The sequence below is a fragment of the Chrysemys picta genome, chromosome 1, assembly GCF_011386835.1.
Source record: "Chrysemys picta bellii isolate R12L10 chromosome 1, ASM1138683v2, whole genome shotgun sequence".
Taxonomy (NCBI): domain Eukaryota; kingdom Metazoa; phylum Chordata; order Testudines; family Emydidae; genus Chrysemys; species Chrysemys picta.
Genome location: NC_088791.1, coordinates 161,249,680 through 161,538,037, shown reverse-complemented (window position 1 = coordinate 161,538,037; position 288,358 = coordinate 161,249,680). Strand labels below are relative to the sequence as shown.

The window sequence follows — 288,358 nt, the reverse complement described above, 5'->3', positions numbered from 1 at the left end:
TCTTTGAGTGTCTAAAGATCTTTGCATATTTGGCCCAGAGACACTCAGTGACTTGCCCAAGGGCACACAGGAAATCTGTGATAGAACAGGGACTTGAACCCAAGGGTCTCCCAAGAGCACTAACCACTTGGACCATCTATTTATGCAGAAATTTAGCCTTTATTTCAATTATAATTTTCATTAAAGTTTGGAAGAGGTAGTTTCACTTTAAATTAAATGTTATTTTAGTTTCTGAAATGAAATGAATTTCCCTGATAGTTTAGGATTGCACATTGAGATTTCCAAAGGTGCCTCAGAGCGTGCAGAGCTCAGTGACGGCTGAATCTCATTGAGAGTCAGTTACCTAACTCCCTTAGTGTGCTGTGAAAAGTTCCAGCCACAAGCTCTTCTTTTGTTTTCATTTTTTTCTTGCCTTTTTTTACATTAGAAATTCAGATGCTGGCAACCCTGTTTTTCATGGAGACTCTCTGGATGACTGGAGAACTGGTAGGGTTATGACATTACAGACGCCAAGCAAGTGAAACCAAATTAAATGAGAAAGAAAGTTATATTTTGTCAATTATTAAAACTCTTTGGGCCTGATTCACCACTGAGTGGGGGTACCAGCAAAACTGTCTCTTAAGGGTCTGGGGTGGCTTTTTTACCAGTATAATTATACTGCACAACTCCTAGTGTGAATGCAGTTATACTGGTATAAAGGTGCTTTATATACAGGTATCATTTATTCCACTTTGTGCACAGAAATATACTGTACTGGTATAAGTACGTTTATAGGTGGCACACTATAACACTGACAAAAGATTGTACCACTTTATATGGGTATGGTAGTTAAAGTGATACAAATTGTATGTGTAGACAAAGCGTCAGGGGCGTTAGCCCAGTGTGAAACTGCAGTAATGCAGTGAAGAATCAGGCCATTTATTTTGTGCTACCAGCTACTTAACATGAATGTCTAACAATTAACATAAAAGTTCTTATTAATAATTCAACACTATAGTACCTTCAATTAAAGGCTGAGGCCATATCTACACAATGGATACTACAACGGCACAGATACTGGGCCAGAGCTATCCCCCTGTAGCACCTACAGCAAAAGGAGGATTTTTTCTATCATGTATGTAATGTACCGCCCTGCTTGGCGCTAGTTCTGGTGACTGAAGTATTCTTCCATCAACCTAGCCACACCTACATAGGGAGTTACGTCGGCACTGCTGCAGTGCGCAGGAGGTGTGAACTTCTCACCCTGGAGTGTTATAGCTAGGTCGACCTACATTTTTAGTGTAGACCGGGTCTCAGAAAAATCCTAATCCATTTCTCTGAGACCTTTAAGGGAAACCTCCAGCAAAACAGGAAAAGAAAAGACTTGATATTCCTGCTATTTCTCCAAGGTTAAAAAATCCCAAACAAGTAGAAACTCCCCTTCAAGAAAAACAAAATCAAACCCCAAATACAACCCCCAAAACACCTTGTCAGGCCTTCTTCCTACTTCATAAAGAAACAAAGTGGTCAGAAATCTATTTTTTCCCCATTGCAGATCAATTTTAATAGAAATTCATGACTGAGTTTTACACCTATACAAATTTATGACATTTAAAGTTCTCATCTCCATTCCCCCTGCACATACATTGCACTTCTATGGCCTGGGTCTCATTCTGCAATCAGGCCTGCATGGGGGGAGCCCCACTGACTTATGTATTGTTTCACATGCTTGAACAAGAAAGTGAAGCTTCAGTGGGGCTCTCGTAAACCCAGACATCTCCCAGGGTAGAGCTGGCTACAGAGTGCTTGAGGTAATAACTCTTCTTTCTCAATGTATATGTGCAATGTGGCTGTGTTACAATTCCTGTAGGAGTGATAGCTTTGACTGTCCTGTCAATTCAAATCTCAGCTTTAACATTGCGTTAACGTCAGGCCAAATTCAATGGTACTTAGGCCTTGTCTACCCTACAAAGGATTTGCTGGTATAGTTGAGACACCAGCAAAAGTCACTGCTTTTACCAATAGAGCTTTTAACTGTAGACCAGGCTTATCAGAGCAAAGCTACTGCTGATGTGACATGGGTGTTGGTTCAGTGCTGACTAAGGCTGAATCTATACTTTAAAAAATTTCAAAGCACAGTTTTGTTGGTTAGGAATAGGAAAAAAATATCACATAACTCTGACCAGGCTATGCTGGCAGAAGCCCTAATTATAGATGCTGTTTGTTACCCGAAATTGGGACAGCTAGTAAGCTTAGGGAGGACTAATCACCCACCAGAGTTTGGCAGAAAGCAGAACGTTTATTATATTGATAGCTAAGCTCAAACGAAGTGTGTGGGGGGGCGGGAGGTCACACTCACATACTCAGGCTCCCAGGACAGGCACAGCACTGGAGATGTCAAGATTCTTCAAGGTAAGTGTCCCACAGCGCAGTGATGGACGGTGCGATGAAGGTAAGTCTTCCCGAGGCACGATGGAATGCAACACAGCGAACCACTGGCCAGGCGGTCTGGGCACATGGCCCCTTCCCCTTCTAAGGACCTGCTCCTCATGGCCTGCGACTAGAGATGACTTGACCGGGTCTGGTTGGTCACACTCCACCTCAGGCAGTGTCCATGCATTGGGTGTGTGTGCGCTGCCTAATTAGAGTCCCAGACACCTTGTCTACCTTGCAGGGCCAGCTCCAGGGTTTTTGCCACCCCAAGCAGAAAAAAAAAAAGCCGCGATTGCTAACGCGATCAGCTCTACCGCCGCCGTTTCAGTCTTCGGCGGCAATTTGGCGGCTGGTCCTTCGCTCCGAGAGGGAGTGAGGGACCCGCCGCCGAATTGCCGCTGAAGAGCCGGACGTGCCGCCCCTCTCCGTTGGCCGCCCCAAGCACCTGCTTGCTGGGCTGGTGCCTGGAGCCGGCCTTGCTTCCTGGGAGCTCTTCTGATCTTCCAACTGTTCAACCAGCCCATTCATCCCACAAGTATTCCAGGAGGGAGGGGGAGGGGGAAGCCACTTCACAGCTATTCAGAGAGGGAGAGGAGACAAAAGGAGGGGGAAGTATAACAGACCTTTTGAGCATACAGGTTATACATAGCATAGTCATACAGAGCATACAGATCACTGCTGTTCCTACAACACTGTTATACGGGCAAAAAATCCTTTTGATGGTGTAGCTTATGTTGTTTGGGAAAGTAGTTTTAACTACTTGGGCAAAAGCGCTCTCGCTAGTATAAGCTGTGCTTTCATGAGGAGGTAGAGCTATACTGGCAAACCCTTTCTAATATAGGCTAGAACTCAGCAGTAAACGTGCCAGCTGCTGTATCACCAACAGCTTGTGTAAAAACCACAATCAGTGAGGTGAATGTGAAAGGAAGTTAAAGCGCCCTTGCAGTGGCGTAGCCAGCTTCTAAAAGGAGGGGAAGCAAACCTAAAAAAGGCACCCCCCTTGGCTCCTCCTCTGGCCACGCCCACTGGCTCCTCCTCCGGCCGCTCCACGCGCCCCCCCTTGGCTGGCTCCTCCGGCTGCACCGCCCCTCTCCCCCCATGGCTCCTCCAGCCCTGCCGTGTGCCCCCCTCGCTCCTCTGGCCGCGGCTGCCCGGCCGCCATGCTGTGCCCCCCCTTCCTCCTCCAGCCGCAGCCAGCCTGTACCCCACCCCCGCTCCTCCGGACGTGCCCCCCCTCGCTCCTCTGGCCGCTTTTGGAAAGGCGCCGCTTTTGCAGTGTGCGCTAAGGGGAAGCGGCTGCTTCCTCTGCACCCCACTAGCTATACTACTGCGCCCTTGTTCAACATGATGGAAATGAGCTACCAGCTTCGTCTGAGAAGCTCTTGCTCTTTTTTTTTTTAATTTTTATTTTTAAGTTTCAATCAAGGCCATTGGAACTTTGTGAAATATTGGCAACAAAATGGAAACCACACAGAACTTGAGGGTTCCCCCCTCCCATTTCATTACAACAATGAAAATTGTGCTATTTTGATGAAAAAAATTCAACAAGTGTGAATTTTACCTTTTGAGTGAAATTTGAGTTTTGGTTAAGTGCAGGCAGCTTTGCTTCAAAAAGCTGAAAGCTATTGTTTTCAATTTGAAAATAGTTGTTTCCCTGAATTTCACGAAAAGAATGACATTTTAGGGGGCACAGCATTATTGAAACCAAAAACCTGTGATCACTAATATTTTCACATGCTCTCAGTGTGACAAAAGCTATTTAAAACTGAATATCGTGGAAAAGCCATAATACAGGAGCACAAAAATCACCGAAACCAAAATCCTGAACATTTTCATAAAAAGCATTCAGCACTTTTGCACAGCTGTAGGAACTGTGCTCTAGACCAGTGTTTCCCAAACTTGGGATGCCACTTGTGCAGGGAAAGCCCCTGGCAGGCCGGGCCGGGTTGTTTACCTGCCCCATCCGCAGTTCCAGCCGATCGCGGCTCCCACTGGCTGCGGTTCGCTGCTCCAGGCCAATGGGAACTGCTGGAAGCGGCGGACAGTACGTCCCTCACCCCACGCCGCTTCCAGCAGCTCCCATTAGCCTGGAGCAGTGAACCCTGGCCAGTGGGATCTGCAATCGGCTGGACCTGTGGATGGGGCAGGTAAACAACCCGGCCCGGCCCGCCAGGGGTTTTCCCTGCACAAGCGGTGTCCCAAGTTTGGGAAACACTGCTCTAGAGCAGGGGTCGGCAACCTTTTAGAAGTGGTGTGCCGAGTCTTCATTTATTCACTCTAATTTAAGGTTTTGTGTACCAGTAATACATTTTAATGTTTTTAGAAGGTCTCTTTCTATAAGTCTATAATATAACTAAACTATTGTTGTATGTAAAGTAAATAAAGTTTTTAAAACGCTTAAGAAGCTTCATTTAAAATTAAATTAAAATGCAGAGCCCCCCCAGAGCGGTGGCCAGGACCCGGGCAGTGTGAGTGCCACTGAAAATCAGCTCGCGTGCCGCCTTCGGCACGTGTGCCATAGATTGCCTATCCCTGCTCTAGAGACTTACAACTACATAAATTCATCTAGGAAAAAAAACACCCATGCACGGTCTTGCAGTGTAGAAAGCAAGTCGCTGTGGAACACTCCGAACTGCAGCCAGTGCCATTTTTTATTAGAGTCTCCAAATGAACTCTTCCTGCAGGAGTTCATCAAGTTATTCACATCAACAGGGCGTGTCACTTTTCAAGTGGTAGCACATAGCTGCATTTAAACTAGAAGGTGATTATACCAGAAGAGAGAAAGCGTGTGTTGTGTATGCGTAACAGGGAGTGGGGATTTCAAACAGAGAATGTTTAATGAAAACCGGCTTCACCATAACAGGGTTAATAGAACCCTGATCCTTCATCAGGATCACTAGGGCAAACCCATGTGCTCATGCAGAGTCCCAGTGAAATCATGGATGGAAAAAGGTCCACACATTACGAATTGCGATTTGGGATCAAGGCTATGTTTTGAGGCCTTTTTAAACCTCTCGGTGCCTGAACATCTCAAAGAAAATTAACTTCAAAAACTTTGATGGTTCAGGATGAAAGCAAACATTTACGATACAAGCTTCATCAAACTCTCTAGTTTGTGTGGTTTTCCACTATCATGACCAGCACGTATTACAAATTTAGCATAGAGAAAGCACCATAATTTAATTTCCTTACCCAATAGGTCCTCCAAATAATTGGTGTCTTGGCTTCTACGGCCTCCAGACTCTCTGGTGACAGCTGTTTTTTGTGTTTCAAGCTTTAATTCTATTAATTAGATTTCATTTCATGGATGATTTTCTATTGCATTTCGCCCTTCCATCATCAGTCCAAAAATTCAGCAAACAAACAAACAGACAAAATGGGGTTTCTTTCCCTTTAAACTGTAAAAACAAAATTTAACAAGAAAAAAGTTCCCAAAGTGGAACAAAGAGTGAGCACCTTAAAGATATTTGCATATTAGAGAGTCTACAGGAAGAAGCAGCAAGTTTGTGACTTAGTTTGTGGTTTATAGCATGAGCCCGTGGTTAATGACCAGTATACTAACACACGAATATGAACAACGCAAACTACAGGGAGCAGAACAAGGAGGGATTTTGCATTTGAATATGACTGTATAACTAAAAAAGGCAACTATCACAAGATTATCTTCTCCCTCCTACATCCTCATTCTCTTAATGACAGTTTTATTGAAGCTGCCCATTCTATCTGAGACTCCACAGGGAAGGATCTCAGTGTAGCAAAAGGGTTATTAAATTAAAGCATTTCTCCTCATATTGAGGTAGATTATCTCACCTGCTTAGAATAGCCCCTTAAAAGCTTGGATGCAAATGGTTTCCCTCAGCAAATTTTTCTTTTCCTTCTGCCTGAATAGAGGTTTGTTTTTGTAGGGTTTCTCTTGAAAGCTGGGTTGTCTCGTCTCTGATTAATACGAATTTTTTTCTTAACAGGAAATCAGATGGAAACGTTTTTTAATAAACAAAAGAGTGATAACACTCCTCATCCTCTCCCCCATAAAATTCAAAGCATAAACCTCTTTCACTGATTCCCCTGAGCAGGGATTGTCATGTATTCCCCTCTATAGAACATCTCTTTATTGGAAGTATTATTTGACTCCTGCAATTTGTCCTTGGAAAGAAACTTCTTTGTTATTATTTCAATGATTTTAATAAAGATACATTTAAAATCACACAACAACAAAACAGGAATAAGGCCTGGTCTACACTACGGGTTTAGGTTGACTTTAGCAGCGTTAAATCGAATTAAGCCTGGACACATTCACACGACGAAGCCCTTTCTTTCGACTTAAAGGGCCCTTTAAACCGATTTCTTTACACCGCCTTCGACGAGGGGATTAGCGATAAAATCGGCCTGTGCGGGTTGGAATTGGGGTAGTGTGGACGGAATTCGATGTTATTGGGCTCCGGGAGCTATCCCACAGTGCTTCATTGTGACCGCTCTGGACAGCACTCTCAACTCAGATGCACTGACCAGGTAGACAGGAAAAGACCCGCGAACATTTGAATTTCATTTCCTGTTTGCCCAGCGTGGAGAGCACAGGTAACCACGCAGAGCTCATCAGCACAGGTAACCGTGATGGAGTCCCAGGATCGCAAAAGAGCTCCAGCATGGACCGAACGGGAGGTACGGGATCTGCTCGCCATATGGGGAGATGAATCAGTGCTAGCTGAACTCCGTAGCAGTAAAAGAAATGGCAAAGTATTAGAAAAGGTCTCCAAGGCCATGAAGGACCGAGGCCATAACAGGGACACACAGCAGTGCCGCATGAAAATTAAGGAGCTACGGAAAGCCTACCACAAAGCCAGAGAAGCAAAAGGAAGGTCCGGGGCAGAGCCGCAAACTTGCCGCTTCTACGCGGAGCTGCATGCCATTCTAGGGGGTGCAGCCACCACTACCCCAACCGTGTGCTATGACTCCGTCAATGGAGAAACACACAGGGAAGAGGGTTCGGGGAACGAGGAAGATGAGGATGGAGGTACTGTAGGTAGCTCACAGCAGCAAGGAAGCGGAGAAACCGGTTTCCCCAACAGCCAGGATATGTTTGTCACCCTGGACCTGGAACCAGTAACCCCCGAACTCACCCAAGACCCTCAGGGCACACAGGAGACCTCTGGTGAGTGTACCTTTGTAAATATTACACATGGTTTAAAAGCAAGCGTGTTTAATGATTAATGATTAATTTGCCCTGGCAATCGCGGCCAGTACAGCTACTGGAAAAGTCTGTTAATGTGTATGGGGATGGAGAGGAAATCCTCCAGGGACATCTCCAGAAAGCTCTCCTTCATGTACTCCCAAAGCCTTTGCAAAAGATTTCTGGGGAGGGCTGCCTTATCCCGTCCGCCATGGGAGGACACTTTACCATGCCAGGCCAGTAGCACGTAGTCTGGAATCATTGCATAACAAAGCATGACAGCGTATGGTCCCGGTGTTTGCTGGCATGCAGACAACATCCATTCCTTATCTCTCTTTGTTATCCTTAGGAGAGTGATATTAGTCACGGTCACCTGGTTGAAATGGGGTGATTTTATTAAGGGGACATTCAGAGGTGCCCGTTCCTGCTCTTCTGAACAGAAATGTTCCCCGCTGTTAACCACGCGGTGGGGGGAGGGGTGAAGTGATCATCCCAGAGAATCGTGTGTGTGTGTGTGTGTGTGTGTGTGTGTGTGTGTGTGTGTGTGTGGTTTACTTGGGTTTGTGCTGCATGTTAACCCGGAAACCGCAGCCCCTCCTTTTACATTGAAAACCCATTTTAAATGGCCAACCCAATTCATCCTTGATATGGGAAATGCGCTGCTGTTTGAAACCATTCCCACATGTTAAGAAGGTTAAAAAAGCCAAAAGACTGTGGCTTACCATGGCTGCCTGCAAGCTGAAATATGTTGCCTGGCACTGCGTGAGTGATCTCTCATACCAAACCGGCAGGCAGAGGAAAAATGCGACCTTGTAACGAAAGAGTGTACCCATTGTTCTCTAAAATGTGTCTTTTTTAACCACCTCTCCCTTCTCCTCCACTAGCTGCAAATGTTTCTCCTTCGCAGAGGCTAGTGAACATTAGAAAGAGAAAACGGAGGACGCAGGACGATATGTTCACGGAGCTCCAGATGTCCTCCCACGCTGATAGAGCACAGCAGAATGCGTGGAGGCAGTCAATGTCGGACATGAGAAAAGCACAATATGAATGAGAGGAGAGGGTGCGGGCTGAATGGCGGGATGAAAAGAGCAAGTGGCGGGCTGAAGATGATAGGTGGCGTCAGCTTACAGACAGACGGCAAGAGTCAATGCTCCGTCTGCTGGAGCATCAAACTGATATGCTCCAGCATATGGTTGAGCTGCAGGAAAGGCAGCAGGAGCAGAGACCGCCGCTACAGCCCCTGTGTAACCAACAGCCCTCCTCCCCAAGTTCCATAGCCTCCTCACCCAGACGCCCAACAACACGGTGGGGGGGGCCTCCGCCACCCAGTCACTCCACCCCAGATGATTGCCCAAGCATCAGAAGGCTGGCCTTCAATAAGAGTTAAAGTTTTAAAATGCAGTGTGTCCTTTTCCATCCCTCCTCCCCCACCCATCCCAGGCTACCTTGGCAATTATCCCCCTACTTGTGTGAGGAATTAATAAAGAATGCATGAATGTGAAATAACAATGACTTTATTGCCTCTGCAAGCGGTGCTCGAAGTGGGGAGGGGAGGGTGGGGTGGTTGGTTTACAGGGAAGTAGAGTGAACTGGGTGGGGGGGGGGGTTGGAGGGTTCATCAAGGAGAAACAAACAGAAGTTTCACACCGTAGCCTGGCCAGTCACAAAACTCGTTTTCAAAGCTTCTCTGATGTGCACCGCGCCCTCCTGTGCTCCTCTAACCGCCCTGGTGTCTGGCTGCGCGTAATCAGCGGCCAGGCGAGTTGCCTCAACCTCCCACCCCGCCATAAATGTCTCACCCTTACTCTCACAGATATTGTGGAGCGCACAGCAAGCAGCAATAACAATGGGGATATTCTTTTCGCTGAGGTCTGAGCGAGTCAGTAAGCTGTGCCAGCGCGCTTTTAAACGTCCAAATGCACATTCCACCACCATTCGGCACTTGCTCAGCCTATAGTTGAACAGGTCCTGACTCCTGTCCAGGCTGCCTGTGTACGGCTTCATGAGCCATGGCATTAAGGGGTAGGCTGGGTCCCCAAGGATCACGATAGGCATTTCAGCATCCCCAACGGTTACTTTCTGGTCCGGGAAGAAAGTCCCTTCCTCCAGCTTTCGAAACAGACCAGAGTTCCTGAAGACGTGAGCATCATGTACCTTTCCCGGCCATCCCACGTTGATGTTGGTGAAACGTCCCTTGTGATCCACCAGGGCTTACAGCAGCATTGAAAAGTACCCCTTGCGGTTTATGTACTCGGTGGCTTGGTGCTCCAGTGCCAAGATAGGGATATGGGTTCTGTCTATGGCCCCACCACAGTTTGGGAATCCCATTTCAGCAAAACCATCCACTATTGCCTGCACGTTGCCCAGAGTCACTACCCTTGATATCACCAGGTCTTTCATTGCCCTGGCAACTTGGATCACAGCAGCCCCCACCGTAGATTTGCCCACTCCAAATTGATTCCCAACTGACCGGTAGCTGTCTGGCGTTGCAAGCTTCCACAGGGCTATCGCCACTCGCTTCTCAACTGTGAGGGCTGCTCTCATCTTGGTATTCTGGCATTTCAGGGCAGGGGAAAGCAAGTCACAAAGTTCCATGAAAGTGCCCTTATGCATGCGAAAGTTTCGCAGCCACTGGGAATCGTCCCACACCTGCAGCACGATGCGGTCCCACCAGTCTGTGCTTGTTTCCCGGGCCCAGAATCGGCGTTCCACGCCATGAACCTGCCCCAGTAACACCATGATTTCCACATTGCTGGGGCCTGTGCCTTGTGAGAGGTCTATGTCCATGTCAATTTCCTCATCACTCTCTTCGCCGCGCTGCAATCGCCTCCTCGGCTGGTCCGGGTTTCGCCTTGGCATGTCCTGGCTCTGCATATACTCCAGGACAATGCGCGTGGTGTTCATAGTGCTCATAATTGCCACGGTGATCTGAGCGGGCTCCATGATCCCAGTGCTAGCTATGGCGCCTGGTCTGAAAAAAAGGTGCGAAACTAGTATCTGACGGACCAGGGGAAGGAGGGAGGGAGGGCGGGCCGAGTGATGACATGACGTACAGGTACAGGGAATTAAAATCAAGAAAGGTGGCTGTGCATCAGGGAGAAACACAAACAACTGTCACACAGAATGGTCCCCCCAAAGATTAAACTGAAAACCCTGGGTTTAGCAGGCCGTTGATTTGACGGAGGGAGGAGGAAAGCAAATGAATACAGAACAAATCTATTTTTTACATCTTAAGACGACGGTGCAGCATGACTGATAGCCCTCGGCATCTTCTGGGCCTGACGACATGTACCCAGAACTCCCGCGACACTGTTTTGCATCATCCGGGCATTGGGATCTCAACCCAGAATTCCAATGGGCGGCGGAGACTGCGGGAACTGTGGGATAGCTACCCATAGTGCAATGCTCCGGAAGTCGACGCTAGCCTCGGTACTGTGGACGCGGTCCGCCGACTAGAGCACTTAGAGCATTTTATGTGGGGACACACACAATCGGCTGTATACAACCGATTTCTATAAAACTGGCTTCTATTAATTCGACCTAATTTCGTAGTTTAGACATACCCTAACAAAGCTGGTCAAATTTGGGGCCTTTCTAACCCCCAAGCTGAAATATGGAATGATCAATGTTTAGTAGAAACGATCCTGAGTCATTAAATTGACACCTGGATCAGAATTATGCTGAAGTTCCAGTACTGAGCGCCTTGGTTTTGGTTGAGGTCAGTAATATTTAAATGTGCATTATCTTAACAGCTAGGCAGGGCCGTCTCTAGTGGGATGTGGGCCACACAACGTAGGCGCCAAGTTTCTAATCTGCTGGGCGGTGCTCCCCCCGGCTCCGCCCAGGCCCTTCCCCCACTCCACCCCTTCCCCCAAGGCCCCACCCTGTTTCTTCCCACCCCTGCTCTTCCCCTTCCCACCTCACCTCTTCCTAGCCCAGTTCTGCCTCCTCTCCCCTCCCCACCAGTGCCTCCTGATGCCGCGAAACATCTGATCTGCAGTAGGCTCTGAGAGGGAGGGGGAGGTGCTGATTGACAGGGCCCACCGGCAGGCAGGAGGCGCTTGGGGGAGGGGAGGTTCTGGTAGCGGGGCTCCACCTGCCCCCCCCCACCTTCCGCTCGCCTCCTCAGCCGCCTACCTCACCTTCCCGTCTGCCTCCTCACAATTTTATCGAAGCGCAGGGCCTCCCAAAGCATGGGGCCCGGGGCAGTCGCCCCGATTCGCCAAACCCAAGGGATGGCTCTGTATCTAGGAGCCCCAGTCATGGACCAAACATTGTACAAACACAGGACAAAAAGAGACCCAAAGAGCTTACAACCTAAATAAGGGGTAGATGTTTCAATAGTCACATTAGACATCACACAGTTAGGGCTAAACCGGCCATCTCTCTTCCCAGTGCAGGACTCCCATGTATGTGTCTAGGTAATAGTTTTTAGCAAGGACAGAAAGTTGGCTGCCACAAAACAACCATTTTAAAGCAGCATTTAGAATTTTAGAGGGAAAAGCACGGTGCTGCTAACTTCAGCAAAACCTTTTGTCATGAAATCAGTAACTAAGTGCTACTAGCACAAATGCTGTCAGCCAGTTTAGCTTTCTTGTTATGCATAGAAAGCCATCACTGGATCCTGGTTTCCTGCTGATAGATAATTGTTGGCATCTCCCCTCCTGCTGTACAGTAAGCTTCCTGAAATACAAACCAAAAACCTAATTCACATAATCTGAGCAAATGAGCCATATAGCACCAATTTTGGTTTAAAGTGCTTTGTGTATTTGAGATGGGTGAATCACATGTAGGTGCCACAATACAGCCCCTGTTGTGAAACTCCAGAATTGGTCTCAGTCTGCTGCAACTCAGTTGAAGTCAATGGCATTTTATGAGGTTCGAAGATAGGAATTGGCCCATTAGCTCTTTCTATGGCCTGGTCTACAAAGTTGCACCAGTTTAATAGAGGTATGACGTTAAACTGGTTTAGTTAAACTGTTGCAACTTGGTATGTAGACGCTACTAAACTTGGCTTACATGGGTTTAGCTTGCACATGTAATCTATGGCCTTGTCTATGTCAGACAGTGTGACTGGTTTAACCTATAATCAATTTTTCAACTACTTTTAATTAAACCAGCATAAATCTCAGTGTAGACACTGATTTCAGTTTAAGAATGACTTATTATGATTTAATTTAAAGGGATTCCTAATCGATTTAAGCTATTATTAAACCAAAATAAGAATGTCCACACAGGGGTTTGCACCTGTTTAACTAAGTCCGTTTAAAAATCACTCCTTTAGTTAAACCAGTACAACTTGGTCATGCAGATAAGGTCATAAGTACAAGCTAAACTGATAAGCTACATTTAAAGCAAAGTAGGAGTATTCACACACAAAGTCACATGAGTTTAACATGCCACATTTAGTTAAGCCAGTGCAATTTCTTTGTAGACAAGCCCTAAGAAACACATCACCTCATGGCAGATTCATATTGGCTTGGGTAGGAGTATGGAATCTCCAGCTGGTATTCAATGTGCTGTAGAAAGGAGGAAGTTGAAATGCTTACCAATAACATTGTCGCCCAAGTGCAGTGTCTGTGAACTAGACATCTGTCAATGACTACCTCCAAAAATATAAAGAATGAAGTTTTGACACAATGTGATGGATATGGAGCTGTGCTGTAATATCTATGGATAGTGTATGTTGACCTGGCTACTGGGATGTTTGCGGGATGAAAATATTGGTTTAGTGTAATAGGGGGCTATCAGGAAAAACAACCAGCAAAGGAAAAAATGACTCAGAATAAGCCTCCCCTCAAACACTTGAGGGCTGTTGAGAAACAATGCCAAGATGAGAAAAGGCCTGAGAACAAAGGAGATCAAAAGAACCCTGGCAGGTTTAAAAAGGAACACACTCTCAAGGGAGTGGAGGGGGAGTTGTTTGCGGGAACCAAAATGAGACAGTGAAGCCTGCTGGCGGTGTCTGAAGAAGGTAGATCTGCCTACGTAGCCATCAAGGGATGGTAAACCTTTAGGTAAGAGAGAAATGTCTAGACTGACTGTTGTTTTTTAAATCTTTTTTCTCCAAAAGCTTTGTTCCCATTGTTAAAATTAAACAATACTTGGGGTTGAGAAGGCTGTTTGGTTACTACATTCAGCACTGGTCACAGACTCCCAAAGGGAAGAACCTCAGGTGGCAGAACTCAGTTGGCCCTGCTGGGTAAGCACAGTGATACACAAAGTGCTGTAGCTCAGGGCCTCGTCTAAGGAGCAGGAGAATTGTGAGACTCCAGCCCAGGCAAGGTAAAGGCCTGAGGCTTCAAGGGGTAGGCTTAGAGAGCCTAGAGATGGGACAGAAGTGCAGAGAACCCTGTGACCGAGACACTCACCAAAGAGATAGATCTGACAGACAGAGAGAGAAAATAGCAAATGCTCTGCAAAATACCAACACACCACCACCACCACCTGTGGTTAACATCAGCTCTGTAACATCTGAGTAGCCCTTGTGCATAAGCCGAGATCTTCCCACGCACAATATTCTGTTGTGAAATTACTGTAATTTTTAGGCTCAAGAACTGCACTTATTCTACAGATTGTAGCCTAATGCATCTTGCTCTTGACAGTGATAATAAAATAAACCTCCTTGATGTACAGTGTGAGGCTACAATACAATTTCCTCAATACAACTCTCCTGGGTGGCCCATCATGCCTGTGAGGCACCCAATTAATCTCAACGGGACTTTGTGCAGGGGTGCGAGACAGATACTATTGCAAGCAGGGCCAGCTCCAGGCACCAGCCCACCAAGCATGTGCTTGGGGCGGCGCCTGGAGGGGGGCGGCGTGGCGGGGTGCTCCGGCCCGAGAGTGGGGTTGTGACTGGGCTCGCCACCCTCCCTGCGGCGCTCCGGCTGCCGGGGAGAGCGGAGAGCCACGGCAGGCTCGCCGCCCTCCCCCCGGCACTCTGGCCACCGGGGAAAGCGGAGCGCCCCAGCCGGGCTTTCCGCCCTCCCCCCGGCGCTCTGGCCGCCGGGGAGAGTGGAGAGCCGCGGCCGGGCTCTCCAGCCTGCTCCCGGCGCTTCAGCCCGGTGGGGGATTGCGGGCCCATGGGCGGGCTCAGCGTGGTGGTGGTGGTGGGGGGGCACGGCGGGTGGCTTTTTTGCTTAGGGCAGCAAAAAAGCCAGAGCCGGCCCTGATTGCAAGCTCAGAGCCCAACACTGGTTATGGTCTTGCCAATAAAAGTATGCTTCAGAATTAAATAGCAGAGCTGCAGAGCTAAGGAATGATATGTTAAATAGCAGCGGGAAAGAGCAATTAAAACGTATTGACAGGCATGAAAAGATAGGTTTGCAGACGCAGTCTGAAAAAAGATGGAGGGCTTGATTCCCCATTGCCCTGCACACCCCATGAAAAAACAAACAAACCCGAAAACCCCCAGAATATTTTGAGTTTTTGCCTGAAAAGTTTTGGGTTTTCACAAAAATTTTCATTTTGCCAAAACCCCAATGTTTTGTCAAAAATATTTTTGGCAGAAACTTTTTGGCCAGCCCTCATAGAAGCCCAGGGCCAGGTACATCATGCAGATTACAAGTGAAGGGGCATCGTCAACACTTTTTAACCTTATGTTTTATAAGTGTCACTGGACAGAACATTGTTGCAGGCTAACAGCTTCCTACATGTAAGGGTCATGTAAGGTTTTGCTGATATAGTGCTGCCATTTGAGACACACAAAAATGTGTTATTCGGGGAGTAGGTAGATCAACATATTTAAGAAATAACAGGTCATTCTTATTACTGGTATGGAATCTTCCACTCAACCTTTCAGGGAATAAATATTCAGTCTGGCCTTATCAGACCTCCAGCAATGACTCCTCCCCTCACCTGTTTGCTGCAGCTTTGCAATGAATTTTACCACTGTGCTGAGGTCCAATCCAAAAGTACTTCCCCCTCCTCAAGTACTTAAGGGGTGCACGGTCCTCTGCGTGGGGTGAGCTCTGATCTCAAATGTGAAACAAGAAATTGAGGTACACATCACTAGATCTTGCGGTCCCTGCAAGACTCTGTCTTGTTTTGTCTTTAAGTCACCTTTGTTAGGGAAAGAGATGACTGTCCTTGTACAGAATTGTCGAAGGCTGAACTCTGAGCCCCTTGATTTTTTTTTAACTCTTCATATATTTAGGAAGTATTGGCAGGTTTACAAATCCTTGCCATGTAAATATCAGAAACAAAATGATAGTCATTACAACAGAGAGTTTTTGTTTAGAGAGACATTATGCAGGAATATTGTAATCAGATCTCTCTGTTTAACAGGGTATTACTACGTTACAGAGTGAGCACCATTACAATGTCAATGACGTGTCATTTCTAGTGATTTTATTAAATTGAGTGAAATCTCTGATTACCCATATTTAACAGTCCAGGTATGTCTATCACATGTTAATATTTAAAAAAAAATTGAACAGATGTGCTGATTTTTTGTTTTAAACATGAATGTATTTTGTCTGAATATTAAATAAATGGTAACCAAATATCTAAGTATCTATTTGTCATCTGTGTATTTTGCTGAGTACATATTTGGTGCATTAACTTTTCCATAACAACCACCTCCAATATATTTTAGAACCATTCCTCTATGGCTGGACTATTTTTTCTTTTTCCTATGAAAAGCTGTGATTAGCTGAGCAACTACTAACATCTGAGAGATTAATTCTTCGCTTCCTTTTGTGTGACATTTCTGCCAAGAAGCCCCAGGAAGATTATCAAAGGGTCATTTGGTAATAAATATCCAGCAAGTTATATTGGTTATGAACTGCATCCCAGTATTCTCTACTGACTTGACCGTCCACCGCACATGCATAAAATCTCCTATTTCTCCACTATTTCCCCCTATTCAATATATTTTTTTAACCTGACTGATGTGAGCTACCATTGAAACAGAATCTTAAAGAAATTTTCTTTTTTTATGCTATAGACTGAGATTACTGGTTCTGTTTTCCAGATCAAACCCTATTCCTCTGGGGGTATTTGTCTACCCTGGTCCTTTTCCCAGTGCCTCATATGGACATCCTTTTGTTAGGGAAGTTGTCTGCAAAGACTGATACAGATTAGGGTTTTTGTTTGTTTGTTTCCTAATTGACCAATCCCTATTACTTCCTTTGAAGTTAGCTTTCTGTTTCTAGAAAGTTGAGAAACATAATGCAGAACCTGAAAGCACTGGTACCGTAGGATAGTGGGCCAGTTAGAATTAGTTTTGATCTCTAAGTAAGTTAGAAATGTTTCTTTACTGAATATCTGGCCACCTGAATGTATTCTGTGCCTCTTGATTGTAAAGAAAGAGAAACTTGTGTTATTTCTCTGGAACCTGATTCTGATTCTGATCTTAGTTGTCCTGGTGGTAAATCAACTGGCACCAATGCTTGATGGCAAGTATTTGCAGGGCTGAGCGCTATGCTTTCATTTGAAAACAATATTAAAGCTGAGATTTTTGAAGCTGCCTAAAGGACATGGATACCTAAATCCCATTAAAAGTAACGGGAGTGGATGTCAAGTCAGCTGTTAAAATCCCATCCATTATGGTTTAAAAGAAAGCTTTCAAAATGTGACCCAGCGATATTGTTAATTCAGAACCTTATGAGCAGCTAGCAAATTGCCTACAAAACCCCCTCACTTCTGATTAGCTCTTTTCACCCTCTTTCCATTTTTTTCCCTTTCTCATATCTGAATTAATACTTCGGATGTAGTGGTCATTGGAAAACCGAATAAAAACAAAATTGAAATAATTGGGTCTGACACAAATGGATATCTAGACTCTCTATCCATCCTTCTAGCTACCTTTCATTGTTAAATATCTTTAATGATTTGTAAACAATTATACAATCAACACATGAGAACAAATTATGGACAAGTGAGCACACACTTAAGAGAAAGCCGTGACCCACAACACCATTTTCTTCCCAATAACACCTCCATTTTGATCTCAAGTCTAGAAATTTCAGACATTGTCATTTCAATGCATTAATATACCAGTGTCCTGGGTATGAACACACGGAATTGAGGATTAGTAAGAATATAGTAAAAAAATATAGCCATTCTTATTGCTGCATGGTGATATTTTTTTCTATGAAAGTCAACAACTTAGATCATCAGTGTCTTTCATAAAGTGTGGCTGAGGAAGCAAAGAGTAATACACTCAAATATGGTGAGAGTAAGGATTTGTGTAACGTTTGTGAAGACAATAAGTGTAGGGTTATTTCACTCAGTGATAAAACTTTGCATTTATTTAGCTCTTCTTTCATCCAAAAAGCTTCCCAAGCACATCACAAAGTGGTTTGCAAACTATACACTGTACTGCATGCAGGATCACTTTGCTAGCTATTGAAATGCAGCCACCTCTGTGATGGAATATGGCAGATGTGTGACAGCACACATCATGCTGTATCTGAATTAAACTAGATGGGGAATTTTCGACAGGCTGCGGTTACACAGGAATATAGCCAGAACACTCATGATCTTACATATGATGTATTTGGCATTTAATGATCATAAGTGATTGGTACCTAAGTTTAACATGACATCTGAAAAGCAGAACCTTGAACAAAAACATCCCCCTACTGTTCTGATGGAATATTGGTTCAATACTGACTCAAAAGGAAGAGTATTAAGTCCTGCTGGATGCATACAATCACCTAACCTCATGGCATTCCCATAATGCTCCACCTCCAGATAAGTGCATCGTCTCCCCAGGGCACACAGTAACCTGGCCCTCAGATTGGGCACCTTTTAACAAATCCCCTGGGTGTTTCAATTCCCTTTATGTGTCAGATTACACGCCTGTCTTCTTGTTTCATAATACTGTCTTATTGCTGAGAACTCCAACGAGCGTCCAGCAAACTGCTCTGCCCCTGCTTTTAGTCCACTTGTTTAACAGCTCTAGGTTTCCGTACTGTATTACCAGGAGCAAGTCATTATTTGTTTCTCTAGACACTCCTGTCTGTAATCATCTGATAGGCACATCCAGCACTGAAGACTGCAATAGAATGCAACATTTTCTTCTTCTATATTTCAGGGCCCACGTACTACACTTGACAGCAGCTCATAAAGTAGATTCTGGATAATGAGTAAGCAATGAATAGATTGTATCACTCTGGCTTTCTTGTGGAGGATGTGTCTCAGCTGTCTCTGGCAATCCCCTTTCTGCAGAGCTCTGTGATGTGGACTTGAATCCTAAAACAGGGAGATAATACTGGGCTTAGCTCCAAAAGAGACAGTGCATTTTATACACATAAAACACAGTTTGGGAATGTTGAACTGATTATTGATCTGTCACTGGTATTTTAACAAATTATATTCTAATTTATACAGAACAGTGATACATTTGTGTTAATGTTGGGTTATATTCGCCCACAAGAGGGAGTATATTTCATAAAACACAATGCATATAGTATCTTTTTGCACAGAGGGGTAATACACATCCTCTTATTGGGGTAGGAACACAGTTTTGTTTTTATGAGGTTGTTTAATTTCATCACTCACTAATGTTAATGCAAAGCAAAACCTTAACTCTACGATTAATCAGGTGGAACTAAAGCTCGTATTTCACCCCCAGGTGGAACTAAAGCTTGTATTTCACCCCCAGCAGAAGATGTCTTTTTGTGTCACGCACTTTTGTGGGGAGTGTTTTATTCAACATTGATTGGTATTCCACCCACTGTGCATGTGTATGTCTTTATAATGCGTAAGTGACACACAGCTGGGAAAGCTATTGCACATGATGTGTGCTGCGATTGTATAGCATTGTGGGTACATTGTCAATTTTTTCTTTTAAAATCAGCACCCAAATTTAGCGATGATGAAATGTGCAAGGCTGGCAGCCCTGGGCATGAATTCCCTTGTTCAGCCAGACAACAGGGGCAGCATGGACAGCAACAGTGCAGACTTCCCTACACTGCCCTGTCAATGGACCTCCATGCCGACCTTGCAAGGAAAGGTTAATTGAGTCTCTATGCTTACTCAGACCTTGGCATCTCTGCTCACACTGCCAACAAAGGTATCAATTAGACCAACTGTAGGGAAGATTTTCATTATCTGAACATTTACCCACTGGGAAATGAACTGAGACCAACAACTCATTTCACACAGGTCACCTTTCAGTTGGAAAAAACTCTGGGTCACTTTGGGCCAAGGATGAATTAAGACTGGTGACCTAGAGGTGAAAGGTTCTCTATATCCCATTATCCACCTCATTCCCTGTATATTATATATGTTTCTTTAAATGTTGGTATTACCATCATTAGTTTCATAATAATCAAGCTTTTCCCAGCTTAAAGCTCTACAGCTCTAAAGCCTGTTAGCTTTGGAAGCCTTTAGGGGACGTTTGCGGAAATGGTATTTCCGGTATTTAGCAGGCAGCTGGCTGCTGAAGTGAAAAAGTGATAATTCAGTCCATCAGAGCAGGAGAGCACCAAGGGGTTGCATGAGTACCAATAACGTCCACTCTAACAAAAAATGATATTATCTTTATTTATTTTTTACCTTCTTTCTATTTCAACTCTTCAGTTCAAAATACACAGACATCTATCACTTGAGTTAAGCAAGACTTTGCATCAGTATTAAGGCTTACATCAACTTGGTAGGCCTCAAGTCATTAGAAGGCAACATAACCACAAACACTAAAGTTGTTTTGATTCCCTCAAACAGAGGGCAACGGTGCCACCTATATGGTGTTATAATTAATCAGATTAATTGTAAATAAAAAAGACTAAAGAAACAGCTGAATACTCACTTAATTTCATAGACTTTGCCACAATTATTGCTGCCAATATTGCTAAGACACCAAGCGGTATGACAGGGATCCAGTGCAGGTTGGAAACTGAAACTGCTTTAGAAAACAAAACTCAGGTAAATTACACGATAGGAAGCTCAGCAGCTATTCAAGAGTGCACATCCGTGTTTCTCCTCAGGGAACAAACCCTACTTTTTTGAAGAAAATTACAAGGGAAATTTAGGAAGGCAGGATGTATTTGCTACAATTGATAGGGAAAAGAAATTTCTATCCTGTGAGAAATTCTGATAGTTTGATGTTTGTTTTCATCCTGAATTGGGATGAAAATCAAAATAACAGAAATTCTAGGGGAACAAAAGTTCAGAAAAAAATTGATTCCATGATGCTGAAACAAAATTTTTTGAAATTTTGGATCAAAACAAAAATATTTTGTTTTGAAACATTGAAAATGTTGACATTGCAAAATGTCAATTTAAAACATTTGATTTAGAATTTTCCCCTTCAAAAAACTGGAACATTTTACTGAAATTGACATTTTCCTGCAAACATATTTTCATTAGGACAAAATCTCTGATTTGATCAAGAAAATATTTTAGCTAAAATTTTTCAATCAGATTTAGTAATTACCCAGTTAAGTGTAATCATTCCTACTCTTTACAAAAAGAGTGGGATCACTAATGATAAACACCGAGGACCTTAATTTCACAAGGGCCTACTGGAGAAAGCATTGGAGTGGGATTCAGGAGACCCGTCTTCTATTCATTTACTAATAATAGCAACTTAAACAACTAACAGATGTTGCCATTTAGAGGCAGAGTATTGTCCTAAAACTTGAATTGTGTTTTGCTGTGACTCCCACAGACTGTCAATGGAATCTTGGCTCTTAAGTGCCTATATCCCTTTTGAAATTGAGAGTTAGGCTCCTAAATCAGTTATTTGTTGCAAGGCAGAGCACCATAATGTGGAAGTATCTTTAAATATGTGGGTCTTGGTCTTATTACTCCATCTCTGTGAGCTCTCCCAACAAGTGTCAACTTCAGCAAACTCAGAGTAAACAATGAAAATAAAGGGCTTATTTCACTGTGTACAAATGAATGTGTCAGGAAACATGTATTAGCAAACACAGATGAACATCTTGAATAGCCACTGCTACTAAACAACTTGAAAATGCACAGTACCCATTTACCTTTACCAGACTGGGTCAGGGTGAGGTTTTTCACAACAGGCATTTTCAGTGTAGAGTGATTCACTTGGCAGAAAAACTGGGCAAATTCATTCCAGTCATGTTTGGAAACAACAAGGTTACTTATATAGGAATAAGACCCGTTGCTGTTGTGGAACAGAGAGTCATTCCTTGTTGAGTTAGTGAGCAACTGGCTGTCCTTACTCCAGGAGAGCTGGATGTCTCCAGGATAGAAGTCCCAAGCACGGCAAGTTAACGTGGTCTCCTTGTCAGTGGGTGAAGAAGAGGCCAAAAAAACCTCAACCACTGGAAGAGCTGAAAGCGAGGGAAGAAAGCTAGTCACTGCTCGCTGTAACTCTTTACCCGTACAATGCCCCATAGCTGCTACTGGTCACTGTGAAATTGGGACATTGCTGGATAGCCCAGGGCTGGGTCACATAAATCAGGAGGTCCCCTGTGAAGCCATTCAGCTGGGGTTCCAGTGGCCTGGCTCAAGGGTCAGAGCGCTGCCACCTCTTCCTCCTCAACAGCCCTGAACTGCTCTGCCATATCAGAGAGAGTGGCTCAGTCCCAGGGGTGGGGGAAATAGGTCATGTGCACAGAACTGGTGTCTGTGTTTATGGGGAGCACCAGGGAACGAGGTGTTACCTGTTAAACAGGAGCTGAGGGAGCCTTTGATGCACCCCCACAAGGACTATGATGAACGGGAAGCCATCCCAGTAACCATACTGGCTCAGATTGTCATTACAAAGCTTAGTCATCACAAAGCAGCCCACACTCCACAGCAGTGAACGTCACACAAGCATTTCAACCTGTCCTTTCACCCACATATCAGAGCACTGCAGCGTTTAGGATATATGGAACACAGGGAACTCCCGGCTCACCTGACACTGTGAGGGAAATGTGAGACTGGCTTAGCATTCTCACAGGAGGGGGAAGTGTCTTGTCCAAGGTGCAGCTGTAAACACCAGACTGTTTGACAGAGACTCTCTCCATAACAGCATAAACCTCTTTTGTTGGTTTATTGTATTTTAGATTCATAAGGTCTGTGCAATTTATGCTCCAAAATGTGTAATTTCCAAACTGTATGTAACACAGCTCAGCAGAGCTGCCGTTTCTTCTCAGAGTTATAGCGAGCCCTTCTGTTTCATTGATGTTCTGCGCACAGACTGCTTTCACCGTTTCACCCTGTAATGCTGAGACCATCTTTGAATTCAGTGCAATGGATGTGGTTTGGATCATTGGCCCTAAATGGAAAAGGAAAACAGAACAGGTAAGTTACACGTATATTAAAGAATAAGACAGCTCCTTCACATTCTGTAAATAGAGATGAGTGGGGAGCAGGGCTGGCTCCAGGCACCAGCTTGTCAAGCAGGTGCTTGGGGCGGCCACTGCGGAGAGGGGCGGCACGTCCAGCTATTCAGCGGCAATTCAGCGGATGGTCCCTCACTCTGGCTCAGAGCGAAGGATCTTCCGCCGCAGATCACGATCGCGGCTTTTTTTTTTTTTTTTTTTTTGGCTGCTTTGGGCGGCCAATACCCTGGAGCTGGCCCTGGTGGGGAGGGAGGTTAGGCCACAAGCGGGCTCCATTACAGGACTGGAGGTCTTCATTTGGGATTCTGCCTGAGGCTCTGGGGAAAATGTTAACCCTTTGTTATATTACTAGTGTTAATAAATAGTTTTGCATCTTAAATTGGATTTATTAGAATCATTTTTGGCAAGTCCACCTCTCCTTTATGAGGCAAATGATTGTTCTTTTATAAGTGTATAGAAGCCCCTTACATGCCTGGGCTCAAATCTGCTCTTGAATACTGTAAGCAGCTGTGGATTATTTCTATACCCCTATATATTGCAAGATCAGGTAGCAGACATCCGAGGTTAGGGACATATCTTTCAGCTGTCCCTTAGTTTTCCTTTAGGCACACAAAAACCAAATTCTGATCTCACTTCTTTTGGAATTAATCCAGAGTAACGCCACTGGCTTTAGAGGAGTTACTCTGTATTTACAGTCAAGTAATTACCAGCAGAACACAGCCCAAATTTCATACTCTACATCTTGATTTTATTGCTGTAAATTATGAAAAGCGAGAGTACCTGAAACAGAAGCTATATTAAAGAAGTTATTCTTCCTTCACTTGGAACTTCCTGCATTTATAATTTTTCAAGTCTCTTATTTTGAGTTTTGATCCCTTATTTGGGCTTTGGGTAGATGGAGTGGGAAAGGGTGAAGGAAAATCAGAACAGTTTGGTTTCAGCATTAATCAGGGAAGAAACTGAGTAACAGCAGCTTTCAATGATTCACCTCTTCCGAGAAGCAGAGTCAACAGTAAGCGCACTGACATTTCGGAAGGGTTCACATCATGATCAATTCCACACAGGAAACAAATGGAACCCTTTAAAATAAGCTAGTTGGAAAGAGGCAGGAGTGTTTTCAAAATATTGAGGTGACAACAGAGTTCTGTCTAGATGGCCAATTTCATTCTCAATCAAACTCCACTGAAGTCAATGGGGATAAATCCAGGGATCTATTTGGCTCTTCATTTTTATAATAAATATAGGAGAAGATATGCCCCTATCTCACCCCAACCACCATCCAGGGGAGAGAACACACAGCTCTCGGAACAAGGATATTGAACAGAACTACAAGTCGGTGTGCCTACCTGAGTGACAAAGAAGAAAGATGAACATTAAAAGCACCAGTAATTTAGTCTCTCTTCTGGGCAGCTGAAGTTCCCTGGGCAGCATCTGCAAAACACTGTTGAGTTAACCAGCGCCTGCCTGCAAGGTGCTGGTCCTTATTATCATTAACAGCATCTATTTGGATCATAGACATGTTAGGATTTCAGAGGCCACAGTGCACTTAGTGCACTTAGTACTGCAAGTTCCAAGGAAATTTCAAAGTTAAGTCAGTGCTCCTGTAATATAAAGAATAACAAGTGTAGAGGATATTGGTGGAGCTGAGCAATTTGCATGCTGATCTTTTGCACAGCCCAGCCTAGCCAGCGGTAGGCCATCATTATTAGGAACCTAGAAAGGAATGATTAACATAGAAATGAATATTAGGGCAACTGGTCCAACACCAATCTCCACCTGCTAATTTTCAGATATTGACGTGGCAAGAGGTGCTGTCATTATGCATCACTGAGGCACACAAGGACCTAGGATGATACTCCCCACAGAAAGAGTTAAAAATGCCACGTGGCAACTGAATCGAGACAGATGTTAAGGGGACTGTGTGTAGCTCTCATTGACAAGTACACCTCTTCTGGGGTCCCTTTGGGTTGCAGAGCAGCTACACAAAAGCCAGGCCACTCGGCAAGGCCATGTGATCCTTGGTGAGGAGCGCTGGATTAGGGAGCTTTCTAGATAGAAGACCCGGCTCTTAAGGGAGGGACAGAGAACAATGTGTTTAAATACTGAGATTCTGGGGAGTCACAGAGACAGGAGCCCATGACAGCTGCTTTGTACTACCCAAGGCAGTCAACTTCAGATGGGTTCAATGAAACGGACTTTATACAAAAACAAATTACACTAAGAAAATACCTGACTCTGCATCGATTTCTGCTCTGACATACAAAGCCCTGAAATTTGCTGCCACTTAGCAAAGGAGCAGGAATATGATAGGCAGCCTCTGAGCAACCATATAGCCTAGTGTATAGGAATTGAGTAATAGCCCTTTATGTAATTCGTGAGCACTCTAGTGGCCCTCTCGGCCCTCTATGCTTCAGAAGCCACCAGAGCCCTGCCAGAGCAGCAGGGTGTGTATGTAGTTAGGCCAGGTCTGTTGTATATGTTTAATAAACATGGTTAATTGGACCCCACCAGGCCCATGTAGTTCCTTCATATTACAAAGCAAAAGACAAATTAATACAGTCTCTTTTTCATTTGGTTCATACGACGTTGGGCTTACAGGGCATATTTTACCCTCCTCTATTCCATGTTTTTTTCCCTCTTCTACCTTGGGGTGCCTCCCCATAACATGGTAGCCCTAGATTACACCTGTTTATTTGGGACAGGCGTGGGTGAGCTTTGTGGGTCTCTCCTTATTTTGCTCTTCATTTATATCTTTACCCTTATCTGGAAATCTTATATTGAGGGATTTGGTATTTGTCTTTGGGAGATGCTTTCACAGAGTTTTGAGCACGTTTTTTTACTTCCTCCTGCCTGGTACTTTAGGCCAAGACTTTCAAAAAGCCTACATAGACACTGCTGGTGTCAAAGCAGTCAGTGCACACCCAGCAATTTTGGAAATCCAGCCACTTCATTAGGTGCCTAGGTATGGTCATAGGAGCCTAGCCATAGGCATCCATTTTGAAAAGGTTGGTTCAGTAATAATTCTTCCTAGGTGAGTGTCAGGTTGCATGGAAGAAATTAGGGAGATATTTAAGTATTCTTCACACAGCTGCACATAGCTCAAAAGAAAGTGCCTCGGTTATCCACCCCAAACATCTCAGTTTTACTTCCTCTCCCTTCACAAGGAGGAAAATAATGTAATCGTGCCTGTCAATCACTAGCTACAGTCAAAATTACATTTAAAAAAAGTCTTGGCTACTTTAAAACACCGATCATAGCTGGTTTGATTTTTCTCACCTACATAATGTTGGACACAGGGCCGGCTCTGTCTTTTTTGCTGCCCCAAGCAAAAAAAAAAAAAAAAAAAAACTTGCAGAGTGGCCGGAGCCAGGGTGCAGGGGAACTCTAGCGGGGAAGAGAGCGGGGGGGAGAGAGAGAAGGGGGCAGCCAGGGCTTCAGTGGGGCGCTGTCAGCGGCCCCAATCGCCGAGCCGCCAACCGGGAGGGCTCCGAGCCGCGGTCGGCTGGGAGGGAAGGACGTGGGATGCCCTGCCGGGCTTGCTGCAGGGCGCTCCCTTCCTCTGCACCGCCGCCCCCTACAGGGCCGCTGGAGCGGAACAAAACAAAACAAAAGCAGCCGTGCTGCCCTAGGATTGGGCTGAATGCCACCTCATACAATCTGCCGCCCCAAGCACAAGCTTGCTCAGCTGGTGCCTGGAGCCGGCCCTGGTTGGACACCCTCAAAAATCCACCATAAGATATCCAAAGCCCAAGCATGCTCACCAAACCACATATGCATAGAGTTTGTATCTTGTGGAGAGTCTATAAAACAAAAGCAGAAGCATGATATCCTTTTTCTAAGCCACAAAGAGACTGAAAAGAGAAGTTTGATTCTGTTCTCTCACCAGTGTAAGGCACAAATAACTTCACTGACATCAAGAAAACAGAGTTTTTAGTAAAAATTAAAACAGGATTTATGCCAGAATTCAGCCTTCTTGTTGACAAGAAAGGGGACAAGAAAGTTACAGTTGCTTGCTGCTACTAGTGAGACTATACCTTACTAGGCATAAAAATACCTTGCTTCCGAGTACTTTAAATATATCTTTGGTGTTGCTGTTAAACTGTTTGGCAAAAAGGCCATGTGTGGTTGAAATATTTGTGTATGTCTATACTGCGAAGTTGCCGCCAAAACTTTTGTCTTTCATGGGTACACCTCAATCTCGATATAACGCTGTCCTCAGGAGCCAAAAAATCTTACCGCGTTATAGGTGAAACCGCATTATATCAAACTTGCTTTGATCCACTGGAGTGCGCAGCCCCGCGCCCCCAGAGCACTGCTTTACCGCGTTATATCCGAATTCGTGTTATATCGGGTTGCGTTATAGCGGGGTAGAGGTGTACTTTAAAAAGCCCACACTGCGAAAGATAAAAGTTTTGCTGATGCAAGTGGCAGCGTGAACGCGGATGCTGACAAAGCTAACGCCACTCGCAGGGCTGGAAGTATTTTGTCGGCAAAAGTGCCGACAAAGTACCGACAAAGAGCGTTTACACACGCTGACTTTTAGTGACAAGGCTGCATCAACACAGCCTTGTCACTAAAAGCTGCGTGGTGTAGACAAGCCCAAAAGGCTTTGTTCTTTGACCGATGCTCCCACAATATAACGGAAGTTGTGTTATTCATATCCAGTATCTTTCTGTTACTTCAGCTGAAGGGTTTGTTTAAGCACACTGCACTCAGGGCTGACTTTTACTTTGCGTTTTTTTTTTTTTTTTTGCATTGCAGTGAAGCTTGTCCAAGAGGACATACTTATTAGACAACTGCCTGTCTTAAGAAACTGGCCTGAAGTAGCCTTAAAACAGAGTGGGTCAAATTCACTCCTAAGGATGAATCCCTTTTCCAACACTAGGAATGTACCTGGAACACAGAGTAGGATTCTGAATGGAGGCCCTTAATGTTAAGCCACAGATTGTCCATGTTCATCGAAAACACATTTTACTGTGACTTGGTCTAAGCCAGGGGTGGACAAACTATGGCCCACGGGCGCTCCAGCTGGGGCACCGGGTGGGGGGCCAAACCATGTGGCGGAAGCAGTTGCATGGCCCCACTCTGGCACTAGCAGGGTCAGGGGCCACTCCACGCATAGAAGGGATATGCCATTGCTTCCAGGAGCCGCTCAAGGTAAGCGCCGCTCAGAGCATGCACCCCTGAGCCTCTCCCCATGCCCCAATCCTCTTTCCCAGCCCTGATCCCCCTCCCACCCTCTGAATCCCCCGGAGCACTCTCCTGCACCCCAAACCTCTCATCCCAGCTCCAACCCAGAGCTCACACCCCCAGCCAGAGCCTGCTCCCCTTCCCACACCCCAGCCCCTTGCCCCAGCCCTGATTCCCCTCCCGCCCTCCAAACCCCTTGGTCCCAGCCCAAAGCACCCTCCTACACCCCAAACACCTCATCCCCAGCCCCTAAGCAGAGCCCTCACCCCCTCCCTCACCCAACCTCAATTTTGTGAGCATTCATGGCCCACCATACAATTTCTATTCCCCGATGTGGCTCTCAGGCCAAAAAGTTTGCCGACCCCTGGTCTAAGTAGTATTTCTCAATGACCGGTCTGTTGACTGGCACCGCTCCCTGAGATCTCCCTGACACAGTTTAGGAAGGCAACAAGCCAGTCCCTGGTATCTAAAAGGTTGAGAAACACTGGTCTAGGGTAGCCTTAAACTTATTTATCTTCATGCAAATGAAAATGGAAAGATTGGTCTGGTTAGTCATATACAATCAATCACAATTAGCAACGAAGAACCGAATAATTGGGGAGGGGTATGTGTGAAAACACATAAAACATGTACAACACAGCCAACAGGCAATTCTTATTTTTCAGCTTTGTTTTTAAGTAGAAAGTTTTGAACAAAACGCAAAATATTTGTGAAAAATTCAATAATTGAAAGATTTTTTCAATAAAAAAATTCTCATTCAGCCATTTATGTCTAAGGGCTGGTCTACACTGGAGAGGGGGAAATCGATCTAAGATACGCAACTTCAGCTACGTGAATAGCGCAGCTGAAGTCGAAGTATCTTAGATCGATTTACCTGGGGTCCACATGGCGCGGGATCGACGGTCGCGGCTCCCCCGTCAACTTCGCTACCGCCGCTCGCTCCGGTGGAGTTCCGGAATCGACAGGGAGCGCGTTCGGGGATCGATATATCACGTCTTAACGAGACGCGATATATCGATCCCAGATAAATCGATCGCTACCTGCTGATACGGCGGGTACTCTGGCGTACCCTAAGATTACATATAGAGGGCTCTTTATGATGATACTTTGGGTGGAATTCACAAAGGTATTTAGGCATCAGCCACCTAAATGCCTTTAAAAAGAACAGGAGTACTTGTGGCACCTTAGAGACAAGTACTCCTGTTCTTTTTGCGGATACAGACTAACACGGCTGCTACTCTGAAACCTAAATACCTTTGTGAACCCCACTCATTTTCTCTATTTAAATCCACATCTAGAGAGCTGAGAAAGTTTGTGTTGAAAAATGACAAATGGTTAAGTTTTACTGAAAGTCCCAGCTCCCGAGGACAAGGGGCTCTCTGTTTTCATTTAAATTTTGTTTTAAAAGAAGTCAATTTCTTGCCCTTGTGATTGTGAAGAAAGCCTTGGAAATGTGGCCCAAATACGACTTCAAAAACAAGAAGGCAAATAACATACGGTGAGTGAGAAATTCTTCTGAAAAGTGGCTTGTACAATCTAAGGGCCAGCCAAGAGGGGGGCCTGTTGCGATAGGCACTGCACAAACAGAGCAGTAGATGGTCTCTGCCCTGAACAGCTTACACTCTAAATGGACAGGAAAAGCACAGGTGCGGGAAGGGGTTATAACGACACAAGCAGAGTGAACAATATGATGGCATACATTATACTTATGGCCCTACATTAGGATTTTCAGTTGTGCTTGACAATAGATGTCAGACAAAGCTTCCCTCGGGTCCTCTACTGCTGGGGGGCAGCTGTCCTAATGGTTTGGACAAGCTCAACTGAACTAACCGCTTGTTTTAATTAAGGCCCTGGTGTTGCAGTGAGCTTGCTGAGGTGAACTCCTGCACACATGTGGAGCCCAGATGAAATGTGTCAGCTCTGTGCAGAGGCAGGGGCCTTCCTGTGTGAAACCGATTGCAGGATCTGGCCTGTGTGTGACCCATTCTGCATTTTTTTTTTTTTAATGATCTTTATGACGGTAAGCAGAAGTTCGTGTTTGGATAGCGAATATTTCCAAAAGGTCCTCGACAAATGGATATAATACATTAAAATGACACGAGATAATGATAGATTTTGTTAATAGCACTAATAAGGAGCAGAGTGTGCATGCTTCTGCATATTGCAGATATTGTTCATCTCTCTGATTGAAAGGAGTCATGTATGTAAATGATAGGTGTAAGTTTTATTAGAATACTTGTAAGTTTTTCTGTGGACAACATAATTAATGATCTATGAGACCATGGGGTAACGAACTGTCATGCATTGCATCCCCTTCCTGTCAGTTCTTTCTCTGCTTCCACACTGGAATGCTGTTAGAAAGCTTCCATTGAGAAGCTGTGTACATGCACCGGTTTAGTTAGACAGGTACATACTCCTGTTTGGTTTGGTTTCAGAATGGCTTATTATAATGGAGCAGCAACTCTGCTACAGTTAAGGTTGAGACTCACTGTCTGACATACAACCTTTTTATTTCAGTTTAGTTTAAGCCTGTTTCTAACTGACATAATCGAAACAAAGTAAAGATTGGTTTAACCAAAATAAGTGTGTCTGCACAGCCTATGGTACCAGTTTAACTAAACCAGTTTGAAATCACTTCTTAAGTTAAACTGATGCAACTCTTTGTGTAGACAATCCCTCAAACCACTGTGGTTGGCTGGTGCAATAGAGAATAAAAAGGTACTAACGTTCAATAAAGGGGGTAACTACATTCATAAGTGATGCTATGTATTCATCACTTATCAGTGTAGTTACTCCCTATATATATATATAAAAAATAATTGACCAAACCAAAAGCTTTTCAGGTCTCGTATTATAAAATATACCCAGAAGGCTTTCATTTGCATATCTTATTTAATTATATAGTATCAGATTATGTTACCCTGAGTTTCCTCTAAGAGGAAACAGATACATGAGTAATTTGACCCACATAAATAGTCCCTTTGACTTTAACAGGACTCTTCATCAGAGTAATGTCACTCACCTTCATTAAGTGCTTGCAGGGTTGGTCCCTAAATCTGATGCATCCATTTTACGCTTGCCAAATTTGGTATGCCCAACTGACACTACGGCAGCAAGGCCATGAAGCCTGATTGGAGCCTCTAGATGCTAGCACAATACAAATAAATAACAATTATAACAACAACAAACAGAAGTGACTCCTGCTTGTGCATGTGTGTTCCAGGTCGCCATCTGCACCATTCCACAGAGGAGATGAGTTGTTACAGCCCCAGTGACAGAACCTTGGCTCTTTAGCTCAAGTTCTAGCAACTCATGCTTTTAGCTCTGGAAGTCTCCAGCATGTGGCCAAGATGGCAGCTGTCATGGAGACATACCGGGGGGGGGCATTTGAATCTGAGCATGGTGATTAAGGGGATGGGGAGGGAGAAACAAGAAATCTATCAAATGTGACAAAGTTCCTCCTCTCTCTTGGTGGGTCCTGCGCTTATTGGCGGATTTTCTTGCCGCAGAGATTCACCATGTGGGTTGGGGAACAGCCCAGAGACCTTCCCCTCTGGAAGAACCCACAGTCCAGGTCAATTGGGAGGTTTGGGGGGAACCCGGGCCTGCCCTCTACTCCGGGTTCCAGCCCAGGGCCTTGTGGACTGCAGCTGTCTATAGTGCCTCCTGTAACAGCTGCATGACAGCTACACCTCCCTGGGCTACTTCCCCATGGCCTCCTCCAAACACCTTCCTTATTCTCACCACAGGACCTTCCTCCTGGTGTCTGATAACACTTGTGCTCATCAGTCCTCCAGCAGCACACCCTCTCACTCTCAGCTCCTTGCGCCTCTTACTCCCAGCTCCTCACACTCGCACCACAAACTAAAGTGATCTCCTTTTTAAAACCCAGGTGTCCTGATTAGCTTGCCTTAATTGATTCTAGAAGCTTCTTTTTAATTGGCTCCAGGTGTCCTAATTAGCCTGCCTGCCTTAACTGGTTCTAGCAGGTTCCTGATTACTCTAGTACAGCCCTTGCTCTGGTCACTCAGGGAACAGAAAACTAGTCATCCAGTGACCAGTATATTTGCCCTCTACCAGACTCCTGTACCCCACTAGTCTGGGTCTGTCACATATCCCTCCCCCCTGCTCAATGCCAAGGGGTTGGGCAGCTTGGGACACCAGACAGTGCACACATGACAAGCCATCGGCGTTGCCATGATGGCTCCCTGCTCTGTGTTGCACACAGAACTGGAAAGGTTGGAGGGATAAGAACCATCTGGTCACCCTTGTGTTCTTCTCCTTGTTCCGCTGCATCCAGTGAAGAGGGGCATGGTCGGTTACGAGGACAAATCTGCGCCGAGCAGGTAGTAGAGCAATGTTTCCATGGCCCATTTTACAGCGAGGCATTCTCTCTCCACCACTGCATATTTTTGTTCCCTTGGAAGGAGTTTCTGACTGAGGTATAGAATTGGGTGTTCCTCCTCCCCGACCATCTGTGATAGAATGGCCCCCAACCCTACTTCCGACGCATCCGTCTGCAGGATAAACTCCTTGGTTAAATCAGGGGCTATCAGTACGGAGTTACTGCAGAGGGCAGTCCGTAGGTCTGTGAATGCTTCGTCTGCTGCGTCAGACCATCTCACCAGATCAGGTCCATGGGCTTTCACTAGGTCTGTCAGGGGCTTGCCCTTGTGGCAAAGTGGGGGATAAATCGTCGGTAATACCCCACCACACCTAGGAACGCCCAGACTTGTTTCTTGCGACTTGGTCAGGGCCAATTTTGGATGGCCTCTAACTTGTTCACTTGAGGTTTTACCAAACCTTTTCCCACAACGTATCCAAGATATTTGGCCTCTGTAAACCCTACAGCACACTTGGCAGGGTTTGCTGTAAGGCCAGCTCTCCTGAAGGTATCGAGGACTGCCTCCACCTTCTCCAGGTGGGTTTCCCAGTCTGGGGTATGAATGACCACATCATCCAAGTAGGCAGCAGCATAACTGTTATGCGGGCGTAATAGCTTGTCCATGAGGCGCTGGAAGGTAGCTGGGGCCCCATGTAGTCCAAAAGGGAGGACAGTATATTGAAAAAGACCCTCTGGTGTAGAGAACGCAGTCTTTTCCTTTGCGTCTTCCGCAAGGGGAATCTGCCAGTACCCCTTTGTCAAGTCTAGGGTAGTCAAGTACCGGGCATTACCAGACGGTCCACTAGCTCATCTATGCGAGGTATGGGGTATGCGTCGAACTGGGATACTTCGTTTAGTCGCCGGAAGTCGTTGCAAAATCTTGTGGTGCCATCAGGTTTGGGCACCAGCACGATTGGGCTGGACCACTGACTGTGGGATTCTTCGATGATCCCCAACTCCAGCATTATTTTTACTTCTGCTTTTATTTCCTCCCTTTTTGCCGCTGGCACCCGATAGGGCCTCATTGTTACTCTGGCCCCAGGGTTCGTGACTATGTGGTGATATGTCTCGGTTGTTCGACCCGGTTTTGTCAAGAACACATCTTGGTTCTGGAAGATCATCTCAGACACCTCATTCTTCTGGTCTGGTGTTAAATCGGGAGACACTCTCACCTGTTTGGAAGGCTTGTTTTCCTGGGTTAGGTCTTTTTGGACCGTTGTGCATGCCTCTTGTGCATGCCAGGGTTTCAGAAGGTTAACGTGATCAATCTGTTCTTGTTTTCTGCGTCCTGGCTGCCGCACCTTGTAGGTTACTTCCCCCACGGGTTCAACCACCTCATAGGGCCTCTGCCATTAGGCTAGAAGCTTGCTTTCTGCCGGGGGTACCAACACCATAACCCGATCCCCTGGTTGGAACTGTCGCACTTTTGCCTGGCGATTGTAATGGGTTCGCTGGGCCTCCTGTGCCTTCTCCAAATGTTCCCGTACAATAGGGGTAACCCGGGCTATCCGGTCTCGCATCTGCATTACATGCTTTATTATATTTCTCCCCTCATTGGGTTCCTCTTCCCAGATCTCTTTGGCGATATCTAGTATGCCACGGGAGTGACGCCCATATAATAACTCGAAGTGGGAAAACCCAGTTGAGGCCTGTGGTACCTCCTGGATAGCGAACATAAGGTAGGGTAGTAGGGTGTCCCAATCCTTCCCGTCCCAACTTACCACCTTCCTTATCATAGCCTTGAGGGTTCGGTTAAACCTTTCTACCAACCCATCAGTCTGTGGATGGTAGACCGAAGTTCTCAGGGTATGTATATGGAGCAGCGTACAGAGGTCCTTCATTAGCTTCGACATAAATGGGGTTCCTTGGTCAGTTAATATCTCCTTCGGGGTAGCCCCATTCAGGCAAAGATCCCCACCAGCTCTTTGGCTATAGTTTTAGAGGCCGTGTTCCGCAGGGGAATGGCTTCTGGGTAGCGAGTAGCATAGTCCAAAACAACAAGTATGTATTGGTGGCTCCGAGCCGTCTTCTCCAGTGGTCCCACTAGGTCCATGGCTATTCGCTCGAAGGGGACCTCTATGATGGGAAGAGATACTAAAGGTGCCCTCAAGTGGGGACGGGGACTGTGCAGCTGATACTCCGGGCAGTAGGCACAGTACCTCCGCACTTCTTCATGTACTCCGGGCCAGAAGAACCGTCATAGGACTCGTGCCAGGGTCTTCTCTACTCCCAAATGCCCCCCCAAAAGATGACTATGAGCCAGACCTAATACAGCGTTCTGGTGGTTTTTTTTAGGTACTAGGATCTGCTGTACCTTCTGCCCCTGTACTGGTGCAACCTGGTATAAGAGATCCTTCTTCATTATGAAGTAGGGTCCTGGTCCCTGGGCTTTTCCTTCCACGGGGACCCCATCTATTTCAGTCACCTCCTTCCTAATGTTGTCATATCTTGGGTCTTCTGCCTGGTCTCGTCCAAAATTTCCTCTCCCGGGGCTAATCTGCCCAAGATCTAGGGGCCCAGTCTCTGTTGCCTTTACTGGTTCAGAAGCATTAGGGTGGGGGTCAGACTCAGGTGCTTCTCCCTCCCGAGTGGCCTCCTTTTCAGCTGTGCAGGTCTGCCTACCTACAAGAGTGACCCTCTGGCTTTGGGTCAGTATTCGGGTTCCCAAGGCCTTAGCTGCCCTTCTTTCCCTTTTTGTCTTTCTACCCTGTCTGGGAGTGGAGAACAAATCTGGGGATATTTCAGAGAAGATTGGGGGTTGACAGTCTGCTGTGGATGCCTCATCAATTTTAGGGTCCTCATCTTTCTCCAATCCCCCTACTGGGAGTAAGTTTCCAAACCCTGAGAAGTCCCTCCCTATGAGCACTGGGTATGAGAGTTTAGGGACTACACCTGCTGCTACCTCAGTAGTGTTCCCTTGGATCTCGATTTTTACTGGGATGGTGGGGTAGTAACTAACTGTCCCATGGACACATGTTATCCCCATATGTTTAGCCTGCAGCAGCTGACTACGCTTCATGAGCTTCCCTGAGATAAGCGTGATAGCACTCCCCGAATCAACCAGTGCCATGGTCCCTACCCCATTTAGTTTCACTGGTCCGGTATACATATGTGGGGTTAGTGAGACCCCCACAAGGTGGATTAGGAAGCATGGATCTGCCCAGTTCCCCAGGGTACACTGCATAGGCTCCTCAGCATTGAGACACTGTGTAGCTATGTGTCCCCACTCCCCGCAGGCATAACATCTGTATGTAGCCCTAGTAGGGTGACCAGACGTCCCGATTTTGTCGGGACTGTCCCGATATTTGCTCGTTTGTCCCGCGTCCCGACCAATGTTTGGTCGGGACACTGGACAAACAAGCAATTTTTGCCCTCCGCTCTGGCTCGCACCCCCTCCCTCGCCCCAACTCCGCCCCCTCCTTCCCCCATTGGATAGCTCCCCAAATCCTCGGCCTGGCCCCACCCCCTCAACTGCCCCATTGGATCCCTCCCCAAATCCCCGCCTCTTTCCGAAGCACGCCGCATTCCTCCTCCCTCCCAGGCAAGCGCTGGAGGGAGGAGGCCCGGGGACAGCGGGATGAGTCCGGCCTTGCCCTGGCCCAATCGCAGGCAGGAGGGCGGGGGGTACCTGCAGGGGGGCAGCCCCGGGTCCAGCCTGGGGAACCGGCTCCCTACGCGCCCATGGGTGGGGGGGCAGCAGCTGTCCGCGTGGGGACTCTGGTTCCTCGGGGCTTCACCTCCGCCACGTGCGCTCCGGCCCCGGAGGGGTGTAGTTGGCGCTGGGTGCCAGGCAGATGCCTCTGCCTGACACGCGGCAAGGGAGAGGCGGAGTAGCAGCTGGAAGGGCCGGTCGGGCTGCACTCCCGGGCCCGCGGGGAGCTGAAGCCTGCCAGGGAAGGGGCTGGCACACGCTGGCGCGCCCGCGGCCAGCCCAGGACGGTCTCCGCGCAGGGACTTGGTGGGGGTGCTCCCCCTGTCCGTGCCCATCTCCGCGGCATCGGGCTCCGGGCGGGGGCCGTTGCATCCCGGGACCCGGGGGCCGCTGTTTACCGGCACCAGCCTAGGCGCTTCCCGCTTGTTCGTGCTTTTTTTTTTTCTCTCCCTACCGGCTTTTTTATTTTTTGGCTCCGCCCCCTTCCCCCCCCACCCCCCGTCTCCCGATATTTCGCCTCTCTGATCTGGTCACCCTAAGCGTTCCCCGGTCTCTTGGTTTGAGCAGTCTAACATCACAATCCTCTTCTCCCTCAGTGCTCTGACTCTTTGTGGCCTCTGATGGGCCTTCAGCCTCTCTCTTTTTCCACCTGGGCCCTCTTGGTGGCCCAGTCACCCGAACTTTAGGGCTTGGTGCTGCTAGTTTAACCCGGGGTGCCTCGTCCTTATCTGGTCGGGTCAGCTCCCTCGCTGTCCTTCGCCTCTCTATCAGGGCGACAACCTCGTCATAGGTGGAGGGTTCATTCTGGCTTACCGAGGCACGAAGGTCTGGTGTTAGTCCCCTCATGTATCGGTCGATGACCAGAACCGCTAGTATCTCTTCCGGACTCTGGGACTCTGTTTGCAACCACTTTCGTGTGAGATGGATGAGGTCATACAATTGGGACCGCGGGGTTTTGTCTCCATGATACCTCCAACCGTGATACTGCTGGCCCGCACTGCTGTCGTTACTCCAGATCTGGCCAGGATCTCTGCTTTCAGCTGGGGGTAGTCTACTGCAGCCTCTTCAGGCAGATCATGGTAGGCCTTCTGGGCCTCCCCACACAGGAATGGGGCAAGGATGCCAGACCACTGATCTCGAGGCCAAGCCTCCCATAGGGCTGTCCTCTCAAAGGCCAGAAGGTATGCCTCTACATCATCCTCCCGTGTCATTTGCTGCAGCCAATGGCTGGCCCGTATGAGCCGCATCCCATCATGGCCGCGATTCAGCTCTATAAGGGACTTTACCTGGTTTACCAGTTCCCGCAACATAGCTCGGTCTTGAGCAGCCTGGTCCATCAGCAGGCAATTAGTCTCTTGCTCCAGCCGCACTGCCTCCTGTTGGGTGGCTGCCTGGACACGGGTAGCCTCCTGCTGGACTGCCGTAGCTTGTATCAGTGCCCGCACTACGTCATCCATTGTGGTGGGAAAAATAAATAAATAAATAAACGCTCTCCCTTTTTTTTGGTTTGTTTTTTGTTGTTGTTTGTTTGTTTTTTGTTTTTTTAAATCACCCTCCTTCTTCCGCCGTGCTGTGCACCCCAAGATCCCATTCCTGACACCAGTGTGACAAAGTTCCTCCTCTATCTTGGTGGGTCGTGCGCTTATTTGCGGATTTTCTTGCCGCAGAGATTCACCATGTGGGTTGGGGAACAGCCCAGAGACCTTCCCCTCTGGAAGAACCCACAGTCCAGGTCAATTGGGAGGTTTGGGGGGAACCCGGGCCCGCCCTCTACACCGGGTTCCAGCCCAGGGCCTTGTGGACTGCAGCTGTCTATAGTGCCTCCTGTAACAGCTGCATGACAGCTACACCTCCCTGGGCTACTTCCCCATGGCCTCCTCCAAATGCCTTCCTTATTCTCACCACAGGACCTTCCTCCTGGTGTCTGATAACGCTTGTGCTCATCAGTCCTCCAGCAGCACACCCTCTCACTCTCAGTTCCTTGCGCCTCTTGCTCCCAGCTCCTCACACTCACACCACAAACTGAAGTGAGCTCCTTTTTAAAACCCAGGGGCCCTGATTAGCCTGCCTTAATTGATTCAAGCCGCTTCTTCTTAATTGGCTCCAGGTGTCCTAATTAGCCTGCCTGCCTTAACTGGTTCTAGCAGGTTCCTGATTACTCTAGTACAGCCCCTGCTCTGGTCACTCAGGGAACAGAAAACTACTCATCCAGTGACCATATTTGCCCTCTACCAGACTTCTGTATCCCACTGGTCTGGGTCTGTCACACAAAGTAAACTATAGTTTAGTCACAGGAAGAAAATATCTCCTATGCTTCTTCCCACATAAACGGAAATGGCTTAATTTTCTGTTGGGGAAAAGAGACACTGCAAAAGAAAAATGTTTCCCGAAGTTAATGGGTGAAATCCTGGTGTTATTAAAGTTAATAGCAAAATTCCCTGTTGACTCTAATGGGGGTCAGGATTTCACGCAACAAACCTATCCCTAGTCCTTTGATTACGGCTTCTTCACCAGGGATTCAAGTCTAGCTGATAACCTTGGAAAAGATTTAGTGCAGACTGGGCCTTAACTCCACTGGATCACAGTAACAACACTGTGTAACATTGATAAAGCTAAGTTCTGTTAAAGTATTGTTCAGCACTAGTTGATCAATAAAATACACTGGGACAGATTCTCTCCACTGGGCTATGTCCTCTGACGGTGCAAAAGGGATGGAAACTTGATAGATCTTCCCCAGTGATGATTCCTCCATTGTGAAGAGTCCACAGCTGGTGTAGAGATAGCCTAATCAGCTCCTCTATCAATTCCCATTGCCAGCTCTAGGATAGGGTTACCATACGTCCGGATTTCCCCGGACATGTCCTCCTTTTGTGTGCTAAAAATAGCGTCCGGGGAGAATTTGTAAAGCACTCACAATGTCCGGGATTAGCAGAGAGTGGCTGGGAGGGCTGCAGGGAAGTCCCGGGCTGGACTCAGGAGCAGCTGTAGAGGAGCCGGATCCGCCCTGCATTCTGAGCCAGCAGCTGCCTTGCAGCCCAGTCCGGCAACACTGTGCAGGGCCAGACCGGGTTTTGTTGTGCAGGGCCAGACCGGGTTTTGTTGTGCTGGGGAGCTCAGCCACGTGTCCGGCTCGGCTGCACAGAGCCCAACACTCTGTTCTGAGCAGCAGGGTAAGGAGGTCAGGGGGCAGGAAGGTTCTGGAGGTGGAGGTCAAGAAACGGGGGGGGCTTTTTGTGGGGAGTGGAGAAAGTTTTGGGCAGTCAGGGTACAGGTAGGGGGTAGGGTCCTGGGGGGCAGTTGGGGGGGGTCTTAGGAGGGGGCAGTTAGGGGACAAGGAGCGGGGGGGGGGGTAGGGGGCTGGGAGTTCTGGGGGGGAGCTGTCAGGGGGCAGGAGTGGAGAGAGGGATCGGAGCAGTCAGGGGACAGGGAGCAGAGGGGTTTAGATGGGTTGGGAGTTCTGGGGGGGGGGCTGTCAGGGGGCAGGAGTGCGGAGAGGGATCGGAGCAGTCAGGGAACAGGGAGCAGAGGGGTTTAGATGGGTTGGGAGTTCTGGGGGGGGGCTGTCAGTGGGTGGGGAGTGGTTGGATGGGGCGTGGGAGTCCCAGGGGTCTGTCTGGGGGTGGGGGTGTGGATAAAGGTTGGGGCAGTCAGGGGACAAGAGGCAGGGAGGCTTAGATAGTCCTGGGGGGCAGTTAGGGGCAGGGGTCCCAGGAGGGGGTAGTCAGGGGACAAGGAACGGGGGGAGGGTTGGGAGGTCAGGGGGGGGCGGGAAGTGGGAGGGGCAGGGGCGGGGCTAGGGCGGGGCTCCTCCCGTCCTCTTTTTTGCTCGCTGAAATATGGTAACCCTACTCTAGGAGAGCCTGTCTGAAGCACACACGACACCAACAATTCCCAGGTGGCAGATAGTCTCTGGAGAACTATTATCAGGTGGCATAGTTTAGAGCAATTTGAAGCTTTTCTAAGCTTTGCTGGGACTGGCACAGAAACCGCAAAAGAATCAGGGAGCTGTAACCAGCTCTCTGACAGTTCTCTACTTTCTGCTGCATGGAGCAGTGCTTGGTGCAGCATCAAATTTAGGGTGTATATATATATATATATATATGTGTGTGTGTGTGTGTGTAATCTCACACTAGTAGGCGGTCCTGTTATTTTTATATTATGCATAGATATAGCTTAAGCCTTAAATTTAAACAATGACATGTTTGGACAAGCTGTCAAAACTCATATTTCTGCGTGTCAGTGGATATAAAGTAACATACCCAGTGTTATGTAAGCACAGATAGTTTACTTACTTGGTATGAGGAAAAAGCCTTTATTAAACATCTGCATAAACACATTTACCTCTGTAAAACAAACCTTAGAACTATGAAGACAACATGCTTTTTCCTTCTTTAATATTAGCAGATACTAGACTTATATAGAACACACACAGAAAAAATACTTCCGACTAGACTTTTTTCCCCCCGGTACACTGCTGCGGCTCAGAGTGCTTTACAAAAAAATTCAATACTTCACACAATACTTTAAAGACTTCTCATGCACATAACTGTCATATAGGCAACAATAAAGCTAGTCCCCTCAGGAACAAAAATGGCAACCACCATAATTCATCAATGCTGTAACTCTTCTGTGGTCATGTAAGGAAAGGGGGGAGCCAAAAAGCACTGGTTTTGCAATGTGGTTAAAAGGTTAACAAATGTTATTGCTTCAGTTTTTGATGTTGATTTATTTTCTCAGTCAAAATGGAAGTGTTCACATCCATAATTCAGCTGCAGAAGCATATAGTTCTTGATTTAGCAGGAGGAAGTTAAGCAATTATAAAAGTAAAATCTTAAAAATAGGACGGCATCCTAAATTTGATGTTCCTCTTTTCATTCCTAGCTGAAGCTTTCCTGATTCCAAAACACACACACCGTTTCTCCAATAGGGTGGAAAATGCATTTTTTTAAAAGACGGACAGATTGGCTTTTGCCTTGAAATATGACGAGCAGATTTGAGTTCTCTGACCACCTTATATGTTCCAACTCCAGTACAGTTTAATTTAGCACCCTATTTTTCAATTTCCTAATACGTACACTATAAGTTATCCTGGTAACAACTTTTGGGACCTTCTCAGCCACTTATATCAACATAGCCCTTAAAATGAATCTTTACACAACTTGAGTTCATTTTGGATTGTTACTTTGCAGTATTACGTGCTAAACTACTGCCTTTAATCAAGTGATTGTAAATCAAACACACAAACCTTTCAACAAGATCCCAGTTTTGATAATTAGTGACATATATACTTTGGAATGCAGTTGATTGTATAACTAATTTAGCAAATACTTAGTTAACGGCAAGGAGGATATTTTGTACCTATGCTGTAAAACACTAGACTTGATTACATTGCTTGATCACTTCTGGGCCCAAGATGAGTGCCCAAGTTGCCTGTGTGCCAAGTTTTTGAGAAAGTAAAATGGGGGAAAAGACTATTTTATGTGCAACAGCGTATTGTAACTTAATGAATGTCTTATTGTCCAAGAGACTTTAGGTAGTAACTTAAGGGTGACCTGCCAGAGAGAACAAAAAGGAGGTTGTGTCTTTTTCAAAACAAAACAAAACAACAAGAAAAATATCAGGTGTCTCATCTGGTCTTCCTAAAATTTGCTAGAGGACTTCTTGTTGGTTTCAGATGAAGACTGAGTTCTCTCTGCCCTTAATTGAAAGCACATAGGGTGCTGAATTTTTAATGATTGAAACATACGTAAATAAGATGCAATTACTCAGAAATACAGATTGCTAAAGTTCACAGTTTAGGTGGGTGTCAAGTTGTTACTGTTTGGCTTATTAATTGTGCACACAACTCTCATCTATGCTAAAACATCCTATGACTGTTACTCCATCCTCTAGTCTGCACCCACCCCCAACCAACCCACTCATTTGTTTCACTCCCCACATTTACATCTTGTCTTTGGTTTGTAAGCTGAGGGACTGGCATTTACTCAGCTGTCCTTAGAATGCTCCAGGAAATCAGAGTGGGAAAGATCTGAATTTCTAATGTAAGAAAAACTTGCGGGGGAAAAGGGGGAAACTTCCCCACAATTTATTTTTCTTTGCAAATCAATTTTAATACAGATTATCTCCTATTCCTTGAGAACTAGAATGGTCTGATTGATGCGTGTCTTGTGCTCCTATTGTGACGGTGGCAAACACAGGTAAACCAACCAGATAAAAGTTAAGTAAAGAAAGATTCTAAGAAGAAGACCCCACCTGATTGTTGTGAAGGTACAAAGCTGAGAGACAAGGTGGGCAAGGTGATTGCTAGCTTGTCTTGCTCAACAACAGAAGGTTGTTGGGTCTATTATAGGAGTGGATGGGTGAGGTTCTGTGGCCTGAAATGCGCAGGAAGTCAGAATAGATTATCACAATGATCCCGTCTGACCTTAAAGTCTATGTGTCCGATAAAAGATATTACTTCGCCCACCTTGTCTCTCTAATACCCTGGGACCAACATGGCTACAACCGCTCTGCATACACAGTACAAAGCTAACATTTTAAAATCTAATATTGTTAAAGTTGTCTTTGTGTGGCCCTGAATTGCACCATTTATCATCTCACAATACCACAGCAAGTGGTAATGTGCATTAAGGTCCTGATTCTTCGAAGACTTCAGCACCTGCTTAACTTTGTGCACTGTGAGTAATCCAATTGAAGTTCATGAGACCACTCAGAGAGTTAGTCACAATGTGCAGGATCGAGTCTTACCTTGTAAAACTCTATGCACATTTTTACAGTCCTTTGGGAGCCTTTAACAGGTTTTTTACAAAATGTATTTTTATCACACTTATGTGTGGGTAGTCCCCATTGTAAGAGATTCTATTACTTCCGAGAATGGGAATGCCTGTTCATACCAATACCACCTTACCTCCTGGTAAAGCAAAACTTCAAGGATGCCCAAACTGCGTATGGATTTAAAGCTTCAGAATTATCTGCCATCTCTTTTTCTTCTCTTGTTTTGTTCACTGAGTTTGACACAGACAACAGGAAATTTCTTTAAAAAAAATTCTCTCTCAAAAACCACACACACCCGAAACTTGTGGGAATAAAAGTTTCAGCTTCTCAGCAGCTGTGTAGCAGTGCGGTCCCATGGAGGTCAATGGAGCAGGGCTGATTTACACAACCTGAGGATCTGGCCCAAAGACATTATACAATTTTCTTCACCCTGCTAACTATTTGTATGTTTACACAGAAGTTGGAGGTGTGTAGACATTCCTGAGCCAGCTCACTTAAAATAGCAGTACCGCCACATGTGAAGGGCTAGCCACCCAAGTATACACCCCAGGTCTCATCTGCTGTATAGACATATCTTGGGTGTTTGTATTAAACTTTAACAGAAAGACTATTCTTCAGTCCTTTTAGCAACCAAATAACTTTTTCAGTTGGATATAATGGCCTGGCATAGATATGAAGAAAAATAAAGTCAATGAATTTGAAAAGTGAACAGGTCACTGCCAGCCTGTCTCCAAACCTGTGACACCTAGATGAATATGCTGGCTAGATGAATATTCCTAAGGAGAATGAAGAACTAACTCATTCAGTTATGAACCACAGATGGAGTTCATCTAATCGCTCCTGCAGCCTGGCTTTCTCTTTGTTTCCCTTTTCTCTTTAACCTTCACTCGTCTTTGTTCCAAAATGAATTGTAACCAGAGCGGACCTGGCAATTAACAAATGTGGCTCAAAATGCTGCTAAAGTTAGACTTTAGGATTCGGATTTATAACTTACCCTCTTAATAGTTCACATCCAAATTCAGATTCAGCATTAACGTTATTGTCCAAGCACAAAGTCACGGCAAGAAAACGCCTCTATACCACATTTCCACCATATTCATTCCCTGTTGTTCTCTATCATGAATTTTCAGTCACTAGAGCTTTCTTGTCTAAATTGCACTGGCTTACTAATGAACTTGACACACCAGCCAAGTAAAGTACAGCCTGTTCAAGCCGGGAGTCAATTACCCCATTAGACGTATTAGTGACTGCAAACTTACCTTGTCTTGCAGCTGGGTGTTATTTTCAGCTCATCCGTGGTTTAATGACCTTTTTATCATGCATTTTGTGGTCGCCTGCCTTTAGAACCTTCTGAGATCTACAATATAGCAGAACCTGCAATAGAGGAGCTGGAATTCCTGACATTGTCCTAAGAATAAGCGGTAGGGAGCAGAGCTCCTGCCGACGAGCCGTATGCTGCTAGCGCATGACTGTATTCAGTAAGAATGAGCCCTTGCCTTGGTGCAAAGTTGAATCCTGAATATGTAACTTCCTGATTTAGACCTCCTGTTGCTTTCATCTTTACAGTACCAGCGTTTTCAAAGGCAGCTAAATCATAATAGAAACTCAATATTTTAGATATGATTGTACAAATGGTTTCATCCCAAAGATTTAATTTCAAGCTGCATTGCTCATCTGTTCCATGCAACCCAGATCACAATATTACTCATTTACCCTGAAGAATTTTAAATGAGGACTTCAACCATCCGGGAGACTTTTGCATGTCACTTCTGAATTTGGGTGAATATTTATTCACTTTGCAAATCCTCCCTGTCCCTGAATGTGGATTTCACAGGGTAGATTTGGCCAAGAAGGAATTACAGTTCTGCACTTCAGAAATATGTGCTGAATGTTCAACCCATAGTTAACCCATATCTGAATCTCATGTTTGGCATCTATGTGTTTGTTTTGTAAGAGACCAAATTAAGTTTCATAAGTATTCTCCTGACAACTGAATGCTGACTGTGTAAAGTACACACTGAGTTCACAGAATATACTCTTTCTTTATTGAAGGAGGCAGGAATATATTCTTGCTGAACAACAGTGGGGTAGCAGGAAAGTTTAAATGACAACATTTGAGTCTCACCATTCCTAGAGCTATGCATAGTAAGCGAAAGGACTGTAAGTTTAACACACAGGGGTGACTAAAAATGAATTATGTGATGTCCGCCCACAGAATACTGCTATATAACATACACCACTGAGAAGGCTGGCTTGAGGAAAATGGCACTGTGTCCCTTTAAATGGGAAACTTCCCTCAAAAGAAGTTTTGCCTTTGGTTTCAATGGGAGCAGATTCAGGCCCTGTCATCTGAAATAAATGAGAGCAGGATTTCATCTGTCACATCTAGCAACAACCTTTGTTGTAGTATAAGGGGGAAAACTCTCCAATGGTGTCCCAAATCCCGATAGCCCCCAACTGCTAATGTTTGCACTTGCACATGTAGCCAGCCATCTGTTTAGCAGTTCCACATCCTAAGGAAGTCACTGAGTACCAAATGGCCTTTGCTGCAGCCAGCATCAATATGGGTCAGGGGAACATGGTACAATGGTGCACCCATTTCTGATGAAACTGTACCCTCTTGGACCAGTGGTTTTCAAACTTTTTTCTGGCGATCCAGTTAAAGAAAATTGTTGATGCCCGCGACCCAACGGAGCTGGGGATAAGGGTTTGGGGCATGGGCAGAGGGTTGGGGTGCGGGAGGGGGTCAGGGCTCTGGGCTGGGACTGGAGATGAGGGGTTTGGGGTGCAGGAAAGGGTTCCGGGTTTGGGGGGGTGCTCATGGCTGGGGCAGGGGATTGGGGCGCTGGGTTGGGACACAGGCTTACCTCAGACAGCTCTTGGTCAGTGGCTCAGCCAGGGTGCAGAGGCAGGCTTCCTGCCTGTCCTTGCACTGCGGGCCGCACTGCGCCCTGATAGCGGCTAGCAGCAGGTCTGGCTCCTAGGCGGAGGTGAGCAAGTGGCTCCGCGTGGCTCTCATCCCCTGGCACGGCCCCCTCTAGCTCCCATTGACCAGTGCTTGGGGCAGGGGCAGTGCACAGAGCTCAATATCCCCCCACCTAGGAGCCAGACCTGCTGGCCACTTCCAGGGCGCAGCGCAGTGTCAGAACAGGTAGGGACTAGCCTGCCTTAGCCAGGTAGCACCGCCGACAGGACTTTTAATGACTCGGTTGGTGGTGCTGACCAGAGCCACCGTGACCCAGTGCCTTACATTCCACAACCCAGTACTGGGTCATGACCTGCAATTTGAAAACCACCGTGTTAGACCCAATGTAGGAGAGGAGTGAATCCAATGTAAAACAAGGTTTGAAATTTGGTAGAAACTCACTGATTTCCATTCATCTAGAATCAGAGTTTCAAGCCAGAAGGGACCACCATATCTTCTAGACTGACCTCCTGTGCATCACAGGCCTCTAAATTCTACCCTGTTACCAGTTTTGAGCCCAATAACCTGGATTAAACAAAAGTATTACAGACCCCAAGACAGTAAACTATTGTGTGCCCCAGGCAGAGAAAAGGAGTGACTGAGGTGCGCCAGTGCCCGAGGCACCTGCAATGGCAGGGAATTGATTCGGTGAGATATACTCAGATGATCCTAGCAAACCATATGCACTCCATAAGGTTAAAAAGAAACAAGCACTCCAAATTTCCTGCCAATCTGACCTGGGTAAAAATTCCTTCCTGATCCTGGAAACACTGATCAATTCAACCCTGAGCATGTGAGCAAAACCCACCAGCCAAGCACCTGAGAAAGAGAATTCTTTGTACTGCATCAGAGTACTGGCCCACCAGTGCAGTGTCCCATCTCCAGCTGTTTCCATCTCTAATGCTTCAAAGGAAGGGCAAAAAAAATTAATCCTGAATACAACAAGAGGAAAAAGAATTCCTTCCTGACCCCTACAGGTGACTGGTGGAAGCCCTGAAGCATGAGATTTAGGAACAGAAGACATAGGACCAAAAGAGAATCCCTGGGCCACTGAACCCAACCTCACCCCCATCACAGTTTCTATTTCATAAATTTATCAAGCTCTATCTTGAAACTAATTAGGCTGTTTGCTGCAACAAATCCTACCGGGAGGCTCTTCAAGAATTTTTCAAACCAAATAATACTTCAGGGACACCACTTACCTCAGCTCTTCTCTGTGGAGGAGATGGCATAGTTGAGTCCAAAAAGTTTTAAGCTACAATTATAAATATCACTCAGGGACCGCTTTCATTACATACCAAGCAAATAACTTATTAGATCCCCACTTTCTTTTTAATCTCATGCAAACTCTGCAGTAAGTGAACTGACCTCTACGCCTTTTGTGGCAGCAAGACCAATACACAAGGAATCATCTCGCCACCCAACTTTTCCAAAATTCCAGCATGAAGGCCAAACAGGAGATAGTCGGGATCAAGTCAAAACTCTTCCATCATATTGGGGTGCTGCTTTTGACTTGGAGCCCTGCAAGTTATAAGGCTGTTTTCAGGGGAAAGATGTTGTGGAAAAACAAAAACTTCAGAGGGGCTGAATGTTCACAAGTCTAAGCTTGTTCTTGTCACTGTCCTTCCAGCAGGTAAAAATAAGAATGAGACAAACTACGTCTGTGTCATCTTTCTAAGTGAAAGGTTCTTGTTCAGTTTTTGGCACAATAAAAAAGTGACGTTGATTTCCAAGCAAAGCAAATGACCTTTATATGGGGAGTGACACTGTCTTAGCAGAATGCACACATCCCAGCCACAGAATAACCAATTTCCAGAGAGCTCACTGTCTGAAATAGTTCACTACAGGTAAAGCTTAGAAAATTAGCTACAAGTCTTTTGACACTTCTAGCCACAAAAAGTACTGAAAACCACACCTAAAATAGAGTTGCATAATACTGTCTTTTCTAGTTTTCTCCAAATATTGAACCCCTTCAGGAGTTTAGGCCAGAGGCTTCCCCAGGAACTTCTTGTAGAAGGATTGAAAGGAACCATTTTTCTCTTCCTTTCCCCTCTCCACAGGGGAAAGGCTTTGTAAGAACCGAGCGCTACTGGCTTCGGTCAGCTCTTCCCCTCCCGGGCTCCAGGGGTGCAGGGTCCAGAGGCATGGGGGCTGCCCGAAGCCGGTAGCGCTCGGGCAGCTCGGCGCTTACAGAGCCCAGGAGTTCAGGGAGCACTGCAGCCGCCGGAGCCCGGGAGGGGAAGTGCCCGGCCGGGGTCGCAGGGTCTGGAGGCATGGGGGCTGCCCGAAGCCCGAGCGCTACCAGCTTCACGGTTTGCCGGGCAGCCTCCAGACCCTGTGCCCCCGGCTGAGTGCTTCCCCTCCCGGGATCCAGCTGCGCTAGGGAAGCGCCGGCTGGGGGCGCAGGGTCTGGGGGCTGCCCGGCAAACCATGAAGCCAGTAGCACTTGGGCAGCCCTTTTCGTGTGGCTGGGAGGGAGGAGGAGGAATGCGGGGCGCTCAGGGGAGGGGGCGGAGTTAGGGGGGGACTTTGGGGAAGGGGTGGGAAAGGGGCGGAGTTGGGGTGGGGCCAGGGGTGGGAAAGGGGCGGGGCCAGGGCCCCATGGAGTGTCCTCTTTTTTTATTTTTTAAATATGGTAACCGTATTCAGGGCCCTCATATCAAAAACATCTATTCCTCATGATACGTGGCACCTGTGCTTCTCCAGGGATTCCATGACTTCCTCATTAGTCTCTAGGGTGGTCACATTATTTGTTAAAGTTCTTTGGCTAATTTCCAATCCACATGCTAGTGCTCAGATATAAATCAATTTCAATTAATTATTGCTTCCCTTCCAATCTGGATTTCTTGAGACACTCAATCTGGTAGGGGGAGATTTTCAAAGGCACAAATGACAGTTAGGTGACTAACTCCAAGTGAAAATCAGCCCTTTGAAAATCTCCTCTTTAGACTGTAAGATCCAGGGGGGCAGGAGCTGTTATTCACTGTCTATTTGTACAGTGCTTAGCATAATGGTGACCTGATCTAGGTGGCCTCCAAAGGATCCAGCAACAAAAATGTTAAAGTAATAACTGCAGGGAATACCTTGCTAAAGCCAAATGAATCACAACCCTTCCATTTGCAGAACGAGAAAGACTGAAATTTTTTAACAGATAGACTTGACATTTAAGTACTCAAATGTGGTTTGTTCATGGAGCTGCTAGGAAGCAACCTCCCACTTACCAATCCACCCCCTCCCCATGTGCTATCAATCCTTAACTACAAAAGGGGAAGATTATATGAGATAAAAGGGTCACACCGGAGTATTGACCTCAGTTAGTTTTCACACACAATACAAAGTCCTTGATTTTCTGTGTTTGCGTGTGTTCTAACTAGGGACAGAAGGAGGGTGAATTTGTGGATTCTGACCATGTCAAAAGCCTTCATTACACCCCACAGGAGCACCATCCCCGTCCCCAATAGCAAGAAAACTTAAATCAGAAACTATTTGTTTGCAATAAATAGAGCTCTTACCAGGTGTCTTCTCTTCTACAGCATGCAGTTCTGTTCACACCAAGCCCACTGCATGTTTCTCAGCAGAGCACTTCAGCAAGAGCGAGGAATGGTGCCATCCCACATAGCACACTGTGTGCAAACCACAGTTCAGTTGTGAAGTCCTGTATCTCTAGTTTCAGAGTAGCAGCCGTGTTAGTCTGTATCCGCAAATTCCTGTATCTCTAGTACATGATAATATAGAGGGTCAGAAAACTTCAAAGGGGAGACACTGCTCACCAGTAAAGCGCCTCTGATGTTTTCAAGTGGAACATTATTCTGGCAGAAAAAATAGTGTCTCAAAAATCTACACAATACCATGGGACCCTTTTGATTCTGATGAAACTTCATTGAAAAAAAATTGAAATGAAACATTTTGGTAAGTTCAAAACATGCCATTTTGACCTTTTGGGGGATGGAATGTTTCAATTTTTCATCAGTTACAATACCAAACCAAGAACAATATCAATTACAAATGCCCAGTTAAAATACCAGTTACCAGCAATGAGCAAACCAAGTATCGCTTACAGAATCTATTACCCATTCACATTTAGAATACAAATTACAATACCAAGCACTATTTTATATTATAGTATTGAATAACTGAAAAATGATTACACCCTAATTTTAAGCATAAAATAAAGCTGAAATTCAAACAATTTCAATTTTATTGAAATGAAATATTTCAATCAACCTGCAACAATTCTCCCTCCCTTCCCTCCCTGCCCCCCAGCAATTTTGTTTCCTGGGAATTTCAAAATTTTGACATTTGGTTCCAATTCAGAACAATTTTCTTGCTAATGTTGTAATTTCCCATGGACTGGATAGTCCAAGTTTCAACCAGTTGTACTCACCACAGAGAGCTGGGCTGTGTGTTTGTCATGACACAACAGCATGGTGTCTTTTGTACTTTCACACAGTTTTTATCCACGGATCTCAAAGTGCTTCACAAACTTGAATCCTCCCAGCAGCCCTGTGAGTTGGGTAAATATGACTACCCAGGGGCTGGCTTTATGTCTGATTTACACAGACTGCCAGCATAAACCAAGGTGCCATGGCAGCCAGTAGGTGGATGCCATTGCCTTGTGCTATGACAACTTCACCTGGGCCAGGGGGAGCAGTGTCATCCAAAAAGCAGGTCGGCTATCTAGGGTTTTGGGGGCATATGGTGAAGGCAGTCAGAGGAGGCCCTGATCTTTTTTGGGTAGCCTCTGCCAGCAGCATTGCTGCAGAGCTTCTGCTTTAATCTAAAGCTGCTAGCAGAACCCGCCGAGTAGAGACATTCCTATCCTCATCTGGAGGCAAATCCCCCACATGGTACAACCCAAGGCACACAATGAAGAACAAATGAGTTGCCCAAATTTATAAAGGGACAGAGGCAGGAACAGACCCCAGATCTCTTCTTCCCAGGCTGCTGCTCTGACCACTGGTTCCACCTCCCTCCTCTGGTAGAACTCTCCTAAAACCACATTGCTAGTTTGGTGTTTCTTGTGCTGCTGGCAGACCAGGTCAGACCAGGGCAACAGGCCAATTCACTTGTGTATTAGGATAGAGCAAAATGAGTGTAAATGTAAGAGAGTATTCAGGTGTTTAAACTTCACAAAAACTGGTGGAATGTTTCTTGTATTGTTTTCACTGATCTGTTTCTGTTACAATGCAATAGCAAACATTTACATTGTGTATATACCCCTTAACTATAACCCATCAAAGAAATCTTGTGAAATGCTAATGAAGGACGTTAACAGAAAATGCTAATTTCAAAGCAAGTGGTCATTATGTGGGATAATGGAAGTCAAAGCCTCTAAGTGCATTCCTCACTTACCATCATCGAAGGAAAAGCCCACATGGGAAGACACTATCAGCTTGTGTTCTATCAGAAGATGATATAAGAATGGATTCCAAGAAAGATGCTTCATCTCTGGACTGTTACAGGGATGTGCACCAGATGCAAAGCGGAGATGCCCAGAGACAATCTGGGTACCCTGAAAAAGATTTTTGGGAGCCTGGCAGTTTATTACATCACTGCCACCATTTTGAATTACAAACTGTCACTCACCTGTTCTTATACTTGACCTGCTTTATCCTCTCAATAACTTTCTTTTCCTTTTCTTAGTTCTATAATAAATTCTATAGTTAGTTTACTATAGAATTGGCTGCCAGCGTTGTCTTTGGTGTAAGATCTATGGTACCAACTGATTTAAGATAAGTGGCTGGTCTCCTGGGACTGGGAACAATCTGATGTGATTTTTGGTTTAAATAACCATTATCACAAAGTTCAGTTTGCCTGGTTGGCAAGGTAGGCTAGAGAGTCTAAAGGGACTGTCTGTGACTCTATGGTAAGACTGATATAGTGATCCAGACATTCACATTGCTTATTGACTTGATGAAATCTAATTACAGAACACATCACCAGCTTGGGGTATCTGCCCTGTTTCTTACAGTCTGCCCCAAGGTAGCCACTCTCAGTGGTGTCACTCCAGACAACAGGTTTCAGAGGGTTAGCCGTGTTAGTCTGTATCAGCAAAAAGAACAAGGAATCCTTGTGGCACCTTAGAGACTAATAAATTTATTTGAGCATAAGCTTTCGTGGGCTAAAGTCCACTTCATCAGATGCATGCAGTGGAAAATACAGTCGGAAGAGATATTATATACACACACACACACACACACACACACACAGAGAGAGAGAGAGAGAGAACATGAAAAAATTGGTGTTGCTATACCAACTCTAATGAGACTAATTGATTAAGGTGGACATTTCTATTGAGGGGGAGACGTTCAATTCATTCATCCAGCTCAGATTAGTGACAGGATGGTCTTGTGGTTAAGGCACTGGCTTAGGGTTTGGGAACTCTGAATTCAGCTCCTCACTCTTTCACAGACTCTCTGTGTGATCCTGGGAAAATCACTTACTCTCTCTGGGCCTCAAAGTAAGTGGGGACGGGAGAGAGGAGGGCATCACCCACTCCTTAGTAACAGCCTCTGGTTTCTCTAATGTACTGCTGGCAACGTCTCGTTTCCTCAGCAGTCTCTGTGTGTTTTGCCGGCAAACGATCACACTGCTACAGCAGCCCAGCCAGGGTGAGATGTAGGACCAGATCCTCTGCTGGCATAACTTCGTGTAGCGCCATGGAAGTCAATGTCAATTTACATCACTGGCCTGTAATCTGCAGCTTGACTATGATCAAGCGTAGCTCCCACCCTTGCAGCTCAAAAGGCCCTGCCTCACTGAAGTCCTCACCACCCTGGCATGACCTTTGGGAGAGGAAAGCCATATCAATGAATTAATTAATTAACCTCTTAGAGTTGATATGGCTACTTCCACCTTTTCATGTTCTCTATATGTACATATATCTCCTTACTATATGTTCCATTCTATGCATCTGATGAAATGGGCTGTAGCCCACGAAAGCTTATGCTCAAATAAATTTGTTAGTCTCTAAGGTGCCACAAGTACTCCTGTTCTTTTTGCGGATACAGACTAACAGGGCTGCTACTCTGAAATCAGGTGACAGAAGCCCTGGCCCTCCCCTTTTCTCACGTGAAGTGGCTCCTCTTAGCTGACAGATTACTCAGGTTTTATCATTGTAGCCCAGGTCAAAACAGTGCATACCCATCACTTGTACTTCAGCTATTTAGTGGGCTCTGCAGGTTGCTGCAGAGGTGAAAAGTTAAAGAAAATACCCAGGACCAGGGGAAGGTTGTGCACCCTCCTCCTTTGCTGCTTGGGTGGCAGCTTCCCTGTCTCCCACTGGCAACAGGCGTACTCTCTGGAGCAACACTGCTGAGCCACCACAGGAATGCTCCATAGTGAGCCAGTCCTTCATGGCCCCCATCCCCTCACCGACAGACAGGGGCTCTGCTAGCTTGATCACACTTCTTCTCTCTCACTTTGGGAGCCGTGAGAGCCGCCACTCTGTTAAATATATCTAGACGCTTCTGCATCTCTTTATTCAGCACTTGTGACCTTCACCACTTCCTCTCACTCAATAGGCTCCCTTCCCCCTCTCTGCCACATGTGTAGCAAAGACAGCTGTTTTTTTTGGTAGCAGATTACCAGATTGAACCAGGAGGCAGAGCTCTCATCACTCCAGCCACGGAGGAGAGGGAGTGCAGGTAGGGTGACCAGATGTCCCGATTTTATAGGGACAGTCCCAATTTTTGGGTCTTTTTCTGATATAGGCTCCTATTATCCCCCGCCCCCGTCCTGATTTTTCACATTTGCTGTCTGGTCACCATAAGTGCAGGGCTCCTTTCTGGTTTCAGCAGAGAAACTGCAGTTCCCTTACTGTAGCCCTTGGCCTGCCACTTGCAGATGCCCCTGAGGACAATGCTGTTTCTGTGCAGGTGCCCGTTTTTGGCAGGTTGCCTGGCTTCTGGCCAAAGCAAGACTGTATCGGAGATCTAAACAATAGCGTTAAACTGACCACTGCGCCTCCATCAATGGCCCAGACAAGGAAGGGTAATATTCTAGACCACTACAGAATCTGGCCGAGGTGCTCTACCTCCCTCCCCCCGCGAACTGCAGGCCAAATGGACTGATCACAACCTCTGCTTGCAAACCCCCCGCCCCCTCGCATTATGATTACACTCATCCATTCAGGGAACAGCAAGATACCATGGGATATTAGGTCACTAAGGCTGGTCCCCACTAACCCCCCACTTCGGACTAAGGTACGCAAATTCAGCTATGTGAATAACGTAGCTGAATTCGAAGTACCTTAGTCCGAACTTACCGCGGGTCCAGACGCGGCAGGGAGGCTCCCCCGTTGATGCCGCGTACTCCTCTCGCCAAGCTGGAGTACCGGCATCGACGGCGAGCGCTTCCGGGATCGATTTATCGCGTCTAAACCAGACGCGATAAATCGATCCCAGAACATCGATTGCCTGCCGCCGGACCCTCCGGTAAGTGTAGACGTACCCTAAGCTGACTAATCAGTAGTTACACAATGGCAATGAAAGCAGGGGGGGGGAAACAAAAACAAAAAAAAATGTTGCATGGAATAGCCAATGGGTTCAACTTTTCCATTAAAAGTTTCCAGGGGAAAATTTTGAAAAGTAGAAAATGATAAAAAATATTTTTCTGTCCAAAAACTCCACTTCTAAATAAAATTAGACTAAATTTGATGGGCTAAGTTCTCACAAACACACACACAGATGGGACTTAGGTAGAAACGTCTCCCATTAGACATGTCCTTGTGTAACAGATCAGATCACATTATGCCTTTGTAGTGAATAACACGTATGTATCCCTTTAGTTTGGCAGGCCTCTAGTGGGCATTTGTGTCTTCTATTGCATAAAACCCCAGAACCTTGCCCGAGCAGCGATGTCTATACGTAAGTAGGCCTATATATTTATATAGAGTTAGTAGATACGATTAGTTGGAACCCAGGTGTGTCCGTGTGGTTTCTTTATATTCTTAATGTTGACCAGAAAGCAAAAATAACAGCCTCTAGCAGTGGCTGTCCGCTCTCAACACTCCTTCCCTGCTCTGTTCCTTTTCAGTACGAAGAGATTTTTGTCTTGACCATTTCAATCCTGTCTTGTCAAGAATCTGTCTTCTGAGCACCAGTAGCATGTGTTTGGAAAGAACTTACTGTGCTGAGGGAAAGCTGGAACTCCATTTGCAGGCCTTCCATCCATGTTTAATCCCTGGTAATGGATAATTAAGAAGCACACTACTTGGCTTCAAAACATAGAATATACTTTATTGCCTGCTAGTTAATTAAAGTGAGGAGTAAACACCATAGCTGAAATAAGCATAAAGGGTCCAGGAGAAGGAAAGAATATTCAGTCACCAAACAAGGCATCAGGCAATAAACTGTACACAATATAAATTATCTGTTTCTCAAACAACTCAATCTTTATTTTGCTAGTGGCATTATAGGATTAGTTATCAGTAGTAAAATCTCTGGATTTCATTTTCTACACAGCATTAATAGTAAGAAATATATAAGGGACTCTGCAGAAAGCAATACAAAGGAGCTATATACACAGGCACCTTCTGTGGAGCAAGAACATAATCTCATCTAATAAGGGACGACTACCTACAAACAAAAGAACATGGTAGTACAATATTAGCTCAGAACTTTGTTCTGCAGCTGCCTTTCCATAAGGCAGGCAGGCCAACTTATGTATACATATATATTTTAATATAGATATATATTTATTATTTTAAAAATAATGTGAACTACCTGTAGTTCCTAGACTAATTTTAAAGAGGCAGTGTACCTTTCTGAAGCTTTATTTCAGGAAGTATATTAAAAATGGTATAGAAAAAGGCTAGCCGACCCTAGCTGGCATATAGACTTGAGTTATGTTCCCTTGAAAATTTTCTATGGCTATAGTTGCCATCAACATCGAGAACGATGCGTCTAGGCATTCGGATTGCTATTTATGTTGCCCTAATTGCTAACACCAAGTGTATGTGATTCTAGTGTTAGTAATTCTGTTGATTATAAATAGCAATAATGCGGCAATACATTGTCAAAGTCTGACAGCATGATAAAGAGCTAGCCTATATTTGCATGCAGAGTTTTGTTGTCTAATCTTAACATAAGTTGTTCAGTCAGAGTGCTGTACTCATGAAAAATATGTACTCCAACCCACTCCCAGAAAGGCTATTCTTTCTAGGGAAAATGTATTACTTGTCTTACCACGCAACTCAGCGGTCCTTCATGCAGGATAGCTCATATTTTTCAGATGATATCCTTTCTGTCCTCTACAGTTATAGTCTACTTTTCTTAGAGTAACTAAATATCAGAGAATGTGAGTAATTGAAATCCATCATTATATTTAAGGAATCACTGCTACATATCTTGGACCAGATCCTCAGCAGGTATATTGGCATCACTCCATTAAAAGTCAAGAAGTCAGTGGAGGGGTGCCAGTTTACATCACCTGAGGATCTGTCCTTTCTGCTGAAAATGTTCTTTAGTAATCCTCTTGGAGCCTGATCCTGTGAGCTGCTGTGTACTAATTTCAAAGGAGAGGAAGGCTGTCAGCAATTGGTAAGAGGTATAGTCAGCACCTTGCAGGACTGAGCCCTTATTTTGTGCCATTTGTCTCTAGTCCACTCTCAGTTGGGTTTCGGATGAGAAGTCTATGCAGATGCACACAGGGCCGGCTCCAGGCACCAGCTTGCCAAGCAGGTGCCTGGGGCGGCCACTCCGGAGAGGGGTGGCACATCCAGCTATTCGGCGGACGGTCCCTCACTCCCGTTCGGAGCAAAGGACCTCCTGCCGAATTGCCGCCGCAGATCGCGATCGCGGCTTTTTTTCCTCTTTTTTTTTTTTTTTTTTTTGTCTGCCTGGGGCGGCAAAAACCCTGGAGCCGGCCCTGGATACACAACATCAATCTGTGTGCATGTACAAGATGCAACTTTTCATATTGGGTTGTCTGTTAAAAACAGAGGGACAATGCCTCTTTCAAACGTAATGTTATCCAACTGCCAAAACGACCCCCAGCTTTTTGCTCGTGAAATACTAGTTCTTCCCCCCCCCCATAAATGTATGCCCCTTAATACGCTTTCTGTAGTTCACAGATTCATCCTCCAGAATCAACATTGTCATTTTGATACTTGATTGTTCTACTTTCTGTAAATCCAGTTCTTTACTGGGCTGGATATGGAAAGAGTTACAACAAAACAGATATTTTTTTCCAGTCCCTACAAGGCATGGGCCTTGATCTGGAATCTTAATCGAGGCAAGACTCCCACTGAAGATAAATGAGCTGTGGGAGGCCAAGGAATGTTGAGATTCATTTTTTACTTGTAACATTTGAGTCAGAAACTAGTTGGTGCAATAAATACTTTGTTTTGCTTCGTTTTGACACTTGGCCAGGTATTCACCATGGCTTACAAATGCTTAATTGTAATATACCTTCCAAGCTACAAACCTGAAAACTCATGTAGCTTAGCTCATATTTCAAGGCCACGAGAGGCCATTATGATCACCTTTTTTACCTCTTTCATGCCACAGGCCTTTGCATATAAATCATATACCCATGTGATATCTGAACAAAAACATACAGTTAGCCAAACATATGCCATATTTTGAGTATAATTCAAAGCATTGATCAATAACTGTGTGGTGACAGATACAATTTTCCACAACAATGTACTGATTTAACAAGTACTTTATAAGCTTTTTAGTTTTTATAATATGTTGATGGGTTAACTTTTTAATAAAAAAGTTTATTTGTTAATCTTAGAGTAACAAGACCTATTTGCAATACCACTGATAGAAAGTAATTAACTGAATAGACAGCTGATGCTGGGAATTTATAAACATACCTACAATAAAATTAAACTTATGGAAGGCAAACATTTATTTACTGAATTCAACATTAGTGTTTGACTCTATTTACAAGACAGTAAAGCCAGATAATTCCCCACTGCTTCCTGAGTTACTAGAAATAAGTTTCTCTTAGGGTACATCTACACTACAGGGGGGAGTCGATTTAAGATACGCAAATTCAGCCACGTGAATAGCGTAGCTGAATTCGACGTATCGCAGCCGACTTACCCCACTGTGAGGACGGCGGCAAAATCGACTTCTGCGGCTTTCTGTCGACGGCGCTTACTCCCACCTCCGCTGGTGGAGTAAGAGCGTCGATTCGGGGATCGATTGTCGCGTCCCGATGGGACGCGATAAATCGATCCCCGAGAGGTCGATTTCTACCCGCCGATTCAGGCGGGTAGTGTAGACCTAGCCTTAGTTTCATTCATATAGTTACACTGGGCAAAACGGATCAAGACCTGCACCAAAAAGGGCTGAGTTGTAAAAGCAATTCTTGGATGCTACAGCATGTTAAATTTAAACAGCTCTGGAAGAGCAGACAAAACACTGAAGCTGGAATGTCATCTGTACTGTGCATGATTGGGCTTGGGCTTTTTCTGTTTGTCTAGGGATATTCATTCTGATACGAGTTTAAGTTGTGCATATCTCAATTACTGGGTGAGCATGAGGGGAAAATTTAAAGATTTACTTCACATTCAGGTCTTACTTTACACCTCGCCCAGCTCAGATGGGTGTGTAATTTAAATAAAAGCAAACAGACTCCCGTTTTCGAATGAATGACTTCAATGAGAATGCTGTATCTGGAGAGTTGACAGGACTGGGCCCTACATGTTTCGCTGACTAGATTGGTAATTCCTGTTAAATTTGTAATTCACGCTAAAAGCATTTGTTGACACTTAGATGCGGATTTTAAATATCAGGAAGGTAGGAGAGGTATACCCAACAAGCTGTATGGGAAATACAGGCAAAATCTGGGATGAGAACACCTAAAATGCATACAAAATACAACAAATTAAAATCAGAGACAAACCTTTGATGTCTTTGGATATTGTCAGCAAAATGTGGGATTCTGAAAGCACATTCAAGACTGAACATGTAGTGAGCAAATCTGCAAAATGCAGGGCCAACAGAGACCCAAGTTGTCTTTTCTGACTCTGCTACATGATTCTTCAATCCTTTTTTGTTTATCCTTGGCATGGCTGCTGGCACAAGTGTATGAAACCAATGGGGGTAAGAGGGGCTGGGGACTTTTGTACTAGGGGGCAGTGTGTGAAACACCAGAGCGGAAAAAAAAATAGCATTCTTAAGACATAACTAAGGATTTCTGCTGGCATTAAAATAATGGGCTGCTGTATTTATTGCTTAATTTGCAACTAAAATAAAGTTTGATAAGCTTTCACCCCAGTCTTGTGGACTGAAAGTGAATCTGGGAGCCAGGAATTCCTAGCTCCCATCCTTTCCAGGTTCACTGAGCAGGTTTGAGCAAATCACTTCACCCCCTGCCTCAGTTTCCCCATCTGTAAAATGGGGATAACACCTATCTAACTCACAAGAGTATTGAAAGCATGAACTTGTGTAAAGTGTTAAAGTATCACCATTAACTTTTATTTAGCAAATCCATCTTTTAAAAAAAAAAGTTAAGTACTGAACCTAATCAACTAATCAACTTTAGAAATATTGGCCCTAATGTGATAATCATAGGTAGAGATCTTGATTATGAAGGGAATATTCAAAGGAGTTAAGGCTTTAAAAATTTCAGTAGCATCCGGGCCTATGACTCATATGTTCTTTTGAAACACCAAGCCTGTAACTTTTGGTCTAACAAATTGCGGCTGTAGGAGTCAGCCACTGTCCTGACCATACAGTTCTCATTGATGTCCATAAAAATTGCATTCAGGGAGCTTCCATATGGCAAAGCCAGGTTGCAAGGTGAAAGTAACCAGTTTCAGTAACATTTAGAGACATACTTTGCACTTGGTCTCTACTTGAACTCCCATTCATGACAAGGGGAGGTCTGCCTGGAGAATGAGGGTTGAATATGCCCCCTTTACACAGAAAATATATAACAGTATGCTAGATTAGCAAGATCTGTCTATGTTAATTACTACACCTACAGGAAAAGAGCACCTGAATCTTGATTAAGAATTGGTTCTATCTCAGATTAGAAATAACAAGGATTTTAAAATTCTACTGCGCTTATTTAGGGGGGTTTTTTTGTTTTGTTTTTTTTTGCATGAGAGAGAATATAGGTTAGTCTAGTTGTGTATCTCAAACTAACCACAAAAACAATGGTGTCACCTTAACTCTAGAGATAGATATGTGTGCTAGTTCCTGTACTATGGGACTCATGGTATTTTTCTAAATGACTTAAATGGAAGCAGGATCAGGTCCCATATGGGGACCTCTCTCTATAATTTATTGCAGATTGCATACAACATCTTGGTGCATCAATCAATGAAAAAAACAGTCATAAAACAGACTCGCGTACACAGGAAAACTGTTCCAGTAAAAGCACGAACAAATAGCCAGAATAAAAGCCTTAGAATAGTATGCAGTGTATATACAAAGAGTGCACCACCCAAGTGACTGAAATCTAGATCTACAAGGGATCACTGAACATTTTTGGTCTTTATCAGTGGTCACAAGCACTGTCAGGGTAGATGTATTTTTTCTTTATTTGGTTTGTGCCTCACAACCTGGCTTTAAAAATGAACTTCTCATAGCAAATCTGTAAAAAGGTTCTGAGTAAAAAACAAGCAGGTTTAGGATTACCACCAAAACTCGGTAAAAAAATAAAGAACTTTTAGATAAAAGCTACACCTTTAGAGGAAAGGTTGCTTGGAATCTCTCTGCTGATATGGCTAAGAATTGTCATAGACAGTCGGGCCCACCAAAGGGACATCTGAACAATGAGCGACAGGGTTATAAAAGGCACAAAAGGACAGTTACAAGCGCCCAACTGCCAGTGGAGCTGGGTGCAGAACTACCCCTTTGTGCCTTTGAAAATGTCACCCCAGATTTTTAATTCAACATTTAAAGAAGGAAACAAACGGAACATTTAAAGTTGCATTTATAAAAATGGTTACGATATTTATCTGGGGTTTGATCTTGCTGCTAGGTCCTGAAGTTAGCAGCTTGCTAATTTAGTAAAGTAGGGCATGCAAGACACTAGCTATTTCCTATACTGTTACAATATGGGATGCCTATTTAAAGATCTTGACCAGCTTCCTAATTCTCCATCTACCTTTGTATTCCATTAATCCAACAGCATATGTACACGGTTCCAGGATTCTGAGAAGAGTCTATTTAGATTTTCTTCACATATGAACACTTGCCAGCTACAAACCTGTTCAACATTTTTTTGGAGTAGAGCTTGCTGAAAAATGTAAAAAGAGTATTAAAAAAAAAAAGTTGTGATGACAATTTTTTAAATCCATCATTTTGCATTTCTGAAACATTTTGACCAATCTATTAGATGGCTGATAAACAGGAACAAAAAAAGTTTTCCAAAAAGTTATTGAAAATTCAAAAATTTTCAACCAGCTCTAGTTTGTAGTTGGCATAGTTTGATGTTTCAAGGAGGGCTGATTTTGTTATTTTTAAACTAACCATATAAAATCCCCCCACTATTCCCTAGCAGGCTTTTTAAACAACCCATAATCCTTTTTGAAAAAGATTTAAAACCACTCCACACAAGGGCCCCTAAGGTAGTATAATTAAGGTAAAAGAAAAATGTATTTTTGCTAGAAGCAGAATAAGATCTTCCCCCACTTTGTAATCAATTGCCCTGTTGAATGAATGAGGTGTGAATGAGGAAGGCGTGGAAGGCAGGCACCTCCAGACAGCTGCAACCCTTGGAGAGGGCAGGGCCGGCTCTAGGATTTTTGCTGCCCCAAGCAAAAAAATTTTTGGCCGCCCCCCCCCCCCCATTTTTTTTCGTGCCCCTCTGCCCCCGGCCCCGCCCCAACTCCACCCCTTCTGAACCCCTTCCTCAAATCCCCAGCCCCACCTCCTCCCCTGGCGTGCCGCATTCCCCCCCCCCCCCCCATTGCTTCCTGCAGGCCCCCCATGACCTTCTGCCGTAGCTCACCTCCGCTCCGCCTGCTCCCCCGGGTGCGCTGCCGCTCCGCTTCTCCCCCCTTCCTCTCAGGCAAGGGAGGGGGAAGAAGCGGAGCAGCGGTGTGTTCAGGAGAGCAGACAGAGCAGAAGTGAGCTAGGGTGGGGGGCGCAGGAAGTAACGGGGGGGTAGAGGAACCGCTCCCCACTCCAGCTCATCTCCGCTCCATCACCGCTGCCTCCCCCGAGCGCCCGCCACTCAGCTTCTCCTCCCTCCCTCCCTTGCTGCGTGAAATAGTGGTTTTGCGCGTGGCAAGCCTGGGAGGAAGGGGGAAGAAGCAGAGCGGTGGCGGCGTGCTCAGGGGAGCAGGCAGAGCGGAGGCGAGCTGGGGCGGCAGGGGCACTTTTTCCCCATGCCCTGGAGTCGGTGCCTATGATGGCTGGCGCCAGAATGCCGCCCCTAGAAATGTGCCGCCCCAAGCACCTGCTTGTTTTGCTGGTGCCTGGAGCTGGCCCTGGGAGAGGGGATGGGAGCTAGACCAGATCAGTAGAACAGGTCAGCCACTGATTCGCCGCTTGCCTCCTTAGCCCCCCTCCCCCGGCTCGCCTACTCACTCCCCGCCACTGCCCACCCACTCGCCTACTCAGCCCCCCTCCTTCACCTGCCGCTTGCCTACTCATCCCCCCACGGGCCGCACAGTGAGCCCCCTACTCAACCCCCGCGGGCCACACAGTGAGCCCAATCGGGCCGCATGCGGCCTGCAGGCCACATAATGTGCAGGCTTGATATAGAGGATTGCCTGTTGATCCACACGTAATAGGCAGTAAGGGAATCAACTTTTAAACCATGTCAATGTAATTCAATCTAAATACAAATTGGTCATTTTACTATAAAACCCCGGCAAGAAGTGCACCTGCTGTGCTTTTAACTAATTCTAATTATAAAAATCATCTTGCTACTTGAGCCCAATGTCCTTGCCCCTGGAATAAGATTTTTAAGGCTATTTAGACACGACAGTTTTCTATGCAAAGCTATTTGCACCCTATTCTGAGGCATAGTACTAAATTCTGTTACTCAGGTGTCAAACCAGAGTAACTCTTCAGGTCAACAGAGGAGAGAATTTGACTTGATCTGCCCTTGATAGGTATGTATACCATTAATGTTAAAGGGATATATTCATGTACAGAATATTTTCTCTGGTTTCTTTTTGCTATGCACAATAGAGACTACAGCATAACGTGAAACCTGTATAAGAGACCACGCTTTTTAGGTCAGCTCAAAATATTCCCAAGTGTATGGCATACAAATCTGCTCCACCTTTATTAGGTCAGCTTTGTTAACCCAATCAATTTCTGTTGGTCCCTTGAATAGATTTGCTTAAAACTGGTTAATTAGCAATTTAAGGATGACCTCTCTTTTCTCTTCTGTTTCTACAGCACCCAGCACACCACAAATAATAAATAAAGATAACCACTTAAAAAAATAAATCAACATATGGTAACAGTAACAGCCTAGTGGCATCTGAGATCTTCCAGTTATTACCTACATTTCTATTCCCTTAGAATAGAAAACAATGGGATTGGAGACCTCACCATCTGGTAACTTCTGGCATGTGTGGACTCTTTAACGATTACCACTTTTCTGCCCCCCAGTTTGCAGTGGCGCTGTCATACGTGTCAATGGGAGCTGTGCTCACAGTTCTAGGGCGACGTATAGCCCACTACTCTACCTCCCACTGTATATCCTGTGGGAACTTCACAATGTTCAGTTGTGGAAAACAGGGCAACACACAAGAAATTCCTGGCAATGTTACGCTATATTTGAAACACAAAGTATCATTAAAACACCAAGGAAATCTGTCTTAACAATCCTTGAACTGCCTAGGCAAGACCACTATGCGGAGTGTATCGATAACTTTGTACATTTGGTTTTAAATAAGGCTCTCTCTAACCCAGTCTCATTCCTAACATTAAGAAACGTAGGCCCAGGTGGTTGGCTGGAGTAAAGTGGCATAGCTTCACTGATTTGAATGCAGCTATACTCATTTACACCAGCTGAGGATCTGCCTCCTTGATCGATGTCATAAACATTTACCAAACAAAGGCAGTCTTAAAGCTATCAGGCGTTTGTGGGTTTCACATTTAACTAAGCATCCTCCATATTTAACACGGTATCTTATTTTGATTTATGCATGAAAAATCAAGTAGTCGACCCCACTTTAAAAAAAATATAAAAATTCTCATCATGGCAGAAACCGTACTCTACAGCATTAGAGTGAGTGAGGTTTAGGAGAACAATCATAGGCCAAAACTAAATGGTCAAACTGTCTACTTCTATCTATTCCTTTCCAAGGAAGATTATGCTGTCTACCAGCCCAGCGCAATATATTTTACAGAAGCCTGCTGTGCAGAGTTTGCATAAGCTGTAATTAAGTGCTTCACATAGTTAATGAAATATGTGAATGAATACATTTGTTAACTGCACTCTGGCCAGATGCTGAGTGCATATTTCATGGGGAAGCCTCACTGTAACTTGGAAACTGCACCACACCTCTTTCTGACATATAAATTATTGCCACGGGCACTAAAACAAACCACTGCAGCTGTTTTCCGACCACATACTAGCTTTAATTTCTCTCTTCTTTTAGAATCTGCTATGTCTAGCTCTTGAAATCAGAACCCCCAGGGGGAAAAATTGGCTACGATGGGGAATTTTCCCACTCTCTCACTTCTAATAAGAAACACTGTTATTCCAGGAAGCAACCTATTTTCTTGATCTAATATGTAATTTCTGATCCAATGTTAGTGTGAACATCTTTGCACTTATATGCTCCGGCAGCAGTTCTCAAAGTGTGGTCTATGGAGACCTGAAAGGTCTTGTAGTACTGACTTTTCTCATTTCCAGCTGTCATTACTGGCTCTCTTTTGTAAAGAGCCTGGTCATCTGTAGGAGCAGCTGCAAAAAAGAAGACAGCCTGGCTGCACTAAGAAAAAAAATGTTGCAGCGGTCACAGGAATGTTGCACTATCCTGAATGGGATTGTGACTAGGAGACTGGCAGAAGGGGTATTCAAGAGACACATCTCTTTATTAAGTAGTAATGAGCCTCACTGTGACAAAGCTTAATAACCCCTCTGCTGTGACAAATTTCATAAATTAGCATCCCTTCCTATTTCATGTTTACCCAAGGGAACATTTGGTGTTTGGTTGAGTCAACTCGAATTAGACTAGACAAAGCACTTCGAATGCAACTCAGGGGACAGTCTTTTATTGACAGAAGGCTGGACACCTAACACATTTTTCCGCCCTTTCTCCTTTCTGTGATGACAGAAATAATCTTTTGCAAACTCTGATTTTAAATCAGGGCAGATTACACCACAGGCACGTGCGGACAGGTCATTTTAAAATGCCACTTAAAAACCCGGGTAAACAGTTTTGAGGAACTGAAAATTGCACTGGCCTCAGGTCCAAAGTTTACCATACAGTGTTTAGTCCTGGGCTAGTGCCAAAGAACTTGCTGGGTTAGTGACAGTTCCAAGATACAATATGTTGTGAAACAGGGCTAAAAATAAATACTTTAAACCATTGGGAAGCTGGGAGTGCCAGCATTTCAGATAATTTAAACATTTGTTTCAAGTCCCTGAAGATCACATGCTTTATTGTTAAACATTTATAGTACAGTTGTAATACCTAAAGGCCTCAATTGGAATAGAAGTCCCACAGTAAACTTCTTGAGATTGTACAATCTGAGATACTAGACCTAAAACTTCAGATTAATTACCATCTTGTTTATTTTTAAACCAGTCAGTGGCAACATAATTTTAGCAGCCACTATCTTGATAACTCCTCAAGTCTAATGTTTTTCACCATATTAAGGCTTGGAATCCAAGTGTCAACTCATAACTCCAGCAGTCGGCTAGGCATTAGCAACTAAGCTCAAGTAGAAATTGAATGAAAAGGAAGAAACCTTTTGGTGGACCAGTACAAATGCTTTCAGTACTGTTGTTTCTTAACACAAGTGCTGGACTAGAGATCAGAAAAAGAAGTTTCTATCCCTGAGTGTCAGAAAAAAGAAACTGTTCATGATTATCAGCACTGGGATTCTCTTGAGGTTTGTTTTATCATATATTATTAACCAAGATAAATTCAAACAAACACTGTAATATTACCACAGAAATAATTGAATGGATGACAGAGAGGACAGTGTCAATTATTATTGGATATTACTGGGAGTTTAACAGAAAAATTTGCCATGTCAGGGTCACTAGGAAGTTATTTTGTGCTTAAACAATGGAGGAATGTCCTTCTTGCCTCACTTCAATACTTGAATACTTTCATGTGCACTCGAACCCTCTGTTCTTGCACACAAATAAGGACTGCAGACTGAGGTACCAATTTTGTTACATTCATTATATTTCAGACCAAATTCTATTCTCAAGTTCTCAAATGAAACCCACAAAAGGACCAGGAAACTTGAGCTGCTGTGGGGCCATCCCAGTTTGTGGAAAACAGGTTTTCTCCCTCAACCGGGCAGAGTATGGAGCCCTCCAAACCCATAGACATCCCAAGATCTACAGGGAAATCCAGCGAAGCACCTCCCCGTCACTTTAACCAGACCCTGCCAGAAACTGCCCTAAATTCCCACCCTTAAACCATGGAAGATGGTTTGGCACATGGAAGATGAATCAGGAAAGGTAATACTGACTACGTCAGCCTTGAATCTGCTGATTTTGAAAGGGAGGGATAATGCTGCTCAAATCCACCGAGCCTCAAAGAGGTTTCCATGGAATCTGAAGGAGGAGGATGCTACTGGAGCTAAAAAAACCCTCCACCGCACCAGAAATTCCCCCACATTTATGGGCTTGCTACGCTTTTCCAGCCTCATGAGATTTTTTGTTAGCGTGATCTGGCCAAGGATGCTTAGATGGTTGGCTGCTCTTTAGGGTGCAGCGAGGAATGGGATTTCAAAGCAGGAAGCCCTGTAGAACTGTCAGTTTAATTTTACCGCTTGCTAGTTCCTGCCAAGCTCGCTACAGCTCTACCACTAGACTATATCACTGTTATTAGTCATCAGCTAACTTACTAGTCATTCAGTTGTGTCATTTCACACACAGAAACCTCACCGATTTCCGTCTCAGATTTTGGGCTGAGGAGAGGCTGAGTCACACACGGTGCCTCCTTCCACACCAAGCAATATTTAGAGAGAAAGTCAGGGCTGCAAACCTACAGTCGAAAACAATTTCTTTGAAAATCCGAGGCCGATGGAAATTGGGAGATGTAGGTAGAATGTAATGTACTGGAGCAGAACACAAATGGAAGGACATAAGAAATAAATGAGCAAAAACCATCTGGTCAATTATGTATACCTATAGGGTAATTCTATAGGGAATATTTTAGAATCAGCACACTAGTTTCCTAATGAAGAGCAGACAAATTATTAAGCTATTTTAAGACATACAGTTAAAACTTTGTTTTTATAATGACTACTGACTAATGCAGGATGGGCAACATATTGACACAGAACATGGTCCTCTGTTAAACTTCACATTCAGCTTTTCAGACCAGATCCTCAGTTCTGACCTTGAGATGCCAGGCATAGCTCAGGAGACCATTCTGGCAACCGGTGATTGCCAGAGGATAGAGAAAACCTGACCACATCCTGTTTTATCTCCACCCAGGCACCTTGTACCAAAGGCTGGGAGTGGATTGCATAGGAGCCACTATGCTGACTCTATGCCTCTGAAGGATTCTCCAGCACAGGAGGAATCATGAAAAGCAGCCATGAAAGCAACACAACACAGCTTTAGCAGGACCAAGGATCTGGCCCTTTAAATTTTGGAATGCTTGAAGCTGAACATAAATATTTGAATGAACGTTGCTGTCTCTTACACTGCGGAAGATGCAGCACAGTTTTACTATCGTGCATGTCGTTATTCAGGTTTTCTTTGGTCTGAGAACGGAATTTGGTGTGAAATATAATGAAAGTAAATAAATTGTGCCTCAGTCTGCAGTCCTTGTTTGTATGCAAGGACAGAGTTCAAGTGCACATGAAATCTTTTTTACACTTTTATTGATCAAAGATCAACTGCATTCATATAATGTGCTGTGACTCAGGGAAATGTATCAAACGGATGTCAAAAAGAAACAACAACAAAAAATCCACCTGGTACACTAGATATTGTGACTAAGAAGCATAACCAATTATGCTAAGCTAGCAAAGGAACCCAATGGATTTAAAATGAATAACAGCTACAGTGGTGACTTAAAAGCATCAAAGGTTTGCATTCAAGCAACAAGTGTCAAGCTTAGTGTTAAGCTTAATATTCTAACTGAACTTGTTGAGTAGATTTTGGTTTTTGGGTCTCTTTTGACCAGTTTTTTCCCAAAGACTGAAAAAGGGACTGATTTGGTGAACTCCTATAAGTGAAAGAAATTACTGTCTAACTTTAAATAAGCTAGATTACTCAGCTAATTTAAAACTGGGATAGCTCCGCTGAAGTTAATGGGATTTACAACAGCTGAAGATCTGACATACCTGTCTAGTCCTAATGGAAAGCCGTTAACAAAGGACAATTAGCTTAAATACATCAGAGTAAGTCTCAAAATTCTATTGTAACTGTTTAAAAACTCAAATTCTGATAGATTCTGTGCCGGAAATGGTCCACACAAGAAGTTCACACTGAATGGATTGTAGACTTGATATCTTACAGGTTTTATTTTTGAGAAAAAACACAAAACAAAACTTTGCGGCAAATATATAATGTATCTCATTTTGTTACGAAGTGCTAGTATCCTAGAGGAATTGGTTATTCCATGATTTTTAGGCTGCTTATGGAATGCGCGCGTATATTTTTTGTATTCAAACTATGCTTTTTCCACTTGAAAAAAAATTTCTGTTTTGAAAGGATTAGTTGCATATTAAAGAAATGGACAAATGGTGGGAAAATGGGTCAACGGTGTAGAGTGACAAAGGGACGTGTCTCTCTCAACACTGACAACATAAATGTAATGCCATGTAGCTGGCAGACACAAGGCAAGTGAGAGCTGGATTTCAGAAGAGGTCTTATGCACTTGGAGCCAGTTTAAAATATCTTGCTAAGAAGTTGTTTTGTGGGTAAGAACAAAATGAAAGCAGACAAAAAAAAGACAGAATCTGAGTAATGAAGCAAAGAATCATGTTTTAGAGTTACTGTGTAATCGAAAAAGGATGGTGATTTAAAATTCCCTAGTGTGACAGACTTAGAATATTAGGTGGAAGATTTAGAGCTCTCCTGATAAGATCTACCCTTGGCATTTCTCTTTCATTATAACAAGCCCTTCCTTTTTTCCATGCTATCTCTTCATCCCTGTAACATTGCCTGCATCTGTTCAAATCCTGGCATGTCTTTGTAGGGAGCCTAGAGCTTTCAGACATAGGAGACGAAGGACAGTTCACATGTTCCGCTCCCTTGTGTAAATGAGGACAGAATAAGTATTAAAAAAAAGAGTGAGGGACTCTCTCCCACTGTTTTTGACTCTCTTATATGCAGTCAGTTCTGCTGTCATAGGTATAAAGGGCTTCCACTGGTTTCAATAGGCATGCATCTGCTGTGGCCAGGAGAGCACATGTGCATTCACAAAACCCCACCTTCAGCCACAGTTCCCTGAGTATTATCTTCTATATACTATCCAGAGAGGGCACAATCTTGCATTCCTTGCACACCAAAAACATCCCACTAAAGTCAATGGAAGTTTCAGGTCCATGAAGAGTGGAGGATTGGATCCTAACAATCTACATTTTCAAGCATATCGGGGGAGGGGAACTGTATGGCCTGAATACAATCCAAGTTCAAATGGGGCCCAGCCTGGTTGTGGAGGTGCTACCACAATATAAACCCTAAGCAATAATCCATCAGTATTACATTTTTAAATAAGGATCTATTTTTTAAAAATAAATCCCTGGCTGTCCTAGGACTACAGATAAAGTAAGGGCTTTGTTACGTAAAGATGATTTCAGTTAATTGTCTGTGGGCTGTAGATGAAATGTGCAACCAGGTGTGTAAGATGAAATCCAAGGAAGCAGAGATAGACGAAGGGCCTGTTTCTTCACTCTGCTACTCCAGTTTTACACTAGTGTATTTCTACTGAAATCAATGGTGCTTTGCCAGCATTAGCACACAGTAAGAGCCAGATCCAAAGACTGTTGAGATCTGTAGGGGTCATTCCACTCATTTCAATGGTGCTGGATTAGGGCAGGTTTTCTGTGTAACAACCATCAATATTTAAAACAACACCACTCCCAGCCAACATATTTTCGATTGACTACTGGAGTAGTTACATTGTTTGTTTTAAAGAAAACAGAAATTATAGTATGCAGTTTGGACAATCTAGTTCAGTTTGTTTCTGAATAACCTGTTTTTTTCAGGGGGCTAACAAGATTTTTCAGTTAAAAAAAAAACAATCTGAATTTTAGTAGAATTCATTCACTGCCAGACTAATAAATTACTCTATTAGTCACATTAAGGTAAACAAGCACAGGTGAAATATCAAAAAAGCTCAACTTTCTTAAAGTATTTATTTGCATCCATTAATTTAAAATGGGAAATTATTTACAAGTACATATTGGATAGCTAAAATAGAGTGAATATAAAGTAATCTATTTGAAAGGTTGTTTTCAAATATTTTATTCAGTTTCATGATCACAGTTAATGTACTTTAGCATGTTAGACACATGAATTAACATGTGCATTTTAAAAAATATCAAATTAGGTATAAGTTTTTGAAGAAAGGCATTTTATAAATGTGATTATTAACTTTAACGACACACATCTAAGAAGGCAAGAGCTCTATTAGACCACTGAATGGAAATAATTACTACAAAGCATGTTTACACCAAACTTTAGAGCAAATAAAGACAAATTATGGACCAGAAGTCAATGGAATTATGTGTAAGAATAAAGGTTGAAGGATCAGGCCCTATGAAAACAGACAATAGAAATTCAGTCATGTTTCAGTTCTTGATAGAATGAAAGACATGATGGCCAAAGCAAACTCTGTTTAGGGGTAGGATTTTTTAATGTGGCTAAGTGAGTAGCTCAATGGGGTTTGTATTCCTTACTCACTTTAGACACTTTGCAAAATCTCATCCTACCATTTGATATGCAAGGGAAAGATTGAAACCTATGAAAATAAAGTTCATAAGACAGTGTGAGAAACCTCAGGCTGTCTTACAGTTGAACTCCCGAGTGTAAAATACCTAGTTCATACAGAAAAAGTTGCAGGTCACTGCTCTGCATTACATACATTTCTTTGGTCACTTTCAAAGTTCCAGCCACTGGTGTGAAGATGATTTGGGAGGGGATGGGGAAGGGGGATTGTTTTACTTCTGTGAGTAAAAAGGATAGGCTTATTTTAGGAGGCATGTTTAGGCAAGTAATTTCTATTACAGATTGTGAGGTAACACATCTTTTTCCACTGAAGCATACGGAGAGTTTCTACCTGGTACTTGATAACACAATCAGAATCCAGTAATTGGCAAATAATTCTCTGGAAAATCTTAATGAATGTTAAAATGTTAGTATTTGTTTAAAGTCCAATGTGAATTAAGGCCCCAATTCACGGAAACAACCACAGTCACGACAGCACACAAACACATGCTTAACATTTAAGCATGCGCTGAAGAGTTTAGTAAGTTTGAGTTTACATACTTTGCAGAATTAGGGGATAAAATTGGCTCTCTCCCTTAATGAGCTGCAGACAAGTTTAAGTACAGTGTGTCCTCTCTACACTCTTCTTCAAAGATGTAAATTTAATTATTAGAAAATTTGCAAGACTAACTTGGTATTTAATTGAGAAGTGTAAACCTCACTGTGACTTTTTATTGGGGAATTGAGGGGAAGAGGCAAACTTCTCTGCCACCGCCTCAATGCATTAATTTACAGCTCTGTATGACCTGAAATGACTTCATGTTCTGACAGTTGTAGCTGACTCTTTCATACATGTACAAGGCAAAGAGAATCAATGCTGGAAATATTACAAAATGTGACAAAGGTATCTAGAAACTCTACAATCTAACAAGCACAGGAAAGATTGTCTAATGGATAAAACATGGTTTATGACATATGAGTTGCACAATTATGTTTTCAGATGAAATCATGATATAGTGAATGTAACCCACTAAGTATTAAAAGCAGCTTTTGGATTACTGCATTTCCTTTGGGAATATCTGAAGTTAATCACCTGATGAGCTCTACATTTTCTGTTGTCACAAAAACCATCTTATTGAACCAATAAGAGCTAAATGACAATGTCTGACAATCTATATGAATATGACACAAGTCAAAAGCATAATAGCTTTCACTGTATATCTTGTGTTACACTGTTCCCTCTGTATAAATATTGTTCTTGGAAATAAAACATACCATGATATAAAAATGGCATTGATGGCTGAACAGATTACATTCCATTTAAAATGAAAATGGAAAGCAAATGGAAGTCAACTAAAGTAGCCTTTTAGTAGAGGAAGCCCTATTAAAATTAGCATTCATCGGGGAGGTGCAGCCAACAATCACAATAGCATCATGCAAACCCAATGAATTATTTATCATCCTATTTTTTCTTTTACAGAATGTAAAGCCTTTTACCTCTCCTTTGTTGCCATAACTTCACTATGCTGAGAAGAGGCCTTCTTTTCTTTGACACCCTCTTAACTGTCTCACGTTTATGGCTTTAGAGCTTATTCCAGTATTTGTCCAGTAGCTAAATAGGCAGTTTAGAACTGGTTCACATTAATGCCTCATACTAAAAGATGTCCCCTTTATCATTAAAGATGTCATCCAGATTAATGTATGTCCTTATTCTGGGGCAAGTTACAACTCTCTTGGGTTTTGACATGGATGCAAAGTGGCAATACATAGAGTCAAAGACTGCACAGTGCCTACCAGTTTCATGCTACATAGACAGAGTGTCACTCAATTAAATAAGGGGGTAAAATGACAAAAAAAGAGTTGAAATTTAAATACTAGCTCATATGGTTCTGTCAATCCCTTGTCCCTGCACCCAGTGTTTATTTTCTATTTGAAAACTCATGCACTGACACTATAAACTGGGAATTGAAACTAACAAAAAATCCTTTGCTCATGACTTTGGGACACTGTATTAATATAAAAGAGCATTCAAGCATCTTAAATAAATATATTCGATGTCTGGAATTACAGCACATTCAAGGGATAAATACTGCCATAATTACAACAGCATGATTTAATCTCCATACCGTTTTTGATCAATTTTGGTCTAATCTGGACTATAAAACAACGTGGGGATCAGAACCTGCATCTCAAATGCTCTGCAGAACATTCTTCCCGTATTCATTTACAGTACTGAAACAATTAAAAAAACATTACAGTATTTTTCTCCCAGCTGCTTATGTCTGTAGCTTTAGCTACTATAATACACTTTGTATACCTCAAAACTACACATAAAATATCAAAGATCACCAAATAAATAAAAGCAAAAGAAAACTGGAACAGTACTGCATTTTACACTTGAGACAAGATTCCTCACTCCCAACAAGAATTCAGAGAGGACTGGGATAATTGCTTTTTGTTTTTTAAAAGAAAGATTTATACATAGGTTCAGATCCAGAAATTAAGTTTAAATGCAAAAATATCTACAGGTTTAGCTAAGTGAGAATGAGTTCAGTAATGAATGATACAACATAATTAGAATAAACAAAGCAGAAAAGCATCATATTTTGGTTTGCTTGAGATATACATAAGGTGCAACAATTTCTTCTCTAGAAGCATTTGTGGACATATGTCAATGGGTGAAAGTATTTGCTGAAGTACATACCACAGCAATCCGATTTTCCAGAATGAAAGCAACTGAAAATAATAAAAATTAAAAAACAAAAACAAACCCAATACAGTAAAATGTTGGTCTGAAATTTTCTTGTGCTAACAAATTTTGTTACCTGAAAATACTGCAACCCTTTCCAGTAGATTCAGGGAAAATTCTTGCTATTGAAATCAAGACATCACTCCGAGAACCAACAAAGGCAAATGCCTAATGAACTATAAAGCTTTGCAGGATTTCTGCTACTCTCAGTGCCTAACTGCTTAAAAATTAAGCATATCTACAAAAAGGTTTTTAAGTATCTGAAAACAGTCATATCCAGTAAATTGACCCAGCCCTAACCCCTCTCTAAGGAAAAGCAGATCAAGTAAGATATTGATTCACATAGAAAAAAGTAATTTTTTTTTCTTTTAAAAAAGGTACCATTAATATACAGAAATATCTTAAGGAACAATACTGAAATTTAAATTGAAGAATGATGGGGTGCTCTGGCAAAAATATATCTATTCTACTGGGTTCTAGAGAAATAAGTTAGTACCATTGTCAAGGTGAATGGCCTGCACCATACAATATTTGGATTTCAGCTAATTATAATTTATAAAGTGGTCCAAAACGTCAACAGCCACCTCACTGTGACCCAACAGTTTTAAATGTTGACAGTTTTTTTGTTTTGTTAAAATAATTTAGAAAAGGTTAATAAAAATTTTAATAAAAATATTGCCACATGCTACAATGGCATAATAAGGGGTTCTTTACCAGTCTCATTTCTACCTGAAGTTTAAAAAGCCTTTTAACTCTCTTATTACTATTAAAGTTTATTTCTTTTTTCTTCCCTTCCTCCAACATATCCTCCTCCAGCATCTTTGAGGGTGATATTTTACATGCATTTTAATCATATTTTCCAAGCTATCTGCTTTTTATCAATATGTCATCATTTGTTACAACGAGTGTATTATGTTTTATAGCATTTCCCAACATTTAAACTGAAGATCTGCACTTATCTACAGCAACAAAAGGCTAAAATCTAGCAACTATTAATAGAGTTACTTTCCATATGGCTATTACATCAAATTAGAATTACAAATCCCTCCCCACCCCAAAAAAACACATCAATTCAGTCAAGTATAAATAAGAATGCCTGATAGAACCATGTAAACTCTCATTATTTAAAGACTTAATTCAAGAGCTTCAAACTCAACCTAATACTATCAAAACTTCAGCCAGTATGAAGAAGACTAATAGAAAGTTATTGCTGGGGTCCAATCTGGTCAATCTTTGTGCTATGACGCAAAACGTAGGGAAACATCTTGTGCTATGAAAGAAGTACCCTGTTGAATTTGTAGCTTCAGATTAATTTCTAGTAATCATTTTGCATCTCTTGGTAGGAAACAACCACCTGGCTTATGCAATATTTTAAGTCAATATAGTGAAGATATAGTCCAAGTGATACACTTGGTGCTGGCTTTTGGGATGTATTTATGAGAGCAGAATACATAAAGAAAACAAAAGGACAGGAACTGGCAGGTGGATCTCTGCTTAATAGCCTAACTTTAGTCAAACATTATTCTTCAATCCTGGTTTTCTTGCATACAACTTACCACTTTACTAACACAAACTATAACTGGCTCTTTTTATACAATCTACAAAGCCAATTTAGATTGCGCATAGTAATTACAACAATTCCAGTGTCTGTCAAATGTAAAAGGTATGTATATCAGTGTGCATGTATACTGAAGTCATGTCTTCAAGGTTTTTAGAATAGTGAAGTAATACTAAGGTCACTTCTGAACAATGTATTTGTAGTACTTTTTTTTGTTTACATGAGCATTTCACCCAGTCATTTAGACCTCTATGCAGAATAAAGGAACCCTCCAATGCATGAAAGACCAGTCCATAATCTGCAGTATTGTTCTTTCCCATATGCCACTCTTTTTTCTAATGCAAATCATTCTGGTTATTCAATGCTAAATTAAAAAAAACAAACAAACAACAAAAATCAAACACAGCCTGTCAGAATTTTTGCCAGTAAACTCTACCACTGTGGTAGCAAATATAAAAGTGCAGAACATCTGGACCACATGGTTGAGCAAACACCGCTAACAATGGTACATCTGTCCATGCTGCCTTATGTTCTCCAGAACAGGTTTTTAAATTCATTCTACAATATAAATGTAGGCATAACCTATTATATAAACCATCTTAGAACTTAAATCTTCATGTACAAAAATGACTAAGAATATCTAATAACTAGTGCAGTGCGTCAGTGTTTTTTTTTTTTTTTGTATTTTTGTTTAGAATAACTAGGTATTATATGAAACTAGTTTCCATACCCTCTGGTTGATAGAAGAGATGCTGTGTGAGCTACTGTAAAGGCAGCCTTTTTCACACAAACCACCTATTTACTGTTTAAAAGCCTTCAATAGAAAGCAAGCTCCAGGATCATTCCATTTCTTTTCATTATTAGACAAATAACACCACCTTCCTAGATTCTGGGTTCCAATTGGAGGACTTGGCCCAAGTTGCTAACTTCTGGCTTCAAGTGAAATCTGGGCCACTCACAGCAAGAAGCACTTGTTTGCAGGTCTATATTTTCCATCATATGGACTGACTAGCTTCCCTTGGTAAAGACAAGGCTAGGATATTAGGTAAAGCACAATGTTTTACAATAAGGTGGAGCTTCACTGGTCGGCGCAGGAAATAAGCACCGGAGCCTGAGACATTTCTTTTGGCTGTCCGTCACGTGGGAGAGGCGCTGCCCTCTGACTTCTACAAAACAAAACAAAAACAGAAAAACATCCATAATTATATGCAAAATGGTAGATTTTTGAGACTAGAAAGGATGAAACGCGTGGATGAAGTCATTTAATTGTCTTATTCTACAGAACCATAAACATTTTCTATTTTGTGGCATGCTACAAGGAAATAGTCACGGAAAATGTCCTATGAAGCCAATGTGAAACAAATTTGAAGTCTTGATGGCATCCGAGTAGGCCACAGAAGCACAACAGAAAATACAGAGCTAAACAATAAATTACAAGCACACAGGGGCAGCCGTTTATATTGTGACACAGCTGGAGACCTGAGAAATAAAAGAATATTGCTTACGTGTGGAAGAGAACGTAAACACACAAGGAGGCACATGCTGAAAATAAACATCAGCTCTGGATTTGAGTTACAGCAATATGGTGAAATACTCCCCTCATCCCATTTACACTTACTGCATTTCAGGAAGCAGTAAACAGCGCATCCAATGACTTGCGAGTGGCAAAGTATTTTGGTTCCTCTAGAATCTGCTGCCAACTTTTCATGACCAACTCCACGTTGTTACTATATTTACGTTAGTTTGTACAGGATACCCCTGTACAGGACTTCGTAAAGACGAACTCCAAAAGAAGTCCATGTTCACCAGTATTATGTGCTGGCATTCAACATAAATCGTGGAAGCAGATGGACTTTGGAGATTTCATTTGCAGTTCATCTTTTAAATTTGCACAGACAGCCCATCTCTGCATTTTAACTACAAAAATAGTGATGACTTCTGAGGATAATGTAACACATCAAATATATATTAACAAAAGCTTTGGGCCCATGTGACCAAGTGCAACCCTGTATTCACACCCCACATACTTGTGTAATAATCTTTGCACAAAATATGCCCTGTGAGGTATAATTTGAAAACTAGTCATTCACTGGTCAGTACTATCATGGTGAAATGTATGTAGCAACATTATAGGTAGAGTTATGAGTTCCCCCATATGAGGTTGGTAGCACATGTTCAAACCCACATAGCCCTGATTAGGCAGCAGGTCTATCTTACACAAAGGAGCATGTGTTTACCTAAAGTGACTATAAGTAGTAAACAGGGTCCTTGAGACAGCAAGAGGGAGATGAGGCAAATCTACATGTCAGCATACACAGGAGAGAAGAAAAAAGCATGGGTGCACCTTCACCCCCAGACTCCTGTCGCCTTCTTTACTGTTTGGATAAGCTTTGCTTTGAGAGGAAACCCTCAGAAGAATCCACTTCAAAGGGGGACTGGACTATAAAAATGAGGTGCAAAAACACACCAGGGAATCTCACTCTCTCTCTCATTCACCTAAGATGACAAAGGATACTCCTGGGGGAATTCTGTGCCACTGCGTGCGCTAGGGTAACCAGATGTCCCGATTTTATAGGGACAGTCCCGATTTTTGGGTCTTTTCCTTATATAGGCTCCTATTAACACCCTCCCCCCACCCCCATCCCGATTTTTTAGTCTTGCTGCCTGGTCACCCTAGCGTACACACATAATTCAAGTGCTGTGCATAATTTCCCAGCCCCCACAGAAAATAACTTCTACCCAGAAAGTTGTTGCAGTTCTGCCTTTTTCCCCACAAGAGGGCGCTGTGGCGCTAGAACAGAGCAGCCGCTCCCAGATAGCCCCAGCTACCACAGGAAAGAGAAAGGCTGCAGTGCCTTCTTCACAGCACCTCTCAGTCCAGGTCAGGAGACACGGGATATGGGGAGACGGACAGCATGAGCACATGGGGGGGGCACAAACAGGGGTTCATCAGGGCTAGTGGAGGAGGACAGACAAGGGCAGGGGCTGAATGGGAGTGGAGGCACAGGGCCACGGGGGGAATGGAGTGCAGGGCCTCATGGGGGAAGTGAGGTGACTGAGTGGGTGCACAGAGACATGGGGACAGGGGCGGGGTGCAGGGACACATGGGGGAAGGGGGCCGCTATGCGGTGGCATAGAGACACAAGAACAGGGGGAGGAGGTGCAGGGACACATGGGGGTGCAGGACACATAGGGATGGGCAGATGTGCCTGACTGAATTAGAGGGGCTAGAGGTCAGCCAGGGTCTGCATGGGGGAAGCTCCCTAAGAATCCCTCCTCCTGTCCCCTCCCCCAAAACCCTGTTCCATACTTTTCCACCCATATCCAACAACCCTCACACCCAAGCTCCTTCCCAGCAATTACTTCCCTCTCCCTCAGCTCCTCTCTTACCTGACTCCCCCAACCCTTTGCACGGCTTCTGAGGGGTGCGGAAAATACGTTTCAGTAGTGTAGTTTAAATTAATTATTACTCAGAGTTCTGTATTAATATGTCTAGTAAGGAACCTGTCCAAAAATAAAAAATCCCAAATCTTTTTTTGTTGTCTGTATTGTTACAGACATACTTCCTGACAGGTATTTTTAAATAAATTGCCAAAATAATTGAAACTGGTGTGATTATATTGTGTTATTTTGACAAATAAAATACACAGAATTTTTCAAATTTTAAAATATTGTGTGCAGAATTTTTAATATTTTGGTGCACAATTCCCTCCGGAGTAAAAGGAACCATCCTGATGGACTTTGGGAGGGGTTCTGACCAGAGAATTTCGTCAGCTCTGTTGCAGGGAACATGTGGTAAGGATTTTACCTTGAACCAAGTCTAACCTGTTAAGTTTTAGTTACTAGAAAGCATTTTATCTTTATTTCTCGTCATCATTTCTGACTTTAACACCTTATACCTGTACTCACTTCTGATATCTCTCTTTATCATTAAATAAATTTGTTTCATTCTTTAATCAAAACTAATCCAGTGTTGTGTTTAAACTGAATTATCTGGTAACGCCAGTAAAAGTAGCAAACTGTTATACATTGACCCCCTCGCAGGGGCCATGGACCTGTACTATCTGAACTGTCCAGGAGAGGACTGGATAGTGCACAACACACATTTTTGGGGAAAAAAACTGGAACTGGGAGTGTGTTAAGGCCATCCTGCAAGCGATAACCAAGGCTGGTGGAAGCCAAAGTGTTGACTGGAGGGTGGCTGGCAGGCTGTAGCTATACACAGACACTCAGGGAGTGACCTGCATGCTGTTTGAGAGGCCCAGGTTGGGAGCTATACCAGCAAAGCATTGGGAGGAACCCCAGGTTGCAGGGCAGGTGGTGACACAGACCATCACTGGTCTGGATTGCACCCCAGACTGTGACAGCCTCATTCTCCTTTTAAGTTACTTTACACCACTCTGGGAGTGTTAAGGTGCCTTAAAGTGGGTGTAGGTGCAGATGTGTTTTGCGCCCATTCTAAGGCACCTTAACACTGCCAGCATAAAGGAGAATTGGGTCCTTTGTATTTAGTAATGATATATGCTAGGTAAAGGAAGGTTACTGATCTTATAACAACTGGAGTTCTTCAATATGTGAGGTCCCTCTGAGAATTCTCTGTGGGTGCGCAGTGTGACTCCTATTTGCACTTCCTGATATGACTGTCCCTTGAGGAGCCAGATGTCTAAATAGGAGAATACATGATAGCATTAATGGCATAGATGTGCTGCCACTACAGACTTGACCTTTGTAAAAACCCGCGGGGCTGCTGAAAGGACAAAGTGGAGCACCTTCTATTGGAAACGGTCTCATCCCACCATAGAACGCAGGTATCTCCGGTGCACTGGGTGGATAGCGTGTCTTAAATCAAAAACTGCAAACTAGTCACCTTCATTCAGAGAGGGAATTATGATAGCCAGGGTAATCAGCCTGCATCCTGAGTGGTGGATGAAGACATTCAACTGCCTGAGGTCCAGGATGGGTCCACCCCTCCTCCTTTCTGGGCATTGGGAAGTATTTGGAATAAAAGCCCTTCCCCTTGCATTGAGAAGCTACTGGCTCTATAGCTGGTAGGTGGATTAGGGAGTCTACCTCCTGCCTGAGAAGCCTCTCATGAGAAGAATCCTTGCAGAGGAACGGTGAGGGAAGTTTTGGAAAAGGGGTAGACAGGAACTCAATTGTGTTGAGGTGTTGTCTAAGACCCATTTGTCCGTAGTTAAGTGCTGCCACATTGGAAGAAAACAGGCCAGGCGGCCACCAAAGGGGGTGGGGAAGACAGGTTGTGCGAGGACTGGTTGATGGCTCTTGATCGTCCCTCCAAATGATGGCTTGGTAGACAGCTGTGTCTGGAGAAGGAACAGTGGTGCAGTGTGTCTTGCACACTATACCATCTGGCACTTTCTCAGTGGCTCATAGGACTCCTGGGGATAGAGCAGCTGTGGGCTTGGCTGGTATCTATACTGTGGCAGCTTAGAATATTTTCTGTGATGTGCTGGGGTGTATATTCCAAAGGAATGCAGGGTGGCACCCGAGTCTTTAAGTGAGTGAAGTGATTCATCAGTTCTTTCAGTGAAAAGGTTGTTGCCTTTGAAGGGAATATCTACCACCACCCGTACATCCTTTGGGAAACCCAATGCCTGCAAGCAAGAAGCCCCTCTAGCAACCACTAAGATCGCCATGGAGTGAGAAGCTACGTCTGCTGCAATCAGTGAAGCCTGAATGGATTACCTGGCCTCTAGTCTTCCTTCATCTAGAATAGCTGGAATTGGGGCCTACATTCCTGGGGTAATTTACTGATGAACTCCGAGAGATTGTTACAGTTAATAACGTCATATTTCGATGTGGGTTCCTGGCAGTTTGCAACATGGAAGAGTAGAGTGGCTGGAGAAAAGCTCTTTCTGCCAAAGAGATCTAGTCTCTTGTCATCCTTGCCCGTACCATAGTGAAATGTATTTCACTCCATGACCACTTGGACAAGCACGGAGTTTTGGGTTTGGTTGCGAGAACAAATATTCTGTGCCCACACAGGGAACAAAATACTTCTTTTCAACCTTCTTCGGGGTAGGAGCACAAGTGGCTGGTGTAACGTCTTGATGATATTTTTCAAGATTTACAGGTTGGTTCAGAAACGAGAGCTAAAGCTGGAAGCTTCTTCGCCTTCATTTATCCTTTTGATTGAGTTTTTCTCTCGAGACCTTTGCTCGAAAAATCAAATGCTTTAATTATATCTTTGCAAGTCAAGGACTTGGACATTGTTACAGCTTCTTGACTGATGTACGCCATCTTAAATGTCTGAACCAGATTACAGAGGCTGATATTGATTCCCAAGTTAAGGCACCAGTATTATTGGGAAATAAGATGTTTGATTATTTGCAAGTCACCTACTCTGAGGAATATGACCCTGAGCAAGAGTACAAAATGAGTCACTGTCCAAGCCAGACCCCTGCTTGGTTTCGAGATCCTACTAATGCATTCCCGAAACAGAAATATTTGAAGAGATCTACGGATTTGAAGTGGAGAAAGTGCTCGCAGTTATGGCGCAGGAGATAGATCTAGCTTATAAGGAGATGAAACAAAAGATCCTTCCAGTTATCACGTGCCTGAAAGACCTCAACACAACAAAATGAGAAAACTTCACTTAAGCATTTCCTTTTTGCAAAGTGCAATCTTAACAGCTGGTGATGGAACGGACTCAGTCCAAGCACACGTTGAGAAGAATTTCTGAACAAATTTAGTTTGCATGAACTAATCAGACATTCATCTGGGCTCAAAAAAGGACTTTAAAATTTGTGGGCTGCCTTAATTAGCAAAGACAATCACTGTAACTTCTACAATAGGAGAACAAATCTTTAGCTGGATGAAACTGGTTAAAAAGGTGCCGAGATCTACCTCGAGTGGACTATTTGTTCTTTCTTGCTTGTGAAACGGACATAGTTGACTCCCTGCACATGGAGAAAAATAACAGAAAAGTGGAGTGCAATTAAATCACGGAAAATTTCCCTTGATTTAAAAACATTTAAAGTAATTATTACTTGCCTGTTTTGTTGCTTCATCATAGGCTGCAGGATTTCTGGTTTAGTTAGCCTGCAACCCTGACACTATTCAGTTACATTGTGGGAACAGTTTGGTAAATTTTTTAGACTTCACCCTCCCTCCCCCACCCCCAATTTGAGATCCTAATTGGTACCCCTTGTGTGCCAAATGTCATTCCAAAATTACCTCATTAATAGGGAGTGCCACTTTGGAGGGAGCCATTGACTACAGAACATTTAGGAGCTTGTGTGTGGGATCCTGAATCTCTTTCAATGGGATCTAAAGGGTTTTAGCAATCCTCTGGAGAAGTTCTTGTTACTGCCTGTAAGCATCTGGAGGGGTTAGGAACGGGTCATCCCTTCATCCAGAGATGATGATGCTGCCATCAGCAGATCCAGTGGAGCTGGCTGCTCCAATTCCTCTGGAGAGTGTTCTGCTGGTCGTGATTTCTGTTGAGAGCAGAGCCCCGTCTGGTCAAAGTCTGGGAGTCAATAGTAAGTGTCCCAAGCACTCCAGTATGGCCAATGGGCAGGATCACAGGGGTAGGGGCAGACCCCTTGGGGGGTATCATTGATTGCTGTCATCAGGTATGGGTCCATCAGATGCAAGGGTCTCCAGAATGCTTTAGAAACCCTATCTGGGCTGATGCTCAGCATGGGGACTTGTCGGAACTGGAGGTATTGGCTCCTGCTCTTCCTCAGAGTACGAGGTGTCTGACTCAAATGGCAGAGGCATCAATACCATGTGTCTTATGGCAGCTCTCCAAGGCATATTCTGGTGAGTACGGAGCATCCCCAGCTCTGCTCATGGTCAGGACTGGTGAGTAATGGGTGGGGAGTGTAGTGACGTGTCTCACTCGCACCAGGTCCAACAGGATCAATGACTCCTGGTCCGTGTAAATTGTTACATCCTTGAGAAGGGTGTACACCAAGGTATGGCCGGAGGAAAACTGGCCAGAATCGTTGGTATGGGATCTGTCAATGCAGCCTGAGGTATGGTGTCATGAGGTACTGCTGGAGGCAGATGGCGAGTGCTCTTGACTGACTGTCTATATACACTTTCGTGGCTGGTTTTGGGCCACTGGAAGCTCATGGTACTGTCAGTGCTGTCCCGTGTTCCCCATGAGCTCCAGGCACACCCACTCCAGGGCATGGAGTCTCACTTAGTCACGAGCAAAGGGGAGATGCCACCCTCTTCCTCAAGGACTTATGGGAAAATTCTGACTTCTTATGTGGGTGTTTCTCTCTACCCTCATTATGGAGTACTCTTAGAGGAGTTGTTGGGCCTACTTGAAGATGCTGGAGGGGCACTGGTGGGAGGTTCTGGTCGATGCGGCGGAGAGCAAGAGAATCCCAGATCAGACAAAAGCCTAATGGAGAGCTCCATCAGATGCCTGAACTCCTGGGACTGCCTGCTAGGAGGGGAAAAGGATTGGCAGATGTCACATTCTGATGGCAGTAAAGGTAGCTCTCATGCAGGTCACTTACTGTAAGACCCAGTAGGCAAGGCAAGGCTTGAAGCATCAGACCTGGGGCTTAAGCACTCCAAACATTGGGGGAATAGGGGAACCCCCTGATCCCTGTTAAGTAACTACAACTTATAAATTGACTAACTATCAGAGAAAAATGATAATAAAAACTGTTTACAATATGTACAGGTTAAAGCCCAAGCAAGTTCGAAGGCTATGGACATAGGAAAGTCTCGTCTCAGACTGTGAGCGGTAGAAAGGAACTGACGAGTCAGTCGGTCTGTGCCAGCTCTTATGCCTACAGTTTGCAGCATGAGGAGGCACAGATATGGAATTTGGATACTGCTATGAAGAATTTCTGGTCCTGAGTGTTCAGAGTACATGCACACCCACAGTGAATACCCATAAGAACCAGCACTCAAAAAAGATCTCAAGCTAGAGCCGATCAGAAGTGTTCAGATGAAAACACTCTGGCATTTTCCAACCAGCTAAAATTAGAGAAGAGGACTTGTTTTCCATAGCCTCTGGGGCTCTGTAAAATGAGTTAGTAACTAAATATAGGCAACCAAACAAAACATGTTAAACATGGTAACCTTCCTGTGATGTTCTTCCTACAACTCCCAGGTATCCACAAAGTACTTTACATACAAAGAAAAGGGCGGCGGCAGATACTCGCAGGACAGCATGGGGTATAAATCAGGGCAGAATCTGGCACAGCAAATCCAAGTCTGTATTTTGTCTTCAATTCTCCAGATTTGTAAGAGGTATTTGCTTAGTTTCTGTTAGAAACGAGATCCCAGGCATTGGTTCCACATATGATTGGAAACTGAACAGCGATTTGTCCAACTACTACTACATCTACATGTCTGTTATTCAGACATAGGCGGGGTGAAAGTGAGCCGGTACAGGCCGATATGGCGTACCGGTAAGAAGCCGTTACCACCCCGTATGCAGCCCACAAGCACCATGGCAGTGCTTTATCGTCCCTGTCCCTTTTGTCTCCCCTGTTGGCAGCCCTTTTAAATTTTTGCCCCGGGCCCTTTTAAATCACCGCCGGAGCCCCGAGCGGCAGGGGCCAGGCAGCACAGATGGGCTGGCTGGGGGATGCTGACCCCCCAGCGCCCCCCTTCCACCCAAGGCTTGGCTCCCGTACTGGTAAGTTTATTATTACTTTCACCCCTGACCATAGGTAATGTGTTACTTGGCATTGCTATTAGGGGAGAATAAATTGTGAACAAAATAAGAAAAAAAATGCCAACAAGTTGAAGTAGCCCAACATCATTTCAGAATAGGCACTGAAACAGTGAAAAAGGTGGGCAAGGAACTCTTGGACAAATTAAGGGAATGAATAAGACTGAACCAACTTGACCTCCTTTTCTCCAGTGTAAATCGAGGCATTACCCTGGAATCAGAGAAGTTTAATTTACACCACTGTAACTGAGAATAGAATTTGATTCAGCATCTCTCCTGGTCTCTCTTTGGTCTTTCATATTGCTATACATGCAAGGAAGCAGAAGTTGTTTCACACCTTTGCTTTTGTTATTAATAGGGTTGTTTTCTGCAGGACTGCGTGGAGAGACCAAGGATATCACTGTGTGAAAACTTTTCTTATGAGAAATGTCTTTTTAAAAGAAAATGACTTCTGCAGAAGATAGTTGATTGCAAAAAGACTTATCTGATTTTTGTTCTGTGCATGTGTGATTTTCCAAATCTCCTTGCAATAGTCAAATACACATAGCTGAATATTAAAACCAATTTTATTAACAAGGGGACTATTGGCCTGGCCCATGAGGTTGTCCATACTGTTTATAAAGGTCAGCAGCTGGCAAGACTGTCAACGTCCTGACATGATTTCTTTGAGCAGATTTCTCATAGGAGTTCCTTGAGCACAGCTGGGAGCGTGTCCCTCAGCCCCATTATGGATAGGGCCCTACCAAATTCACAGCCATGAAAAATGGGTCATGGTCCATGAAATCTGGTGTCCCCTCATGTGCTTTTACCCTATACTATACAGATTTCACGGGGGAGACCAGCATTTCTCAAATTGGGTGTCCTGCCCAAAAGGGAGTTGCAGGGGCGTCACAAGATTATTTTAGGGGTGTCACAGTATTGCCACCCTTACTTCTGGGCTGCCTTCAGAGCTGGGTGGTTGAAGAGCAGCAGCTGTTGGCCACGTGCCCAGCTCTGAAGGCAGCAGCCTGCCAGCAGCAGCACAAAAGTAAGCATGGCAATGCCATACCATGCCCCCTTTACTTCTGTGCTGCTGCCTTCAGAGCTAGGTGGCCGGAGCGTGGCGGCTGTTGACAAACGGCCCAGCTCTGCAGTCACTGCTCTCCAGCTGCCCAGCTCTGAAGGCAGCGCTGCCGCCAGCAGCAGTGCAGAAGTAGGGGTAGCAGTACCGCAACCTCCTCCTTCCCCACAATAACCTTGCAAACCCCCCCCCCCCCCCCAACAACTCCTTTTTGGGTCAGGACCCCTACAATTACAACACGGTGAAATTTCAGATTTAAATAGCTGAAATCATGAAATTTATAATTTTTAAAATCCTATGACAGGGAAATTGACCAAAATGGTCAGTGAATTTAGTAGGGCCCTAATTATGGAGAAAGCACTAATTAGGGCCCAGAATTCCCCACTTGCCTTCAACAGCTGGGAAGGATAGGAGGTCCACCTCCTAGACAGTAACCAGTGGCACTAAGAGAACCACAATGTGCCTGTGGCCTTTGACTGAGAGGAGACACTTCTGGCAGAAATCTAAGGCTAAACCTGACCAGCTACAGCTAATTTGTTCTTTTGACTCCCGTGCTGCCGCTGTGTGGGAAGTGAAGGAAGGTCTGTTTGCCTTCACCACATCTTCAACCAAATCTCACAGGGCAGAACTGTTGTACGTGATGCAAAGCCTGGTTAATCTGAGCTGCTCTTCTCCGTGACAGCACAGAATGTTTGTATGTCTTGCAGACAAAAGCACTTGGATGTCCTCAGCACTGTCTGCTTCTGCCTTGCATTGCACAGTTGTGAGGGCACAAATGCCAAGCCTTCCCTGCTCCCATCTCAGCAAGCCAGCGTTGCTCGCTGTGGTTCTCTTGGTGTATTATTAAAAGGCAATATCACTGGTAACTAAGCCAGTGAGCATTTCACCCTTCTAAAACAGGACAGTGCTATAAACTAAGCAGTCAAAAGAGAAGCAGTGGTGGAAAAAAAATGACAAAACCAATTGTCTCAGGTGTTAAATCTTTCACATGCATTCTGGGTAAGAGGGCCGTAATGCAGAACCCTATCAGACAACGCAGGAATGCAGCATACACTGACCTGTGTACATTTTCCATTGCTGCTACTTCTGCTAGAGCAGCTAGGCTAAAGAATGCAGACACAGCTGGCATGCCTGGCGTAATACTATGAGCGTCCTCTGCTTCTGTGCTTCTTGAGCATTCGTCGTTGCAATCGGTCTCCGCACTTGATGTTTTTTGGAGACTACTCTGTGGTAGCTCCTTTGGTTTTTCCTCTATAACAAAAGAAAGAAAGTAAAACTTGCAGGCAGCGGGGCAACAAAGTCAGCTACAGCTGTGTACTGAACAGTGCTTAGTATAAAGATGTTAACATGCATTTTTCCATCATTAATTGAGACTATCATCTGTAATCCAAATTTACTACTGGGGCTCTCTGCCTCCCTCTAATGGCTGGATGACATAGAAGTTTATGCTATGCACTGTGATCTAACACATTTGGATTTTTTTGCTCAGCCAGTGGAAGCTAATGCTTTTAAAAAATCCAAAGATCCCGAGTTCAATCCCCACTGCTGATGACCTACCTATGGACATCACATTACCCGTCTTTATATACACTACAGGGCCCAATTTCACATCCATTAAAACTGCACCCGCTATGCAGGCACAGTACCTTCGCTTTGCTGGATCGATAGCATGTTATCTTAAGAGAGGTAAACTATGTTCCAGCACTCTCTCTGTGTGCCTCTCCCACTCCTCATACAGAAGTTTAGAGACAGATTTTTTTTGACATCTAAAATTTTTATCCAACAGTAAATTGCCTATTTGGAGCTTATTGAGTCCCTAGATGGTATGACCCAATTGGTACCTGTTTTTATAGAATTATTTTTCCAGTACAGGCTTATGACCTCTTCCCTACTAGGGATATGTTTCCCTACTAGTTTACTTATACCTCAGGACCACTCTCAATAATCTAGATTTATCATAAATTTAGACTCTCGTCTCCTTACCCTGAGCCCCTCCTGCTGGTGACACTCGGCCATCTGCTGTCCGAACAAGATGTGTGATCTTAGTTTTCCTCGCTTTCCTCTTTTGGCTACCAACCAAGGGTTCATGCAGCAGTGCTGGCTCTGGAGTATTTGGGACAGATACAGAAGTTTTATTCTTCCGTGCAGGCTCACTGGGGTTTTTGTCTTCTGCAAGTATGGCTGAAATGGGACAAGTCAGTTACAATTACAAGTCAAACGTAAAACACTAGAATTGCTAACTATACGCACATTCATATCTGTCTGCACATGACACTTACAATACTCACTAATGGGACTGCATGAAATTTGCAGGGCTCGAGTCATGGAAGTGTTTGTGAGCTGCACCTTGTGTTTTGGATTTGCAAGGAATAGCATTGGACCAATTCTTGCAGGTTTCTCTGAGGTTCAAGTTTCTATTGTTTTAAAAAGATCTAGCGAGTACAAACTGTGACAGACTGACAATATCCTGCAACATCCTGGACACACCTTGTGGAATTAAGAGAAACTTTATTGAATTAAGGCTAATACCTTTGGGGTCTATTATATTAAAACATAATAGTGCATGTTATTGGGGAACTGTATGCAACTCCTCTAGGAGGGGGACCCTAATGTAATTCCTCTGATTTTCGGTCCTTTGAAGCCATCCCTTGAAGAGGTTCGCATATACTAGTTTAAAATGATGCATCCGAAGAAGTGAGGTTTTAACTCACAAAAGCTTATGCCCAAATAAATCTGTTAGTCTTTAAGGTGCCACCAGACTCCTTGTTGTTTTTGTAGATACAGACTAACACGGCTACCCCCTGATAGTTTAAAATGGATTCTCCAGAGGCCAAGAGACAGAAAAAGGATTTTTGGATAAATAGCCTGGTTTTAAACAGGCTCAGGGCCTTCTTCCTGATCCAGAAAATGGCCAGGCCATTAGAGTAGGGTTGGAAAGACTGGGCTTACGGAGGACCCATTAAACTGTGAGCTGAAATTGTAATGAACTTGACACCAGAAGGAAATTCTTTGGGTGGGGTTCTGAAGGACTGCTCCTGCCAGAGCCTATGTTAGTGTTGGGGGTTAACTCTGGTAAGCTTATTGGCATGCATGTAGGTCCCTTTTATTGTTCTCTGTAGCGCTTTTAGCTTAAGAATTAAACAGGCTTGCATAAGAAGTGCTGTCTGGCACTTTATAAGAGAAAGTTACTTATCTTAAAATAACTGTTCTTCAAGACATGTGGTTCCCTACCTGTATTCCACTGCAGGTATGTAAGTGTGCCATGCTTGGAGCTGGAGATTTTGAAAGCAGCATCCATTGGCCCGCATCTGCACCCTGGCTCACCTTGTGTCTCAAATGCAGGGGATAAAGGGTGAGGTGGACTGACCACCCCTCCAGTTCCTTCTCTATGGTGAATCAGAGAAGATCTAAAGCATAGGGGAAGGAGAGGAGGGGTAGTGGAATACAGAGAGGGATCACGCATCTCGTAGAACCTCCAGTTACTATAAGGCAAGTAACCTTCTCTTCTTTGAGTGCTGGTCCCTATGCGAATTCCACTTTGGGCGATCGACAAGCAGTACTCAGAGAGGAGGAGCATGTGAGGTTGTAGACAGCAGAGTCGAACGAAGGACTGCCATTCCAAAAAATGCTGAGGAGTCCTGTACCAATGCATGGTGTCTTGCAAATGTGTGGATGGTGCTCCTCATAGATTCCTTGCAGATATCACGTAAAGGCACCTCTTGAAGAGATTCCATAGATGTTGCTTGCTCTTACCGCAAGAGAAGGAGGAAAGATTAGACAGCTGATAGCCGAGCAAAATAAAGCCAAAGATTCCTTTTGCAATTCTTTGAGAGGATATAGCCTGACGCCTGACCCCTGACCCTAAACTATGGCGACAAATAGTTTAGGAGACCTTCTGATTGTTTTTGTTCTCTGCAGGTAAAAGGCCTCTGAACATTGAGGGGGTGGAACCTCCTTTCTACTGGGGATGTGCATAGTTTTGGGAAGTAAGTGAATTGAGAGTGTAAACATAATGAAACTTTGTCCTTATGGAATATAGTATACGGAGGATTTGGTATTAGTGTTCCAAGCTCACCAACCCCCTTGGCTGAGGTGATAGCTACCAGGAATGAGACTTTCCTGGATGGGAGAGACATGGAGCAAGAAGCTAATGGTTCAAAAGGAGACTTTGTGAGTACTGAGAGAACAAAGTTAGAGTCCCATTGAGCATAGGCTTTTTTATAGGCAGAATGGTTCTGATTAGGCCTTTCTAGAATCTGCTACTCAGTGAGGTGCGTAAAGATCAAGTAGCCCTATGAAGGTGGATGGTATGCACGGATTGCTGCCAAGTGGACCCATACGGTGCTGATAGACAAACCTATCATCATTAAGGAAAGAATATAGTCCAGAAGGAAAAGAATATCTGCAGCCTCTGGGGGTATAAGTCTTCGATGCACCCAGACAAAAAAATGCTTCCACTAGGCTAGGTAACATTTTCTAGTGGAATCCTTGGAAAAGATATTCTGTACAGCTTGAGAACATGATCACTCTGAAGATGACATCCAGCCAAAAGCCAGGCTCTGAGATGAAGTGGACGTGGGTTGGTATGCTTGATCTTGTCATTCTCCAGGTTAGGAGATTGGGAAGAATGACTGGTGCCTGAAACAACATACATAGGAAGTTCAGGAACCAAAACTGTCTAGGCCAGTTTGGGGCAATGAGAATGACTTGTGCCCTGTCCAGCCAAATCTTGTGTAAAACCTGAGGCAGGGTGGTAGTGAAGGGAAGGCATAGTTCAGATGATCTGACCATGAAAAGAGTAGAGTAGGATGAGAAAACAGAAATTCTACCCCTCTGGCTGAGAGACAGTACGATTTCTCGGACCCCTTCGGGGGTAGGGGCCAGGCTGCTCTATCTGGCTCCAGGATGGCTCTGTTAATAAGGAGCGCTATTTGACTGGAGCGGGAAGACTGAAGGATGCCCAGGAGCTTGTGCCCCTCAAGAGGAATCTGCAGCTCTCCTGCAATTCTGCAAAGGACTTCCTGGAATTGATTATAGTTATCGGGGGGTGGAAGGGATGGAGACATTGGAGTTACTGCCTCATCTGGAGACTAAAATGGCAATCTCATCAGTTCTGGTGCAACTGCTGGATCCAGCACATTTTCCTCATCCGAAGTGGGATCTGGGGGCAGCGCCGGCTGTTCTTTCATGGGGAGGGAAGAAGCGACTCCCTAGCAGATTGGGCTGACTCTGTGGGATGGTACTGGTTCCATAGCCCCCAGTATGGCCAATAGGATGGATTGAATGAGGGTTGTAGAGGTCCCCATGGCATGAGGTACCGACGGCTCTGAGGCAGGTGATGAGGTGGATGTTGGGCACAAGCTGGTCCAGCTCTTCTGACCAGGAAGGTGCGTCTTGGAGGAGGGAATAACGGTTCATCAGGCACTTCAGAATCTCCCGATGAGGAGAAAGCCATTCTGGTTCCAATGGCGGAACTGATGGTGCCACTGGAGGGAAATCATAGCCTAAAGATGGAATGGGAGACAGACTCCTCCCATTCCCATTCTCTAGCTGGAGTAATAATCTCTCTCAAGGGGAAGGGACTTGATAGATGGGGAGACTCTGGGTCTGGGAGAGCGAAGAAGTCCTCAGGAGGAGCATAGGTCTTGGCTTTTCCTGGAGTGAGAGGGGTCCTGTCCACCCAAACCACCAGAGCCACTGTAGAAACAGTCAGTGCCACAGCTGTTGAAGACAAAGATGGTATCATGGGTAACCAATGCTCTTGGTGAATGGTCTTCGCCAGTGTCAGGGGATCCTGGCGTTTGTGTTTGCGGGTACCGGAGGCACTGGTACCACTGAATCAGATCTGGTGCCAATGGAGTCCTAGACTTGTGGGCTTTCTTGTCATGCCTCTGAAACCTAGGCTATACTAAGTTCTCTTGGGCTGAATTTATAGACTTGCTCGGTTTAGGCGGGGCTGGATCCTACATCTTCAAAGTGGATTTGGAGGAAGACAGTCTCTTGCTTATGAGAATGCTCCCTGCTCTCCAGATAAGACCCCACAGAGGGAACTGTGAGGGCAGACTCTCTCGCTCCTGAGTCGGACCTCCTGGCAGGAGGCGCATTCCTTGCTGAGTTAGGCTGATGTATGGGGGTAGGGGGGGAAGAGGGTGTACCCAGGCCTGGGTCTGATTGCGGCCTCATGGGCTTTTCCAGTAGGTGCTTTCTAAAGCTAAGTTCTTGTCCTTCCTGGGTACGGCTGGGGAATGAGTGGGAGATTCTGCATCTCTCCACGATGTAGGCTTCTTTGATGCAGGACAAGCTGACTAAGAAGGCGTGCAGGTAGGAAGCACTAATTTTGAAGCCTGGAGTCCTGGGCAAAATTCCAGTATCCAGGGATCCAGTGGGATGGGGGCGGGGTGGGGGGGGGAAGACAGAAGGGGGCTTCTCCAGGTCTGGGAGACTTACTACTCATAAAAAACTAAAACTAGCAGATTAAAAATACCTATTTACAGATCTCTAAATATATTCACAGATAACGGAGAAAGCTGAAGCTTTGGAAACTGGAGGTTCTGACCCGGACCACACGGCGGTGAGAAGGAACCGGAGAAGTGGTTGGGTCATTTGTCTCCTCGGTCAGAGGCACGAGGTGAGCCAGGGAATGTGTGTGGACCAACAGACACTGCTTTCAAAATTCTCTGGTTCCAGGCACATGGCGCGCGCATGTGTACCCACCCTGGAATACACAGTGACCAGCACTCGCAGAACAATTACTCTGGTATTAGTCTCTGCCTAAGCAGACCTGCTTACTCTCTCTTCAGAGTCTCTTACTGTATATTCAGGGCTGGGACTGTGCCGCCTGAAATGCCCTGGTCAGAAGGGAGTGAGAGATGCATTTCCACTCAAGAGAGGCGACGGCCAGGGCAACTTGAAGCCTAGGGGGCCTTTGCTAGACTATAGAGGGGGAGTACAGATGCTGTTGCCCTGAACTGTGACACAAACAGTGGGTGAAATCCTGGCACCACGGATATCAATGAAAATAGGATTTAACCCAGTATGTAAAAGACCCTAGACTAGGAGTGGCTAAGTGGTCACCAATGTACTCACCCCCACTCCCCCAAACTCCTTTGTTTGGCAAAGTATGGAAACTGCTTGCTGTATGAGGACTACTTTGTGAGTTGTAGTCTGCTATAGAAGTAATACAACATTTGCAAATTTGACACCATCAGATCAGGATTAAACAAAGACTGTGAATGGCTATCCAACTACAGAAGCAGTTTCTCCTCCCTTGGTGTTCACACCTCAACTGCTAGCAGAGCACCTCACCCTCCCTGATTGAACTAACCTTGTTATCTCCATACTGATTTATACCTGCCTCTGGAGATTTCCATTACTTGCATCTGAAGAAGTGAGGTTTTTATCCACGAAAGCTTATGCTCCCAATACTTCTGTTATTCTTAAAGGTGCCACAGGACCCTCTGTTGCTTTTTACAGACTCAGACTAACACGGCTACCCCTCTGATACTAACATAATACTTAGCACTCAGAGTGCTTTTTATCTTCAGAGTGAGTTACAAGCATTAACAAATCACCTCTGTGACTGGCTAAGGATAATCCCCACTTTACAGATAGGGAAACTGGAGGCAAAGATAAGTTAAATGACTTGCATAAAGTGAGAGTAAGGGAGTCAAAGCCACAATTAAAACGCTGGAGTTCCCGACTCACATTCTCAATCCACTCTCCCCACTTACCCTTTGCTGTCTACCCCAATAGATAATATTGTTGCCTTTTAAAAATAGTAAATACACAAGTAAGGCAATGGTTAAAAGGAAGAAAAAAAACAAGACAGATTAAAAGGTGAACACTTAAAAGAGAAATCAGACAAGGAATAAAATGCCGTGATAGAAATAGTGTATACCTGAATACAGACTATGTTACGACGGCTACAGCAGCACAGTTATAGTACTGCAGCTGTGCCTCCGTAAGAGTTGTAATATAGACACTTTCTACATAGACAGAAGGGGATTTTCCATCTATGTACTTAAGCCACCTCTCTGAGAGGTGGTAGCTAGATTGACGTCAGAATTCTTCCGTTGACCTAGCTACGTCTACAGTGGGGGTTAACTATATCACATAGGACACAATATTTTTCACTACCCTGAGCAATGTAACTAGGTCAATCTAGCTACAACCAGTTTTTGTCTTTAAGTGGGAGATATCTTTATTTTTCTTTTATTAGTTAAGGGTGTGTAAACTGTATGCATGTGTGCATTAGCACTTCTCAAGTCCTCGGGGGAAATGCCAAGAAATAATCTCCAGATTTAGTTCACCGTAAAATATGGTCTCCTAAAAATAATTCGGTCTGCATGCATGCTTCTAGATTGGTAAAAGCATATAGAGGCTCTCAGCTAACACTTCTGCTTATTAGATGCTGTTAGCCTCCATGCATCAGAAGTGTGGTGTTAAACTCTGGGCAGGAGATGGGGGAGGAGCAGGAAGCAGACCAACCACTACATGCAACAGTGAAATCTAGTGAATCTAGTAAATTTAGATTTAGTGAAATCTAAAGAGGAAGTTCCACCTGAGTCTGAAGACTCTACTTAAAAGAGTAACAATAATTTGGCTTTAATACTCAGATCAGGGGTTCTCGAACTTCATTGCACCGCCACCTCCTTCTGACAATAAAAATTACTACACGACCCCAGGAGGGGGGAATCGAAGCCTGAGCCCACCCGAGCCCCACTGCCCCAGGCGGGAGGAGGAGAGGGCCAAAGCTGAAGCCCAACGGCTTCAGTCCCAGGCAGGGGGCCTGTAACCTGAGTCCCAACACACAGGGCTTAAACCCTCAGGCTTTGACTTTGGGTGGTGGGGCTCAGGCTTTGGCCCCAGGCCTCAGCCAGTTTAAGCCAGCCTTGGTGACCCCATTAAAATGTTTGAGAACTGCTGACTTAGATATTCAACCAGATAAACAGATTACACTGCCATGGGCAAAATCATAACCAGGGTTTATAACTGACTCCAAAGGCTTGAGAGCCCAAGCTGAAAGATCCACACAGCTATTTTTAATGCGCTAGCTCACGCTCCACTAACACAAGTTTGTCCACTTGGGCTGGGAGGCTGGCTCCCAGGTGCAGTGTAGACATACCCTGAATGGACAGCCTCCTCTTGAGATGTCCTATTTTGTGCTTTATAAGGACTGATTATGTGTTAATCTGACGATTTAGTTGGAATTCAAAAGTGTAGCTAACACTTGGATTTGGTGACTTGATCTTAATTTGACCTTATTTTGACAATTGTATTGTTTAATCCTTAGTTTAGAGGAGTTTGTCGTGGTTTAATCTGAACATTATGTTTTCTTGATTTTATTTTTGATTGTTAGCTTGAATAAAAGTATAAAAATATACCGAGTCATATTGCTTTCAAACAATTTGGATCAGAACCACTAAGGATCCATGTAGGATGGGCTCCTCTTGAAAGTAACCCTTCAGTTCTCACAATACAAAATAATAAAAAATCCAAGAACTAAAAAAGTAAAAACCCAGAAAGGAGAAATAGGCAATGGTTATAACAGAGGAAGAACTAGAAAGAGGTTAAAAACCATAAGAAAATAGGCAAAGGTGAAGGTTAAACAAAAGAGAGTAAAACATACTTAGGTCTGGGCTTAAGAAACTGTGCAAAGTTTAGGCACAGGGCTAAGTACACGATTCTCTCCCCATACAGTTCAATCCAAATCTGAACAGGTAAACATCAAGTGATCCATCCCGTCGCCCATTCCCAGCTTCTGGCAAACAGAGGCTAGGGATACCATCCCTGCCCAGCCTGGCTAATAGTCATTGATGGACTATCCTCCATGAACTTATCTAGCTCTTTTTTGAACCCTGTGATAGTCTTGGCCTTCACAACATCCTCTTGCAAAGAGTTCCACAGCTTGACTGTGTGTTATGTGAAGAAATACTTACTTTTGTTTGTTTTAAACCTGCTGCCTATTAATTTCATTGGTTAACCCCTACTACTTGTGTTATGAGAAGAAGTAAATAACACTTCCTTATTTACTTTCTCCACACCAGTCATGATTTTATAGACCTCTATCATATCCCCCCTTAGTCGTCTCTTTTCTAAGCTGAAAAGTCTTATTAAATCTCCTCATATGGAAGCTGTTCCATAACACTAATCATTTTTGTTGCCATTTTCTGTACCTTTCCCAATTCCAATATATCTTTTTTGAGATGGGGCGACCACATCTGCACGCTGTATTCAAGATGTAGTTGTACCATGGATTTATATAGTAGAATTATGATATTTTCTCTTATTATCGATCCCTTTTCAAATGATTCCCAACATTCTGTTCGCTTTTTTGACTGCTGCTGCACATTGAGTGGATGTTTTCAGAGAACTATCCACAATGACTCCAAGATCTCTTTCTTGAGAGGTAACAGCTCTCATTTTTAATTTAGACCCCATCATTTTATATGTATAGTTGGGATTATGTTTTCCAATGTGCATTACTTTGCATTTATCAACATTGATTTTCATCTGCCATTTTGTTGCCCAGCTCTACCCCCTTTACAGTGCAGTGGTTGGGAGTAATCCCTACCTTCCCCACAAGTACTCTCCTTACAGCTCACCTCTGCCACTGTGCCTACAAAGCACAGCTGGCTGATAGTGGCTGGGAAGGTGATGAGGTATTATCCTCCCCTTCTCACTTCCAATTACTTAGTACCACTGTTTTATTGGAATTAAAAAAGAAATCTTTCACACCCAAAGAAGAAATAGCTTGTATTAGCAATACTGTGTACAACATGACTATGATGAGACAAAATCCAAATAAGTGCCCAGTGCAAAGAGAGTCCATACATCCCACAATCCCACAGCTGCAGAATTCGCCATGGAATTTATCCTTGCTGAAGAATTGTGCTCCAGGATTCACACTTGCATCCCCCTCCCCAAGCAGAATCTCCCCCTGGCCATGTGGGTTATAGAGCAGGGAGTGGGAGGGGGAGAGGAGGAGCAAGAGGTTCTCTGGGAGTGGGGCACAAAGAAACTGGGGTCCTGCAGGACCTACTGCCATAATATCAGGAACAGGATAAAAATAGAATGGGTATTTTGTATATTTATATATGATATATAATAATAATAAAAAAAAAAAGAAAGGCCTTCCGTGTTGCAAAAAACACGAACGCCCCGGCCAGCAGCCACCACTCTCTGGCCACCCAGCTCTGAAGGCAGTGCCGCTGCCAGCACTGCCACAGTTACTTCTGCGCTGCTGCTGGCGGTGGTGCTGCCTTCAGAGTTGAGCGGCCGGGGAGATCATGTTGTCTGCAGCACAGGAGGACTATTTTTTAAACCCCATTCCCGTCTCACTATACCCACTTCAATTGCTTGTGCATTGTTTGTTGAATTTTTATCCTGCTCCCACTATTACGGCAATGGGATCGCAGTTCTGCTACGGGGTAGAGCCCTTCCAAAAAACAAACCGTTTCAGATTACAGGTAATGAAAGGGGAGGCATGACAAATTCCATGAATGACCGGGGGGGGGGGGGGGGGGGAAGTAATGACCGGGGGGGGGGGGGGGGGGGAGGAAAGGGCGACTGGAAATGCAGGAACCTTCCAACTTCTGAACACTACAGTGAAAACTAGTATGTTCTCTGACTTTCACTGTCCTGTGTGGATTGGTTGTTTGTGCCAACCCTTCTGCACCCTCTCTGGAGTCTCTTCTCATCAGCTTCATTCTGTTCCTCTTATTCCTTTTCCTTCCGTTTGCTTTCCAGTTAGCTGATCCCCTTCTAAGTAACCAACCCTTCACCCCAAAATAAAATAAAAGGAATCAACAGTACATTTGCTGCCCTTCCATTGTTCACTCTGCTTGTGTTCTACTTCCCCCCCACCTTGTATCCATCCTATTTACACAATGCTGTCTCACTGTTTCCTTGTACTCCCCTGTCTCTATCTATATGCTTTTTTCTTGTCTTTTATTTAGACAGTCTTTTTATTCTGTGTTTGTACAGCACCTAGCACAACGGGGTTCCGGTCTATGACTGGTGCTCCCAGGAGCTACTGCACGACAACAAAACAACATCTATTACACAAACATCCACACTTTTCTAGCTCTCATGGTTGCCAAGAAAACATTGAAAACATGAACGATGAGTGAAATGAAGCAGCATTTTCCACTGAGAGGTGTAAACTGCTCCATTCATCTCCACGGGATGTTAAATCTAAAACCTAAAGGCAAACGTTTACATTTCAATATGGCTAACTCTTTCACGACTTATTATTTTTAGCAGAAACATCCAGCTGAAGGTGATATCTCACAATCATCCCACAATCATAAACTACCTCCCATGCCTCCCCAATGGCCAAAAGCCCCACCTGTCCCTGATCCACTTATCAAAACATCCAGTTTCCCCCATTTCCATTTTTTTATGCAGTTGCATTTGTCAATACAAAAAATCTGTGACACAGAAAACGAGGCCAGCACAAATTAACAACATTTCATACCAAATTAAACACAAGGGGAAATTACTCATTATAATATTTCATTATTTACATTAAAAAAATAAGAGGTTTTTAATTAAAGCTGCTACAGATTTTCCAGTTTGCTACACCAGAACGATGCAGAATCCAGGGCCTTGCTGAAAAAAATTAGGCCCTGCTTGCCTAGGAATGCATGGAGCCTTTACTATTAAGGTCTGGATAGAATGGGTGAGATGGCATCATTTTATCCCAGGGCTGTAACTACACTGAATTTTTGCTTAACATTTCTCACTACTGCAATAGTACCAGTGCACTTCCACTGGACAAGGCGCCAGATTTTTAAGAATTGTCTATTCCTGTACAGAGCATGTCTAGGAGACACTGGTAAAAATGCCAATGGTTGCCAAAGGCCTGTCTACACTAGAACGCCCACCAGTAGAACTGGTGATACTACAATGGCAGGACATTTTAAAAAGCAGCTCAGGGTAGACTGGGCTAAGAGTGTGCCCATAATCACACAAAATTAAGACATCAATTATTTGCTCCCTGCCTGTACTGCTCTTGTGTGTTTCTTTGCTCAAACTATTTCCATTTCTGCTGGGATTCCAATATTTCCGGATAGAAACATAAGAGAAGACTAAGGGTAGGTCTACACTTACCCGGTAGTTCGGCGGCATGCAAATCCAACTTCTGGGTTCGACTTATCGCGTCTTGTCTGGACGAGATAAGTCGAACCCGGAAGTGCTCGCCGTCGACTGCGGTACTCCAGCTCGGCGAGAGGAGTACGCGAAGTCAACGGGAGAGCCTGCCTGCTGCGTCTGGACCGTAGTTAGGTAAGTTCGAACTAAGGTACTTTGAACTTCAGCTACGTTATTCACGTAGCTGAAGTTGCGTACCTTAGTTTGAATTGGGGGGTTAGTGTAGACCTGCCCTAAGTCTGCTGAGCTGTTCATCCAAAGATCTCCAAAAGACTTTACAAAAGGTGGGTAAAGTTCTTTCTTATTTTGCACATGAGGAAGTTGAGGCACAGAGTCAGAATGACTTGGCTAAAGTCACACGGTGAGCCAATGGCTGAGTTGGAAATAGAAGATAAAATTTTCAAAAGTGTCTAAGTGGTTTAGTCTCCTAAATTCCATTTGCAAAAGTGACTTAGGCACTTGGGACCAGATTTACAAAGGTATTTAGATGATTGAAGCTACAAATAGGTGCCTAGTGGGATTTTCAAAATCCCCTAAAAGCAGGTGACTTCAATGGGCGTTACGCACTTAGTGCTTCCGTAAATCCCACTAGGCACCTATCTCCATCTTGGGTACCTAAATACCTTTGTAAATCTGGCCCTTAAGGGTCTGAGTTTCATTGAAAGTCAATGGGACTTAGAATCCGAAAATGCCCAACTCACTTCTGAAAATTTGACACAGAATCTAGATCCTCTTAATCCCAGTCCTGAATTCTAATCAGTACTTTATATCAGCAGCTTTCTATAACAGAATCACACAGTTCTTTCCCGGATGACCTTTATATGACAAATAAACAATGTTGTGAAGTTCCAAGTTTTCCTTACTTTAAGATGCAACCCTGCATGGAGCTAACCAATCTGGCCTCAGTCCAGCAAAACACATAAGCACATTCTTAATGTTTAAGCAGTGGGACTACTCACATGCTTAACTGTTAAGCACATGCTTATGTGTTTTCCTGGACTGGGGCCAGAGTGCTTAACAGCTGGCAGGATCGAGTCCTTTATTACAATGTGTATTTCACCTTGTATCAGAAATTTTTTAAAAATCAAAGTGCTTTTGAGCTTTGGAGGATTTTTTGTTTTTCGGTTGTAGATACGAAGATATATATTTTTTTTAAACTCATATATTTATTCAATGGTTCCCCTATTTTTTCTAATGAGGATTCAGCAAAACAGAAACATATTTCCTAGCAGATGACCTATACAACTCATTCATAATTTAGGCATGGTAATTTGAAAGGTACTCAGTAAGAACTCTACCTACATATTATACCAATACTCAGTCTCACATCCAGCCATTAAGAAAGGTACTTACTTCTTGTAAACAACCACCACAACATATACTTGTGCAAGTAAGTATATTGTTATATACCACTGACCACACAAAATTTCTTTATCACTGAATGCTTCACAGCTGGGTACAGTCTATGCATTCCAATATAGTACAAATAGGCCACACAGGTCACAATGCAGCACACAGGCACAATAACATCGGTGGATGTGACAGGGCAGGGAATGAAGAGGGGCACCATGGCCAAGCTCCAGGGAGAAGGATTAAGCACAGGGAAATGGGGAGAGTTGGGGAGTAGGATTTAAATTGCATTATCTGAGAAAGAGGGTTAGGAGTCAGACCAGAGGAGAGGGGGAGTCTTGCAATGGGATCATCTGAAGAGATTCAAGGAGTCAGTTAAATAAAAAGAGGGAGAGAGGCTGCTCCATGCAGCAGGGTCGATATGGGAGAAGAATCTCCGGTCCACTGGTGAAAGACCAAATGGGTATGGGAAGACAAGAGGAAAAAATTTAATCTAGTGAAAAACTTCGTCAACAGCTTGGACTTTGATTCTGCACAACTTGTTCACTTGCAAATTCCCATGGGAGTTTTGAGAGTGCTGGAAATGCAGGATCAGACCCAGAGAACAGAGACAGAAATGATTTTGGAGAGCTGGAGGGGCTGGGTGAAGGGAGGGGCAAATCCACAGTGGAACTTGAAGACTAGGAAGGTGATTTTCAACTGGATTCTGTAAAGAATAGGAAGCCAGTAAAGATTTCTGAAGATGGAGGGTTGGCGAGGGGGATATATTCCTGGGTACTGGTGTGGAAAAAAAGTCACATTTTGTAGAACTGAGACACAGGGAAATCATTAATGCAGGTGTTACTCCAGTCAAGAGGTGATAAGATGAGACAATATAGAAGAGTTTTGACAGAGGAGTATTCAAGACTGTGTCTGCTATAGGGGGGATGGAGACAGAAGCAGCCAACATTAGAAAGCTGAGGTAGGTGAAAGGAATTCAGGATCAATTTCAACAACTCAGCTCCTGGTTGTAGAGGGGAAGGTGAGATTTAAGCAGAGGAGGTGGAATGATCATTAGGGGAGGTCTTCAATTAATCAGCTTTTAAAAATATTGAAACGAAGGAAGATATTGCCAGAGCCAGAAGCTGGTGAAGTTGAAGCAGACAGAAAGTGAGGTAAGGGGCCAAAAGAGTGAAAGGGATACAGAATTGAGTATCCTCTGCATGGAAGCATTACCCAAGACTGAGTTCAGAGAGAAGGTGGCCAGAAGCCTTGACTGAGTAATGCACCAGTACCTTTTTCCGGAACCTTAAACTTCTCCTTTTTGTGCTTATATTTGTTGACAATTTTGTGGAATAAGTTCTTTTTCTGAGACTGGAATGAACCTACAGACAATATTAATAATAATATATTTTTAATTAGAAGTTTTTATACAACAAAACAATTATAGCATGTCGAATATAACTCCCCCTTTAATGACTACAATGTAGTGCCTGATCCAACACCCACAGGAGTTAATTGAAGCTTTCCATTGACCTCAGCGGGCATTGGATCATTCTCCTCGAACGTGAAAGAGAGATACCAGTTTAGTTTAAGAGAGTGAGGATGACAAGAAAAGTTGACTATGTAAAAATAGCCCCTTTTCCCTCCAAACATCTGCTCTCTGTGTATATCCAGAGTCAGAGCTCTTTGGTTTCGGTGACAAAGGTAAGTTTTTACTAATTGCAGAGCTAACGCAGCTCTGGGAACTGGAGTCTCTCCTGGCTCACGCATCATCCTCAGTTTTGACTGCAGAAACTTTATTACTTAGGATGGTGCCTGAACTGCTTGACCTACAAATATCTCAGGGAAGTTTGAGCACTGGCAGTTAGAAAAACATCTTTCTGCCTGGTAAATAACATGAAAGTGGCCAAGACACAACAAACAGGTAACTCCTCCACTGCAATGCCATTTTTATGGAGTCACTTTTCAGAGCAAAAGTGCACTGTAAAGCATTACCTCCAAAAAAGTAGCAGGGAACCTAGTCTTCATGCTAGATTCAGACTAGATATAGATTCTCATACCTACATGTAAAGATAAAAGCAGTATAATCAAGCAACAAACTTGGAAACTGTAAGGTGCTGATGTACTTTGGTTTGGGAAGTTCCTGTCATCAGTCAATTTTTTCAGTTTGATATGGTAGTTAGAAGTCACAATTGAAAAGTTATAGCACTATGCAAAAAAAGGACAGTCCTCAGCTGGTACCCATCATGGGTAATTTTAGCTCAAGTCTGAACTAATTTAATTATAACTGGTTGATAAAAGTTAAATAACTTCAACAGAGTAGGCCAAATTAGTTACACAAGTTCAATCCTTCTTCAGTCCGTATGGCTGCATTCATATTACTGAGCACAGAATTTGGCCCACTTTGCATTTTTTACCACAGCAAGCCAGATGCCAGAGTTACATGGGAGTTATTCTAAGGTGAGCAAAAATGTTAACGCTATTCTTATCTACAAGTTTATTTATATCCAACAACAAAAAAAGAGCAGACAAATCTGCTGTCTGTACTTGGGCTTGTTATTAATCTATTGTAATGGTTAAAAGGGGCAGAAGTAACACCATAAATAGATTTAGTCAGCACCACGGAATTGTTTCAACCTTTGATTTTCCTGAAGGCCTGATTTTCTTTTACAGAATTTTATATTTGTCCTTTTAAGAGAGTTGCCTTCATGTATAACACCACCACGTGCCATCCTACGCCTTATCCCCTGAGCGGGAAAGACCAGGAGCATTAGGAGTGCATAGGTAAGCACGATCCACGCATGTTTGTACAGAAAAGTGTAAACTCATGGCAGTTAACATACACCGAAGAGTGCAGAGCGGCGACAAGGAGAGTAGAAGAAAGCCTCAGAATGATGACACGACCCAAAGCAACAAAGAGCTGAGTGGAGCTGATGAGCAGCCGAGAAAAGTTGAGACGGGTTAAGCAAAGCCAGGCTTGGAAAAGCACAGGCAGGCGGAGGGAAAGGTGAGGGCTGAAATCCTGGCTCCCTGAAGTCAATGGCAAAAATCCCATTGACATCAGTCGGGTTAGGATTTCACCCTAAGGCTCCAAGCAGGTCTGAATATTGGTGCAGGGCTCCATGCTAGCAGATCCCAATGAAGGGCCAAGCCCTAAAAGATGGGGAAAAAATGCATTTGGAATGACCAAAGGGGTGATTTCAGTTAGGAGGTTATCAGGATATATGGCACATTCATAGAATCATGGAATATCAGGGTTGGAAGGGACCTCAGGAGGTCATCTAGTCCAACCCCCTGCTCAAAGCAGGACCAATCCCCTGACAGATTGTTGCCCCAGATCCCTAAATGGCCCCCTCAAGGATTGAACTCACAACACTGAGTTTAGCAGGCCAATGCTCAAACCACTGAGCTATCCCTCTCATTATAAAATAGTACAGAGGTTTATACTACTATACTCTAAATCTGCATCTTATACCAACACTGCATAGAAAAGTACAGCTCAGCAGTGTCAGAGAGATTGCTGAGCACTGGAGCAGATATTCTGCACAGAAGCAGTGACTAAGGAAGCCACAGAAATAGGTTATAGGCTTTACAAATATTACACAGAATGAAGAATGTGTTTTGTTTATGATCCTCTTTCTACCATCCCTTCTAAAGAGCTCAGCACAACCAAACATTGAAACAACCCCCTCAATGGGTAGAGGTTTCATGAAAATTTCTGTTCTCAAATGGAAACTCAAGGACATGGACTTCAGTGACAGGGAAAGGAAACTCTTCTCTGTCCCCTCATTCTGGGTTTTATTTTTCCCAAATAGTCACTAGAACATCCTTCAGTGGGTATCAAATGACTGAAGTGGAGCAAAAGCGAAAGCAGGTAATTTTTGTGACATACAGTCCCAAACTTTGGCCCAACAGTCAGAAAGTTTTGATTCTATGAAAAATTCCTTCTTCATGTTAATCTATTTAGTTGGTTGATGGGCTAATTACAGATGCAGTTTGTATTGCAGGTGAGTATATTAGCATGGGATTGACAATTACCTAGGGAGGTTGTGGAATCTCCATCATTGGAGGTTTTTAAGAATAGGTTAGACAAACACTTGTCAGGGATGGTCTTGATCATACTTAGTCCTGCCTTAGTGCAGGGGAATGGACTAGATGACTTATTGAGGTCCCTTCCAGTCCTACATTTCTAAGATTCAATGAGTCTAAGAACCAAAGCTCTTGGATTGAAACACACAAACATGCAAGGAAGAAATACTAAGATGATGATACCAGGTCCAGACCTCAGGGTGCAAGTGTCACCCCTGTTATCAGTATCAGTAGAGGCCAAGGAACGAGCCAGTCATGGAGATCAAAGAATCTTTCACTCTTACAAGCTGTCCTTCTCGGTCAAAGTGCAGACTCCCTGGCCAGGGAAGGTTACACAGCTGCTGCTTGCTCCATGGAGAGAGATGTTAAGTCTCTAGGGAGGTCAACCCAACTCCATCCACCAGCACTAAATTCACAAAAAATGTAAGGTTGAAAAAGCAAACCTTAAAAGCTTGCTTGTCTTGAAATGATTTTATACAAGAAAAACTTTTGAGAACTACTGGGCTACAATGGTTTACTTGTCATTTTTGTAATGCCTTCTTGGTTTTAAAGTAAATCCTTTCCCTGCAGATATTTCTCAGCAGTTAACATAATACTCCATTTTTCTTGGGTTTTTAATGTTGCAGCAGTTGCTACCATATGGGAACTGCTTGTAGTTTACTTCTCGGTCTGTCCAGTACGCTCCCTGATATCAGAAGGAATATGCGCCACTCAGGGATTAGTGAGAATTAGCTAGAAGCAGCTGGAGTAAAGTAGCAAGCAACAAAATGAACAGACTGTGCGTGACTAACTCTAGCAACACTTGTTCAAAATTTCATGGGTGGATTTAAAAAAAATCCTCCTCCAAAAAAAATATAAAAATATAAATATATATATATATATATCAGAAGAATGGATCAAATGGCTAGCACAGTGTATTCCAACAAACGAGGCATATGTACTCGTCCTATTAAGTCTCCGGTCTCGTTTTACTAGTGCTAATAGAGTCTCTAAGGTTTCCCGCAGCAAAGCTCCCATCTCAGACATTTGTAAGGCAGATTCCAGGAGCTCAGTTCAGATACCCATTTTCACTGAGCTGCATTACTGTCCAGTTTAATTGCAACTTGCTTCAGCCCTGCTTTGGGGAGGGCTACTTACTGTGAGCTAAACGCCAAGAGTGCCAGAGCTGTGCAGAATAATTGGAGTTCTCCAAATATTTGTCTCTACACTTACCAATCTATTCTCTCTCCATTCCCAGCTATCTTTGGAGATTCAGAACTCAAGTGCTGTTTTTAAAGGCGTTGTCTGTGAACCATTTGGCGCATGGATAGCAGCACATGATCGCAAGGTAGACTTAGTGCCGAGCAGCTAAAAAGCAAGCGAAAGACTGTGGCTCCATGAAAGCAATGCTCCAAAGGAGCAATAACTTTATGGTGCTATTTCTTGATTGTACTCTGGAAATGCCGAGAGGCCTCAGCTGAGATCAGAGCCCCCTGGAGCTAGGCGCTGTGCAAACAGAATAAAAGACAATCCCTGTCTCAAATGAAAATATATTGAATTGCCACTCTTCAATGCCCCTCAACAAGTAAGTTGGGTTATTTGGCACATAAAAATCATTTTTCATAGTTCAAAAGAGAAATGATAACTACAGATTTTGCCCTACATTTCTGTAGATATGTAAATTGGCAACCCATTGTAGGTCAATGGCTTCTGCTTGATACGATGCCCCAGTGTACGTTCTGCTAAAGACGTCAATCACGAGTGATGAATTCTGGAGCAGGATGCTGTCTGTATGGGTTAAGCCTGTCTCTTTCCTCCAGTTCTCAGCAGTTTTATTATACCGTTGATATGTATGAAACAAAAATATTTAGGGTGAGATTTTCAAAACTAACTCCGTTCCCTTTGAAGTAAAATCTCCCACTGACATCAACTAGAACAGAAGTAGACCAACGTGGAATACTTTTGAAAATCTGTCCCTAAACATATTTTAGGAAACTGCTTTTTAAGGGAGAAAGTTCAGAGGTACCTTACCCATACATATAGCTTTCCTGCTCCGGTGTCTTTCAGTGGGTGGGTGTAGTTAAATTGCAGAGCTGGAGGGGTGTCACACCAGGCAGAAAAGGCACCAGCTCATTAGGGATTGGCACTTTGGGGCAAATGAAAGAAAGTGATTGGGGGAAAAAGCTAATTTGACTGATGTGCTGAATGCCCTGCTTATCCTGCTTGTTTTGATTATTCAACGGATCAGGCCTGAACTGCCTCTTGTTTAGATTGTTATAAATCAAACTCCATTTGAAGTTAACGGCTTTACAACAATACAAACTGATGTAACACCATTGTCTTCAACTGAAACAAGCAATGTATGTGATTTCTTAAGTATTTAAGACATGATTAAGAAACAGTTACTTTTAAAAAAAAATTTACTTAAGAAAAAATGACATACAACCTCTCAATCTGTCATGTCCTGGCACCCTGGAAAATATTCTGTCACATTGAAGCCTACTTACTAAATTTTTAATGGCAGTTTATGGAGCACTGATCTGATACGGTGAAAGCTTCTCGAACTACTGGGCACTAAGAATACATGGGAAGTCTATTGTATGTGCTACAAATCTGTAGACATTTGTCCAGGAGAAAGATAGTATGTTCTTAAACAAGTTTTCTCTGGCCTACATGCCGTCCTTAGGCATACGCAGCATACACGGTTGTGTAGGGCACCCAAAAATTTGGTGCACCACTGGGTCTTAGTGGCCACCAGGTATATACTGTCAGTTTCTGAATTTACTGACCAAAATCAGTTGTGCATTACTATTAATATTTACTCAGAACATGTTAATCTACAGGACCTTAGTTTAAAATTTGCTTTAAAAATATTTCACTAGTGTGTTGCTGAAGATTATAAAAATCACATCTCTAAAAAATCCTTGCATAGATTTTTAGATGCACAATTTGAGTATTCATCTTTAGCCTTAAATGCTTGGATCTTCAGACATATAGTTTTTTAAATAAATCCTTCAAAAGACCACCCTTATCTAAAATACACATGCGAGCCCGGGCTGCCGTCGGGCATAGGGGCACCGGTTTAATAATACTGCATAGGGCACCCATAATTCCTAAGGACAGCCCTGTCGCCATGCAATCATTATTACTTCTCATGTGTATCACAGTCAGACCTAGAGTCCTCAACTAAGACTGGAGCCCCATTGTGCTGGGTACTGTACTAACACACAGTAAGCAACAGTCCCGGATCTGATGAAGGGTCTATAATGACAAGACAGACAGAGGGTGGAAGGAGAACCAGAGGTACAGAGAAGTGAAGACAGCTGCACATAGTCGGTCAGTGGCAGAGGCAAGAATAGACTCTAGGTCTCCTAAGTCCCAATCCAGTGCCATATCCACTTGCCCAGTGGCTCTCAACCCTTCCAGACGACTGTACCCCTTTCAGGAGTCTGATTTCTCTTGCGTACCCCCAAGTTACACCTCACTTAAAAACGATGTGCTTACAAAATCAGACAAACATACAAAAGTGTTACTGACAAATGGCTTACTTTCTTATTTTTACCATATACTTATAAAATAAATCAATTGGAATATAAATATTGTATTTACATTTCAGTGTATAGTATATAGAGCAGTATAAACAAGTCATTGTCTGTATGAAATTTTAGTCGGTACTGACTTTGCTAGAGCTTTTTCTGTAGCCTGTTATAAAACTGGGCAAATATCTAGATGAGTTGATGTACCACCTGGAAGACCTCTCTGTACCCCCAGGGTATGCGTACCCTTGGAGGAAAACCACTGGACTCTACCCATACTGCCTCTCCGATTCATTTGAAAAATGCTTGAGTTCCAACACAGGCAAAAAGTACCCCTCAGAACTCTCTCTATAATTTTCGTAAGACTTTTCACTATACGTGCTGCACTTAATGTGCTTCTTTATTAGCAGCATGCACATGGGCCCGCTTCACAGACATGCACATCTGACAGTTTTTCAGGTCAATATTCGATAGCAATCTTTGTAGACGTAACAGTCTATATAGCAGGTCATCTATCTGGTCAGCTGTTAATGTAAAGGCAAGCTTGGAAAGCCCACAGTGGGTCTAGGCTCCAGAGTCTGCCACTACTCCTGGCAATATCCTCACTACATCTCAGGATAAGTTTGGGATCCAGCTTAACGAAGTTAGCCATGGTGGGGCAGATATCTTTTACACTGTTAAAATTCTCTTGCACATGGTTGGGTCCGGGTTGCTTCTTATCCCTGCCTCACATGATCTGCAGTATCCCAGAGTCCACTTCCAGCCAGTGTGGTCAACACTTGAACTACTCATCTCTGTTGATCTGATACATTCGTTGGCAGCACAATCACTGCTTAGAAGAGGTGACTGAAATTAGAAATTTCCATTCCTTGGGAACTTGCAACATTTCACGTTTTTGTTGTTGTTGTTCTGAATTGGAATGAAATGTGAAAAGTTTGAAATTTCCCACGAAATGAAATTTCTGAATTTTTTTTTGTTTCAGATCAAACGTTTTAATTTTGAGACTTTTTTATCTATCTATCTATATATCTTTTAATTGTATATAAATTTTAAATATACAAATCTGAAAACAAACTAACTATCTAAGTGTTCCATTCCCCTGCCGAAATGCTTCCCTTCAACTATTTCCCCCTCAGACAAAATTATGTCAAAATCAACATGTTCCTGGGTTTTGATTTTGTTGAATTGACGTTTTTCAATGGAATTATTGCTTTGACAGAAATTTTTTTACCAGCTCTACCTCTTGGTATCTCAGTGCCAGCCCACAATGGAGCTGTGCTGACTTATCCCAGCTGAGAATCTCACTCAATAGCTGCAAGTGAATTTAGTATTCATGGAAATGAGGAACTGTTAGTTGTGGCTTGGCCAGACACAAAGTATGTCTACACTTTGAGCTCGGGGTGTGATATCCAGCTCAAAGAGACACATCCAATAAAAATAAAGCTAGCTATAGTACATACCCATTTGAGAACCTAGGCACGTACTTGGAGCAACTAGTTCGCCTCCCGTGCTCTATTTTTAGCACACTAGCTCGACTGGTGCTTGCATGAGTTTGTCTCCTCAAGCTATGAATCACACCACTAGCTGGAAGTGTAAATGTACCCATGGGATAGGCAAGTGCTGCATAATCTTACCCAGAGGACTCTGCCAGCACTACTCATACCTGACCTGTTACATATCTGCAATTGTATTGCTGGCCTTCTCTTAAGACAAGAAACTGGAAAAATTCAAATTCAAATGTGCTTTGCAAAAATAGAGATGAGAATGAGACCAACTTACTAACAAAGCCAACGGCAGAATTCAACTTTTCACTATCTGACTATGGAACATATCCCACGATATCCAGACAAATGAGTATGTCAATAAAGCACTAAACAGTGTGTGCTGTTGCTAGAAATCAGGGAAGTTACTGCTGATTACCATCAATTAGCAGTTGGCTCCCAAAACGTGCTGCCTAATAAACCACCAGATTACTGAGCTGTAGAATTGGTTCATTTGTTCTGGGCTGGCTTGTAGATTTCTCAGATACAAACTATAGAGTTGCAATTAGCAACGATCAGGCCTCAGTAAATATTATGGACAATGGCTAATTTTGCCAGAACCTGCTCAGCCCCTCCCTACTTGCATAAATACAAAATCAATAGTATATTGGGCACACTGTATAAACAACATCACAAACAGTTCTGTTCCATGTATTGTAATTTGGTTGCTCGCGATTCAGACAAACAGCACAAAACTACGTATGTCTGAATAAGGTATTTAGATCTGCAAAAGTAGTCAGTTAGTGCCATCAACACAGTGATCAGGCAGTAAGAGTTATTCTCATTTTATCGGTGTATTCAGCATCTTGTTGCCTCAGCTCTTCAGAACAACAGAATTACAGGTAATCATTCCTCCTTTCCTGATGCATTTATATTCACATATAGTACCACAGGCTCAAAGAATTAGGCCTAATGGATACTCACCCACACTACACAAACCATGCACACATGACACAATTGGAAGTTTCTGCTCATGAGAGACTGAGTACTGGACTTACAAGGGTTTAGAACGGAGGCATTACTGCAGAAATGTTTTATTTCCAGAGTGAGAATATGTTAAATCAATGAATAAAAGGGAAAAAGGAAAAACAAAATTTGTGAAAGTCCTGGTGATAACCAACTTTGTCACAATGAAGAAAGCAACACTGACTCCACATTCCTCACATGTAGGCAAGCATGCTGAGGTAAGAAAATAACTCCTGAACCCAGCACAGCAGCTATTATGCATTACGAATGTACCTCAGAAAGCACCTTACCTTTGTTGGATTTTGGTTGTTCTGCTGGACAGCTTCCAACCTTCTTCTTTTTCCTTGGAACAGATACGCTTTTCCGGTCAAACGTAATGGGACTGTACTGAGGGAGGCTGTTGAATTTTTTTTCAAATTCTTCTTCCAATTTTGCTAAACTAAAGAAAGGAAGGGAAAAAACCAAAGTCAATCACATGGTTCACACAGATAAAGTTTAAAACAGGTTCTGGGTCGGTAAGGTTCAGTGGTACTTTTATACCTGAACTCATCACAGTTAGGTCATTTTATATATACACTTTTTAAAAAATTGAATGATTGTGTTTGGCATTCAATCCTGATCTGTCACGTGAGGGAGATTAATCAATCAGAAAAGGAGGACAAAGAAACACTGAAAAAGAGTGGCACCAATATCAATGAGTAAATAATACTAGATTATGAACAAAGAGGTTTTCTGAAAAAGCCAACTTATTTTTTTTTAAAGATTTGCTCCTTTTTATTTATAAAGGGCGCCTTTATGTTAAAGCTCTAATTGGTTTCACACACACACACACACACACACACACACACACACACACACACACACACAAAACCCCTTCCCCCCCGCCCAGGGCCGGCTCTGGCTTTTTTGCCGCCCCAGGCAAAAAAGCCTCCCGCCGCCCTCCCCCCCCAGCGCGGCAGGGGAGGGCACCGAGCCCAGCCGCAGGCCGCTCTCCCCGACCGGCCAGAGCCCCGGGGAGAGGGCGGCGAGCCTGCCGCGGCTCCGCTGGCGGCCGGAGCCCCGGGAGGAGGGCGGAGAGCCCGGCCGGGGCTCCACTCTCCCTGGCGGCCAGAGCGCCGGGAAGAGGGCGGAGAGCCCGCCACGGCTCCGCTCTCCCCGGTGGCCAGAGCGCCGGGAGGAGGGCGGAGTGGCGGCCAGAGCACCGGGTGGAGGGCGGAAAGCCTGCCGAGGCTCCACTCTCCCCAGCGGCCAGAGCGCCGGGGGGAGGGCGGCAAGCCCGCCGCGGCTCCGCTCTCCCCGGCAGCCAGAGCGCCAGGGGGAGGGCGGAGTGGCGGCCAGAGCGCCGGGAGGAGGGCGGAGAGCCTGCCGCGGCTCCGCTCTCCCCTATGGCCAGAGCGCTGGGGGGAGGGCGGAGAGCCCGCTGCAGGTCCGCTCTCCCCTATGGCCAGAGTGCCGGGGGGAGGGCAGAGTGCCGGCCGGGGCTCCGCTCTCCCCGGCGGCCAGAGGGCCGGGGGGAGGCCGGAGAGCCCAGCCGGGGCTCCGCTCTCCCCGGCGGCCGGAGCACCGCGCCGCCCCCCTCCAGGTGCCGCCCCAAGCACAAGCTTTGTGGGCTGGTGCCTGGAGCCGGCCCTGCCCCCGCCAAAACTATAAGAAAAACAATTTACAAAAGCCAAGCAAGCAATAAACAACCAACCAAACTACACCTCTACCTTGATATAACGCTGTCCTCGGGAGCCAAAAAATCATATCGCGTTATAGGTGAAACGGCGTTATATCGAACTTGCTTTGATCCACCGGAGTTCGCCCCCCGCCCCCCGGAGCACTGCTTTACCGCGTTATATCCGAATTCATGTTATATCGGGTCGCATTATATCGGGGTAGAGGTGTTCTTAATATACATAGCTCTTCAATAGGGTGTCTGGGAAGAACTGAGGGCATGGGGCTAGGGATGCAGCAGGATTGGATTGGCTGCTGCATTTATCTGGTGATATATTAATTATTTTATTACACAGAGCCAACTGCATGATACTTTAATTGCTTGTAAACGTATCTGTTGTTCGGTTGACTAGAGCTCCTGCACATATGTTCTCTGAGCTTGTGTGGTTTTTAATAACAAATCAATAAATTGGTGCTGACATGAGAAGTCTGAGTTTTCCTAGCTCTCTCTAATTCTCTTTGCTATGAAAGACCAGCAGACAATGAGGAGTTTGCAACCGAAGGCCCCGATCCCGTAATGACATTCACATAGGCAGACCCCTGCACTGGTACAGTGCCTGGGTCTACCTCTGCAGAGCTCATGACAGGACAGGAGCTAAGACAGACAAGACAAACATGGCATGTAACACTAGGGAGTTGCCAGTGGAGGAGGCGGTAGGGAGGATACCTGAATAGGGTTGCCAACTTTGTAATATTTAAAAACTGGACACTTCCCCCTGAAGCCCCCCGTTCGCTCCTCTTTCCCTGCTGCCCCCTGTTGCTCGTCCCCTCTTTCTCCCACCTCTGCCTGGATCAGGAGGGACTCACCTGCGGAGCAGGGGCTGGGAGTTGCAGCCACCTGACACAGGTAGGAGGTGGCCCCAGCTAAGTAGGGGATGGTGCAGGTGATGACTCAGTGCCTCCCTGCCTCCCCCACCCGCAGTAACCAGACTTTGAGTGTCTGGTCAGTAGATCTGACACTGTCAGGTCCCCTTTTCGACTGCACTTTCCGGTCAAAAAACCAGGCACCTGGCCACCCTATACCTGGAAGTAGTAGATTTTTAAAAGGATGAATATGAAGAAGGCAGAGGATACCTGGCAGACAAGAAGAGGGAGATTGTTCCCATGGTAATGGGCAAGTAATGCAAGAGAACGTACCAAATCTGAGTCTGGGAGAAGAAGGAAGCTGCAAGGTGAGAGGGGTGGGAGGAACAAGGTGTGCTTGTGGCGGGGGAGGAAATAAGAGGAGAGATGTAGGTGGGGAAAAGATTATGCAGAGCCTTAAAGAGGGATGTTTAATATAGAGGTCTGATCTACACTTAAAAATCAGATTGACCTAGCTATGCTATTCAGGGCTGTGAAAAATTTTGCACCCTGAGCATCGTAGTTAGGTTGACCTAACCCCGAGTGTAGAGACAGCTAGGTCAGTGGAAGGATTCTTTCCTCAACCTAGCTACCGTCTCTCAGAGAGGTGCACTAATTACATCGACAGAAAAACCCCTTCAGTCAACGTAGGAAGCAACTACACCACAGAGCGACAGTGGTAGAGGTGCAGCACCACAGGTGTGCCGCTGTGGTGGAGACATGCCCATCGTTTCTTGAACTTTTAGTAAAAATGTTAAATTCATGTATTATAAAGGTTTCTTCTATTAGAACTGGTTGAATAATAGTAATGAATAACACTGGTGAGAGAGGAAATACGTTATCCTCGCATACATATCTTCACTATCTAATCAGTTGTACAGATGGTAGCACAATATTTGTCAAATACATTATTCAAAACTGTTAACTGGCAAACCCTGAATAAATTATTTGCATCTAAATTTTTTAGATTAGTTGATGAGCTGTGGAATTCATCATCTTCTCAAACTGACCTAATGTTTTAATGTAATTAAATAAATGAAAAGCTGGTTAACTTTTTGATGGAACATTGTGTAGTACAAGAAGATCTTTACAAAATCTCCATATCACCGACGAGTACATTACGTACCGAGAATAATAAAAGTGCAGCGTTACTTTGCGTAGTGTATTCCAGGTAATAACACCACCTGGAGATTTTCAATATTTAATGTCCTTGCTATAAGTGCATTACCACTAAATTTCAGATACACCACGTTATGAAAAATGTTACTATAAATCTACACAAAAGAAACAGATTAAAACTTTAAGCCTGAAATATGAAGAGAATCTATTCCCTTTAATCCAATTTATTTCCTCTGAATTCAGATAATTAGAAATATCCAAGGATTTGCAAACTATGAATGGCTAAGTAGATTTTTCACCACTATTACTGAAGTTAAGTAAATCTGTTAGTGCTATGAGGAGAATTGCTATTCATATTCCTGAGAGCCACTTCTGTGTAGATTTGCAAAAGCGTTAATTTTTAAAAATAATTAATAATTATTTCTCTACTGATTTATTCCACTGCCTTAACCTACTTATCTCCTATTCAAGTAGCAGGGGCGGCTCCAGGCACCAGCGCAGCAAGCGCGTGCCTGGGGCGGCAAGCCGCGGGGGGCGGCCTGCCGGTCGCTGTGAGGACGGCAGTCAGGTGGCCTTCGGCGGTGTGCCTGTGGGAGGTCCGCCAGTCCCACGGTTTCGGTGGCAAGCACGCCGAAGGCGCGGGACCGGCAGATCACCCGCAGAAATGCCGCCAAATCCGCGTGACCGCGGACTGCCCGCATGCACGCAGTTGAAGTCCGCCTGACTGCTGTGCTTGGGGCGGCAGAAAACAGAGCCGCCCCGTCAAGAAGTTGCCTCCTTGACTGAAAACCATTTACCCATTTACCCTATTCACTCCACCGCATTAGAACAATGGTTACAAAGGAAAATAACGACTCTTAGGTGCTATGAGAATAGAAATAATAAATAAGTGAAAGGAGCACTGTCAAATTATCTCCTTTTTGGGGGGTAAAAATTAACACTTTTTCCAGTTGATGAAGCGCCTACCTAGAACTTTAAATAATGTTTCTAATGTACTTTGAAAATTAAATTAACCCTCTACATCACCTCTTAGGTAGGTAAATACTGTTGTTCTTTTAGAAACATGGAAATAATTATTTGATTCTGATTTATATCAGTGTAAATCGTGAGTGATCACAATGGAATTAGATTGGTTTAATAATCAGTGAGACGACAGAATCAAGCCCAGAGAGGTGAGGACCGAGTGTTTCAGACACGCTCTCTAATTGCGAGTATCTAGCTTGAGACAGTTTGGGCCTAACTTACAGAGGTGGCGAACAACAGCTGTTCCCATTAGCTTTAACTGCAGTTGGGAGTGCTCAGCACCTTTAACAACCAGACCCCAAGTGTCTGAAACGTGGCACTGAAAAATCAGAGTCCGTTTTGACAATTTTGATCTCTGTGCCTTGCCTAAAGCTAAACCAAATCAGAGTCCAGACCTGGACACAGGAAGGTCTGGTTCCCGGTCCTGTGCCCTACATACAAGATTATCCTTTTTTTTCAAGTGGAATGTGTACAGTTATCTACTTTTACTATGACAACCAAATCCATTCCTATGTAGCGTAAAATAGATTGGAAACAAATCCTGCTTGTGCAAAACTCTGTTCACGTGAGTTACATCAACTTACCCCAGAACAAATTCTTCCTTTGGCTTAGTTTTTTTCAGCTTTTTACTCCCACTCATCCCACTTTGGGAAAAGGCCCAGTTTTCTTCATTCCAGCATCCTTCATGGTCTGAGGAGTTGCCTTTTCCTGAGCTTCGTTTGCCTAGGAAAGGAAAAAGATTCTTACTTTCATCATGGAGTCTGTGTCACAGTGCACTGGACTTGCAAGGACCCTGTATATCAAGAGTCACTCAACAGTGCAACTTCTGCTGACCGACTCTTCACATGTTTCTAAAATGAGTTTTGTGCCAACTTGGGCTCCTAAGGGATAAGAAGGTTACCTAGTAGCAACCAAATTTACCCATATTTACTACCTAAAAAGATCCCACGTTTGGAACCTGCTAAACTGCAGGACCCCTACAGTGAGGATCTGCAGAGGTATAATGAATGAGAAAAGGTTTCACAGATTTAATCTAAAGCAAAAGTAACCTCAAGGGTTCTCTCTTCAATTTGGCTGTTCAGATTATCATCTTCGATTTGCTGCTCAGAGAAATGCTTTTAAATGCATCCTACTGAAAAGGTACACCACATATTTTAAACCCAAATTCATCTTTCCATTCAAATTCAAGGTTCTCTCACTGATTATCATCATCCACTTTTAACAACAGAGATGCTAAATTTGGAAATCTCCCTACGTCTATCCTGAATGAATGAACTCCATACTGTTTCTAGATCCCTTCTCTATTATTCTGGTTGTGTACCTTATCTGGAGACCAGAATGCACACCAGAAAGGAGTTTGAGACGCATCTACCTCTTCAAGGATTCAGAGCTATGTCTAGAGACCAACAGCATTTCTTCATATAGGCAACTAATGCTCCAATGTAGCTGGTCAGGGTTACATAAAAATGCAAGCCCTGCACAAACCAGCAGATTGGTCTGTTAACACATGTATTTTTAAAGTGAAATGTGCTTTAAAGACTATATTTTGCAATCAGATATGCAGTAAAGGGGAGGGAAATATGTCTACTAATTGAACCAAATAAATCACTGGTTGCGTTACAAGTCCGCACCTGATTCATGGCAGACCGAGAGAGATGCTGTTCAAACATAATATAAGACCTTTTGATTTCTTTTTCTCTTCCTCTGTAAATAAATAGCAAAAATCACCTACCTCTGTCCACATTGGCACGCAGGGACGTGAGCATGCCCTCTGACACCAGAGTCTTATAAAGAGCACCTTTGCAAGATCGCTCTGATTTCCTGGAGCCACAGGGTTCAATCTTTTTATTACAGTCACTGTCTGCTGTTTTGACCTGTCCAGGTAAACTGTGTGGTACCACATCCTCTGTTGGGGTCAATGGTTCTGCTTTTATGTTGTCAGGTACCTCACAAGGCGCCTCCGTATTGGCTGTAATGCTAAGAAAGTCGGGAGGCTTTGATTCTTTGGTGGTCTCCGAGGATTTCTCCTTTGATGCTCTCTTCTCTTTTGATTTCACTTTTTTCTTTGGTGACTTTGTGTCCAACACACTTCCCTTCATGTTTGAGGCAGGGCGGACCTTCTTCCGGGGGATTTCGACGAGTCTCTCGGCGCCCCAGTCGCCTTTTGCAACTGCTTCGATAGTATAAATGACGCTTTCAATGTCCGACTCAGAGGACTGCCTCTTTTTACAAGCCTTCTTGGGCATCGATTTTTCGTTTGTGTGCTGGTCCAGCTTATTTTTTTTCTTTTTCTTTTTGATCTTTTCTGGTTTGGTCAGCCCCAGGGTATTAAAGTCAGCAAGTGAAAGCTCTTGAGAATGGCATGTGTGATCCTTTGCACTGGTACTATTATTTATCTCTAAAGTACTGCTGTCTGCTGCCGGATCAGTAAAGTGGCTGCATTTTGTAACTTTCTCCAACTCTTCGGTTTTTGTCTTTTCGTCATTTTGATTTTTCACCACCTCAGATTCTTCCACTTTTACTTCCTGTGAGTTTTTCACGTTCACTTTCTCCAATTCTTTCACCTTCACTTCCTCTGGAGCTTCTGCTTTCACATCCACCGATGTTTCCACTTCCACCTTCCCAGGTTCTTTCACTTTTACCGCCTCTGATGCAAGGCACATCTAAAAAGTTTAAAACAACCAATCACCACCAATTAAATGCCCCGATCATTCAATTTATTTATTTTGATTTACATAAATACTAGAAAAGGGCACTTATCTAAGGCTCTGATTTAGGAAAGCAGCTCCCCACATTCCGGACAGAACTTTAAACATCCCCCCATTCGGGATAGTATGCTGTATGATCTCCAGGTTTGAGGAAGACGCCTGAATCAGGCTGTAGATGCCCTTGACATCCTTTGAAAATACACAAATACACCTCTACCCTGATATAACGCGACCTGATATAACACGAATTTGGATATAACGCGGTAAAGCAGCGCCCCGGGAGGGGCGGAGCTGCGCACTCCTGTGGATCAAAGCAAGTTCGATATAACGCGGTTTCACCTATAACGCGGTAAGATTTTTTGGCTCCCGAGGACAATGTTATATCGGGATAGAGGTGTAGTACCTAAATGTAGTGGTACAGTTCAATAGAACCCACCATTAGTAAGCCAGGTAACTTACAAACTATTCCACCCCCTCCTTCTAATTCTGGTTCCTACTTTCAAAATGTCAGTGAATGAAGAATTGAACCAATTCTTGATACTATGATTTTTTCTTTATTCAATTGGCAAAACAAAGTAAAAAACCAAAACAAAATCTTTACATTCCTCTTACGTAATACAGAAAAATCCTCTCAAATCACAAGCCTCTTCAACACAGAAATGTAAAGTGTTCCTACCTCGGAGCCAACCTTCCTGTGATACCAGTAATGGAGACTGAATCCCTCTATCGACCCACAGAACAGCTACTGTAAAGGACGCATTAAGTGCAAGCTTCTCTTAACTGTTCTCCCATTGGTCCTCAGCAGTGACAAAGTGATCAGTGCAGGACCTGACAGGGTATTTCACAGTTTCCATGCCTTGGCTTCTGGGCTAAGGCCGCTAACAGGGGTAACCACAAGTGTCAGACCAACTTCCTCTGGGAAGATGTCCAAAACTTGAAGAGAAACACAAATCAAACCAAAACATACAAACAAATGACCACCAACTCCTTCAACAGAGGTCACCAAAAGAACCACTTGAAGGTAATCACTACTGACCTGGGCTGGATTTTAGCCATTGGCCTAGAAGTCTCCATACCTAGTACTAATTTACAAATCCCCTGGGCCTCCTATCACTATGAAACTGAACATTTTTTTTTCTCATACATCTTTTTAAATCACATAACCTATTTTACCTGCTTTACAGTTCAATAGGTCCTTTTAGTTAAATCTGTAGAAATTAGAGATCCTTTGGGTGCATGGTGACCAGATGTCCCGATTTTATAGGGACAGTCCCGATATTCGGGGCTTTTTCTTATGTTGGCATCTATTACCCCCCACCTCTGTCCCGATTTTTCATACTTGCTATCTGGTCACCCTATTTGGGTGACATGATTCTTTTTATTATTATTACTTTTGTCGAAGAAAACTTATCTCATGAGTTCAGATTTGGCTATAAGAAAGTATCTAAAAAAATCCTGGTAATAATCTCTCATAGTCTGTTTATTTAAATAAACTGAAATTTTCCAAGTCCCCTAAGAGGCTTGAAAAATCTCAATCTTTAAAATATCCTGTTCATGTGACAGCAACTCCATTTTTAACCCTTCTTCTCTGCTCCATACCTTTTCTTCTAAAGCTTGTAACATAACCAGCAGAAAAGACTTTGGACTGCTTTAGCTGCATGGCTATGAAAGGGGCTTTGGGTGTTGGAGGCTATAAACTAACTCATGGCATGTGGTCTTATGATTTGGAAAAAAGAGAACTTTAAATGTTTCCACACTGTAACTACTCCCAGAAGGACAGTCTGATGTCAGCTGCAACGTATCAGAACAAAGTTCCTCCAGAAGTCATACATGTATTCATCACTTTAAAATAACAATCTGCATGAGTGGAAATAAATGGAAGTGACTGAAGCCTTCTAAAACATATTTGAAATGACAATGCCCTGATTTGAATAAAACCCCAGAAGTGTTCATTTAAAATAATTTGAATACAAATCAGATAAGTCCTTTGCCATCATAGGTTCTGACTTTTTAACTGTTAACTCAGTAGCATTAAGAGCCTGTGCTTTAATGGCTAGTCTGGGGAAATCTTGACTCTTGGCACCCCAGTGATAATTAGTATTGTTGTTTATAGAAGCATAATTTATGACTGTGCCACTGTTCTGACTGCCAGACTTGGGCAATCAGCATTATTAGCGTCTCCTCCCCACTGCACCAGTGGTAATTAATCACCACTATTTTAATATTACCTCTGCCAACTGAAACAACGCTGACATCCCACACTGCTTTGTTAAGTCAGGAGGGCCTGAATGGGATGTACTTGAGGAAATCTTAAGCAAAAAACAAAGAAGGAAAAAAAACATTACTTCTCCAATACATCCTTCCTGTATGTTGAATTTAAAATTTTTACAAGGATGATTTTTCCTCCAGCGATACAGTCATAAACGTCCATATTGTGAGAAAAAATTTCATTCATGGTACATCCAAAGGGCTCATTGCTGGATTTTCCTCCTTATAAATAAGAAGCTAGTGCCCTCAGACAATGCCACTAAGGGTGATTTTCTACTTCTGGATTCTTATTAATCAGGGCATCATTTAGGAGAAGGCTGACATAAAGGACAAGTTCTCCTGCTCCAGTACATTGTCGTAGCTCCGCTTGGAGTCAATGGAACTGCTCTGGTTTACACTAGTGAAGAATCTAGCCCAAACTCATTCTAAATGTACCTTTCCCCTTGCATCAGTTTAGTGCTTATCTTCACTTCAAGGGAGCCTGAATAAGAAGTGTTGAGGAAGACTCTAAAACACAACCACTTTCTAAAACGTATTAGAGCACCAATCCAAGCCTCTCAACATTAGGCCTCAACATTCCTGCAAAGCCGTTATTTTTATACTCCAAGAACTCTGACACCGTCAGTTAGGCTCTACACCAGCCTTGCAATGGGGGAAGGGGATGCACAGCTGCTTCAGAGGAATGAGGTGCAGAACTTGAGGGGGTAGTGAGCCTATCCCCAAACAACTCTGCACTCATTTTGGTCCTTCCATCTAACCCCCCTGGAGCCATGAGAGTTACTTTAACAGGGACCCCACCCCACCCCCAAATCACTACCATAGAAGGAAGAGAGACAGAGAGACCAAAAATATCCTACTGGGGGTCAATATCCTTGAGGAGGTTGCATTTTTTCACATAATCTCTTAATCATTCAGAATTATTCTTCAATGGCCCTGAGCTGTCAGCAGTTGAGGCTGCACAGCTCATAAACTATCTGTGGTAGAACCAGACTCCCTGCACTGAGTCACGGAGATACTGCAAATGCTCACTGCCTCCCTGACATGGATCTCCTCACCTTAGACCGGAAACAGGATAGAGAGTGATTCTGTAGAGATGTAGATCTCTATGGAACCCACGGCTGAACTGCATGGCTGTGGCCTTCCAAGCAGACACCAGATTGTAGCCCTAAAAGTAGTTGCTTCAACCACTACTAGAGCTTACACTAAGATATTTGGCACTGTTTGCATAATACTGACAAAAATCAATCTAAAAGAAGAGAGAGATGAAGTGGTGAGTTTGATTCTAATCCATACAAATAAAAAAGAGTGGGGGGAAATGCAGGTATGGTCAAACCTGAACTAGCTATTGGGCGCCGACGATGGGGTCCCAGAGTCCGGTGATGGGTCCCCAGAGCTTAGGGTTCACTCTGGGTGGGGAGTGGGAAGCCTGCTCCTCTCCAGCACACAGCACATGATCTTTGGATTACAATGGTGCGATGCAAATGCCTGCCAAATGAACTTGCAATTCTGGGGTTCACTCCAGGGGTCTGAACACGGCATGTTAGGGCAGCTTCAAATTAATGCCTGATCTGCTCACCCAGTAGTCATTAAAGAATTAAGAAATTCAAAAGTTAAACAGAACCTCTCATATTTTATGCGTCCAACTGGGATCAGGTGTCACAGAGAACACAAAACCAAAACCATACCAAAAAACCTATCAGAGGGGTAGCCGTGTTAGTCTGAATCTGTAAAAAGCAACAGAGGGTCCTGTGGCACCTTTAAGACTACCAGAAGTATTGGGAGCATAAGCCTTCTTGGGTAAGAACCTCACTTCTTCAGATGCAAGACTTCTTGCATCTGAAGAAGTGAGGTTCTTACCCATGAAAGCTTGTGCTCCCAGTACTTCTGATAGTCTTAAAGGTGCCACAGGATCATCTGTTGCTTTTTACAAAAAACCTATGTGAGCTTTTCATAGGCTAGCTGATTCTTGAAGGGGACTTGGGCCCAGCATCACCTGTAACAGACCAGTGACCCTCACAGCTGATCAGCTAGGAATCAGATGGCCTTGTTTATCGGGTAGACTCAGGAGAAGGGTAGCTCCCAGGCAGATGGCCTGGAGGAGGACTGAGGAGGGTTGTGGGAGGGAGACTATCTGGCCTCTGTGACTGGCCCTGAAGGAAGGGAGATTCCCAGAGGGGAAAAGCCCGGACAGTCAGCTCTCTCTGTAGGAGAGTGGAAAAGAACGGACTGTGGAGCCCAGGAAGGGCAGAAGACCTTTTGTTTATGTTGATCTTGGGACTATTTACTACGTTTGCTACCAGCACCTCACTAGGTGGTGCCTGGGGGACGGTTCACTTGCAGGTTTACACTAGTGTAAATGGTGGATCCTCTGTAACTTGCAGTCTTTAAAACATGATTTGCGGACATCAGTAACTCAGCCAGAGGTTAGGGGTCTATTACAGACGTGGGTGGGTGTGGATCTGTGGCCTGCAATGTGCAGTAGGTCAGACTAGATGATCATGATGGTCTCCTCTGGCCTAAAGTATGTAAGAGTTTCCCCAGAAGACTAGTGCAAAAATAGAGGCATGGTGAATAGTGCTGTAGTGGCCACAAGGGCAGGCTTTTCAGGCTGACTCAGCCAGAGCTAATATGCTGCATCTTAAGAAGGATGTGTGCAGAATGTCTGCCGTATTTTAATTAATTTAAGTTGAAGCCTGTACCTTACATTTAGTTTGTATATTAAATTAGGTTTGCATGGAGAAAACTCCTGGATATTTGTTTCAGATCCAAGTTTCTCACTGCCAGACTCAGTCTCCTCTTCTGCTTCAATTGTGCTACAACTGCACTCCTGTGGGCAAGCATATGGACTTTCCTATGACCCCTAGGGATTTGTTTCTTAAGAGGTGCCAGACCTTCACCTAGTGGTGATATGCAAACATCAGGCCCGATTCAACAGTGTTACTTCAGTGCCGTGTTGGTGTAACTCCAGTGAAGTCAGGCTCACTATTATTAAAGGGGTACAACATTAAGAGGACGTACAGAATGCTGCCTAATAACAAAGGAAGGGGATAGTTCAACACATTTCTAGTGTTCACTAGCTTTTTTGGCTTGTTTTCAGAGCGGCAAAGGTCACATCCCCCTACAGATCACTAGCTCCTGCTAACTGTGATCACCCTAGCATGCACCCTGCTGGCAATGTAGCACACACACACACTAATGAACCCTGCTTGAGCCTGGGGACTGCCTAAAGGGTAAGGCAAATCTCTTCTTTTCACTCATGCATGTTTCTTTAAAATGTATCTTTCTAATATCCTTATTTTTTAACCAAGAAGGCACAAAACATTACTGTTATGCAGTCAGGGGAAAAAAACCCACTCTACGTGGGTCCAAATTCTATAGTTTTTTCAATGGTTCAAGATTCTAGATTTCTCTTCAATAGAATGAGTGTTGGGATGCCACTGGATGGGAGTCAGTGAACCATTTTGGGCACTGAAATCTGCAAGCTGTGGTCTTGCATAGTAAACAAAAATGATTAATGAACAATATGCTGAAATGTTCACTTTTCCTTATTTATTTGAGGGACCCCAGCACACATCCTTTAATTTGTAAATTATCGACATATTAAAAACAACATAACCAAGCCAAAAGTCAAGGGGATGGGGTATGTTTTATCAACAACAAACAAGCTGACATTTCAGATGCATCAGGACTTCCAGTAGGGTCTGGGACACCTAAATCTCAGCTAGTTTATTTATCGCTACCAAATACTCACATGGTAATTTTAATCTTCGATACTGATTGCAGCCCCCACTGTTTATATAGACCCTCACATTCCTCAAAACCTGCTTCTTGCTTCCTAAATTGGGTCACATCACCCATGTGTAAGTCCTATTCAAGTCACATACTGAAGTGTGACTACATACTTTTCTGAATCAGGACCCTGGTATCCGCAGTGACCAATCATCTACACCTTCTCTTGCCGTACCTGTTGTCCTGTGGCTGTACTGTAAGTTCTCCAGGGCAGGAATCTGATCCTGCTTTCTAAGGGACCATTTACATTTACAACATAAATGAATTAAAAAAAGGTAAGCCGTAGGTATCCCCAATGACAGCATCATTATTTGAGTTAGTATTCAGGCTACCTTGTTGCTAACGGTAAGTTTGGTGCTAGACTAACTTGTGTAGCCCATGCGTTTTGGGAAAAATCTGCACACATATTCACATCGTGATGGTAACAGGAACCTTACCTCTGCCAGCTGGAAGAGTGCTGACTTCCCACAATGCTTTACAGGCTCAGGACTCCCCAGCTGTGAAGTATTTGATGAGATCTACATTTTGAACAAACAGAAGAGAAAACATTTCAGGGTTACTGGGGACGGGGATTGGGGGGAGGCTGATTGTCCCTCAGCTTCTCTTGGGATATTGCAGACAGTCAGTATAAACACAGAACCCCAAGTTAGGAAAGCATCCCTATTCAGGAAGCACTTAAGCATGTGCTGAAGTTCCATGAAAGTCAACAGGACAAAGTGTGTGTATAAGTTTTTTCCTGAATCAGGACCTAGGTGAGTAACCAAATTTTTTATTGGCTTTGTAACCTCCAATTAGATGACACATGCTGGCCAGGCAGGTTTTTCTACATCACTTGTCTTAAGTGATCACCTAAGGGACCACAAAAAAAACCCCATCTGCTACTTAGCAGAGGTGGGTCTTTTGCTAAAGTATAAAGTTATACTGGAAACATTGGGGAATTTTTCTGTGTGGTTACTTAAAGCAGAGTATTATTTGTATGAGATGGGTGCAGCCTTCAATGTATTCCTTAAAGGCAGGGGTTGGCAACCTTTCAGAAGTGGTGTGCCGAGTCTTCATTTATTCACTCTAATTTAAGGTTTCGCGTGCCAGTAATACATTTTAATGTTTTTAGAAGGTCTCTTTCTCTAAGTCTATAATATATAACTAAACTATTGTTGTATGTAAAGTAAATAAGGTTTTTAAAATGTTTAAGAAGCTTCATTTAAAATTAAATTAAAATGCAGAGCTCCCCGGACCGGTGGCCAGGACCCAGGCAGTGTGAGTGCCACTGAAAATCAGCTCGCCTACCGCCTTTGGCACGCGTGCCATAGGTTGCCTACCCCTGCTTTAAAGTTAAACAAAAGCTTTCAGTAAGTAAAGTTTTCTGGATCAATAAGGTCTTATTTGCCCTTTTACATAGACACTGCTATGCCTGCCTTAGCAGATGCCTAGTGGGCCACTTCACAGAAGTGTCTTAATCTGCCTGTTGTTACTGGTGGCACAGCAAAGAGAGCATTTTAACCTAATGGCAGTCACACTGCTCAGAGAGCATCAGCGTAGCAGTTCATTGTGCTGTCCCAATCTTGGCTTTGTAGAATTAAATGGTATTGTTTGGAATGAGAGACTCCATCCCTTAACACTGGTTTTTCAGGGCACAGGTGTTCCTGAGACAGTTTCTTCATAACACATTTATATTCACAGTCTTTTGGGATATACAAGGCCACTCTAATTTTTGTTTGCAGGTTTGTCCACCCCTGGGTCTAAATGTGTTTTTATATCACATTTTTCCTTTGGAATAGATTACTTTACTTTGCAGTTTCAAGGGGATACACTGGAATTAAAACATCACCACCCATTTTATTGCCACTCATTCACCATACGCCTATGTTTAAAATACACGGGAACATTATTTTTGTTTAATATTTATTAATAGTTATTACTTCTATTACAGTAGCTCCTGGTGGTCCAATCAAAACTGGATCTCTGTTGTGTGAGGCATTATATAGCCTATATAGCCCGCCCCAAAGAGCTTCCAGTCTAAAACCTGATCCTCCAATGAGCTCCATAGAGGCAGACTCCTTAAGTACACAGAGCCCCATTATAGTCAACGAGGGAGTGTACTCGGTGATCCCCTGGCACAGATTGGCTTGCAGGATCTGGGTCTTAGTTTCTTTCATTTCTATTCTATAGTAACTTACATGATACAAATATTAACCACAAGGCAGATCTCCTCAATTCAACATCAAAGCTACAGAGGGGTCTGGAAAAGTAACTCCATGTTGCTTAAACAGAACATGAGCTCACGCAGAGGCATGTTCTGATTTTTGACACCACACATGCAAACCAAACAGAGTGGAAATACATCATTAATTGTGATGTGGACATTCACAACCAAATGATGGCAGAGCCGTTGTTACAGTTTTACAACGTGGGAGGAGAAGTCAACATATTAGTTTAGCGTGAAATACACTCAACAGCTTTGAGAACAAACTGCAGGAAACACAGCAAGCTTAGAATTTACCACAGAGAAGATGTTTGCTGGGCTTGGGAGGTGACAGAAGGATCAAACAGCTCCCAATTATGATTTCAAATTTTACTCTCTTCTCATTAAATGCAATCTTCTAGTTTTAACAGAATTATCAGTATCTACCACACCTTGCTAATTTCCATTCACCTCAAGCATGAATGGCTAGTTCTTATAAACAGGGTTGGCTTCGGATCCCACAAACACACTTATTTTTAGGATCATGTTACTATCTCAGAGTTCTTCTACAATAATTGCCAATATTTTAGCTACTATTAATGGCATGGGCTGTATGTTATGCCATAGCATATACTTTTTGTTGCCTATGGTGTATAGGGCAACTCAGACATTTAGTAAAATGTTAAGGCCTTAACTAACACTAATATTATAAGCATATTTACATATTTTATATAATAATAATTTATATAGGAAGATTATGGCTTTTTCCTAAACTTGGAGTTGGGAGAGAGGGGGGATAGAGAATCAGCCATTGTGTATACAAATATCATGCCTCTAGGTCAACCCCTAATTCGCAGGTGTTTTGCCTCTAATTGCTAGATTAAAATATTTTGCACAAAACCCAAACAAAATGTAAAGAGTTGTCTCTAAGTCTATTGCATGTGGGTCAGTGAAGCTACACGGGATGCATTCTGCCCCAAGCGTTTGCGTGTCCTGACTGCAAGTAGGGTGAGGGAATAGAAAGGGAAATTATACATTGCTGCAACAAGAGTACTAGCCTGCACTTGTTTTGAAGTTAGTCTAGAGAAAAGCTTTAGTAGAGCAGCTAAAAGAAGAGTACTGATTTTTGAGGTGATTAGCCTGATGATTTTATTCCCATCGTTCCTTGGAAACATTTTTGTTGTTTAATAAAAGATGAGAATTTAGTTAAGTAAACCCAAGGGGAGCTTGCGAGTCTTCACTACACAGCGTTCATCACCATCTGTTCTCATTTGCCAAACAGATTCAACAGGCCCCAAGAGCAAGTGTTTCCATCTGCTCCTTTTCCCTCACCCGGAAAGAAGGAGAAGAGCAACCAGCAGCACATGGCCAGAGAACTCTCCAAGAACCACCAGCAAGTGCACCTCAAACCATTGTCCACTGATCAACCTCTGGCCTAGATCACGACCTTCCATGGAAAACCCCATGGAGAGACAAAATTTAAGAACATAACAATGGCCATACTGGGTCAGACCAAAGGTCCATCCAGCCCAGTATCCTGTCTACCGACAGTGACCAATGCCAGGCAGGGAGTGAATCTAATAGGTAACGATCAAGTGATCTCTCTCCTGCCAGCCATCTCCACCCTCTGACAAACAGAGGCTCGGGACACCATTCCTTACCCATCCTGGCTAATAGCCATTAATGGACTTAACCTCCATGAATTTATCTAGTTCTCTTTTAAACCCTGTTCTAGTCCCAGCCTTTACAACCTCCTCAGGCAAGGAGTTCCACAGGTTGACTGTGCGCTGCGTGAAGAAGAACTTCCTTTTATTTGTTTTAAACCTGCTGCCCATTGATTTCATTTGATGGCCCCTAGTTCTTATATTATGGAAACAAGTACATAACTTTTCCTTATTCACTTTCTCCACACCACTCATGATTTTATATACCTCTATCATATCCCCCTTTAGTCTCCTCTTTTCCAAGCTGAAAAGTTCTAGCCTCTTTAATCTCTCCTCATATGAGATCCATTCCAAACCCCTAATCATTTTAGTTGCCCTTCTCTGAACCTTTTCTAATTCCAGTATACCTTTTTTGAGATGAGGAGACCACATCTGTACGTAGTATTCAAGATGTGGGCGTACTATGGATTTATATAAGAGCAATAAGATATTCTCTGTCTTATTCTCTATCCCTTTTTTAATGATTCCTAACATCCTGTTTGCTTTTTTGACTTCAAGCGGTCAGGACCACTACAGGGTGAGCAGGAGCCTGGGTCCTTAACTCAATATCATCACCAGATCTTTTGGACTTTCCTATGGATTTTTAAACATCTCTATGGCATCTGCACGCATATCCAGATAATGCTGCACTACTCCTAGGGCTCTCGTCCCCTGTTGTGGCCGGTCAAGAACAGGCAGGCCTGATTAGCCCTATCATCAGTTTTAATTGAAAAATATAGCACTTGGTGAAAACAAGAAGGTGAAAGGCATACTGGGACTCTCAGGAAGAAAGAATGCCATGGTATATAATGAGCTGTCTATGAGTGACAGGGGAATTCTATTCCTGGGGCAAAGGATGGCCATTATAAGTGACCCATCTACTTGATGGGATCACTCTTTTCACAAAGAGTCAGTCTTATCCACTCCTGCTGTGAAGGGAATAAAGAGAAAGGGAACATATGAGGAACACCCAGTCAGAACAAAACGCTATCTGGGACAGCTGCCAAGAATCCCCAGGCACACTGGCTCACAATGCTTTTCACAGGACTATTCCACTACTGGTTAAATATCTACTTTCACTCTTTTTTTTAAGTGGCACTGTACATTGCTCATTGCAGTATGCTGCAAACTGCTTACCATAACTCAGCTTACTAATGGCAGCAATGCATTAATAGACCGGCCACAGGAAGAAGTGGCAAAGCAAGGAATGGGACTTTTGTCAAGTGTGACAAAGATGCCCTGTGTGAATGAAAGTCCTGTATTAGAAAAAAGCAGAAGCAGAGCTAACAGCAGAAAGAAGGGCTTAAATAGGGTTACCATATGTCCGTTTTTTCCCGGACATGTCCGGCTTTTTGGTAATCAAACCCCCGTCCGGGGGGAATTGCCAAAAAGCTGAACATGTCCAGGAAAAATAGCGCCGGCCGGGCACTTCCCCTCCCGCAGCTGCTGTGCTCCCTACCTTGACTCTTCTGCTCTGTTTAAAGCCGAGCTGCCCGAGCGCTACCGGCTTCGGGCAGCCCCCATGCTTCTGGACCCTGAGCCACCGGCCGGGCACTTCCCCTCCCGGGCTCCGGCTGCTGTGCTCCTCCCCTGACTCTTCAGCTCTGTTTAAGAGCCGAGCTGCCCGAGCGCTACTGGCTTCAGGCAGCCCCCTTGCCTCCGGACCCCAGCTGCCGGCCGGGCACTTCCCCTCCCGAAGCCGGTAGAGTCAGGGGAGGAGCACAGCAGCCGGAGCCCGGGAGGGGAAGTGCCCGGCCGGGGGTGCAGGGTCCAGAGGCATGGAGGCTGCCCGAAGCCCGAGCACTACCAGCTTCACGGTTTGCCAGCCAGCCTCCAGACCCTGCGCCCCCAGCTGGGTGCTTCCCCTCCCGGGCTCCAGCTGTGCTGGGGAAGCGCCGGCCGGGGGCACAGGGTCTGGGGGCTGACCGGCAAACCGTGAAGCCGGTAGTGCTCGGGCAGCCCTTTTCGCGTGGCTGGGAGGGAGGAGGGGGAATGCGGGGCGCTCAGGGGAGGGCGCGGAGTTAGGGCGGGGACTTTGGGGAAGGGGCGGGGCCAAATTTTTTTTATTTTTTAAATATGGTAACCCTAACTTAAAGAGATAGTACAGATTGCTGTGTGTTTCCCCCTGGAACAACCTAGATGAAACCAGGCTGCATACCACCTCCCCAGTGCTGTGCAGCAAGATGTTAGTCACTGCAGTTAGCATTGCAATGATGTTGGCATGACACAGGGGAGTAACCCTTGGTGAACAAAGGTTCTTGGTGCTGAAGTGTTTTTATGACCCTGACCAGATTTGAAGTAAATTATTGTCCTAAACTTCAGAGACAATGCCAGCCTGGAACAGACATTCTTCTCTTCCAACCTAAAATAAGTCCTAGCTACATGTAGCAGAGTAAGGAAAGGTTTTAACATTTCCAATAGAAAAAACAGATCCTATATTTAAAAACTCCCCCTTTCAAATTGAATAAAATGCACCTTCCAAGTTCCCCTGACTTCTACTGTTTCACACAACATCTTCAGCATACTGAGTGAACTAGCTGGGCATAAGTAGGTGCATCATTAAACGCACTTACGGTACCTTCCTACAGGAAAGCTAGGAAACATTAATACATTTTTATAGAGGTTCTGTGAAATCCTAAAATCAGAGATATAATCATCTATTAACTGTGGGGATGTATCATCCCTACACCAACCTAATGGAAAGTTCCATGAGGAGGTAAGGGTCACGATGGGACACTTGCAAGGTAATAAATCGTGGCCTTATGTAAGGCCCCCCTGGTGGTCTAGGATTATATAAGATGATCATGGCCTTATGCAAGACCCCCTGGTGGTCTAGGATTATATAAGATGAGGTAAACAAATCATGGCTTTATGTAAGGAACGGTTGAACCAATCGGTGTGGGGCTATACATGTGATAAACACATGATTCTCCTTCTTGTCCAATCCGTAGATGTGTGATTATAGCCTAATTGTGTTATGCAATGTTGAGAAAAACTATAAAAGAAAGCTTGCAATAAACAGAATTCGGATTCAGCTTGCAACCACATTGGTCGTGTGCTTTATCTGCTCCGCATGGAACCCCACAAATGGTGACCCCGACGTGATTCGGCTTGGACATCAAGGCAGCCAGGACTTTGCCCAGAGTGAGCTAGCAGAGATCATACTAGACACAGCCGCCAGTGGAGCAGGGATCAATGTTCTCAGACAGTAGACCCAACAGGTGTTGTCTCAAAAGCTGAGCAAAGAGAAAGCAGATCCAACCAGAAAAAGGATCTGAAAGGTCAGACTCTATGTCATCTCTCATGAAGAAACTGGAACAATTGAATTTAAATATTGAAGAGGCTCTCAGTGCTGGCTCTTCTCCTTCCAGCACTCCTTCTACCAAAAAGCGCAAACAGCCATGCCCTGTTAAGGTGGAGACAGGCCTTCTTCACAGAGATCATCAGAGAAAGGGAATCTGTGGGAATAAGAGGGCAGGCTACCAAGATTTAGATGGTTTGCCAAGCTCAGTGTCAACTGGAGCACGACCAAAAACTGAACATGGTTTGAGAAAAGGCAGAGGTGGCAGCCGCGGCAGGAGGTACCGGAGGATACCGGCTCCTGGTCGTCCGAGAGAGACGTTCGTGAGCTCACAGCCGACTGAAGCGTTCGGTAAGAAAAGGCGGAGGTGGCAGCCGCGGCAGGAGGTACCGGAGGATACCGGCTCCTGGTCGTCCGAGAGAGACGTTCGTGAGCTCACAGCCGACTGAAGCGTTCGGTGAGAAAAGGCGGAGGTGGCAGCCGCGGCAGGAGGTACCGGAGGATACCGGCTCCTGGTCGTCCGAGAGAGACGTTCGTGAGCTCACAGCCGACTGAAGCGTTCGGTGAGAAAAGGCGGAGGTGGCAGCCGCGGTAGGAGGTACCCTAGGATACCGGCTCCTGGTCGTCCAAGAGAGACGTTTGTGAGCTCACAGGTGAGCGGCTGCTTTTATTAAAATGGGCTCTGCTTTGTCTGCAGAGGAGGAGACGGTGCATGATTTTTTATTACGCATCGCTAAAAAGCGGGGAGAAAAGCTTCCCTCTGACGCGTTGTCCCGTTTGTTGAAATGGGGGCAGAAACGCGGGAATGTACAAACAGGGCTTTCAGCTACAGGACATGCTGAATCAGTTGTCCCATTTGGCCGGTAAGAGCCATCCCCCGCAGTCCCACACATTGCGAGCGCTAAACCAGTCCGGCTTTCCTGTCACCAATAATGTTTGTACCCCAAAGTTCCGGGCGGAGTTCCCGGGGCAGGGTAAGCAGTTGCAGAATAGGTTGGAAAGAATGGCGGAGCCAGGCTTATCTAACTTTGAAAGGACATATAGGAAAAAACCACCGGATAAGATCCCTCCGGCAGATGCTACCCGAACACCATGCCGCCACGCAGAAGCCAAACGACGACCCCGCAGCACCGGACTTGCACTTGTTGTTTGCTACAACCTAAACACCTAATAATGCTGTGCTTCTGTTTGTTCGGACTCCTTATTATAGGAGCAGGGGTCTTTGTATGTCCAAACTCTGTACCTTTTGTTAACCCACGACAAAATGTTTGGGTCACTTGGGCAAACCAAACTGGCCAAAAAGTCCTTTTTGCTTGTTCATGGCCACCCCATCGGATCCCTTTAGAACATGTCTTATTGGCTATCCTTATTTACACCCCAATGGTTTTCGTGGGCATTTACGTAATATTACGTTTCTTAAAAAGTTCCTTATTTAAGAAAAAGGAGGGAGGTGTGGGGATGTATCATCCCTACACCAACCTAATGGAAAGTTCCATGAGGAGGTAAGGGTCACGATGGGACACTTGCAAGGTAATAAATCATGGCCTTATGTAAGGCCCCCCTGGTGGTCTAGGATTATATAAGATGATCATGGCCTTATGTAAGGCCCCCTGGTGGTCTAGGATTATATAAGATGATCATGGCCTTATGCAAGACCCCCTGGTGGTCTAGGATTATATAAGATGAGGTAAACAAATCATGGCTTTATGTAAGGAACGGTTGAACCAATCGGTGTGGGGCTATACATGTGATAAACACATGATTCTCCTTCTTGTCCAATCCGTAGATGTGTGATTATAGCCTAATTGTGTTATGCAATGTTGAGAAAAACTATAAAAGAAAGCTTGCAATAAACAGAATTCGGATTCAGCTTGCAACCACATTGGTCGTGTGCTTTATCTGCTCCGCATGGAACCCCACAATTAACTTCTTTAGGATGGTTTGATAATTCTGTAGGCAGGTGATCATATTTTGTTCAGTTCTACAGGTGGTTGTTAATAGAGTCATTTGGATAGCACACAAACGATGGTAGAGATTTTAATAGCTGACGAGGGGATTTAGCTATACAACTCAATTGTGATATTCACATTTACAGGAGTTGTGTATCCAAATTCTGGCGCTAGTTTCAAAAGTCTCATCCTATGGCTTCATCCTATTAAATTCTATAGGCTTTTTCCATGAGGGTTGCCCAATCTGATTTATAACCATTCAAGAAAAACATTTAGTACATCTGGAACCTTCACTGCTACTGTACATTCATGCTATTGTGTGTCTTGCCAGGATACTGCTATTCAGACATTTTCTGGCCCATTAATGGTTACCTGCAAATTATTGTTTTACACTTAGATCTCTTGTCAGTAATGATGTGTCCTGAATGCCCATCATAGCCAGGCAATTATTTTTAATTATCTTAAAGCTTAACACAAAGGAAGACACAGGGCTGGATTATGCCCAAGCCCATATGAGAACAAAGGGTGATGAGTAGGGAGTACAGGGGTTCCTGGATCCCATAATGCACCCGTGCAGGGCCAGGCACAATCCCAGTTCTTATGCTCAAAGAACAGAGACTACGAACACCTAGCTCCACGAGCAATACTAGACTCCCCAAAGTATACTGGAAGGAGGTAGGACCACAGTATTAAATACATTCAACATATTCCTACAGCTGAGGGAACTCTGTTAAAATTATCCGTAGGTCACCATAATGTACACATTTAAGTACAGGTGGCAGGAAAAAAAAAAAAAAAAAAAAAAAAAGCAGCAGCAGCTCTAGCCACACGTTGAAGGTATTTTTGGATACGTCGTCTAACGTGCTTTATTTACTGATCCACTATGGCATTATGTGGCCTTGTAACTCTTGAGATTTGTTTGCTCTGCATCTCTCTATTTCTAAGGTGTATGCTTCCCGCCTGCAGAGGCAGCTGTCATTCTGCAAGCTGCTGCAGCTCCTTACAAAGGAGAAGCATGCGGCCACTTTCGATCATCCTCCATTTGTTGCTTCCCTTGATCTAAAATAAGAGGCCCTTTGGAATGAAAGTCTGCGGCTCTTCTTTGGTATGGAAAGACACAATATCCCTGACTTCACTGCTTTTGTGTATGTGGGGCTCTGGTGTTATGTGCGGTGTGTTAGAATAACAAGCCTACCTCTCCCTGGATCACTGGTTACTACGCCAACATTCTTCCCCAGCAGAAAGCTCAAATCAATTCTGTTATGCTGCTGGGAATTTACTGCTTGTTCCTTTCGCTGCTACCGATGTAACCACCTGGTGTAACCCACATGCTTTATACTGCAGCATTTTAATTTGTTTCTCTTGTGGAGGAGGAGACAGGCAGTGGGGGATGAGGAGACATGAATCTTATCCAGATACTCTGTCTCTCTGCACAGATGCAGAGAACAGGGCAGGGCAACTCAGGTGGAAGGATCCAGGTACTTCCAGAATGGGGCGGAAGAGTTACCAGATATGCTCAGTAGCTGTTCTGAGACTATAGGAATTTTTTTCATTGTGGTCACCACACCTGACAGGTCATACCCTCGTCACCCTCTGAATGCTGAGCCAAACGTAGTGGAAAGGGTGGGGGAAGATTATAGAGGAGTTAAAAACAGCCCTGTAGACTCAGCAGCTGATGGATACAGGACCAAAAGATGTGTCTGCTGTGAGGGATGAGTCCCTTTCCTTTTGCCACTTTGGATACGGGGCAGGGCTATTCTAGCTGTATTTACTAGGGAAGGCTAATGTTTGGTCCACCATGGTGTGTTTTGTGGGCATAAACAGTGAGCTGGTAGGGGATCATTTGTTACCCCTACATGCTACAGAGCCTGTGGACCTACATTTAGCTACATATTACCTAACTGCTCTAAACTTGGATTCTATCTCAGTTAGAGAGAGAGAAAATGGGGTAACACTTCAGCAAAGAGTTAAGTTGAGGTGCAGGAAGAAGGTAAGTGAACAGTTATACAGAATATTGCCTGTACAGCTCCATCCTCCCACTACGCTTGCAAAGGCTGATCAGTCATAATTAACAATATCCTTTCCTCTCTCCCACTTAAAAAAAATAGTTAAGTTGTTATACCTCCGCAAACTGAAACAGTGCTGACTCCTCTGTTTGTTTTGCAGCCGCCGGGGCATCAGGTTGTGATGGGCTTGAAGAGAGCTGGAGGGAAAAACAATTATTTTGTATATAATCATCTCTAGCTTCAACATTCTACACTTCTAATACTGAAATGTACAAAGACTCCCTGTATCCAAGACCATGCAGATAACTGTACTGTCAAGAGTACTTGGCTTTCTTAAGGGGCTAATAAAAGGTAATCTGTGAGGAGTAATTACATCACTTTCACTATTAAAATCACCATGAGAATGAATACAACATAATAGATTTTTAAAGAGCTTTTCCTGCTTCACCGAATAGTCAAAATAAAAAAGTAACACCACCTCATGTTTCAGAGTTCAGTGAAAGGGGTATTTCACTGCAGTATGCTGGCATTTAAAAAGCACAATAAACCACTTAGTTTGGAATGTGTGTGGATGCAGACATCGTAACAGCTGCACAAAACCAAAGCGAGGCACTGGATAAATGCCAGTAGCCATAGCCATAGATGCTGTACTTTGTAATCGGAATTTCTGATTAACATTGGGTTTGTATAGCGATTTATTTTCTACTGCCACAAATGCCTGCAATGTAACCAGAAGCATGTTTTAATTTCCAAGGAAATTAAAACAGGCCAACAAATAGGCATCTGAGATGAAGCATATATGAGTAGCTTCCAACTTGCTCACCTTACAAAAGATGGATGTGCAGATGTGGCTGTGGATTGGCACCCTACCCTGCCACTGGGTAAGGAAAAGCCAATGGGATTTAGTAGGAGGTCACAGGGCCTCAGCATAACCATAACTACAGCACGTAACAAAATGCTGCACAATGTCCCTCCTGCCCACGGCATTGCAAAATGAACAAATGCAATCAGTAAGTGAGCTGTGATTTCCCCTATGTTACCAGGACTTACCAGGAAACTCCAAGCAAAAGGCCATTAAAAAAAAAAAAAAAGATGGAGTAGAGTGATTTTCGCTGTTTTGTAGGAATTGTGCAAATGCTACGATAGAAATATTGGATGATGAATATTTATTTATTATCCCCACCACCACCAACATGGACACTGGACTTTTAAGGTGGTGGTAAGTAATCTTATTACTGGCTGGCAAACTGAGTTTCCCCTCCCCTCGAAAGTGAAGCCATTAGCTTTTAAAAATTCAATATTATACATTTTATTCTGGCTGTTATCTTTCCCGATACATTAAGGATCTGTCTATTCATGTATTTCAGGAGTTTTGAGATCTTAGCTTGAAACCTTGGGTTTTGTGGATTGAAGTTAAGATATGAGCATTCATTTATTTTGGGGGTGCAGGAAGAGAGGGAAACATTATTAGCACTAAAAGACAGGAGGCTCAGATCCACAGCTGGTGTAAATCGGCAAAGCTTGATTATCTTCAGTGGAGCTAGAGTGATTTAGACCAGCTAAGGATATGGCCCCAGTGCGTCTGCTTTAACTAAATGTCTTTGCTTATGGGTTTTTTTTTTTTTTAATGGAGATATCCCATCTCCTAGAACTGGAAGGGACCTTGAAAGGTCATCGAGTCCAGCCCCCTGCCTTCACTAGCAGGACCAAGCACTGATTTTGCCCCAGATCCCCAAGTGGCCCCCTCAAGGATTGAACTCACAACCCTGGGTTTAGCAGGCCAATGCTCAAACCACTGAGCTATCCCTCCCCCCGAGCTGTACGGAACTTAGCCACACAACGCCCCCTACAGTTCTCAAGATTTCCACAGCTCACATATTTATATGTGTGTGTGATTTCATTATTTACAATCATTTTAACAAATCAGAAAAACATTTTATGAACTCAAATGAGCCACGGATGTTCAGTGAGGGCTGAAGTTCTTTGGGAATGGTGTACTGCTCATAAAAGACATTTGCAGCATATAGCATCTACTGCAGATGTTCCAATATATGCCCTACATACCAAACAATAGCAGCTGCAGAACTTTTGAAGAGTTTGGTTCAACTGAATACTCAGCCTAATAGCCTTATATTGGTAGCTCACATTTCCTGCTGTTTTATATTTTTGAAAAACAACAGATTAATCTCCAGGCATGCAAAAAGATACATTTTAAAAATAGTGCTTAACAGAATATCAAAACTGAAATGAGAAGAAAATTTCACCCTGCAACAAATCAATGAATGTACCAATCCTTTGGTGCTGGGCTAGGATATATGCCAAGTTTAAGCCCAAACGGGAACTTTGTTGCCAAACTACAATATCCTGAAAATTGGGAGTTTCTAACAAACTCCAGGTGATCATTAACCTGAGACCCTTCCTGGCTGTTAGCAAAAGAGAGCCCACTTTATTGACAGACTCTCAAAGGACTTAAACATGTTCAAGAAGTCAAGTGAAGTCATCCTCTGGAATCAAACTGCCATATGTGAAGCCAAAAGGAAGCGCTGCTGGTATGTAATGAAAGGAGTCAGGGAAAGGGATATATAGTACAAAGTCTGCCTTCTAGGACAGTTGAAAATTCAGGACCTTATCCACACAAGACTTACTCTGTCCTCAGTGGGACTACTCACAAGTCTATAGTGACTGAGGCGTATAAGACTTTGCAGGAATGGGCCTGGAGTGTTTGGGCAGCTCTGTGGCTGTAGAATAAAGGAAGACTGTGGAGCATCCACAGGCTGTCAGAAGCAATACAATTACTTTTGACTCAGTCAACTGCTAAAATGATTACACTGGCTCAGACATATCATTTAACTATACAGAACTCTATCAAACCCTTGGCTTGTAAGTAAAGAGCAGTGTCAGCTAAGGCTATTCCTGCACCACATCGAACCGAATGCTTCTTTGAACACTATTACAGTGTTGTGTTTAGGGTTTCCATCATGCGCTATATACACTTTTCTGCAGCTCAAGTCTGGCTTCCCCAACTGGCTTCCCCATAAATAACAGGAATGGAGGGAGGGAAGCATGTAGCTGAAAACATTTGAGTCAAGGCTTGTCTTCTTCAGCTAAAGGGTTTGGGATTTCTTAAAAAAAAAATTGTAGAAAAAAATCATCCTGTTACTTTTGGAAACTCACCTCTGCAAACTGGAACAATGGTGACTTCTGACATGCTTCAGTAGAATTAGATGCATCAGACTGGCAAGTACTTGAGGAAACCTGAAACAGTGATGACAGGGAATAAAACATCAATGACATGCCAGTAAAGACAGCAGCAATATCTAGTAACAAGAAATACGGTGCAGCAGCACCAACAGCATTCAGAAGCACTGTTTAACAGAAGATGGACAACCTGAGGTTTCATAATCCTGAATACACAGAAGTGAATGGAAATAAAGGTGAGGGCAGTACTATAGAATCCTTTTTAATACACCTCACAATGGTTTAAACAGCAGTTAGGCCCAAAATATGATGTTTGGTTTTGATTTTAAACTTCACAAAAGGTTTTATGAAACCAAATATTAAAAGGACAGTCTCAAATTAAAAATACATATGACTTGTGTTGGTCACACTACACCTCCTATTTGAAAATTTGTTATGGAGAAAAAGTTAGATTATTCCAAAAGCAAAAGCACAACCCACACCATTTCAAAAACTGATTAAGTATGCTAAGTGACAAAAGTGTATTTACTTATAACATTAAAAAAACAACCAACTTCTTAAAAGCAAGAAAATGAGTAGTTAAAGGACACCATAAGTCTTGAATTGCTCACATAACAAAGACATGGTATGGAATTTTTAAGAGTGCTTAAGTGACTTAGGACCACTTAGAACTTTCCACTGAAATTCACTTAACACAAAACAAGCTAACAAAAATAGAACATTTAAAACACTATGCTGTGGGTCAGAATATAAAGGCTATTGTGATTGAATATGCATTACTTGGTACTTGATTTTCAAAAGCATTTAAGTGACTTAGGAGAACAAGTCCCATTTAAAGGATAATATTAAGTACGAAATATATTTATGAAATGTCAATTTTTTCAGGGTGAAGAGTTACAGTTGCCGTCTCAGGAGACTTGTATTTTCAGTTTAATAGAAGTGCGTAGCATTGCACGGTAAAATTATGTACATGGACCTTTTGGAAGCTGATCAACAGCCAATCAAAAGTGAGGAGGCTCTGTGGAATTGTGGGTATGTGCGTGCACACCCCCCTCCCCCCCCCCCCAATGAGGGATCCTCCCCCACAGAATTTTTAAATGCCAGATTAAATCTTCTTAATGCAGGAAATTGCAAGTATTTTATAAACAAACAAGCCAATTTCCTGGGCATTTATCTTAAATTCTTCACCACAATACATTTGCCAATGGCAATTAGTAACAAATGCTGTACACCAAAACACGGAGGGCCCCAAATGCCCTTGTTGATTTGCCAGATACAAATATTCCCCCCCTCCCCATGTACTGGTTGGTAATTTTTGAATTGGAGGTGAGGGGAGACTGCTGGTTGTATTGTTCTATAATTGCATTTTAAATGTGTTGCTGAGACCCTCAAGCAGTGTGCTTTTTTGGGGGCTCATATTATGCATAAGCCGAAAAACTGACCCACCAGCAGCTTACGTGGTGTGACTCTGGAGCTTTCCGAGCTAAGGACGTACACTTGTGAGAACACACGTGTCTGTCGTCTATAAGCACAGGGATTCATTCAAACAACCAGGACGAGAAAAGGCACCAGAACGTCCGGTTGTTCTTTTCGGAGATTGCTCCTGCAATGTACTCATTGCAGCCGAGGCAGAGATAGAAGTTACCACCAAAGAATTTGCTACTTGGGATTCTGATCTCACCCTGCTGCCGATGATCTCTCGAGTCATTAGCCTCCTATGTTCACTTATGGACTACTTTTTCCTGCAAGATGATCAATGCAATTCATATGCCACAAGTGAATGAGATTCTACACAAGCAGCCCCACAAGGCTACCTTGACACCCTCCTGCCACCTCTTCTCAAAAAAGTTATCCCCCCTTAAACAAAACACCATTCCTGAGTGTTGTATCTGTATTCCAACAAAATCTCACCAAATAGCAATTTGCTATTCTGCACAGTTACTTTTCAAAGTTACTGCACAGTCTAGCATCAGTGGGTTCACAAAATACCGCATAGTACACTTGCTAGTATACGACAGATTATCATAAATAATTGGAACTTAATTATAATCATCACAATGACTGAAAAAGGTACATTTGTGATGCACACGCCTTGCCGTTTCACTCAGTCCGTTAATTTCAGGCCACTGCATTGATGGGGAGTTTGCAAAGAGTAAAGGGTCCTCAGGATTTGTCCCTTACCTATTAAATTGATAAAATTCAGTCATCTACCATGGTGCCCCAGCCACTAGTGAAGTTTGACTGTAATAAACAACTGTGGAATATCAGTATGAAAATCTCCCAAGGGCTTAATTTTGCCTTTCAAGCAGAGCTCCACATGTGGGGCAGTGTGAAGCCCCCAGCAGAAGTTCCAGGAAGTATGGTGCCTCAGAACTCCGCTGGCCAGTTTGCAAGGGGAGAGGGGTCCTGCTGCACACCTCCTTTTCCCAACCATTTGGGGTGGTGAGCATGGCTAGCCCCATGCAGGACCAAGGCTGCAAATGTGCTCTGTTCCTGGGACGGCATGCAAAGGGACAGAAATGAAGAGGTTCCTTGTCACCCCACACTTACACACACTGTGGTGCAGGAGGCCAGGCAGAATCTCTGGCCTGATGCTGTTTGCGCTATTCTACAAAAACACAATAATTACTGAAAAGTAACTGTTGAAGGTTGTGGAATAACCGTGGTTGTAGACAATCAAGCCCAGACTGATACTCATCTTGCAGGGTTGATTTAGGCATAATTAAAATCAATTAAAGTAATTAAAAACCAAGTCTGATTTTTTTCCCCTTTAAATCGCCTAAGAATGTGTTCTTTACAAAATTCTGTTAAATATTTCCCCCCCCAAAATCATTTAGTCCCAAGCCAAGAACAGTTTTTCCAAGGTCAGGATCAGCTGTACAGATATGAATTTGGAACTGCAGCAATGAAAGAGTCTAAGACCACTGCAAAGACTTACAAATGAGTAGCCCTGCTGAGTTCAATGTTGAAGTACGTACTTAGGTCTTTGGTCATGGCCTAGAATGGTCATAGTGATCTCTAATGCCACTATAAGTAGAAATCGTCTACTTTTGTTGGTTGTTCCTCTTTTGTCCACTCCAGCTTGGTACCAGATTCCTCTCAGCAACACACAACTGACATTGGACCATCACTCATGACTTACACCCCAGGTAATGTGGCCCTTTGTAGTTATCAATTGAGCCTAGAGCTCAACATCCATCCCCTATACAGCACAATCCAGCCCTTCTACCTGAAGCAGAAGAGAAGCATTCTTATACTTTACATATATATTCTCACTTCTCCCCACATCTTTCCTGGCCTAAAGTAAAAGAGAGGAATAAAGAAATTGCAGTGATTGGCACCTTATAAATATCTTAGACTGCTACAAGATTAGATTATGACTGAGGGCAGTGGGAATAATGAGAGTAAAATTGCAGCACTGCTGCTCCGAGGAACTTCTCTGAAGTAACTCACTGAAGCCACTAGGTGTTGCTGTAAGTCTAATAAAAAACACCATTAACAGGAAAACGGGATATTATCTATGGGATGTCAGATTTGATACAAGAGGCATTTCCCATGGAGACAAGCCAACATATCCTGAAGCTCTTTCTGATTCTGTTGTTCCCATGATATGTTTTGCTGCATTTCATGTTCTGTTCTTCTAACAAAATAGCAGAATCAGACAACACAAGTAAAACAACATCTAAAATAGGAGCAGCACAAGGTAATTTAAAAAAATGGTTACCTACCTTTTTGTAACTTGTTCTTCAAGATGTGTTGCTCATGTCCATTCAATTTTAGGTGTGTGCACGTCAACGTGCACGGTCGTCAGAGATTTTTGCATTAGTGGTATCCGTAGAGCTGGCTGTGGTGCCCCCTGGAGTGGTATATTAGGTGCTGCCGGCCCTACGCCCTCTCAGTTCCTTCTTGCCAGCAACTCCGACAGAGGGGTAGAAGGGCGGGTAATGGAATGTACATGAGCAACACATCTCGAAGAACAACAGTTACGAAAAGGTAGGTAACTATTTTTTCTTCTTTGAGTGCTTGATCATGTTGATTCCATTTTAGGTGACTCACAAGCAGTATCCACGGAGGTAGGATCAGAATTCACAATCTAGTGGCTTGCAGTACTGCTCTACCAAAGCCAGCATCGTTCCGGGCCTGCTGGGTAAGTGCGTAATGGGATGTGAATGTGTGGACGAACGACCAGGTGGCCACCCTACAGATTTCCTTGTTAGGTACTTGGGCCAGGAAAGCTGTCAAAGAGGCTTGCGCCCTGGTTGAGTGCAGGGTGTCAATCGCCGGAGGTGGCACCTTCACCTGATCGTAGCAGCAGCAAATGCAGTAGTGATCCAAGAAGAAATTCTTTGAGCGGACACTGGACGACTTTTCATCCTGTCAGCCACCGTGACGAACAATTGCATCAACTTGCGAATGGCTTGGTCTCTTCAATGTACAAAGTTAGTGCCCTCCTGACGTCCAGGGAATGCAATCTAAGCTCTTCCTCTGACTTATGCAGCTTTGGAAAAAAGACAGGCAAGTAGATGTCCTGGCCTGTATGAAACTGTGAGACCACCTTGGGCAGGAAAGCTGGGCAGATGACCCTACCAGGGGTCGGGACCCCCTGTTGCTCCCAGGAGTCAGCGGTCCCTGGCTAGACTAGGGGGTCCGACTGCAGCAGTACCTCCGATCAGCTCTGCTGCGAGCACATGGCCTGACACGGTCCTTTGCCCAAAGCCTCCTTTTTCTGTAGTGCTGGCGGGCCCGTCGACTTTGACTGCTTCTTAGGCACTCGGGATGGGGAACGATGTCAGGTGGACTCTGGTGCCAGCGGTGTGCTGTGCGCCGATGCCGAGGTGCTGAGCGTGGAGTCCGACCGAGAGGACTCAGAAGTAGGGCCAAGCGCAGCCTCAGTGAGGAGGGCCCTCAAGCGGATATCCCGCTCCTTCTGAGTTTGAGGGCAAAAGTTTTTTTTGCAGATCCTGCACTTATTCTTTCTGTGGGACTCCCCCAAACACTTTAAACAGCTCTTGTGGGGGTCACTAATGGGCATCAGCCAGCTGCACGATGAACAGGGCTTAAAGCCACGGGAACAGGGCACGCCCCACTCCAAGGCGAAGTCCCAGCCAGGACTCTAACTCCTAAACAACTATTCTAACACTTAATGGTCTAACTAAGTACCTATGAACTAACAACAAAGGAGACAGAACAATGGACTGTAAGAACTGCTAACGCTCCTGCAATGTACGACAAGGCGCTCTGACCAACTGTCACGGGTGGTAAGAAGGAACTGCGAGGGCGTAGGGTTGGCAGCACCTAACATACCAAGGCATGAGCGCGGCACTCATCGGGGTGCTACAGCCGACTCTCCGGATACTGCGAAGGCAAAAATCTCTGACGACTTCGCACACCTAAAATGGAACTGACATGAGCAAGCACTTGAAGAACAAGTTCAATGGCTATTAGCCAGGATGGGCAGGGATGGTGTCCCTAGCCTCTGTTTGCCAGAAGCTGGGAATGGGCGATGGGGGGGGGATAGCTCAATGGTTTGAGCATTGGCCTGCTAAACCCAGGGTTGAGAGTTCAATCCTTGAGGGGGCCATATAGGGATCTGGGGCAAAAAATCTATCTGGGGATTGGTCCTGCTTTGAGCAGGGGGTTGGACTAGATGACCTCCTGAGGTCCCTTCCAACCCTGATAATCTATGATTACCCATTCTGTTCATTCCTTCTGGGGCACCTGGCATTGGCCACTGTCAGAAGACAGGATACTGGGCTAGATGGACCTTTGGTCTGACCCAGTATGGCCACTCTTATGTTCGAACTTTTCCCCTTTGTTTTAAGAGATGACAGAGGAGAAGTCTACATAAACATTTAGCATAACTGATGCAATCTATCTGGGGGCCTAGTGCAAGTTAATTGCTCATGTAAATAACTAATTTTCTCATTAAACCTCTTTTGTTGTGTCCACCTTTAAGTTCTCCTGCCCACCTGTCTAATAAGCTCAATCTTGTGTTTAGAAACTGTGTTGGTCAGCAAAACTGAATTTTCTTAACAGAGTGGAAAACAGAGTGTAGTTGGTTGAACAATTACAAAATCAGGGATGTAGTTGGCAGTATGATGAACATAGGGATGGTGGCATAAACCTCAGACCTTCTGTGCAAATGCCACTGTTGAGTTCTCTTTTTCCCTTCCTCTACTGATACATATAGACATTGTTCCCCACCCATTCACAGCTTTTGCAACTATAAGTAACACTTGGTACCTCATTTAATGTAGATTTAACAAGGAAGTTAATACATGTCAAATAATTGACTGAGGCTCAACAGATATGTATTGTTATATCACGGTTAATCCTCAAGAAATGTATGTTCTTACTAATAAAACTAGTGCTCTCTCGCTCCTTTACTTTAGATTTAATAAGTAGCAAAATGAAGTATTTTAACCCACATAGCTACACTTGTTCCTAATCCCAGGGTCTATTACCATCTTGGGTGGGGTTTTCACACCATGCACCCTTGGCCAAACACACCAACAGTGATGACACTGCTATGCCTAGCACTCGCCAGAGGATTCTGGGAAGGGTTAACTGAGATGATTCTTGTGAATACACCCCATGCTGAGCTCATGTTACATAATAGGAGATCTGCAGTTTCATTTCCACCTCTCAGCCCCCTGCTTCAGAAGCAGAGTCGAGCTGCTTGGACTGGAGACAGAGAGTAAATGCCGGCATTTAAAAGGGTTTTGCAAAGGACAATTATCCAAATAACTGATTCCTGCGACTGCTAGGGTCCCCAGTCAGGGGAAGGCTGTGTGCGCATTCTGGTGAAGTATAGCACTCACACACCATGTTATAAATCTTAACTAATTGTCACAACAGCCTTGTAAATGCATCGCTGGACTGTAATGACTTAGCAGGACTTTCTCTACAATTGTTCCTCCTGGCTGCTGAGGGTTGCCCTGGCGCCTGGCAACAGAACCGAAAGCAAGAAGACTCTCTTTCCTGACAGGGACAGGAGCTTTTGGGGGAGAGAGAGAAGAGGAGCCTGAGTGGGAAGGGAGACACAGGCAGGGAGGGAGAAGGGCAGATAAAGACGACCATTAGAGTTTACATTGCTACAGTCCCCTCTGGTCCTGAAGCTCAGCATTCCTTTGCCATCTAGCAAATAGCTATCAAACTCATTAGTAAGACTACGTTTTAGTCACAGGTGTTTTTAGTAAAAATCAAGAACAGGTCACGGGCAGTAAACAAAAATTCACGGCCCAAGACTTTTACTAAAAATACCAGTGAATAAAACTCGGGTGGTGGTGGTGCGGCAATGTGCTGGTGCTGTGTGTGTGTGTCTGGGGGGGGGGGGGGGGGGGGAGGAGGGTGTTAAAAATATTTTCCCTGATCCGTGGCCAAAGATAATTTTGTATACTTTTTGGAATAGGGATTTATGCCACAGGTCCAAATGTTCAAATCTGGGCATCAAAAATCTCACTCATGATATACAATACTCATAATGCCCCTGTTGGGCCTATTTGAGCCACTAAATGCACAATTTGGGCCCTCAAATGTACCCTAAATAGCAACCAATCTACTGAAACCTATAGAGAAATGGAAAAACATTTTTTATTTACTGAAGTCTTACATAAGTGCAAAATATTTGTATTACAGTGAATGAACTATAAAGCATTTATACCTGCTGTGCATAACACAGAGCCCTAATTAACAGGAATAGACTATAATACCTTGAACATATGCTAGCACTTGCAGCCCTTTCAAGATCAAAATTTACATATGACCAACGTAATTGTATTATTATTAAATATTTGCATTGCTGTAGCTCTCAAAGGCCCAGGTCAGGAAAGGTGTGGAGGTGTGCCAGGCACTATCATAGAATCATAGAATATCAGGGTTGGAAGGGACCTCAGGAAGTCATCTAGTCCAACCTCCTGTTCAAAGCAGGACCAATTCCCAACTAAATCATCCCACCCAGGGCTTTGTCAAGCCTGACCTTAAAAACCTCTAAGGAAGGAGATTCCACCTTCTCCCTAGGTAACCCATTTCAGTGCTTCACGACCCCCCTAGTAAAAAAGTTTTGCCTAATATCCAACCTAAGCCTCCCCCACTGCAATTTGAGACCATTACTCCTTGTTCTGTCATCTGGTACCACTGAGAACAGTCTAGATCCATCCTCTTTGGAACCTCCTTTCGGGTAGTTGAAAGCAGCTATCAAATCCCCCCTCATTCTTCTCTTCTGCAGACTAAATAATCCCACTTCCCTCAGCCTCTCCTCATAAGTCATGTGCTCCAGCCCCCTAATCATTTTTGTTGCCCTCTGCTGGACTCTTTCCAATTTATCCACATCCTTCTTGTAGTGTGGGGCCCAAAACTGGACACAGTACTCCAGATGAGGCCTCACCAATGCCGAATAGAGGGGATCATGTACCTCGATCTGCTGGCAATGCCCCCACTTATACAGTCCAAAATGCCGTTAGCCTTCTTGGCAACAAGGGCACACTGTCGACTCATATCCAGCTTCTCATCCACTCTAACCCCTAGGTCCTTTTCTGCAGAACCGCTGCCTAGCCACTCGGTCCCTAGTCTGTAGCAGTGCATAGGATTCTTCTGTCCTAAGTGCAGGACTCTGCACCTGTCCTTGTTGAACCTCATCAGATTTCTTTTGGCCCAATCCTCTAATTTGTCCAGGTGGCTCTGTATTCTGTCCCCATCCTCCAGCATATCTACCACTCCTCCCAGTTAAGTGTCATCTGCAAACTTGCTGAGGGTGCAATCCACGCCATCCTCCAGATCATTAATGAAGATATTGAACAAAACCGGTCCCAGGACTGACCCTTGGGGTATTCCGCTTGATAGCGGCTGCCAACTAGACATGGAGCCATTGATCATTACCCGTTGAGCCCGATGATCTAGCCAGCTTTCTATCCACCTTATAGTCCATTCATCCAGCCCATACTTCTTTAACTTGCTGGCAAGAATAGTGTGGGAGACCATATCAAAAGCTTTGCTAAAGTCAAGGAATAACACGTCCACTGCTTTCCCCTCATCCACAGAGCCAGTTATCTCATCATAGAAGGCAATTAGGTTAATCAGGCATGACTTGCCCTGGGTGAATCCATGCTGACTGTTCCTGATCACTTTCCTCTCCTCTAAGTGCTTCAAAATTGATTCCTTGAGGACCTGCTCCTGATTTTTCCAGGGAGTGAGGTGAGGCTGACTGGCCTGTAGCTCCCCGGATCCGCCTCCTTCCCTTTTTTAAAGATGGGCACTACATTAGCCTTTTTCCACTCATCCGGGACCTCCCTTGATCACCATGAGTTTTCAAAGATAATGGCCAATGGCTCTGCAATCACATCTGCCAACTCCTTTAGCACCTTTGGATGCAGCGCATCCGGCCCCATGGACTTGTGCTTGTCCAGCTTTTCTAAATAGTCCTGAACCACTTCTTTCTCCACAGACGGCTGGTTACCTCCTCCCCATACTGTGCTGCCCAGTGCAGTAGTCTGGGACCTGACCTTGTTTGTGAAGACAGAGGCAAAGAAAGCATTAAGTACATTAGCTTTTTCCACATCCTCTGTCACTAGGTTGCCTCCCCCATTCAGTAGGGGGCCCACTCTTTCCTTGACCTTCTCCTTGTTGCTAACATACCTGTAGAAACCCTTCTTGTTACTCTTAGCATCCCTTGCTAGCTGCAACTCCAAGTGTGATTTGACCTTCCTGATTTCACTCCTGTATGCCTGAGCAATATTTTTATACTCCCCCCTGGTCATTTGTCCAATCTTCCACTTCTTATAAGCTTCTTTTTTGTGTTTAAGATCAGCAAGGATTTCACTGTTAAGCCAAGCTGGTCGCCTGCCATATTTACTATTCTTTCTATACATTGGGATGGTTTGTTCCTGCAACCTCAATAAGGATTCTTTAAAATATCGTCAGCTCTCCTGGACTCCTATACAAACAGACAGGTCAAGACGGTCCCTTCCCTGAAGAGCTTGCAATCCTTCCAGTACTTCTGGTTTTGACAACAATCCTTAATGGGGAGATATAAGGGGTCTCATATCACTGAAGTCAGTCAGTGGAATTATATTGCTACAGTACAGAAGACACACCAAAAATTAGGCCTAAAGTGTGTTCATTGGTTTGAGGAGAGTCATGCTGCTCAGACATGGGTGCCATCAAATGTTGTCTAAGATGTATACTACATTAATATAATAATACCTACAAATATTCCTCTTAAGCACTCCTGCTAACTGATTGGTTGGGGACAAGGGAGGAGAGAGAGATAGTTACTTACTTCTTGTGCAGTCAGAGCATGTTCCCCTGCTAAAAGCAGCATACTCAGGCCTCCCATCTGCGTAGGATCTGTTCAAGAGTAAAACAAATATTAAGTATCAGAGGGGTAGCCGTGTTAGTCTGAATCTGTAAAAAGCAACAGAGGGTCCTGTGGCACCTTTAAGATTAACAGAAGTATTGGAGCATAAGCTTTCGTGGGTGAATGCCCACTTCATCAGACGCAAGTAAAGGGGTCTCATATCACTGAAGTCTGATGAAGTGGGCGTTCACCCACGAAAGCTTATGCTCCAATACTTCTGTTAGTCTTAAAGGTGCCACAGGACCCTCTGTTACAAATATTAAGGTGATTCATCTGCAAGCTGAAAGAACTTACTGTGTACATTGAAAAACCTCAAAAGGCTACTTGTCACAGATACTCCAAAGCAAGATGCCACAAAGCCAGCCCAAGAGAATCACAAATAACCATTTCTACATACCCTCTGGGATAGACATTCAAAGCCGTTTGAGGGATTTGACTGGATGTGTGTGCTTAACTCCCCTTGGTGTGGCATTACAATTTTACTACCACAGGTTCCAAGCACTACAGTGATGGATATCTTTAAAACAGCAAGTGTGATGATCTCCTACCAAACATACACAGAACAGCGCTAATATCACAAATATTTACAATGGAACTGGAAGCTCAAAATGGGGGGGTAACCCTCCCACAGCTACAGAACAAGGAAAGAGGAGGGACCGCATCAGAGATGAAGCTTCCTTTTAACAAAAGGGAAGCATGTTTGCTTTTTACTTATTTTTAAACTAGAGCTGAATTTAGTGTTCAAGCATGCCAGGCTGACAGCGCTGAAGAACGTAGCCCTCTATTTATCCACGGCAGCAGTACAGCACAGGCATTTAGTTGGGCAACCTGCCCACATGTCACCCAGCCAATACAATATTAGGTAGAGTTAAAGTAATCTTAATAAATAAATGTCTGGTGTTGACATTGCAATGAACAGTGACATCGTATACTCACAATACTAGCATTTTTTACTATTATTACTAATAATTGATATTAGAGTAGTGCCAACAGGCTCCATTGAAGAGCAAGGCCCTGCTATGCAAGGTGTTGTACAAACACACAGTAAGACAATTTATGGCCTAAAGAACTCACAAGACAGACCAAGTGGGAGAGAGAAAACAATTATCCTCATTTTTCAGATGAGGTACGTCTACACTCAGCCCGGGCTCTGACTCAGGTTTGAGACCAAGCCCCCCTTCCATTCACACACAAATCAAAATCAGCCTGACTCAGGTCAGCAAGCACTCAGGACCTGGGTCCTAGGACCCGTGCTAGGGGGATGGGCCAGAGTCCGAGTTCTGCTATGTATTAGGTTTAAGCCCTGACATTCTGCAGTGTGGACAGACGTCAAGTTACAGACCCAAGTCAGAAGGTCTGCATAGTGCAGTATGGACGCATTAGCATGACTGAGAGTCCTGGGTCTAGCAATTTTAATCCCAGATCTACAATGCAGCATGGATGCTGAAGCAATGGCTTGAAAACACCGAGTCCACAAGCCCAGGCCCCACAGACTTTGGGCTACAATGCACTGTAGACATACCCTGAGGCATGGAGAGATTAAGTTACTTTCCCAAGATCACACAAGCTGTCTGTGGCGGAGCTGGGAATCGAGCCCACTCTCCTAAGTTCCCATCCATTGTCTTAATCACACAACCATTTTTCCTCTCTAAACTTTAATGGCTACATTCACAGGGTTAAGTATTTTTATACTGCTTTTACAGATGAGCAAACAGAGGCTCAGAGAAGCTAAGCAATTTGCCCCAGGTCACCCACTGAGTTAGCAGGTGAAGAGGGACAAGCTGACTCTCAATGACTGAAGAACACTGCCTGATGCCAGAGAGACTCACTCCAGGCACCCGTTGGTGCAGAATTAATTTTCTGCCTTACCACAATGAGCACTGCGAGGAGCCTTTTTCCAGTTTCCCATTTCATTTCTCATGGGGGAAAAAAATAAAGCTTAATGAGGCCAAATATGGGTTTAAAGTCTTATGAGTAGTGAGAAGACAGATAAAATAATCCTCAAAGAGGAAATACATTGGCTTGGTGCAGGGTTTGTAAGAAGCAGTGAACGGAAAAAACTCTGGAGGCAAAAGGTAGGGAAGGGAGGGAAGGGGAAATCAGTCACATGACAGAAGTATCGTCTTGTCAGGCCAAGCTATCCGGTTCTAAAAGCCCGCCTCACCAGAAGAGTAATCCAACTGCAATAACAGGCAGCAGTTCTTCTCCTTCCTGTCGGGGAACACCAAAGCAAAGGAATGGGGCAATTCAGCGGGTGGAGGGGGAATGGCATCCTTCAAATACAGAATGATGATGTGCGTGATAGCCTGGTCCAAACCCTTTCCCCATTTCCAAGCATTTTCTTTTCCAAAAGAAGGTCTTGTTTGTCTTCCCTTTAAATGAGCACCTTCTTAATTATAGGGTAAGATTAAGGGTTTCATTTTAAAGTGTTACTGTAGTTGCAACAGACACTAAAACCATGTATTTAAAAATAAAAATCAAAAGGAGAAAAAATGACAGCTTAGTGGAAAGTGAAAGTTTAATTTGGTGCTTAAGCAACTAAAGAATAGTCGTGCTGCAGCTGAAGCAGAGAGCTGGAGGTTGGATAGCTGCTCTTGATGAGGACAAAAATGCTGCTACCAAGGTTTCAGATTGCAAAATAAAATAACAAAAGGGAAAAATAAGATTTGTATGATAACACACTGCATTATGTTTATACCCTCTTGTGCTTAAGTGTTACTTAGGGCTCTAAGAACAAACTAAGAAAGATAAATAGTTTAAAATGGTAAATGCTATTTTAAAATTATTTACAGGTATTCAACAATAAAGAAGAGATCTCTCTCTCTCTCTCTCTCTCTCTCTCTATCGGCTTATTCAGAAAAGAATATTAAATGTTAATAGTATAATGGAAGTTGATTTGTGACCTTAACTACAGCTTTCTTTCTTGCTAAAGCTAACAACATGAGTATCACTTTGTTTGAAAATGATGGATTTTATTACTACTGGATTATAAAAAGACGGAACACTGCAAGAAATGTCCATGCAAGAGAGACACTGTACAGAATGTCTGCCTACTGAATGCATTTAAGCTTTGCCTTATGCCCTATAAGTAGGGCCCTACCAAATTCACGGCCATGAAAAAGCATGTCAAGGACTGTGAAATCTGGTCTTTTATGTGCTTTTACTCTATACTATATAGATTTAACGGGGGAGACCAGCGTTTCTCAAACTGGGGGCCCTGACCCAAAGGAGAGTTGCAGGGGGTTATAAGGTTATTTGGGGGGGGGGGGAGTGGTGTCAGGGTATTGCCACCCTTACTTCTGCACTGCCTTCAGAGCTGGGCGGCTGGAGAGTGGCCACTGCTGACTGAGGGCCAAGCTCTGCAGGCATCAGTGCAGAAGTTAGGGTGGCAATACCGTACCATGCCATTCATACTTCTGCGCTGCTGCTGGCAGGGGCTCTGCCTTCAGAGCTGGGATCCCAGCCAGCAGCCGCCGCTCTCCAGCTGCCCAGCTCTGAAGGCAGTGCCACTGCCGGCAGCAGCGCAGAAATAAGGGTAGCAATACCACAACCCCCCCTACAATAACCTTGTCCCCCCCCCAACTCCTAAATAGCTGAAATCATGAAATTTATGATTTTCCAGTTGGTATATCAACACTGAGGCCTTTCATGATTCAGTGATGTGAACTTCTCCATTGTGAACACGTAGTACTTTCATAGACTACTTTTGTACCGGTGGAACATCTGCTTTTCACTAGTGGGGTGCAACTGTGACATGGCAGGAGCAGAAACCCTACCAACTTAATCTGTGACCCACAGATTGAAGTACACTGTTCCTAGACAACATAAAAACATTGTGCTCTTTACAAAAGGAGGGTAGTCTGGTGACTAAGACACTGGCCTGGAACTCAGCACATCTGGGAGCATTAATGTACTATTCAAATTCCCCCCGCCCCCAGTCATCCAATTGTGTTGTTTTGGATATATTTACTTCATTCATTTCTACTAAACAAATGAGGAGGTTACTCACCCTGTGCAGTAACTGACGTTCTTTGAGATGAGTGTCCCTGAGGGTGCTCCTCTCCAGGTGTCGGTGCGTCCCTACACCTTCACTCGGAGATTTTTAACAGCAGTACTTGTACCAGTCGTGCACGCACAGAGCCTGCCCCCCCACTCTGAGTGTACCTTAATAGTACGCATGCACGACCGGTCTCCTCAGTTCCTTCTCTACAACGGAGGCTACCCCAACTCTGAAGTAGAGGGGAGGAGGGTGAGTAGTGGAGCACCCACAGGGACACTCATCTCAAAGAATGTCAGACACTGCACAGGGTGAGTAACCTCCTCCTCTTCTTCGAGAGAGGTCCCTGTGGGTGCTTCACTCCAGGTGACTTAAAAGCAGTGTACCTCAAGGAGGTAGGGACTTCGGATTTGGTAGGAATGCAGTAGATAATACTGCTCTGCCTAATCATGTATCAGAGAGAGGGCCTTGAGTAAGGGCATAATGCTTAACAAATGTGTGTTTAGAAATCCAAGTGGCCACTTTACAGATGTCAGCCAGAGGAACTTTGCATAGAAAAGCCATGGAGGTAGCCACAGATCTAGTGGAGTGAGTTCTGATGCCGACTGGAGGCGTAACTTTCTTTATCTGATAGCACAGTCGGATATACTCAGAAATCCAGTTTGAAAGTCTCTGGGTAGAAATAGGTGTCCCTATGGAGCGCTCCGCAATGGAGACAAAGAGTCTAGAAGAGTTCCTAAAGGGCTTGGTTCTATCCAAATAGAAGGACAAAGCCTTGTGTACATCTAACGTATGCATTGTGGATTCAAAAGAGTTTGCATGTGGTTTAGGAAAGAAGGTTGGTAGGTATATCGGCTTATTGATGTGGAATGACGAATGCACCTTTGGAAGAAATTTGGGGTGTAGTCAGAGGGTAACTTTGTCCTTAAAAAATAGTGTATAAGGTGGGTCTGCCATGAGAGCTGCTATTTCTCCTGCACATCTGAAGGAGGTGATTGCCACTTAGGGCTTGGCTACACTGGCACTTTATACTGCAATAAAGCCTCCCAGAGCGCTCTACCTTACTCCCCGTTCACACTGGCAAGGCACGTAGAGAGCTCTGACTCCCTAGCTAGAGCGCTCCTGGTACTCCACCTCCACGAGAGGGATAACGGCTGTTGCGTATTGGCTGAGACGCCCCAGGGCCAGTGTGAACGAGGAGTTACGTTACAGCGCTCTGACTAACCTCCGGAAACATCCCATAATCCCCTTAAGTCAAGTGGCCTCTCTTCTCTTTGTTGTGAAATCGGCTGAGGAATGCGGAAGTGCCTTTTCAGAGCTCTGTTTCAGACAGCGGCTGCTTATCTGCAACGGGGCAAAGCAAACGTTTACTGAGTGAGAGACAGGGGGGTTAGGGGGATCTGAACTTACAAGACAGTGTGCTGACACACTCTCAGCACTGCAACCCCCCCCCCCATACAAACAACACACTCCACCCCACCCCCCTCATTTGAAAAACATGTTGCAGCCACTTGAACGCTGGGATAGCTGCCCATAATCCACCACTCCTAATGCCGCTGCAAATGCCGCAAGTGTGGCCATGCCAGTGTGCTTGCAGCTGTCAGTGTGGACAGACTGGAGCGCTTTCCCTAGTGCGCTCTCCGAAGGCTGGTTTAACCCAAAGCGCTTTACAGCTGCAAGTGTAGCCAAACCCTAAGAATGCTGTTTTCATAGAGAGGTGTAAGAAGGATCAAGTGACTAGAGGTCCGAATGGTTGTTGAGTTAAGTAGGATAATACTAAATGAAGGTTCCATGGAGGGGTAGGAGGTTTAATGTCCGGGTATAGGGATTGGAGTCCTTTGAGAAAACGTCTGGTGATTGGATGAGCAAAAACAGAGGTATCGTCAATCTTGTCATGAAAAGTTGTAATAGCAGCTAAGTGGACTTTGATGGAGCTGAAAGAAAGGCCAGATTGCTTAAGATCTAATAAGTAGTCAAGTATGGGCGGAAGAAGTGCAGAAGTAGGAGCAAGTTGTTTAGTTGAGCACCATTGTGTGAATCGCTTCCACCTTTGGAGATATGTTGTGCGAGTAGATTGTGTTTTGCTATGTAGGAGCACTCTTTGAACCTGCTCAGAGCATGCTAGTTCATTTTGGGAGAACCATGTAGGAACCAAGCTTTGAGGTGAAGCATGGACAGGTTGGGGTGCAGAAATTGGCAGTGTTGCTGTGATAGGAGGTTCGGAGTGAGGGGCAACGAAATCGGTGGGCGAATTGACATTCTGGTGAGGAACAGAAACCACAGTTGTCTGGATCACGACGGGGCAATCAGAATTACCGTAGCACAATCTGTTCGTATCTTTGTCAGAACTCTGTGGAGAACCAGTATTGGGGGGGAGGGAGGGAGAAGCATACCTTAGCTTACATGAGCTCAGGAACACATCTCCTAAGGAATGTTTGCCCAATCCCGCTCTGGAGCAAAATTCGGGATATTTCTTGTTCTTCGCAGTCGTGAAGAGGTCCAGGGTTGGATAGCCCCAAACGCGGAATATATTGCGTATGATCGTGTCATTTATCTCTCATTTGTAATCCCAGGGAAAATGTCTGCTTAGTTCGTCTGCGGTGATATTCAGGGCCCTGGGAAGATAGGCGGCTGATATCCGGATGTTGTTCATGAGGCACCAATTTCAAAGCTTCACGGCTTCCGTGCAAAGCAAGTGAGATTGAGCCCCTCCCTGCCTGTTGACATAGAACATGCATGCGACGTTGTCTGTCATTATCCGAACATGTTGGTTCTGAATGAATGGGAGGAAGTGACGGCAGGCATTGCGTATGGCTCGCGGTTCTAGGATGTTTATGTGTAGGGAGGCTTCGGTGGAAGACCATAGCCCTGGGCTGTGTGGTGGGACATGTGTGCTCCCCATCCCGTGAGGGATGCATCGGTAGTCATTATGAGTGATGGGGAGTCCTGGAGAAAAGGGACTCCTGAGCAGAGGTTGGAAGGAACCGTCCACCATTGGTGGGAGTCTTTGACTCTGAAGGGTATGGATAGAGGATTGTTTACAGCATGTATGTTCGGTCTGTAAACCGTGGCCAATCAAGTTTGGAAGCACCTCATGTATAGGCATGCATTTTTGAACACAAAAGTACACGAGGCCACGTGGCCTAATAGTTGTAGGCAGTCTCGTGCAGTGACCTGGGGACTGTTGCGAGTTTTGTAACCAGGAGTTTTATGGTGTTGAAATGATCGAGCGGGAGAGACGCTATTCCCATTCTGGAATTGAGATGCACTCCTATGAACTCCAGTTGTTGGGTAGGAGATAAGGTGGATTTGTTTTTGTTTATTTGTAGGACAAGGGAAAGGAAGCAAGTGACTGTAAGCTGTGTGGATCCAAGAGCTTCATCGAGTGTTGAGGCTCTGAGGAGACAATCGTCGAGATAAGGAAATATTATAACCCCGTTTCCTGAGGTGGGCAGTAACCACGTCTAGGAGTTTGGAGAAAACTCGGAGGGCGGTAGATAGGCCGAGGGGCAACAGTCTGTATTAAAAATGTGTTGAATCAAGGATAAAACAAAGAAAACATCTATGGGCTGGGTGAATAGTCACATGAAAATAGGCGTCCTGTAGGTCGAGGACCGAAAACCAATCACCCTGCTCCAGCGCTGGGATTATGGTGGTGAGGGTAACCATTTTGAACTTTTGCTTCTTGATAAATTTGATAAGCCTGAGGTCAAGGATCGGTTGCCATCCCCTGGTTTTCTTTTCTGTTAAGAAGTAACGGGAATAGAAATCTTACCCTCTGTGTTGTTCCACTGATTTCCACTGCCCCCAATTGAAGGAGATGTTGTAGTTCTTGGAGGAGAAGTTACTCATGAGAGGGGTCTCTGAAGAGGGACAGGGAGGGTGGCGGGGAATAGGGAATAGGAAAGGGATGGAATAGCCAACTGTGACAACCTCTAAAGCCCACTTGTCGGTAGTAATATTTTGCCATTGACAGAAGAATGGGCGTAGGCAGTGACCAAAAATAGGGGCAGGCGGTGTAAGCGCTGAAGTGGGAATATTGTTTTCTATACCCTTGACCAAGGCTTCAAATTTGCGTATTGGTCTGAGGGGGTTGAGACGCTGCCAAGGAGTTGGGAAAGCGGCGTTGCTGTTGCTCGTGAGATCTATGGAATTGCTGGGTGTATGTGGGGTAGTGTGGTCGCTGGTGTCATAACTATAAAGGGAAGGGTAATAGCTGTCCTGTGTACAGTACTATAAAACCCCTCCTGGCCAGAGACTCCAAAATCCTTTTCCCTGTAAAGGGTTAAGAAGCTCAGGTAACCTGGCTGGCATCTGACCTAAAGGACCAATAAGGGGACAAGATACTTTCAAATCTTGGGGGGGGAAGGCTGTTGTTTGTGTTCTTTGTTTGGGAGTGTGTTCGCTCTCGGGACTGAGAGGGACCAGACATCAATCCAGGTTCTCCACATCTTTCTAAACAAGTCTCTCCTATTTCAAACTTGTAAGTAAATAGCCAGGCAAGGCGTGTTAGTTTTCCTTTGTTTTTCTCAACTTGTAAATGTACCTTTTACTAGAGTGTTTATCTTTGTTTGCTGTACTTTGAACCTGAGACTAGAGGGGAGTCCTCTGAGCTCTTTAAGTTTGATTACCCTGTAAGGTTAATTTCCATACTGATTTTACAGAGATGATTTTTACCTTTTTCTTTAATTAAAAACCTTCTTTTTAAGAACCTGATTGATTTTTCCTTGTTTTAAGATCCAAGGGTTTTGGATCTTGATTTACCAGGAGTTGGTGGGAGGAAGGAGGGGGGATGGTTAATTTCTCCCTGTTGTAGATCCCAGGGGGGTTGGAACTGATTCACCAGGAGTTGGTGGGAGGAAGGAGGGGAATGGTTAATTTCCCCTTGTTTTAAGATCCAAGGGGTTTGGATTTGTTTTCACCAGGGATTTGGTGAAGGTTTTTCAAGGCTTCCCAGGGAGGGAATCTATTGAAATGGTGGCAGCCGAACCAGAGCTAAGCTGGTAGTTAAGCTTAGAAGTTTTTCATGCAGGCCCCTACATTTGTACCCTAAAGTTCAAAGTGGGGATCCAGCCTTGACAGCTGGTAAGAGTGATATCTATATTGTTGCCTTCTGGTAGTAGGAATTTGAATTCCTAACGACTGGAGAGTTGCCCTGGAGTCCTTCATGGAGTGGAGTACGTCATTTGTGGTGGAGGCGAACAGTTTGTCACCGTCGAAGGGGAGATTCTCAATGGTACTCTGGACCTTCCGGGGAAAGGAAGAGGACGAGAGCCATGACCTTTGGCGCATCACAACTGCTGTGGCAGTGGACTGTACCACAGTATTGGCCACATTAAGGGCAGCTTGAAGAGCAGCGCGGGAGATGATTTGTCCCTTGGAAACTATGGCTGTAAATTGTTGTTTCTTTTCTTCTGGAATGTGATCAATAAAGTCCATGAATTTATTGTAATTTTTGTGGTTGTTTTGCTAGAACGGCTGTATAATTAGCAATGTGAAACTGCAATGTGGAAGAAGCATATACCTTACGGCCGAGCAGATCTAATCGCTTACTGTCCTTGTCGGAAGAGGTGGAGCGGAGAAACTGGTGTTTGTTCTTTTGGTTAACTGCGCCTACTACCAGCGAGTTTGGTGCTGGGTGAGTAAACAGGAATTCCGAGCCCTTGGAAGGAATAAAGTACTTTTGGTCCGCTCTCTTACAGGTAGGCAGGCTTGCAGCCGGATGGCCTTGGCAGGTTCTAAAAGGGCTGCGTTGATAGGTAATGCAATTCCAGAAAAGAAAAGGGCTGCAGGATGTCGGTTAGCTCATGCTGCTGTTCAGGGACTCCCTCCAGGTTAATTCGTAGCTCATTGACAACTCTATTAAAGAGGTCTTGAAATTTTGAGAAGTTGTCCGAAGACATCAGGGGAGGAGGAAGCAATGCTTCATCAGGCGGAACAACTGGTTCTACCAGGTTAGAGGCAGGCCGTGCTTGCTCTTACGGTTGTGACAGGGCTGCCTGGTGTCTGGAGTCAGTGGCAGGGTCGTCAGCTGGTGGTACCGAGCCGATCTCACACCTAGCTGCACTGGTACAACGAGTGTGGTCCTGAGTATAAGGAGCCAATGGAGCCCAATATTGCCACGGTGGTGGGAAGGGCATGGGTGGTGCCATCCAGGGGTTCACGCACCATGGGGCAGGACCCTTGGAGTAGGTAGGGCCGGCTCCAGGTTTTCTGCCACCCCAAGCGGCCAAAAAAAAAAAAAAAAAAAAAAAAAGCCGCAGCAGCTCAATTGCGCTGTTCCACTCTTTGGCGGCAAGTCCTTCGCTCCGAGAGGGACTGAGGGACCTGCCGCCGAATTACCACTGCAGAGCCAGACGTGCCACCCCGATAGCGGCCGGAGTGCCGCCCCTTGGTATTGGCCACCCCAAGCACCTGCTTCTTTAGCTGGTGCCTGGAGCCAGTCCTGGGAGTAGGACAGGCAGCTTTTCTATGACCTCTCTTGATTGGGGTCTGTGGAAGGGAGATCTGGTAAGGTGAAAATTCTCCCTGCAGCCCAGATTCCTCATCACTGGAGGAAAGCTGTGCGGACCTTGCCTGAGTGTCCGGAGAGAAGTAGGTGTTAAGTAGGGGTGATTGCAAGATAGGTGACACCAGGAGGTCCCTCGAGTGTGTGAATTGCTGTGCCGCAGCGCCTCTGTGAGGGGAGGGCTGAGCGAGAGGAATTTGTTGTGAGGAGGGATTCTGTCACTGCTGGCTAGCTCAAAGGCTGGCGGTGTTGGGAGAGCTAGTATGCGTCGGCACCGCTTCCATTGTGGTGCCGAACGGTGCCATGTGAGAGGCAGGCAACTGAAAGCCTGAAGCCTCAGCACCGGAGGTTAACGTGACTCCCGCAGCCGCAGGAGGGTTTCACACAGCGCCGGAGGAGCCCGGCACATCAAAGGGACTCAGCCGGGGGAGCGCAGGGAGGGAAGCAGTACCCGGAGAAGGCTTGTCCCTGTGAATACCCTTTGCGGGTGAGAGAGACTGATTTTTTTTGAAGTTTTCTTTTGTCTCTTTGAAGCAGGGGGGCTGCAGTGTACAGCAGAGTCAGAGCCTGGGTCTGAGGCTGGTCCGAGAGATTTTTGCAGCAGGAGTAGTTTTAACCGCAGCTCCCTGTCTTTGCGTTCCCGGGATTTCAACTTGCTGCAGTGGGCATTTTGGGGGGATGTGGGACTCCCCCAAACATTTAATCCATTTAGAGTGGCCATCTGAAAGAGGGATGGCATCATTACAGTTAGAGCAGCGCTTAAAACCCGGAGAGCCAGGCATGTCGGAAGCAGCTGTGCTGACAGGAACAAAAAAAATTAATTAATTAATTTTTTTTAAGAGAAGAGAAGGGCAAAGAGTACCTAACTAATACTGGTAAGCTAAACTAAGAGGGAAAAAAGTTGAACAAGGGAGAGAAGAAATTCTCTAACGAGTCTGCTGAGCTCCGTCTCAGGCCGAGGACGGTAGAGAAGGAACTGAGGAGACTGGTCGCGCATGCGTACTATTAAGGTACACTCAGAGCGGAGGGGCAAGCTCTGCGTGTGCGCGACCGGTATGAGTACTGCTGTAAAAATCTCCGAGCGAAGGCACAGGGACGCGATAACACCTGGAGTGAAGCACCCACAGGGACATCTCTCGAAGAACTATGCTTAACTTTATTCACACAAGTAGCCTGCTCACATGAGCAGAGGTAGGCACAGGCATAATTAATTGCAGCATTAGGACCGGGAATTGTAAAGCCTTCCTATTATTGTTTATAGATGACTGTTTACTCTAGGGAAGATGGTGGATCCTTTTCATTCAATGTATCAGATCCTGCCAGAAATCTAGTGATTGTTTTGTTGCCCAGTTTTAACTCCGTCTGCATAGATTGACTACCTTCACTTTAAATGCCTAGCCTTAATTTTTCCGGGTTGCTTATGGCTCTTACAGGACCTTGCAAAGGGAATTAAAACCAATAGTAAAAGGTTCTATAGCCATATAAATAAGAAGAAAACAAAGAAAGAAGAAGTGGGACTGCTAAACACTGAGGATGGAGTGGAGGTTAAGGATAATCTAGGCATGCCCAATATCTAAACAAATACTTTGCCTCAGTCTTTAATGAGGCTAATGAGGAGCTTACGGATAATGGTAGGATGACAAATGGGAATGAGGATATGGAGGTAGATATTACCACATCCGAGGTAGAAGCCAAACTCGAACAGCTTAATAGGACTAAATCAGGGGGCCCAGATAATCTTCATCCAAGAATATTAAAGGAACTGGCACATGAAATTGCAAGCCCATTAGCAAGAATTTTTAATGAATCTGTAAACTCAGGGATTGTACCGTACGACTGTAGAATTGCTAACATAGTTCCTATTTTTAAGAAAGGGAAAAAAAGTGATCCGAATAACTATAGGCCTGTTAGTTTGACATCTGTAGTATGCAAGGTCTTGGAAAATTTTTTGAAGGAGAAAGTAGTTAAGGACATTGAGGTCAATGGTAATTGGGACAAAATACAACATGGTTTTACAAAAGGTAGATCGTGCCAAACCAACCTGATCTCCTTCTTTGAGAAGGTAACAGATTTTTTAGACAAAGGAAACGCAGTGGATCTAATTTACCTCAATTTCAGTAAGGCATTTGAAACGGTTCCACATGAGGAATTATTAGCTAAATTTGAAAAGATGGGGATCAATATGAAAATTGAAAGGTGGATAAGGAACTGGTTAAAGAGGAGACTACAACAGGTCATACTGAAAGGTCAACTGTCAGGCTGGAAGGAGGTTACTACTGGAGTTCCTCAGGGATCGGTTTTGGGACCAATCTTAATCTTTTTATTATTGACCTTGGCACAAAAAGTGGGAATGTGCTAATAAAGTTTGCGGATGACACAAAGCTGGGAGGTATTGCTAATACAGAGAAGGACCAGGATATCATACAGGAAGATCTGGATGACCTTGTAAACTGGAGTAATAGTAATAGGATGAAATTTAATAGTGAAAAGTGCAAGGTCATGCATTTAGGGATTAATAACAAGAATTTAGGTTATAAATTGGGGACACATCAATTGGAAGTAACAGAGGAGGAGAAGGACCTCGGAGTATTGGTTCATCACAGGATGACTATGAGCCGCCAATGTGATATGGCCGTTAAAAAAGCTAATGCAGTCTTGGGATGCATCAGGCGAGGTATTTCCAGTAAAGATAAGGAGGTGTTAGTACCATTATACAAGGCACCGATGAGACCTCATCTGGAATATTGTGTGCAGTTCTGGTCTCCCATGTTTGGGAAGGATGAATTCAAACTGGAACAGGTACAGAGAAGGGCTACTAGGATGATCCGAGGAATGGAAAACCTGTCTTATGAAAGGAGACTCAAAGAGCTTGGCTTGTCTAGCCTAACCAAAAGAAGGCTGAGGGGAGATATGATTGCTCCTTATAAATATATCAGAGGGACAAATATCAGGGAGGGGGAGGAATTATTTAACCTTAGTACCAATGTGGACACAAGAACAAATTGATATAAACTGGACATTAGGAAGTTTAGACTTGAAATTAGACTAAGGTTTCTAAGCATTAGAGGAACAGCCTTCCAAGGGGAGTAGTGGGGGCAAAAGACATATCTGGCTTCAAGACTAAGCTTGATAAGTTTATGGAGAGGATGGTATGATGGGATAGCTTAATTTTGGCAATTAATTGATCTTTGATTATTAGCAGGTAAATATGCCCAATGGTCTGTGATGGGATGTTAGATGGGGTGGGATCTGAGTTACTACAGAGAATTCTTTCCTGGGTGTTGGCTGGTGAATCTTGCCCACATGCTCAGGGTTTAGCTGATCGCCATATTTGGGGTCAGGAAGGAATTTTCCTCCAGGGCAGATTGGCAGAGGCCCTGGAGGTTTTTCGCCAGCCTCTGCAGCGTGGGGCACAGGTCACTTGCTGAAGGATTCTCTGCACCTTGAGGTCTTTAAACCACGATTTGAGGACTTCAGTAACTCAGGCATAGGTTAGGGGTTTGTTACAGGAGTGGGTGGGTGAGATTCTGTGGCCTGCATTGTGCAGGAGGTCAGACTAGATGATCATAATGGTCCCTTCTGACCTTAAAGTCTATGAGTCTATGAGCTCTGTTTATACTAAAGGATACTGTAGGGGTTTATTGTGTACGGGGGGAGGTGGTTACACTCATGAGGAATAAGCCATGCAAGCTGCTGATCACATAATCTCAAGAACATTTAAAGATGGTTAACGTTATTCTTCTGATGTTAAAAGCAGAATGGAACCAAGGGATTTACAGTATCTGATGCTGGGCTCCCACATAACAAGCATCACACATTATGTAGCTTTGTAGCATGACAAACTTCATTTTGAAATACATTTCACACTTCCTTCATGCTGAGGAGGGATTTCATTATGGGAACTCAGACCACTAGGTTGGGCAAAAATGGATACAAGCTTTTTATCCTTTCAATCCCATCCCACACACAAAGTTCCCCTACCCCTTTGTCTGTAAGCTCTCCAGGGCAGAGAGCCTGTCTTATCTGTCACACACAGAGCACAGGCTAAACAAGTTTGAAATGTTTTGTAACATCCTGTGTAAATGTTGACTTCAACAAAAGTGAGGGAGGGGAGAAAAAGAGGTTGTTCTATTCCCTCTAAATCACTTGCAGTCTGTGCCAGTTTTAGGTTTTCAAGTTGCCAATACTCAAGCACATTAGAGCCTGTATTAATCAAAGACCTGATCCTGAAAGTTCTGACCACTCTGCTTGTTAAAAACTCCAAGTTTTTTTTAGTAGTTACCAGTGTATCATTTCTGTTGACATGAGATTGATAAACATAGCACCGTGCCACATGAAATTACAGAAAGAAAATGCATACAATCAATAGTATAATTTTTTGATGTATAGTGAAAAGATCTAGTTCTAACTAACTAATGGTGGGCAAGAGCTGCAAAATTTGTATCCAGACCAAAAACTGCCCCACTTTTAGATGTTGTCAGATCTCTGGCCCTGATTTACGATAGAGCTTATGTGCTTAAGTCCATCTCTACTCAAAACACCTAAGCACAGGCTTCAGTGTGGTCCTAAACAGGGGCGCTTCCCTGAGTGACGGTCTATAATTGTAACATGGAATGGAGAACATGGAATTATAATAGGAGAAAGCTAGTCTTATTGTCTTTCAGGATAGACTCTCTTAATGCCATCAGTGACAGCGACAATACTCACAGGAAACAAGGACATAAAGCTCACCTGCCATTCCAAAGTTCAGCTGAGGCATTTCTTCATTCTTTGCCACTTTCTTGGGGCTTGGTAAATCTTTTGCAGATTCTGGTGGGAAGGCCCATAGCTTTTTTCTGTTTGTAACAGTGGATGACTGGGTTTTCACAGGTTTGTTTGTTGTAGGGCACCACTTGTAGCCAGGATTTGCCTTCATAAATGCATCTTTGTACTAGACAGGAAAGGAAAAAATAAGTGGTAAGGAAAATATTCATATCAGACATGGCAATCTGATATGTATAGGACAATGGGAGAGCACCCTGCTCACTAGAGTGTTCAATTCAGCAGATAGTCTTTTATGCTCTTACTTGTGGCGTTTCATCAAAGGTCTTAGTCATATCTCTAAACCTGTGCTTTGAGTTCACTCTGACCACCAAGCCAAACCTAAAAGATTAAGTTATTAAACAGTAGGATTTAAAAATAGCAAGAGTTTTTCCTCTCCTTACTGGTTATCTGTAGCTTGATAATAAACCATTTGGAGATAAATGTGGCAAGATTTCATGGCTCCTTGCTCTGCACACACTTTTTCGGGGGGGGGCGGGGGGAGAGAGGGGGGAGGAGCAGGGGAAGATGACAACTTTGTATTTTACAATATTTTAGTTATATTCTTTTCTTTTCAAAGCCAGGTATATTCATGAGGAAATAAACTGTTACTTACAGATACTGTCTCATTTTCTGTGACAGTGCATCTGATACTTTGCTCCGAGCTCATAATCAGAATTTACCACCACGCATAGCGATCTTTAGCATTAGAATACACTGTGGCTGTTTGAAAACTTTCTATGGCCTTGAACACTCAAAGCATGTGCAGTACCATGTGCTCCAGTCATTCATGTGACATCAGCCCAACCACTTTTCGCACAAAAGCACTGAATTTCCTTTAAAAAATATTGCACACAAACAAAACTAAAGAAAATAAATCCTTTGGCTACTGATGGAAACAAGTAATAAATGCTTTGAAAACCACGTCCTCTAAAAGAGATACTCCAGTGCTTTCCCAGATCAATATCCATGTGAATTGCAAAACCCGTGTGCTTTGTGGCAGTATTATCACTGCATGTGTGTCTCTTATACTTTCATTTCCATCTTAATCTATCAACTGTCGTTGTCAGCCTCCAGATTGTAGCATGGATATAGATGATTCACCTCAGAAAAACAAAAATACTATGTGAATACATTGTGTGAAGTTCTATTTTTATTTATTTGTAGGCTTTCCTATAAATAATTTGTAGGTGCTGCTGACTCACATATTTTCTCTCTGTATATCTTGAATGGGGATCACGTATTAGATTGGAAAATTAAAGACTGTGGCACCTCCTCCCTTTTTTTTTTAATTCAGCTTGAAGAGTTCATTTTATAGTGAATGTGCATCACATGAAAATAGCATCATCAAGGGAACACACACACACACACACACACACACACACGAAGAAATAGCTTTACTTTCTATTGTTAGAACATCAAGCCCACTCATAAATCAGTTTTCTTGCTCACACAGTTAAAAGCACAGAGTCCCCAATAGCACTAAAGTATATAACACCACAGGATCATAATACATCACCTACTCATATTATTGTATTACAAAACTCTTGGCTATTGCTTAATTATCATTCATTTTTAACTATTCGTAATGATTTGGGAGGCCAAGCAGGATCTAAATGTGTCCTGACAGATGCTTAATTCTTTTCTTAAAAATAATAAACATTTTTAAAACAAAATAAAAATAAAAATAGATGGCTCCAGGCAGCACTGTAACTGGTAGGGCTATTCATAGCACAGGATGTTTTCTTGAGCGAGGGCCTAGTCATTAGTTGTTTAATGACTGCCAGCACCTCTTGGAAGAAGCATTAAAAATTTCCATCAGTGCTCCCTTGCTGGCTTTCAGTCAGCCATGTATTGCCAACACCAAGCATTCAAAATTCACAAATCCGGGGTGACACGGATACACAGACACTCAAAGAAAAAAAAAAAAGAGAAAAAAAAGAATCATGAGATTGATTTAAAATAATAAAATCTGGGTCTCTATTTCCCTTCTGGAATTTGAGCCTTCAAAATCTGTGGTTTTGGGAAGATGGATGGTCCAGTGGTTAAGGTGCTGGCCTGGCACGTGGGAAACCTGGGTTTAATTCGCTGCTTTGCCATGGACTTCCTGAGTGAACTTGGGCAAGTCACTTAGCCTCTTGTGCCTTAGTTCCCCATCTGTAAAATGGGGATAATAACACTTCCCTACCTCACAGTGAGGATCAAAATATTGTGAAGGGCTTTGAGATCTACTGATGAAAATATAGGCAATTATTATTATTTTGTTGTTTCCAGCTTTTCTCTGAAAACATGAACGCTAGAAATTTAACACAAACACACACACACTCTTTTTTTAAAGTAATATTCTCACAAATCACATGAATCCAGGAGCTTGGACTTTCCAAAAAAACACCAAGAGTTTTGGCAACACTGTGGAGGACATGGTTTACATGCATGTCATGGTCCACATCTCTCCCAGCATATCTAGCAAAACTCCATTGGTGAAGGCATAATATTTGTCTCTTCTCAATTTGATGCTGCTTCCAAAGCAGCCGCAAAACAAGGTCTGAGTTTGAGCTTGTCTGTGAAATAGCTGAAAGAGTCCTCACAGTGAGAAGTGTTCAAATCTGTTGCTGAGTGGCAACAGTCTGTATTCATCAGGCTGTTCACCACAGGAAAGAGGCCAAACAATTCTGCTGGCCCAGATATTGTGGATTCAAAGACATATTTTAAAATTAACTGTTTTCCAACAAGGCTTTAGCACTAATGCCCTTTCTGTTTTTTTTAAAAAGCTATTTGAAAAATTCTAGCCCAAATATAAAAGGAGCAGTGGGGAGTCATTCTTAAGAGGTGAACTCTATCCCTTTTGTGCATTCAGGTAATTAAAATAGACAAACATATTTATGTACAATTCAAGCTATAAGTGACTGGGGAATAAGGACTACCTTTACTGAGGAGAAAATGGCTCTTTCACTCTAAACTATAATGGTAATAAATGGCAGTGAGCACATGTGGATCTGCCAGAAGTATTTAGCAGCTATTGAGTTTTTGCCCTTGTGCAATAAAAGTTTCATAGTTTAAGTTGAAGCTGACCTACAAAGGTTACAGGATACAAATCAAAAGCCTGCCGTCACTCATACTGAAGACAATAGCAGAACTTCCACTGACTTCCATGTTTTAAACTAACAAAAATTCCATGTACTCTCAGAATTGTTGGCTAAGATTTTTAAAACTGGGGGCCAGATTTTCAAAGGTACTTGGGAACCTAAAGATTCAGATAGGCTCTTCTGAAATTCCCAGTAGTGCCTCAGTTCATTAGACACCTAATTCCCATAGAAAGGCAATGAGAGTTAGGCACTCAGTCTGCTTAAGAGCTTTGAAAATCCCATTAGGAACCTACCTGCACCTTTAAGTGCCTGAACACCTTTGAAAATCCGGCCTTGGTGCCTACAGCTAGGTTTCTAAGTTCATGTTTAGGTACCTATATAAATGACCTGATTTTCAAAATTGCTTACGTCCATGAGAATTGCTGGGTGCTCAGCACTTCTGAGGAAATTCAGAACACTTATTAGATGCCTAACTTTAGGCATCCAATTTTGAAAGCTTGACCATTTGCAGTACAAATCTTGAGATCTGATGACAGCAATGGTGGAATACCACCACAGTGAAAAGCTTTTATGAAATATTTCAAATAATAATTTTCTGAAATGTGTCAGTTTAGATGGCTTAATAATTAGAAAAAAAATTGCAATATGAAAGTAATTTTATTCTTTCCTCTTATTGGTGGCCACCTGCTAGCCTGTAAATTGCCTGTCTTTAGGAAAAGGCAAACAACACTTTTTAACAGGTTTGTGTTACCCCACTTGAGAATCCCCACAACAAACCCAAGCACTAAATAATATGAAGTAATACAGTTCAAAATGAGGTTTCAGTTGATTATGTTTATTTTATAATGTGAGCCTGATTATGAAGAGGTACTAAAGATATTCAGTTGTAGACTATTGTTGCTAATTATTATTGTTGTACTGAACAACTGTTTGAAGAATAAAAATTATATGCTTTATATCTTCTACACATTCTTGGAACTCATTTTAATGATCTGAACTCCCTTGGATATATTGTTTCTCTTCAATAGCGAATGCACAATGTGTTCTTAAAGCCAAGAAAAACTAAATCATTACAGGAACAGTGACATATAATAGTATGATTAATAGTTCCAGATCTCTCACTTCTCATGAGTTATGCAATTATTCCCCTCCCAACCCTTACTAAATAAAAGTTTCTTTCAGCAAGAGAAAGTATTAAAAAAAGAAAGAAAGAAGTACATTAGATTTACTTATTTTGAAAAAAAAAAAGAGTAAAAAAACTTTCCTCTTTCCTTTTTTCAATATATGTATTATATCTCTTCCCTGACTTTTTCTTAATTTTTAAAAGCACTGCCTAATTTAAAGTGGGAAGGTAAAATACATTAGGAACTGCAATAACAGGAACAAACCCATAGTTCATCTAACTCAGTTCCCTGTCACAGACTGTGAACAATACTGGGTGCTTCAGAAATTGTGTACATCTGCTTTCTATTTTTTTTATTTATAAAGTATGTCTATGCCATGTACAGTGCTTACTATTTCTGAACATATCCCAAGACAGAAGCTCCAGAAATAAGCAGATCTCCAGAGATCCACATGATCTAATACAGCTCCCTCAAGATATCCAAACTTCATGTGTGTTTGGAAACAGAAAGAAATGATCCTAAATAATATGCACAGGTTATGGATAATTGTCTCCTTAATTGTCCTAAGAATAGCTCTGTCTCAGGCTCCATCTACCGCTTATTCTACAGTCCATGAGCTCAGACATAATGTTCTTCTTTTTCATTGCCCCAGCAGTTGCCTTGTTTGATGTCGAACTCCATAGTTCTCCATACAATCCATGTTAAACAATTAATTACTATCTTCTGTTTTGGGCTAAGAAGTCTTTCCTATATAACTGGCTACAGACAAACCCACTCCAATGTCAGCACTTGAAATCTTTTTGGGACCAATTTACTCGGCAAGTTATTCCCACAGAAAACCTCCATTTAAACTGTGAGATAAAACAGACATTTTATTAAATGAGGGCCTTCTCACGGGATTCCCAGATAAGGGAATTTGATGACATATTGTTCACGGATTCAGGGACTGGATTCTGCCATAGCAACACTTGCCACCTGATCAATTACACACCAGAGAGAAAACAATGAATATGCAAAGTGAACAGTTCATGAACCACTGGCAGCTTAAAAATTATTTGGCAAAACTATTTGGTGAACAATGATTTTATTAGCAAAGGAAAAAAAATAGGCTATGTTTTTGGAATTTTTGGTTCAACAAGGATTGTTTAACAGGCTCTATTACCAATAGGAAAAGCACAGTTCAAGATAATGTCATCTATCAGTACTGCTGATTAACATGGACTGGACTTTTAATTATGCCTTCACTGGGCACATTCCTGCCACGCCTTTCTGAATGGACGATGACATGCCATTTACATGCTAGCATCATATGAATGCTATATCATGAGCTTTATATCCAGTGCATTCAGAAGATTACCAAGGGCAGGATAGTTTGGATACAAACAGACTGCTTCCCTTGCACTCTGATTCAAAATAACATGAGCATTAGTGACAGTAACACACACCAACAAACTTAAAATTAAAGCACTGTACAAAACCACAGGGCACAGAGTCTTACTTTAGAAAATGGCACTTCAGAGAATTTCTGATACACCATGTGACACATTTATATCATGTTAAATGCTAAGACATTATAATGCACAGAAGAAAAGACATTTACAGCACAAATTCAGTTGACAACCACCCACAATTGGGATAGTACATACCTCCTTGGCCATGTCAGTGTATTTCTGCTTTTCTTTCGGGTCTAGAACAGCCCACCAATCTGCCAATATCTTGGTAGCACCACGATTGTCCAGACGGGGGTGTTCCTGCCGCACAAGGGAGCGATGACGTTTGCAAAATAAAAGAAATGCGTTCATTGGCCTGCGGGCTCGCTGCTCTGAGGATTCATCATCTTCTGTTTCATCAGCATCGTGCTCTAGACCTTCAGCTCCAAGAAGTTGGACCTATTAGCACCAAAAGAGAAATGTTAAAAAAATAAATCTGTCAATAAAACATGGATAAGCGTCACCCATTATATTAAAATTTGTGCATGCATATATATAACTAAAACAATGATACGCACAGGGCCTTCCTAAAATATGTCTACAGAAAAAGCTTGTTCAAGCCAAAGTTTCACTCAAACTCTCTTCCCAGACTTGAGCTCATCCTGTTGAGTTACCTTGACTATACCTTTGGTAAACTTCTTAATTTGAATAATTAAATATATACACTGAAATTTTAAGTTTCCTCAGCCTACTATAAATCCACTCTGATGTTCTTTGTTTCCTCACAGTTTAATAAAAGATAAAATGAGTGCTAACCCAAAATCCAAAACACATAAATATCCTCAAATATGTCACACATTTCTAACCACACCCAAGAAAGTTATCATTTTATCAGCCATGCTCCTGACTCTCAATGATCCACTCAAAGATCTTTACTGGACTGCCTCTCAACACAAATGGAGTAATGCTAAGGGCTTATCTTTTGGAAGGGACAGACTACCTTATCGATATCTTCTTCTTCCTCTTCTTCCTCCTCCTCTTCAGAAAAGTCAAGGATTTTCTTTGCAAGTAGTGGATGCCACTGAAGACACTTTCTCTTTGGTCGTTTCCCAGTTCCCTCTCCTTCTGTTGAATGATCCTTATTCCGATTACTGCCTTTCATTACTGTGACCTGCCATGCAAAAATAGACACAAAAGTCATTTTACCAAATTCATACAGATCACTTATGTATGTTAAGCATAAATGATGATCCTGTAAAGAGCTGAACAAACTAATACCCAATTCAGAGGTTTATCAAATATAAGATTCTCAATTTTTTTTACAACACTATATACGGACATTTAATTTAATAAGTTATTAATATGGCATTATGAGAGCTCGCTGTGGATGAATCCTTTCTTGTCTTAACACTCCCTTTTAGCTACCAGATCCACCCGTGACATCCAGATTATGACTACGTAATAACGGAGACACTAGCCCTATCTAGCTCTCAAACACGCTCTTGCCCAATCTACAGTTCAAAGTATTCACCCTTCACCAGCTAAGTGAATCAGCAGGAGGCTTCAAGCTTCTCCCAAGCCTGTCTACTGCAGTATTTCATATTTTGTCAAGCCAGGAAATCCCTCCTTTTAGGACCAGAACATCTTGCTAGCCACTCATCTGCAAATCATGCACTTATATTTAGCAATGATGATTTTTAATCCTGTGACACCAAGAACCAGGATTTCCCCAGTGCCATTATCAAGTGCAGTAGAGAAATCCAACTCCAAGTCCTAAAGGGATGAATTATGAATTTGAAGCAAACAACAAGCAATTATACTAAAAACATTTTCAAAGTGCTTGTCTACATGAACATGTACACAATACAAACCCCCCTGAAAGAACGAAGTGCACACCCACACAGTACAGATCCTATTTATCCACCACTCTTGCATATTTGTATTTCATATTAAATGTCTCAGATCTGTTTTTATTGAAATACATAATTATTGAATGTTAACAACCAATTTAAGGTGCTGCTTATAAGATCTGATAACCAGGTGCATCTTGAAATAAGGCATAATATCCCTCCATGCACACTGGATACAAATCAATTATTCTTTTTTGAAAAAAAAAAATCAGATTTTGTTTTAAATTGTTTTTTATTTCATAATTCAAATAAGAAGTTTTTCTTTTTGAAAAATACACCTGTTTAAAATGAAGTCTGAATTTAATACGTTAAGGCCTAAATTTATTATAATCTCTTAAAACATTTATATAAAAATAAATATACTGTATCCATGACCCTCTACCAAAACCTCGAAGTTAAAGGCTGCTTTCCTATATAAAGGAAGACTCAGGGGGAAAACATCTAATTTTTAAAGTCAAGCTTTATAAATATGGCACAATAGTTCATGTAATACACTAAGGCTAGTTTTGTTTATTAAAAATAAATTTTGTATGCTGGTTTGTGTGTTTAATTAAATCCCAGTTGCCATCCTAACACAGCTTGACAGAAATCATGAGCTAAAAGTTAATAATCTACTAAATAAGCAATATATCATTCACGATTTTCTAACATACTAAAAATGTAAAATTAATAAGAATCTGAAAATATTAAAGCTATATAATTGCTCAAATAATTATATATAGTTATAGTGTACCTTCCTAAGTACCAAATCTACTATAAAGGCTGTATTTAGTTATATTTTTAATGGTTATATCAGCCAATGAAAATGCACCTTTCTTTAGAAAATAACTGATGAAAATAACAAATGAAAAGTTGATTAAAATCAATTATTTAAATTGCCTTGGTTTAACTCAATCCACCCTTCCTCCGTGTACCCAAGATAAGAGTTGGCAATTATTTATGGAACTTTTTTGGTTTGTTCATTTGCATCCTTTTGTTAACATGACATTAACATACAGTGCCTAGAGTCAAAGATTATACTAATGGTAACCAGAAAAAACACATAGGAAAACGAGTGAATCTAGACAATGGATAACGTATATAGCCTGTAAAAATATCTGTGGAAGATTTTGAAAGGCTAATGGTCATCTCTCAGTGGCAAGCTAACAATAATGGCCAAATCTTGGTCCCAATGGAAATTTCATCATTAACTTCAAATAGGACAAGGGTTTGGCTATTGGGAAAGATGTATAATCATTTAAGGGCAGGAAGGCAACATGGTGAAGATGCTGCTTTTGGAACGTAACTGCAGAACTATGACTTTTAGTTCTAGGCCAGGGGTGGGCAAACTATGGCTCGCGGGCCATATCCGGCCCGCGGGACCATCCTAGCCGGTCCCCAAGCTCCTGGCCCAGGAGGCTAGCCCCTGGCCCCTCCCCCGCAGCCTTAACTCGCTCACTCCGCTGCTGGCGCAATGCTCTGGGCGGCGGGGCTGTGAGCTCCTGGGGCAGCGCAGCTGCAGAGCCCGGCCTGACCCGGTCTCTGCTGTGCGGTGGTGGCGGCGGCGATGGCAGTGTGGCCCAGCTCCAGGCAGGCGGCACGGCTGTAGCGCTGCCAGCCACTGGTGATCCAGGCAGTGCGGGGTAAGAGGGCAGGGAGCGAGCCGGGGGGGGGTTGGATAGAGGGTAGGGGAGTTTGGGGTGGTGGTCAGGAGGCGGGGGTGTGGATGGTGGTCGGGGCGGGAAACAGGGGGTTGAATGGGGGGACAGGTCCCGGGGGGGGGGCAGTCAGGAAGGAGGGGGTGTTGGATAGGCTGGCAGGAGGCAGTCAGTGGCAGGGGTTCCGGGGCCAGTCAGGGGACAGGGAGAAGGGGTAGTTGGATGGGGCAGGGGTCCCCAGGGGGCCGTCAGGAATGAGAAGAGGGGTTGGATGGGGCCAAATTACATGTTCCATTCCAAACACAATTTTTAGTTATTAATATTGTGCCAGATTCTCAGCCCCAGCTCTGTCCCCCTTCGCATAAGGGTACATAATTTGGCTGCCTCTGAGCAGTTGAGAAATTCCTTGTTGGAGGAAACTTACTTGCACAAAGATTGCCAAGCCCCTTTAAGTGCCCCCCTCTGGCACAGGAGTTGTGTCAGGAGAGGGAGAGGGCAGAGCTCATCTCCACTACACCAGTTCTCTACTGACACATGGTCGGAAAGCATCCATAAACAGATTTCATAGGTTAGAGCAGCCTAACATATATTTGGGTCAGAGCGCTTGAGAATCAGGGAGCCACAACAGAATACAGGTTGGCACAGTAAAAGAATCCAATGTAGTATTTTCAAGATAGAACTTTCCATGCATTATCTCATCCAAGACGTGGTTTTTGTTAAAGTTCGGGCAATATTCTTTTGTTCACTTAAGAATTACATGAGGGTAGAGGGGATAGGGGGAGATGACATAAGCCACTTGCCCCATATGATCAAAGCTTCACTGGGGAACATGCACACCAAAGGTCAGAAGCTACCACAAGAAGTTCTAACTTGCGTAATTTCAATAGTCCTCAATGAAAAAGGAAAAAAATCAACTTCAAAAGAAGTTGCTTCAGTAATTTTAAAACTGGGAACATGTGTACCATTTTGATAATTTCACACATTTGCATTCGAATTGTTATTCGTTCCTTTCTCCACATTAACACATCAGGGACCCCTTCAGTTCTGGATGCTTCGGAACTTAGCAACTTTCCCATAAGATACTTATTTTATTGTTGTGTGTATCATCTTGATTTCCCATTAATGCTAATTTAAGACCTGCTTTTCATGTCAGTTATTTCACTGATAATTATCTGTAACCAATACTTCTTTTAAAATTATATTACCGGCACTATAGAAGTCTCATTACTATTTCAAAAATCAAGTTTAAGAGGCGGTTTTCTGCTCCCCCGAGTTTTAAAGAGGATTAAGATAAATCTTCACAAAAGATAAGTAATCCCACAGCATGTTTTATAAGTATTCTCAATTATATCTGAAAATGTATCCAGCAAGTAGTTTTGGAAAAGGCAAGTGAAAACAGGACCTGAGCACTAGCCATTTCTAAAATCCGTAAGGGATTCATGTCGTGATCTTTATTTATTATTGTCCCTTGCTCACAAATGATTGTTTATATTTTCCCTATACATAGGCCAAACATTGAGTACCTAACTATTCCTTAAAAACAATTAACTGAATTGTGTACTCATTGTTCTGCACATTACTGAATGGGTAAAAATGAATATTCAGCTTCCTGGAATTTAGTTACAATAATTAGGGTTTTTTTTTAAATTGTGATATATTTTACCCTTGCAGTCATTATGATGCATCTATGATGAGACTCTTAATAAGGCAGCTACCAGCTCACCATAACAAGGGAACAAGAAACTCAGGTCTGTGGTACCAAAATCAATCAAACCCCTGGATATTAGAGAGGTAGATCTCTTTAGAGAGACACACATGGTCTCTCCTCCATCGAGGCTGGAGTAGTCTCTGATAGGGCCTGAGCCTGTACCCCTTAAGTCAATGGGACTTTTGCCATGATTTCAGTGGGAGAAGGATCAGGGCCACAACAAGGCCAGCTTTCAATCTTCCCTTTAACTTGGCAGCAGGGCAAGGAAACAAAACAAAATGCCCTCATGAAGTATGCAAAGCTATATCCTGTGCCATCAAGACACATTCCCCTCCCACCAACTTTGAGGAAAATCACAGGAGGCATTTTCAAGCCATTTGGATCACTCTTTTGTAATGTTTTAGCTTTTCTGATTTTTTTTTAGGGGAGGGGGGAGCTCATTTTATTTTACATAATCTTTGCTCTACACCTTTCACAGTAGTTTTAATTTGTTGGTGTCTACTGAGAATGATCCCTGGTACTTTCTTCTCCTGGCAGAAGTCTCTCACAACAGGAAGGCCAGAGAATTCCATAGGTGGATGTAAATGTTGCATAGAAAGGATATCAGCCTCTACCAAATTCTATAAGACTTTTCTTTTGCAGACTGAAGCTGAGAGACCACATGCTGAACATTTTCCTTTTGAATAGGTTCTCTCTCCATTCTCCCCATGTGCTCCACAGACACAGTATACTCATAATGACATATAGTCACAGTTAGTAAATTACGAAGGGTTGCTTAACACGACAGCAAAAAATACCTCTAATCCACATGAACTTAACATTTCCCTATTTTTTCCTTTCAAGTTCTTGGCTACTTACAGTATTACCACACTGGATAAAATCCAATTAAAGTTCAAATGAACACATAAATAAGTTAATGGTATCTTGTACTATACTACCATTGCTTACTTATTGATTAACTGAACATTAATGGAATTCATTTAGTTGAATCTTTAGGCTCTTATGTTTATCCTTTTTTCTTAATATATAATCAATAGCATAGTAGCTGATTGTTTCCTACACAGGGAATTGCTCATGTACAAATAAACATAGCCAGATCTAATGGAAAGTTTACACTGACTACAAATGACATTTCTATGTTCTTCACACAGCTCTATAAACATATGGTGATGATACACACTAAGGGCAATGATCTCAGCTCCTGATGCAAAACTATTAATAGGTCTCCAATAACCATTCCACACTGCCATCAATAGTAGTATAAAAAACGCTCTCTTGACTCCACCTCGCCAAAACACCTCATGGGAAAATCACAAAAGGTAATGAGGTGCCTGCAAAATTAGCATGGCCACTGTTGCATTTGTAATTCATCTTGGAAGAGAAGGCACACTCTACATAAGAAGAAAAAGTCAGGGCTGGCAAGCCTCTCTACGGCTAACTTTTTGGAGAGATGGTTGGGGATTCAGGCTCTCACCCTGCAAGGACTTGTACACATGCTTAACTTTACCCTCTGAGTAGTGCCACTGAAAGCATCAGGATTACTCATGGTGTGGCATGCTAAGCACATGCAAGAGTCTTTACAGGACTGAACCCTTAGTCTTGCAATCCCATAAGGGTAACAAAAGAACAGTTACATTAATATACATCGCACAGAACTGCAGCTCTCGTAAGTGCAATTTATGAAGTACATCACTTCAGGAGAGGTATCAACTCTCCTATAATCTCAGTAGAGCTAAATGGTATCTTCCAATCTGTCTGAGATGGACAGTCTAAATAAAGAGATGATAATATAGATAAACAAGGTAATTTTTAAAGCAGCGTTACTACGAAAAGAGAAAAGGAAATTGAAACAAATTGACAAGCTTGTTAAATTACAAGAAATTGTCAGGTACATACATGCACAATAAAGAATTTATACAAAAGTAGGAGAAAGAAAAGCTATGTTCCAAAATATTGGACAAAGTATGGTAGCCTTGATTAAAATTAATCACACGTGCTGTATAACATCTGCAGACGATTCTTGTCAAAGCTTATGTTCCAGAGCCACTGACAACAGAGATACCTCCAGGGTGATTGTTTACAAGTACCTTTAATGCAGAGATACAGATGAGATGTGAAAGAGAAATTTTACCAATAGAATCCTTGTCAAAATATTTTTTCAGCCTTTTCCTGCTGGCTATCTTTTTATTTTCTGTTGCTGGAAACACAATATTCTCTGTACACCCAATGCAGGCTTTCAGCAGAAAAATGTAATGAACTGTAAAAATGTAATTTTTTTTTTTGGGGCGGGTGGGGATTGTTTTTGGTTTTTTACAAATAATTTTTTTTTCCAATTTAGTTATAGAATTAGATGCAAATTTTCATCTTTAAAAATTCAACCCCCCCAAACTGTTTTATTGTGCCTTCTCTCTGACATCTACTTCCGCCCTCCCTCTCCCTACGTTCCTAGATTCTTTACAAAACAGTACGTAAAAATAAGACCAATTCCATGGTCTTAACTTTGAGAACATTGATAGTTGCCTGCATAATTTCTTAACCTTACATGTTGCATTAACACTAATGGAGCACCTACAAAATTATACATTTACGGTGTTGATCATCAAAGTCTTTACAAATGTCTTTACAAGTAATTAAACATTAGGAAAGTATTTATACTGTCTCTACACCAATAAGCTTGGCAAAATTCAAGGGTTTTTTTTGTAATTTCAATATATAATGTCTGTTTATTTTCAAGCATTTCTTTTTATCAATTTAAATTTCTACAGTTGCAGGGGGATGTCAAACAATTATGTAATGACAGACTGTGAATCAAAATGAAGCTTTATAATTGTTAAAACACAAATTGTCAACATCACATATCAACATATACAAAGTAAATATCCCTATATCAAACCCCTAGAAGTTCTCAGACAGCATTTCTCTTACTTTGCCTATCTGTAAATTTTTATCATCAATCAATGTTTCCTGACATTTACTGATAAAAATCGAACCTTTCCAAGCCTACAAAAAGACAGTTACCTTTTCCGTATCTGGTGTTCTTCGAGATGTGTTGTTCATGTCTATTCAACTTAGGTGTGTGTGCTCGCCACATGCACCGGTGCTGGAAGTTTTTCCCTTAGCAGTATCTGTAGGGGACTGGCTCCGGCGCCCTCTGATGTGGCGCGCACATGCCACAGTATAAGGGGCGTCACCGGTTCCCTCCACCCTCAGTTCTTTCTTGCTGGAAACTCCGACAGTGGGGAAGGAAGGTGGGTTGCGGAATGGACATAAGCAACACATCTCGAAGAACAACGGTTATGGAAAAGGTAACTGTCTTTTCTTCTTCGAGTGATTGCTCATGTCCATTCAACTTAGGTGACTTCCAAGCAGTACCCCTCGGAGGTGGGTAGGAGTTCACAGATGTGTAGATTGCAATACAGCTCTGCCAAACCCAACATCGTCCCTGGCCTGCTGAGTGATGGCGTAGTGGGCCGTGAACGTGTGCACCAAGGACCACGCCACGGCTCGACAGATATCTTGGATCAGGAAGTGTGCCAGGAAGGCCGCCGAAGATGCCTGCGTTCTGGGGGCTCTGACGATCGGCAGCGGAGGGACTCCCGCCAACTCATAGCCGGTCCAAATGCAAGAGGTGATCCAGTGGACACCAGGAGGCCCTTTATCCTATCAGAGATGAAAAGCTGAGTCGACTTACAGGAAGGCTTTGTCCTATTTAGGTAGAAAACCAGGGCCCTCCTTACATCCAAAGCGTGACGGTGCCTCTCTTCACTAGTCTTATGGGGCTTAGGGCAGAAGTCCGGAAGGAAGATGTCTACTTTCCACATGAGCCAGGACACTACCTTGGGAAGGAAGGCTGGGTGGGGACGGAGCTGGACCGTGTCCTTATAGAAGACTGTGTACGGCGGTTCTGAGGTCAGGGCTCGCAGCTCAGAGACTCGCCTCCCCGACATCACTGACACCAGGAAAGCGATCTTCTACAATTGATGAGACAGGTAGCACGAGGCCAAAGGCTCAAAGGGCAGGCCCGTGAGCCTCGACAAAACCAAGTTCAGATCCCACTGAGGGGCCGCGGACCGAACTTGAGGAAAAAGTCTCTCGAAGCCTCTGAGGAACCTGACTTTCATGTCACGGGAGAACACCATCTGCCCCTGGATTGGCGGATGAAAGGCAGAAATGGCTGCCAGATGCACCCTGATAGAGGAGTGCGCCAGGCCCTGATACCTCAAATGAAGCATGTAGTCTAAGATCGACTGCACTCAAGAATGCGAAGGGGAGGTGTCCCATTCGGCCGCCCAGCAGGTTATCCAAGGTAGCTGGCAGGGAGCAGGTTGGGCTACATCGCTCCACTGGAGCTTGGGCCCGAGATCCTGGTGTGGGTGAAGAGTTGCGCAGCATGGGACCTTGCTCACACCCAGTCTTATCCTTTCCCTTGTGGGAGGTTGGAGACCGGCCTTGCTCCACCTTCTTGGGCTTCTTGGTTGGAGCCACTGATGGGGACTGGTGCCGGCCAACGGACGGTCCTGGTGGGGCGCCGCGTACCGAGGTTAGAGTACTCAGCGCCAAGTTGTACCGTTGTTCCGGTGCCGGGGTAAGCCAACTCCATAAGGAGCGCTCTTAAACCAATATTGCGCTCCTTCTTAGTTCTTGGCTTGAAGGACTTGCAAATTTTGCACTTCTCACTAACGTGCCCTTCACCCAAGCAATGCAGACAACTGCTGTGGGGATCATTAACAGGCATGGGCCTCTTGCAGCGATCACAGGGCTTAAAGCCTGGGGACCGGGGCCTGCCCCGTCCCGAGGCAAAGTCCCATTCGGGACCTACAAAGTCTCTAACTATAGCTAAGGGATTTAAAAACACTAACAGAAAACTATGTACAGTATAATACAAGAGATAACTAGTTCGTACGAAAGAGCAGCAACAGCACTACCTGAAGCAGCAACAGTTCCAGCACCGTCACTGGCAGCAAGAAGGAACTGAGGATGGGGGAAACCAGCAGCAGCACCCTATATACCGCGGCATGTGCGTGCAACTCCAGGGGGCGCCGGAGACAGTCCCCCTACAGATACTGCTGAGGGAAAAACTTACGGCACCAGTGCATGTGGTGAGCACACACACCTAAGTTGAACGGACATGAGCAAGCACTTGAAGCAGAATATTAAGTGTAAGAAACACCACAGCAACATTGTCTACTTGCAAAAGCAAAACTCCAGAGATTTGAATGGCAACTCCTAGGTGGTCTAAGATTTCAATGGGTCTGTGTTTTCTATGGGTGCCATGTGTGTCAGAATGGCAGGATTTTACCATACAAATTCTGGTAAAATCCTGCCGTTCTGACAATATGAACAAATCTGCTTTGCCAGGATAACTGTGGCAGAGCCAACATTTTAATGGACAAGTCAGTATTCTTTGCCATATCTACTGCAACAAACCACCTCTTGCATACTTGGTGATATAGCTTGAATTGCTGTGTCAAAGAACTGATGCAAGTGATAAATAGATCTAAACCTAAACTGTTATGACTCTCAAGTAGAACACTGGCATCTCAGACTATAAGCGCCCCATCCAATTCCCTTTGATTTCAACAGGAGTTTTTCAAACTGACTTTTTTGGGAGTTAGACTGGGCTCTTATTATGTCAACATGGAATACTAGTACATGAACAGGAATGAGGTAATGTTAAGGCAATTTATTCAGCATCTTCCACCCCATACCACACTAGTCAAATTTCTAAGCTACTCTTTAAGAAATACCATAAGAACATAAACAAATACAGAAGGATTGATCACTGAGACACTGATACTGTTAATGATCTGATGAGGTGAGCTGTCTCAACCAGGAAGCAGGGGTACCGTAAAGAAGCTTAACTCGACCAACTCATTGATTTTCCCTTCTCTCTCCAAGCAGAGAAGCTCAATTCCTTATATTTCAATTACAATTAAACTGCAAGATGATAAAATATATTTTAAATGAAAAAAAGAGTATGTTTTTAATTAAATAGTTTATTTAGCTCTGGGGTAACTTGACCTGCAGAATTTCTTTTAGCTTACTATAATGAAGAAAGGAAATTAATTGGTACTAATTACTGACCAGATAGTGAATGTATTTCTTCTTGTTTCACAGCAGAGAGCCACTAATGAGCTTTTCTAACTTTCACAGAAGTGATGGTTTAATGGAGGACATGCTGTGAATAAATGGAATACTGTCTGCCGGGAGAAATTTGGGATAGCCTGTCACCACATGTAACTAACACAGCAACAATTCTTACTTAATTTTTAATGAAGCTCTCTTTCCTGTTTAAGTAAATGACAAACTATTCCTTATTTCTCTTTTTGAATTTTCATTGATTGCTCCCTTTTTTGTTCTCAGTTTTTAATTTTATTTATCTAAGACTATCCAAGAAATAGTACTCTCTGAATTTCTGCGTTTTAAATGATCATGGAAGGTCTACAAAAGTTCTCTCTCCTGCCCACCAAAAAAATATGAGCTTTCAAAGAAAAAAACCCAAACTGTTGTATATGAGAGGAACAAGACACTTATTTCCAGTGGCAACCATTTCCTTTACTCATCATTAACACTTTCCCTTCTTTTCACAAACTCTTTTCCTACTTGGAAACATTGGGAACTATTCAATTCATTTCCTCCAAAACGGTTACAGCAATGCATATGTCTCAATTAACATCTAAGTAAAATAAAACCACGTATATTGCAAACATATACACCTCTAATTCTAAAGATTCTCAAAAATTAAAAGAGACAAGACAGACCACTTTCCATGTCTACTGCACATCAGACCTGTGCTCCACTCTTTGCACTGGCTTCCCATAGACTACAGAGTTGAGTTCAAAGTGTTGGTTCTTATTGTCAAGGCGCTCCATGGCTTGGGCCTCCATCTAAAGTTCCAGGATGAAGACTGTGGTCAACCAGAAATTAATTTGGCCTGATGCATTTACTTAATCCATGTGAGTAAACTGTATTTTGTAGAAAGGTGTTGCAATATTTGATTAAACTCTGAGTGAAATCCTGCTTCCACTCAATTCAATAGAAAAACCACCACTGATTTCATTAGGGTCAGCATTTCATCTTCTAAAGCTAAACTGAGGCATCTGCAAAATAGGTAGAATAGGTACTAATCTCAGGGGAACGGTGAGGCTTAACTCAATGTTTGCAAAGTGCTATACGATCTCTAATCCTACAGAATCAACCAACTCTAATCAACCTCCTCTCCACATCTCATCTGCACCAGAGAGCTGAGATTTTTCAAAGCTTAGTAGGGGATTTAGACACAAAACTGCTTTTAATCTCAACCAACTGGCCTTCATACACAACAGCAACAGAACAAGAACAACTAACTGGTTTTGACCAAGTAAAGTGCTCTCCTACTGGAAATTTAATACAGTAACACATGGTAACATATGAGGTAGCAGGTATAATGGTATTAATGGTAGTTTTGCAAAGTGATTGAGTGTGCCAGCACTAGAGTGTTAGCAGATGCTTGCCTTTACACAGAACAAAATATACAGTTAACTAATAGTTCAGGGATACTGTTCCTAGAAATTTCTGTTTTGTAAATATAAAAAGTTGACATTACAAGAAAATGAATTGCTGAATGAATTCCTCAAATCACTTAAAATGTATTTGAGTTTAAAATCTGAAGCTATTAACCAATGACATCAACCTAGTAAATTTTGTTTTAATATAAACAGGGTGCAACAGTTCTGGGGTACCTAGAAGATCTTAAATAATATCAAGAGCCTAATCTCTTGCTTATTCTTTCTCAGTTTAGAACTTTTTCTAGAAAACATGACCTATGAGAGAAGATTGAAAAAATTGGTTTTGTTTAGTCTGGAGAAGAGAAAACAGTTTTCAAGTACATAAAAGGTTGTTACGAGGAGGAGGGAGAAAAATTGTTCTTCTTAACCTCTGAGGACAGGACAAGAAGCCATGGGCTTAACTTGCAGCAAGATTTAGGTTGGACATTAGGAAAAACACATTAGGAAAAACTTCCTAACTGTCAGAGTGCTTAAGCACTGGATATAAATTGCCTAGGGAGGTTGTAGAATCTCCATCTTTGGGGATTTTTAAGAGCAGGTTGGACAAACACCTGTCAAGGATGGTCTAGATAATACTTAGTCCTGCCTTGAGTGCAGGGGACTTGACTAGATGACCTCTCAAGGTCCCTTCCAGTTCTATGATTCTATGATCGAGCCGGTGTGCCCCACATCTCGTGCGCCTGGCGCAGAGGGGCAGGCCCCCAGGGTGTTTCTGGGGCAGGCCCAGGTCTTGTGCTGTGTCAGGGTAGGGTGCAGCCTCACCACCGAGTCTGTGTCCCCAGGGTGATCTCCCACCTTCAGCAAGCCAGTGGCCTGTGCTTCCCACTGCCATGCTGGAACCTCTGCATTTATTGACAAACAAAACTTGCAGAATTTTAAAATATTGTGCACAGAATTTTTATTTTTTTTGGCGCAGAATGCCCTCAGGAATAAATATTATTATGCAGCATGTAGTAGCTTTTAAATACACTTGCTGCACCTGACACAACAGGATCTGTCACCTTGCAATAAACTTGCAATAAAATTCATATTAATTCAAATGGTGAAACAGTCCAGCCATGAGAAAGGAATCATCTAGCTTGTTTGGACTGGACAGACTCCTGTTAAGAAGAGGAAGTATCAAACTCCTACATTCAACACACACAATACTCATAGTAGGTGGGCTTTAGACTAGGAAAGAAAGGAGAAGGGTTCAGGAAGTGGTTTTGCATAACTCAATCTGGCAGTGACTTTGGTCAGGCAATGTATAATAGAAGGCAAAGCAGTTCCAAAATAAAAGCAGAGAGAAATTAATAGATATATTGAAATATCCGTGAATGATTGTAATGAAAAAACAAGCAAGGAGAAACAGAAGCCATCACTAAATATCAGCAGATCTTCATCTAGTGGGCATACTGTGGCTGATTATTTTCACATCAGTGAAGATGGATATAATCAATAGGCAGGAGAAAAAAGAAATGGATGGCTGTGTTTACATGACATTGTAAATATCTTTGACACCAAGGGACAGCAAGAGAACAAGGAATAAAGTCCAAGGCCAAGATTACAGTGGCCTCGCATGCCTACACAGTCAGAAAGGAGTATAAAGTTCCTCCTTACTCGCCTGCACAGACAATGCTCCATGTAAGGGAAGGGATGGAGAATGGTTGGAACCCTGTCTCTGTTCCCCAAAGGTACTGGTCAGTGCAGCTGAGGTAGCATAGAGAAGGGAGTGATCTATTACTGGTACGTAGCAGCAGCAGATTACTCCCCTGGCGAACAAATACAGAGGCTAGAAAGTGATTTGTGACTCTGCTCTGGAGACAGCACAGCTACATGCAGACCCGTACTCAGGGCAGATTGAGTCAAATCACAATCTAACTCCAAAAGCTACTGTAAACAGGGCAGGAGAAGTCAGAGAGCCAAACAATTCCTAGACAGAGTTTTAGAATAATGTCATTAGGGGAGATTTTAACTTCCCAAATATCTGCTTGGTAAAGAGAACAACAAAAGAAGCAACAGAGATTTTCTTCAAATTGTCTTCCACTTAAATTATTATCTTAAAAGTAGAAGTATCTAGTTCTTCCCAACTGCTAGAAACTGACTGAATGAGAAAATAAGAAAGGAAGCTTGGGGGAAAAAAAACCTAATAGCATTCCTCTGCATTCTTTATTTCCAAATTTATAACAATTCATCAGTAGCCCTGATCCTGCATCTTGCTGCACGTGGGCAGACTCCTGCACGCATACGGAACAAAGATTAAAATAAATATGTTGGTTTCTTTTTATTTGCCTTCTGGTTTCTGAGCTGCTAGGTTATGTTCAGCTCATATTTTCAAGCTTTTCTTTGGAATCCTAAAAACTAGAAACTTTTTTTTTAAAAGTTGAGATTTGCACATATACACGTACCTCTAGGAACTGGAGCTTCAAGTAAAACATCCAACATCAGTAGACTCAATAAAATGCGAGAGTTGGCAACATTATACAATTCAGATATAGGGCCAGATCCTTAGCTATATAAATGAGTATAGAAGTCTATAGAATTATGCTGTTAACACCAGCTGAAGATCTTGGCCCACCTTCTTTACTTAAAATTAGGGCTGTTGATTAATTGCAGTTAACTCACGCGATTAACTCAAAAAAATTAATCACAATTTATTTTTGGATGTTTTTCAACATTTTCAAATATATTGACAAGATGGGGGGAAAGAAGGGATAATTGTACTGGGACCTCAAGCTCAGGGGCCCCAAAATGTCAGTATCTGGGGTGAAATGGGGATGAAAAGAGACAGGGTGGGGCCTCAGCAAACATGATGTAGTGGGTCCCCAAATTTCTTTCGACAGGCCTGAGTGTACACAATGAAGCTTCCATAATAAAATTCACCCATAATTACTACAGGAGTCAAGGGAACCATATACAGCTGTAGGAACAAATGAAAGAATTAGGCCTTTAATACATTTTTAATAGGATATAAAATATTCTTGCACAATCGTAGTGTTTGTTATAGTTCCCACTTTCACCTTGAACTCATGTACAACAGATTAAAACAGCAGTGTTAATAAGCCATCATAACCACCACCACCCACTGCTCCCTTGACAGCCGAAGGAAGATAAATGAATGTCTATACAGTGTATTTAACCTGATTTTCTGATCCATTAAGTGCTAATAGGCCATAAATTATAATACTGTAGCATTCTTGCATCTTAAAAAAAAGAAGTCAATGAAAATATCCTGGATTCATTTTAAACAAGACAGATATGCTTAATGTTTATTGAGAGAAATATCCTGAGATGAACTTAAATACATTCCTAGCTATTATCAAAATTAACACAATACATCCTGCAAAATCAAGCTGCCTCTGTCTTTTTTGTTTGTTTAAATGAGATAGCTACAATACTCTGATTATAGAATTACAATGTGAAAAATATTGAACCCATGAATTCAACTCCCTTGTCATCTCTCCCCTAGTAGATTGTCAATGGATAGTATTATACCAAGTTTCTAGTATTACACATGCCCATCTTAAAGTTTAATGGACAGTTGCTCAATTTAGGATATATTTGTTCTCCAGAGTTACGTTTAAGATTTTAAAAAATTCAGACTGAAAAACAGAACTTGTGCAAAAACCTAGAGATAAAATATTTTTACAAAACATGTGATGAGCAAGCAAATTCACTCTCACTTACGCTTTTCCCTTTACTGCAGGCATTAATTTAAATGCACTTTTAGAGCACTGTAAATTCTTTAGTTCAGAGCCTCAATTTAGTCATAGAAAAATTAACTGAAACCAAAGGGTTTGTTACTCTACTTTTTTGAGTGTGTGTGTGTGTGTGTGTGTGTGTGTGTGTGTGTGTGTGTGTGTGTGTGTGTATATAAAGTATTTGCAAAAGGATTCTGCCGCTTTTAACCACAGTGAGTTGCATAAACTTCTGGATGTAGTAAAGCTCAGGAAGATTGTGCAATGTCTCATTACACAACTTTCAGGCGCCACCTAGTGTTTTTTTTAAAACTCTCCACTTTTTTTAAACAGAAAAATCTGGTACTTCTCTCTGCAGGATCATGACCTATAATAATAAGCACGATCTGAAAGTAAAGCATATGCTTACGCGCTTTGCTGATTGGATTGGGAGCAGTGTACACAGCATCTTGGATGATCAAGCCCTTTAAAGAGATCTTATCTAGAGATACCATTTAAAAAAAAAAGCAAACTCTACCATTCACTGAATCCAGACCTTTCGTCAGCATAGGTTAACAATAGTTTTTAATCATCGGTGCTGGTTCTGTGATGTGGAATACTGTCCAATAGCTAAGGCCAGCAAGCTAATTAAGGCCTTGGATGGACATATAATGAAGTCCCAAAGAATAAATAACAACCTTATTGTATCCTGCATGGACCCAGCATCAAACAGAGTAGGCCACGAGGATGGGCATGATGATGGATGTTAGGAGACCTGGGTTCAAATTTGAGCTCAGCCTTTGACTCAATGTGTGACCTTGTACAAAGCATGTAGGCCCAAAATCTCTAAACCTGGGTACCTAACTTCAGGAGAAAAGGAGTTGAATGTTAGGCACCCAAAATATTGACCTCTCTTTTGAAAATTTAGATCTATCTATCTAGCTAAGCCTTTTAAGAGATCTATCTATACACACACATGGTAAATATTACATAGTTTGAGAGAGAGAGAAATTAAAATATACTGTTGCCAAAGATCTATTATCTTTCTCTCCTGCTGTGGCAGAATCATACTCACTGAAAAAATAATAATAGGGTGTGATGGGTGAAGTCTTTATAAGACCCAGGAGTAAAGGAAGCTGATTGACAGTTTGCCTAGCCAATCACTCAGAGACAGGGGAGGGATTTCCCTTCTCTGCAAAGAGTTCTGGGTATGGAAGCCCTCTATAAAAACTCTGGCTGCATCCTAGCCAGACAGTCAAAGTTGCAGGGCTGGGGAGGAAGGGTCCTCTGCGGAAAGACCTGTATGTTGGGCCCAGGAGGCAAAGTGGTTCCATTTGGCTCAGTAGGAACACATCGTGGATTCTTTCCTACTGCTTGATAGGATTCTTTGCATTTCCCATGAACACTTTAAAAAACTATGTAAAAGCAGCTAAATACTACCAAAAAAACAACAACCAAAACTATACACACTACACTCTTTTAAAGGTGTGTTACAAACAAGAGGACACTAATAGTTCCGACCAGGACCATATGGCGGTGAGAAGGACCTGGAGACGCCATGGGTCCGCCTGGCCCTTTATCACCTCTACTTTCAAGTTCTTCGGCTCCAGACACAGGGTGCACATGCGTAATCCCTCAGTGGAATACAACAGTGACCATCACTCAAAGAAGAAAAAGTACTTCCTCTTGTTTATATTAAACCTGCTGCTAACTAATTTCATCAGGTGACTCAGGTTTTTTTATTGTCAAAATAGGTAATTAACACTTCTCTATTCATTTTTTCCACCCCATTCGTGATTTTATAGATTTTGATCCCATCACCCTAGATTTCCTTGATGTTCCATCATCCTAGTAACATGAAGTTCTACTCATGGGGAAGAGACAGAGCCCAGCAACACCAAGGAGCTGTCTGCCAAGATGAACACATCACATGGGATCACATTCAGGGGGCCAAACACAAATATGCATCATAACATGTAGTAAGGTTTCATAGTGTGCATGTCAAATGTTATTTTCCAAGTTTCTTGATTTTTTTCAAGCTCGTACAGAGGCTATTCCTTATTGCAGAGAAAGCCAAAGGAAACGTATGAAACTTAATTTCAGATGTTTCAGCAGGGCCTGATTAAATTAATCCTACAGTACTTCAAGACCTAACTGAAGCAATCATCTCTGAGAACTCCTGGAGGATGGATCAAGTCCCAGAAGACTGAGGAAAGGCAAACATAGCATCGATCTTTAAAAATTATAAACCAGTCAGCCTAACTTGGATACCCAGAAAGATACTGGAACAAATTATGAAACAATCAATTTGTATCCTCTAGGCCAGGGGTCGGCAACGTTTGGCACGCGGCTCGCCAGGGTAAGCACCAGGCGGGCTGGGCCAGGCCAGTTTTATTTACCTGCTGACGCGGCAGGTTCAGTGGATCGCGGCCCCCACTGGCCGTGGTTCGCCGTCCTGGGTCAATGGGGGCGGCGGGAAGTGGCGCGGGCGAGCGATGTGCTGGCCGCGGCTTCTCGCCGCCCCCTTTGGCCCAGGACGGCGAACCGCAGCCAGTGGGAGCCGCGATCGGCCGAACCTGCCACGTCAGGAGGTAAATAAAACTGGCCCGGGCTGCCAGGGTGCTTACCCTGGCGAGCCGCGTGCCGAATGTTGCCGACCCCTGCTCTAGACTAACAGGCTTATAAGAAATAGCCAGCATAGATTTATTAAGAACAAACCATGCAGTCCCACATGACTTTTTCATAAGCAAACTAGGGAAATACGGTCTAGATGAAATTATTAAAGGTGGGTGCACAACTGGTGGTAGTACTGCTGAAAAAGATCTGGATCACAAATTCAATACGCGTCAACAACGTGATGCAGTTGCAAAAAAAGCTAATTTTCTGGGATGCATTAACAGGAGTATTGTATGTAAGACATGGGAGGTAATTGTCCTGCTCTACTTGGCACTGGCAAAGCCTCAGCTGGAGTACTGTGTCCAAATCTGGGCACCATACTTTAGGAAGATGCAGATAAATTGGAGAGAGTGTCCAGAGAAAAGCAAGAAAAGTGATAAAAGGTTTAGAAAACCTGACCTATGAGGAAAGGTTAAAAAAAATGGACATGTTTAGTCTTGAGAAAAGAAGACTGAGGGGGACCTGATAAGGGATTTAAGGGCTGTTAAAAAGAAACTGTGATGATTTATTCTTTGTGTCTACTGAATGTAGGACAACTAATGGGATTAATCTGCAGCCAGGAATATTCAGGTTCGATATTAGGGAAAACTTTATAACCATAAGGATACTTCCTATTGGAATGGGCTTCTAAGGGAAGATGTGGCATCCCTGTGATTGGAGGCTTTTAAGAAGGAGGTTGGACAAACACTTATCAGGGATGATCTAGCATGAGGGACTGGACTAGATGACCTCTTGAGGTCACTTCCAGCCCTACATTTCTGTAATTCTGTTTCAGTTACTCAATGTGCAAAAGATCCCCCAAATAAATACATAACCTTAGGCCAAAACTTCCAAACCTGGTTGCCCAATTTTAGATTCCTAAATCTAAATTTACACACCTAAGTAGAAACATGTATTTGGTCTTACGGTTTTTTTTGGTCTGCCTAATACCTTACATCTGACTTGCCAGAGTTTGTTACTTTCTATTTTCCTCAGTAGGATTTTATTTCCAACTTTTAAAATATGTCTTTTACTTTCTCTAACTGCCTCTTAGACTCCTCATTTTTGTGTAGTTCCCTTTTTTGAAGTTAAATGCTCCTGAGGTGGGTTTCTTTGGTCTTTTCTCCCCTACAAGGATGTTAAATTTAATTACATTAATTACAAATAAATCGCTATTACCAAGCTGTTCAGCTATATTCACCTCTTGGACCAGATTCTGTGCGCCACTTAGGATTAAATCAAGAATTGCTTCTTTCTTCAGAGCACAAAGGACTTGTGATCCAGCTGCAGATCTTGGCATAACATAGGACTGAATCTCTTAACAAAATCCTCTCAGAACAGCTGCATTTTCATACATACAGTAACTCCTCACTTAACGCTGTAGTTATGTTCCTGAAAAATGCTACTTTAAGCGAAACTATGTTAAGCGAATCCAATTTCCCCATAAGAATTAATGTAAATAGGAGGGTTAGGTTCCAGGGAAATTTTTTTCATCAGACAAAAGACTATATTATGGTTTGTGTATATACACACACACACACACTATAAGTTTTAAACAAACAATTGAATACTGTACACAGCAATGATGATTGTGAAGCTTGGTTGAAGTGGTGAATTCAGAGGGTGGTGCCTTACTGCTAAATGATGAACTAGCACTCGGCTGAGCCCTCAAGGGTTAACACATTGTTAATGTAGCCTCACACTCTACAAGGAAGCAGGAATGAGGGAGGGGAGACAGCATGGCAGAGAGTGACAGACACACACCGTGTGTATGAGAGAGAGACATGCATTGCCCCTTTAAGTACGCTGACCCCACTCTAAGTACACTGTCTTTTTAAGTAGATCAGCAAGTTGAGATAGCAGCTGCTGCCAGCAAGCTCCCTCCATCCTGAGCCCTGTCAGGAGTGGGGGGCAGAAGCAGGGAGAGGGGTGAACACCCTGACATTAGCACCCCTCTTTCCCCTCCCTCTGCATAGCAAGCAGGAGGCTCCTGGGAGCAGCTCCAAGGCAGAGGGAAGGAGCAGCACACTGCAGTGTGGGGAGGGACAGCTGAATTGCTGGGCAATTGATAGCCTGCTGGGCGGCTACTGCACAGGGAACTTAGGGGAGCTGAGAGAGGAGCTGCTGGTTCACCCTGGTTCCAAGCCCTCACCAGCTCGCTCCAACGGGCTGCTCTTCCTGCAAGCAGTGGACAAAGCAGGCGGCTGCCAAACAACATTATAAGGGAGCGTTGCACAACTTTAAACGAGCATGTTCTCTAATAGATCAGCGACGTCATAACGAAACAACATTCATCGGGATGACTTTAAGTGAGGAGTTACTGTATATGAATGACACAATGTTCTTTTTAGGTCTTAATATTTCAAGTAATTATACAGAGACACTTAGTCTGTGGAGCCTTGAAGTATTCAACATCTTTTGGTAACATTTTTATTTTATTTTATTTATTTCAGTATATAATGATACAAAATGATTCTCTCTCTCCTACAATTTGTTACTCTGGGTGCCTTTGGCATTATTAAAACAACAATATCACCTAATAAACAAAACATGGCAGCAAAAAAACAAGAAAAACTCCAACAAATCCCTATCCCAACACAGCCCAAACAGTAGCTCTTTCACTCATGCAAACTCCCATCCCCCATAAATAATCACTCCCAACATAATCCACCATCTTCAAAACACCCAGGGGAACATGATGGGCCTTACAAAATGCTCTGGAGAACACCAGTCCCTTAACACTGCTCTACAGCCAAAATACTTCTGAAATAAATGCAGTCAAACTTTACTAATTCTGGGTGTGTCAAAGAAGAAAAAGTGGACTGTGCATTATCCAAACATTCCATCAGCTATACGCCCAGTACCCCACGGAGAAGGACTGCCGGTTCCTGATGCACCAGAATCATTCTCACTTGAGTCAGACAAGGAAGAGGAAGAGGATGAAACTTCTGGTCCTGAACCATCAATGTCACAGAACCCACATTTTCTCCCATCCTCCTCCTCTGAACCACACCTCATAACACAAGGTGAACTGAATGACCTTGTCAGGGATTTGGAACTACCCAAGAGTAAGGCAGAGCTGTTGGGCTCCAGTTTACAGCAGTGGAATCTTCTGGCAGGTGATGTTAGGGTTTCCATGTTCCGTGACCGTCAAAAGGATCTTGTCCCATTCTTCTTCATGGAAGGTGATCTTGTAGCCTGCAACAACATCGATGGTGTGATGGCAGCCCTCAACATCATTCACGATCCAGATGAGTGCAGACTGTTCATTGATTCATCGAAGATGAGTCTTAAAGCTGTTTTACTGCATAATGGCAATGTTTTGCCATCAATTCCAGTTGGTCATGCAGTCCATATGAAGGAAACCTATGACAACATGAAACAACTTTTGAGGTGCATAAACTATGACCAACATCAGTGGCAACTTTGTGGTGATTTGAAGGTTGTTGCTCTCTTGTTTGGTCTGCAGACTGGATACACAAAGTACTGCTGTTTTCTCTGCGAATGGGATAGTCGTGCAAGAGATTCCCACTACATCAAGAAAGATTGGCCACTCCGACAGTCATTGGAGCCTGGGAGGAAAAGTGTTCAGCATCCACCACTTGTTGAATCAAGGAAGATTTTGTTACCACCCTTACACATCAAGCTGGGTCTGATGAAGAACTTTGTCAAGGCCATTGACAAAACACAAGCAGCTTTCAAGTACCTCCGTGGAAAATTTCCAAGGTTAAGTGAAGCTAAGATAAAGGAAGGTGTCTTTGTTGGTCCTCAGATTCGTGAACTTCTTCGAAATGATGCATTTGACCATGCACTGCGTGGCAAGGAAAAGACGGCATGGAAAGCCTTCCAGTTAGTGGCAATAAATTTTCTCGGAAACAACAAGGCAGACAACTACAGGTTGTTGGTGGAAAACCTCCTCAAGGCATACAAAAGCCTTGGTTGCAACATGTCACCAAAGATACATTTTTTGCACTCTCATCTAGATTTTTTTCCACCGAACTGCGGAGCAGTGAGCGACGAGCACGGCGAGCGATTTCATCAGGACATTGCAACAATGGAGAAACGCTATCAGGGCAAATGGAGCCCATCAATGCTTGCAGACTATTGCTGGACAGTGACAAGAGATGCTCCATTTAATGAATACAAGAGACAAGCCAAGAAGCGCCGAGTAGACACTGAATAGGACTAAACTATGTACATAATAGTTTTTTGCCTTTTGTTTCCTAATACATTTTATTTATATAACCCTTTTGCTGATTTTTAAAGTGTTACATAAACAGGACAGGTGAAATATTATCATGTAAAGCAACCATAAACACATGAAAAGACCTAGGTTTACAATTTATGATTAAAACTCTATCTACACAATATACATAGACATAAAATGTAAAAACTTAAATATCTTAGAAACAGTAGCCAGTTGTTTTAATTGTCATATTTGAATTTAGCACATCAAAATACATAATAAATAGCACATTTTATCTCTGAAGCAGACGACTTCTCAAAAATTGTAGACCAGTGTAATGCTCAGGACCAAAGCAGACGCCTGTTCCACAACTCAGGGTTCCTTACAGAGGATGTTCTACCACTGACCTCTTTTCTATTAAATCACGGGGAATCCAACATAAGCACCTCTGCTGACTGCAGCAGTATGGTACAGGGAGACAGGCAGTCTTAAGTAGGTGGACCCTAAGCAACTTGTTTGACTCCATTTTTCTCAGACTATATTTTATTCTAAGTTGGAAATCCTTTGTGTGGTGAGACTTAAAAGGATTTATTTTCACTCAGCTACATTAGGAATCCTAAAGTGAGGATGAGCCTGAAGACAGTCTCCATCCTTATGAATTTGTTCCTTAGTACAATGTCATTGCAGGTATTTCCAACATTTGTCCTGGCGTTAATTATTAACCCTTTTGGGGATCAGGGAAAGAGCTGAACGAACATCTAATAAACAGTTTCAGAGTAGCAGCCGTGTTAGTCTGTATCCGCAAAAAGAAGAACAGGAGGACTGGTGCCACAAGTCCTCCTGTTCTTCTTTCATCTAATAAACATCTTTACGCCCTATGGTTCTTTGCTTCTTCCATTTGCCCCAGATTAAATGAATCTGCCCACAATTAAAAGCAAAGGGTTTATAAGAGTTGGTTCTAGATGTCACTCAGTTGGTGCTAGTATAAAGTATCTCATTATTAAGTATCTCAGTTTGCCTCTCTCAAAATCTAAAATAAGATAAATCAAACATTTTGCCACCAACTCAGAGTATCAAATCGATCTTCTTCATTGTAGATTCTTCCCCTAGTGGGACAAAATTAAATCACAGGAAATGGTCCTTGCTCCTAAAGTCACCTTGTATTCACCAATTCCACCGGACAGGCCAGATACTAAAATCAAAATAGTACACACACGTAATGGCCAAAAAAAAAAAAAAAAGCTCAAAATTCAAAACCAAGACACCAAACCAAAAATAAACAAATTAGCAAAACCCACATGCCACACTTTCGTATTTTTCTTTGAGACAGGAAGAAAAATCAAAACAACTGAGGATAGCATTGCAGAAACTCCAAGTAATTACATGAAGGGCTGGTCCACACTGGGGTGGGGGATCGATCTAGGAAATGCAACTTCAGCTACTAGAATAGCGTAGCTGAAGTCTACGTTTCCTAGATCAAACTAAGTTTACTTACTGCGGGTCCACGCGGCGCAGGCAAGCTCCCCCGTCGACAGCGCTTCCTCCTCTCGGCGAGCAGGAGTTCCGCAGTTGACGGGGGAGCGCTTCTGGGATCGATTTATCGCGTCCAGATGAGACGCGATAAATCGATCCCAGAAGATCGATCTCTACCCGTCGAATCGGGCGGGTAGTGTGGACCTAGCCAAATAGGTAAAGCTGATGAAAAATCTGAATGACCACAAAAATGGAAGGAAGCAATGAATTTCCGTGTCTCTAAATAACATACTTGCATCGCGTATCAGAAAAGAGGATTGTGACCCATTACCATACATTATTAGCCTGCTGCCATCTAATTACCTTAAAGTTGCTGTTCAATATTAGGATTTGTTATTTTTGTTTCCTGATTATGAATAAAGAAGGTCTGGAAATAGTTTTTGTTTGTTTGAAACTACACACAGTAGGAATAATGAGACAGACTCTCAGCTGAGGCAAACTGGGATAATTCCATTGACTACACTAGAGTCATGCTGACACCAGCTGAGGTGCCTGGCCTATTACGACTTGTCTTACCTGCTGCTGGGTGAAGTGTCTCGGCAGCCTGGAGAACTAGTAGGATTATGACATCACAAGAGACTGAAACCTAAGGAAGCAAAAAGAGGAAGGGATTTTAGTCAGACTATTTAAAAAACCTTTGATTTTTGTTTACATTATCACCTATTTAACTCTCAATTCCTAATACCCACTCAGGACAATAGTTCATTATGAAAGATTTAACACTTCTGCCACAAAAAATTGAGGGCAGAGAAAACTCCTGCTGCAATTCTCCAACAAAAACAGGTAAAACAAGATTTGATATTTCTAAAACTGGAGGGGGGAGTCCATTTCTTTTTACAGCATGAAGAAGCAAAAAAAGGGATCAGCTCCTTTCCCCATTTCTGTTGGTCATTAAAAGGTCTTCCATTGTGTATTTACCACATTCACTTACTGAGAAGTTAAGTTTGACATGGATCATGAAAAAAGGAGATGAGAAAGAGTTTTATGAAGTGTATTCTGTATGTAAAGTGCTTTCTGATCCTTGAATGGAAGATACTATATAAAAAGTATAAATGTTTACTGTAAACTACACTGCTATCAGCAAAAGACAAATTGAAGACGTGCACAAACAACACAGAAGTCAAATTGAAGCTCACACAAATGAAATTGCCAACACCAAAGCATCTCTGATCAGAGAAAACACCTGTTTACAAAGCACCCGCTACAAATAAAGAGCTATTCTTCAGCAGAGAAAGATAGTCTGCAATTTTCCCCTTGTAGTGACATATTTGTCATTGTTTTTTATGGCATCATAATTCAGTTCTTGCCTTAGCTTGGGTTTCCTCAACTGCGATATATTTTTCCCCACTTAATTTTCTCCAAAGCAATTAAAAACTTCTCTTGTCTTTGCAGCATAAGCTGAATCTAGGCAGTTTTAAAAGAACCTCCAAATCACAGTTTGAAATGAGGTGATGCTAGCACTTATCCCTACAATCAGTACTATACTTTCCAGACTGGCTATTGGCAATCAGAGAACTATTTTCCCATAACCAGCCACCGAGTTGGGTAATGCCTATGCCTAGAACATTCAGCCTGATCCCCTGACAATTGAAAAACAACTGAAGCAAATAGAAGTCTTCAAATACCAGCCAGGAATACCAAACAGACTCTCTTGCACCCCAATGGCACTCAAATAATAATCAAAATGATCAAGGGTACATGACAGGTCATTAAATCCTCAGAGTGAAATTCTCTCAACTACAAATGACAATGACGACAAAACCTGAAGTCAAATCACTCTGTAGCAAGGCTTACAGGAAATTCACTGCGAATGAGTGGCATTGGATAGCTCCTCACTCAAGCTGCCTTGGAAAGTGCTTTTACCACACCTCAGAATATTGCCTTATGTTAACTGCATTAACTGCTGCTAAATTTTCCCAGTACATTCAGGCAGCATGCACCTGCAGAAAGTGACTGCATCAGGCAAGCCTGAACATTAAATTGATGTCAAAGGATGACATCAGCACACAGGTGCAGTGAAGTACATCCAGCTAAAAGGTTAATCCTCGCAAAGTATTTGGGATAGTTAATCATCTGCACAGGTTCCCTTTTCTTAGGTACTTTTATGGTCTTCATTCCAACAGTAGTCAAGAGTCCATAAAATCCAAGTGCTTTTTGAAGGGGCACTCCCAGCTGGAGCTCTCAGAGTTAATACGATATTACACACGTGTCCCTGAGTCCCACTGCCTATATTAGTGGTTTACAATCAGTTTCTTTAAAAAAAAAAAAAAAAAAGAAGATTTCTCGCTCCCCTTTCACTACCTGTAAGACTCTTAGAAGCAGGGGAAACTGACTCACTATATAAAGGAAACAGTGTTCATGATTATTCACAGAGTGCTGTCAAATGTACATAAAGCAAACAAACAAGAACTAGAGACCAATCTCTGTCAATTGTAATAATCATAGGTGTTTCCTGTAATACTAAGAGATTGGAAAAAAAATACGGTCGGGGTGCTGTTAACAGCATACATTTACAATCTCTTTAATTCATCTTTTTCTCATGTAGGATGTAATTATTTATTATTCAGAAAGCAATTGTACACCACACGTGCTATAAACTTTTTCCATACACAGGAAGACCCAGACCCTGGCTCTAAGAGCATGCATTCTAAAGTTCTCATCTACTTATTGGTAGGATAACATGTAGAATGCTAAGACCTCCTAATGGGATAAACAGAGAACAGAAATCACAGTAAAGCCTGTACTAGAGACCATCTTTATTAAGCAACTGCACGTCTTAGAAATTGTTCCAAAGTATTCCCAAATGTTTTAAATATAATTCTCCTCCTCCTTTACTAGAAAGCGGTCTCTGTTAAGTAACAACTTTTTTCTTTTTTAAATGTTCATGCCCTTTGCAGAGGAGGAATATCTCCCATGTACAAGTTATATACGAAACTGGGTCCTTCATAAGTCTTAGGCCAGAGAAACCTGTTAGGGTATCCCTTGATGGACAACAAGTGATCACAGTTAGAATGAGGTAGAAAAAGTAATCTAAGATCTCCATTGTAGCTGGTATCAGAGAAACTCAGGACAAAGTCATACCTAGGGTTATATCAGCTTTGCATTCAGAAAGGAATCTGAATCCGCATGTATGAAATATGGTATGCAGGTGGCACACTGGGATCATTGTTAATTGCCCAGCCCAAGAGCTGGACTGTACTAGTAAGGCATGTCATAAAGATATCTGTTGCATATCTTTGCCTTTAAAGGGCTTCCCTAGTCAGTCTGGAACTGTTTGAGGCTGTCCCTTTTCTGAAGCACAGAAAGCAGATCTCACAAACTAGATAAAGGCCTTCTACCTGCACTATGACAATGGAAATCAAATGCTCCTGGAGAAAAAACCCAGGCAAGAATGAAAACTGAAACTGACAGCTTTATTTTATGATGCCTGAAGACCCCTGTGAATTTGATAAATGACCTAGTGTAGGAACCATCCCTCGATCGTAGGTAGTACCCAGTAAGGCCAAATCCATCTTAATAGAAGAGCCAGGATTTTTGGTGGGAAGGTTTGCTTTTTTCCTCCAAAAGGGGCAGGGTGAGGGGGCAGTGGCGATGGGTAAGACAGATAGGATGTAAAAATACAAATACTGTTGGCATAAGAGTTTATTAAGTTCAATGTTGCAGAGGACAAAATCCTCTCATATATGTACTATTTTCCATTTTGTACAAATCACAGTTTTATTATGAGCCTCCTGCACACTCATTCATACCAATAAAATGTATTTGGGGAAGGAATTAACTGACTTTTGCTGGTCTTGAGTGGTTGTCTAAGAGAGGTTTTTAACATAGTTCTTGCTTCTTGTATGAGACCAAACAAAGGTACAATGGAATAACTAGTAATTATTTTATTAAAATCATTAGACCTATTTTCTGCAACAAAATGGGTAAATGCTAGGCCCCACATGCTTGAGAAACAGCTTTGCTTCTGGGACCTCTTGAACTTGTGGCTTTACAAGTTTATTTAACTGTGCATGTTTTTACAAGAACCTAAACAATCAAACCCCTTCTAGAGATTCTCTTTAAATTGCCAAAAAGCTCATGAGAGTTGGCTCTTTCATAGCACTGATGTTTTGCAAGATGCCACCATAGAAAACAGGATATGCTGCATTGTCTTAGAGCTCAACAGCAGAATATGCTACACATGAACACCTACTAAATTTAGGCAGCTCTTGTTACTCCAGCCAGTGTCTGATTTGAAACACGTGTTGTTTTCCCAACAGTACCCACAAATACCTTTTGTTGTGCAACTACAGGAGATCTGTTCATTCATTGAACTGATTCGGGACAACTCTTTTATGACTGAAACCTAAGCAGATCTACATATAAGTTACTGCATGGTGGACAGGAAAATGAAACGTCTGGCCTCCTCTACATACAACCTTGCTTTAGTTTAATTAAACTAGTTCAAACCCTTGAGTGGACACTCTTATTTCAGTTTAAGGGTGGCTTGTTTTGGTTTTGCTTAAAACTAACTTGGACTGAAATAAGCCTGGCTTAAACTCATATGAGAGTCTCAACATACCCTTTTTTTTTGCATTGATTTAACTAAATTGGTTTAAAAAAAAATCACACCTTAAATTAAACTGGTACAACTCTGCATGTAAATAAGTCCTTATCTGCAAGAAAAAAATAGTGGTTTAATTATAGTAGTTTAACAATAATACTTGGCACTCTCCTGCAGAATCAGAACTTTGATAAAAATAATATAAAAAGCTTCCAGCTCTTGCAAAGATAACTTTTTGAACGTGGACCAAGCGTAACCAAAGTACTGCTGACTGCCTAAGTCCGGAGACAGCTACCGTGCCCTCTGCTGTGGTCATGAATATTTTCAGGCTGGAGCAAAGAATAAACACACTGCTGTTCAGAATCTTGCAGGCCAAAGTGAAACTGACAATCAGGTTAGTTTTATTCTGCTGTTGCTGGCTTGAGAAAGACAGAAGCTATTCACTGGAGGAGAAATTAAAAGCATCAGAAACCCATGGAGGTTGATGGGGGGAAAGGAACAGAGAAAGAGCATGTTTTTCTCTTGAATATATTTGAAGGCCTCCAGCTCCGAACACTTCATCACTTACGTAACTAGAGATGGATATAAAAGAAGTGGTCTCCCAAGCAAAGTTCAGGGGCAGCACCCTATCAGGAGTTCTAGAAGTCTCTTCAGACTTGTTGTGATGGCTGGACAAAGAGGAAATAATGAGCTTCTAATTAGGTCTTGGCCCCTGGATCTGACTTATGCAGTCTCCCCTCACCTTACTCAGCCTCTGGCTAATATCTGGTACATTTTCTAAGACTGTAGATACACAAAAACAACAAGGAGTCCAGTGGCACCTTAAAGACTAACAGATTTATTTGGGCATAAGCTTTTGTGGGTAAAAAATCCACTTCTTCAGATGCAAAAGCTTATGCCCAAATAAATGTTAGTCTTTAAGGTGCAACCGGACTCATCGTCGTTTTTGTGGATACAGACTAACACGGCTACCCCCTGATACTTGACACCATGGAAAGCACTGTAGATACACAGCTACTCTGTAGACATTCTTGCATCATGTAAACAGTTTCCACTGTTACAGATGACATAATATGAGCAAGAGCACTGTATTTTACATAGCAGCATGACTCTTTCTACATGGTTCTATTACAGTACATTAGATGTTGCTAATTTTCAAACCAAAGCAGCCTATTCATAAAGCTGTGGGTTTTCATATAGTCAGAACCATACTTTTGAAAAGTCTGAATATTCAACAACAAGCATCTCCTGACCTTAAGCCTTTTGGAAAAGTTACAGCGAGAAGATTGAAAACATGACCCAAAAGGCTCAAAAAACCAGGAGGCAAATAAAAAGCCAACTTTACAAAAAAGCATGAATTTTAATCCCATCTCATGATTCCTGAGGCCTGATTCTTGAATGCTTGGAGTTGACAATACTTAAGTTGCCAGGCTTGCTCTGGTTTTCTGGGGAATCCCAGTGTGTTTTGTGGAAAATGGGGGTTTTGTCCTGGTTTCCCAACCATCGACCACGTCTCCTGCATCTCTTCCATCTCCTCCCCTTACATTTTCCCCACCCTCTACCTTGATGGAGGACACCCTAGTTCATTTATTGTGTTTATATTCTAAGGGACTAAGGCACAGAAAATAATGAGCCTGATTCTGCTCTCTTACCCCGGGTGTAAATCCTGAGTAATTCCTTGAAAATCAGGAGATGATACACTGGTGTAACAGAGTTGATTCAGATAAAATATATGTATTTCAAACTGCTGTAGTATTGCAGGGGCCTCAAAAATAAGACTTAAGCCCATTAAAAGGACTGAAGAATAAGTCCATCAGACGAATTAAAATGGAGTCTAGCGACACGCAGAATACTTTTTTCAAATGGAAAGAAATAAAGCTTTGTGGCTTGTTTTCACTGCTCCAGCAGTACCATTTCTCAACATAAAACTGAGGAGCATTCCACAGAGAGAGGGTTGCAGAGGCCCTCAGGGGCCCAGCCCAAACCCTCAGCCATCACATGTCACCATGAAATCTTAGAAGTGTCAGAACCTGAGCAAGGTCCTTGGGTTCCAAGAACGTTCCAAACACAATCCCCACCCCCAAAAGGCACAGTTGAGCATGGAAAAAGCAGGCAAGCAGAATTCCTTTCGCCACCCTAGAAAGCAGTCTTGCTACCAAGGTCTGCAGCAGCTGCAGGCAACAGAACTGCTTTCCAGTTAGTCAATAGAGAGCTTGTTGCAGTAATGCAGCCATAAAGGCATGAGTCATAGTAATGAGATCAGAGTTCAAGAGGAAGGTTTGCAGGCTGGTGACATTCCTATGGTGTTTACTATTTTAAAGAGCCCAATTAGAGCCAACATCGGATTTTCCAGTCAGCCCACAGTCCAGGAGCACACTATGGGCCAAATCTTGCTTACCCTAGACATCCAAGAAGTCTCACTGAAAACCTGGGGCTGATTGCCTGAAGTAAATGGGAAAACCTGGGTAAGACAAGCAGCATTTGGCCTTAAGCCTGGGCATCACCTCATCCCCACTAACACATGTCCCCGATTGTAAGACTGGAGGCTTAGCAGCAGCCTCTCACTCCCCACCTGCTGTCTGAGCCAAACAGCATAACTTTAGATTTCCTGAGATTTAGTTTAACATTGTATTTTATTTTTAATAAAATTGGTGGTTTGAGCAAGAGGAGACTTAGTCACTGGGTGTCTTTCTGAAGACTCAGACATCATCAAATACTGCAGGTATCATTTTATTAGCCAGCATTACATTCTCATTTTTCAGTCCTTATTTTTAAAACAGTGATACATATCCTCATCTACTGTACATCACCACAGCCCCAGTGAATTCAATGGAACCACCCTGATTCACAACAGCTACAAATCTGGGCCCAACATTATTTATTAAAAAGAAAGCCAAACCATTCTTGTCATTGTTTTGATGAGAAGAATTTAACCCCTCCCTCTCTCTCCCCCCAAGGTTCTTGGGTGAACAGCAACTACTTCAGGAAACCACGTTAATAAAAATAAAGAGAGATATTACACTTGAAAAGACTTCTAAAGACTCACTTACTCTGCTTCAGAATGGACACCATTAATATAGAAGACAGCATAAACCTATCCACAATCCCCGTAGAAGTGTTACATTCTGGAGGAGTCTATCCAAGTCAACAGACAAGAACCTCTGCTGGCCTGTACATTGTGATCTAGAATGTTTCGAGTTAACTGTTCTAGAGCTCCTGTCTATATGGAAAATAGAGCGCTGCGCTGTGGAAGAGTCAGAATTCATACTGAAATTGAAAAGACTAAGCAGCACACGGTTCATAGTAATGATGATCATTCTGTCCTATCAACGAACTTGAAACTGATTTCTTCCTCTTTATTGAAATGGGCCCCGTTCATAATACCAGACAAACCAGCCACAGTGGCAAGCATGAGAAGGACACTACTCACACACTGGTCAGAACATGTAAGTTCTATTTACACTTCGACCTTATTCAGGGACCGAACAGTGGGGAAAGGGAAGAACAGAGGTTCGCCTGCAAGATTCTCCCCCAACACAACCTCCTTGCACTTGAGATGCCATAACAAGATGTTAATACTTTTCTACACTTGTAATATTTTTAAAATGCTCCACACACATACTTCTGGTTTGTACCTAGAGCTTAAGTGTCACTCTAAACAATAATAATGACCCTATTTGCTTAGTGGGACATCTCACTGTAATACATGCTATGCCTAGTAGCAAGGCTTGGATCCAAGGTATTATTTTCTATGTATGGTAGTGCTCACCAGGCTTTCCAAACTCTCGAGTACAAGCTCTGCTCCAAGGCACTCACTGTCCAATGAATTCTTAAAAATACTCACATAGCTTTCCATCTTCCAAAGAATACTAAAAATGTTAATTAATGAGTTAAATTAACACAGGCCCATAACATAGCCACGGAGCTGGAAAATATCCTGGTTATTGATAACAGTAACACATCAAGCACACACATCTCCCTCCCCATCCATCCATCCACTCACCCACCCACCCACACCATGTAAGGCCTCTCCAGAGAGTCTCTGAAATCTATGCTGAGGGTTGAGCAGCGAGCTACAGCCTCGAAAGGCCAAGATGGGGGACAACGTTGTCCCCCTTTCAACCCTATGGAGATTAGTCAAAAGTCAAAGCTGTGTGTTATGTTTTCTGTGGAGAGCTCTCCTCCCACTCTCCAAGGGATCAGAATGAAGCTGTGGTCAGGAGGAAGTCTTGTACCAGTGAAGGTGAGCTATCAGGAAATTGGGGGGGATGGGGTATAGCAAATCCAGTGCAGAGGCACAGGGTCCTCAGACAGATGACCATGATAACCCATGAATTTACCAGGATTGGGGGAGGGTCCTACAGCCTGTTCCACAGGGGAAGCCCAAATCTTACCTCCTCAGATGGGGCAGAGAGGAGAATGAATGTCTTGAGTCTCTCTGAGATTTTCATCTCTTGAGCTTCTTCCACGGGTTTTACCACAGAGGGTGGGGGGTGGAAGGGAAGCTCTGAGCCACATTATGGTTTCTAATCTCAGAATGAAAGATGTACGTAATCTTTCTAGCTGAATTCAGCTTCTGCTTGAAACAAATTTAATTAGATCACAAAACAAATTTCATTTCTTGATTAAAACAATTCTTGGCACCAGGCCTGGAATGCGCTTCCCTAAAACATCCTTATGGGCAGACGCTTCACGCACTTGGATGTTCGCATGACGTAAACAAGAGGTTTGTGAACATGGCTGAATCAAAAGGGAGTCAGAGTCTGCAAAAATGAGGGTGAATGCTTCCCTTATTTCCAGCCACTCACTCAAGCCCAGGCCCTGGCAAACTGCTCTGGCAGTATAATGGGACCTAAAAGGGGGTGGAAAGGGCCCACTGACAATAGCTCCTGTCTGCCTGGCCAGCATAAGGGCTCTGCTGAAACCTGGCTCCCAGCCCCCAGCCTAGTGGGCAGGTCAGGGGGAGGTAATGGGAGGTGGAACGAGAGGGTAGAGAGGATGTGTGGCTGTTGCATACAGTACTACAGCTGTCATCTTCTTCCATAAGAACGTCCATACTAGATCAGACCAATGGTTCATCTAGCCCAATATCCTGTCTTCCAATAGTGGCCAATGCCACGTGCTTCAGAGGAAATGAACAGAATAGGCAATCATTGACTGGTCCATCTCCTGTCACCACTCCTAGCTTCTGGCAATCAGAGGCCAGGGGCACTCACAGCACAGGGTTGCATCCCTGGCCATCCTGGGTAATAGCCAGGGCCCACAGGAAGCAGGACACATATTACAACAGCCCTGAGTCTGCTCTAACTTGCACTGGCGAGGCTCTGGCTCCTGTAGAATACAGGGAGTACAAAAGGTAACTTTAAAACACATTCACGCATCCCCATTCCCTACCCAAGGGCAGGAATTGACACATTTTGCCCAGCTCTAGCTCCAGAGCATCGAACCGGGGGATATTAATTCATGCTACACTATCTGAAATGTTTTATTGAGATCAGAAACAGGCATTTTAGGAAATACCTAGTACATACTCTATGTCTGATGTGTAGAACGTTATTTTATCCAATATCAAGCCTGACAAAAGTTTCTAGGGAATTTCAAGTATGGAAAAATTAAATGCAATTGTTTTATTGTTTGAATTTTTCCTCACTTTTTACTGTGATTCATCACTCTTCGCCTACCTCCTCCTGTGGCTCTGAAACCAGTCTCACCTAGGAACTACCCTAAAGATTCAAGGAAATCAGCAGTTCAGTTTCATTTTGTATGGACAAACATATGCCAGGAGCATTAAATGTTCAGTGCAAACTAAAATTAATCAGTTGATCTGGTCATGTATGCGCTACCAGGAAAACTGGGGAGAAAGGCATGAGACTTATGACACTGTTTGGAGGTCGTGAAGTGCTTCCCTGCCTCCACTTCTTCCAATGCTGAAGGGAAAGGGGAAGGAAGTTGTTTTACATTTTCAAAAGCAATGCCACAACCACAGTTCCTTGCTGCATTACTCACGCTACCTGATAGCTGACTGAATAGTCAAAGAAAGAAAAGTAAGGAAACAGAAAAGAAAAGGGAATCAAAAGCTTTAAGTTAAACTTTTTTACATACAGAGTAAAAAGGAGGAGTTTATCCAATTATTGATGGAGCTCTGAGATCGCTCACAGATAGGGTGACCAGACAGCAAGTATGAAAAATCAGGACGGGGGGGGGGGAGGGGGGGAGGGGAGAGAATAGGAGCTTATACAAGAAAAGACCCAAAAATCAGGACTGTCCCTATAAAATCGGGACATCTGGTCACCCTACTCACAGAAAATGCAACTCAGCAATAAGAAGCCCCGAATAGCAGGAGGAGATGGAAAGCAACCTGGAAAGGTAGAGGAGGGAACACAGAGGAGACAGGAAGGGAGACAGAGACAGAAAAATAGAGGCTAAAATACAATTTCAATTAAGCTTGAAAAAGCCATTGTGATTTCCAGTGTTTATTCAAATGAATGTGTCATCCTGATACTTTAACTGTGAGGCGGTCACCTGCTTGAAAAAAAGATGTTCTGAAGAGTGAAGCAACAATAATCAACAAACAACAATCCAGGATTTTAACAAGCACACCATCAGTTTGAAATATCACAATTGCAATCTAAATATGTTGAACCTATATTGTTATAAGTAACCTCTAAAAATGCCTATAATTATTGAAAGAGATGGGAGGGAGACACTTGTCTCTTTCATCTGAGTACATATATTTCAACTATAACTCATTTTAAGAACATTTTTAGCCCCAAAGTTACTTATGCTCCATATAGATTTGCTGCCCCCTTGCCTTTATTGTCAAAAACATTATTTACGCCAGAGACGCAGAATAATGAAACTGTGGTTGTTGAAAGGGCTCTTTAAAGGAAGGAATCCCACAGCATTTGAAGTTTTCTGCAGGAATAATTTGTTTGCATCGGCTTTGTTATACATTGCATCCCACCCATACTGAAGCTTTGCCAGGTTGAGAGATACGTTTGCACATAATCAGCGTTAGCTGTTCTGCTGATGGCACATGCGTTTCCCTAGGCCCTGCATGAGGCTATTTAGCTGTATGAGCTAGAGAGCTGAAACTGAAGAGGCCCCAGCCAATTGTGCACACAGAAAGAAAAGAGAGAGAGGAGAGAATGATGGCTTGTTTGGTATCGTTACTCTCAGACCCACCGAAAACCCCCCCCAGCTAAAACAAACAAGTTTGTTTTTATTTTTTAATCTCCAGGCACACTATTTAAAAGAGTGAGTAGATAATATAATCTATTACAGAGAGTGAATAGATATAACAGTATTGACGATCCCAAGCATTCAAGCATCATGGAACAGACCTCCAAAGATGAGATGGGCTTAAAAAAATCAAGAGATTTTAAATACAATAAATTATGGATTCTTTTTATTTGCCTTCTCTTTTTAAGCCTGAGCTTTTCTCTGATACTTCGGGTTTGAAACTTTTTTTTTTTAATGAAATCTGAGATTCTCACTTAACAACACGATTCCAGGAGCCGAGGCTTTGAGATGGACATCGAATGTTATAAGACTTGCAATAAAATTGTAAGAACTGGCAACAATTAAGTTAACAGCTTCCCTTGAAAGCAGATTTTGTAGGTTCTTGTATAAAAGTGAATGAGTCATAAATTGGCTAATAATTTCCCACTAGCACAGTTATCCAGAAATTTGCACATTCAGTGTCTTCATCAGCGAATCAGATTTCTTCTTTTGTAACAGGAATTTTTCTAAATGAGCCCCCCCCAACCCTGTATGCACCAGCTGTTCTCATTTTTTTTTAATATTCTGAGGTAACAAGCAATAAATCAGACTTCTTTTTATGATCCTGGGATAGTACTGAGCAGATCAACTCCCATTATCATATTTTATTAATAAGTTTGTTCTCAGGGGGAATAAAAGACAGCCAAGACAAATATATGGGGCTGAAAATTCTAAGTCTGGTCTAGAGGTAAAATTCATCTGCCACTGTGTGTTCTTAGGGGAAAAAATGACTGAAATATTAATTTGTGGATTATTCTTCTCAGCTAGCTTGAAAAAGGGCCTGATTCAGTATTGCCTCATACCTTCGGCCTCATTCTTGAATGCCTCACGCAGTTCTTTACACCAGTGCAAGATGCTGTTAAATCAGAATGATAGAGTTGTTGCCTAGTACTGTGTTTCTCAACGACTGGTCTGTGCATTGGTGCCAGTCCCTGAGATCTCCCTGACAGTTAGGAAGGCAGCAAGCCAATCTCTGGTATCAGAAAGGTTAAGAAACACTGGCCTAGTGGATAACGCTTGACTAGGACTCAGAAGATCTAGCTCAGGGGTAGGCAACCTATGGCACGTGTGCCGAAGGTGGCACGCGAGCTGATTTTCAGTGGTACTCACACTGCCCGGGTCCTGGTCACCGGTCCGGTAGGGTCTGCATTTTAATTTAATTTTAAATGAAGCTTCTTAAACATTTTAAAAACCTTATTTACTTTACATACAACAATCATTTAGTTATATATTATAGACTTATAGAAAGAGACCTTCTAAAAACGTTAAAATATATTACTGGCACGCAAAACCTTAAACTAGAGTAAATAAATGAAGACTCGGCACGTCACTTCTGAAAGGTTGCCGAACCCTGATCTAGCTTTTAATCCTAGCTCTGGCCTGTTGCATGACAGTGAGCAAGTCAGTTCACCATTCCGTGCCGATGTAAAAAATGGAGATAATGATATTGTATTCTTTGTCAAGGACTTTGATATCTACTAATGAAAACACTACGTAAGAGCTAAGTATTACTACTTCTCCTTGTGTAAATGTTTGCACCCGTGCGAAGGGCAAATATGATTTAGGCCCAAAGCTTCAGTGAATCTACTTCTTTCTGCTGAACTGCAGAATACATGAGAATTCTCTAATTAGTTCACTGAATGCAGAGTAACCAATTAGCCCTTAGGTGTGGTACGGGCACACACACTTCTGTTACATACAAACATTACATAAAATAAAAGTTAACAAACTTGTTCCATAATGTGCAGTTTTCTTCCCTAAAAGGTCAAACCAATCAAGTCCCAGTGCACTACAGTATTAATAAGCAGTAGGGCTTCTAAAGCATAGCTGCATCACCACTTAAGTCCTTCTGAACTATGTTTTATGGTTTTCCTTTATTGAAAGGAACCCTGTTTTGAAGAAAATTATGATTTCCAGTTAACAATATTTTACTAAAGTGAAAATTTGTTTTTCTAATTTAGTTTATTAAAACAAGCCAGCAGCCACATGCATTCTAGTCACACATCAACGTGTTTTAGATCTTAGTAATTCTGTAGTTTTACAGTTTGCAATTCCTAAACTATACAGCAAAGTACCAGCCTGCCCTCTGGTGTCCAAATTTTGCAAACCAACTGCACTTTGTTAGTCTTAAAGGTGTCACAGGACCCTCTGTTGCTTTTTACAGATTCAGACTAACACGGCTACCCCTCTGATACTCAGCTGCACTTTGTTGACATAAAAACAACTTCGGTTTTGATCATTAAATACTTGTAACCTGATGCTCCCTGCTGGCAGGAGCTGGGGGCTGTGGCAGATGGAGGGGTGAGAGTGTGTGGAGCTGGATTCACCTCTACTACAAAATGAGGTTGTACAGCTTCTTAGAGTGGAGAGAGGTAGGGATGTAAAAGGTTAACTGGTAAGCAATAGTCTTACCAGTTAACCCACCTTAACTGTTAACCCGGGGCCAGTCAGCCAACTGGCCTCAGTGGCCCTGCGCCGGCTGGAGAGGGCCCAGCCACCTGCCCGGCCAGAGTGGCCAAAGCAGCACCGCCCAGTCAGAGGGATCTGCTACTTAATCGGTTAACTGTTTAAATGACATATTTTTTAACTGTATTTACATTGCATGAGAGAGGAACTAGTTCCCAAATCCTAATCATTCACAGGGAAAACAGAGCATAACCCCATAGAACCCAAGTCATCTCAGTGGATGTCCTTCCTCTCAGCTCTACTTTCTAGAGCCCCGTTAGGACTCATACCGCCACTGACTGGTCACCTAGTAGCTATGGTATATACCACCACCTTCTCCAGTGGTGGGAGAAGGTAAGAGGGGAGTTACTGCTGCCTCTAGAAGTGCTAAACACTAGCATGAATTTCCAATTGGAAATCCTTTAGGTCCCCACAGACAAATGCCCAGTGCCTCATCAAAGACAGAGTCAAAGGGTACAACCTATTGTCTGCCTCCTGATAAAAACATCTCACAGACTTGACTTCATCATATCAGGGAAAGTTTCCCCGCTCCACTCCCCCCCCCCCAAACAAATAAAAAATAAATCATATCCTATAGGAAGGGCTAGAGCTAATTTGGCACTATAACTGAATAAGGACATGCTAATTGTTTGGTTAGCAGGCCCAGCTGGGTTTGGTAAAGTGAGGCAAAAATCCTCAAGTTTGTCTTGCGCTCTGCCTTTCTAAATTTCAAAGGAGGCAGGTAAACCCATCAGCCTGAAAGGAGAGATCGGAGAAAGAAACTTTCAAAAGGGTGTATTTAATTTTAGAAAGGTTTCCAGGCTAAACCAGACAGGGAAAGGGGGACATTAATATATTATCTATATGCAAAGGAGAAAAAAACATAGGCTCTTTGAAGATCAAGGCCAACATTTTCAAAAGTGATTAAAATATTGGGCACCTAAGTTTTATGGTTCCCAACTGGAGATAGCTTAAAGGGGCCTGATTTTTCAGAAACTGCTGACTCATCAACCTCCATAGCAGTATTGTCTCTGTGTGCCCCATGCAGTGCATTCTCTGAGGCTTAGAGGGTGCTGGGGAGAGACTGACTAGGCAAGAACCTGGACCAGTATTATTATGAGTTGTGTGATATTTGGTATTTTTCTTAAAGCCCCAGTTCCAGGAGTCAAGTCATTACATGATTTTCTCTACTTTCATTTAAAAATAAAAGCAAGATTCTAGCCATCACGGTTGCAGAGAAATGCTTGAAAACATGATCCAAGCGCACCCTAAAAAGCTCAAAAACCAGAACGCAAATAACAGGATTCCCCCTCCCCAGTTTCTTTTACATCGTCTGTTTTTAAGTCAATCTCATGATTTTTTGTGGGCTGATGTGATATTTGAATGGTTGGGATTGCCAATACTGCTGGGCTGAGCAAAGAGTGGGGCTTGCACACTGTCCCACCAACAGCCCCCACAAAGTCCAGGGAGGAAGTTGTGATAAAAGCCTAAAAGCTGCATTTAACATTGTGCCCCACCTCTGCAGGAAGGGAACACCCACCGTCCTTTAGAGAAGGGACTGAGGGCAGCCGCTGACGCAGCTTAGATTCATTGGAGCCATCCTATCAGGAAGTTGAAGGAGTGGGGATATCAGTGGGACGCAAAGATGGCATGGAAACACTGGGTCTCCCACTGGATGATCTCTGGAGCATGAGGTAAGATCTATGGCCTGTGCTGCAAGGGGCAAAACCCTGATGGAACTGGGAGGAAAGACAGAGATGCGTAGATTTCCTCCCCTGTAGACTCATCCCATGGATTACCCGCAGGTGGCCATCAGGCCCTGAATTACAGGAATACATGACAGATGTCACCGTCCAGGACAACAGGATTCTGTGAGAGAAGCACACCCAGGATTGACCAGAGTAGGGGGAAAGGGAGGACAATTGTACTGGGGCCCTGAGCTCAGACTGGCACCCAAAACATTTAATGTCTTTGAAAATAAAGAAATGGGGTGAGGGGGCGAACATAATGACCTGGGACCCCTCATTTCTCTCGATGGACCTGTACACCCACACAATTCTGCTCACACAGGCTATTCCTGAGACCATCCTGTGTTGTGCAAAATCTAAGGTTTTGTATTTAAAAAAAAAAAAAAAAAAAAAAAAAAGGGTCTAGCCCTCCTATACCCAAATACAACCTACATGCTCTACAATGCACTGCTGACTTTTTAGCTCCATAGCAAACAGCAGTACTCAAGAACTTCTGAATCCCAGCACACATCCACCTTCATTAATTTGAACAGTATTAATGCAAAGCCTAGTTTGGAATAATTTTAAGTGCTAATGTTTTAACTGGGTTGTCCCAAATGGAAGCACTAAATTTTAATTGCTGACACTTCATTTTGTTAACTTACTATTTACGGTACATAATTCAAGCTCTTGATGGGGAAAAAGGTTGAAATGCACTGATTTGCGATCAGAGTAGTTAGCTTATATCTAAATATTAATCTACTGTTAAAGCGTGGCTCTCATTTGAAAAGTGACTGTAAAAATGGTTTCTTCTTCTTCAGCAGATCTGTTCACTATGCGTATGGAAAGACATATCTGCTCACTTTCATGACAAAAGGTGAATTTTATTAGTTTTTGCTCCTGTTACCATTGCTGAGCCAGCTGCAAGACTGTGAGCACGCTTCTGTTCTGACTGATACATCACCAACAGGGTCAGTAAGGAAACTTACCTTAGTGAAGTCAGAGAATGTAGAGATAGAGTGAGAAAGGCCAAAAGCCATGTAGAGTTGGACCTAGCGAGGGGAATTAAAAGCAATAGTAAGAGGTTTTACAGCCATATAAATAGGAAGAAAGCAACGAAGGAAGAAGTAGGACCGCTGAAGACTATAGCCGGAGAGGAGATTAAAGATAATCTAGGCATGGCGCAATATCTCAACGAATATTTTGCATCGGTGTTTAATGAGGCCAATTAAGGTATTAGGGATACTAGCGCCGTGACAGCGGGGCAAACAGAATGGAGGATTACCGTATCCGAGGTAGAAACAAAACTCGAACGCCTTAATGGGGCTAAGTCGGGAGGACCGGACGATCTTCATCCGAGAATATTGAAGGTATTGGCGCGGGAAATAGCAGGCCCATTAGCGATAATATTTAATGAATCTGTAAACTCGGGGGTGGTTCCGTTAGACTGGAGAATAGCTAATGTGGTTCCTATTTTCAAGAAAAGGAAAAAAAGTGATCCGGGTAACTACAGGCCTGTTAGTTTAACATCTGTAGTGTGCAAGGTGCTGGAGAAAATTCTGAAAGAGAAAGTAGTTGAGGACCTTGAGGTTAATGGCAAGTGCGATAAATTACAACATGGTTTTACGAAGGGCAGATCGTGCCAAACGAATCTGATCTCCTTCTTCGAGAAAGTAACAGACTTATTAGATAAGGGAAATGCGGTGGACCTAATATACCTGGATTTCAGTAAAGCGTTTGATACTGTACCCCATGAGGAATTATTGGTTAAACTGGAAAAGATGGGGATCGATATGAAAATTCAGAGGTGGATAAGGAATTGGTTAATGGGGAGAATGCAGCGGGTGGTATTGAAGGGTGAACTGTCAGGTTGGAGGGAGGTTACCAGTGGAGTTCCTCAGGGTTCGGTTTTGGGACCCATTTTATTTAATCTATTTATAACTGACCTCGGAACCGATTGCAGGAGTGGACTGATAAAGTTTGCGGATGATACGAAGGTGGGAGGCGTTGCCAATTCGGAGGAGGATAGGGATATTCTGCAGGGAGACTTGAATGAGCTTGTGAATTGGAGTATCAGAAATAGGATGAAATTTAATAGTGAAAAGTGTAAGGTGATGCATTTAGGGATGACTAACAACAATTTTAGTTACAAGCTGGGGACGCATTGGTTAGAAGTAACGGAAGAGGAGAAGGACCTAGGGGTTCTTGTAGACCGGAGGATGACTATGAGTCGACAATGTGACGTGGTGGTGAAAAAAGCCAATGCGGTCTTGGGATGCATTAGGCGAGGTATATCTAGTAGGGATAAGGAGGTGCTGCTTCCGTTGTATAAGGCGCTGGTGAGACCTCATTTGGAGTACTGTGTGCAGTTCTGGTCTCCCATGTTTAAAAAAGATGAACTCAAATTGGAACGGGTGCAGAGAAGGGCCACTAGGATGATCAGAGGAATGGAAAACCTGTCGTATGAAAGGAGACTGGAGGAGCTCGGGTTGTTTAGTCTGACAAAACGAAGGCTGAGCGGGGATATAATTGCTCTCTTTAAATATATCAGAGGGATAAATACAAGGGAGGGAGAGGAATTATTCCAGCTTAGTACTAATGTGGACACGAGAACGAATGGATATCAACTGGCCGTGGGGAAGTTTAGGCTTGAAATTAGACAAAGGTTTCTGACCGTCAGAGGGGTGAAATATTGGAACGGCCTTCCGAGGGAAACGGTGGGGGCGAGGGACCTGTCTGGTTTTAAGATTAAGTTAGATAAGTTTATGGAGGGAATGGTTTAATGGTAAAACATATTAGCTGAGGAATACCGAGCAATGGTAGGTAAATAGTATAATGGCTAACAAGGGTCAGGCTGGAGACTCTTGCCTACATGCTCGGGGTCTTACGGATCGCCATATTTGGGGCCGGGAAGGAATTTTCCTCCAGGGTAGATTAGCTGAGGCCCTGGAGGTTTTTCGCCTTCCTCCGCAGCATGGGGCAGGGATCGTTAGCAGGAGGGTTCTCTGCCAATTGAAGTCACTAAAACACAGGATTTGGGGACTTCATCAGAAGAGTCAAGGGAAGGGTAGGGACGGTTTTGTGGCCTGCAGCATGCAGGGGGTCAGACCAGATGATCATAATGGTCCCTTCTGACCTTAAAGTCTATGAGTCAATGAACAGATTCACTAATCACATTTTAATTGCAGGACCACTTTCTGTCCACAGTTACAAATATGATCTATTCCCCTCTCCTCTGCATTGAAATATAAGTTGGCACAGGTGCAACCAAACAGAGAATCTGGTATAAACACATCTCTATTACTGGCAATAATGCATAAGCCAGAGCAAATCCAACTTAGGCTTCCAGATGCAGGGTGAGTTTCAAAGAATGGCAAATAATGAACATAAAATCAGCTTGTGACTTGTTGATCCAACATATCTGATAACGAGTCACTGAAAGAGTAATCTGGAGCCCCACAATGCCATTTTAACCGAATAAAACTGAACTTTACAGAACCACAGTCCTAAAACATTTCATCTGTTTTATCTGCATATTCCTCAAACTGACCTACAAACCAGTTATCAGGAATTTTAGAGAAAAGTGCAGTCAGAGTGGCGGGGCAGACTGGCAGGGAGGCAAAAGTTCTGTTGACTTTGTCTTTTCCACAATTACCATTTGTTTAATAAGTTAAAATACTTTATATTTTAGACTGCCAGGTCTTCGGGGTACGAGTTGTCTTTTTAGGTATGTCTGTGCAGTGCTCAGTACAGTGGGACCTGGCTTCCTGATTTGAGCATCTGTGAATTACTGCAATACATATAAACAACAGGTCATATATGAAAGAGCCCTCTCAAATTTAGTAGAAAATAAGAAATAAAAACCTATGTTTTGGATCCACCATATAAAATTCTCTATTGAAGTCCAATTCTTCTTTAGAATACTATAGCATGGTTCAAGAAACCTAGAGAAACGATAATTTTGTATTAACGCTATTGATTTCATCCTTATTGAGTTCTATAAGGATTTTCCGGAAGGGATGAAAATGGTAGGATGGATAAAAGATAAAATGACAAGGAATTGTTAAATTTCTTTCCTCCTCTAGAGACAAAAAGTCTGTATGCATTTCAAACCGATGAAAATAGGTCTTGAAGCAGCAAATTATTAGTTGATGTTAAAATACACTTTCCTACATTGAAATGGGCAGTTTCAGAAATGGACTAGAATAGCTGCCACTTTTTCCATGCTTTGTGATTGAGCAGCAGTCACTGATCCAATTATGAAAAGGCTACTCTGGAGACCGAAGCCAGCTATTTAAAATATAATAGCCACACCTGAGAACTGACATTAAAATAAGTAGAATAAAACCTTTTGCCTCTCTACATCTTCAGGCTGTTGCAATATTAGTCAACACCTTTGTGACAGGTTATCCTTTATTTGCCAGGGATACACTTGAAAGGTAACTGAAATCTTAGCAATTTTGCCCTAGAGGTTAACACAGTGATTTTGTTTGGAGATTTTTCTAAAAACACACTGGCCCACAAAAATAATTACCCTGTAATTACAAGTTATTTACCCTCTAAAGCAGCATAAAACACTTTAACAGTTAGAACCAGGTTTTTCTGCCTTGTGACAGTGCAAAGTGAGGAAAAAAATAAAAATCAAGCTTAATTGTGAGGGAGATGTCGAGTGTATTGAAAAGTGTAGCACACACATGGTAAACAGAAGTTGCATGAATGTGAATATTAGACTTTTTTTTTTTTTTACTTGAGATGAACAGCAGTGTGGATAATTGTATCTATTTAAAAGTGCGTATGCATTACCCTTGTTTTGACTTTGTATTAAACAACAGTGGAGGTTGAAAGGTTGCTAGACTAAAGTGACACATGAAACGTGTGGTGAAGCCGATTGGTAGTATTGTAGCAGGCTGACTCTTGTCCCACTAAGACTGCTGTAAATAGTGAGTATCTCCACCAACATCAATGGTTTTACACGAAAGTAAGTCAAGAACCACATTTCTGATCTAAACCAGATTCCTAACAAGACAGGAAATACTTGTAGAGGTTTCTTCCTTCAGAGCCTGTTCCTGTGGGCTTTTCCCTCAAGAGGGGTTGATCTGGGCATGAAGATATATGAAGGACTGCCATTGGTCAACAAAGTAGTATTTAAAAACAAAATATGTATGAGTTCTGGCCCCTGCTACTTACTCAGCTAAAAACTCTGACTGGACTCCGAGGAGAGTTTTGCTTGTACTAGGGGTATATTATTTGTATTATCATAGCTCCTGTATAATGTTAGGACACAGTGTGACAAATTTTAAATGCAGAAAACACACATTTGCTACAGGTATTAACCAGAGAGATCCAATGCTCCGCCATGCATTGTGATTTCATTTTATTTTGACAAAACTATCTTCTATTACTTTTGGGGCCAGGCCATGCCCTGAAGAGATACAAAAAGAGGGGGACTGTGCAACCAGCCACTCTTCAGCTCCATGGAAAATGAGGCAAGAGAGAGAATAAAGCTCCTGAGCTTATATGATTTTTCTGCATGGCCTTCACATGAATTGGTGGGCCCGGGTGGCTGGGCTGGACCTCCCAGTTATATGGGTCCAGTGGAGTTCAGCTGCCTGGGAGCCCACTGGGCACTAGAGCCACAGCAAAGGAGCAGGTTGTCTATGTGTATGGTTGGGGCCTCCTGTAGATCCCCTTGGGCTCTGACATATTTGGGGGCTAACTCAATGGCCTACTACTCACGGTGAGGGAGGGAACCCTGCCTCTTTCATGAGCTGTTTGCATGCATGTGCAAGGGAGACTTCCACTAAGGAATCCTTATGAATTCTTCCTCCCCCTCAGGGGGCCAATTCCATGATGTTTTTCTGCAAGAGAGTGTGACCTGGGTCTTCATTAGGGGAATATACAGTAGAACCTCAGAGTTACGAACACCAGAGTTAGAACTGATCGTTCAACCACACATCTCATTTGGAACTGGAAGGACGCAATCAGGAAGCAGCAGAGACAAAACAAAAAACAAAAAACAAACAAAGCAAATACAGTACTGCATTAAATGTAAACAAACAAAGCAAATACAGTATTGCATTAAATGTAAAAATAAAGGGAAAGTTTAAAAAAAGATTTGCCAAGATAAGGAAACTGTTTCTGTGCTTGTTGCATTTAAATTAAGATGGTTAAAAGCAGCATTTTTCTTCTGCATAATAAAGTTTCAAAGCTGCATTAAGTCAATGTTCAGTTGTAAACTTTCGAAAGAACAATCATAATGTTTTGTTCCGAGTTACAGCCTCCATTCCCAAAGTGTTTGTAACTCTGAGGTTCTACTGTACATGTTTAGTTGCTACAGAGTTAACAACTACTCTTCCAGTAATAATTGTGACTAGTGGCTTGAGCAGTGGACTGGGACCCAGGAGACCTTGGTTTTATTCCTAGCTCTGCCATTGTCCTACTGGGTGACTTCAGGCAAGTCAATGCCCTCCCTGTGCCTCAGTTTTTCCATCTGTAAAATAGGGATAATGTTACTGACCTCCTTGGAAAAGTGCTTTGAGATGTGCTGTGGAAAAGCCTATGTATTATTTTTCTTCTGACCTTATATACAGACATGTATTCCCATCAAAGTCACTTTGAGTTTGGTGTATTACAGGGTAGAAAATGGCCCTAGGTTTACGTTTGTGGAAGTTTCTTGATGATACAGTAATTCAAAATTCTAATAATTCTAGTAATTCTAACAGCTTATGTTCAGTTGAAAATCTAATAAAAACAATTAAAAAAATAAATTGACAATATATTTCTGTTTCTTTATTGCTTTTTATGTTTTGATGTTTTGGGTCTTTAATTATTTGTGAAATCACCCAGAGCAACTGGGATCAAGGCTTTATTTTCTTGTGATTATAAATTTAAATGAATCAAAATAAATAAGTCTCAAAAAGGGAGTTACATATATTGATGAGAGATTTTTTAAATCCTATTATTAAGTAAATGGAATGCTGAGAGAGAATTCAAACAAACAATCTGAGTGGGCAGTGTACAAGGCAGTAATTCTTTATAAATACCATGTACAGATCAACTCAACCTCCAGAACCCATAAATCACACACCTATTTCCCTTGCCCATCTTACAATACCATGAACATCCTCAGTGTAGAGCAGTGGTTTTCAACTGTTTTTCATTTGTGTACCTCTAAAAATTTTCAAATGGTAGTGCAGACCCCTTTGGAAATATTTAATGACCTAATTAAATAGAACTTCATAATGAACCATTCCGAGATCTTTATTAGACATCATATTTATCATGATTGTGAGCTGTTAATATAATTTTATTATTTTTTAAATTATATAGTGGCAGTACATTTGCATGGTGCTTCACAAGCCATGGCCCTGATCCTGCAAATACTTATACATGTGCTCAACTTTAAAGTTCAGGAGTAGTCCCTTTGACTTCAATGGAGATATTGATCTATTTAAAGTTATGTACAAGTATAAGTACGTACAGGATCAAGACCATAGGGCTGGCTCAGGTAGCACAGAGCATGCCCACCCGTAAACCATTGTAGAGGCATGGAAAGGGAAGGAGGAACACAGCAGCTATTTGGGGCTTGTGGATGGCCAATAGAGGTCCACTGGAGCCAGGGCACCCTGGGACTGCTCTAAATTGGACCAGGCAGGCTGCAAGACAACCCAAAAATAAGAGAGGCACATATAGTGGCTTAAAGCTACCTGTGTCCTATCCTCCTGCATCTGGATCAAGCACAGAGAAATGGGCCAACTGTTTCCCACACCAGCTTTAGTTATGATGGCCCTGGGGCAAATTCTGCTCTCAGATACACACATGAAAGTTTGTTGGGGAATGGCAATGTTTGCACCCAAAGGGCAGAATTTGGCGTTGGATTTGAAGGTTCTCTTAGCATTTGATAATGCCGTTCACATATTGTGTACTAGTTAGCATTAGTTTGGTACCTTTCTTGGTTTTAAAGAACTAAATCTGTACTGTTGTATGTGAAAAAGATGGGTTAATATTCAGATACTTTTCCTAGCAGCACATCTCATAATTGCAGAGTATTCTGGGGACCTCACAGATGTCAATTTACCTGTGCAGTCTGGTAATTAACTATAATTACTATATGAATGTCTCTAGACTTACACATAATTAACCATTAACCCATATTTGCAGAATAAGTATTTGCTGAATTGTATGGTATGCTATGTTCTAGCCCAGTGCTATGTGATCATTCAATGACAGAGCCTAGGGCTGGTCAAGAAGTTTCCATTGATACTATTTTGATGGTAGATTGGGTGCAGGATGCACAAGCCCAACTACATAAGATGTCCATCTCCTAGGTGAATCCACAACTTTTGACTGCTGCTTCTATGGCAACTGGCTCACCAGGCATAGTCAGCTTATACAAATGGCTGCTGTCTTGGCCACTGCCAGGGATTTAACCTGGAAACTCCATAGCTGAAAGCAGGAGTCTCTATAGCTTGAGCTAAAGAACCAGGCTCAGTAGCTGAGGGTGCAACAGTCTCACATCCCCTGTGGACTGGGCAGAGGGAGTCTTGTAACACACACTGAACAGTGGGTTATACTTGCACCACCTTTGAACATATTCTGCTGCAGAACTAGCACCTGTGACCTCAATAATTTCAGGGTTCAGAAGACTACCAGGAAACATTGTACTGGGCACAGTAAGATGCATGCTGATGTTTATGAATAGGGTGACCAGATCACAGGGATGAAATATCGGGACGCGGGGAGGGGCGGAGGGGGGGGGGGCAGAGCAAAAAAAAAAAAAAATGGCGGCGGAGCTAAAAACAAACAAACAAAAAAGCAGTTTCGCAGGGGCGGGAGGCATTAGCAGGCCCCAGCTGCGCCGGGCGCACGTGCTGCCCACCCCAGGGCAAAAGCTGGCCCCGATGCAGAAGGGGCTGGGGATAAAGAGGGCATGGGGGGGACACCGATAAGAAGCACTGTGAAGCAAAGTCCGGGGCTGGCCGCGGGGCAGCGGCAGTGCATGTGAGCCGGGGACCCCGGGGGGCAGCGCGGCGCGGGCGTGCAGGGGGCCAGGGCTGGCATAGCCGAGCCACAGCAGCGGCCGGTCTCCTGAGGGGCTCCCCGGGGCTCCAGGCTGGGCAACGGGCAGGAGCCAGGGCTTTTCCCAGCCCCGCAGAGCCTCCCGCCCCCCCAGCCCGCCATGGGCACATGCGGCGCGTCCCGCCGCGGCAGGGAGCCCCGCGCCTCTCCCGCTCGGCTGCGCTCCAGCGGCTCCTTCCCGGCGGGGCGAGCCGCTGGAGCGCAGCTGAGCAAGAGAGGCGCGGGGCTCCCTGGCAGCGGCGGGGAAGTTTATGGGGACCCCGGCTGGCCCCTCACCCCTGTCCGCCGGCCTTCCTGCCTGGGACAAGTCTCGCCCCCGCAGCCCCTCTTCGCCGCGTGTCTCCGGCGGCCCACGCTGCCCACCCGGGCCAGAGCCAGCCCCGGCTGCTGCCTGCACGCAGCCCGGGCCATGCCCAGCTAGCCCCCGGCAGCCGCGGCAACTTTCCCTTCCCCTCCCACGCTCCTGGTAGTTGCCCGACCCTCCTCCCTCCTCCTAACCTCCTCCCTCCATGGAGAGATCCAATGGGGGAAGGAGGGGGTGGAGTCGGGGTGGGGGGGGGGGCGCATGAGCGCCAGAGCGGAGGGCAAAATTGCTTTTTTGTCCAGTGTCCCAACCGAACATCGGTCGGGACGCGGGACAAAGATGAAAATATCGGGACTGTCCCGATAAAATCGGGACGTCTGGTCACCCTATTTATGAATGACCTAAAAGAATCTCAACAAACCTCTGACTAACTGCCGTATCAAGCTAGAATAATATGCTAACTGCAGGGCCAGCTGAATAGTGTAGCATTGTCATACAAAAATCCAAGTCAAGGATCTCAAAGTCCCAGCCCGGAGGCCATGTATGGCCCGAGAACCTCCCCACTGCGGCCCGCAGAGGAGAGACACATTACAGCTATGCTGCCCACAATGTCTGCTGCAGGCGCTGCCCCCCACAGCTCCCATTGGTGGGGGGAGAGGGACAGAGACCTCATCACTAGTCGCCGGGCAGAGTCAGCCATGGCGGCAGCGTCACTTTTTTCCACAATGAATATAAACAAGTCAAAATACCGAACACAACTATCTGATGCACACCTTGCTGCAATCCTGAAGGTTTCAACTGCTCAGTCACTGAGACCAAACATCAACAAACTGGCAGAACTGAAGTGTTGCCAGGTGTCTGGCAAACACTAACAACTCTCTGGCAGGCGAAGAATTGTATAAAGTTGCATGATAGTTTTATTATTTCTAAGAAATTCGAAATAAAAAATACAATAATGTTTTCTTTTCTGAATACCATCTTCAGTGACATTATTGGCCCGCTGGGAGGATTTGAGGACTGGCACTGGCCCTAAGGTAAATTGAGTTTGAGACCCCCCCTGATCCAAGTGCTCTCCTCCACTTTGTCTGCTGCTCCCCACGCCAGCCAGGGCATCCAGGAGTTTTCCCTGGGTGGAAAAGACTTGCAGAGCAAGTCTCTGTGACTCTGTGGTCAGCTGAGGGCTGGTCTATCCTGGGAACTTACATCAGCATAGCTACATCTCTCAGAGGTGTAAAAAATCCTCATTACTGAGCAATGTAGTTAAGCCAATATAGCCCCATCATGTAGACAGTGCTAGGTCATTGGAAGAGACTTCTTCCATCGACCTAGCTACTGCCTCTTGGGGACATGGATTACCTATGCGGACAGAATAACCCCTCTGGTCAGCATAGGTAATGTCCACACTAAAGCACTGCAGCAATAAACCCTGATACACAAAGCATTGTCAACAGACACTACATTAAGGCAAGTCCAGACCTAAGAAGTAGGGGGAAGAACTTCATCTCAAAGTATGTTTTGAGGATGAGGAAAACTAATACTAGAGGTAATCCCCATTCCTAAAACACGGAATACCCCAACCACATGCAAAGCGATCTTCAGGATATACATCAAGGAACATCTACATTTCAGAAGAAACAATAAAATAGACTAGTCTTAAAATTATGCCAAGATTGGCAAAGGAAGGGCAAGTTTGACTTCTAAAAAAAAAAAAAAAAAACCACACCACAACTTATTCTGGGAATCACTCCAGTTACAGAAACCTGGTATGTTAGTGCAATGTCACCTGCTCTTAAGATGATAGTGATACATGGACAGATATTTTATGATGCAAGGTCAAGGCATGAAACTATCCCTCTTCTGATTCAAGATCAATTAAAACTTAGAGGTTCTTGTTTCAAGATCGCTTGTTTCAATTTAAAGAAATCTAATCCAGCATATAAACGAGAATGGGGAACTCCTACTGAGACATTTGCAAAAAGGCACTAGGAGGAGTTTCAAGTTTACATTCAAGTATTAATGCAGAATCCACCATGTCCATTCATTGAAGCAACTTCTGCCTAACTGTCAAGGTCTCCCCAACTCCATTATAATCACATCGTGGATTTTAGTGAAGTCTTTAATGTGACGTGAGAGCACAGTTTTGCTTCAATCAACGTTTTAAATGCTAAAACTCAACTTTTGCAAGAGGCATGGCATGACTTGTGGTAGTGTGAGGACAGCAATGGGACCAAGATGATTTTGGAGGAGGAGAACAATGCCTCCTCCCACAAACTTTGTTTGAGCAACATTCCTGCGTCCTGGTAGCACTTTCAGAACAAAGCATCAGCACATTTTGATTCAAATGATACCAGAATTTCATTGAACAAAATGACAAATGGCAGCCTTAGACAGAAAATCATACTACACCACTTTGCCATACTGAGTCCATTGGAGAGAGATCCACATACTTCCATTATCCTGAGTATGCAACTTAAGGACATTTAAAAAAAAAACTCTTCTGAAGCTTAAACTCACTAATCCAAATCAGAAAAACTGCTGTTAGCAACCCTATCAATGAAACCAACCAACCAAAACAACCCCATGCTTCAAGTGAACAGCTTCTTATGGTTCTCATGGTACTTTTTGCATTGTCTTTCTGGGACAGTCAGTTCTTTCCTGCATTTTGTACAACAATGAGCATACTATCAGCATTTTCAAATTATTCTCAATACTTTCCTTTTTTTTAAAATTGCGCTTAGTGACTATCAGTTGGGTTGATGTTTCTATAATAAGGCCAATAAATGAAGAAATGTCAAAAAGATCCAGACTGGCTCTCTTATCATCACATCAGTTTATTGTGAACAGAAAACAAAACAAGCAACAGAACTCTGCATGTTAGGGGTACAAAAGGGAAGAGAGAATTTCATTCAGCCTTTTTCACTATGCTGTTGGTACAGCAAATCAACTCATTTCAACCAGTTAATACTGGAAGTTGAACAAAAAGTATACAGCAGTCACGCATACTAGTGACTGTTATACCAGATTTACTACTTCGTGAAATACAGTGTAGTTGTAGCCATATTGATTCCTGGATATTAGAGACACAAGGTGGCTGAGGTAATAATTACCTCAGCCACCTTGTCTCCCTACTTCATGAAATGCGAGATGTTCAACAGTTGATAAGATGTGTAAATTCCAACACTTCATTCAGTGGCTGCAGGATTTATATAGAGATTCTTGCAGAGAGAAAACAAAACAAAACACGTGAATGACAGTTCCTTTTACATGGTTGCAAGTGAAATGAAGCTGTACATTCCAGTCTGACTGCCTGATCAGCTAAAATGTGTCAGATTCCCAATTCACAGCATTCACCTCACTTTGAGCCATGCAGTATACTGCCCTCTATCCTCATTTGCAATTCCCACCAACAATAGTAGGAAAAGCTTACACCGAGGACAATAAAACACACAACAGCAGAAAGTTTAAATCCTACAATAATAGGAAGGTTTTAGACTTGGAACAATGAGACTTCAAAATAAATAAATAAATAAAACTAAATAACTGAAGCATCTAGATGTCTTAGTTGAATGACCCCATAATTGTAGTACTATAACTTCAATTCTTTTATGCTGGAGTAAGTCAGGAGTAACTGCACTGAAATCTCTGGAATTGCACTAGACTAGGGTGCGGGAAGAGAATCTGGAACAAACTGAATCAACGATTGCTCCTTTCCATCCTTCCTGCCTCCCCAGCCACATTCCGAAGGAAAACTGCTGGTTTATGTTACAATGCGCAAGAAATCACTACAAAACTGAACCTAAGACTTTTCAAGTTTAAAAACAAATAGGACAGATGGGTCAATTTAACTGTTATAATAATAGTAGTAGCAGCAGGAAAGTAAGATGCAGATGACTTTTTATTGCCCTGGTTTAAGTTACTAAATGCCCTAGAAATTATTTTCCCTACAAGTGAACAGAAATGACGCAATAGCACATGTAAGAACTATTATTTGGATTGAAAATACTGGATCATCCATCTTCATCTTTCATCCATTACACTTCCAAAATCCAAAAAGTCAACAGCTTGCCATACATGAATGAGTAAAAAAAAAAAAAGTCTCCATTCCAAAGGCTGCTTTTACACCATCTGGCCATGAACGGTAGTGTTCAATAGCCAAGCCCCAGTTCACTGCCTGGTAAACATAAACCTCCATAGGGACTAACGCTTGGACCAAAAAGCATCAATTCCTGATCTGTAAAGAGCTCATTCAAACCAGAATCTAACACTTTATTTTAGGCAGCCAGTTCAGAAGGGCCTCTTGTGCATATCAAAAGGCTTTACTATCAGAGAGGAGAAAGGAAGATCTTTTGATGAAGAACCAAGGTGGAACTGAAAGGGCTGGCAAGTGTGCTACTCTTAAAGCGTGTGCACTCCTAAGATGGAATCAATTACAGTAGCATGCCTATCATGTTAGATACAACAAACTTTGGGATTCTCAGGAAACCCAGAACACATTATAACTCTGAGCAACAACATAAAGCCTTCACAAGAAAGTAAAACAGCCAAGTCACATCTCTCTACGGGAAGTGATTTGTTGGCTGCTTTTTTAAAGTCAGCCATCTGTATCACTTGTGTGTTTTCTTCATGGGTTTCAAGAGAACAACTAAACAAAGTTAACGGACAATATCAATACATTATTACAGACCCAAACCAGAAATGAATGCCAAAAAGAATACATGGGATAACAAAGGGAACGTCATATTTTAGATCCTGATGCAGTACTTGAATATTTGGCACGCACATGATACTGGCTATAGGTATACGGACTGTAGCAGCAGCAGCACTGGTCCTCTGCACTAGGAAGAGTATTCCATCAGCTCAACTGCCCAAAGGGGTCCCCTAAGTGAATGGATCTTATTCAGGGCAGGAACTGTAATCTAAAGAGAATTTGTGTAAATTTCTACCTAGCCCTAGCCCCTCCAAAATCAGCAGAATTTCAGTAGGGAGGATTACTTTCCATTCTGGTGGGTCCTACTCATTTATTTTAATCATCAAGACACAAGGATGATCAATCAAATGTTGTTAATGATATTTAACAAATAGCCACGAGTCGTGTTTTGTTTTTTAAACTTGCACAAATCCTAAAAGACACAATATCAGAGCCCAACAACAGTACAGACATCACTTGCAGCCTAATTAAGGACAGGAACGAACACCACAAAATTAGCTACCTAGGGTTTCTATAGCCCATGTGACTTCCCTGACCATACCAGAACTTGGAGCTTTATTCTCTGTGCTTTCACAAACTCCTAGTGAGGCAAAGTGATTTCTGTAAGTGCCTTATCTGTAAAATTATAGCCAAAATCCTAGTTATTACTCTCTCTCGCTTTTCCAAGTTAAGAAACAAGAAATGCACACAGTGTGTTAAATTTCCACAGGTCTGTGCTTTCCAACAGAAAGGTACGTGAGCCCTCTGGTGGCCTAAAATAATACTTGCAGTCATACTTAATTTGCATCGTGACTATATCGGAGATCACAAATTGAAACGATTAGATCTCCAAAAAACACCTAATTGCTACAGAAAGTGGTGTTGGCCATTCAGTAAGTGTCACTGGCTGTCCCAGCATGGTGGTAGGAGGCAGTCAGCTGCTGGGGATATAGTCTTTCAAATGAAACAAACGGAGGGCCTGACCTCTTACAATTAGATGTCCAGTGGCACTTTTCTTTCAAGTAGGGGGTATCAATACCAGTCCTCACCACATTTTAATTCTGTTACACTCTGCCTGCCTAATTCCTTCTTAAATAGTTTACTTTGTCCTAATCATACCTAAGCAGAGCAGTTGTCACCTCCGATGTAGCTTCATTTCAGAGAGGGACAAAATGATCTTCTGAACAGCTGGTTACATGTGTACAACGCTTGAAACTGCAGTGTGGTCTAGTGATTAGCACACAGAGCTATAGAACGGCAACTCCAGGGTTCTAAACTCTGTTCTACCACTGATTCATTGTCACTTAACCCTTCTGAGTTTCCCCTTAAAAATTGAGACATTTGCCTGCCACACAGGATGCAAAGATTAGTTAACATGCTAGCATGTTTAACAGGTGCTTGAAGTAGGATTAATAAAGTAACACTTGAGTGATGATAAAGTAATACTTTAAATCAGCGCTGTAAGTAATATAAAAATATTACTATAGAGCTAGTAGAAATTTTCCAAATTTTGAGTGATTAAAAGGCGTGTGTGTGTGTATAAAACCAGCTTTATTACTACTGTAATACAGTTACAATTGCTGTTAATCAAACTCTGTACCAGATACAAATACAGCATCTACTTCACATTTCAAAGGTACTGGGTTCCGATCCTGTTAATGATGCACATTTGTTATCTCTTCAATAGAGTTCTCGCTTCCACTCTTCCACACAGCCTATGACTCAGGAGACCCAGGTTAATTTCCCACCCTGTCACAGACTTCCTGTCTAACCTTGGGCAAGTCACTTAGCCTCTCAGTTCCCCATCTGTAAATGATAATGGTACTTCCCTATCTCACAGCAGGGTTAAAGATTATGAGATGCTCAGACACTACAGGAATGCGGGCCATATAAGTACTTTAGATAAACATATCATAAAGAGGTCAAGTTCAGCCACATTATTTTTAAAAGCACAATGATTGAAGGGCTATAGCAGTTTAAATGGACAAATTAAACTGCAGCCACATTTACACCTTAATTCTCCACTCATAAGTTCCTCAGTCAGGAAAATTTCAGGAGTTAACAAGAAGAAAATTTGTTAGGACAACTCCAAGACTTATCCCTCAGACTATGCCTGAGCATCTCTCCTTGACGAATTGTTATTTTTAATTCTATTAAATAAGACATCAGAAGCTAACAAGCCTGCACTAAATTTTTAAAAACTTTTAATTAGTTAAAAATTCAGATCAGTTTTCTTTGCTTAACATTTATCCTTTTTTTTCCACCTGCCTTGTGACAAGAAATACAAGCACTTTGATAAATGGAATGCAAGTTTAACTAATTTCAGTTTTCCTCAAGTCCATGTGTACCATTTGCTGTAGTGCTATACTGTAACTCCTTCAAGCCACGCTCATGGGTATTTCACTACCCATATCCCATGAAGTAACAGTACAAATGTTGCAGCTGCTTTTCCTTCTCCAACAGTGGAAGACAATTGTACAGTGCTCTGGTGAGTCATTACTTTGACCTTTTCTACCCAGATTCTTGCACTTTTACAGAGGGTGAAATTGCTGAAATGGGTGCTGTGTTGCACATTAAAGGCAAGGATAGAGACAGTGTATCACCAATATAGTTTGAAGTCTTATTACTTCACCCTGAAAGTTGAAGCCAGGACTGGAGGTTGGGGGGGAAGAGGGATTAAAGAAATATGGGTTCTTCAAATCTTCCACTAAACCTGGCTATGAGACCTTGGGGAAATCACATTTAACCTCCCTGCCTCAGATTCCCTATTTACCCCAATTACCTAACTCAAAAGGGCATTGCAGGGCTCAATTCACTGATGTCTATAAATCACCTTTATATTCTCAAATGGAAGGTGCTACAGAAGTGCAAATTATCATTGGTAGTTTAGCACTCCTGGACAATAATATATTTCAAATTGCTGACAAAAGCAAACAAACAGGTGAAACAAACAAACAAGAGCAACTACTTGCAATCCTTACAATCAGAGTTAAGAATAGATGTTTCCCTCAAAATGGTCTGGAATAAGCACCAGCTTAAATACATTTAAGACTGCTACTTAACTCAGCTTCTCTGTGTTCTTAACAGGCTGCCTATATTTTGCTCACTCACAAGTCCACTGCATTCAACCTGGCTGAAAGTTGATCAGATTTGTTATCCAGAGTGAGGACCCTATGTGCTGCTCAGTTGCATGCCCTCAGGAGCCTGTATAATAGAAAACAGTCCTGCAGTGCTGCTTTGTTTGTATTCATCAGCATTTCTCCAGCACATATATATTATTTGCATTACTGTAGTGCCCAGGGGCCCTGGCCATAGACCAGGGCTCCATGTACCCATAATGTTCAAATAGGTGGAGCATGGATCTATTTTCTAAATAGAGATTGTATTTTTTTAAAATACAGACATTCTATTGTGATTTAAGCTGTTATTTTGCAAGAGGCAAGTCTCCTTACCTGTGCCTCCATCACACACTCTCGATCTAGTCTAGTTTTATGGTTATTTTGTCTATGTAAATGTGCGTACGTTACATATCTACACATAAAGGGCCAGATCCTCAGCTGGTATAAATCAATAAATAAATATGTTAGCATAGCTCCATTGAAACTGAATTATTTCAATGGAGCTATGCTAACATATACCAGCTGAGGATCTAGCACAAAGGGCAAAATTCTGCTCTCACATCATTGTGTCACACCATTAATTTAATATTCTGCCTTCCCTTTACGGATGCCTACCTCCAGGAGAGCAGAATATCTAGTCGAGATCCACCATGTGGACCTGGAAAGTGAATTTTGCACAAAGCATGTATGTAATTAAGATACAAATCTACTGTCCTTTGTCCTGTAGAATATGTATCCTTTTGTGGTGGTCTTTAAGACACTTAAGAAAAGGTAGTGGGATGGTTTGGTTTGCAAGGTCATCAGTAATATTGGCAAACTCAGCTCTGTGTCTCTATTTCATCGCACCCAGAATGGGCAGTTGACCAGCTGTGTCAATATCTAGCATAGAGATCATTGCCCAGATGACAGCTATATGTCTGAAATACTACTTGCACAGGACAGAGGCAACGTTAGCAGGCTTGAAGAAAGAACTGGAGGAAACTGCAGAGGTAACAGCACATCCACCGTTGGGGTGTTTATCCATCTTCTAGCCACGATCGGAATTTGGGGTTCTTGTTGGAATCTCAGCTACTTCTAGGTGTTCAAATAGCAGCAATCAGGTACTGTCTCCCTCCTGTGCTTGGCAAGAAGGTTACAGTGTTTCCTTTCAGATATCAGCCTCATCACATTACTCATGCTTTTATAATCATTGGGGAAGACTGAGGGAATCTACTCTGCTTGGGACTGACTAGACTCAAAAACCACTTGGGAACTTCAGCGGGAAGATATGGCTGCTGCCTACGTTAGAAGCACTTCACTGTTTGGGCCTGTGCATTTTAGGAGATAGGATGTCTCCTCATGTCTCAACCCAGCAGTTGAGATGAGCTAGAGAAACCTGAGTTGTCAGTCCACAGATGCATTGATCCTGGGGGGCAGGGCATGCTCATTGGGGAGCCCCCTCATCATTCAGAAGAGCCTACCTTTGTTGACCTGCAGGACATGCTGCAAGACCACTGAGAGACTTGGCAGAGATGAGGGATTTATTTTCTTTTATAACTGCAAGCATTGGTTGGCAGATGTACAAGTGGAAATGTTACTAGAAAACACTAATAAGAGAAAGTATTTCACAGAGTGAATGAATATATTTTAAACACTCTGAAGGGAATATATTTTAAACACTCCCCCAACCCTGACATCACTACCACAAATAGTCAATTTGGGTTCCTCTTGTCCTCCGCTTCTATATCATGCATGCATGTTAGGTTTCAGAAGTTACAATTTAGGGAGAGACCGTCAAAGACACAAAGGGCAGTTAAGCACCCACTGAAAATCAAGGAGAGTTGGGCACTCAACTCTGAAAAATCTCTCCCTCAGAGTACTATTTCTGTATTTTTAAAAGACTGCAGGCCTAATTTTTAGTTTTCCCAGACACCTTATCACTGAAAAATTCTGCATTCACTTTATTGCCTGTTCCCAAACTTTCTCCAAAATAGAAAAGTTACTTTGTGAGTTGCTATATTGCCTATTAAAATTTCAATGAGGGAGGAAGCAAATGATATTCATTGGTCCCAGAGGTGGGTAGCTGCTCTTTGAGGACATTCTACTTCTGTACTGTATGTGGGTAGGCGATTGGACGTTGTTGTGGCAGTTCCTAACATTTATAACTTGATCCCAAACACTTAAGTTAGTTTGGATTAATGTAGGGTGTGAATTTAAAGCACATCAGATATTCCTGATTAACTCCCTGTGTGGACATTCTTATTCCAGAATAGGTACCTTGTTCCTGTTTATTTTAATCCATTTCAGAAAGAAACAGAAAGAATAAGAATGTCCACACAGGAGTTATTCAGGAATAACTATTGCTATTCCTGAATAACTCCATGTGTGGACAAGCACTGAAAGTGACAATCAATTAAAAACAAAACAACCCCCCACACACACACAAGTTGTAACCATAAACCTTTCTTTATCTAAATTAACAACACTTTAGGTAACCGGAAGTGAAAGTATTATAAAAATTCATTCTACTTGTCACTATTTATCCCCCTTGTCCATTCCTTTAGAAAAGGGGGGGGGGAAATCTGTTTTCAGTTGCTTTACTCTGTGTATTTAACAAGATTTAACTAAGGTCCGGCCTGCACACAGTTGTTCTGCCGGTATAAATATTTCTGTTAGGAGTGCGATTTTTTAAACCAATGCAGGGCTTATTTTCACTGCACAACTAAATCGTTTAATAACTTGAGTCCTGTCCACAAAAACCTTTAACTTGGGAGCGGGGGGATACTTCTACCTCAAGTCTGCTGGCCTGTTACTCAAACTCTGTACCTGACACAGATACAGCCTCAGCTTCACATTTCAACCACTTTGTGCTGCTGAAGTGTTGTTGTTTTGCAGCATGACTACTCTCTCCAGTGGTTCTCAACCTATTTCCCATTGTGGGCCGCATCCAATACTACCTGTATGGCACTGAGGATATCACATGGCCCACAGCTGTGTGCTGACTGAGCCGCAAGCGGTCCACGGGCCACAAGTTGAGAACCACTGAGCTAGGCTAACTCAAGAGGAGTTAACTCTGCATATACTAGTACAACTCTTAGGGCTGGTCTACACTGGGGGTGGGGGGGGAAATCGATCCAAGATATGCAACTTCAGCTACGTGAATAGCGTAGCTGAAGTCGAAGTATCTTGGATCGAATTACCTGGGGTCCACATGGCGCGGGATCGATGGCCGCAGCTCCCCCGTCGACTGCGCTACCGCTGCTCGCTCTGGTGGAGTTCTGGAGTCGACGGTGAGTGCATTCGGGGATCAATATATCGCATCTTAACGAGACGCGATATATCGATCCCAGATAAATCGATTGCTACCCGCTGATACGGCGGGTAGTGAAGATGTACCCTTAGAGTGGACATACCTTTATACCCGTATAAAGGTATCTTATACTGTTATAGCTTATTTCCCCCTCTCCTATAAGGATAGATGCACCAGTATAAAGCACCTTTATACTTGTATAACTGCATCCACACAAAGGGGTTGTGCTTCTTTAACTATACCAGAAACAGTATAATTTGTGTATAAACAAGCCCCTAAAGTCTCTCTTTCAGGGTTTACTCTATATAGCTAGTTTCCCCAATTGTGTTATTTTCACACAGCAACAGGAGAGGCTTTAAAAAATAAAAATAAAAAAAAAAAACTTTTAAAAAAATGAAACGTAACTGTAAAAATCACAAGAATTGGTGGGGGGCATCAGGGGTCAGTGTAGTATCTGAAATCACTTTCACTGTTTTTTTTTTTTTTAATTGACTGGATTGCGTAGTGAGAATATCACTTCGAAACTAACCATTTTAAATGGAATTTTAAAAAATATCACAGAAGCTTTTTTTTGACTTAAGATTTTATAAAACATTCCCTTCTCCCCCCAAAACCTCCACTACTCTTCCCTCACTTTGCATTTTGGAAGAAATTTAAGTTGACAGTATCCTTTTGGAGTATGTTCAAGTGTTACTTAGGATCACTGTAGAGTCCCTGCGTAGGATTCTTTGCCCCCCTATTAATGCCTCCACAGTAGCTTTTAAAATTTAGTGTTTTGTGATATTTTCAACTCTTATCTGAGCAGTTTCCACACAAATCAAACGTAGTCCTTTAACCATGCATCAGAATTCACTAGAGTGGATGTATGTACACCTCTACCCCGATATAACGTGGTCATGGGGAGCCAAAAATCCCTACCGCATTATAGGTGAAACGCCATTATATCGGGGTAGCGGTGGCAGGGCTCCAGCGATGATTTAAAGAGCCCGGGGCTCTGGCCGCGGGGAGCCTGGGCCCTTTAAATCGCCGGCGAGCCCCACTGCCACAGCCCCGGGGTAGCAGCGGCAGGGCTACAGTGGTGATTTAAAGGACCCAGGGCTCCCTGTAGCAGCCGGAGCCCCGGACCCTTTAAAGCGCCGCTGGAGCCCCGCTGCTACCATGCTATATGCGAACCCGTGTTATATCGGGTCGCGTTATAACGGGGTAGAGGTGTATGTACTTCATGGACAGCAACAGCACTCCACACAAGCACAAGGGTCTATACTATTTGATCTGAGTGCAAGATCTTGGCCTTTGGATGTAGTTGCAGGATCCAAATCATTTAGTAACATGGGGGACCAGAGAATTTATATACAAATCAATGTTACTCCCATTGCCAAGCACCTGGGCATCTTACATATATAAAACAACATTGTTTAAGCTTGAAAGATAGTAACAAAAACTTCCAAACACCATAAGAGATACACACAAACAACTAAATCTCTAATTTTAAACTAAACCAAAAATCTTTTAAAGCACTGACCAAACAAATAAATCTTGCACTATACTCTGACACTAGGTCATGTTCTGGCAGATGACTGGAGGCAGGCATGCACTCTCCACTAAAAAGGCCCTGCCATTAGTCAGAATTCAACCCCAGGAACAGACTAAGTCCAAACCACTGGAGCATAACTCCCATAATGGACCAAAGACACACTCTTGTAACCAGGTCCTGAACCACTTAGCACTTTACAGATCATAGTTCCGATTTTCAACTGGTGCAAATAGTGTAACTTCACTAACTTAAGCAGAACAATGCCAATTTACACCAGCTCAGGCTCTGGCCCCATACATTTAACCAGTACTGTGAATCATGCTCCGAAGTAAGGAGACAGCTTCTTCGAAGCTCAGCGCACCATGCTTAACTCATACATGAGGCCACTGCATTCTGTACTAGCTGAAAATTCCCTGTAATTTTCAAGTTTAGCCCCAAGTAAATAGGTTACGCTGGAGGTTAGAAAGGGAAGGAGGTGAGGTGAAGCCTGCATCAGAGAGGAAAGAAAGTAGCCTACAGGGCAACCAAAGATGAAAGAAGCACCACATGCCACAGGTGATAGATTAATTACTGCTGCTGGATTTACATGTAACAAGACCACCAGACTGTGTATCATATTATCAGAGGGTAGACATACGCTCCCAGTGGAAAGTACACTTACAAATTTTATCCCTTTCCCCAGGTGCTTCCTCTTTCTTCCATTCATTTTATCTGGACTAGTCTAAACCAGTTCTAAACTACTTCTCTGTGTCAGGCCTCTGGGGTTGGGGGTGGAGGGTACAGGAAGGAAAAATACCTTGCTGTACAAAGGTTCAATGAAAAGGAGAGTGTCTTCTATGTATATTAAAGGACACTGCAGACCAAGTGTCTGCCTCCCATAGCAATCATACATACACACTAAACAGGAGGGATGGACAAGATGGAATCCTATAGAATCCCACATCTAGATGTCCTTGGGGAGGAAGCACTCAGCACTTAGGGATCTCTTCAAGGAGGAATGAACAAGCTCATGGATGGACCTTCCTTTACATTTAAAAAGGAGTTTTAAATTACATTAAATATCAAAATGAACAGTAGCCCCTGGGTTATTTACTTCGATAATGAATTGTATGCTGTCCTTGTACTTTCAGTGTGTGTCCTGACAATTTAAAAAATCACCTTTAGGTTTCAGAATTAGCACATCGAGGTGCGTGGAGCTGTTGATGCCCTTAGACCTATTCTTTTAGATTCTATTCAAGTATACACGCTACTTTCATACCACAAGGACTAGAAACAGGGGTCAGTTTAATGAAAGTTTAGATTCTGAAGCACAATTCCACAGCAAGGGATTGATCTGATCCTGTGGCAATGAATTCACAGAAGGCGAAGGACCATAACAACAGCCCTCTCTGTGTACTACCCAAAAGCCTGAAACCAGATTTACGGCTTAGGGCCACACATGAGATCAGGGTATGACATGAAGAGCTTCAATAACACTTTCTTAATAACCTTCCCCAACAATCCTAGCTGGAGACTGAGTGATAACTAGTGGGTTGTTAGCTTCTTGAGTAGTGGCCTCATAACTATCTGTCCCCACATTTCATATTAGGTAAATATAAATCCATCAATACAATATACTTCAAATAATTGTAGTTCTGCTTGCCCCAAAACCTTTAACAATGTATTAATTAATGCTAATTTACATTAAGCATACAAAGGACAATTGATAAAGAAACTTCTCTGCACACGCATTCCAATAAACATCAATCCTGACTAACAATGCTCCTGCAATTCCAATCAAAATTCCTATTTTACCACGTCTCGTGTTCGCCATTTGAATGTATCCTTACTTTTTTTCCCCAGTTGAGTATATCTCCAAAAGTATTCAGAACATTAACTGCCATGAAGGGATTCTTACTTTTAGGGAAAACAAACTTTCCCTAAACACTTAAACTCTGTCCAATTATTTAATTTTGCTCCATTTATAGCACATAAGAACCATTGCTCAAATAAAGCTAACTTAATGAGTATGTTGCTGCTATCTCTGTCCCTACTTCCTTTAGGAAACACAAAGAGGACTTCATGACAGATAAACAGAAACTTCCTAAAAACACCCAAGCCAACAAAAAAAAACCCAGGTGTATTCAAATATACCCTCTTGCTTCTAATAGCCTTTACCCTTTTTTCTTTCTTGTTGCATCACTCACTAATCAATTACTTTTCAGCATAAAGATTTCTCCCTGCCATACTGTCTTCTGAATTTATCATATTGTTTTATATTTCATACTAGAACTGCTGTCATTATCTCAGATTCTTTGTGAGTTTCAATGTACTAATTTCATTACCTAACTTACTGTCATACTTTGTGATCTATGATCGATGTAAAGGACTTCTTTCATCTCTTGGTCTATAACTCCCTTGGGTGGATGGGAGATCTCCCTAATGCAGAAAAGGGATATAGCTAGCCAGAGGTGATACTGATGTCATGGACTTCTCATGGCTATTGACTCTTTAAAAGGGACCTGCAGTAGAAGAGTTTGTTATGGATTCCCCTCCCTTCACTACACACGCAAGGTGAAATCCTGTTCCATTGAAATCAATGGAAATTTTGCCATTTACTTCAGTGGGGCCTTTTTTGAGGGAAAGGGGCAGTGAAGTGCAGGGTAGGGCCAGTGTCCTATCTACCATAGTATGAATGCATGGCCTTTACTTACTTCTCTGAACTACTATTTCTCTTTTTGAAGCAGGTAAGCTAGCTTCACTTTTAAGATTATATTAGGGCAGTTAACCACTCCATACAGTTCTGTGGCAGGGGGTGGAGGGGAGGGAGTTCTTCCCCTAAATCTCTGAACTGGAGAAGACAGCATTAGAAGTAAAACTACCCTTGGATTAGTTTAAGTTAAAAAAGCTTCAGACTTTAGTTAATATATTTTTATTTGGGTGTCTCCAGGCAATAAGAGCATGGTTGCATGAACTGAGGCACCTAAGAAAGTGAAATAACAAACTGAAATATCACCAACCAGTTACGGTTTACTTATGAAAGCTTGTTATAAAAATTCTGCCTGCTCAGCTCCAGCTAGTATTCACCAGACTAAAGAAGATGTCTTGTGCTTCTGGGCGTGTGTGGATGGGGGCGGGGGGGACGACTGCTAGACAAGTGGTATTTTCACTTATTATTGTGTTGTCTTGGTACAATTCTTTGGGTCACTACCTTGAATTCAGAGAACTACATTCTGTCTTTCTATAAAATGTTGTCCGCAAACTCAGGCTCCAATCCTGCCAATGCTGACATGTGCTTAGCTCATGTGAGAAGTCCCAATGAAAATCCAAGTTAAGTACACGTCAATATTTGCAGGGTCGGGGCCTTATTTTCTACAACTCCATGACCTGATACCTCTGTATTGTTTTAGCTTCACAACTACCATAGTTTTGTTTGAATCTGTCTTTATAACACCAAAAACCTTACTTCCGCTTCCCACAAGCATGATTGTCCTTCCTTCTTGTATTACAGTAGTGTCCTGTCATCTTCATTTTTTACCTCCTCCTTCTGATTATTATTAAAAACCAAGGGATGTTCTAACTATGATTATTTTTATCCAGGGGCTACCACATGTGGGCCCAATGTTTTAAGTCCAGGATTTTCAAGAGAGACTGAGATTTGGGCATCTAATTTTAAAATCAAGCCTAAGTTCTTGGGTATCCATAGTTGTATTTATTGTGTATGAAGTTATACCAACTCAAGTCTTTTCCTCAGATATATCATGCTACTATGATTATCTCCACAATTATTATTAAATCACAAAATAACCTCTTTCTGATATTATTAGAGCCATCTGAGAAGCTACACACCTAAGTACTTGTCTACCGCAACTTGCTTAATGTAAAAATTACCTTTGCCACCTGTCCCCTGTGGCTATAAAGTATTGAAACAATTTTATTTGTCTGCCTTTAATCAAAGAAAAGCTACTTCACACACCATAAATGTTTATATACCGTACTGCTTCAAAGGCATGAACTATCACTACCTGATACTGCAGTGGTATTAAATGGTGTATTACAATGATTGCTTATTTCCTAATACTAAGCTTAATTAGGTTTAAGAACTAAGCTCTACTTATGCAACTACCTGGACCTACAGTGTCTAAAACCAACACTCACCTCTCAGCCTTTCAGTCACATACCTGCCACAGAAATGATTTCAGTGCAGCCGTCTATCGATCTGATTGTAATATTGGCACGATGTGCTGATAAAACAAATGATGATGATATTGCTTTCCTAGCCTGTCATGTTATCTTGTCAGAAAAAAGCCCATAACCAGCCAAGAAACTGACTCAAGACTTATAAAAACAATTCTTTCAGAGGAAGAGTATTAGCGTCTAACGGAGAATAGCTTTCATGAAAAGCAGGAAGCTGATCTCAGCTGCACCGAGAGCAGGGCTGAGGCGGAGCAGAAGAGAACTGAGCTGAAGAAAAGTGGAGCAGAGACACGACTCGTTGCTTATAGCTTTTTGTTGGCAATATAGTTGAATACCACTGCATTACTGAAATACCAGTATTATTGCTAACACAAACACCAATAAACGCCCTCCCTACCGCCACCAGTCTCTCGCATGCGTTAGTGAATTCACAGTATGCATGAAAGAATGGGCTTGAGAGTATTAGATAGAGCCAGACGTAGTACAGCTAACAGATATGCAAACTTCCTTCCACAGTTCTGCCAAGACACGTTAGTCTTGAGCTGCAGCAACTCCTGCAGATCCAACAGAACCCGGCCCATGCACCTCAAATTCTGCCCCTGAAATGGTTTCTGATGTTTCTCCCCTGGATCAAGACAGCCTATGCAAACTATAACTATGCAGCATTAAAACTTCATTTTAAATTTGAAACCAGGTCTTCAAACATGAGTTAACTTACTTGCTTTCGTAAGTACATCAATTCATTTTATGCACCAAAAATGAGATTAGGGTACATTCAATAATAGTAACTATGGCCACTCATACATAAGTAATTTAAATAAATTTTTTAGATGAAAGGAGAGAGAGATTATTTACAGAATAATTTTGACCCAAAGAACTAAGAGCCTTCTAGGTACAAATTCCAAAAGGATATTTAGCTGGTTTTTAATTGTAAGAAAACACTGTCTTTGCTTTATGAATTGTATTGCCTCAGAGCTATGAGAATACTGATGTCAGTGACGTTGCTTAACGCACTATTGGAAAGCATTCAGTCACTACAGTGATGAGGGCAGTATAAAGATCTACTAAAACAGAATGCTACAGCAGATTCTTAATAGATTTTGGTTTGGAAGAATAATGCCATTTATAACAAATCCTGCAAATATCAGTCATTTAACAGAATGTGTTACAGAATGTGTAGGAACTGCTAGATTGCATCAGACCAATAGTTCATCTAGTCTTGTATCCTATCTCTGACAGTGGCTAATACCAGATATTTCAAAGGAAGGAGTAGAACTCGTACAGGAAAACAGCATGCCTACGAAAGAAGTTTATTCCTAGGTAGTCAGGGGTTGGTTTATATGCTAAATCATGACAATAGACAACTCCTACATTTTCAAAAACTGAGTTACTATAACTGTGGAGGATATTTTTGTTTAATAACATACCTACTGAATTCCAAGTGCTTTGCCTCAAAATCATGTTGTAGTGAGTTCCAGAGATTAATTTTGCATTGTGGGGGAAACCGTTTGCCAGTTAAACGTGTCACCTTTTTAATTTCATTTGGTGTCCTTTATCCTTGTATTACAGCAAACAGGGGTGCCCAACTAACCTCCTGTATACTACTCATTTTATATACTTTCCCTTCTTATGGACGTCTTTCTATGCCTCTAATCACTTTGGTGCTATGTTACCCTCAGGACAGGGAACCCGAATTGCACAGAGCATTCACCATGGGAATCTACTTATAGAATAGCATTTAATATTTTCACTATTATTCTGCAACCTAACCTCTTGGGGGTTTTTTTGGTTTTGTTTTGTATTTTGGCTATTGCACCACACTCCTTAGCTGTTTTCATCATGCTACCCAGAGACAGTCTTTTTCTTAAGTATTTAAGTCTGTAACCCTTTAATATGAACAAGTCGTTTTAATTGTGCAACACATAACACTCTGCAAAGAATTTCATGTGTCATGCTGCAGTTGCTTAGCTTTGTTTGTGTTGGAAGTGCAAGCACAAAAAACAGAGGCAAAATGAAGGGATTAACATAGGTAAATTAGAAGCATCTAAAACATTCCTCTGTTGTAGCAAAATATTACTAAACAGGGAAAATACATGTGGCACCATCTTGACTCCAGCAGCACGTATTACTATGAGAATGAGCTCATGTATCATCCAGTCACCCCCATTATAAAGCGGAAAGTCTTGGAACTTGTGCCATACTGGTTGACCGGTATGACAAAAGGTCACAATTTACATGTAGAAAATGGGTCTTTCTAATGCAGTTTTATAAACAGCTGCAAGCACCAACAATTCCACACACCTAAATTTTTTCTGGAGCCGCAGTTGGTGTGCTTATTTGTATACAAGTGTCCAAACTTCTCAGATCACAGGCAAAGTCACAGCACTGCTGTGTCAGAGCTCTGGGAACACATGAGACATAGCTGAGATCTTGGGCCTGATTCTGATCTCAGGCTGATTTCACACCAGAATAGTTCTACTGACTTCAATGTGGTTAGGCCTGGATCCACAAAGGGACTTGGCAATTACAATGCTTAGCATTGCCAAGAGAGGCCCAAAGCGTTTTGCCAGCCCGGGCGGAAAATGTCCCCCCACACCTAACCCTCCAAAAGAAAGACAGACAGACAGAAAAGCCAGCCAACTGTCACCACATTACAGTCCTCCCAGAAGCTGGTGCCCACTGCAACTGCTCCACTTGCCCACCACTAGAACCAGGTCTGAATGTTGGAACACCATGCCTACCAGATTGGGCCCTACAGGCAAGACAGGTGGGAGAACACCTATCCCCACCTGGCTTGATGATCCTGCTGGGGCTTGGACAAGAGAAAAAAAAGTGACCAGATGCCTAGAGTGAGGTATTTTGCACATGCCCAGAGGCAGAAACTGAGGCTCCAAGGGAACTTTTATAGCAAAAATGTAGGTGCCAAGTGAGTTTAGGTACCCACAGGGTTAGGCAGGAGCCGAGCAGGATCAGAGTGGTGCCTAAATCTGCAATATGTGTGCAAGCCCCTGGGTGGATCTGGGCCTTACTCCTCATTTATCCCTGTGTGAATGAGATCAAACCAAGCCCATCTTTGCAGTGTGCTTAAAAAAAACAACAACATTGCAAACGGCATCTCACACTTTTAGCGTCGATACTTTTTCAAGTGTGCTTATCAATCAGTTCATACAGATACTAGTTGGGTCAAAGTAAATGAGCCTCTTTCCCGCTTTCTTCATCAATTCAAATACATATTGCTTGCATGCACTTAGGAGTATTTAAATGCAAAGGAGCATCCTCATGCATACTTAAGATGAGTGGCCAAGCTAGATAGTTCAAACAACACACACTAAAAAAAAAACCCCACTAAAATACTAAACACTAAAACTCAAATATATCATCATTTTTATTAATAAAGGAGAACTTCTAAATAGTTTAAGGGCCTGATTCAACAAAGCACTTAAGCACATGCATCACTTGAAACATGTGTTTATGTCCACCCTGATTCAAAGAACTCAAGCATGTGCTTAAGTGCTTTACTGAACTGGGTCTTAAACCAGTAATTCTCCAATTGAGTTATTCTGCAAACCATTTCATAATAGAATGCGCCTACGGATGCCCCACTGCTCTCAATCCTCCAGTGCTTAGTACTCAACATGATTCATTCTTCAGACCATTGGTGGACTAGGCAAAAAGTTGGAGAGCCACTGCCATAAGCATTGCTTCGTTTTCAGTCCAAAATGCCTCATTTCTTCAAGATGAACTTAGTATTTATGCAACAGAGAGTCCTGTGGCACCTTATAGACTAACAGACGTATAGGAGCATGAGCTTTCGTGGGTGAATACCCACTTCGTCGGATGCACTCTTTGCTGCTTTTACAGATCCAGACTAACGCGGCTACCCCTCTGATACTTAGTATTTATGAACCTTCTTTGAGGAGCATCTGCCTCCTGGGCTCATGTAGTTCAAATTATTATTTTCTGTATCTTTGCTTCTCTCGATATTTCTTGACTGAGAGCATCAAAATAACAAATATATTTTTACTCAGAGGTCACCATCTCTGGATTTTTAGCAGAAGAGTAACAAAGAAAACTGTTTGAAAAAGTTGTCCCTGGAGTTTTAGATTATGCTGAGGATTATCTTGCAGGAAAAATTAAATGAAGAGTTAGTGAATGGCCACCATCAAATGGGATCAGTTAATTGGTTATGGAATTATTTATAGTATAACAGAAAAAAGCACAGAATGTGCTGACATATATGTTGGCAAATCAATACCTGCCAGTTTGCTTGTTGCTTTTCTTCAAGCTATGTTTTGAATTACTGCCTGAATTTCTAATTCATACCTTTTCAATCTAATGGATATGATGTCACATCAACAGTACCCTGACATTTTACTACTACTTAACTAGAAGTGTCAACATTTATTTGATACAGTTTCTAACTCCCACCCCAGATTAAGGACAGGTGGCGATTTAATTCACCAAACTGTTTAAAATTATTAGTTCCAAAATTGGAAGACTGGGGAACTAGTAGGCTCAGTGAGTTTGTGAGAGGACAGTCAATCTGGTACTTTTCCTGAGCACTAAAATTACTGAGAAAGAGACTAAGATTGTAGAAGATTTTTTGGGAAAAATATGAAGGGCAGAAATAACAGTTACAAACAAAATAAGGGTGAAGGCATCTTTCACTGGCTTCCTACAAACACCCAGAAAATTTCACAATGTCTGTACAAACTTATTGTCAGTTAAGAGATCCAACCAATTCACCACTGTCATATAATCACTCACCATCACTGCACCAGATTTGCAATTCCAATCTACCCATCTTTAATCTTGCCTCCTAAAATTTCCAAAACATATATATGCAAAGGTCAATAAATTCTGATTTCTACTAATTCCACTTCCTATTCAAGGGATCAGTTTCCAATACCGTAAACAAACACTACAACATTACTCACTAGTTTAAAAAAATCCTGCTAGTTGCTACTCAATATAATACAACATCCAAATCCATCATACTTAAAAAAACAACATATAATCAACACTCAGTGTTTCATAACATTACACAGATCATTCCAGTTGTGCATAAAAATATTCTTCAATTCCCATAAACATATCACACAGTGAGAACCTATAGATCAGACATAAATTAATGAACCTGGTACTATATACCTTTTTAAAGTTTTACTCCACTTTTGATAGATAGAGTGTGCATCCAATAACATATTGCCATTACAAAGAAACCCCTAATGGGGCAAAGTGATAGTCAACTATGAGATCAGGTGGGGATGATTAAAAAGAGAAAAATGTAAATAAATAAAATGTAAAAATATCAAAACCAAAAGCCTACCACAAGCAGAGTTCCTACCTACCCCAAAAATAGTGTGCTAGGGTCTCCACTATTGCTCTTCATTCTGTGTGGAAGGCACTCAGATACTATGGTGACTGGCAGCAGAGCAAACCCCTACAAGAGACAAATATTGTGTGGGTAACTGTTTATTTTGAGACTTATTAACATTTGGGTTTTCAGGTGCAGAATTTTTTTTATAATTCTGTAATGGCATGGAATGTTAGCTGGACTCAATTAAAACATATCTTCAACCTTAACTCTTCTATAAATTAAGGTGTTTTTTGTTTTGCTTAGGAATAATGGGAGTGAATCTAAGATTTAAAAGCAAAAAAGATTTTTAGAAAACTGCATTAATATACGCTTCTGTTCATTTTATAGCTCTAACATAAGAAACAATATGTACAAGGCATATCCTTGTGCTGCTTTACGTGATATTCACTTTTCTTTCAAAGCTCAAAGCACTTGCTGCACTGTTAAAGTTGCATTCAATAAATATGTGTTTTAAAAAGAGGCAAAGCCGCTAAGAGCAGTTGCAAAGAAATCCATCTCACCCCACTAATTTGTATTAGCTTTATGCTTGCTATCATCTCTCCTAAATGGGGAGCTAACTGATAAAACATCAAGCTCAATTAGAACCAGACACTGCATGCAACTATTTGTTTGAATAATTTCCTGTTAGAGTACGCGTAATTGTTTTATTGAATCGTATAATGATTGGGCCAAATACTACAGTTTTTACTCAGTTGAAAATCCTCTAGCTTCAAAGGCCATTGACTAAATCCTTTGCACAACACTGGATTCCTGGGAAATTCAACTTACAACATTCAAAAAAGAAAAAAAGTCTTATTAAGAACACCTTAATACAACAATTTAAAAAAAAGCACTGGTCAGTTTATATATTGTAAAGCCTGAAAATAATACTTACCTGTATGCTTATTATTAGGCAACAATCAAGAGCAATGCACAAGTGCAGAAGCCAGAGAGAATTCAATACCAGTTGTTCTAATGCTACAGCTGTTACTGTTACTTGAAGTCAGGGCTGCAGCATTACTCGTTCATTAGTATTATGCCTGTCAGAGGCCTGAAGGTTTGCTTGTGTCTTGGTTATAGTTCAAGACTGTAGAGGCCTGTCCTGTTTCCACTGAAGTCCCAGGCTCCAATTCTGAGATGTTCCTTTCCTGCAGTAAGTGCAGGAGTGGGAGGGCGGAGAAGGGGCAGGTGGGGCAAAGGTGGCTCTAAGCAATCTTTCTATTCCTCACAGTTGGGGGAAGCCAGAGGCCTGCTCAGCCCCCAGTTTAAGTAAGAACTGCCTCTTTGGGATTGGCACGGAAGGAGAACACAGGGAGGTGTCTAGACACTGCAGGAGGCCTTAATGCCCATTCTGGTGAATTTTAGCTTGTATTTTTCACCACAAACTTTCTTTCTAGAAGAGTGAAAAAAAGGCAGAGGAAATAACTAAAGCTTCACCAGAATGCTCAAAGGGAAGGGGGAAAGGGAAGAGAGTGTGTACATGCACGAAGGATCCCAGACCACCACAGATTAGGTCAGAAACTGTCCCTTAACTATTACAACCTTTTTTCCTCCCCACTCCATTATGCTCCCCTTCTCTCTCCTGAAGGATCATCCTATCTCCGCCCAACCAAGGATATTCCTAGCTTGGCCTCACTGGCATAATGTAAAGCACTGATTGCCCAGCCCAAGTATCTGCACTGTGCTTCTCAGCTTCAGTGGAAGCAGCTGCCTTTTGCTTTCACAGTCTCACTGAGAACAGTGGAGCAACTTGGTGCTAAAGGTTATGAGGGCCAGCAGGGGGAGCAAGGAGCTGATCACATGCTGCCTCAGCCATCAGACAAGCGGAGCTGCAGCCCCCGCAACCCACAGTCCCCAGAACAATGGCCAGGACAGGGGAAAAAACACCCTAGAACTAATTCCCGAAGCGAGGAACAGTCCCAGCCAAACCTGTTGGCAGCTATGACTGAAGTCAATACAAGTTTTACAGAATTGTATGGAAGCAGTGAGGACTAAGGCCTGTGAGACCACAGAACCACCATATTCAGGAGTATTCAGTATGCAAACTGATCCATATTATGGTTTCTTCCCCCCCCCCCCCCCATCATGGTACAGATCTCTTGTGCATAAATCATCCAGCCAATAGTCCATCTCTTCTGGATTAAGCTGTGTATATTTACAATGAATGATTTTACCTTTATAAAATCATTGATTAGCTTTAGCTAATTGCAATCTCACTTTAAAATTAGGTCATTTCACCTTCAGAGATAAAAATTTTGTTTACTGAAATTTTGCTCACCTGAATAAACAGTTGCCTTACCTGTTCTCACTATGAAATCCATTTGTATCCGAAAACAGTACAGTAAGCTGGCATGTGAATCACTGGCTTTTCTAAATCCCTTTCTATCAAAGACTTTTTATACAATGCTTGTAAGGCATGGTGTTTAAAACTGACTGATTCACCTTTCCTGATCAATGAAAAATTGAGGTGTGTGTGTGTGTGTTTGTTTCTCTTCTGCAACATTTAACATTATAGCATAAAAGCACAGGGCAAATTACCAATATTCAGAAGTGGCATTTGCTAAAAACAGTGGATCACTTATATCCTTAAGAAAATCTCTCTTGTGGTAATTGAAGCTAATGACTTAAAAGTAAACACATTATACAAACTACTAAATGATATAGATATAAATGCAGCATACTTCTTTGCAAGGAAAATCAACTCAGAGAGGAATATCGGTACATAGCAAATGCACACCAGTCATGATTGCGAGGTATTTAAGTGAGAACCTGTAGAAGGAGGAGGGGGCCTTGGCTGTTATTCAAATGTGGCTACACAGGATCCAGCTACTGCATCAAGATTAGCTCACATACATACACACACACACTAAATAAATAAACCCTCCATTTCTGCAGAATGTAAATTTTTATAGTCCCAAATTGTCTCGTCTTCCAATACAGAGATGCAGCACGGTGTAGTGGCTAAGGCACTAGAGTGGTTTCAAAGTGACAGGGGTTCAATTCCAACTCTTTCTCAGACTCTCTATATGACTTGGTGACTCACTTCTTGTGCGTGTCTAAGGCCTGATCTATATTTAAAAATGAGACTGACCTAGCTAAGGGCTTGTCTACACTTAAAACGTTACAGCTGAGCTGCTGTAGCACTTTAGTATAGACACTACCTATGCTGACAGGAGGGACTCTCTTGTCAGTACGGTATAGGTAATCCACCTCCCCAAGAAGCGGAAGCGAGGTTGACAGAAGAATTCTTCCACTGATCTAGTGCAGTCTTCACAGGGACTTAGGTCGGTTTAACAACACTGCTCAGCAGGGTGGATTTTTCATAACCCTGACCAATCTAATTAAACCGACCTAACTGTCTAGTGTAGACCAGGCCTAAGTCACTCAGGGCTGTGAAAAAAACATTTATAACTTAACTCCCAGCATAATGGGTTGATGCCACTAAATTAATAGAAGAATTCCTGAATATTGGCTAATCACTCAGACCAAAAGTGGCAACAGTATTATTAAAGAAGCACAGGGGTTTAAATTCAGACAGAAAGGCCCTCCATGCACACCTGCTGGGGCTACAGAAGTGAGGGAGGTAGAGAAATTACTGGCAGTCTGTCTCCTACTTCTCACTGGATCCCACAGGTATTCCATAGAGATTTTTACCCCATCGTATTTTGGATGGGATATGTGATAAAGCAGGGGGCTAGTTGCTGCTATTTGCCCACAGTGAAAGGCATTGTTGGAATCAGAATTTTACCCATCTCTTCTATATAAAACCATGTATTGTAACTAACAACACAGGGAGATTTGAGTCCCGTGCTGGATTTTTTTTGTTGGGTTTAATTGTTTGTTTGTTTTCCCCAAAGCAATCCTACAATTATCAATTTAATCTTTTGACTCTAGTATGGATGTGGGTTATGAACTTCAGCTACTTAATTTGTAGACCACTGCACTATTTCAACCACAAAGACATAATAATCCCCTGTCTATGGGCACTTACTTAAACCTTCAACACACTAAAATGCTGTATTGATTTAAAAAAAATAATATCCTAATATTTTCTCTAGAAGAGATTACTTAGAAAAAAAAAGAGATCTTGCTGTACACAGGCGGTATGTACATGGACTTCGATGGGATTATGACTGGGTAAGGACCTTGGGGTCGGGCCACATATTCAAAGCATTAGTCACATGTAACATTTATAACTTGCTGGACAATTGATGTCACTTAAACATACCCAATTTTCTCCAAAACCATTGAAAGACAGGCTTTGTCTGTTTGAGCAATGGATTACACCACCTCCTAAATACTAAGTTGATTGACGCTCTATAAATACCTTAGATTGATATCGATACCTTTACCTCAATGGTGATTTATTTATTTCGCTATTTCTACTAGTGTTTTTACTCTCTCAAAGAAAACCATACATAAAAATTAAGTTGATGATTCTTCTACTTGAGCACAACTACACAGAACAACTGCATAAAAAAAGCCCAATTGCAAACCTCACGGAGTTCACTTTTAATCTGAAGACAATTTAATGTCAAAATAAATTCTGAGTGAAAAAAGTGTTATTTCCAATTCCTGGGTACTAAAAGGAAATGCATAAACTGAATCATCTTTGACATCTTGGTCAGCTTGGAGAAAATGATTTCACACCCTAAGACATACTATGTCAAGTTTTATTGATTGTTAAATTCAAGCTATGTTGTACCTGAAATGGATGGCTTGGGACGGTGAGGGTTGGTAGGAATACAGAACCTTTAACCTTTAGTTAAGGCCCTGTGTGCTGTAGAGCCCATTAGACCTAAATCCTGAAACAAGCAAGAGGCAGGAGGGATGCAGAATGTATCCAACCCAGCCTGTTAAACAGCCAGTACATGTGCCTGGCTGGATAGACTTCTCAATTGTGTTAGGCATTTACTACAGGCCTCTTCTTATCCCATTAGGTGGTCACTTGTGAGGTGCAGAATGCCTTGACTTCCCAATGAAGTCACTGAGAGCTAAAAGCATTCAGTACCTTACTGGAACATGCCCTAGAAGCTGAAATGGCCACAGGTGCCCCTTCACTAACTAAAACCACCAGCATGGCTGAGAGTTTGAAGACAGGGTCTGGAGACGGCAATGGGGAAGGTGACTAGGAGGTGGGTATGTGCATTAGGGAGGAGGAATGCCTATGCAGGGGCCCCCAATGTTTTCAGCAAAGTGGGAATTATGCAGCAGTGTCAACTAATTGCAAAACTATTCAGCAATCTGTGCAGACCTTCAGTGTCACTGTAATCATTCTAAATGCACCTGCAATTTAAATAGAACTCATGCATGTTTATTTGCATTGCAGTAGAGGAATACCGTCTGTTATATGCTGTTCTTTGACAGACCTCTACTCTGACCAGAGAGCATGAGGCTGTGCACATTGCAGCTTCTTTCTGTGCTGAGGTTGTGATGGAATTAATACAAGTTCTCTGTGCTACACCGCTGAGCTCTGGCACTCTGTCACAACTACTAACTTTTTGTGAACAAACAATTTTCCTTGAAACCAAAGATGATTGACATTAAAAGCTCAGTAGAGCAACCTGAGCCTTCCAATTCTGCACATTTTTATTAAGCCATAATATGCAATCAATTAATTTTTCAGGTCCATATCATGTCTATCAGTCAGAAAGCTCCCTTGAACTTGTGAAAGAATTGTCTGTATTCTAACCACATATCAGGGGCTCACTGCTGCTGGATTCTGAACATGCCGGGGGGAGTGACATCTCCGCTAGCCACCTCCTCTTTTGGTACAAAGGATTTTGATACAAATTATGCTGCCTTGAAAATGGGCACATTTGCTTAAATATGTAATCTCCAATTTAAAGCCTCAAATGCATTTACTGGAGAACTCTGCTCTTCATACACCAGAGCATGTGTTATTTGAATATTTAGGTGGAGTTTTCAAGCAGCCTAGGTGATCTAATGCCCAGTTCTCATTGATTTTTAATAGGAACTGGGCATCTAAGTCCTTTGGGTGACTTGGAAAATCTCAGCCACAGCTAATGAAACAGATATAGCTATGTTCATTTCAGTGTGCAATGAGATATGTGCATGACTGTCAATGCATCTAGAATATCACGTTTTCCTATGTGAAAAGAGATGATAAAAAGAACATGTTACGTATGGTCTCATCATATTTTTACATCATTTGTGAACCAGATTTCTTCAAATCTGTCTGCAGGCTAATGTCATATATTTCACTATAATCCTCATCAAGAGTTAAATCTTTGCTTAGTTTTGAGACAGAGAGAGAGAGAGAGAGAGAGAGAGAGCGAGAGAGAGAGAGCGCATTAAAACAACCACATGTAGACATAAAACATAAAAAGCACCTTAAAAGCTTAACTACTGGGAATCACCATGTTTTACACTGAAAATCATAAAAATGATCAAACAGAATTTGATCACTCTCTCCAAAACGTATTCACCTCTGGACTAAGAACAAACGTGGAAAAATTAAACCCAAAGAGTCAGTTTTCCTAGAAATTCATACACAGAATTCAGAGACTTAAAAGAGGACATGTTCCCTCCAATCTCCAGTAGCATACCATTCTAATGGGTTAAAGCCTGAGACAAGTGTGGGTGCTACCACAGCATGGTAGTTCATGATAACCTTATGTGATTTACAGAACATCTCTGTGCCTTGACCTGCCTTTCCTCTGGAAAGCAGGCTGTATAAGCATGCATCTGACTCAACTGAGCATCTTGGTGAGGCAACTGTGAATGGAGTCTAAATGTCCTTAATCAATTCAGAAGCCATCTCCATCAGCATAGTGGAAAGGATCAACTTGATTTCATAGCTCAGCATGGAAGGATTCATGCCAAGACATCCAATGCAGGTATTTCAGATATCCTTAACATGGTGGTTACTTTCATAGCCTTTCTTCTTTCTACATATAGCATTAGAGGATGGGTGGAGAGAGGGAAGGACGCTCAAATTTCATACAGTAATAAAAGCTAGTTCTATTCCGAAGATATAGCTCTTGCTTCAGAAGGTCACTAGATATCTTTTTTCTGGGGGTCTAGTAGATTGAATAGAGATCCTGAAATCTCTTGCCACATAAACAGGATTGTCTTCAACCTCCCCAAAATACCTGGCTGCTACACTGAAACTCAGCAGAATTTTATCTGACCCTCTCTCCTTACCCCGTCCCCAAAGTGTATTAGCTTCTCCCCTTGCCCTAGTCCCCAAGGTGGCGTCTCATGATAAAAACAAAACCCCGACATAGATTTTTAAACAAAATCAGGAAAACATTCCCCAACTTTAAGAGATTCTGATCAGCAGCAAGTCTCAAAAATTGTATTCTCTGTGGCCTGCTTAATCAGGGCCCATCACTGTCCTTCCTGTACTCAGCACGCTGTCACTTTCATAGCTAAAAGTCATGAGATTTGGAGATAGGCCTGAGAAATCCTACAGAAGCATAAATCTCAGACCAAAAGCGTGAGCTTAAGCAGCTATGCCTACAGATCCAGTTATCTTTGGATTCATGTATTTGATGAAAGAAGCTGGGTTAATAATAACTTACATAGTGCTTTTCATCCACAGAACACAAAGTGCTTCACAAAGGAGGATTGTATGCAGAAACAGAGGCACAGAGAGGAAAAGTGACTTGCCCAAGGTCATCCAGCAGGCTAGTGGGACAGTTGAAAGGAAAACCCAGGTCTCCTGCATCACTGTCCAGGGCCTAATCCCCCAGCCTATACTGGCTTCCTAATTAGAAGTCGGCACTTTGATGCCTTTCAGTTATCCCCAAGCCCCCATCATGCTGCTTTGATTCTTCATAGTTTCCACAGGAAATCTTTTGGAGAGCTTTTATAAATGCAGAAGAGAATGTCTTCTCTCCTCCACCCAGTTCTCTGCCCTGGCTGTTGTGTCTGCACTCATGATGAATTTTCCCAAGGTGAGTTTGCAGGTTATGCACACTCACTGCCAATTTCTCAAACTTTGAATTTCATAACCTGCCATTTAGCAGCTTTATAAAGTCAAATTTCTTCAGTGATGTCTCTCTCCTATTTTGCAGTATTCCTGTGTTAGGCTGTTTTCTTGAATCAGTCCAAAGCCCATGCAACACCAACATAAATTAGTTTTTCTTTTCATACAAGTTTTTATACCGTGCTCATCACCATAGTATCTGAGCACCTTCTAGTAGTGCATTAAGCAATGTAATTTACATCTGACATGTGTTTGTTATTATTATATGTATTACCACAGCACCTCGCAGCCTGACACATGGACCAAATCTCTGTTTTGCAAACACCCAAACAAAAAGATGGTCCTCCCGTCTTCTCCCCAGGGTGAGAAGTGTGTGCAGTGGAGTATTTTGTTTAAATAGGGAGGGGTTTGGTTTGGGTCGTTTTGTTTCTTTGGGACTAGATTTTTTTTTTTTTTTACCCCTGCAGTCACATCCACCCAACTCCCATTAGCTTCAACAGGAGTTGGGTGCATGCAACAATGGGAGAAATCTGTTCTTTTGTGCATGTCTGTGATCTAGAGCAGTTAGCTCCTGCCACCTTGTGGGGGTCTGTGGATCTCCCAGGAAGTTTGGTGCTGCTGCAGATCAGTTTAAGCAAATAAATATTTATGAATGCCTCTCCTTGTGTTTTACTTTACCCAATATTAAAACGGGAGGGGGGGAGGTATTTGTGGCAAGGACAGAGTTATTTTGACTGTTTCCTGGTTTACTAATTCCAACTGTGTGTGTGATAAAAGGATGCTGATTTATTGTTCATGTGGATTGTGTTTTTAATATTAGTCAAGAACACTGAGCTCTGGATAGGCACTTAATGTTGTGGAAAAGTCTAAAATTAATAAAAAATCCACTCAGGTCAACTGTAATCACCACAACTAATATAAATTCCACATATTTGATATAAATCCCACACAGAAATTCCATAGATTTAGGTGGGAAATCCCTGCAGATGACTATTGTCCTTGGCAATCAGAAATATTTATGGAATCCAACAGTACATTAAGCCCCAGTCCTGCAACAATTTGTGCATGTGCTTAACTCTGAGTAGCGTGAGCAGCCCTACTGACATCAAATTGTGCTGATGATGTTTGTGACATTATTTCAAAAGTTGTGTTCTTCTAGCCACCTGATTGCAGAGCTGACTTCCTGTGAACCTTTTGTAGGCCTGGCTGACTTTCTACTTATATTCCCTCTCACCTGCCTATGGCTGCCATCCCGGACAGACTTAACCCATTTATGTGTTCTACGAAGGTCGAGGAGGTCTTAGGTGAGGTAAACTGGAAATTGATCATTTTGTTTTAGATTCTAACCAACTCCCAGTGCAATCACTGACACTTGTGGTAAGAGGGTCTAAAGTTCAATCAGAATGATAGCCTTCCGCACCCACTTAGCACAAGTGCCAATGACCACACAGGGTACAAGCAGTGGACAGCCAGAGGCAAGGTTTTCTTTGAATCGCTGGTTGCTAGGTCCCTGCTTATATTTAAATAAAACCTCTGCCACTCCAATCCTCAGAAGGAAAAGTGAATAGAGGAAAGTGGGGTATGGATGTCCATAACCCTCCTCAACAACCTAAATGATACTGGCCTCTTTTTAGGCTTGCCAGAACCAAATAATCTGTGAGAAAGGCAGAGGTATAGCAATGTGAGAAAACTTAGGAACCAATTCTCCTCTCACACCAGGGTAAATAAGGAAGTGTTTATCACTGAGTTCAGGGAAGTTACACTGGTATACATTTGAGATGAAGCAGAGCCTCTCTGGCAAACTTAACTCCTCTGGACTCTCTTTAGGTGCAGAGAAGGCTTTTGATAGGCCCGGGTAAGCACACCTGTTCATGAGACTTCAGCAAATCTTCTTTGGTAAAGGCTTTAGTATAGTAGCTGGTTCAGGGTTTAATATGTACATTCAAAAGCAACAATTACAGATCCTCAGGCCTTTTCCCAGAGAGAGAAACAAGGCAGGGATGGCCTCTTTCATTCAAACTCAGGGTATTTTTTTAAAACTTCTGTTTTTTAACTTCTGTTAGAGCAGACTGAAGCAACCATGAGATCTTGGTCAATGGAGTGGAACAAAGTGGTATTATACACCTATGATCAGGCAACAATTCTCTACCAGCATTCATTTTAGTACACCATTTTCTCTTTCCTATAATGGGGAGAACTTTTAGGGGTCATATACTTCCCTGACTAGTGTGCAAGTCGCTTTCTCTCTGGCTAGCCATCACATCCCTTTATCCCTTATATTTTAAAAGGCCCAATCCAATAGCCAGAGAACTAAGCCTCTCAGTCAAAGACCAATAGGAAAGACAGGGGAAGCAAGCAAGCAATGTCTTGGGGACAAGTTCCTTCCCTTGCTCCAGGTGCTGGGAAAGTGATGGGTACTGGGATTCCCACCAGGATGCTATCTATCCCTCACTCTAGCAGGGAGCTCTATTTTTAAAAATATTTGCCTGCAGGTGTTAGGTGACAAAGCTAACCCCCTGGCAGCTGAAAGGGAGAAGCAGCATTGGCTAGGAACACTGGACTGAACCAGACCCCCAGCCCATCTAAGCCCAGTATTCTGTCTCCGATAGTGGCCTGCACCAAGTGCTTTGGAAAAAAGTGTAAGAGCCCAGCTGCTTCAGGAGCTTCCTGATTGCTGCAAAGATGGATTGGCTCTTCTCTCCTCTACCTTATTCTCTCCCAGTCTTCATTTGCGAGTCCTCCTCCCAGGGAATAAATCCAGTGACTGCCTATGTTGCTGATGACAGCTTTCCCAAACAGCAGCAGACTGAAAAGGATCTGATTCTTTTCAGTTTCACTGCTGTCCACAGGACATCAAACAGCAGTACGGAAAACTGACCAGAATAGTTTTTCACTCTGCTACAGATTGGAAAAATCTCTAAGCAGAACAGAAGGAGAAGTTCTGGCCCCATCTGCAGACTCAGGCAGACATTATGGTTTCGCTTTACACTTGGTTGACATCTGGAAGGTTATTCTCCACAACCACAGGGGCAAGATTTTTTTTTTAAATGAAAACTTAGATTCTGCTGAAGTTGATGACAAGCAACCAGAAAAGTCGCTTGCTCCCTGTGGACGGGTGAATTTTGTCTTCTCAAGGAGTGGTATAAAATAATTTATTAAGCAATACATTTAACCAGAAAAAAAAATAGCGAAAAACGACATATATACCACCTAGCCAAGTTAACAGTGCTGTTTAACTATAACTTTAGCTTTTTCTGACTCCTTATGATGCTGTGTATCCTTAACTTTGTAATTTTTTTCCATTCAGTTACCTGTTGTGTCTCTTAAAAAAAAAGAAAAAAGAAAAGGAAAAAAAAAAAAAAACCTAGAGTGACTCCGCAGAATTTACAACAGGGGTAGGCAACCTATGGCATGCATGCCAAAGACGGCACACAAGCTAATTTTCAGCGGCACTCACACTGCCCGGATCCTGGCCACCGGTACGGGGGGCTCTGAATTTTAATTTAATTTTAAATGAAGCGTCTTAAACATTTTTAAAACCTTATTTACTTTACATACAACAATAGTTTAGTTATATATTATAGACTTATAAAAAAAAGGCCTTCTAAAAATGTTAAAATGTATGACTGGCACGCGAAACTTTAAATTAGAGTGAATAAATGAAGACTCGGCACACCATTTCTGAAAGGTTGCCGACCCCTGATTTACAAGCTCCTTGACTCAAAGTAGATTCAGCTTGTGCAGTTTACAAATTCCATCAGCTTTGCTAGACAAACCTCTGAGCATAGACCCCCTAACCACAATCAAATCTGCTCAGGTAGACTGCAGCACCTATGCAGAGCTCCACTAGCTTCAAGAGAACTCTGCATGTGCACAGGAGTCTGTGTGAACAGAATGTGGCAGCAGGTCCTTAATTAGCTGTACACACATATAAGGCCTTGCTCCTGCAATTGCATGGGCTTAGGAACCTGCACATGTCGATGCAGTTGCAGGATCAGGCCCCCAGTGAGCAACTGTAGGCTTAAAGACCTGAGTCTACTATGTATGATCAAGGCGCCATTTTCAAGAACTCTTACTTTTGTTGAATAAAACCAATTCTTTTTTTCAAGCCAAACTGAAGTATTAGTCCTCATTCCAAGTTCCAGACTTCAACTGTTTTTTCCGGTACCCATGTTTGTTTGGTTTTTAAAGTGTATTACAGGATTCCCAGATGTTGTAAGTTTTGGAAAGTTCTGAATGAGTTTAATGGAAACTGTTTTACAATCTCAACTACAGTGCTGGTTATAACACCTGGGGGTGAGGTTTTGGTGTTAAGAATTTGCTGTGAACTGGAGTTCAAGTGTGCTCAGATGAGGTATCTATTAAGAGGCAGGATGTTTTTGGAGTTCTGGGTCAGCATAAAAACCTAGAGCTGAAAACAGTGTAAGCCACGGAAAAGAGTGAGTGAGAGCAAAGGCTTTTCAGGCCGATTTGCTTTATGTAGACAGTCATTTGTTTTGCCTGTTATTAAACTGTTGAACTTCGGAAACCTGAAAAAGGACATTTTGGGACTTATTATTATCATCAAGTCCTTCACAAAACCCTAACATGTCAAAGAGACAGTCTTTGTTTCCAAACCAGTGATGCCGATCTTGAGAGTAGTAGACCTCCTTGCCTGTCAGAGACTTTATGTATTTATGAAAAGTGCACGGCAACGTATGTACTGCAGAGGATTAAAGGTGGAACCTTGGATCAACAGAACCAGGCCCCATTGCTCTAAAGGATGTGATGCAGAACACAATGTTTTTATCATGCATCACAAGATCTTGAAAATACAACACTTCACAATATTGATCCAGGACACTAAAAGATTTAGTCTGACCCTGCATACATAGCTAATAATACTGAAATGATAGGGTCTCTTGAGAAATGTCACTGCTGACACTAACTACTATATATATCTATCTATATATCTATCTATAGAGAGAGAGAGAGAGAGAGAGAGAGCGCCTTAGTTAGCTAGCTAGCTGGGGGGATAGTTCTCTTCCAGACATGAGGAATTTGCATATACAGTACTTAGTTTATGGCTCCAATGAGGCAACATTGTTTAGTGGCCTTAACATAGGGCTAGAAGTTAGGAACTTCAGGAGTACTGTCTGGCTTTGCTAGTTACTGTGTGGCTTCACCTTAACATCCTTGTGTGTATTTCTCCACCTACCAAATGGAGATGAAACTAACTTGTACATGGGGATGTTGTAAGGATCAGATAATTAATATCTGTAAAGTTCACAATAAAAGTGCTAAGTATTATTACTCTATAATAAATTTTCCCTGTTTGACAAAATATGACCTCCCCTGCTTTGGTTTGTATAATTTGAAAGCCTTTCCTAATGTACATGTATTTAGTTGTATATTTAATATCAGGTTGGGTTAGAGAGAGATTCATTTCCTGTCTATGGCAGGACAGAAAGCCACAAATCAATCTAGCCAAATTTAAGCTTTCGGGGAAACTGAGAAGAATGTCTTTTCCAGATCTTACAGGTGATCTGCAAGCATATTAAACAAAAATTGAATAGGCTCATGTGCTGTGTATGCCAAACAGCAACAGGTAGTAGTAACCTTAACACTAAATAATTTCATTACATGAAACAGAGGGTTAACAAATGAAAAAAAAGCTTTTTTGGGGGGTGGGAGGAGGCAGAAGGGAGTCAATTTCAAACACTCAAACTTTCTGACCAGCTCTACAGCACAGAGCTTTCCATCCATAGGTTGCAAAATGCTTTATGAAGTCAGGAAGGTATTATTGTCCCTGCTTTACAAATAGGGAAACTGAGAGTTACGGCAGGTCAACACTACAAACTTGCATCGGCGCAGCTGCACCAATGCAGCTGAGCCGCTGTAACGCTTCTGGTGAAGACGCTTTAAGCCAGTGGCGTTCAAACTTTTTCAGGCACACGGCCCCCCACCATTAACGGAATCTGTCTGTGTGTGTCCCCCCCCCCACCTCCCCATTACACTGCAGCCAAGGCTTCCTCAGCAGCAGAGCTTGGGCTGAAGGCAGAGCTGGGGGCGGGGGGAGCTGGGGTTGGGGGCAGAGAGGGAGTGACGGCGGAGGTGGGCCTGGAGGCTGAATGGGGTTGAGGGAGGAGCAGAGCTGGTCTGGGGGCGGAGCGGAGTTGGAAACGTGGTGCTCCCTCCCTACCACACGCCCCCCCCCCGAATGTTCCTCTATGCCCCCCTAGGGGGGTGAGCCCCAAAGTTTGGGGGACACTACTCTATAGACAACAGGACTCCCATTGGCTTAATAACTCCATCTCCGCGAGAGGCGGTAGCTATGTTGGTGGGAGAACTCTTCCGGTAACATAGTGCTGTCTATACGGGGGGTTAAGGGTCAGTATAACTACGTTGCTCGGGGTATGGATTTTTCACACCCCTGAGCAACACACTTATACTGAAAGAAGTGCATAGTATAGGCCTGGCCTGAGAAAGAGGAAGGACTAGCTTCACAAAGGGGATTGAGCATGCTTACCAGATTGGGTCCCACAAGCAAGATAAGCAGGAGGATGCCAAGCCTGAGAATCTCACCAGCACTTAGCCATGAGCTAAGGCTCTGAGCTGCTCATTAGCTGTAGAGCGGCATCAGTACTTAGCTGTCTTTGCACGTCTACCAGGGGAAACTTTGGTGCCTGCTGAGTTAGGCAGCAGCTGAGCAGCGGTTTTGAGAATGTCAGTAGTACCTAAATGTTGGATTGAAGTACCAAAAGAGGCAGTTGGGCATTTAAGTCCTTTTATGAATCTAGCCCAAATTGACTTGTCCAATGCCACAGAGCAAATCAGTGGCAGAACCCAGATGAGTGCCCAGGTCTTTTATACCAAACAGGGTAGGCTGTGATAAGAGTGCACAGAACTTTTTAAGGGCTGCTCAGTCTGCAGGACAGGTCCAAAAAACCTTATCCACTGAACCATTCTTCACTCACCCTTTCTTTAGCTTAGAAAAGTGCACTAATTTAGTCTCTCTTTAACTCATCAATCTGGCTTTATGTGAATTTACATGATAAATTATACCGTATAATTCAAGTGGTAAAAAAACCTATTAGTGCAGACACCATTACACCCATATAAAAGTGCTTAAACTGGTATAGTTTATTCTGGTTTGGGAAGCTGAATAAACTATATGGATGTCAGGGACCTATACACCGTTATCACTGAATCCACACTAGGGCTTTTACTGGTATAACTAATAAGCCCCTCAACCATAGTAAGACTTTTTAAAGTGTAGCTGAGCCCTAAGAAATGTTATTGATGTAGGAAAGATTCATGAAGGTATTCCTTATGAACCTACATCTATATCCACCAAGTCAATGGCAAAATTTGTCACTGGCTTCAGTGGGAGCATGATCAGACTCACTGTGGTATATTTCCTGTGTTATGGGATTATGTCATTTGATAATGGGGCTGAGATTTTCTGTAAGTGCCCAAACATAAGGATATATTAAGAGAAATGTTGGACTGTTGATGGGATGTTTTCATCAAGTTGGGGAAATAATCAGATAGATCAAAGGAAGGGAAACAGTCAGCAAGTTTTATTTGTAGCCGTGAGATATAAAAAATGGATATAGTTCCTCCCAACTACATGCTATCAATGTAGTCAGAGCAATATTTTTAACATGCACTACTCCTAGCGGGCTTAGCTAGTGCTTTTATTATAAACAAAAGGCTGAATTCTGCCTGCATTTGCTGTAAGAGCTGATAGAGTTGCACCATTTACACTAGGTCTGAGTTAGGCCCAAAGACTATGAGACCATTTTAAAAGGGTGTAATAGTACATATTGTCAGATATGAACAGTGAATTTGAGTGGCTCAATTTCAGGGTGTCCAGCATTTAAGACCTTACAGGGGTCTGATTTTTCAGAGAATGGTGCTAAACACTTTATGAATATCAGGTCCCTTTAGGGTGTTTCAGCTTGGGCACCCAAAAATCACTATTGAAAATCGTGGTTCAAACACTAGGCACGACTCACACTGTGGGAGCTCCTGTGAAAAACATCCAAAATATTTTACATGGGTTTTTTTGTTTTGTTTTTTTAAGACCCACACCAGTTAGGAAAAGGATGGTTCAACCATATGAAGCTGTGGTAACTAAAAATCAGTCACATCAGTAAAACATTCTGTTCAAAACACTCATGTTAAATAAGTGCTATTTTTTTAAAAGGGATTTCAGAGAACATCTCAGTAATTTGCAGTTTCAATAATAAATAATAAGCTACCCAAATATCTGGCTTTCCCCAGACCCTGGACATGATTGCACTAGTTCCAAATGTATATTCAAATGAGAATGGTGACCGCTTCATTGTGACTGATTCCTGTTATTTAGCCCTGTTCTCTTAGGAAAAAGAATAGATAATATTCAGTAATTCTCCCATCTGTTTTTTAAATGACCCGGGTTTATACTTTTTTCAGGAAGATTTTTTTTTAAATAGACTGTTCCAACTACTCAGAATTTACAATATCTTTTTGACCTTTGTTTCAAATTTTCTCTTAATTTCTATGTATGTCTTTAACCTCATCTATGAATATTTGGTTATATAAGAGTCACCGTACCTGTTAAGACTGAATACCAACATCACTAATTAGGATAAAATATGGAAAAACATGATCAAGTGACAAAACCCAAGTTTTGAGGGAAGGGCTAGGATCGACCTATAAATGGATAACTGCTCTTTCAAAAAAAAAAAAAAAAAAAAACCATCTAAAATATGAATATTTGGTGGAATTGTGTGACTTGTACATTTCTGAGCCTACAATCCAAATGTGGAACTTTGCATTCTTTAATGGGGGATGGACAGATAGGAGATGTGCATTTCAACTATCTCCACCTACCAATGGGACAGGGTGTGTCTGACCCTGATGACACTTTGCCTGCTGACAGCTTCGGTTTGTTTTCTCCCTGTCTGACCACACTAAAGGGAGAGCCATAGCAAACTAAGTGCTACTCTACAGATCCACCAATGAGGGGATTTTTGCCCATATAAACTAGCCACTTGGCTATTGGCTACAGCTGGCTGCTAATCACAATTCTTTAGGTGAAATCCATTCTCAGAAGCAGTGGAATATCTGATTAGGCCTTCTGAGCTGCCTCTTTTTTTCAGAGTATCTCTGATTCAGTCTGGGCCAAATGCCACACAGTACATGGAGATGGAACGCTTGACAATTTACATTAAGGTTTCTACTTAACATGATCAGTGGCTTTCCCACCGATGGGTCTTCTGTAACTAACCAATATCAGATAATCCTGCAAAGAATTTAAAGGGGACACACCCCAAAGTTTGCTTTTGACAGGGTGACAGGACTGTTCCTGTGAACAGTCAAACTAGTCTAGGGTGACAAGATGTCCCGATTTTATAGGGACAGTTCTGATATTCGGGGCTTTTTCTTATATAGGTGCTGATTACCCCACACACTCTGTCCCGATTTTTCATACTTGCTATCTGGGCACCCTAAACTAGTCATTTCTAAGAGTTAAACAGTTTGGCTGTGATTTTAAAAGCTGCCAAAGGGCTTTGGATGCTCAATTCTAATTAATTTGAATGGAAATGGAGTGTCCAAATCACTGCATCAGTTTTGAAAATCTTAGCCTTGCCGTACAGTGTGCGTTTTGACTGTCCAACTCATTTCACATACCCTGCAGTTGCTTGTCACCATATCAAGTGCAGTGAAACACCATGGACTACTTTGTATACTGAATTACTAAATTAGAAATAAAGCAGTATTGTAATTTGGCAACAGGCACAAACAACGGCTTTAAAGCAAATATGGCTGTATTACCAAATTTGCATTCAAATACTTAAAGCTAGATTTCACCCCCAAATGCACACATGCAATTATCTTTCTAGTCAATGAGAGTTCCACACATACTTTCAAGGGCAGCATTTAGCCCTTCATATTTTACCTCCTCTTGTTAATCTTCTGTATACCAATAAACAAAATGTAAAGCTACCTCTGCTTGTTCCAGTTGAAAAACTAGTTTTCTCTATTTAATCTAACCTCCTTGATTTCATGATTTTTGGAACTTCTGGTTGCTATTTATGCATTAAGAAAGTTCTTATCAATAGGACCAGAATACTACATTTTCAATAGCTACTTGTGTAACCTACTTCACTACCAGTTTTGGCACTTTTCATTTCGCAAACATCTAATTCCTCCCCTTTCTCCCCCTCCCTCCATGTCTCTGTTTCTTCTAATGAAGTTGGAAATTAATTATGCTATTTTAATTTGCTTATTAATTTGTACACCAGCCTCATAATCAGTATTTGATCATGCTTCAATTTTGCATACTTATTTCAAAATATATTAAGAATAGTGTGTATGGCTGATATTTAACATGATGTACAGAAATAATATTCCACCCAAACTAAATAAAGGAGTTCTACTTTTTTTTTTTAATCTATTTTACAGACCATTTCAAATTAAAGTTATGCTCTGATCTTGCAAGTATGGTACTTGGAATGCCCACTGACTGGCATGATTTGAGCCATGCATGTCATTTTCCACACGGCATAAATCAGAGATAGTCAACTTGAAACTTGGGCAGGAAGAAACCATTTGTAAAGAGAAAGAAATGCTACAGTTGGACATTTCAGAAAGGTGGGTGTGATAATACTTCTTCCCCAATACACAGTTCTATTCTGGATTTACCAAAAGCACCCCTTACTTAGCCATCCAGGGTGTCTGAGATTTTCATAGCTGATCTTGCTCTGAACTACAATGGTAGTGGCATGCTCCCTTAATAACAAGCATTCAAAATCTACATGGAAGGTTTATTAAAGATTTCTTGATGAGTATTGAAACCCAAACATCAAATCTTAGAAGCATAATGGTTTTCCTAACCCTACACTTATACCTATCTGTTAGGGAAGCATTACTGGCAGTGTAGTTTAAACAAGGCATAAATGAAAGCTTGGCCCAGAGAAGATCCTTCTTGTTGGGACCAAGGTCAAATTAGGGTGGCATGTTTTACTGCAACAAATCATAATGCGAGCGCCATATACTTCAGCAACAAATAGACTGGAAAACATAAAATGGGAGAATACCCTCTCAGCTAGGTAGGGGAAGTCTGTATATTTTGACTCTCTCTCTTCCCCTCTCTCTTTTCCTATACTTCTTGTCATTTTAGATTGTCAGCTCCTCGGGACTTGGATTGTCTCTTACTATGTGTTTGTGCAGCTTCCAGCATAATGGGCCCATGACCCAGATTGGGCCCTCTGGGCATTATTGTAATATAAATGATAATTAATAATAATGTGAAGCAAAGGTATGTGCTGCTTCCTCTGAGGAAAATTAGAGGCTTCTAACAACTTTAGGGACCCAATCCTGCACCTGGACGCATATGGGTGAATCCCTATGCTCACACAGAGCCCCACTGAAGTCACTGTGGCTTGTGAGGAATCAAACTGCACGGATCCAGATGCAGAATTGGGCCCTAGTCTGTTATTCAGTGACAATTAGGCCAAAAATGCCTTAGTTTCCCAATGTATAATCCTCTCTCTAAGAAAAATCACTGTCGCATATTTCATTGCCTAGCCGGCTCAAAGACCATCTGTGGAAAGCAAATCCAACCTGGCTAAACCCAACAATACAGTTTCAGCAACCTGGCGAAAAACACTACTGGGGGAGACTTCCTTCTGAGGCTTTTGCTGTCAGACTTTGGATCAGAATCTCACACGAGTTTAACTCCACTGACTTTGGTAGAGTTACTCCAGATTTAAACTGGTGTAAGTGAAAGGAAATCTAGCCACCCTGCTTCTCCTCTACCCCAGGTTCATCTGCAAATCTCTTGTGATGACATCCTCATATGTATTGCTTTAACAACCACAAAAATCCCATACACACAAAAATAGCATAAAAAGAACACAGGCTGGAGAAAGACGACTGACTATTCCTCTGCAAGAGACATAATCCTAACTATTATCATGTGATGTGTATTACCCAGCCTCAAGAGCTCTTGCTAGCAGTGTGGGTAACTCCTGACAAAGTGGCATACAGACACAAATAAAACTGGAGAACAAATGAGACCTATGCCAAAGCATATTCTGAAAGGTCTTGATGGAGCTCGTTGAAAATATTATGTTGCAGAGACTGAAAAGGCCTGGGTTCAAAGACCTCAATGCAACAGCAGCATGGTGTATTTAGCAGTCCTACTCTACCAGGGCACTGGTAGTTTGTGTGCGCCTAGGGTGACCAGATGTCCCGATTTTATAGGGACAGTCCCGATTTTTGGGTCTTTTTCTTATATAGGCTCCTATTACCCCCCACCCTCGTCCCGATTTTTCACATTTGCTGTCTGGTCACCCTATGTGCGCCTTCTTCATTTGTACCCTTGTATGGCCTTGATTCTGCTGTCACTGACATTAATAAGAGCAGGATCAGGCCCTCCACAGTCTGCTCCTGCTTTCATTGAATTTGGTGGAAGCAGGATGAATCCTTTGGCATACATTCTTTCAGGCATACTGGGTGACATGGAACTTTCAGTTACACTTGTGCATACACAGAGTAACTCCATTACAGTGACTGGGGTTATTCTGGTTTTACAAAGGTGAAGCTGAGAGCAGATTCTGACACAGCCTGTCATATTTATTACCTTTCAGAAAAACAGGCACTGGAGGAGATGCACCTTCCCGTTCACTTGCAAACCAGCAAGGGAAGGGGGAGACAAAAACTTGTTAAGATCCATAGCAAAGACAGACCGACATTTTTGGTCTCTCGACTCTGAATTAAGCTCTACAGATCCCATCTCATGGAAACCCACTGAATATATATTTTGCTGAATGAGGCCCCTGATTGTCACAGCCCTTAGTGACATTACAGACCAGTGGAGTGCTACTTCATATTTTCAAAGTGATTTTTTTCACCTGTGTAGAACTACATCACTTATAAAATCTCTTCCACCAAAATACTATTGGAAAAGGCTTCTTCTTATAAAAAAAATTCTATATCTCCTAAGCAACTAACAATCTGAATCTACTCTTATAAAGTTCAGTTAGCTTTCTTTCCCCTGCTAATGACTAAGTTTTCATTGCATTAAACTTTCTTGCAGGCAGAGGTACCCGAAGCCAGTATATTTTCACATGTTGAATTGTTGAAGTTTCCTATTCATACAAAAAAAAAAAAATCATATGGACCTGCTCTAACATTATGCATATCTATGCTAGAGAAGAAGAAAGTAGAAGTGCTGGAAACTCTGTCAAAAGTGTGTTTTTTTCTTTGTTCATTAATCTCTTATGTAACTGAGTTTATAAATATTAAAAATAATAAAGCACCGCTATCATTGTGAGCGCACACTACAAATAGGTGCATTTATTTTTCCTCTCCTCCAAGAGAGCTTTTATTTTAAATCAAAGCGAACATATCCTCAGTCAAGAAGTAGTAACCAGCAAATCTGAATATCTGATATGCTGAAATATGTTTACTGAGCTCAGAAGTAAAAGTTCAAATTGCTAAATCACCTTTATTTACCAAAATATGGTCATATAGCCAAAGTAGCTGCTTCAGGAAGTTATACGTTTCATATTAAAGTTAATGCTGATTTAAATTAAATAAATTATAAATATTAACATAATTTCATTGTAGGGGAGGGTGAGTTTTAGTACATTTTGTTTCTTTTACTACCACATGCCTGCAAGGCAACATCTTCTAAAACTTGATGCTGGGAAGTAAAAAATTATCCACTGTTGGTTAAATACTGATGCACATAACGGAAAAGGCAAAAGCCTCAGGTTAATAAATTGCTGGCTATTTAGAAGTTCCTGTCCATAAATCTGACTATAATGAGAAACTTACAGCTGAATATTAGTTGCAATTTTTTTTTTTTTTTTGCGCTAGTAACTTTAAGTGAATTACTGGCAAAATAGCAAATAGACACAGCTGGCGTCCTATAAATTTAAATCCCCAATTCAGAAAGGTACCAAAGGTGTCTAACTTTAAGCATATCAGTAGTCCTACTGAAGTCAATTGGACATCTCACATGCTCAGTGCACCTGCTTAAGCAACTACCTGAATCAGGGCTTTGGAGGCAGCATGTTCCAGGGAACAGGGCACTGGTGTCGGAATAAGATCTGGATTCTGTTCTTGGGTCTACTGCTGGACTGCTTTGTGACCTTTCGCAAGCCATTTCATCTCTCTACACCTCGGTTTTCCCATCTGCAAAATGGAGATAATAATGCTGGCCCACCTCTGAGATTTATGACTACAGAGTGGTTCAAGTACTTTGCTGGAAGCACAGGTGTAAGTGCTTTTCTGAATCAGGACCTATCACTGCTAATTATTATTGTTTATTTTTAGAACAAGAACAGCAATGTGAATGCAAACTTCCCCACATTGCCTCACCAATGTGGTTCAACAGTGACTTGGTGGCTCACTCCTACAATTAGCTTAATCTTTATGCTCATTCAGTCCTGGGCTCTTCTGAAACTATCAAGGAGGATGTCAGCTGTGATAGTCTTTTTTTGTGAAATTGACAAATGTCCACTAGCAACAGAACTGAAACCATCAGCTAAACTCAGAGAGCTGGTTGTTATTGTGGACCTACAAATGGGGGTCTGAACTAATAACATTTTAATATAAAATTGAAAAATAAAATGGGTTTGAACAAGACACCACAGAAACAAACTAACTAAATAAATTATACTCTAAATGAAAGAAAGTTGACTTTTTTAGATTTACTTTCTAGAGGTAATTTTAATACCTATAATTGAAGTATTTAAATCAAGCTAAGTGGCCTATTAAGTAAAAAGGAAACATAAAAGATATTTAGAGTAATATCATTTGTAATTATGAAACATAATAATCAGTAAGAAAAACTGTGCTATAGCATGTGCACTATGTGATTTATCTACAGGTACTTCTATTGCTCACATCACTGTAATAGCCCACAAATATGAATGAGTTTAATGTTCCAACACTCCTATGATACAAGGAAATATTAATAGTCTCCATTTTACAGATGGAAAAGTGAAGCAGCAGGAGATAAAAGCCTCCATTTTCAAAAGCAGTCTCTAGTTCAGGGTGACTCAATCTTAACACTTGTCGCTCCCATTGACCTCAACTGGAACTGTGCCTGCTCAGCCCAAGGCAGCACACTGAAAAATTAAGTCAGGCAAAACCAGTGGCCACTTTTGAAACTTTCTGAACTAAACCATTTATCCTAGGTCACACAGGTAATGTGTGGCAGAAGCAGAAATTGAACCCAGATCTCCTGAGTCCCACTCCAGGGCCTAATCTATAATGCCATCCTTCCACTCTAAACCACTTTTGAATATACATGAAATCTTGAATATTATGGAGGCAATGCACTGCTAAACAGATGCCATGTTTCACCTCACAGGTGCTGGGTGAATGGATTCATAAACAAACTATATACACATGTATCTAATTACTTTGCACCGATAGATCTACCATAAAAAGTAAAACAGAGGACTTAGTTACTTTGTGGGTATACATCCTCCTTTTGCACATTATGTAAAAGAAAGATTTACCTCAATTCTGTTGGCCGAAATTTCCTATCCTCACATTGTTACATTGTGTGTTGTATGCAAGATGACAGTCACTTTCCACTCCAGTGTTGGCGATGTTTCAGTGCTGTTGTTAGTATTTAGGCCCCCTCTCCAGCAGATCACCTAGGCACAGGTATAATTTTAACCACATGAGTGACTTTAATGGGACTACTCATTTGCTTAAAATTACTTATGTGATCTGCTGGGTTGGGGTCATAGTTTGTAAGGTGCTTTGAGATCCTTTGGGATGAAAGAAAATCATTTTTATACTTAATATTTTTATCACTGATATTAAATGTAGAAAACTGACATTTAATATCTTTAATTACTCAAAGAACAACTAGGAGACATTAGGGCTTTCCTCCTGACATTGGACAGGAAGATACCTATAAATGAATGTGTCTCTCCTACAGGCCTTTTGCTGAAGGTAACTTCCATGGGCATGCAGTAGGTTTGTAATACAGGTCTTAGATTTGCTCACTAAAATATTCTGTGCTGATCAAAAACACCAAAAAGAGGATTTTACATTATTTTTAATTATGTGTTTACTTGAAACCTTATTTACTATTTTGCTCCAGTAATTCAGACAAGTCGTGTATGTTGATGATATGCCCAACGTTTGAGATTATGTGCCAGTGTCTGAGATTATTGGTCCTTCTGCCCATGGATCCTGGAGGAAACAATTCCCCACCCGTGCACCCCCACAACACCTGACTTCATTGGGAGTATTGTAGATTAGTTTGTAACTGAGATCAAAATCTGACCCTATGCATTATATTGGGATTTGTATGAAAATTGTTTACTAAACTCTGTTTAAAATCAAATTATACAGTGATTATAGCTCCTAAAACCATGTGATTAAAAAAAAAAATCTCTACTTTCATCAAACAGAAGAATTCCCAAAAGTAAATGAAAGTATCTGGTAACAGCCAAACTTGAGGAAATCTCCATTCTACCATTAACTAGATACATTTTTATATTACTTTTTCAATTTCAACAAAAATTTATTCAGTGCTTCCTTAAAGTTTCCATTACTCCCTCCTCTTCACTAGGATATTTTACTATTTCTCTGCTTCCTAATTTGTAAATACCATTTCAATGCTATTTGGAGCTGCATTTACACTGATTCTGTAAGTATGAGTAGAATTAAACTGTCCAGTTCTTGTAGAGCTGTATGGAGAACACGATCAGCCCATTATTTATGGAACAGAATTCTATGCACCCACACATCTGAATATTGTGTGGAAGCTATATATTAAGTACTAGGACCAAGGACAGTAATAGGACAATGCCAGTTATGATGTAAGGTCTCAAAGTTCTGCTCTTCCCAAAAATCCTACACCATTATACCAAATAAAGAGAAAGCCCTTTGTAGTGTACAGAATAATTATATATATATATATATATATATATATATATATATATATATATATATATATATATATATAAAAAATTCTCTGTTTACATTTGAAGTCAAATATGTGTGTGTGTGTGTGTGTGTGTGTGTGTGTGTGTTCAGCTTTGAGCAACAGTCTGGGTCCTATCAGTAAGCTTTTGAATTTTATATGCAATTTCACTTTGTAAAGACTGTTGTATCAATTATTCTGCACATAATGTGATTCTTATCAATAAGATTATAAAATCTGGTTAGCAGTTTTTGAGAACTATATTTTTCCAGTGCAACTGGTCTTGTAATAAAATTGTAATTAGTTTATTTTGTGTTAAATTTCTTTCGACATTATAGTTTATGTCAAAGGATGAAAGGCATGTATATACCCCCACTCACTACTTCCCATACAGGCTGAATTATTGGAATGTGGGTGTTAATCTCTGCAGGAACTGGGAAAAGAAACAGAATCTACCTCCCTCCAACACTCTGACAAGTCATGGGGCACAGTCTCTCTGGTGCCAGTATCCCACTAGTTAGTATTGTGGCTGCAGCCATTTCAAAAGATCCCACAAAAGCAGCGACTCCCAACAGCCTCCTTTGCCTATTTGGGATCATCACATACCTCATGTTTGCCATACAAGGGCTGCTGAAGATCAAGACTGTGTTATTAATGAGCTTTTATGAGAACTAAACTCACCTCCTAAATGTGTGTGTTGGGGTTTTTTTTAATTATATATATTCAATATTTGCAATGTTGCTATGTTTTTCCATCATCGGGGCCAAATTCAGACCACTGTCAGTGGGTTCAACTGTACTGACACTATTTGAGTTACACCCACTTATACCAGCTCTTCATTTGGCCCCACAGATTCAAACCTCTGTTTGAAACAAGTACAATATGTTGGTTCAATAGTGTCAAACTCTTCCAAAGCAAATGAACAAAAATGCTCTGGTTCCTAAAAGTACTTTGGAAATTTTAGCAATTTAATCACTAAAATTTGTCTTTCAAATTCAGTAGCTACCTGTGTTAACCAATCCCAGGAAGAGAAATGGTAAGAGATACAGAAAGCACAAGAATTACCAGGAAAGTGGGATTTGCATGTTAAAACCAAGTTAATGCCTGTCACCCTAGTATTACAACTATCCCCCAACTCCTAGAAGACAACTCTTAGATTTCTTAAACATAAGCCTCTTCATATTTTTCCCATCTCTACTGCCAGCCTCAAGTTTCACAGGCTGTATATGGTTAATAAATTTTTAGCTCACAAAGTTGCACTTTTCATATTCCAATCATTGTTTTAAAACTTTTGCCATAATTCAACTATTCTTTGAAAGCCAGGGGCTTTTCTTTCATAAATGAGCTAATACGATCCCAATACTGAGGGCCTTCTAATTTTCATGTTCATAATACTCATCCCCTTGCATTCCTAACACACAAACTTTGTAATCTGACAGTTCCCGTGGGCACCCAAAAGAAGACATGTTTTCTGAGGTGCTAAAACAAGCATCTCCTCCATGAAAAGGAATGAGAAGATAGCCTGTATCTCATTAACAACAATTACACTATTCCCCCCCTGTACAGTTTACATACTTACCCAGGAAGGCAAATGGAAATTACAGACAGAGGAAGATGAAGCTGTCTCGAAGCCTTTGTCATGTGATAGTGACCTATAAAGTATCAAATACAGGCACATCATCAGTACACCATGATTTTACAATATTGCAACTCGCCACAACGCCAACAAGAGGAGAAATTCCCAAAACTTGAAACTTGCTTCCTCCTCACACACCCCTCCCCCTCGTATAAGTTCTCCTTAAAACGGGAAGCAGGTTGACAGTCGCAGGAAACCTTAAACAGCAAACAAAAGATGCACCATGTCTTTAAAGGGCATTAGGACTGGGCAAATGGAACAAATCATCTGAGTGTGCATCAGCGGGGTGGGTTATTTTCTCTCTCTCTCACCATGAAATTTGCGATGTATCAAAATAAAAGGCAGAAAGTTGGTCACAAAAATAAACCACAATAAAGCCGAACGATTTACACAAGTGCTTTCGCTCAATCCCCAGCGTGGATAAATTCAGCGACGTAATAATAATATTAGGAAATCAGCAAGCCCAGATTTCAGGTACGAGATATACACAGGGAGAGAGAGAGGCGGCTGCAACGTTGTAGCACTGTTTCAGGTAATGCCCATTCCCCTTTTCCAGATCTAGAGAGTCCTGAAATCGCCAAACAAGCCCCTCCACCATCGCAATCCACACGGAGATTAGAGACCTGAATCCAGACAGTGTATGGGGAAATGCATTTGCAAGCCACCACCGCTACCCACCCCCTGTGCAAAGTATAGAGCCACTAGAATCCGGGCTCTGGGGTGGGGTGAAAGGAAAGGTATTAAATATGGAGAGAGGCTAGACTGACCCACGGCTTTCCCTTTTTCCTCCTGGTCACCATCAAGTTTGCATCTTAGTTACAAAATGTCGATCTTAAAGGCTGACAAGACACAGGGAGAGGGGGGAGAGAAAGAGAGAGAGAGAAGAGAGTCCATCTTGCTTTGGGGGGGGGAGGAGAGGAGCAATAATGTAATGCACAAATCTCACCCTCCCAGGGGGAAAAGTCTGCACAACACCTTTCAGGAGGGGAGGGAGGCAGGGGGAGAATGGGGGACGACGACGGGGCCGCTCCCCACAGTCCTCCAGCTTTCCCTCCCCAACGAGATTTGGTGAATCAGACTGGCAAAAAACACCTCCCTGCTACTGCTCCCCTCCTCCTCCCCGCGGGCCCGGGCGATGATCCCGCTGCTGCCACCGGGGAGGAGGTGCTGCTGCTGCTGCAAAGAGCCACATGGAGACCTAGACTCCTGTCCCTGCTCCATCTCCACAGCGTGTTAATATCGAGGAGTGGGCTGAGAAGGTGGCAAGCTGCCCCCACCCCTGCTGCGCCTAGATCTGGGACTTGAACGTGTCATTAGTAGGAGAGGCAATGGTTTCAAAGCCCCAGGCCAAGTGACCATCCTCAGCAGCCTAGCTGGTTTCTCGCCACCACCTTCCACAGGGCTCCCCCTCTTTCCCCAACACATACTCTCTCACCTCTTAAAAACTTTTAAACAAGATCCTCTCGTGAGAAGTCGCTAATTTGCCCCTCACACAGTTAAAATAAAAGCAGCAAGCCATTGCTCACAGGGAGTGGGAGAGACCCAGGCATTTTCTTTCCCCTTTCTACAGAAAAGGAAAGCAAAAAATAGCTTGTCTGTGCCTCTCACTCGCTCTGTCTCTGTCGTACATGTTGTCTCAGCTTCTTTTTGCATCGTTTCATTTTACCTTCCTCGTTCAGCGGCAGCGGGCTGTAAAAAGATATTTCTAAACACAAACCTGCTGTTTTACAGATCCCAGGATCAATGCTATTCCCTCCCTTCCTCCCCCATTGCAAACCTACACTGGCTCGGTTCTCTCCTCCCAGCCATGTAAGTTTCATACATTGCAAATAACAGAGAGAGGAGGAAGAGAGAGAAACGAGGGGGGGGGGGAAAGAGTCTGATTTCTGTAATTTACCAGCGACCCGATATCGCAGCAGCAAATAACAGTTTAACACCAATCTGGCTTCTGATGACTGAGTAACCCCCACTAAAGGCACAAACCCCCTCCCTGGGCAAATTATCTCCAAGTTTTCTGTCATCGCGACCATCCAATGTCACAACTTACCTTCAGAAATAGGACTTTAAACAGCCAAGGCCTTCCTTCCCCCCCAGCCTCTCTCTCTCCACCTTAAACTTATTGACACAACATAATCCCACATTCATGCAAAATCCTGACACAGCCTCTCTCCTCCTCCGTCCCTCCCCCGCTCCCCTTTATTCTTTCTTCCTCCCCGGCTTGCACTAGCCCCACTTTTTCTCTAGCAAATTACAACATGGGGGGGAGGAGGGAAGGAGTGCATCGCACGGATGGCTCTACCGGAAAATATAGCTTCCCAACTCTCAAAGCGAACAACTGAGCCTGGTGGTTATTGGCTTCTCTCTCTCTCTCTTTTTAAGTGACACAAAACCACAGAGAAACCTGGCCCCGAAAATAAATCAACGCACTTTTTTTCCCCACCGGCCCCTGGAATGAAGTTTCGTTTCTGGCTGCCGCGATTTCCCTGTCAAGCCCCCCACAAACGCACAGCCGGTGTGGCTGGTTTGTTGTTGTTATCCCTCCTCTCTATTTCAGCTTCTTCCCCCACCCCTCGCTCCTCCGTTGTTGCTGCTGCTGCTGCTCTTGCCTCTCTGTGGTGAGAGGTACTGGTTCAAACGCAGCCTGGCACTGGCTGGCCTACCCCTGGTGTATTTTTTTTCCTTAGGCATTGCATTGCAATTCACCTCCCCTTCCCCCCCCTCCACGCCCGGCCTTTTAACGAGGAAAGGAGGCGACAGAAACAAACCCCCTCCCCACCCAAAGTTTGAAATGAAGGCTGGGGTGAAAAGAGGGAGGAAAAGTGACTGGAAATCGTGGCAGCAGCACCCCAGGACATGTAAAGGTCTCTGCCTGCCTCCAAGTCCACCCTACCGGCTGCTGCTGCTGGAGGAGTCCTTGGGGGCTGCCCCAGTGCTGTTAAGTGAGTAATAGAAAGGAAAGTGTGTGAAGAGGGCACCTCTCCTGCCTGGATTGCGAAGGGAAAGGCTGTGGGTTGTGTGCACTTACCTCTCTGTGTGTCTGTGTGTGTGTATGTTTCAGTGGCCAGTCAGTGTTTCTCTATGTGAAAGTGAAGAGAAGAGCACTCAGCAGAGCCTCGGTTTTCACCGTACACTGCTCCACATACAGTACATGCAACCCGGAGAGACTGAAAACATTCATTTTTATATAAGGCAGCCTGCGATTGGCTCAGGGACTGAGGGACAGGTTTGCCAGCCATACAGCTGGCCTGTTACACCCAAAGAGCGAGAGACTCGCACGCACACACACACTCATATGCACACACTCACACACAAAGATCATCTCGTTTCTTTTACTAATGTTTCAGGACCTGTAGACAGCCTAGCAGGGCAGGTAGAAGGACCAGCAAACTCAGGTCAGTGAGAGCAAGGATGATCTGCACTAGTTAAAACGCTTGAAACTGGTGTCCATTGGTTGACTTGGGAGGGTTGTGGTAATAAACTACGACTCCACTGGATACCGAAGTGGGTTTTTTTATTGCCACTGTATAGTGCCCCATGGAAGAGCAATTCTTTGTGTTATGATTTGCCAGTCTGAGCTGGTAAACAAGTAGCAAAAGGCAGGATTTCAGTTGTTGCTGGTTATCTCTCTTTTTTATTTTTACTCGGGATGAATTCATTCAGAGGCCAAAACATACAGAACAGAGAAGTTCAGAAAGGCTGAAATGCATCCATATAGTCAATGACTAGTTAGTAAGTAAATACAGAAAATCAATCCCATCACACTGGTCTGAAAACAATGAAGATAAACAGTTTGCTGAAATGGTCATTTACTCACTGAACTATCAAAAGGGTTTCGGACAATAACATTGCAAAGCGATACTATGAAGGACTAGTACTGCATGTTGTGTTAATAATCTTTCTCTCCAAAAGGTGTTTCAGAGGCCTTTACCAATTTAACATAAACAGTATGTTGTTTTTTAAAATTAGTGGTTAATATGGAAACTGAAGCTGATTAAATAAATTAGGAGATTATAACAAAACAATCTACACAGCATGCCATACATATGTTCTTTCCCCTGTGATGCATGCAGTCCTGTAAGAGTCTCTCACAGATTACCATTTACATGGATGTGAAGTAAATCTAGACATTTATTTTTAATCTCAGACCTTCACAAACAAAACAACAGTATGACACCAGCAACTTTTGGTGTAACTGCATCACTGTTGCAATTGAGCCTCGAAAAACCTGCTGACACGTCTTACAACTATGAAAAGCTCCTTTTTCTGTTTAAATTAAACAAAATAATTGTAAGGAAAACATTCTCTGTAACCTGATTCACCGTATTATTGTTCATTATGTCTGATAACCTGTGGCATCTGCACTTTACTTAAGTATTTTTAAAAGACAAAATGTGTCATTTATTTTATGATTTACAGAAACTGTCCCTCAGATTGCAAGTTCTTTGGGGCTAGGATTATGTCTTCCAAGCAGCATTTGGCAAAATCATAAATAATAACTAATAGCATAAAATGGGAGTGACAGCTTCATGCAGATAACATATTCATTTATTTTTAAGATATAAGAGCGTTTTTTTATCCTTTGGTCCTCTCCACCTGCTCCCACTGCTGGGATCTTCATAATAAAGGGGTTGATTCCCCTCAACTCCCATTCCCTATTGTTTGGCCTCTCCTTGCTTTTATTCCAGTGCACCTTAGTTACAAACATTTTAAAATTAGTTATTTATTATGATGTATCTCACTAAAATGACAGAAAGTAGATTTGTAGGAGGGTATATGTGTGTAAATATATATTAATTTCTTTGTGGCTAAGAGATACACTTGGCCTTCACTGCATCACACTCTTCTTAGGAGAAGGGCAAAATTCTAAACAGCATAGTAAAACCACATACTCTTGCTCTTGTTGTAAATAAGGATGGCTGGGGACATGATAATTGAATACGAATTATACGCCAAGATTTTCAAAATTACTAGTGGTTTTTGGGTGCCCAACTTAATGTTTTCATTCTTGATTTTCAGAAAGTGCTGAGGGCTGAGAGTCATCCTCTGAAAATCCGGTCCAATTTAGGTATCTTAGGCCGGACAGTAAAAAAATCAAGGCATCCCAAATCACTAGTCACTTTTGGAAATTTTGGCCATAGTTCTTAGCACATTTGGTAATTTTCATACATAGATCTCAAAACATTTTACAAAGGTAGGTAAGCAGTATTATCTCCATTTTTACAGACGTGGAAATTAATGCATAGAGAGGTTAAATAAACTAGGCCACAGCTAAATAGTGGCATAATTGGGAATAGAACCTAAAGTTCCTATGTGCCAGTTCTAGTACCTGTACCTTATTTACTGCCTTACAGCATGGGGATTAATATTGTATCATGGCACCTTTCACTTCTTGATCACCAGTTCAAATCCAGCCAAGGTTATTACTGAACAAAATTAATTAGTGCGGCTGTTTGGTGGTGTATGTGAAATGAATTGATGATGTTGCTCCAGTTCATAATAGGATTCTACATTACAACTGGTGCCCTTATTGGCAATCTCAGCAAAGAAGCGAATCTATGTGGCCTGATTCCCCACTTGCACCTTATGTGGTTGGTCACACCTCTGCAAAATGGATGTCAAATGCTACTAATTAGAATGTAAATTTTCATCCACTTTGCACAGGTGTAAATGATTCCATAAGGTGCAAGTCAGTGGAAAATCACTTCCCATAGAAACTAAGGTACCATATCACCCTTCACTTGTGGAAGGATCATCTATCTCTAAAGTACCACCCTTAGAGATAGATGGTCCTTCCACAAGTGAACTGAGGTGCATTAGTAGTATGGAGTATAAGAAGCTTGAGTTCTATTGCCCTTGATGTACCTATCATATATTGCAAGAGAGGACTTTAATTTTCTAGGGCTATCACTCTGCCACCTTTTATAAACAATGGGAGGAGGGGGGGAGATAGTGAATGTCTTTCCTATGTTTTGTGTATATTATTTTAAGCAGATGGATTTTTCACAACACCCATTTGGAGATATTTCTGATGTTCACACACTACTGTCAAGAGTTATAAGGTGGAAGAAGAGTCAGTGAGGAATTGTGTGTGTGAGATTTGCATTTTTAAGTTAGCCCACCACCTTGGAGTATCTTAAATTGTACTGCTGTGCTGAACTTGTATTTTTAAAGTTATGTCAAGGGTGCCTAGAATGTATGACCAGGCAGCCTCTTAAGCATTTCTATAAATCTGAATAAAGAATCCAAAGAGTAGGGCCCTGATCCTGGACTGTGTTCCAAATGAATGGACTACTGCACCCATGCAGAGCCTTACTTGAGTCACTGGGGCTCTTCACAGATACAGAATTCTGACTGGGTGTTACATGCTGATGAATTTGGGGCCTAGACGAGAAGATCCCATTGTTGGGTTTTGTTGTTTAGGTGCCCCTCACTGTACCGTGGTACCCCAGTAGCTATGCTTTGGCACAATTAACACGGTATATCCTATCATTTGTCCCCACTCTCTTTCCCCCCCTTTCTATGTTTTATGTTTGTATTTTCCTCTTTTGAGGCCAGCTGGGAAGTCCATTGACTTCCATGGGTACAGGAGTGGGCCCTTTATTATTCCTCTCCCTATCCATTCCACCACTACCAGAGGCTGCTTGTGGGGCAGAGGTGGCCTTTGGTTGCTCTGTAGGGCTGGCATAAGGGTGCTTTCCTGTCTGTGCTGAGTGCGTTGGCATGGGAAAAGAAAAGCTTGAGCTAGCTAGCGTCTGCCTGAGCCTGCAGGCTCTGGAGCCGTGGGAGCTTCTACTGTGGTGGCTACATGTGACCATTGTTGCGTGAGCAGAGAGAGAGAAGGCCGTAAGACAGCTATGGGAGTATATGCTTTATCGTTGTTAGGCTTTATACACAGCTGTGGAAGCATATTTGCTGTGGGGGGAAGGAAGGGTAAGGCAGGTACAGCATCATGTAGTGGTGGAACAGGCTCCTGCACTTTTCCTGTGGCCTATATCTATCCACAGCCCCAGGCATAGCTTGGCATCCTCCAGGTTAGGAAACACTGGAGTAGAATTATACAGTGGAGGGCCTATTTTCCTCCCCGAAAACAAACACTTTAACATTAACCATAATTTATGTGCATACACTGAAGGAAGAAGAGGTTTCCATCCACAACAGAACAGCTATAGAATATCCCCTTCAGATCAGAAATGGTAACTCGGGCCACAGGACCAGTGCAGGAGGGCCACTTGAAACCCACAGAGTTGGCAGGCTGTTGCATCTTATGCAGCACCTCAGAACCTTCTGGATTCAAGGAAAGTGGATGAGAATCATTATGCAGTGTTTACAGGCCTGCCAAACCTCCACTGGTGTCACCACAAGAGGATACAATTTAACACTATGGCTGGGTGTCTTCATCTCTTCCACCTTGTTCACAGTTTCCCTCATACTATTATTTATAGTTAGAATACACGTTTTCAGGCTATATTTTTCCTTTCCATGCCTCAACTGTTCCTTATGAACCTTCATCTTTTGTATCTCCATATGTATTTCCTACTTTCTTCTTACTATTTTCCCCTTTCTCTTTTTTTATTATTTTAAATGGCTAAACTAGGCCCCAATCCACACCAGGTACCCATCATTCTAAGTGCTTTACAAACAGTTTCTGCTCTGAAGAGCTTACAATTTAAATAGACAAGACAGACCAAGGTTGGGAGGGGGAGATACAGAGGTGAAGTGACTTACTGAAGGTAACATGGCAGGTCAGTAGCAAAGCCAGGAATAGAATCCAGGTCTCCTGTCAGTGCAGTGCTCTCTATACACTGCCCTCTCTTATTCCCTGTGTTTCCCTAAAGATTGTTTTCCCTCTTCACCTCCCTAACAGAAAAAAAACAAACATTCCTTCAGCAAGCGGATGAGTCTACCCTTGCAGGAGAACTGAGTCATAGGCTAGCTGGAGCCTCTTTGCTTCCCTCAGCAGAACAGAGCACATATAATCTGGTGCCTTCAGCCTCATTTTGGCCTCTTTGCCTTACAAATATAGGCCCTGATCCTTCACACTCTTAGGCACATGCTTAACTGTAAGCATTTGAAGAGGCCCTGGGACTTCTCATGCTTGAAATTAAGCATGCACCTAAACATTTGTAATAGTGAGGCCCTTGTCAACACAGTGCTAAACCTAGTGGATTTTCCCTGTCACTGTGCAGTGTCTCTTAATGCCATAAGCGTTAAGAAATATATAAATCACAATTACAACTTTTAGCCACTTCAAACATAAAATGTAATTAAAACTATTTAGTTTAGCTTAATTTCAGGTTGCTCTAACCTTCCTTCTTATGCCTTTCACATTCCAATACCGCTGAATAGCTTTTCACCTTTTCTTTTGATTACCCTCTTTTCTGCTCTCTGTGCTTATTGCTGTCATATATAAATTTATTATAATTCTTATGTATTAATTTACCTTTCACTAAAATGGAGGTACTGGAGTTCAGTCATTCTCCTTCTGTCCAAACTCCCATTGATCTCCAGGAACTTCAGGACTGGATCCCAAAGAAGAAGAAACTGTTTCTGTCCAGAAGAATTTATAATCAAGGTGCCAAATCCTTCCAGTGAAGAAGGCCAGCAAGATTTGGACTTAAGGGCATGATCCTGAGGACTGCTGAGTGCCTACAACTTCCACTGAAATGAATGGGAGTTGTGTGCTTAGCACTTCCCCAAGTGCTATCAGTTTTCATTCTGAAATAATTCAGGCTGCCTTGTTGCTCCCATCCCATATAAAAATATTTACATAAAATATCATTTAAAAACATGCATATAGCACCATACATTGCAAGCTTAGGCCCACGTCCTGTGAAGGCTTGTGGATATGCTTAACTTTAAACAAATTAATAGACTCATTGGCTTCATTGGAACTACTCCCATGAGTAAAATTAAGGTTTAAGTCTTTGTAGGATTTGAGCCTAAATTCCCAGTTCTGCAAGAAGCTTTGTGCTGGCAGACTCCTGCTCCCATGTACAAGTTGTGAAGTAAATGATGCTCTGCAAGGGCGTAGGGGTCTGCCCATGAAGAGCTCCTTGTAGAATTGGGTCCTAATGTTAAGACATGTTCCCTTCCCCCAGGAGTTTACAACCTATGAATCAATGGCAAAATTCCATAACCAGCTTGTATTTGCTTTCCAGGATCTCTCATTTCCCCTGTGCTTGTTATGCCACAATTTGCTCTTGACAGCTCTTGTCCATGGACCCATCCACCACTTCTCCCTTAAGTACCACTGCATCTTCATTACTTGAGAAAGAGGAAAGGCATGGATTAGTATAGACAAATTTGCATTTGTTTTTTAAATATTTTTCCACCATGTCTCTGAGTACATATACAAATTTACATAATACAAAAAGCTAAACAAACATGGACTCTCATCTGAAACAACCGTGTATAAACATTCCTCATCACACTTTGCACTAAGGCCTGAACGGTAACAATAATAATAATAATGATGCTTTACACATATAGAGCAGTTTTCATCCCTAGAGCTCAAAATGCTTTACAAAGGTGAGTCATTACATTAGATACAAAAGAAGTCTGTTTCAGAGCAGAGAAAAGTCAGTTTCAGAGCAGAGAAAAGAGCCTAGGTTGCCTGCCTCCCAGCTTGTGCTCAAGATGGCAGATGTGTCCTGCTCCTTGCTCTGAAGGTTAAACTTGGACTGTCAGACCTTTGGGGAACGTAAGTTCTAGCGTTACGGGCCCTTTCCTGTAACAATTCCATCAGTCTCCCCAGACATACAAATATAGGCCCTGCAACTGAGGCAGGCAGACCTCTGTGTGTATATGGATGTTATTGCAGGATTGGGCGCTGAGGACTATTTAGGAAATTTAACAGGTGTCACGATGGAATATGGGGACCAGTTTAGTGCCTCAGACGACTAAGTACCCAAACCTTAATTGCACCTGAAAACAGATATTATTTGATCACAATAGGATAATGATGTAATCAATCACATTAATTAATACTTAATAATAATATTATCATGGACATAAGTGTGCTAGGTTCTTTACAGACACAGAAAAAGACAGGTGCCTGCTTCAAAGAATTTATGAGCTAGGGCCCTGATCCTGCAGAGGAATGGCTTTAGTGGGACCCTGCAAGGGCATAACAGTTTTGCACAAGCAGATGCTTTTGTAGGGTGAGGGTCTGACTCAATGTATAGACATATGGGGAAGGAGAAAGGAATACACTTTTTTAAAATTACATATATTTGACCTCATCCCCAATTTCCAAATGATATTGCTCCTTGACCTGATGCCTAATTGTGTGTTTTTAACTTACCTAACCTTCACTCACGTTCCCTACCATGGTACTCCTCAAGCAGTCCCACTGAAATCATTGGGGCTGCCTTCATAGCATGGCCCTGATCCTATATCCATGATCCTTATTTGACCCCCATTACTGTAAAATCTGAGAGCCTCACAGACTGTAATATTCTTAATCTTAGAACGCCCCCATCAGGCAGGAAAATATCTCCATTTTATCAAAGGGGAACTGAGGCACAGAGATACCCAAGGTCACACTGGAATTTGTTGCCACGCGTGGAATTAAACCCACGTCTCCCAAGATGCCAGGCTCATTGCCTTAACTACTAGACCATCTTTCTGCTCTATTTACAAAAACTCTTTGCAGGTGGACTCCTGCAGCTGCACAGACCCCCACTGAAGTCATATTATGATCCTTTGTGTTGATGCACACCTGGCCGTGTTTTCCTTGCCTACTTTCACTTTATTGTTACAGTATTTTTAAACCTTGCCCATTTAGTCCCCAATCCTGCAAGCTCATATACATGGGTCAACCCCCTGAACCCTGCGCAGAGCCCCTTGGATGTCAAAATTAAATGGAACTTTTAAAAAACGTATTTATTTTTGGTCTGTTGTATACGTGAATAATGCTGAACTAAGGTGCTAGCCTGACAGCAATGAGCAAAAGCCTCTCCTTGTTTATCCATACAACTGACACCGCACAGACAACGGCTTCCCCCCATTCTGTCCCCAAGAATAGGCCTGATCCAGAGCCCTTCAAAGTCATTGGAAGGGTTCCCAATAACCTCCATAAATGGGCTATGGAGTATTCCCAATATGTCACTTGTCTACAGAGAATATTTTAACGTGGGTGGGGGAGGGGTGTGCGTGTGTGACTGACTGACTGACTATCAGTCCAGTCTTGCGTACCTTTACCACCAGACATAGTTAATGGGATCCAAAGTCTGAGGTGATGCAGCAATAAAATAATAATAAATAATAAAACATTTTTCCATTAAATTTTCATTTTTGGTGGAACTCCCTTTCATTGGCAAGAAAAATATTGGGGATGAAAAAATTCAACCCATTTAACTCTACGTGCCGACATCTTATTGAATGAAAGGAAAATGCTGCATGAATAGGGACCTCAAATGCATATGGGTAGAGCCTGATTATGCAAAGCAAGATTGTGGAGCTATAGCTCATGTTGGTGAGCACTTACTCACACGAGTAGTCCCATTCCCTCCAGTGGCGTGTATAAATGCTCACCAACATGAGTCAGATTTCCACAATTGGACCTGTCCATTTTTCACCAGTCAAGTGAGTACTGGGCTCAGTTTTATTCCTGCAGGTAAGTTTGCATGGATATGCAGCCAAATTCACATTCATGGGTTTGGTATTCTCTTTTTTAGACATGTATTTGTCACACATGGGTACATTTCTACAAATGTGCAGCCAGGTATATTGGGTTACAGGCACCATTCCTAGAATGCATATTCATCATGTTTACAAAATTGTCTATTGAGAACAATTAAATAAACCATTAAAATTATACACAATGAATTTATTTGATATTAATCTTCCTTGGAAAACATTGAAAGCTGAAGGCCCCACCTTTAGTTAGCTACCACCCTCTGGTAATGCCAAGCATTCTACAATGTTAAGTTCCCTGTATGCAGGGGAGCTGGAACAATGTGTATAGTGGGGGTGCTGCAAGCCATTGAACCACACTGTAAACCCTGTATGTGATGGAAACCACTTCAAGCCAGGGGGTGCAGCAGCACCCCTATTTCAGCACCTATGCCTGTATGAAGCAACCACCTAGCCAAAGTGACTGCCCAGAAATGGTCCTAAATACAGTAACACCCTCACTTAGGTGACTGGCTGAACTGCTTTGGACTTCAATGTCTCCACACAGTTTATGCTTGTACTTGAACAGTTCTGTGTATTGCAACAGCTTGAGCACCTTCTCCTTTGAAGAGCAGTCCAGGCCAAAGCCACTATTAGCTGCAGAGAGAATAAGGAAGCAGGGGAGCCATTTTACTTGTAGGATCCTTTTCATCATAGAACTGGTTGAACCCCATGCTGGGGATTTTCTATTATTCTTTTTGTTGTTGTTGCTTATATATTAACTTGATTTGATTTCTGATTATAAAGCATTATCCCTTGAGAGAAAACTCTTGCTGACTGCTTCTGTGTTTTGGTTCTGCTGAGTCATTTCATCATACATACAGACCCATTTTATATTCTATCCCATACATAGGGATCGAAGACTCTTTACCCCAAAGACAAACTGACTCAAGTAGGAACACTGTACAGGTTATAGTCAATACATTTTCTCACTGTCTTTGCTCCTTTCCACACTGTCACTGCATTTGTTTTTTCACTCTCCCTGTTTTCTGATCTGCGGTTCACCCTGTCTTTTCCCTGTGGATTATTTCATTGCTTTTCTTTTTTCAGAAGTTCTCCTTACATTAAATGCAAATGCAGTAGCATTTAAATCAAGGCAAAATTAATTCATTCAAACCTGTATTCTTGTATGTTTTAAGGGTGGGGTAGTCCTGTTCCGAGGACTTTTATGTGACTGATTGTACTAGTTTAATAAAAGGGCCCCCAAATACATTAGGACATTTAATTATTGTCATGAGTGATAACAGGCTTTCCCAAGTGATGCCCTATCATTTGGGCCAGCAGGCCATGGTGATTCTAATAGGGGGCAGTGAGGTTGCTTTCCCTGTTAGACCATTCAGCATTTTCCTAAGGCCAGCCTGAGGTGGAGTAATCTTGCTGCTGTTTTCATTAGTGTAAGAATATTTAAAATATTTTCCTGACTTTATTTTTATTTTTTAACCTCTAATTTTACAGAGCCTATACACTAAAATACTCCAAGATATGACCTCCACAGTGAGTCACGGGATGATCTGCTTTCAGTCACATGGCAATAACCCGGCACAAACCACAGCCATGGGGCTGATGGCTTTATTCTACAAACCTTGGTGTTATTGGAGTATTTTCACGAATACATAGCTAGCTGCTCTTGGTCCCAAGCAGTTATACACCTCTACCCCAATATAACAATGTCCTCGGGAGCCAAAAAATCTTACCGCATTATATACCGAGTGAAACTGCATTATATCGAACTTGCTTTGATCCACCAGAGTGCGCAGCCCCTGCGTTATCGTGTTATATCCGAATTTGTGTTATATCGGGTCGTGTTATATCGGGATAGAGGTGTATATGCTTGAAAAGTGAAGATGGGTTTGATTTCCCTCAACAGTCAAGAGCTCTATTACCATGATGACTCAATACTGATGCTATTGCCAATTATCCTAGTCTTGTCTGTGACTCATTTAGTATATATCAGAGGTTCTCAAACTGTGGTCCACGAGCTCCATTCAGGTGGTCCATCTATCATCCCAATAGCTATGATCATCCATACCAACCTAGATACTCCCACAAAAATACTAGCTCTGAATGTTACAGCATTCATCCTGTCCTGGCACATGGTACTTGATATAAGCTTTAACCTCACTGTATCCTTCCAGCTTGGAGTTGGGTTCCATGGAGGGTCATGGTTAGTCTGTGGTACTAGTGAAGTTACAAAATCCTGCCACTTCTTGCTTTGACCCAATGAAAGATCTTATGAAAGGGATTCATTTTGTTAAAAGCTTATTTCATATCTGTGGTTAAAATCAAGGCTTGACTCTCCAGGGCTGTCAAGGCACTAGCATCTTTCACAAGCACTATGAGCCCTTTCTTTAATATAAATAACTAAATACATTTTAAAAGCATATTTTAAACACACTCATCTATTGTACGCTGACACAGAAAAACTAGCCTCTGAGAAACAGCCTTGCTCACTTATTCTTCAAGGATGAAATTCACACCTGTTGAGATAGATGGCCCATCAGACATTTGAATCCGGCCCTCAAGCTCCCGCCGGGCAGCAGGGTTGGGGGCTCCGCGCGGCTCCCGGAAGGAACAGTATGTCCCCCCTCCGGCTCCTATATGTAGGGGCAGCCAGGGGGCTCCACACACTGCCCCTGCCCCAAGCGCTGCCCCCGCAGCTACCACATGGCCAATGGGAGCTGCAGGGGCGGCACCTGCAGATGGGGCAGAGCTGCGCCTCCACGTAGGAGCTGGAGGGGGGACATGTCGCTGCTTCCAGGAGCTGCTTGCTGTAAGCGCTGCCCAGAGCCTGCACCTCTGACCTCCTCCCATGCCCCAACCCCCTGCCCCAGCCCTGATTCCCCTCCCACCCTCCGAACACCTCAGTCCCAGCCCAGAGCACCCTCAACCCCTTCATCCCCAGCCCCACCCCAGAGTTCACCCCCCCAGCCGGAGCCCTCACCACCCCCCCACCCTCAACCTCCCACCACAGCCCGGAGCCCCCTCCCACACCCTGAACTCTTCATTTCTGGCCCCAACGCAGAGCCCTCAGCCCATCCCGCATCCCAAAGCCAATTTTGTGAACATTCATGGCCCGCCATACAATTTCCTTAACCAGAGGTGGCCCTCGGGTCACAAAGTTTGCCCACCCCTGCACTAGATCTAGTGTGATGGCTTAGGAGGTGCATAGGCCTTGCACTGTGTCTGTGGAGGGGTGAATTTCACCCTATTGGAACAACTGCTGGCTGAGGGCTACAAGTGCCACAGATGGCCCCTGCCTCAGTTGCTGCGGAAATTGGAAGACGTGCGGATTTGAATTTTATGCACTATAGGCCATTGAAGTCAATTGTAGTTTTCACATTGATTCCCAAAGCAACAGGACTACTAATGCTCTCTCTCTATATTTCTTACCAGATAACCCTCTTCTGATGTATTCACGTGGAGACACTTGCTCCCAGCAGCTTGGGATACACGTGTGGGTGGATTCCATAGCAGCAGCAAGACTCTATCAACTGTTGAATATGACCCCCACAGGAGCACCTTGTATTTGAAAAGACTTCACAGTTGTGTGTAAGAAGATAAGGTGGGTCAGTTTTTTTGGCTTGCCAGTCGTAGGGTTGATTCTATGGCACAGTCCCACTCGAGATGACGGGAATGTTGCCTGAATTAGGAATGAACAAAGACAGCAGTATTTGACTTTAAAATGGTGTGAGTATTTTTCATGGATCATCTTAACACGCTACGAATAGAACAAAATATATGTTAAATACTGCCCTCCCCACTTTCCCAGCTTCAACCATTTTAGGAGTGAATGATAAAACCCAGCTTATTTATGTAGCTGTGCTGTTACCTCTCTGCAAACAGTATCCTGTGGTAATCTGTCTCTGGTAATCTAGAGCAGTCTATGGGTCCCACAAGGTAGTGAGCACTCAACTCCTTGTGGTAGGTACTTAGCACCTCAAAAGATGAGGCCTGATCCAGAACCTTTTTGGAGTCAATGGCAAGACTCCCATTGACATTACATTGCAAGCTCCATGGAGCAGAGAACGTAGATAAAATTTTGAAAAGTACATAAGCCCCATTAAAAAAAAAAAGTGGGCCTTAGGCTCCCAAATCACTTGGGTATTTTTGAAAATATTTATGCAGGCTTTTCTGTATGGGTTGTGCAGCACAGAGCAAACAGATGGTGCTCAACCAATAAAAAGAGGAGAACCCATTTCTGAGAAGAAAACTCTCTCAGTATGTGAGAATGATAATTTTATGCTTTACTATTTCTTGTGTCAATCTTTTTGTAAGCATCCATTTCCACTATAGTATTTTCCTAAAATACAAACATGTACAATGTGTCAAAATATTTATTGAATACATTACATTGGGGCTGTTAACAATTTATATATGGATTTTCAAATGTTTGCTTGCTGCAGATACTGGGGCCATACTGTATCTGTGTCCGACTGAAGAAAATTAGGTGTTTTGGTAGAAGACTGGTGGCCCATGGTTTTAAAAGGAAGACAAATACTTTAAGAGAATTTTAAGTACAATTTAAATAAACATTTATTGTTGCTCAGATCACAGGATGACATTCACCTTTGTGCAGAGGACAAGCATAAAGTCTGTGCACCAATTACCGTACATGTCACTTAGGCCCAACTTTGAGTAAGTGGTGCATAGGCCTTTTGTAGGTCCTCTGAACAGGGATGGACTGTCTCTCCCATCCATGAGACTACATGCTATATTGCAGATAAGCCACGTGGGATGTTAAAACATGTCCCCAGCCATGCAAACCAGAACACCCAGGGTTAAAGTGACATCCCCCATGTGAGGGAAAGGAGCGTGATGGAGGAATAGATCCTTGGGGGACTCAGATATCATCCCAGCAGAGCATGTTCTCTGCTCAGCCACTTCTCCACCTCTTCATCTCCATGATCTAAAAGGTACTGTGCTGCTAATGGCTGTTCCCTCCATATTTGTGCCCTCCCACCCGTCGCCCACACACAAATACTCTCTGCAGTGGGGTAGAAGGTACAGATTGGGTAGTTATTGCGGGTTTTACCAGCAGTAACTTCTAAATAGAAATCTACCTGGGAGCATGCCATGGTGAGTGGCTGCTCTCTGACCTGGGCCCCAACTTCCCCCCAGCCAATGCACCTTGGCTGGGGGGAAGTTGGGGCCCAGGTCAGAGAGCAGCACTCTGGAGTGAAGGTCTGCACAGAAATTATATCCATGTAATACATTGTGGGATGATGTCATAAATGAATTTATCATGCTCCTTTGACCAACTCACTGGCCCTCTGTTCATCATCACAACAAGGATTAATTCCAACATCCTAAACTTCTGAGCAGCTTCAACCCATGCCATTTAAAAAACTCAACTTCCTATATCTTTGTATCTTCCCCCCAAATATCAAGACCCAACCTGCTCCAAAAAATTAGATTGGTCTACAGCCTAGGATGGAAAAGATTCAGTCCTGCACCAGTAAACCATGACAAATCATAATTTTAGAAGTCAGTCCATTACTGTCGACTGATTTCCACCAGGATAGGACAGATCAGACTCAGGCCTTTAATATGAACAGGAGTACTTGTGGCACCTTAGAGACTAACAAATTTATTAGAGCATAAGCTTTTGTGGACTACAGCCCACTTCTTCGGATGCATACAGAGTGGAATAAATATTGAGGAGCTATATATACACACATACAGAGAGCATAAACAGGTTGGTGCTGAGACAACTCCCACCTGTTTATGCTCTCTGTATGTGTGTATATATATATCCTCAATATTTATTCCACTCTGTATGCATCCGAAGAAGTGGGCTGTAGTCCACGAAAGCTTATGCTCTAATAAATTTGTTAGTCTCTAAGGTGCCACAAGTACTCCTGTTCTTTTTGCGGATACAGACTAACACGGCTGCTATTCTGAAACCTGCCTTTAATATGGAATTCTGCAAAATTACAACAACATTGAAAATTATACAAGAAACAGTGGATGAACTGTTGGAAAAGAGAGCTAGATGCTGAGCACTTACCAGTCCCACTGATTTCAGTGGGAGCTGCAGGAGTCCATAATTTGGACAAGAATCAATTTTCTCCTCTAGATGCTAAGATGGTTCTCTTGGGCATCCTTCTTGAAGATGCTTCTAACTTCTTCTCACAAAGAGAATTTTTTTCCTATTATTGTTTCTTGTGCAATCTATGCATCAGACAGAAATCAGAAAAGGTCCTGGTGCTACATGAAGGCATTTCAAAAATTTCAAAATGTGCCACCAACAAAGAACTAGAAAGTTCTAGAAATAAAGTTTTTTTTTTTTTTAATGTTAAATCCTTGGCTAGATATAAGTGTGAATAAGTAGGCAATTATTTTAATTGTACTTCCACTGTAGAGTTACACACTACTGAAATGTTTTCAGGAAATGGGACTACCCAGAGCTGTTCCATGTAGGCAGATCCCATACCTGCACAGAGCCCCATTGTCTTCATGGGGCCACATATGCAGAGATACTTGGAGGATCAATCCTAAAGTCTCTAGAGATCTTGCAAAGACTTACACAGGTAAGTGACTTTACATACAGTGAGCAATCCCATTGAAATGCATTGGACTACTCACAGTGTGAAAAGTTAGGCATGTCCATAAGTCTTTGAAGGATTGGGAGGGTCCAAGATTGTAAAATTGAAGTCCTACTAGATGTAGCAGGAATTTCTGTAATACTCCTTATATATTCATTTCAGTAAGGAAATGTTTTAAGAAAAGCAGAAATTTGCTCACAAATGTGTCCGCATACCATGTTTTCTGGTTGTTGTAGCAGACTTTGTTCTTCAACAGAAATTATATTGATCTGATGCTAGGAAAGTGAGGCTAGAGCTCAATAGGACAGTTTAGACCATATCATTTTGAAGTTCATAAAGTTCTGCAATATAACAGTTGATGATTTTTCATATGAAAAGTCTCTTTCAACTTCCAGTGATTACTGAATCTTAATGGGATTCCTCCTGGCAATATTTTTCAGAGAGGTTTCTGGAGGAAAGACTGACCACATTGCAAATTATAATTTAATTGTACAGACATTGTCTTTTAAAGTGTGTGTGTGTACGTACATGCACTTGCACACACACTTCACTTTTAGTGATTCATTTTTATGGATCATACTATGAAACAGTTAATATGTGATTGGAAAAAAAAGCGTATTAAATACAATATATTTTAAAGAATAAACAAACTGATAAAATTAAAACTGACGATAATTTGATGAATATTATTTAAAATATAAGGAGCTGAATAAAAATAATCAATGAATTATTTGAAATGATAATTATCACTTGGTAAACATAACAGTTCTTAATCCATCTTCTTATTAATCAAATAAGATTTATATTTTGACTAATGTTAATCTGATTTTTGTGCCTTCAATACCCACATCATCATCTCAATCAATAAGAATCCTATTGCAAGTCAGATCTATATAAAAGTATCAATGGGAAATCTGTTTATATTCATGCAGTCTGCAAGCCTTTCATCATACACTCAGTTCAGTGAGAAGAGCCAGCCGTATTTTTCGGAGGGTTGCTTAAAATCACCTCAGATGCCAGTAGATAAGCAGAGTAGCCAAGAAACAATTTACTTATGACAAAAATAATGTGTGAAAAGGGGTGGCTGTCTTTAGCCAAAGCCAGTGTGAGATCCTGATTCTATTGAATCCAAGGTACACTTTGTCATTGACTTCAGTAAAGATAGGATCTTACCCCAGATATTTTGTCTTAAGTCTAAAACAGCCTAGGAGTGAACTCCTGCCGCCATAGAAGTCAGTAGGAGTTTTGCTACGGACTTCAGTGGCACCAGGATTTCGTCGCTAGGATGCATAGATTCCAACGCCAAAAGGGACCAGTGCATAGGTGCTAGAACGAGGGGTGCTGCCCCACCCCCTGGCTTGAAGTGGTTTCCAGTTTGGTTCAATGGCTGTCGGCACCCCCACTAGAAAAATTGTTCTAGCACCAGCGTGCTGATCTAGTCTGACATCCTTTATGATACAGGCCATCGAATTTACCAAAAATAATTCCTAGAGCATAACTGTTAGAAAAAACATCCAATCTTGATATAAAAATTATCAGTGATGGGAGAATCCACCATGACCCTTGGTAAATTATTCCAGTGGTTAATTTGTCTCACTGTTAAGAATGTACACCTTATTCCCATCTGAATTTGTCTAGCTTCAACTTCCAGCCATTGGATTGTGTTATACATTTCTGTGCTAGATTGAAGAG

The 288,358-nt window shown here is 42.8% G+C and overlaps 3 protein-coding genes across 55 annotated transcripts; 1 reads left to right on the top strand and 2 right to left on the bottom strand.

Annotated features, from left to right (window-relative positions):
- Positions 1–4,642: 4,642 nt before the first annotated feature.
- Positions 4,643–9,144, top strand: LOC135982290 (myb/SANT-like DNA-binding domain-containing protein 2). The gene is made up of 2 exons (XM_065588274.1): positions 4,643–7,561; positions 8,464–9,144. The coding sequence occupies exons 1-2, from the start codon at positions 7,024–7,026 to the stop codon at positions 8,628–8,630; spliced, it is 705 nt and encodes a 234-aa protein (XP_065444346.1). The 5' UTR covers positions 4,643–7,023; the 3' UTR covers positions 8,631–9,144.
- Positions 9,145–17,390: 8,246 nt separating this feature from the next.
- Positions 17,391–49,709, bottom strand: LOC101949791 (tyrosine-protein phosphatase non-receptor type substrate 1-like). Of its 4 annotated transcripts, XM_042853519.2 has the most exons (7): positions 49,314–49,708; positions 47,170–47,322; positions 24,183–24,267; positions 22,407–22,769; positions 21,526–21,837; positions 20,340–20,435; positions 17,391–18,781 (listed from the first exon to the last, which is right to left on the bottom strand). In XM_042853519.2, the coding sequence occupies exons 3-7, from the start codon at positions 24,265–24,267 to the stop codon at positions 18,651–18,653; spliced, it is 987 nt and encodes a 328-aa protein (XP_042709453.2). In that variant the 5' UTR covers positions 47,170–47,322; positions 49,314–49,708; the 3' UTR covers positions 17,391–18,650. The 4 variants fall into 4 exon arrangements, with proteins under 4 accessions (XP_042709453.2, XP_065444315.1, XP_065444318.1 ...); XM_065588243.1 differs by lacking the exon at positions 47,170–47,322 and having other exon boundaries at positions 49,314–49,709; XM_065588246.1 differs by lacking the exons at positions 47,170–47,322; positions 49,314–49,708 and adding an exon at positions 44,096–45,047 and having other exon boundaries at positions 20,340–20,432.
- A 20,515-nt stretch (positions 49,710–70,224) lies between these two features.
- BBX (BBX high mobility group box domain containing) lies at positions 70,225–271,625 on the bottom strand. Of its 50 annotated transcripts, XM_065574287.1 has the most exons (20): positions 271,471–271,625; positions 268,389–268,461; positions 265,386–265,526; positions 241,915–242,006; positions 194,897–194,966; positions 170,549–170,719; positions 169,765–170,007; positions 163,840–164,038; positions 148,526–148,593; positions 138,226–138,306; positions 135,168–135,248; positions 124,348–124,428; positions 120,082–120,162; positions 116,878–117,808; positions 115,730–115,868; positions 110,735–110,883; positions 101,626–101,715; positions 87,833–88,030; positions 86,908–87,100; positions 70,225–76,285 (listed from the first exon to the last, which is right to left on the bottom strand). In XM_065574287.1, exons 6-20 carry the CDS (start codon positions 170,708–170,710, stop codon positions 76,198–76,200), a joined length of 2,784 nt encoding a protein of 927 aa, XP_065430359.1. In that variant the 5' UTR covers positions 170,711–170,719; positions 194,897–194,966; positions 241,915–242,006; positions 265,386–265,526; positions 268,389–268,461; positions 271,471–271,625; the 3' UTR covers positions 70,225–76,197. The 50 variants fall into 50 exon arrangements, with proteins under 50 accessions (XP_065430359.1, XP_065430370.1, XP_065430500.1 ...); XM_065574298.1 differs by lacking the exon at positions 241,915–242,006 and having other exon boundaries at positions 265,386–265,643; XM_065574428.1 differs by lacking the exon at positions 120,082–120,162.
- Between the last annotated feature and the right edge of the window lie 16,733 nt (positions 271,626–288,358).

Excerpts from the sequence above, each read along its gene's own strand:
- LOC135982290 (XM_065588274.1), top strand. The coding sequence starts at position 7,024 with ATGGAGTCCCAGGATCGCAAAAGAGCTCCAGCATGGACCGAACGGGAG. Across the intron at positions 7,562-8,463 it reads GGGCACACAGGAGACCTCTG|CTGCAAATGTTTCTCCTTCG; the intron begins GTGAGTGTACCT and ends CTCCTCCACTAG.
- LOC101949791 (XM_065588243.1), bottom strand. The coding sequence starts at position 24,267 with ATGCTGCCCAGGGAACTTCAGCTGCCCAGAAGAGAGACTAAATTACTG. Across the intron at positions 22,770-24,182 it reads CTTTCTTCTTTGTCACTCAG|GGCCAATGATCCAAACCACA; the intron begins GTAGGCACACCG and ends TTTTCCATTTAG. Across the intron at positions 21,838-22,406 it reads CATTTCCCTCACAGTGTCAG|CTCTTCCAGTGGTTGAGGTT; the intron begins GTGAGCCGGGAG and ends CCTCGCTTTCAG.
- BBX (XM_065574298.1), bottom strand. The coding sequence starts at position 170,710 with ATGAAAGGCAGTAATCGGAATAAGGATCATTCAACAGAAGGAGAGGGA. Across the intron at positions 124,429-135,167 it reads CACTGTTTCAGTTTGCGGAG|ATCTCATCAAATACTTCACA; the intron begins GTATAACAACTT and ends TTCAAAATGTAG. Across the intron at positions 101,716-110,734 it reads ACAACCAAAATCCAACAAAG|GTTCATTCCAGTCTCAGAAA; the intron begins GTAAGGTGCTTT and ends TATTGTCTGTAG.